Source organism: Muntiacus reevesi, chromosome 3 (genome assembly GCF_963930625.1).
Source record: "Muntiacus reevesi chromosome 3, mMunRee1.1, whole genome shotgun sequence".
In the NCBI taxonomy this organism is placed as follows: Eukaryota; Metazoa; Chordata; class Mammalia; order Artiodactyla; family Cervidae; genus Muntiacus; species Muntiacus reevesi.
This window is the reverse complement of record NC_089251.1, coordinates 72,664,621-72,952,978: the sequence shown is the minus strand read 5'-3', so window position 1 is coordinate 72,952,978 and position 288,358 is coordinate 72,664,621. Positions and strand designations below refer to the sequence as shown.

General features: G+C 39.8%; 2 protein-coding genes, 1 non-coding gene and 1 pseudogene across 4 annotated transcripts; 1 reads left to right on the top strand and 3 right to left on the bottom strand.

Moving 5' to 3' along the window:
* Nucleotides 1–15,384: 15,384 nt before the first annotated feature.
* On the bottom strand, nt 15,385–55,782 carry LOC136164006 (archaemetzincin-2-like; annotated as a pseudogene).
* On the bottom strand, nt 15,655–15,727 carry TRNAE-UUC (transfer RNA glutamic acid (anticodon UUC)). Its single transcript has one exon. It is a non-coding gene; the product is annotated as a tRNA-Glu (tRNA).
* Nucleotides 55,783–78,243: 22,461 nt separating the features above from the next.
* Nucleotides 78,244–98,614, top strand: MSH6 (mutS homolog 6). The gene is made up of 10 exons (XM_065929313.1): nt 78,244–78,569; nt 88,005–88,207; nt 90,507–90,676; nt 92,138–94,682; nt 95,629–95,897; nt 97,068–97,185; nt 97,381–97,470; nt 97,902–98,056; nt 98,140–98,339; nt 98,444–98,614. The coding sequence occupies exons 1-10, from the start codon at nt 78,316–78,318 to the stop codon at nt 98,523–98,525; spliced, it is 4,086 nt and encodes a 1,361-aa protein (XP_065785385.1). The 5' UTR covers nt 78,244–78,315; the 3' UTR covers nt 98,526–98,614.
* A 1,045-nt stretch (nt 98,615–99,659) lies between these two features.
* On the bottom strand, nt 99,660–207,155 carry FBXO11 (F-box protein 11). Of its 2 annotated transcripts, none has more exons than XM_065929315.1 (23): nt 206,831–207,155; nt 125,781–125,908; nt 125,563–125,647; nt 125,003–125,144; nt 121,565–121,694; nt 120,552–120,635; nt 120,329–120,461; nt 119,094–119,200; nt 118,896–119,007; nt 118,701–118,807; nt 118,476–118,613; nt 109,816–110,033; nt 108,008–108,093; nt 107,056–107,150; nt 105,986–106,108; nt 105,816–105,901; nt 105,024–105,100; nt 104,785–104,928; nt 102,016–102,126; nt 101,070–101,177; nt 100,660–100,768; nt 100,007–100,105; nt 99,660–99,916 (listed from the first exon to the last, which is right to left on the bottom strand). In XM_065929315.1, exons 1-23 carry the CDS (start codon nt 207,054–207,056, stop codon nt 99,787–99,789), a joined length of 2,778 nt encoding a protein of 925 aa, XP_065785387.1. In that variant the 5' UTR covers nt 207,057–207,155; the 3' UTR covers nt 99,660–99,786. The 2 variants fall into 2 exon arrangements, with proteins under 2 accessions (XP_065785387.1, XP_065785386.1); XM_065929314.1 differs by having other exon boundaries at nt 125,003–125,147; nt 206,831–207,154.
* Between the last annotated feature and the right edge of the window lie 81,203 nt (nt 207,156–288,358).

Genomic DNA, 288,358 nt, shown 5'->3' with positions numbered 1-288,358 from the left:
TTTTAAGCTTTGGCTTCTTGTGATATTATCAACAGCCCAGTAACATCCTCAGCCCCTGTTCTCACACCGACTCTTGCCCAGGGCCTAGCTTGAGAACCATCATCAAGTCCAAGAGATGCCTCTTGGACCGCAGCTCCTTGAGCAGGTGTTTCAGGCCCTCAGTCGGGGTGTCCTAAGATCCCCCAACCATCTGCAGTGCATTGGGTGAGTCCTGACCTGGGGCATTGCCTTGCTAGAAATCCCAGCCGAGTTCTTCATATGCCCAGTGATGCTGATCATGAGAAATGTAGGTGTATATGCAGTGGAGGGTGAGGGGAGGAACCTGGGTTTCTTGAGGAAGCTAATTTTATGACTAATTAAATCTGAGAAGATGTGGGAAATCCTAGCACTGATTTACAACACTCCTCACAATAGTCTTCACACCTTCAGTCTCCCCAAAGGGTTGTTTTCTTAGGAAGAGGAGCAAAGCAGGCATCTCAAGGTTTCCTCCTTTGGTGAGAGGAACTGGGGGTGCTTGGGTGTCCAGTCTGTCTCTCTGTCTTACTTTGTGACCTTGGGCGCATTACTTAACCTCTCGGAGCCTCATTTCCTTATCTGAAAAACACCACTGTTATGAAAATCAAACAGAAAATTCACAACGAGCATTTCATGTCTCTGACATATAGTAAGCACTCAGGCTAGGGTAGTAGCCATTACTGCATTGTTCATTATATGTGATGTTCTTTGCCTTTTGAATCCCCTGCACCTCCACCTTCTCCTAAGAAGAGGCGGACTTGTGACTCCTGGGTCTGGCCAGGAACTTCTTTAGTGTGGAGACAGCACCTTTCCACTGAAGTGGGGGCTCCTGGATGGCTGGGGGGTGTCCTCTGCTTCCTCTGGGCCACCCATCCCCATTCCTACCACTCCAGGCCCTGTGCCAGTCTCAGCTTGATCATGAAAGATCCTGAAGATGCCACTGTTGGAGAAGAAAGAAAAATTTTCCCTCTACCCATCAGAGTTCTTGGTTGAGATTCTTGAAAGAAAAGACAGATTAACCAGAGAGAAACAAATAGAAGTGTATGAACATGTATACCTCATGCAATGCAGAAGATGACCTACAACGCAGAAGATTGCCTGCAATGCAGAAGGCCTGAGTGTGATTCCTGGGTCGGGAAGATGCCCTAGAGAAGGAAATGGCTGCCTGGGAAATCCCATGGATGGAGAAGCCTGGCAGATACAGTCCATGGTGTCACAAAAAGTCGGACATGACTGAGTGACTAAACCACTACCACCACAAGATAGTTTGTGATGAAGTTTGTCTGTGTGTTGTTGTTAACTGCTAGTTTCCTCTCCTATGATGCTTGATGAAATTCCTTGGGAGGGGATTTGTGACAATTGAGTTCCTTCTGGATGATCTATATTTATGTAGATAAGGGGAGTTCAGAGAAAGCTTCTCCCTGCCTTTTCTGGTTTTCAAGTGCCTATAGTTCACCACAATCATTATAGCAACATCATTGCAGGAGCCTCTTGGGAAGCAAAGAATCAAGAATCTGACCCCTTTCACTTGAAGAATGAATTTCCTTTAACAAGATCTGTGACCTGGGGCACCCTGCGGGATATGAGAAGATGACCCAGGAGATCCCAGGGAACTCCCTGGAAGGGAACCGGGAGGCTGGGCCACAAACGCAGGCACAACCAGCATGGAGGGGATCGGTTCTGGGTCTTACATGACCCTGAGGCTGCAAACCTCTCCCAGAACCCCAACCCCACTGGCTCCGTATGCTAGTGTGGCCACGCTACACACTTCCATTCATCCATTCATTCAGGCAGGTTTACTGCACTTGTTCTGTTGCTGCTAGGCTCTGATCTAGCTGTGGGAAACAGCGATGAAAAATAAATACCTGATCTTGTGGGAGCTTGTTCATTAGGGGTCCCTGGGTGATCCTCTGTCTTAGCAATAAGCTGTTCTTTCCTCTGGTACAGGGAGGTCACCTCACCTGAAGGTCTTATGAGCTGCTTCAGGAGAGAGGGGTGGGGGAAGGTCAGAGTTAACGTCCTACTTCTGCCATTTTCTCAGATTCCTTCAGCTTAACATATTTCATATACCAACTTGCTGTATTTGGGGGTAGCCTGTTCTGAACCTTGCTAGTACTTATGAGAAATTTGAGTACAGAAATCACATAATCTAACTTTTGTTTTATTTAACATTTTAATTACAAAATTTATATTTCAAAGTATTTCAAAAGTAGAGAAAATAATCAAATGAACTCTCATAGATATTAGTACTTGTTACAGCAGCACCCCACTTCTCTGAACCAAAGCTTGGGCTGCCGTTACAATATACCACAGACTGGGCAGCTCAAATGACAGAAATGTGTTTTCTTACAGTTCTGGAGGCTGCAAGTCCCAGATCCAGGCGCCAGCCAGTTCTGTTTCTGGCGTGAACTCTCTTCCTTGCTTACAGACAGGTGCCTTCTTGCTTAGCCTCACATAGCCTTCCTGTAGTATGTGGCTGAGAAGAGAGCTCTTCTTCCTCTTCTTATAAATGGCTGATTCATGTCAATGTATAACAAAACCCACTACAATATTGTAAAGTAATTAGCCTCCAACTAATAAAAATAAATGAAAATAAATAAATAAATAAAACCATCAATTCTATCAGGCTAGGGCCCCAACCTCATTTAATTACCTCCTAAAGACCCTTTCTCCAAGTGTAGTCCTGTTGGGGGTTAGGGCTTCAGAGTATAAATTTTAGGGAGGCTGTAATTCAGTCTATAGCATAGGGAATCTGGAATAAAATTTTCAGGGGCTGTTGGGGGTGACATGGGTGCCAGGAGCCCAGAAAAACCCCTTCCTGGTTCTCCTCCCACAACGCTTCCTTCCCATTCATTAGCTTAGTGTTTGTAGAGTAGATCCCAGGCACTTGGCTTGTTTGCATTGCTCTGCTTGGCTCAGGAACATACACACAGGGACCTAGAAGAGGGAACTTGAGAAATGAGGTGGTTTCATTCTGCAAAATCTGGACTGTGAGGGTCAGGACTCTGGGAGGCCCCATTCCACCAGCCTTAGCCCCGAATGGGTGTATGCACTTATTAGATCTTTAGGTCAACCCCAAAAGTACTAGAGGCATTCATAGTCACATCATTTGCTACCAGAGATGCTGCCTGTGTTGGGAAAGAAGAGCAAGTGCTGTAGTAACAGCTTTTATTTCTTGAACAAAGAAGTAAGTGACTGAATCCAGAAAGTGGGAGGGACTTCCAGCTCAGTGATGAAACACTAGGATTTGGGAGACAAGTTTTTAATTCAAAATGTGTCATGGGATTCAATATCAAAGTAAAACCATAGAACTTGGATCTAGGGCCAGACAAAGAGTTTTTAGACATAACACTAAAAGCATGATCCATAAAGGAAAAATTGATAAATTGGACCTCATTAAAACTTAAAAGTTCTCTGTGAAAAATTTGTTTAGCAGAAAAACCTGTTAAAAAGACAAGTTACAAAGAGAAAATATGTCGCATGTCCAACAAAGGGATAGTATCTAGAATATATTAAAGAACTCTTGAAATTCAGTTATAAAAAAAGAAAACTACACAATCCAACTAGAAAAAGAGCAATGGGACTTCCCTGGGGGTCCAGTGGGTAAGACTCCAAGCTCCCACTGCCAGGGGCACTGGTTCAATCCCTGGTCGGGGAACTAGATCTCACATGCTGCAATGAAGACTCAGAGCAGCCAAAATGAATAAATAAAATTTAAAAGAAAATGAGCAAAAGATATAGAGACATTTCACCAAAGAGAGCAGACAGATGGTAAATGAGTACATGAAAAGAAGTTCAACAGTATTAGCTTTTAGGGAAATGCAAACTAAGACCACAATGAAACAGCACTGCTCACCCCTCTGAATGGCTAGAATGAAAAATAGTGATAACACCAAATGCTAGCAAGAAAGAGGCAAAAGCAAAGAACTGACACAACATCGCTGGTGGGAGTACAAGATGGCACCAGCACTCTGGGAAAACAGTTTGGCCGTTTCTTACAGAATTAAGTATGCAACTACCATTCAAGGCAGTGTTTGTACTTTATTTCAAAGAAATGAAAACTTATATTCATGCTAAAACTTGTACAAACTTTTATAACAGCTTTATTTGTAGTAGCCAAAAGCAACTCAGATAACCTTTAAGATGTGAATGGTTAAACAAACTGGTATATCCATCAGTTCAGTTCAGTTCAGTCGCTCAGTCATGTATGACTCTTTGTGACCCCATGTACCACAGCACTCCAGGCTTCCCTGTCCATCACCAACTCCCGGAGTTCACCCAAACTCATATCCATTGGGTCAGTGATGCCATCCAACCATCTTATCCTCTGTCGTCCCCTTCTCCTGCCCTCAATCTTTCCCAGCATCAGGGTCTTTTCAAATGAGTCAGCTCTTCACGGCAGGTGGCTGAACTACTGGAGTTTCAGCTTCAACATCAGTCCTTCTAATGAACACCCAGGACTCATCTCCATGGACTAATATTCTGTGATAAAAGGAAGAGGCTATTAAGATACCCAACAACTTGGACATATCTCCAGGGAATGATGCTGATTGAAAAACGCCAATCCCCAAAAGCTATATACTATAATACTTCAGATGACATTCAAAATGACAAAATGATATAGACAGAGATTATTGGTTACCAGAAGACAAGGGTGTGGATGGGTTTGGGTGTGGCTATTGAAGGGCAACAAGTAAGATATTTGTAGTGATGGATAGAAATATTCTGCATCTTTAAAAAATGTATTTATTTGACTGCTTTGGTTGCGACACAGGGACTCTTTAGCTGTGGTGAGCAGGCTAGGTTGCTCCGTGGCATGTGGAATCTTAATTCCCTGACCAGGAATTGAACCAGCATCCCCTGCATGACACGGTGGATTTTAAACTGCTGGACCACCAGGGAAGTCCCTATTCTGCTTCTTGACTGTATCAGTGTCCTGGTTGTGATATTGTACCATAACTTGGTGAGATTTTACCACTGGTGGAAACTGGATAAAGTACACATGGATATCCCATGGGATCACTCCATATTATTTATGACTATGCATAAAACTATTTAAAAATAAGTTTTTAAAATTTTGCAAAACATTATTTTAGAAAAAAAAATTTTTTTTAACTACACCACCTGGCATGTAGATCTTAGTTCCCTGACTGGAGATCTAACCAGCCCCCGCCCCTCCCCGCCCCCCCACCCCTCACCCCCGCAGTGGAAATGCAGAGTCTTAACCACTGAACTGCCTGGGAAGCCCCTAAAAAATTATTTTAGGAAAATTACAACCTCTTCTCTGCATAGGGTCAGCAAAGCCACCTAGGAACTGTTCTGAGAAGTTGCTTCATTGACTCCCTTTGTTATGTACATATGAAGCTTCTGGGCCTCTCTGGCACCTTTTTTTTTTTCCCCTGCCACTCTTGATTGGCTCTTCTCATCTTTTCTATGCAGAGAAATGGGAGATAACTTGCATAAGGAGTTCCAAGGCAGTTTTGGTAGGGAAGGTGGTAGTAACCTAACCCCTATTGTCTGTTGTGACTGTAGACCACAGTCACAGACTGAGAACTGCATGGCCTCTGTGAGGTTCACCAGGGCCCAGAGAGGCTGAGGCTGGAAGGCCCTCTGGACCCAGCCACGCCAGTGCAGTGACCCATGCTGGGAACCATGAAGAGGTTCCTTACAGGGATTCTGTAGTGGAGACAGTCTTACCTGGGAGGCCAGGCCTGCTGCCCTGAGGAGGCTGGCAGAAGTGTGGGCCTGAGGCAGTGGGCAGGCTTAGTTCTCTGTTGGTCTGGGCAGGCCTGCCTTCAACAGCAACACCAACTCGCATTTGTAATAACTTGAGATGGAGAAGCCTCTAGAGGAAGATAATGGACTTTCCAGTAATAAGGGCAAGTAAAAGCTGGAAAGACTAATTTGAAAAATCAAAGAGACATAATTGTATTTGCACCTCACACTCATAGAAAAGATCCTGTTTGTTTCAAAAGAGGCTGAAATTGGACCTATGAGGGACAGTCTCCATTTAGCACAGTCTTGAGTTCAACATCTCTTGAAATTGCAAAACAATTTTAAACAGTCTCAACATAGAAGCCTCCCTTTTGTCTTCAGACATTGCCTCTATCTGTTATTCTTTCTCTCTCTCCATCTTGCTCAGAATTCCAAGTGTTGATTCAGAAGCAGTCAAGGCTCCAAACAGTCTTGGAGTGATCAAAATCTATCATGGAACAGAATCTGGCATGCCTGCCACCCCAAACAGTTACCTTAGGTCTGTGAGTTTGGGGCAGTTAGAGAAGCTGTCATAAATACCAGGTAGCTGTTCTAGATGAACAAAGCATATAAGATATGTTTGAACTTTAGGAGACAGAAACCCTCTCTGAATAGTTAGAGCATGGTGGTTTTCTGTGAAGTGAAAACTGTCAATCTCTCAAGCATCATGGGACTAGACTAGAATAAACATACAGCCAGGAACATCCATGGGGCCCAGAATAGGGAAGTTAGGAACCATCAGAGAGGAGGAGTTCCTTTGGCTGGGCTAATAGTAAAATCAGCACAAGAGAGATTAACAGGAGAAAAACATTTACCAATCTACCACCGATACAGGTGGATGACTACACACACACACACACACACACACACACACACACACACACACTTGGATTCCCTGTAATTCCAGCCTCCAGCACTGCCCACTTCCTCTCACACTGCCTAGTTACTATAGGGCTACCCATGGCCCCCAAGATGCCCACCACTCCCCTCCCACCTCCATTCACCCAGCCCCTGGGCTCTCACCCCATTATCTTTACTCACAGGTCACCCTGCTCATTTGGGGTATATCTAGAATTTAGGCTGGGTACTGGTAGTCCTTCTCACCAAACACAACTTGTGTGCTTGAGAAACTGCAACACTTTCCTCTTCACTTAATCTCTCAAAAGGAAGGTAATGCCAAGCCAGCAAGTTATTAGGCATTGCTCAGTTTCCATGGAGATCATCCCTCATTTTGCCCCCTCCCGCTACCGTTCCTCCCCCATCATTTTCAGGAAAGCCCAGTGGGCTCTCTGTCTTGCCCTGCAGGACCCTGGCATCCTCCAGACTCCTTCCCAGACTTGCCCCCCGCACAGCTGGCTCTACCAAACGTTCATGTCCACGCCGGCCCCGTGGCCTCTGGGGCAGAGCAGCCAAGGCTCAGCCTTGAAATCAAAGAGAGTCTGTAAGGGATATTAATGTGTGCAATAACCACCGTTTCTATTTTTATTAGAACACACTCGCTCAAGAGTGAAGAAGCTGTCCCTGTGGATAGCTTTCCCCGACAAGCATACGGTCTCCTTCTTGTTTCTGAGATTAAAATGGCCTTTTATTGGAAAAGGGGTGATTCCAGGAGAGGCTTTCTGCCTCCAGCACCACTGATATCCAAAAGGTCCCCGTTACCCCACATCTGACTCTCTTAGACTTTGAAAGGAGGAGAGAGCTCAAGGGCTGGCCACCTGCTGATGAAGTCCTGAGCCATGAGCCTGTATTCTGGGCACCCAGGGCCACTCAACCTCCCTAGATTTTGCTCAGAGCCTGGTAAACAGTAGGCACTCACTAGAGAATGAGTATTTAGATTTATCTGACTTGTGTCCCATCCATTCCTGCATCATCTTCCCCACTCAGGTCCCTCAGCATCTGCCTTCTAGGTGGTTCCTTCCCAAATAAATGACTACTCTCTTGTGGAGGGTCTATTATTGATACAAGGAAAGTTGTTCATTATCTTGATTATGAGGATGGCCTTGGGGAGGAAAAAATTATGCTCAACCCTCTCAGGGCGCCCAGACAGGGTCTAAAATTTTAGCTGACAGAGGAGAACAGCATACAAATTTATGTAATATATGTTTTAAGTGATATGGAAGCCTTCATAAAGAAATGAAGACCTGAAGAAACAGTTCTAGCTGAGTATTTTTATGCTAGGTTTGTTGAAGAGTAGACAGTCATGGAGGAATATGATCGGTCCCGTATCGTACATGGACTAAATATAATAACTGAGGAAGCTTGGCAGGCCCTAAGTGTCAGGATTCTTCTCAGCAGCCCTTTGTTCTTGGAGATGAGGATGCTTCTTTCCTGTGGCACAGGGAGCACACCCCTCACCTGAGGGTTTAAGATCTGTTTCAGGGCAGAAGGGTGCTTATGCTGTTTTCTCCAACTCTTTCAGCTTAAAATATCTAGTATGCCAAAGTGCCATATTTTAAGATAGTGTGTCCTGTTCTGTTTTTTTGTCCTCTCATTAAACTTTGTTTTGATGGGTCACAAAATTGCATGACAAATTTTTTGTCAAGTTGTTTCTATTAAAAAGTTCCAATATTAAAACTAATAACTTAAAACTGCCCCCCACACACCCTGAAAAACCATCCATAAAACATTCCCCTTTCCTTCTGAAGGTCTGACGAAGCATTGTTAGCATTAACCGGTATTTTACTATTAAACTCAAATAGCTATTGAGGCAAACACTTTTGAGACCTTTCCTCCACCACTGATCAAACCTGGGATTGACAGTTTGGGAGATAAGACCCATTTAGCCTTCTGAGCTTTCTGGGTAGGCTTGATGAGAGCTTCAGATAGGGATACATAAGAAATTTATCAATTTGAACACTTTAAATAGATGTAGATGATTGCATGGCAGTTTTACCTGAGGAAGGCTGTTAATAAAAAGAAAGTTTTGTTGTTGTTTTTCTTTTTAAAGAAGTGTTTTTTAGAGGGAATTTCCTGGCGGTCCAGTGGTTAGGATTCCTCGCTTCCAAGGGAACTAAGATCCCACATGGTGTACAGCATGGTAAAAAAAAAAAAAAAAACGGTGAGGGTGGTTTGCATTCGTTAGTCCCCCTCAAAGGAGCCAAGCACCTTGATTATGCCCATTTAAATATTGTTCCTCAACCTCCATTATAGTTTTCCTACCTTTTGGTATTAAATATTTTCACTTTTATGAATATAGTAAACGGTATACATTTTCTTTTTACATTTTACTTGACATGAAATTTGCCAACTTTACTGAGGAAGTATCATTTTCAAAAAGTTAATGAGTCTCGTGCAAATAAAAAAATGAGCTTGTGTCAAACTTTAACTCTTTATGAGGTAACCAGCAAGATAGTAATGCTAGTTTCTAGAGTGTTGGAGAGGGTAAGGTCTCTGTAGAGGCAAAAAAGAAAGAATATTTACAGAAGTTTGCTAACTTAGATACAAAACTGACATATCCTACATTAGCCCAGCATTACCCTAAAAGGAAAGATAGCAATAATCCCTATTTCCAAGCGTTAGAACATTTTTCCTAACAGAGCTTTGGTCCCCTAAAGGTTATCTATTTCTTTTTCGTTTATTTTAAAATTTTGTTGGTCCATCTCCAAACTTTGGAACTGCTGGCTCTGGATAATCTTTTTTTTTCTTTAACATAAGTGGTAATTCAAGAAAAATTGTTTACAAGAGGCATTTTCCACTCATTCAATATGAAAATAACTATAATACAACCCTTGAAAACAATGTACCTTCTCATAACTTTGATAACCTTCTTCTTGGGATAAAGAGAGAGTAATGAGAAAATTAGTTCTGCTTTTAACAGCTGAGTGTTTTCAAGAAGCAGCTTTCTAATCTTCATCTTGATTTGAGAGCTCCAAACCCAGCTTATCCTTCTCAGGCAGCTCCTACTGGCTTGGACTATTGCTCCGGAATTGTGTGGGAAGGGATTTACTGGCAATATCCTAGAGGAATGGGATCCCAGAGGCTGGGATGGGGTAAGACTTGGGGAGTTAGAGGGAAAAAGGGTCCAGAAAGAAAGGTGGGATTTGCGGTATTGTAATTCTGCAGAAAGAAAGAAAGTGAAGTCGCTCAGTCATGTCTGACTCTTTGTAACCCTATGGACTGTAACCTACCAGGCTTCCCCATCCATGGGATTTTTCCAGGCAAGAGTGCTGGAGTGGGTTGCTATTTCCTTCTCCAGGGGATCTTCCCAACCCAGGGATCAAACTCCAGGTCTCACGAATTGTAGGCAGACACTTTACCCTCTGAGCCACCAGGGAAGCCCTAATTCTGCAGAAGTCCAGTCTAAAAGTTCAAGACTGCTTTACTGAGGTCCTTAAGAGGGCAGAAGAAAATTTTTTTACTGAACCTTAGAAGCATGGAACTTTCAAAGCAGTCAATTAGGCTTATGGAATTTAAAAGTAAAGCGTTTCATGTAAGGCTCTTGTCCTTCTTAGATAACCAAAGCTAGGGAGTAAAAAGTCTTAGCAGCCCGTCCTTTGCCTTCAAGACTTTATGTGTCCAAGTGGGTGGTGCTAATGATGTAGTCTCCTGGATCAATGTTTTATCCCTCCTGGAGGACACATGTGCAGTTATCTGGATCCTTCTGAAGATACGGCTTCTATCCGTAAGAGCGGTTCGTGGTGGAATTTCAGACACTATGTCAGGCCAGTGGTGCTGTTATTACTGAATAGGACAGTGAATAGCCTACCATTATTTCTACACCGTCTAATATGGCAGCCACTCACCACGTACTGAGCTCTTGAAATATGGCTAGTCCAAAATCAGTTGTGCTCTACGTGTAAAATGCACATCAAACTTGAAAGACTTACTGAGGGGGGAAAAAAAGCATGTGAAATACCTCCATAATATTTTTTTATGTTGATGACATAGTGAAATATTTCAGATACATTGAGTTTAAAATGCTATTAAATTCCCATGCTTCCTTTTACTTTTTAAAAAAGTGTCCACCAGAAAAATTTAAAATCTACCTGTGGCTTCTATCACATTTCTGCTGGACAGAGCTGACCTACACTCTGCCTTCCCACCCAATTCCAGAGAGACAGCAGCTCCCAGCCGTCATCCCTCCCACCTCTCTTGACAGGAGTTTGCTTTTAAATTGCAGCTTCTTTCTTCTGGTGCTCATTCATGGGATAGATGGCTCTTGTCCCCAGGTAGTAGTTACTCTATTCATGGTCCCTGGAAGAAATGATGTAGGAGCACCGTACAGGACTGGGGAATCAGGAGACTTAGAGTTTAGTCCCAGTGTTGCTGCTGATGGGCATCAGAGTATGCCACCCCGAAATATGCTGCTTTGGCATAAAGATTGTTTGAACTCATGGCATTTAAGAAGAACCAGATACTAGAAAAGCTCTGCCCTCCCCCTATTTGCCTAAAAGCAGGACGTGAAGTTGTAGAGATGTGCCCCTCCCAACTCTACTCAGAAGAACAGAAGTTAGCCCTGGGGGATAACTCTAGACCTTTACCATCCCAGAGGTGGCACCAGAGGAACTGACAGAATAAACTTTACCAACAAGCCCTTGTCTTCTATTAGTTCCCTCATATATCTACCTTCCTCAAATTTTCTATGCCTAGACACTCAAAAAGTCTTTTTTCTCTGTCACATCTCTATAAATTTATTATTTCTTGGTTATGATGCAACACAAGCCCAGTTCTTTTTTTTTTTTTACAAGCCCAGTTCTAATCACACTTTTAGTTACTCATCATTGTGGTTTCTCTCAAGTGATGTGTTAATAAACTGCTCATTTCCTCTTGTGAATCTATCTTTTGTCAGTCTAATTTGCAAGACCACAAACAATGAACCTAAGATGGGTACAAGAAAAAGAGAATATTTCATCCCTGACATCACTGGCTTCCTGTGGGACCAGGGCAAATCCCTCAACCCCTCAGGGCCCTCCCTTCCACACTTCCTGAATGATACAGCCTGAGTGAGATCAACATGAAGGCCCTTTCCAGCTCTGTTTTCTTGAGGATATAAGAAGAGAAAGGGGCTTTTATTACATTGTTATTGTTCGGTGCATGTGCTTGCTCCGTCATTCAGTGGGGTCCAACTCTCTGTGACCCTATGGACTGTAGCCCACCAGGCTCCTTTGTCCATGGGATTCTCCTGGCAATACTGGAGTGGGCAGGCATTTCCTCCTCCAGGGGATCTTCCCAACCCAGGGATCGAACCCTTGTCTCCTGTGCCTCCTGCATTGGCAGGTGGATTCTTTACTACTGAGTCACCAGGTTTGGTGACCTTGTAGCTTTTGTTTAGAAAAGCAACCACAGCAGGTGCACCAGACCTGACCTTCTCACCCTGGTCCAGAATTGTGACTTCTTCTAACCCTGCTCCATTTCATCTGAGAAAGTAGTTGCTGCCACCTTGTTTTTGTCCATATCATTCCTTTTCTGCCTATCAGTGTTAATGCACCCAGCTTCTATTTAGTGCCTAATATGGGCCAGGCCCTGGGATACAAAGATAAGGACACTTAGGTCTGCTTGAGCACTCATCTATCCATAGGTATGACCACTGACAGACAACTGTAATCCAAGGTGGGCAATTTAGTGAGTGATCTGTGTTTGGGTAATACTGTGGAGAGACAAAAGATGGGCTTGGGACAGGAAGATTTCCTGGAAGAAGGACCACCTATGTTGTGTCTTGTGGAGTAGGTGGGCATCAGTCAGCTAAAGAGATGTGGGAAAAGGAAGGCATTGCGGGGGTGGCAACTGCGTGAGCAAAACACAGGGAAACAAGGCTCATCTTGGTGTGGGACAGGATTATAAATCATTTAGTCATTAGACCTTAAAATTCAGTAATGAGAGAGGAAGCAGGAAAGGCAGGCAGGAGACTCCACCCCAGGGCAGCATTGAGAACTCCTTAGGGTATTAGGTCCCTTTCGTGGTTCATTTTCCAGCCTTCCTCCCTTCCATTTTCCTGGCTTAGTAAAAATTCTCATTCCTGTTTGCAGCCTCTTTTGGACTCCAGCTTCTGTCCTCTTGCCGAATATCACTCCCACGCCTTCATGTCTTCAGGGTGATCCACCTGTAGGTTCCTGCATGCTGAAAGCCTCCACGGTGAGCCAGGAAATGAGTTCTGAGTGTCTGGGAACAGTCCCCTACTTTGAGATTGGGAGCAGGGAGCATCCATTCTGTGTCGGTGGCTTCCTTTGTTCCTTGTTGCTTCCTCTGGACTTGTAGGTTGTTGCAGCAAATCCCAGCTGCTCTGTAGTGAAATGATCAAAATAATTAGAATTTTTACAGGAATTACAAAATTCCTGTAAACATATGTGCCTTTAGAAGATTGGTTATTGTGAAAATGTTTTTTGACTGCCTTTTGTAGCCCATTTTCTTCCCCAGCAGGACCCAGGTATAATTTTAGATAAAAGTAGAAAGGAAATTATGATGTCATAGTCATCATCTAGTTTTAGTAATATACCCACTTCAGAGAATCTTAGTCTCTCTGAAGCACTCCCTGGGTACAAAGAGCAAAGTCATTGAATTCTGGAGTGTTTGGGCAGGATCCTAACAGGATCTGGCAGGTGAGTTTCTCAGGCCTGGCATATGTTCCACTGCTTTGAAAAGTGGAGCTGTGGACAGATCTGCTGCTGTCGAAAGTGTAAGACATATGGGGTACAACTAGCATGATCACTTAGACATTATTAGTCCAGGATCATTCCATTTTCTGTAGCAACTCCCTTCTGCCTCCTCTTACCTGAGAAACTGTTGTGGCCACTGCCTAGGTCTCGGTATGTCCAGAAACCATAAAGCCATCAAAATTCCCAGAAACAGACTGGTGTTTTTCCCCTCTGGTAGTTTCCTGTAGCAGCAAAGGAAAGGACCCAACAGCCATTCTCAATGCCCATTTATGGACCTACAGTTTTCTTGTTATATTATCATTATTATTTCTTTTGCTCAGGAGAAAAGAAAGGGGCCTATTACAGACAATTGGCCCTCTGTATTTGTGGGTTCCACATTCACGGATTCAACCAACTGGAATAAAAAAAATATTCGAGCAAAAATAATTTCAGAAATTTCTAAAAAGCAAAACTCGAATTTGCTGCGTGCCAGCAACTAGTCACATGACACTTGTATTAGCTATTATAAGTAATCAAGAGATGATTTGTATAAAGTATAAGGGAGGACCTGGGTTAAGTCCTGTAGGAGAGGAAAACAACTTTTTCTCTATCTTCCTAGGTTCTGTAGCTAGAGCCCTGGAAATCAAACTGACAAAAGAAAATTTAACAAGAGAAAAACAGAGTTGATTAATACATGCAGTAGGCATATTCATGGGAGAAACTCAATGATGACTAATTCAAAGGGATGGTTAGAAATTTGAGTTTGGGAATTCCCTGGTGATCCAGTGATTAGGGCTCAGCACATTCACAGCTGGGCTCAGGTTAAGATCCTATAAGCCAAGAAGGGCAGCCAAAAAAAAGAAAAAAGAACTTGGAGCTTATATATCATCCTTTTTTTTAAGATTCATTTGTTTATTTTTGTCTGTCCTGGGTCATCGTTGCTGTGCACAGGATTTCTCTAGTTGTGGCAAGAGGGGGCTACTCTTCATTGCCATGCCCGGGCTTCTCATTTCAGTGGCTTCTCTTGTTGATCTTGGGCTCCAGGGCCCTTGGGCTCCATAGTTATGATGCACAGGCTGAGTTGCTCCATGACATGTGGGATCTTCCTGGACCAGAGATCAAACCCGTGTCCCCTGCACTGGCTGGCAGATTCTTAACCACTGGACCACAAGAGAAGCCCCTTATATAGCATCTTAATAAAGAACAATAAATTTGCAGAGAAGGGATTAGACAAAAGAAAAGGAGGTTAGGCTTTTCAGGGTGGCAAACTGTGGGAAGGTAAATATATGGGAGGAAGCTAATAGCAGATGATGGTAAGGTTTACTAAGGTTTGTTTCATAGATTCCTCTTAATGCCATCCCTGTCCTGCTAAGAGTCTAGCGTTGTCTCTGGTGAGTCCAAGAGTTATCTTTCTCTTTCCTGGCATTGAGGAGGGAGACACCTTTACAAATGAAAATTAATATCTTGCTCTCAGCCAGGTGGGGAATGGCAAATGGCTTTTTTTTTTTTTTTTTTTTGGCATTTGCTGTTTTGTAATTGTCTTCAGCACAAAGTGATCCTTATGTGAAAGTGGTGTGTTTTTGATGGCATATTCCAGTCCCCTTCATTGCTAACTCCATCAGCTGAGTGACCTTCATCAGTTTACCCAGCTTCTCAAAGCCTCAGAGAGGCTTACTAAATAGATTCAATAAGAATATGTTCTGTATATTATCATATGTGAAACAGATCTCCAGTCCAGGTTTGATGCATGAGACAAGGTGCTCAGGGCTGGTGCACTGGGATGACCCTGAGGGATGGGATGGGGAGGGAGGTGGGAGGGAGGGTCAGGATGGGGGACACATGCGCACCCATGGCTGATTCATGTGAATGTATGGCAGAAACCACCACAATATTGTAAAGTAATTAGCCTCCAATTAAAATAAATTTTAAAAAAAGAGTATGTTCTTCTTCACAGAGCTGTGATGAGGATTAAATGAAGTATTGCACATAAATCTTTTTTTAAAATATGCAAGTATTTGTTTTAATGACTCCTAATTGAAGGTTCCTATTTTTGGAGAATAGCAAGGCATTTTATTATTCACTTTTTCCATTCCTTTTTTTTTTTTTAACTGACGTATAGTTGATTTACAATGTTGTGTTAGTTAGAGGTGTACAGCAGAGTATTCAGCTATATATATATGTGTATGTGTTTCAGATTCTTTTCCGTTATAGGTTATCACAAGAATACTCTTTCCATTATTTAAACGTTTCTGCTGGTTTTGGCAAATTTGGCTTCTTTTTGTTTCCCCACACTGTGCCACTTGCAGGATCTTAGTTCCTTGACCAGGGATTGAACTTGGGCCCTCTGCAGTGAAAGCACAGAATCCTAACCACTGAACCATCAGGGAATTCCCAGCAAATTCACATTATCCTCATGACTATATTTCAGAGTAATTCCAGGTATGTTGGTGGATTCATCATCAATCCACTGTGTATCTTTCTGTAATATTGAAGAGTAGCACTCTGCAACTTGCATAAATAGGGCAAAAGTTGAGGGGTCTCTGGTCAGCTTCTTCCAAGTGGCTGGAGCCTTGCATTAGGCAGGTTGAAGTCTAAATATGTGTCCAATCTCATGGGTTAAAGTCTTACAGGATTGAAGCAGCAAAGCATCACTCCAGGAGGGTAATAGTTATCAAAAACCAAAAAGCCCCTTGGAAAGTATTTTCTGCAGCTTCTTCACTTTGCCTTCATAGAGATATGAAATCACTGCCATCCCTGGCAAAGCTTGCCCATACCAGCGGTCAAAGAGGCCTGTCCAAAGACAAAATGCTAAGAGTCTCTTGAATAAAGATTGATCACTGCTACTCTCACGACACAGAAGACATCTTCAGGTTCCTTCTCTTTTAAGAACTTCAGGATGTGTCCTGCATGAATTGTGGGTTTTATGTGTTCTCATTGCACTAAAGGAACACTCTGTTACAGAGATAAGAACTAGTTCTAGGAGTTTTACTATCTAGTCATAGCAAAATGCTTCAAAGTAGCCCTTGAGTCATTTAATAATCTCTTCACATATAATTCTGGTGTTTCCCAAGAGATCCATTGCACTGTGTAACCATACTGCATTTCTCAGAAGAAGGTGTCTTTCTGTAAGGATTACTGAAAAAGTGTTCAAAGTCTTGGGGAGCCCCGAGATGGGAGGTGATCCAATCTGATGCAAATGCAAAGTAATGGGCCCAAAAAGACCATTGTCTGTCTGGAAGTCTTCCGTCAAATGCTGTTATGTCTCATACTGTGACACATGCACCGGGTGCTTTGAGTTGAGAGCTGTTTTTAGTGTCGGTTCAGAGCGCTGTGCTGTTTGCCTCTTTGGGGAGGAAGATTCCTATCGAAGTTTTCACCTTTCTAGGACAGTCATGTCTGAGCCTGACTAAGAAAATACTGTCTGGGCTGTCTTCACCCAACAATAGTTTGTTATTCTGAGAGGAAGAATGACGCTGAAGTTAAAAACATGGATTTTGGAGTCACATTGCCTGGCTTTGAATCTCATCTCTGTCACCGTGTGACCTTGGACAGATTACTTAACCTCTCTAGTCCTGTTTCTTCATCTATAAAATAGAAAATATATTTCATAGGGTGCTGATTTTTCAAAATTTTTTGATGTTTATTTTATTTTAATTACTTATTTGGCTGCTGTGGGTCTTGTGGCACACAGGATCTTCCATCTTCATTGCGGCATGAAAAAAATCTTTAGCTGTGGCATGTGGGATCTAGTTCCCCCAACCAGGGATTTAACCCAGGCTCCCTGCATTGGGAGTGCAGAGCCTTTGCCACTGGACCACCAAGAAGAGTTGATTTTTTTAAATGAATGTATGTGCAGCACTTCAAATGAAACCTGGAGTACAGGAAGGTTTATGTGTTAGCCAGTCACATCATCGGGGTCCCAGGGAAGGACCCTTGGCATAAGCCCTCAGCAGTGGCAGGGAGACCATTTCTTTCTGGCTGAGGTCAGTGGATGGGACAAAGTCCCCAGTTATGAGTCAGGATTCCTAAGTGTGTTCCCACCAGACCTGCAGGCTATGACCTTGAGCCGTGATCCTTTCCTCCTTGGTCCTATTTCCCCTTTTGTAAATTGTGGGGGCTGGACATGGGGGGGGCGTCTCAGAGGTGGGGTCCTCATAGTGAATGACTGGGACAGAAGCAGAGACGTGAACTAAAATGACAAAGCAGAAATCCAGGATGACCTTTTAGGGCACCCGAAGGTGGACCAGTGAGCAGGAATGCTGCTGGCCTGGGGGGAACGGTGGCATGCTCAGGTGAGGGACCTAATTTCTGCTTGGGTTGGAAGAGATGAGAAACCCCATCCTATCCCTCCACCTCCCACCCGAACTCCTTGGCAGCATGCAGCAGTGTGGCACTGACAACTCCTTTCCCTGACTCTGACAGTCTAGTTAACTGCAGAAGTGTAAAGTGTTCATGCTGAGAAAAGCCTGGAAGGTTTCAGTAAATGCTTCCCAGGGACGGGAATTCAGGGAGAAAATGAACTGCCTTCTCCTCCTGCAAGTGATGCTGGCAGAAGCAGGACACGATGCCTGAGAGGCCACAATGCCTGAGAGGACCCTGCATGGTTCCTAGGGAGGTTCCCTAAGGGAGAGACTCGGGGAAGAGCCGACTGAGCGCCACACATCGGGGCTGTGGCCCCTGGGAGGAGGGTCTCCTGAGACCTCATTTCCATGCTGACTTGGAGGATGCAGGAGATAAGAGGGATGTCTCGGCTGCCTCTGAAGAGGTTAACCTGCCAGTTGCACCAGGAAGAGGCAAAGATTAAAGGTGAGGGAGAGCCTTATTTGCTGGTGACCCCCTTGGGGAAGGGTCTTTGGCACAGTCTTCCTAGGAGCCACCCTGTGGAGTGAAATCCAGTTCATTACTTTCACACATGCCAAGGACAGGGCCAGGTGCTGGAAATAAAGCCCAAAGTAAAATGCAGTTCCCTAAGGACTTCCTTGCAGTCCAGTGGTTAAGACATACAATAAGAGCAAACGAACAAAAACAGGAGCACTGGAATCAGGATAAAACTTTCTGCTGCAAAGTCCCCCCAGCTTCCTCTACTGGCAAAAATTAGCATTGTAATTGCAACAATAGGGATTAAAGGGTCTGATCCATTATCAAGAGCAGATCATGAAAGGTGGACTTAGCTCTGGGAGGCAATAAATTGATAGCAAGCACAGCAGTCAAGAACTTTAAAACAGCTATTATGAATATATTCAAGAATGGAATGGAAGAGACAAACACAATAAACAAACAAATGGATAATCTTAGCAGAGAAATGGAAACTATAAAAAAGAACCAAGTAGAATTAGACATCAAGATGGGGAGTAGTTAACTGGTTTTTTGACAAAGGATCCAAAGAAATTCAATAGGGAAACAAAACTTTTTCAACACACTGTACTGAAAAAACTGGGTAAAACATGTGGGATTGTTTATGATCCTAAACAGAAAAGGTTAAGAAACAAAGCTTCTAGAAGAAAGCATTGAAGAAAATCTTCATGAGCTTGAGCTAAGCAAATATTTCTTAGACTGGACTCAGAAAGCAGGAACCATAAAGACTGAGAAATTGGACTCCATCAAAATGTCAAACTTCTGTTCATCAAAAGACACCATTAAGAAAATGAACAGGCAAGTCACTGGCTAGGATGTCTAGATCCCACTCTATATTTGTAACTCATATGCTGCAAAGAGTTTGTATACATATTATATAAAAACTCACACATCAATTTCAAAACACCATTAAATGCATACACCAATTAAAAGGCACAATAAAAAATAGTGAAAAGACTTGGACACTTCACAAAGAAAGATATACAAATGGCCAATAAGCACATGAAAATGTATATTGCATCATTAGTCATTAAAGAAATGCAAATCGAAACCAAATGACAGATACCATTTCACAGTCACTAGAATGACTAAAACTTAAAAGACAGTAGTAATTGTTAGCAAAGACGTTAAAGCAATTAAAATTCTCATAACTGCTCATGGGAAGGTAAAATGGTAAAACCACTTTGGTAAACAGCTTGGAAGTTTCTTTTAAGGTTAAACATATACCTACTCTATGATCTAGCATTTCTACTCCTAGAGATTTACCCAAGATAAATGAAACTTTTTATTCAGACCTATGTCCAGTTGCTCATGGCCACCTTATTCCTACTAGCCGAAATCTGGAAACAACCAGCTACCCTCCAACAGGTAAATAGATTTACAACATTGTAGTATATCCATAAAATGGAATACTACTCAACATTAAAGAGGAACAAAATGTTAATTCAAGGAACAATATGGATAAGTCTCAGAAACATTATGCTAAGTAAAAGAAGTTAGAGACAAAAGAGTACAGATAGCATGATTCCATTTCTATGAAATTCCAGAAGAGGTAAAACTAAGCCAAATGATTGAAATCAAATGGGTGATTACCTGGAAGAGCCAGTCATAGTTGACCACAAAGGGGCAGGGAATAACTTTCTAGTTGATGGGAAATTTCTATTAAGGTGGTTATGGCATGGGATTATGCATTTGACAAAACTCAACGAACTATATATCTTATCTTTTATATTTATTTATTTGGCTGCACCAGGTCTTAGTTGCAGCACGTGGAATCTTTGATCTTCCTTGTGACATGCAAGATCTTTAGTTTTGGCATACAGAAACTTTAGTTGCAACTTGTGGGATCTAGTTCCCTGACCAAGGATCAAACCCAGGCCCCTTCATTGGGAGTCTTAGCCACTGGACCAACCAGGGAGATCCCTCAATGAGCTATATACTTAATATGTCCACTTTATTTGTAAATTATACTTGAATAAATTTAGTTTTATAAAGGGATTTATTGAGCATGTACTAGATGCCTGGTTTGTGAACTGTGAAGAAAGAATGAACATAAAATAAGTTTTATAGGAAGAGATGAACAAAGAGGAAGTAGTCAAATATATACAAGAGAAGGAATAACAAACAAGTTATTTAAGAAGATGAGAAAGGAGGGACACTTAGAGCCCAGTTGGCTGTGGTCAGCATGGAGGACATTAAGACAAGAAAAGATGGACAGTGGAAGGAAGAGCTGCTGAGAAATAGGTAGAAGGACTGTCAGACCATGCCATGGTCCCAGCTGAGCCTGATAGTCTTGAATCTGATCGCCCCAAGGATAGGATTTCTCCAGCATTGCTTGGTAAACTAGTGGAGGGGCAGGGAGTGGGTACAAATTGTGGGGTGTTTAAAAGATGTGTCATGGATGGGAAAAATAATAAGAGTGGGAGGCACTGACAACTACTGATACACCAGGAGTTAAGCTGGGAGGGAAGGGAATTGAAGCCAGGAGGGGAGCAGATGGAGAAAGTGGAAGGCTTGTGGGACAAGTGGAACAGGTAAGAGCACTAGAAGCAGAAGGTCTCGATCAGCCTGGGTCTGGAACTGATAATTTCTGGTCTGGTCTACTCCTCTCTCTCCTGGGCTTTTCCAGTGGCCCGGTGGTAAAGAATCTGCCGGCACTGCAGGAGACATGGGTTCAATCCCTGGGTCAGGAAGATCTCCTGAAGGAGGAAATGGCAGTATTTTTGTTTTGCCTGGAAAATCCCATGGACAGTGGAGCCCAGCAGGCTATAATCTGTAGGGTCGAGACATAACTGAGTGTCGTGTCTGTAGGAGAAAGAGGTGTAGTGTGCCTAGTCACTCAGAGGCTCATTTGTCCTTCCCATAGAAGCTGTTTTTTCCCTTCCCTTTCCCCTGTTAAGCTGATATAGAAACTCCTATTTCTAGATGCCAGTGAGCCATTTCATCTGAATGCTCCCACAGGCATATGAATAAAATTTGTGCATTTTCCCTCCAGTGATCTGTCTATTATCAGTTAGCCCCTGATCACTGGACCTAAACTAGTAGAGGAAAAGTTTTCTCTCCTTGCTGAGTATTGTTTTTTTTTTATATTTATTTTTATTTGTTTATTTGGCTGCACCAGATCTTAGTTGTGGCACACAGGATCTTTGATCCTCGCTGCAGGATCTCTTAGTTGCAGCATGTGAACCCTTAGTTGTGACATGGGGGATCTAGCTCCCTGACCAGCGATTGGACCTGGGTCCCCTGCATTGAGAACATGGAGTCTTAGCCACTGGACCACCAGGGAAGTCCTTACTGAAGAAGGAATTCATAGGGCCTGGACTCCATCTCAGGCCTGTCCGTGCTGGTCGTGTGCGGCCACCTCTCCAGTGGACTCTGAACTCTGTGCTTAGCGCCTGTGGGAATGACAATGGAAGGATAAGACCCCCTCTGGGCAGGGGAATCTTGAAGATCACATCCAAGTTACTCATTGCCTAAGAGGAAACATACCGTAATTATACCCCCGTCTCTGGACAGGTCATAAATTTTTCCGTATCTATCGGGATGTCATCACGGGCTTATTGATTATTAACTGTTTGGAATGTAACTTCGGGTTTATTAACTGTTTATTGATTATTAACTGTTTGAACACATAACACATGAATGATGGGGTATTTACCCTTCCTTTGTTTATGTAAGTCTCAAGGAAATTGGGGTTGTGGGTTTGGACACGTACACATGGGATATAAAAGATTTTCACAAATTCTGGTCGGGGTCCTTGGCTAAGAGGAGATTCTGCCTTGGGCCCGCCGGTGTAATAAACTGCACTCCAGTATCTGCATTGTCCTTCTGAGTGAGTTTGTTTCCTGGAGAGCATGGCTATAACATTACTTTGCTGAGTTTTAACTGAGCTTGGTTAACAGGCCCATAGGAGAAAAGAGAGCAAAGTATAAGAGAGGAATGTTATTTCCTGCAGAAACCTTCCTTCAATTTCCCTAAGTGATAGATGACAACCGAACTGTTGCAGGGAAGACAGAAACATCTATTTAAAACAATAATAACCTCAAAGAAGTGCAGGTTATTTGCCACTTCGCTTGTCCTGATATCATGAGGGCATCTGGAGTTGCCCCACAGCCCAGCCACTGGTATCTGTAATCATGCCCCATGTTTTAGCACAAAGAGCTAAATTCTCTTCAGGGCTTTCTGATGGAGAAAAGAGAGCAGTGCCTGTCAGGGAGATTTCTATATAAACCTTTTAAAACTGTCTGAGGGTTAAAGGGATAAACCCCATCACTTCAACATCTTGGCTTTTACAGAACGACTCACTCCCCTGAGATTTCACTTCACTGCAGTGGGAGGGGGCAGGGGAAGGCTTGTTCAGTGTTCAGAAGATTACAAAATCACAGAATTCAGATAGACAAAGGAAAATCAACAGCAGCTGGCCTCCACGGGGCTCTTGAATGAGCCCAGCAAGGGAGGAGTCTGTCCTGCCCGAAAGGCAGCAGGGCCCAAAACCAGGGTCCAGATTCTTGCTCTGCAAAAACCTCTAGATAAACACAGTCACTTGTTTCTCTAAGCCTCGGCTTTGTCTTCTGTACAATGGAAATAACAGCCTCTAAGCTCTCGGTGTTACCAAACCATTGTGATTATTTAATTCGGCTCAATTTATTCTAACAAATATTTACTGAGAACCTACTGTGCGCCCTGCCTGGTACCAGGTAATCCCTGTAGGGAGAACAGAAAAATGAATAAAACATAGTTTTTTACTTCAAAGAGCTTGTAATCTGACAGGACCAAATTAACTACCAGATGGTGTGAAATAATAGAAAATATCTGTTGGTCTCTGTTCCCGGTTCTTGACACTGAGCTCCTGAAACTCTTGTAATTTCCTGGAGGATAGCAGTGAATTGTATTCTAAAGAGGAGTCTCTGGGTGGACTCCCACGTGGCTCCTGGCTGGAAGGACCAAACCAGAATTAGAAACTTGAAATTTTCAGCCCTGCCCTCACTTCCTCTTGAAAAGGGAAAAAGGCTGAAAATGAAGTTATTGATGGATCATTCTGAAGTGATGAAACCTCCATAAAAATCCCAACTCTATGGGATTTGGAGGACTTCCAGGTGGGTGAACATGTGGAGATTTGGGGAAAGAGGGCACGGAAGCTCTACAACTTTTCCCTGTACCTTGCCCTACACATCTTCCATCAGTCTGTTCCTAAGCTATAGTCTTTCATTATACACCAGTAATCTAGTAAGTAAAATGTGTCTCTGAGTTCTGTAAGTCTGCATTAGCAAATTAATGAAAATCAAGGAGAGGGTCATGGGAACCTCTGATTTATAAGCCAGTCAGTTAGAAGTACAGGTAACAACTTGAACTAGTGACTGACATTGAAGTCCAAGGAGGGGTCTTTGGACCCTCCAGGCTATAGCCAGTCAGTCAGAAGCACAGGCGATAATCTGGGAGTGGGGGTGAAGAGTCGAGGGAGCAGTCTTGCGGGATTGAACCTCAGCCTATGGGATCTGATGCCGTCTCCAGGTAGATAATATCAGGACTGAGTTGAATAGTAGGACACACAGCTGGTGTCCCAAGAATTGCTTGTTGGTGTGGGAAGACCCCCCTGCCCCATACACACACATTGAAAATCGGGTCTTGGAATGTAGTTTAGATGGGAAAGTGCTTTAGAAAGGAAACCCTCCTCTACAAAAGTTAAGTGTCAGTATCTTTTCTGGAAGATGGGAGTTTGTGGTGACACTCTTACTAAAGGAGCAGCATAGCTTTAAACCAGGTTTAGCAAACTAAGTCCTGGGAGCAGCACCCTGTCTAAGCCCCACCACCCAAGAATCCATCTTTCTTATAAACCTTTCCAAGAAAAAGAGGCAATTCCACCCTCCAAACCAAGAGACCCCTTGATCCTGCTGATCTAGCCTCTTAAAGCCTCTGGAATCAGCCCCCTGGCACAACTGGAGTCCTGCTCACAAGTTGCTCTTAGGGAGAAGGTGTTAGTAGAACACAGCTGTGCCCGTTCATAAGGTCCATGGTTGATTCGTGCTTTCACAGCAGGACTGAGCAGTTGGTAAGCAACTGAATGGCCCAAAGAGCCAAAAAATATTTTCTATCTGGTCCTTTACAGTGTGGCGATAAACAAGAATTAGCCACTATTACTTGTGGTTGGCAGAGACACGAAGGCAGACAGAGGAGTGGGAAAGCTTTACAAAAGTGCAGGCTTCAAATGTGCCCCAACTGGAGGCTGCCGGCCTGGGGAAGCTGAAGATGAGAGGCTAGATGCCGGCGACCTGGATGACTGGTTAGGGGCCCATTCTGGCTTCCTCTGGTTGCTCCCAAGTTGGAAGCAGGGACAAAAACTAGGAGCACTGGCAGTTATTAATCAAATCCTAGCTACTTGAGACCAGTTGTTACCAGGGTTATTTTTTGGCTTCCTGAGCTGGTGGCTATGACAGATGGTGGTCTGACATCCTGCAAGTCTGACTTATAGATAACAAGCTGGCTTCCTGAGCTGGGTATTGTAGATGATGGATTAGTTTCCTGGACAGAATGCTGTAGATTATGGGAAAGGGTCCTATTTTTATAGAGGATCTGTCTATTTTCCATTTGTATGTTCAGTCTCTCAACAGAAGTTACTATTCCAGTGGTGATTATTTGTAATGTATCAAGATATCAAATCACCATGTCGTATACCTGAAACTAAATTTGTAAGTCAATTATGCTTCAGTAAAAATATATATACATATAGATGTATGTATGTAAAGTTTGCCTATTCCAGGATTCAGGTTAAATGTTTTCAGTGAATGGGTCCTAGATATTTGGGTAAGTTACCTCAGATCTCTGTGCTTCTGTTTCCTCATTCATAAGTTGAAGATTATGACAGTTCTTGCCTTGTAGGGTTTTAGAAAAATTAAGTCCATGTAAAATGCACCCAGCAGAGTGCCTGATACATACTGTGTCTCAGTGAATATTATCCACTGTATTACAATCTTCCCACAAAGTTCCTTCAAGGCAAGATCTGTGGCTGTTGTCTCAGTAGTCCCAGCTTCTATCACAGGGTTTGACACATAGTAGCTATTCAATAAATATGTGATGAGTAAGTGACCAAATCGTAAGAAACCAGAGATGGAGGGAACTTTGGCCACCCATCTCAGATAGAGGATAATTTCTTTATTGCGTGTGTGTGCATGCTCAGTTTCTCAGTCATTACTATATAGTGAAAAAGGCCTAAACTTGGGGACCCCCATTCCCACCTGGATATTCAGGCCATAGCCCTGTCTTAAAGCTAAGGGAAGCCTGTTACCCAACGACTAGACCCAGGGGAGGCCCAGTGACAGGGGGAATCTTTGACTCTCAATGATACTTTGACTTTACTAAATAATTCATGTGTTTTCTTTAAATTGCCTCTTTATCTTTTTGGGAGCATTCCCACTCCTGTAATTGGCACTGTGGAAGTTGGTGTCAATATTTACAATCTGACTCAGTAGTTTTCAAGGCTGCTATAATCCTTCAATTTAATAAGAAACAACAGCCAAGCAAGATATTCCTTCCCCCTGCATCTTTGACCTTGACAGAGCCGGCCGGCCTTGCAAGGAAGTGGGGCCTTGGGTTCCAGCAGCTGCTTCCGGATCCTCTCCCAACCTCCAGTCCCTCTGCCTGGGAGCAGCACCTGGTCTGAGTCCCCCCACCCTAGAATCCATCTTTCTTGTAAACCTTTCCAAGAAAGAGACACAACTTCACACTCCAAAACAAGAGACCACTTGGCCCTGCTGATCTCTACTCTTCAAGCCTCAGGAATCAGCTCCCTCCCCACCAGCCCTTCGTATTTGTCGTGTCTTGGACCGTCCTGACTCCTGCCTTGAGCTCCAGCAGTGCTCTGACTCCAGTCTTCCTCTGCTCCGTCCCAGCCCCTGGTCCAATGAGACGACCTGGTCACTTCTCGGTGTGCAACCCTCCAAAAACTTCCCATCGCCTGTAAGTTAAAGTCCAGCACCATTCGAATGGCATCTGTGGCCCTTCCCTGAGCTCTCCCAGCCTGCTCTGTCCCTCCCGCTTCTGCCCTGCACTTCACCAGAGCTGCCGAGCTGTCCAAGATGGTACTCAGTGGTTGCCTGCAGCTCGCTTAAATTTTGATTAAGATGAAGTCAAATTAAAAATTTAGCTTCTTTGTTGCACTATCCACATTTCAAGTGCTTAATTGCTAAAGGCTACATAATGGACAACATAGAGATAAAACATTTCCATCAACACAGAAAGTTTTACTGAACTCTTCTAGGAAAAAGGTTTGTGTTTCTCTGCACATATCATGGTACTTCACCCTGCCAGATTTTTACTCATGTCTCTGTCCGAATACTCACCCTCCTCTCTTTCCACTGAGTGATTCTTCAAGACTCAGCTCAGGAGTCACTTCCAAGAAGCCTTGTTTGAAGCCCTAGGCTAGGGTGAGTGCTGGGTTTCTGGGTTCTTAATAGCACCTCACATTAGCTAATGAGTCTCTGACCACTTACCATTTGCTGACATATCTGTCTCCTCCAGGAAAATGTGAGTTCCTCCAGGGCAAAACCATGTCTTTGCGGGTCCAGAGTCCCCAGTACCCAGCATGAAGCAGGTGTGCGTTACTGTTGGCTGAACTCACACTAACAGAACATTCAACAGTGCATGACCACTGGACAGGATTTAGCTGTGTGTCAGTGAAGACCCTCAAGTAGACAGAAACCAGTCAAGAGGAAAGGGGACTTGATGGTTCAGTAACTGCGAGGTTTAGGGGCAGTTCTTGCTCCATGCATGATGGGATCCAGAGGCTCAGAGCATGTTAGCAAGGTTCTGGGCCCCTCCCGAGGTCTCGGCTCTACTGATTACTGTCTCTAGGTAATGACCACCAGTAGCCTTGGCTCTAAATAGTCCCAATTCTGTCATCTTCAGTAAGATAGAAAATCTCTCTCCAACATCAGTGTAGTGGTCTCCAGGAAGATGCTGTTTGGCCTTGCTGGGTCTTGTGCCTTCCCTGAATGAATCACTGTGGCCTGGGGTAGTTGCTTGGCTCTGTCACCCTGACTCATGTTTGTCCTGAGGTGAGAGGTGAGATGGGGTACAAAGTCATCATGACTGACAGCTCTCCAGGCTCACATGGAAAAAAAGGAAGGAGTCACCCAAAGGAACCAGAAGAGGGGGTGGACAAATGCTGGGAGACAGGAGGGTCAGCTGGTCTGGCCACTCACCCTGGGAGCCGGACTCCTGCTTGCTTTCTGCTGCCGTTTGTACTTTCCCCATGCAGACAAGAGCCTTGGGGGAATCCAGCCACCCTTAGGTTTCAAGCCACCAATCAGCAGCTGGCAAAGGGTCTTGAGTTTAGGTTTCTCTGCCCTGGAAATTAATAGTTGATGGAGCTGCTAAGGACACTGGCCATATTTTGGGGAAAAAAACATCCCTGGTAGGATTAATCAATTCTGGTCAGTGCCTTACAAGTTTCTGCAAACTTCCTTTTTTTTCCATTTAAAATATTAAGATATAATTTACATACAGTAAAATTCACCCCTTTTAGTGCATAGTATTCTAGGCTTCAACTACAGTTTTCTACCACAATCAAGATATGGAAGAGTTCTATCAGCCACAAAAAGTTCCCTGGGTCCACTTTGTAGTCAACCTTTCCCCTGGCCCAGTCCCTACAACGATTACTCTGTTTTCTGTCTCAATTATTGTTGTTGTTCAGATGCTCTGTCATGTCTGACTCTTTGCAACCCCATGGACTGCAGCATGCCAGGCCTCCCTGTCCTTAACCATCTCCCAGCACTTGCTCAATCTTATGTCCATTGAGTCGATGATGCTCTCCAACCATCTCATCCTCTGTCGTCCCCTTCTCCTCCTGCCTTCAGTCTTTCCCAGCATCAGAATCTTTTCTAATGAGTCAGTTCTTTGCATCAGGTGGCCAAAGTACTAGAGCTTCAGCATCAGTCCTTCCAATGAACACCTGGGACTGATCTCCTTTAGGATGAACTGGTTGGATCTCCTTGCAGTCCAAGGGACTCTCAAGAGTCTTCTCCAACACCACAGTTCAAAAGCATCAATTATTTGATGCTCAGCCTTCTTTATAGTCCAACTCTCACATTCATACATGACTACTGGAAAAACCATAGCTTTTTACCTTTTCCCAAATGTCATATAAATGAAAACATATAGTATGTAGTCTTGAGTCTGTCTTCTTGCACTTAACATAAAGCAACTGATATTCATACATGCCGTTCTGCACACCAATAGTTCATTCTTTTTTATTGTTAAATTTTGTTGTATAAATACACCATATTTTATTTAACTATTCTCTACTTGAGGGCCTTTTGGGTTGTTTCCAGTTTGGGAGAATTATGAATAAACCTGCTATAAACAGATTTTCAGTTGTCTCAGGTAAATACCCATGAGTGGGCTTTCTGGGTTGAATGGTAAGTGTTTAACTGTACAAAACTGCCAAACTGAAAGAAAATAAAAAACAAAAACCTGCCAAACTGTTTTCAGACAGACTGTATTTTTTGCATTCCTGCTAGCAGTGTACAAGCACTGCAGTTGCTTTGCATCCTCACCAGAACTTGAGTTTGCTGGGTTTTTTATTTTAACCGTTCTAATAGATGTGTAATGGATCTCACTGTGGTTTAAGTTTGCATTTCCCTAATGACTAATTAATTTGAGCATTTTTCTATGTGCTTTTTTTTTGCAATCTATATATCATCTTGGGGGAAGTGTCTGTTCAAATATTTTACCCATTTAGTTGACTATTTTTTATTGAGTTTTATGAGTTCTTTATATATTCTGGATTCAGAGCCTTTATCAGACATACATTTTGTAAATATTCTCTCCCAGTCTGTGGCTTATCTTTTCACTTTTTAATGTGTCTTTTGAATGGCAGAAGTTTTTAAGTTTGAAGAAACTCACTATTATTTTTTATTTTCTAGGTCATGCTTTTAGTGTCATATCTAAGAAATCTCAGCCTAACCCAAAGCCATAATGCTTTCTCCTAAAAGTTTCACAATTTTAAGTTTTACATTTATGTCTAAATTCTCTTAGAGTTCTTTTTTTTAAAGGTGTGAAATATGGATTGACATTCTTTTTTTTCATATGGATATTTAATTATTCTAACATCATTTCTTGAAAAGCCTTTCTCTGGTGGGATGTTCTGAGAGAATAGCATTGAAACAAGTATACTATCAAGGGTGAAACAGATCACCAGTCCAGGTTGGATGCATGAGACAAGTGCTCAGGGCTGGTGCACTGGGAAGACCCAGAGGGATGGGATGGAGAGGGAGGCGGGAGAGGGGATCGGGATGGGGAACACATGTAAATCCATGGTTGATTCATGTCAATGCATGGCAAAAACCACTACAATATTGTAAAGTAATTAGCCTCCAACTAATAAAAATAAATGGGAAAAAAAAAAGAAAAGCCTTTCTCCATTGAATTATCCCTTTGTCTTTGCCAAAGATCAACTGACCAAATATATGTGGATCTATTTCTGGGCTCTGTTCTTTTCTACTGATTCACCTTCCTCCCCTACCATGCTGTCTTGACTACTGTAGCTTATGGTAAACACAGAAATCAGGTAGTGTGAGTTCTCCAACAGTGTTCTTCTCTCCTTTAAAGTCATTTTGGTTATTCTAGTTCTTTTGCCTGTTTATGTAAATTTTAGAATTAACCTGCAGACTCCACATTTCTCTGGGGAATCCATAGGCAGACAGGGGCTGCCTGGTCAGGATCCACACCACTGTTGGTGATTTATTATGAGGTGGTTCTAGGACAGAATGATGACTAGTACAAGACTCTGAGACTGGACTGCTCGGACTCAAATCCTAGCTCCAGTTCATCCCACAACTTGGGAAAGATACGTGACATCCCAGTACTCCATTTCCTCTCCTGTAAAATGAAGGAAATGGCCACACCTGTTTTATGGGATTTTTGTAGGACAGCAATAACACGTGGAAAACAGAACAGTACCTGGCACACAGTAAACCCCTGATAAGTGTTGGCTATTATTTATATTATCTTTACTTATGTCAGTCTTTCCCCTTCTCTCCGCACTCCCACTAATATTCCACAACTGCTGAACTACTGATTTTCCTCTCAAGGACATTTCTCAGGATTTTAAGTCCCTTAATAGTCAGTTTATGACATTGCCATGGCCCTCCTAGAAGTTCAATATACAGATATTTGCTATTTCACCTTATCTGTTTCTTCTAATTTTGACCTTTATGGAAAATATGTTCCGTGAGCAGTACAATTTGGCTGGTTAAAGGCCAGGCTGAGGGTTGCCTACTGTGTCCCTGAGACTGAAGGCCAAGCACAGTGATTACCCGCATACCTGCCAGCAAGCAAGGGCTGTGCCTCTCCCCTCAGACTGGTTCCATTCTTCCTCCATCAGCTTGGCATGTGTCAGGGGCAAGCACTTGATCTATCTGGGTCCAGCAGATTCTCCTCAACAGGGGAATCTACTTCCCCCACAGGGCCAGGAGTTGTGGGAGAATGAAGTCTCAGGGTCTCTGATTTATCAGAGATCTCAGAGGTGTTCTTACCTTTCCCAGTGGAAAGGCTGGGGGCTGTATCTACTCTGATGCTGAATACTTTTTTCTAAATATTTTAATAATTTTCGCAGTCATAGTTTGAAAATGGATTGCTTTTTCACTGACTTCTTTAAAGGAAGTTATTGAGTATCATTTAATATTTCCTTGATAATTCAAAGCCATAATCATGTACATCAATGGTTACACTAGGATTGTAGCTGAAATTCAGCCCCTGAACACTGGTACCAAATTGAGTCTCAGAGTTTTGGGTGAAGTAGGCTTCACTAGTGGCTCAGACAGTAAAGAATCTGCTTGCAATGCAGGAGACCTGAGTTCAATCCCTGGGTCAGGAAGATGCCCTGGACAAGGGAATGGCCACCCACTCCAATATTCTTGCCTGGAGAACTCCATGAACAGTGGAGCCTGGTGAGCTACAATCCATGGGGTCCCAAAGAGTTGGACATGACTGATTGACTAACATTTTCACTTTCATAGAAGAATAGCTTTACTATTTTGCCAGACAAAGGGGGGGCCACAGCAGGTTAATGCCCTCAAAGGTGTATGTGTCCTGACATGAAGGGGCTAGTGAGGAGTTTTCTAGTAATGGTTCAAAGAAGAGGGCATGGTCAGTTCATGGACATTCTTCTGATGGGTTGGTGGTGAGGTAATTGAGTGTCAGCAGCATCAAGCTCCTAACTGGTTCTGACTGGTCTGGGGTCTACGTCCTTGTTAACTTCTTCCACCTGGTGGGGCTTTCAGTATCTGCTACTGCTGCTGCTGCTAAGTCACGTCAGTCGTGTTCGACTCTGTGACCCTAAAGATGGCAGCCCACCAGGCTCCTCTGTCCCTGGGATTCTCCAGGCAAGAATACTGGAGTGGGTTGCCATTTTCTTCTCCATCAGTATGTGCAAGGCAGCTCAAAAATATTGTGTATATCCTTGAGGGGGTAATTTCTATTAGTATTTATTTGGCTGCACCAGGTCTTAGTTGGGGCATGCAGATCTTTTCATTGCAACATGCAAGTTGGGGATGGAACCCTGGCTCCTGGATGACCCTGGGCCCCTGGCATTGGGAGTGTGGAGTCTTGGCCACGGGACTACCAGGGAAGACCCTGCCGTGTATATCCTTTGACGTGGGAACCAGGACCTTGCCCTGTTCCTTCGTTGTCTCTGCATCCCCTCCCTTCCCCACTAGCAACTGTTTGAACCTGCCCTTTGGAACTCAGGGAAGATGAAGGAGGCTGAAAGAAAACTATTTCCTACAAAAGAGAAAGTGGGGACACACGAAGGCTTTTGTGTCCAGGAGCCCCACAGGGTCCTGCATGGTTCAGGATGTCATGACTGGGACCTTTTGAGGCACACAGGCTATTTCCATCCTGCCCTAATTCTCTCAGACCTTCCTGTGGATTAAATGCATGGGCTTCCTCCTCTGTCAGCACTTACCTATTTCAGGGCCCATCCCTTTGGTGTCCAAACTTGAGAAATGGACCTGAACACTAGGATGTTCTGTCACGGCAAAAACAGTGAACAAGAGAAAAGCAGCTCCTGGGAGCCAGAGGTTGGCGGGATACCTGGAGCTGGGCTGCGGTGTCCTGCTGTTGAACGTGGCCCCCCCCACTGAGCATCAACCTCCAACAAGACCACTCTTGGAGCTAAGTCATAGTATGACAATGTTGGGGCCCAGAGCAGGCCACCCCAACATGTGCCTCAATGGCATACTGATTACGTTACCTAAAGAAAAAAGTGAAAGTACTCATCACTCTGTTGTGTCCAACACTTTGAGACCCCATGGACTGTACCAAGGCTCTTCTGTCCATGGGATTCTCCAGGCCAGAACACTGGAGTGGGTAGCCATTCCCTTCTCCAGGGGATCTTCCCAACCCAGGGACAGAACCCAGGTCTCCTGCATTGCAGGCGGATTCTTTACTGCTGAGCCGAAAAAGCCAATGCAAGAGGGACACCCTGACCCTCCTCTCTATCTCCCTGAAAGCAGGAAATAAACCTCTCCTGTGACAGGTGCACTCCCGACATCTGGAGGTAGAAGGACACACGTATCACCAGAGATAGAGATTTTGAGATGAAAAGCCTTACATAAATAAAAGTTATTGCTTCTTTAACTCACTACTCCCAGTCCAAACTGTGCTTAGATTTTTCACTAATTAAGCACCTAGGGCCCAACTTTCTTTGTCCTGTCAATTCCTCACTATTTTATCTAAAAAGTATAAAAATTGCCTGCTTTGATCACTTCTTAGGTCCCATTTCTATGAAACTTCCAGTCCATGAATTTAAATGTGTTTCTTTTTCTCCTGTTAATCTGTCTTGCTTCGGTTTATTATTTGTCCAGTCACAAGAACTCAAGATGGGGAGAAGGCGGAAACCTTGCCTTCCCTGACAACATCATGGACTACCCCCTCATCATCATGCCTGAACATAGGCTAAACAGGAACATTGTCCAAACCACAAAAACGACCAAACATCTCTGCTATTTGTCTAATACGAGTGACGGCTACTTTTTTTTTTAACCAATTATAGCTTTTGCCTCGTTTCATTCCCATGTCTTCTAGATAAGAAATATTAAGATTCCCAGTGATAGAATTACATCCACTTTCTGATACTGTTCAGTTCAGAGCAACATCCTGCTTCTTTGAATACTCCTCAGAATCACCTGCCAACGGACTTCCCTTGTGGTCCAGTGGTTAAGACTCCAGGTTTCCACTGCAAAGGGAGTGGGATCAGTCCCTGGTCGGGGAACTTAAGATCCCACGTGCTGCATCATGCGGCCAAAACAAAACAAAACTTAAAATCATCTGCCATGAGCCCCAGTACTTAATAAGTCCTTAAATCAAAGAAGAGGTTCTCAGTGGAATTAAGGAAGGGTAGTAGGGCTGTTGAGAAGTTTTCTGTGTCCTTCAGATCCCAAACCTTTGTAGAAACCTACCTACTATGCTTCAAATGTGAGTGAAGAGTCATTCGTATATCTGTTATACATTTTGGATCAGCTCAAAATCCAATTAGGAATGCGATACCCACCTCTGGCCCATCCACCCCCACCCCACTCCTGACTATCCTGAGAGGGATGTGCTCAGTTCTGTTGCATTAAAGAGAAGAAAATTTTAACTGCTCAAAAAAGTATTGGTAGAACAATGTCTGCCAACAGAGATTGCTTCAATAATGGGGCCCAAAATAGAACAAATAAAGCTGTCAAGACGTCTGTGGGTTTAGTTTCAGTGAGCATCCCCCGCTATTTAGAAGACATAAAAATGATCTTTGCCATGAGCAAGTAGCATTTTATTTCCATAGGGGAAGTATTTCTCATGTAACTCATTTCCTTTCTTTTATGAAACAGGAAGCATATCTCTCACTCTTTTTGGAAGATGCATGTTAAAAATGCATCTGAGTATTAATGTGAGACTATTCAGTCCATCTCAGTTAAAAGTTTGAAATCCAGACTAAAGTTTTAAATGTAAGAAAAGAGAACACGTAGTCCAGAGGATGTACTTCATTTCAGTCTTCTCCTCGCAGGGTTGTTCAAGAAAGATTTTTAGGGTCCTTTTAGAAAAGACCCTGATGCTGTGAAAGATTGAGGGCAGGAGGAAAAGGGGGTGACAGAGAAAGATGGTGGCATGGCATCACTGACTCAATGAACATTAGTTTGAGCAAACTCTGGGAGATGAAGGACAAGGAAGCCTGACACGCTGCAGTCCATGGGTCCCAAGGAGTCAGACATGACTTAGCTACTGAACAACAACAAAAATTTAAGCAGAAGGGAAGTTGGTGTTTCATCTCAAGTTGGAAACTGGAGCAAGTGGCAGGAGGTGCTGCCCCCTCCTCCTTCTCTTCAGTTCAGTTCAGTCGTTCAGTTGCGTCTGACTCTTTGCGACCCCATGGACTGCGGTACGCCAGGCTTCCCTGTCCATCACCAACTCCCGGAATTTACTCAAACTCAGGTCCACTGAGTCGGTGATGCCATCCAACCATCTCATCCTCTGTCGTCCCCTTCTCCTCCTGCCTTCAATCTTTCCTAGCATCAGGGTCTTTTCAAATGAGTCAGTTCTTCGCATCAGGTGGCCATAGTATTGGAATTTCAGCTTCAGCATCAGTCCTTCCAATGAACACTCAGGACTGATCTCCTTTAGGATGGACGGGTTGGATCTCCTTGCAGTCCAAGGGACTCTCAAGAGTCTTCTCCAATACCACAGTTCAAAAGCATCAATTCTTCGGCCTCAGCTTTCTTTATAGTCCAACTCTCACATCCACACATGACCACTGGAAAAACCAAAGTTTGACTAGATGGACCTTTGTTGGCAAAGTAATGTCTCTGCTTTTTAATATGCTGTCTAGGTTGATCATAACTTTTCTTCCAAGGAGCAAGTGTCTTTTAATTTCATGGTTGCAGCCACCATCTGCAGTGATTTTGGAGCCCCCCAGAAATAAAGTCTGTCACCATTTTCATTGTTTCCCTATTTATTCCATGAAGTGGTGGGCCCAGATGCCATGATCTTAGTTTTCTGAATGTTGAGTTTTAAGCCAGCATTTTCACTCTCCTCTTTCACTTTCATCAAGAGGCTCTTTAGTTCTTCTTTTCTTTCTGTCATAAGTGTGGTGTCCTCTGCATCTTTGAGGTTATTGATATTTCTCCCGGCAACCTAGAAATGCTGATCTGGATGAAACACAAGCTGGAATCAAGATTGCCGGGAGAAATATCAATAACCTCAGATAAACTCTGGGAGCTGGTGATGGACAGGGAGGCCTGGCCTGCTGCAGTGTGCATATCGGTTAAATAAGCCAGACGACAATATACAGCCTTGACGTACTCCTTTCCTGATTTGGAACCAGCCCTTCTCTTATGTTTTCAAAAACTCAGTGGATCAGGACGAAGCCCCAGCCTAGAAGGCCAGGGTAATTTTCCATTCTCCTACAGACTGTATTCCTAGCTGTTCTGCCTCTACAGTGCCTTGTATCTGCCTATGAGCAGGAGGAAATAATTATTTTTCCCAACATGGCAGTGTTTTCTCTTTCATTCCTTATTGAGCTGTCATTAAGTCATGGGATTCTCTGGGGAAATCACTTTAATCTCTTTGGGGGTGGCTTACAAGCCCCTGAAGGTGATTCAAGTACATCCAGGCAATATTTCACAACTGAATCAGAGAATGAGCAGTTAGAAAAACTCATTTGCTATTATTTCACTAGAATGTCTCTCTCTCCAGAGGTGCCCCTCCCGCCCACCCATGGCATCATGCCACTGCCTGCTCCCCTCTGGCTGCCTTCTCAGCAGCTGCATCCCCTACATTTGCTCTCCGCTCGCTGACTCCTAGCCCTGGCTACTGTCTCAGCTGACTGTCTAAGGCTCTGAAAGACCTCAGTGGGAGCATGAGACCCCTTTCAGGAGGTTCTGCAGTAAAAGACACAAGAAGAACCTTCAAGCATCAAAGTTACCATGTTGGCATCATAGGGGAGGAAAAATGTCTTACTTTCTGCTTTTCTAGGTTCTCTTCTGGAGCTCTGTAATAAGAGACAGATAGCACGAGAAAGATATACACATTCATTTAATGTAAGTTTTACCCGATACACGGGCCCTGAAGTCCTCATAAGTGAATGAATGATCCAAAGAAGCAGTCAAACCAGAGCACCTTGATGCTAGGTTTCATGAGGCATGGGAAGTCGTGGAAATCTGTGATAGGATATGAGCTAATGTATTAAGCTGGGGGGAACTTAGCAAAGTGTTCAGATTCCTCTCAGTCATTCCCCACCCCCACCCCCATCTTTGGCAATGAGGTTGCTCCTTTCCTCGCAGAGGAGGGCACCTCTTCACATGAGGGTTTTGTGACCTGCTTCAGGGACAAAAGGTTCCCAGGTAGCGTTAGTGGTAAAGAATCTGCCTGCCAAAGCAGGAGATGCAAGGGACATGGGTTCAGTCCCTGGGTTGGGAAGATCCCCTGAGTAAGGAATGGCAATCCACTCCACTATTCTTGCCTGGAACATTCCACAGACAGAAGAGCCTGGCAGGCTATACTCCATGGGGCTGCAAAGAGAGACACAATTGCGCACACATACATCAGGGGAAGGTCAAAGAATCCTTCCCACAATTGCTGTTTCTCAGATTCCTTCAATTTAGTATGCTAAAGTGCCATCTTTTGGAGTAGCTTGTCCTCACCCCTATCAGGGGTATGGCAGTGGGCCTGATGGTCTGCAGCAGGAACACGACTCCCGGCGTTGGGGCAGGCTCGGTCACGCTCCCTCCCTCCGTCTCTGTCTCCAGTCTCTCCCTCTCTTTCTCCCTCTGCTCTCCTTTGTCTGCTTCCAATCCTGATGAGCTCAGCATTAACTTTCTTCATACAAAAGCTGCCAAACGCTCCTTTTAAACTTGCATATTTCCCACCCATCCCCATCTTCCAGAAATTTCGTCTACACAGAAGACATTTACGGAACAGAATTGTTACGACACTAGCCTGTCTACTACAGATTCTGCCCATAGTCAAATGCTTAACTGTCTTCAGCACTTTTCCTACTCTCATCTGTGAAATGGGAATAAAGCATGGAATAGTCCATAGTCCTTTTAGGACTATTAATGGGAGAGGATAATGGGAGCCAGGATATTTCCAGAAGGTGGAGAAAGACCCTTTATAATTTTTTTCCCTTTGAGACCCAAGAGTTTAACTGAATACTCCTGGAAATAATTACTATATACTCTGTTTTCCCAGAGCAATATAATAACATCTCTACTTCATTTACTTGACCCAGTCAAAGCTCACAGATTATCAGAATTGGAAGGGACCTGAAGAACTGTTTAATTCAGAGGTTCTTAACTTATATATCACTGAACTTTTTAAAAAGTACTGAGCCTAGGCCCCACCCTCAGACCAATTACATCAGATCTCTGAAGGCAGGGCAAAGCTTCCCAGGTGACCTCAGCATCCAGCCAGAATTGAGCATCAGGTATTCGATCCAACAGTCTCTGCACAAGGAAAAGACATTGTGAGGGGGTGATATGAATCAAACCAAAGTCTCACAGGGATGGGATCATATGACTTGTAGGTGCTAAACGGAGGCCAAGGTCACACAAGGACAAGGAGAATGGAGAATTACAGGAGAGCCTTGTCATTATCAGCCAGTCAGTCACTCCGTTAAATAAACACTAGGTTATATCTACCTAGAGCAATAGTTTGATGCCTTTAAACTCCATTTTCCAAGGAGATTTTAATATCACAAGGAAGTATCCTCATTATAAGTGGAAAAAATAACCTTATATCTTAACTTCCTATATAGGCTATACGTGCATGATCATAGGCTACATGCATAAGTGAAAGACACCAGAAGTTAACAGGTGCTGAGAACAAGGTGCTTCCTCTTTTTTACAGCTTCCTTCATTTTCTCTGTTTTTCAATTATTTTTAAATGAGCTGGGCCAGAGAGTTGGAACTCACTGGGTGAATGTGTTGCAGAAACCAGTAATCAAGAAACCAAATACCAGACTTGGAGAGCTGGAGAACTCAAGCTTATTAAGCTGGTGGGCCCAGAGGAGTTAACACTTCAAACTCTGAGCCCCGAACAAAGGGGTTACAGAGTTTTTATAGACAAACTATAGTGAGCAACACTAGCTGCTAATAGGCTGGTTTAAATTAAGGGGTTTCGTGCACATGGGATCAGCAGTCAAGATAGGGAGGGGGGTGCCTGATCTTTACACAGACAGGCATGATTAAGCAGGTTTGCAGGGACTGGGCAATTGCACAGAGCAGGACAAGGGTGAGTGAGATAAGCTCCAGTTCCTTGTATTGTAAGTACCCACTTTCTGAGACTACGTGACCATGTGATCCAGATTTTGCAAGAAGCAAGCTGAGTTACAGAGGCAGAAGGAGCAGGAGGTTATGTAAAATTTTAACTTTTCCTCTTCAAATGGTTGGGGATACTTCTTGCCTCTGTAATCTTCAGAATGCCCTGCAGTTTGTATCTTCTCATCCGTGCAGGGATCCTTCTCTGGGGGCATGGGCTCAGAGAGATCTACCAGGGATCTCCCGACAGGCTAGCTGGAAAATCAGAGATACAACTTAAGTCTCCCTGTTTTGTAGTCTGAATCTTGATGGGGCTGCAAGGTCTGAACACATGGGCAGGCCCAAGGGATAGGAAAGAGGCTGTGATAAAGGATGTGCCCGTTCTGAGGGTCCGGGGCTGTTCCCAGAGACCTGGGGCTATCTCCCCATCCAGAAATCACTCTCCCACCCAGGAATGAAGGGACCTGTGGATAGCAGATCCTACAGCCAAGTGATGCAGGAAAGGCACCTGGACATTGGCTCCTTGGAATAATCACCAAAACTAACTTTAAGACTGTTTGCTGTTTTCACCATAGTGGGAACTCCAGGTGTTTTAGGGACTTAAGGATCTGCTTTTTGCAGATCTGCCACCTGGGGGCAACAGAGTGGCTGACCCAGCATAGGAATGAACCTCTCGTTCAGCTGAATGGCTTGAAGAACTCCTGGGTGGCTCTGAGGCCTGGTCTAATTCGTTTAACACTATTGAAGAGTTGAACACTTTGATGTTCATTTAAGTCAGAGATTCTCAACTTTGGCACTTTTGACATTTGGGGCTGAATAATTCTTTGTGCTTGTCTAGTTCATTGTAGAATTGCCGCCTCTACCCACTAACAAGATGCTGGTAGCCTTCCCTGCACCATCTTGAAAACCAAAACTCTCAGTGCATAACCTAAGGCCTCACCGGGGCATTTAAATGTAAACAAGCCTTTCAGGAAGTTCCTGGATTGAACAATGAAGTTATTTGTAACTTATATTTCTTTGGCAAGTTTCCTATGGTGCTGAGTTCTGGTTGATAAAGACAGTGGAAGAGCCAGTGATTTAGTTCCCACTTCAAAGAAACTAAGACCCTGCTTGCCATGGGGTGTGGCCAAAAAAAGACTGGAAGAGCAATACCGTGTTACTGTAGACTCTAAGTGCTGGGTTGGGGACAAGGTGGTGATAGATGGTTTCCATTCTCCCCCTCGACATGCAGCCTTGCCTCTCCTGCCTCTTGCAGTCTCCTGTTTATGGTCAATTTTTAGCTTGAAGATACAATATCTCTGAAGTCAAGGATCAATAACTTCTAAGGAATGAAAAGAAAGCAGGCTAAGGTTTATTGAGCTCTTAACCTGAACACGATAGTATTCATATAACCCCAGGAAGTGTCATTAGCCGTTTTATGGAAAGGAAATCGAGGCTCAGAAAAACGAAGAGAATTGCTCCTATCACTCAATGGAATCTGAATGCATGGGTCTGACTCCATGCTAAGTTACCAGATTTAGCAATACTATCGTATAGAACATATTTATACTCAAAAATTATTCGTTGTTTGTCTGAAATTCAAATTCAATTACACATCCTATATTTTATCTGAATACTCTACTTCAATACTCCTTCTCTGACCCCACGCGACCATTGCAATGGGTGTGCGGTGCTGGCTGATGAACTGAGAATGGGGGACAGACCTGGGAGCCCTGGGATCTTCGAGGAGAGAGGAGGGGGAGAGAGGAGGTGAGGGTGTAAAGCCCGGCCAGCTATCTCTGCTTTGAGAACCTGGTGAGGAGTGACCCCTCGTGGCCATGCAGCATCCTGCATCCGCAGGCTCCAGCTCCTGCACTGAGCACAGGGCTTCAAGGGAGGACTCATCTGTTCTTGGTTCTGACCTCCCTGGAGAGCTGACACCCTCCCAGGGACTATGGGGAAGGAAGCCAGGCCCAGAGCCACCCAGGAGTTTTTCAAGCCATTCAGCAGGACCGGAGGTTCATTCCCACGCTGGGTCAGCACTTCTGTTGCCCCCAGGTGGCTAATCTGCAAAAAGCATATCCTTCAGGTCAGTTTAGTTCAATCACTCAGTTGTGTCCCACTCTTTGCAACCCCATGGGCTGCCGCACGCCAGGCTTCCCTGTCCATCACCAACTCCCGGAGCTTGCTCAAACTCATGTCCATCGAGTCAGCGATGCCATCCAACCATCTCATCCTCTGATATCCCCTTCTCCTGCCTTCAATCTTTCCCAGCTTCCAGAGAGTCAGTTCTTCGCATCAGGTGGCCAAAGTATTGGAGTTTCAGCTTCAGTATCAGTCCTTCCAATGAATATTCAGGACTGATTTTCTCTAGAATTGACTGGTTTGACCTCCTTGCAGTCCAAGGGACTCTCAGGACACCACAGTTCAAAAGTGTCAATTCTTCGGCAGTCAGCTCTCTTTATAGTCCAGCTCTCACATCCATACATGACTACTGGAAAACCCATAGCTTTGACTAGACGGACCTTTGTCGGCAAAGTAATGGCAAAGAATCTATAGTATGAAACAGCAGATCCTTAAGTCCCTAAAACTTCAAGAACCAAACATCTGTTCCCCCATGCGCAGTAGTCAATCTACTGATGCCGGGCTGTGGTGAAGGAAAGTGCAGTGCTTATGGCAACGCCGTCCAACTAGTCTAGGACAGCCTATACTCATAAAACCTGGACTCCAGGACTTCCCTGGTGGGCCAGTGGTTAAGAATCTGTCTGCCAATGTAGAGGACATGGGTTCAATAATTAATTAATTCTTTCTAATCTAAAAAAGAAAGCCTGAACTCTCTGCAGAGTTTCAGGAAAGCATTTTCAAAGGGCCAGGTGAGGGAGGGGGGCTTGCAGGGCGTGTGATCAGCTCTGGCACAATTCTCTGATTGGTTGATGTTGAAGTGACTGGGTGGTATTGCAGGGTGAACATTAGTAATCCTTAGGCTCCAGTAGGCCTGGAGGCTATGTGCTCAAGGTCACCAAATAGTTACCTTCTTCCATTTGATGAGGGTTTCCACATTATAAAACAATATGCGTCAGATACAATTAACTAGGGACTTCTGAGAGGAGCTCCAGGAGATGGTATGGGGGGTGGGGGGAGGGGGGATGTGTCCCAGAAAGGCACCTAGGGTCCTCCTCTGTTACAAGTGAAAGTAAAAGTGTTAGTCACTCAGACACATCTGATTCTTTGCGACCCCATGGACTATAGCCCTCCAGGCTCCTCTGTCCATGGAATTCTCCAGACAAGAATATTGGAGTGGGTTACCATTTCCTGCACTGCAGGTAGATTCTTTTCCATCTGAGCCACCAGGGAGGAGTGCTGAAACCCGGGCCTCCCTCCTCCGTGTTGCACCCAAGGTCCCCTGGCCCCTATGCCACGCCATCGTGTAAAGTCACATCTATCTGAGGGCAGCACTGAAGGGAGGTCATCACTGAAACTAATGTCCAGGGTCCATGTCTACCCTGAAGGCCACGTCTAGCCTGGGGTCCCATGAGTTACCTTTGTGTAAATCGACTCTTTAGTGGAAGTCTTTGGTGCTTTTTAAAGTTGGAATTAAACTGAAGAAAGTAGGGAAAACCACTAGAGAATTCAGGTAAGTTCAATTCGGTTTAGTCGCTCAGTTGTGTCTGACTCTTTACGACCCCATGGACTACAGCACGCTAGGCCTCCCTGTCCATCACCAACTCCCGGAGATTACTCAAACTCATGTCCATTGAGTCGGTGATGCCATCCAACCATCTCATCCTCTGTCGTCCCTTTCTCCTTCTGCCTTCAATCATTCCCAGCATAAGGATCTTTTCCAGTGAATCAGTTCTTCGCATCAGGTGGTCAAAGTATTAGAGTTTCAGCTTCAACATCAGTCCTTCCAATGAATATTCAGGACTGATTTCCTTTAGGATTAAGTGGTCATTCAGGTAAGACCTTAATCAAATCCTTTACGATTATACAGTGGAAGTGATAAATAGATTCAAGGGATTAGATCTGTTAGATAGAGTGCCTGAAGAACTATGGACAGAGGTTCATGACATTGTACAGGAGACAAGGATAAAGACCATGCCCAAGAAAAAGAAATTCAAAAAGGCAAAATGCTTGTCTGAGGAGGCCTTACAAATAGCTGAGAAAAGAAGAAAAGCTAAAGGCAAAGGAGAAAAGGAAAGATATACCCATCTGAATACAGAGTTCCAAAGAACAGCAAGGAGAGATAAGAAAGCCTTCCTCAGTGATCAGTGGAAAGAAACAGAGAAAAACAATAGAATGGGAAAGACTAGAGATCTGTTCAAGAAAATTAGATATACCAAGGGAACATTTCATGTAAAGATGGGCACAATAAAGACAGAAACGGTATGGACCTAACAGAAGCAGACGATATTCAGAAGAAGTGGCAAGAATACACAGAAGAACTATACAAAAAAGATCTTCATGACCAAGATAATCATGATGGTGTGATCACTCACCTACAGCCAGACATCCTGGAATGTGAAGTCAAGTAGGCCTTAGGAAGCATCACTACAAACAAAGCTAGTGGAGGTGATAGAATTCCAGTTGAGCTATTTCAAATCCTAAAAGATGATGCTGTGAAAGTGCTGCACTCAATATGCCAGCAAATTTGGAAAACTCAGCAGTGGCCACAGGACTGGAAAATGTCAGTTTTCATTCCAATCCCAAAGAAAGGCAATGCCAAATAATGCTCAAACTACTGCACAATTGCACTCATCTCACATGCTAGCAAAGTAATGCTCAAAATTCTCCAAGTCAGGCTTCAGCAGTATATGAACCGTGAACTTCCAGATGTTCAACCTGGATTTAGAAAAGCCAGAGGAACCAGAGATCATATTGCCAACATCCGTTGGATCATTGAAAAAGCAAGAGAGTTCCAGAAAAACCTCTACTTCTGCTTTACTGACTATGCCAAAGTCTTTGACTGTGTGGATCACAACAAACTGTGGAAAATTCTTAAAGAGATGGGAATACCAGACCACCTGACCTGCCTCCTGAAAAATCTGTATGCAGGTCAAGAAGCAACAGTTAAAACTGGACATGGACCAACAGACTGGTTCCAAATCAGGAAAGGAGTACATCAAGGCTGTATATTGTCACCGTGCTTATTTAACTTATATGAAGAGTACATCTTGAGAAATGCTGGACTGAATAAAACACAAGCTAGAATCAAGATTGCTGGGAGAAATATCAATAACCTCAGATATGCAGATGACACCACCCTTATGGCAGAAAGCGAAGAAGAACTAAAGAGCCTCTTGATGAAAGTGAAAGAGGAGAGTGAAAAAGCTGGCTTAAAACTCAACATTCAGAAAACTAAGATCATGGCATCTGGTCTCATCACTTCATGACAACGAGATAGGGAAACAATGGAAACAGTGACAGACTATTTTTTTGGGCTCCAAAATCATTACAGATGGTGACTGCAGACATGAAATTAAAAGATGCTTGCTTCTTCGAAGAAAAGTTATGACCAAGCTAGACAGCATAATAAAAAGCAGAGACATTACTTTGCCAACAAAGATCCATCTAGTCAAAGCTATGGTTTGTCTAGTAGTCATGTATGGATGTGAGAGTTGGAGTATAAAGAAAACTGAGCGCCAAAGAATTGATGCTTTTGAACTGTGGTGTTGGAGAAGACTCTTGAGAGTCCCTTGGACTGCAAGGAGATCCAACCAGTCAATCCTAAAGGAAATCAGTCCTGAATATTCATTGAAAGGACTGATGTTGAAGCTGAAACTCCGATATTTTGGCTACCTGATGCAAAGTACTGACTTGTTGGAAAAGACCCTGATGCTGGGAAAGACTGAAGGCAAGAGAAGCGGATGACAGAGGATGAGATGGTTGAATGGCATCACTGACTCAATGGACATGAGTTTTAGTAAACCCCGGGAGTTGGTGATGGACAGGGAAGCCTGGCATGCTGTAGTCCATGGGGTCCCAAAGAGTCGGACATGACTGAGCAACTGAAGTTGAACTTGGTGCTTTGAATAGTCCACATGGCCCCCTGGGGACTCATTCCTTCCCCAGACGTTCACGGTGCCCTAACCTGTACCTTGATATATCAAGTGCTGAAGGTCAAAAACATGATCCATGGGGGCCCTGCTTTCTCAGGCCATTGAGGCAACAGGCCTGAACACAGCCACACAGCTCAGAGAGTGCCACCCATCCCAGGCCCTAAAGGTAACCCTCTCTGGCCGTTTCCTCTGAAACTCCTTGGGGAATTGATGGGGGTGTCTCCCCAGGGCCCCTCCTCCATCTGGACCCAGATGACCTTTCACTGTATGTGTTTGCCTTTCACTGTGCATTTGGCCCCTAATATTATGGAAGGAATCTGATCATTCAAGTCCCACTGCTCACCACTGACAAAATCAATTACATATCCACAAATTGAAACAGGAGGGAAGGGGGCAGGGCACAACTTTGAAAGAATGACATAGCCCGAGGGCACAACATAAATTGATTAGAACCAAATGGGTCCAAGATGGCAGACAAGTCAACTTAATGACTTTTGTCCTCAGTATAAGCTATTGTAACACCATCAGCAAGCTAAATGACACACCTAGAGGTGCCACGACTGTTTCAAGATCAACCATCAAAGACCAAAAGCTGGGCAAAGGCCAAACCCCTGGACATCCCTGCCCCTTCCCCAAAAGAGTTGGAATAATCCTCCCACTCATTAGCCTATGACATTACCCAGCCCATTAAAAGCTAACTACACCACATTTCAAGGCTGCTGCACTTGTGATGGCCCACACTCTATCTGTGGAGTAGGCTCCTCTCTGAATAAATCCACTTCTTACCTATCACTTTGTCTCTCACTGAATTCTTTCTGTGATGTGGCATCAAGAACCTGAGCTTCTTTCAGTGATCTCAGCTGGAAGACCGCGGGTTTTAGCTAGGTTCAAGTCCTGGTCACATAGGTTAGAGTCCCAAGCAGGGTTTTGGCTGGGTTCAAGTCCCAATCTGAAGTAGACAGTTTCAAAAAGGCAAAAGAAAAAAGCTCCTATTGCCGGGAGCCATTATGGGAGATCCCGCCCATGACGGGGTCATGAAGAAAATACGACAGGCAAGGCCTTTCGGGACCCTATCCATGACGAGGTCATGAGGACAAAACCTGACAGGCAAGGCCGTCCAGGATATAAGGGATCCACCAGGTTGGCCTCGACCTCTACCGCACCCTGTATCCTCCCCCCTTTTCTGCTGTTGTTCTTGTTTGCCCTGCTGCGGATTCTTGTGTTGCCTGCTGAGAGTTCTCCTGCTCCTCTTTCACTGAATAAAGACCAACTTAAAACCCTAATTAATAAATCTCCTGGACGCTGGTACCCTTTGAAGGGGCCAGGGATGAAAGAAATGCTTCAATTCAAACCCTTCTGCTGGCATTCTGGCTTGTTTGATAAATGTGTGCTCTCATTGCAAAAAATGCTCATGATTGTTCTAAACATCCTAAGCATAGTATGCTAACAAAAGAAACTATTAAGCATGGGCCCCTTCACGGGGTGAGAAAAGCTCCACAAATAATAGTCACAAATGTGCCTAATAGAAAATACTTTAGAAAGAGATTAGCTGGCGACTTCTTGCAGGTGGTTAACTTTTAGACTAAGAGCCTGTTTTGTGCCATATCTGCTGTTTCTGCAGTCCTTCGCATTTATGTTCTGTAAAAATGTAATCCTATCTAGTTCCCATAGAGATGATGCCTATTAGAAAGAAAATAGATTAATTACAAGAAAAACAGGGTCGGCTACTGAAGTTGCTGAAGTCACACCAGGTGCAAGCCATAAAATGTTAGCAGGCCTGAAGGCCAAATGATAAGAAAGACTCTTGTGAAGGAAAAGTTTGTGGGTGACATCCTGTTTCTGTTGAAGGTCAAGTTGCTGTAATGTTTTGAGATGACCTGTGTGTAAGCAATGTGCACTTCCCCCAAAGATGTTGTCAAGGGTATAAAGGAGCCGTGCAAAAATAAACTCCAGACTCAGCCCCGAGCTCTGTCTCACTGTCTCTCACTCATTTGCCGACACCGTTCACCCTGAGGGTTCCCCTGGACCCTGCTGGGGCTGGACCCCAGCATCCTATAATCAGAATGCTGGCAATCTGGGAAGACAGTGAACTCGGCGTCCCCAAAAAACTACCTCTAAATATTCTGCTTGGCCATGTAAATTCTAAAGGGAAACAGAGAAGCCATCGCAGTTAATGACTGAGATGGGGGTTAGAGTCACCGCCATCCCCCACTGTGGCTTGTTGACCCCTCTCAACATTACCTGGTTCACACAGTTTGTTGGGGAGATCACTAAAGCAGAAGCTAGGGAAGAGATCTGGTCATCCATCAGTTATCCTTCATTTCTACTTCTGTGATTTATGGAAAGAATCAACAAGTTAGGCAAGGAATTGTGTGATTAAGAGATTTGAAAGATGTGCCTGGGTCAGGATGAGTAGAGCTGGGGACACCTGGTTTAAAAGTTAGTTACAGTGTATTATTAGCTTTGCTAAAGTGACAGGAGGAAAAGGGGCTTCCTGCTGAGGCCCTGTTTTCAGTTTCCTGTAAGGAGTTGCTTACCCTGAGGCCTCACTGAGCTTGGAAGAGGACTCAAGGACCCAGGTGAGGTCACAGCCCTAGCAGACACCGTGATTCCAGATGGCGAGATCCCGCCCAAAGGACACAGGTACTCTGGGCCCAGACTCCTCTCAATACATTGGTATTGAGACAATACGCCGATATTGTTTTAAACTGCTCAGGGTATGGTAATTTCTCATGCAGCAACAGAAAACTAATATAGGCCTCTCTCTAGCTCTGGGTACCTCCATTCTGGAAGATTTCCACCAAAACCTGGCTTCCTACATAACCAGAAAGAGCAGTTGAGCTACCTGAACCCACAGAAAGCTCCCTATAGGGGATGTGCTGTAGGGAGGTCCCTTTGAAACTGTGCTTCTCCTTGGATGGGACTTGAACCCATGGGGCGGGATTCAAGCCCATTGTCTTTTTAATTAGGTGGCGTTAGTGGTAGAGAACCCACCTGCCAATGCAGGAGATGTAAGAGATGTGGGTTTGATACCTGGGTGGGTAAGATCCCCTGGAGGAGGACATGGCAACCCACTTTAGTATTCTTGCCTAGAGAATCCCATGGACAGAGGAGCCTGGCGGCTACAGTCCATGGGGTCACAAAGAGTCAGACATGACTGAAGTGACTTAGCAAGCATGCACCTGAGTTCTGAAACCATAGAACTCATCTCAGGACTTAACGATGTTCAGGTTCTTTGTCTCAGTGCAGAAATAATTCAGCGACAGTGTGAGGCAAAGTGACAGGCAAGAAGAGATTTATTGGTATAGGATGCTTGTGAGAGACACATAGGCAGGCAAGGAAGCGCAGCCCGCAAAGCCAGGTGGGCCTTATTTTTATAATCAAAGGAAAAGTGGGGAGGGGAAGAAAACCTCCTTCTTCCTCATTCTTGAATAGATATCAAACTCCCGTCATCAGTTCCTCCTCCACATTGAGCAGGAGAGTTTCCTTGTCCCTGTATGGTCAGACTGGACTGTCATAGTCCAGCTTGTCATGTTCAAAATGGGCAAAGGTGCATAATGCGGTAACATACACCAAAATATGGTAAGTCGTCTCAGGTTTCAGCATGATGTCACGTTTTCCTCTATTTTTGTTTTTAGTGTGCACAGAACAGTATGTTCTAGGAATGATTTTGGCCTCACTGAGCAGGTCTCATTCCACTGTTATTTTATTGTTTGGGGGCAGGTCTCATGCCTCTGCTGCATACTGCATAGTTTTGTTGGAAAACAAACCTGCTTTCTTGAGTCATCATTATCTTGCAGGTGTCACCCATACCTTTTTTTCTACTTATGATCCCCTAATGGATTAACCACTTAGTCATCTACTTTGTCCCTTCTGTCTATCCCTATCATTTTAAGCCCAAAGAAATCTGCCATATTTCCTGCCCTGCTCTAGTGTTTAAAATTCACTAATACTCACCTAGCCAACAAATATTTGAATGCTAGATCAGTTATGTTATCACAGTGATGCTGTATTATTCAAAAGCATTGTTAATTATTAAAAAAACAAAGTAATTATTGTTGCTCATGAGTCTATAGGTTGGTTTTTTGACCTCAGGTGGCTTAAGAGTCTGCAGTCAGCCATGGGTCAGGTGGCTCTGCTGATCTTGACTGGCTCCATGGCACATCTGAGGTTCAGCTAGCTATGAATGGCCTCAGCTAGGGTGGACTCAGATTTTCTTTTCTAATTCTTACATCTCTTCAGCAGTATATCAAGGAATATTCTCATGGCAATGGCAGGACCCAAAGAATCTACCTGCAATGCAGGAGATGTGGGTTTGATTCCTGGATTAGGAAGATTGCCTAGAAGGGAATGGCTACCCGCTCCAGTATTCTTGCCTGGAGAAGTCCATGGACAGAGGAGTCTGGTGGGTTACAGTCCCTGGGATTGCAAAGAGTCAGACATGACAGAGTAACTAACACTTTCACTTGAATAAAATGGCAATTGACTCCAGTATTCTTTCTGGTATAATCCAATGGACACAGGAGCCTGGCAGGCTGTACTGCATGGAGTCATAAGAGTCGGACACAGCTTATCTACTGAAAAACGACCGAACCAATTGTGCAGAAAGGCAAGCGGAACTGTTCATATGCTTTTCAAGCCTCTACTAACAGTCATGTTTGCAAACATCTCATTGGCCTTAGCCACACAGTGAACCCACAGCCAAAGTGGGAGGAGCCTGCAAGACTTCGGGAAGAAAGAGGGCCATTAATGCAATCAACTTGCCACAAAGGCCAAAGATACACAGGCATTGTTCTGGGTGTTCGCTGTACAGTGGTGAATAAGCTTTTAGAGCTTGGAGTACGGTGGGGAAGAAAAGCAATATATAAACAAATAAATAGAACTAGAAAGTGTGATTGGTGTTTTGGATTAGAATAGTCAGTAGGACTTGTTTTAAATTACCAAAGACCTGGAGGATGAGAAGGAGCCAGTGGTAGAAAGGCCAGCCAATGTAGAGGCTCCAAATGGCTGAAGTATAGGAAAGTGTTGGCATAAATTAAATTGGGGGAAAAAAATAAAATAAAAAAATAAAATAAGATTGGGGAAATGGCAGGACCAGCAATATGGAATTTGGGTTGTAGTCCAAAGGTGATGGGAATTCACTGCCAAGTTCTAATGAGAGGAGGTGACATGGTGTGATTTGTGCTTTTAAAAGGTCACTCTGGCTATTACATGGAGAATGAATATTGGGGAGATAAGAGCAAAAGCAGGGAGTCAAGTGAGGAGGAGGTGTAGGGGTTCAGAACGAACCTCCCCTAACATGTGTCACTTTTGCATGAGGATTATTTTGAAATAAAGGCAATTGAGACCCTGCAGTTTCAAGAGAAATGACTGCCCCTCCCTAAACTACCTAGAAGCATTTAAATTCGGGATTTTTTCCAGAAAAAAAAAATTAGTTATTCTCAGAGATAAATTTTATCTAAGTGGCTCCATCTATATGGTAAAACAAGCATCTAATTACCAAACCCTTATTGTTCTTATCATCCATGACCCTCCTGTCCTTGGAAGCCCCACATCCCTATAACATTCCTTAGCTCAGGATGGAATACAGACCTCATTTTACCTTTCTGTCTCTGAACCTTTCATGTATGTGGGGTTGCCATACATACAAAATTAAGTTTGATTTTCTCCGTTAATCAGTCTCATGACAATTTAATTCTTAGACCAACCAGAAGAACCTAGAAGGGTAGAGGAAAGTTTTCTTCTCGACAGAGGATGCTAAGAGTGGTAGAGAGATGGGAGGGGACAGTTTGTGCTATGTGAGATTTTGGATGTGGAGAGGGGGAGGTACCAGGGTGTCTAGCGTAAGCAACTGGGTGAGCAGAGAGGTGTCACTAAGATGGAGAAGAAGCAGAGAACAGGATGGAAGGAGGGATCTAGAGTTCAGCTTTTGGGAATTCCCTGGTGGTCCTGTTGTTGGGACTGTGCACTTTCCCTGCCAAGGGCCCAGGTTCGGTCCTGGTTGTGATTTCGATGCACGCAGCAGTGAGCAGCCGCTCAATAAGCAGCAGTAAGAAGTAGCTGGAAGGGCTTAGTTCCCTTACTGGGAACCCTAACTACTGGACTACAGAGGCAAGTGGCTAGGGCCTAAATCTTCAGTTCTTGCCTGCCGTGTTAGGAAAGAATTCAGCCAGGAGGCAGGAGGTAAAGAAAAAAGGAAAAAGGAAAAGCAAAGTACATGTGGAAAGATGCTCCAGGGGACTCAGAGAGGGAGTCCGTGCCTTTGGGAACTTTAAATACTTTATAAGGGGGCAATTTTCTGAGTCTTTGTCTTCCTTCTGGCCAATCATCTTGTCTCTCTCCTCCTGGCTAATTTGTCTCAGCACCATCACTCTTGGTGTGCACGCATCTCTCAGTCAAGATGGGTCTCGATGCAAGGTGTCTGAGAGAAGCAAGACCCATTATGGCCTGGCATTGTCCTGTCACTTGACCCTCAAGGAAGCTTTCTGCACATGTGTAATGTCTCCCTTGTCCCAAGAAAGTGCGGTGAGCAGTGATCTCTGGATCATTTACTCAAATAAGGTTTTGCCCCTCTTTGTACTTGTCATGACTATTATTTTAAGGCATCCACAAGAGACAAATTTGGCTATTTACCCTGTCTCTGTTGTTAATTTTATTTGGGAGATTAAGCAAGAGGTTGGTTTTAAAAGTCTAACCTGGAAACCTACCTATCTCAAGTCTCAGGAAATGCAAATAGGAGACAAGTTGTAAGCATCCGGCTTGAAGCCCACTTTTTCCTGCCCCACGAAATGTAAACAGGAGGCTAGTTTTAAGTGTATAATCAGGAGCCCATCTATCTCCTGCCTCAGTTGGGGAACCAAGATCTCAAGCCACTTGGTGCAACCAAAAAAAATAAAAAAGAGTTCAGCTTTCAATATGTTAATTATGACCTGCCCATGAGACAACCAGGTAATTGGATATATGGGGCTAGAACTCCAGAAAGAGGTCTTTTGAGGTTGGGTCTTGCAAAGGAGGAAACTGGTTGGGTGGGTACAATGTATGACTTAATAGATGGGTGGGTCATGGAGGCAGGGGTCTTGAAAGAGTCTTGATGAGCCAGCTGTGAGTCTTGATAAATTGTCTGCTTGGTTAATTTGTAATCTTATCTTTCAGGAGCAGATATTTCCTGGAGCAAGCAGCTAGCTTATTTTTGCTTGGTCCTAGTATTGTTCAACAGGGACAGGAAAGTATGTTCATTTCAGTTCTAATCAGAAGGTCCTCAGGCAAGTGCCTTAAAAATAGTAATAATAATAAGAGCAACAACAACTATGATATAGTAATTATGCTGCTAGACAGTGATGAACACTTTATGGATGATTTTTTTTTTTTTTTAATTTACTTGTATGTACCAGGTCTTATTTGCAGCATACGGGATCTTTGATCTTTGTTGCCATCTTCGTTGCCACATGTGGGATCTTTAATTGCGGCAGTTGAACCCTTTGCTGCAGCATGTGTATTTAGTTCCCTGACCAGGGATCCAACCAGGCCGCCTGCATTGGGAACATGGCATCTTAGCCACTGGACCACCAGGGAAGTCCCACTTTATGGGTATTAACTTGTTTAAGTCTCACAACAACCCAGTAAGAGTACTGTTATTTGCCCCATGTTACAGATGTGGCTCTTTTAAACACAGACAGGTTTGTTAACCCCTCTAAGGTGACATGGCTGATAAGTGATAAATCTGGGTCCCAGAATCCAAACTCTTAATCCCCAAATAACTGGTTTGCCACCTAAAAGACAACAAATTTTGATTTGCCCAACTACATTTTCTTTAATTTGCTTTTTTATATCACTGAGAATGTTTCCAAATAAACTGAAAATCAAGAGTTCTATGTCCCTGGGACTTCCTGGTGGTCCAGTTGTTAAGACTGGACTGCTCTTCCACTATTGTTATAACCACGCTTTCAGGGAAACAAACTCACTCAGAAGGACAATGCAGAGAGTGGAGTGCAGTTTATTACACCGGCGGGCCCAAGGCAGAATCTCCTCTTAGCCAAGGGCCCCGACCAGAATTTGTGAAAATCTTTTATACCCCATGTGTACGTGTCCAAACCCACCACCCCAATCCCTTGAGGCTTACAAAGGAAGGGTAAATACAGTCACAATAACCCCATCACTCACGTGTTATGTGTTCAAACAGTTAATCATCAATAAGCCCGCAGTTACATTCCAACCAGTTAATAACCGATAAGCCTGTGCTTACATTCTGATAGATAGTGTCCGGAGGCAGGGGTGATTAGTGTCTGTTTTCTCTTAGGTGATGAGGAACCTGGATACGATCTTCAAGGTTCCCCTGTCCGGAGGGGGTCTTATCCTTCCATTGTCGTTCCCACAGGCACTAAGCAGAGAGTTCAGAGTCCACTGGAGAGGCAGCGGAGCATGATCAGCACAGACAGGCCTGAGATGGAGTCCAGGCCCTATGAATTCCTTCTTCATTCCCCCATCTTGATGCTCTTAACTCATATTATGAGCGTCATTCATAGGGATATATTGCACCCTGGCTCTCCAACTGCCAATTAGGGAGAATGACATCAACCTTTGGGTTACAAAGTTCATAATACATTGTAAAATTCAGGGTCCACAAAGCAGAACTATCAAGGCAACTATAATAGTGGTAAATATAGTTTTCCACCAATCACTCTTCACCCAAGATAGGACCGAAGTCCAGAAAGGAATGTTCTCTTTTGACATTGCTTTTACCTGGTTTTTCATGTCATCTAAAGTAGTCGATACATTGTCAGATAAGTCAGGAATGTATACACAACATTCAACCTTAATTATAGCACAGGTCCCGCCTTGAGCAGCTGTGAGTATGTCCAAAGCCATTTTATTATAAATTACTGCTTTTCTCATTTAGTTTTGCTCTTCATTTAAGGCGTGGATGGCTTCTGTTCTATCTAGGAGGGCCTGTTTGTGAAATCAGTCAAGGCCTCTACTTTAATCATAATATATTTGTTGTCCCTACAGAGGGTACGAAAAAGGCAGCAATATACTCATACCATTGAAACACAGATCTTGTCCACCTAGCATGTAAATAAGGTAGATTTACTGGGGCTTGTTGTAGGTTAGGCTTTTGCTACACTGGCATTTATATCAAATGTAACCCCATGACCCAAGTCTATTGACTGTAGGTCTTACACCAAGAGAGCAAAGAGAGGTTATGATCAACAAGAGAGAGGAAAGTCTCTTTGTCATCCCAGAAAAGAGCAGAGTGGTTTAAAATCTGCTTGGCGGCGCGGGGACACCCACCAAGGAAGTCCATCCTTCACAGACAGAGGCATAGTCCTACATACCCAGAAGTTGTAGGTGTTGTGAAGTTCGTGTAGGAATGTGCCCATGAGGTGTAAACGCTGTCCTGAGTTGAGACAGAAGTTAAATTCAAAATCACGTTGATGAGGCCAAGCAGCAGGAGTTGATTGTGCGGCTTCATCCTGAAGGGGCTCGTCCGGGATCTTTTTTTTTTTTTTTTTTTAAGGATGGCCTTAGTCTCTCGAGGGTCAGTGGGGTCCCTCTGTGCAGTCCACTCAGCATTTTCTGGGTCTGCGTGGTATGTTTTTTTCACCCTCATATGATGGATCAAGGGACAATACCTGCAACTTTAACTGCAGTAGGGGTAGTTAGAATAACATAAGGGCTCTTTCACCAAGGGGCTAGCAAATCATGTTTCCAATCTTTGACCCATACTTGGTCACCAAGTGTAAACTCATGAATCTGTTCCCCAAGGGGGAACGGCACCCTTTCTTGTACAAACTTAGTTACCCGATTTATTACCTTATCCAGTTCCATCTGCTGTGAAATCCTATCCCCCCTTACCTAAGGCAAATTTGTTGACACCTGTTTTATTATGGGAGGAGGCCTCTCATACACAATTTCGTATGGAGAATAGCCTTGGGACTGTGGGGTCATCCTGAGTCTGAGCAGAGTCATCGGAAGCAAGTCCATCCAGGAGCAGTCAGTCTCTATGATCCACTTGGAGAGTCTCTTTAAGTGTCCGGTTGGCTCATTCCCCCATCTCAGAACTCTGGGCCTATATGCAGTGTGCAGTTTCCATTTGATGTTTAAAGTTTTGCTTACTTGTTGTACTAAATCCGCTACAAAAGCCGGGACATTGCCTGATCCAATGCTGGTAGGAAATCCAAATCTGGGAACTATTTCCATAAGCAGGCACCGGGCTACTTCTGATGTTCTTTCAGTCCAGGTAGGAAAAGCTTTTACCCATCTTGGGAACGTACATGTATGCCGGACCAGCTGGGAGATTTCAGCGAGCAACACGACGCGTTCCTTTAGGCTAAGAAATAAAGACACAGGACAGATGGGGTCGAGAGGATCGCTGCAGTCAACGATGCTCCTTTATTTCTCTAAGCTTCATTTATACTTAAACCAAGAAGGAGACATCACAAAGAAAATTCTTCCCCATGTACATCATCTTAAGATAACAATAATTAGAACTCTCACTAGGCGCCAGAGCACAGGAATGGCATCCTGATTTAGATTAGGGGTAATCGTAAAAAGGCTATCTGTCTGCGTCTTGTGTGCATTCAAGGCTTACTAGTGTTGTGTTTATCTTTGGATAGTAAATTCAGAGGGGTGGCGGGACAGAGAGCTATGTCCTTGAAGGAACCCTTGATAATCAAGGCAGCTCCCAGAGTCAGCTCTTTCAAGCCGCTCCCCGCACATGTACATACCATGACCAACAGATAATGGTAGTGTCGGTGAGGTTTCATTTCAGTGAAGTCCACTCCCAGGTGTTCAAGGGGCAGTGTGCCTTTCAGCTGAATACCCGGAGGATTTTGTCTGAATCCCCGAGAGGCAGCATTAACCTGTGAGCAGGCAGCATGGCCTAGGTGGATTGCTTGGTATGTCTGGCTTACCAGAGTGTGTGCCAGCTCCTCCAGTACCAATAATTTGCCACTTGGCAATTCCCACCATCCCTTTTCAGTCTTGATGGCCCCTTCCGCTTTGGCTAACCTGACAGCCATTGTCCTTGTTTTATTAGGCTAGTGCCATCAGTGTATAGGACCAAATTAGGGTCTGGAACCTTGAGCCCTTCTTTAAAACAAACCCCAGATACCTTACCTCCTCTTTGTAGATCTGTACCTTCTTCTTCGACACTGGGTAACCTGCTTCCATCAACAGCTGGAGCAGTGCATTTGTCCCTTTCCAGCATTTTGCCTTGGTCTCAGGCAGCCAGCAGCAGGTCATCCCCATATTGTAGGAGCCGACATCCATACTCTTCCGGATGGAATGAGTCCAGGTCAGAAGCCAAGGCTTCCCCAAAGATGGCTGGGGAGTTTTTAAACCCTTGTGGGGGAGTCCAGATGAGCTGTTGTTTGGTGCTCCCTACTGGATCTTCCCATTCAAAGGCAAAGATGGGCTGTGATGCTGGGGCGAGGCGTATGCAGAAGAAGGCATCCTTGAGATCTAGGCAAGTGTAAACGTTAGTCCTCAGTGGGAGGAGGCTAAGTAAGGTATAGGGGTTTGGAACAGTGGAGTGTAAAGTCACAGTAGCCTGGTTGACTAGCCTGAGATCTTGTACAGGCCTCTAGTCCTGTCCTCCTTCCCTTTTGACTGGCAGGATTGGCGTATTCCAAGCCGACTGGCACTCTACTAGAATGCCTGCTTGTTTCAATCTATTGATGAGGGGCAATATACCGGTTCAGACCTCCATCCATAGTGGGTACTGGCTCTCTCTAACCGGGATGGTGCCTGGTTTGAGTTCCATTATCACTGGGGCATGATGTTTAGCCAGCCTGGGGGGAGAGGGGGTTGTCTTCCACCCAGACCTCAGGGAATAATTGAGTTAGCTCCCTCATGCTCTTCTGGCCCACCCGGTTCTGCCTTCAGAGGCTCATGCAACCTCCAATCATCTTGGGTTGGTATTGAGAGAGAGGGCAAATAAGTCATAGAGTCTGTCCAGAAGGTGGGCCTCTCCTCAGGGGAGAAAGTCACTTGTGCTCCTAGTTTGGAGAGCAAGTCTCTTTCCAACAGGGGTACTGGGCACTCAGGAATGTAGAGGAATTCATTAATCACTTGGTTCCCACCACCACCACCCCCCCATCTGACATTTTCTGGGCTGGCAAAATGATTTAATCATCTCTTCTTCCGATACCCCAGTTACAGCGGTAGTCTTTTTGGACAGAGGTGCCACAGGTTTTGTTACTACCGACAGTTCTGCTCCTGTATCCACCATGAAGTCAATGTTTTGGTCCCCCACTTTTACGGTTACCATGGGCTCTCAGGGACCTGATATCTCTGAGCCCTGACAGCCCTAGTTAATTTCCAAGTCAGCAAGCCCCACAACTGCAGGAGCTTCCTCTTCCTTCCTTGCCTTAGGGCATTCATTCTTCTACTGGCCAAAATCTTGCACCGGGCACAATGGTTTGGCTGTAACGGGCCCAGGGCCTCCCTTGGGACCCGCTGAAGGACTGTCCTGTCCCTGGGGCAGATGAGGTTTTCTGGAGGGCGGGAGATAGACTTTCCCAGAGCAGCAGCTAGCACTGTAAGTCTCTTGTCTGTTCTCTTTTATTCCCTCCAGCTCTCTGGCAGAGCGCGGTCTCTGCTTAATTTCAATGTCTCCCTCCCCCTCTTGTCAGTACTCCCCGGGAGAGGCAGGTATAGCTTGGGCGGTTTGGTTGGAGCCGGATCCTGGAAGTGTTGGCCAGAGACTTCTGTCACCGGGATCAGAGCCTGCCCAAACGACGGCTCTACGAACTCCGGGAAAGCTGGCGGAGGAGCAGCGGCTGTTGCAGAAACTTCACCTGGCCCTGGATCAGGCATTAAGGTGGCCTCCGGTCCTGGTGAAGCACTGGGAGGCAGGCGCGTCATTTTCCAGCATGGGGGAGGGGTCAGGTCATCCCCATCCAAATCCTGTAGAATTTCCTTTTTTATCATCAGTCAATTTTTGTGCCCTTAATATTTTTCCCTTTCCCTTCTGGATACAGAACCTTGTCCAAGTAGGAGGGTCTCAAGCTAACCCTAGCTATGAGTCAATAGATGGATATTGATCCAGGTGTCCTGGCTCTCCTGTGACTACTGTGAAGATTGCTTCCACTATTTTTAAGTTCACGGTGTTTTCTGGTGGCCATCCTGCTCCCATAGGGGGCCATTCGACCTCACAGAGTATGTGGAGGCAGTTAGGCTTCATCTTCACGCCATAGTCTCCTCCTAATCCCTTCTTTAAAATTTTCACTCCAATACAGTTGCCTTAGATTCACTTCCCCCCATTTTGCTTACCTTCTCAGACCTTCTTGTACTTTTCCTTTTCGTTCTGTCTACGAAGTTCTCAGTACCCTATGTACTTCTGATATTTCCACTCAGTGACACTTAAATTGCCGTTCTGCCTCCTTCCTAATTGGGGTGAGAAGAGCCTTACCTGCCAGACCCCAGAGGGAGAAGGGGGATAGGCGTGTCTTCACCTGCCGGTCAGTATAGCTGAACCAGAACATCACATGGTCCAAGACTGTTTCTCCCTTAAAGTCCATTCTGCCTTGTTGGGCTTGATCAGGTGCGAGTGAAAACACAGATGGGTTAAATATCCCATGTCCTAGGCCATCTCTGGAAAAGCCAATTCATACTCACTTCTGTATCCCCCTCCTTCTAGCCTAACAATTCGGAGGCGGTCAAGAATTTCACAGCAGACTGCCCTCCTGGGGGAGGGCAGAATACGAGCATACAAGGACCAGTTTCCTATCGTAAAAATCCCCTGGCAATCGCTTGGTAATAATTTTCCCCGAGACAGCGTGGACACACCTCCTAAATGACCATCACAAATTTCCTTCCTAAACCCTAGCACGCTCGTCAACCTGTGTACCAAGCAATCACCGCCTGCCTATTCCAGGCTCCTGTGGGTCCCCGCTCCTTCTAGTCCCTCCCAGGGGGGTGATCAGGCCCCCTCTTCCACCCTGCTGGGTGGGCTCCTCCTCACCTGAGCGCTCAGTTCCCCTGCTGCAGTCCACTACCTGCTGACGTGAAAGGTCCGGGCGTTGAAAAGCAGAATCCTTCCAGGGGGCGAGGCGCCTTTCCTCCTCTAGGAGATTCAAGCTACAAAGCCTCGGGGTGGCCTCAAATGAGACCTGTCTCCTCAAAGTGAGGAGCTTCCAGGCCAATGCACCAAATGTTATAGCCACGCTTTCAGGGAAACAAACTCACTCAGAAGGACAATGCAGAGAGTGGAGTGCAGTTTATTACACCGGCGGGCCCAAGGCAGAGTCTCCTCTTAGCCAAGGGCCCCGACCAGAATTTGTGAAAATCTTTTATACCCCATGTGTACGTGTCCAAACCCACCACCCCAATCCCTTGAGGCTTACAAAGGAAGGGTAAATACAGTCACAATAACCCCATCATTCACGTGTTATGTGTTCAAACAGTTAATCATCAATAAGCCCGCAGTTACATTCCAACCAGTTAATAACCGATAAGTCTGTGCTTACATTCTGATAGATAGTGTCCGGAGGCAGGGGTGATTAGTGTCTGTTTTCTCTTAGGTGATGAGGAACCTGGATGTGATCTTCAAGGTTCCCCCATCCGGAGGGGGTCTTACCCTTCCATTGTCGTTCCCACAGGCACTAAGCAGAGAGTTCAGAGTCCACTGGAGAGGCGGCGGAGCATGATCAGCACAGACAGGCCTGAGATGGAGTCCAGGCCCTATGAATTCCTTCTTCACTATAGGCACACGGGTTTGATCCTTCATCAGAGAACTAAGATCCCGCTTGCCACATAGCACGACCAAAAAACAGTTCTATGTTCTAGAACTTTGGAGTTCAATTTATCATGCCTTTGAAATTTGCACAAGGCATTCAACAAAGACCTTCTGTCTGAGTGTACAAGTCAAACCTAGACCTATCCACCCTAGGGGCAGAGAAAACCCTCCATCATTGCTTTTATTAGCCCCTGAATATTAGCCCCCAGTTTTGTTTTTTTTTTTTTAACTTTTTTTTTTTTTTAATTCATTTATTTGGCTGCACCAGGTCTTAGTTGCAGCATATGGGATCTAGTTCCCTGACCAGGGATCGAACCTGGGCCCCCTGCATTGGGAGCTCAGAGTCTTAACCACTGGGCCAGCAGGGAAGCCCCTAGCCCCCAGTTTTTATTTCATATTGTGTGGGCTCAGGTAACCTTGCTGGTTCCCTTTAATATGGTTAATTAATATTGCCCTAGGGGCAGATTTATATGCCAGATTTATAACACCAGGCAGGGGAAACATTCCCCAATAAGACATAATGTCTATTCTACAATATAACCAGGCAATATATTGTATATTCTACAATATAACTTATGGCATCTTACATAAGTCCATTTAAATGTACTGTTTTTTTAAAAGTGTACTATTAATTATGTGAAATATTTACTGTATGTTCCATTTTTGACACATAAACTTTAACATAAGAAATGACACTATCTTTTATGTTTTACAATTGTGAAGTAGATACACAAACTTTTGAAATGGTATACTTAAAATTTTGACATGTTCTTATATTTAACATGTGGTGGTTTAGTTGCTAAGTCATGTCCGATTCTTGCGGCCCCGTGGACTGTAGCCTACCAGGATCCTCTGTCCATGGGATTCTCCAGGCAAGACTACTGGAGTGGGTTGCCATTTCCTTCTCCATCAAATATACTAATTTTTAAAAATAAACTTTTACCTCAATTCTATCCACTATCATACCGAGGCTTCCCTGGTGGCTCAGTGGAAAAGAATCAGCTTGCAATGCAGGAGACGCAGGTTGATCCCTGGGTCAGGAGGATCCCCTGAAGGAGGAAATGGCAACCCACTCCAGTATTCTTGCCTGGAGAATTCCATGACTCTATTTGGAGCCAGTTGTTGTTTTTCTTTTTTTTAAACAATATCTAACTTAGAAGGGAAGCAAAATATACCGCCCCAAGATGTGCCTCTTCAGTATATTGATTATTTTAGACTTTTAGATTTTTTATACTTTTAGGAAACTGCAGAGGAAAATCTCCAAAAACTAAGTAGAAGTTATCCTTTTTCAAGAAATATTTACATTTAAAAGAGAAGTCTCCCTCTCTCCATAAGGGTGTCTCCCACTCTCTACCAGGAAGAGGAGGATGACCAAATCTCTAGAAACCATTAACAATGAAGAAGGTATATACTTAATTGTTCATAACAACTTTACCCTTGTTCACTGTGCTTTGCATGATTACCTTCCATCACTGATTTCCCTGCCTGCCACCATCTTCTATCTTCTTTTGTCTTTAGCTGAAGATGTATTTAAGGTGATGGCTTTGGCCATTTCAGAAACTCACTCAGTTTTCCTGGGTTCTCCTATGTTTAAAGGGTGTATGTGTGCGTGTGTGTGCTAAGTCGCTTCAGTCATCATTTCTGACTCTTTGCGAGGAGCAAAGGGTGTATACATGTTATTAAATTTTTGTTTTTCTCCTGTTAATCTAATGTCAATTTAATTACTAGACCAAAAAAAAAAAAAAAAATTTACTAGACCAGCCAAAGAAACTAAAAGAGAAGGGAAGATTTCCCCACCCCCACATAGGGAAAAGGGGGGGCTAGGAAAGTTTCCTATGAGAAGAATGGACAGATTTCTTTTGGAAAGACAAATGGGTTTTTAGGAGAGCAAAAGGCCAAAAAGAAAGTCTGTGACAGTGTTTGTTTACGTAGGTGCCAGTGGTCTTTCTGTCTTCAGAGCCATAAAACTTCCCAGGAGAGGGGATTTATGATACAATTTTTCTTGGTCTTTCTCCTGGGAGCAGACTCACTCCAAAGAGGGAATTTCTGGTAGTTATCATTTCTCAGAAGTTTCTGCTTTTAGTAGATGAGAGATGCTTTGAGATGACTTTTGTCTGCAGCTATTGAATTTCAAATGTCTTCAGTTTAAAATCATCTTCATACAAATTTTCAGGTTTTGGGTGGGTCCTGATAACGCAAGTTTGTGTGCTCAATTTACAGTGAAGTCAAACAAACTGAAATGTCAGAATTTGGATCAGAGAAAGATTTATTGCAGGAGATGAGGTGACTCATGCCCTGAAAATCCTCAAGCTCCCCAGAAGTGAAGTGAAATGAAAGTTGCTAGTCATGTCTGACTCTTAGTGACTCCATGGACCCCATGGACTATAGACCATAGAATTCTCCAGGCCTGAATAGTGAAGTGGGTTGCCTTTCCCTTCTCCAGGAGATCTTCCCAACCCAGGGATCAAACCCAGGTCGTGGGAGGGGGGATCGGGATGGGGAATACATGTAACTCCATGGCTGATTCATGTCAACGTATGACAAAACCCACTGAAATGTTGTGAGGTAATTAGCCTCCAACTAATTTAAAAAAAAATCACAAAAACAAACAACAACAAAAAACAAACCCAGGTCTTCCACACTGCAGGCAGATACTTTACCAGCTGAGCCACTAACGGGTTTTGGCAAAGCACTTTTTTTTTTTTTTTTTTTTGGCAAAGCATTTTTAAATGGCAATTGGTGGGGGAGAGGTGTTGCAGGGTGTGCAATCAGCTTGTACACAATTCTCTGATTGTCTGATAGTGAGGCAGGGTGGTGTCACAGGAGTTAACTTTCACAGTCCTTAGGTTCTGGAAGGCCTGAGGCTCTGTGCTCTGGGTCTTCAAATAGCCCTTCCATTTGGTGTGGGAATTTTCACTTCTGCAAAACAATTCAGGAAATTTGCATCAAATAGTTTTATCTAGGTACTTAAGGGAGGAGCCAAAGCAGAGGATATGGGAAGGCCTGTCCTGGAAAGGCCCCCCAAGGTATTGCTGGGTCTTTCCAGTTCAATCATTCTCCCACTCACCTTGAGATGGCAAATCATAACCTGATATATGTCACGGGATCAAATACATGCCACAGCTTTCAAATCACAGCTCTGTATCTGGGGACCCAGGAGGCCATTCTTTGAAACTGAAGCTACTTGATTGGGGGATGATGTGTTCAGAGGAGGGGCTTGGCCAGGCAGGGACTTCTACTGAGCTGGTGAATGCTTTTTGTATTACTAAACTCAGGTCCAGCTGTTTGCCACCTGAAAATCAATGCCCAGGAGGCAAATGTTGGTAGAAATGGAAAGCAGTGCTTTTAATCAGCTGACATTCTGGGGGGGGAGGTGGATCCTAAAATCAAAAGATTCTGCATCCCAAATCCAAAGATTCTGCTCAGCCCTGAAAGTTTTTAAAAGGAAAGGGGGAAGCAATCTCAGTTAATTATGGAAAATACAAGATCAGACTCATTGCCATCTTCCACTGATGCAGGCTTGTTGACTCCTCAGAGATCTTACTTTAGATGTTATCTTGTTTACGCAGTTTGTTTGTGAGATTACTGAAGGGGAATTTAAGAAATCAGGTCTTTGGTTAATTACTTATTCTTCATTTCTGCTTCTTTGATCTATGGAAAGAACCAGCATATTTAGGCAAGGGATTGTGTGATCAAAGATTTGCAATGTTTGCTCGGCCAGAGATAAGTAGAGGGTGGGAGTGCCTGGTTGAAGGTTAGTTACAGCATAGCTTTGCTTAAGTGACAAAAGAGGCCCCCTGCAGAGAACTCTTTCTTGCAAAGAGTTCTCTGCTGCCAAAAGCTGCTTACAAATCCCCACTTGTCAGAGCATCATTCTGTTTCTGTGGGGCTAGGGGTGAAGACCTATCCTGTTTAAGTTCTTCATGCTGATACAGAGAGAAAGATGTCAGCATGTGACAGTAGTGTCTCTTTGCTGACAATTTTAGTTGCCCGCTTACATATACAGACAGAGCAAGCTATAATTAATTTGATGCCCACAAGATATAGAGTATTGTGAACAATAGTGTTAATTCCATTCTCTTAAAGGTTCTTGGAATTGGTTCATAGGTTCAGTAGTAGCCATAGGTTCAGTACTGCTCAAGATAGAGCAGTTAATGCAGTCTGGTCATCATGCAGTTAACTTTTCCCTCTGTTGGGCAGTTACAGTATCTATAAAATGACTCAGGAACCTGCATCAGACACTGAAAGCTTCTGTGACTCTACTGTCTAATCATTAGCTGCTTGAGCCTGCTCTTGTGATGGGGGTGGGGGGTGGGGGTCGGGTAGAGGGGGACTGGGAGACTTTAGCTTCTCTACAAACAAGAGACAGGGAGCATGGAGGGGCCTTTGTACTTGGGCGAGGGGGCAGGGCTCTGCTTGGTTCCGTTTAGATTGGGAAGGTGAAGGAAAAGTGAGCAAGAGCAGGGGGTAGAAACAGCACATGAAAGGGAAGTGACATATTTATAGGGCACAAATTCTGTATTTGGTAACTGTCTTCATCTCATTCCATTCTCCCAATAACCCTATAAAGTAGATATTTGTTGGCCCCATTTATCAGATTGGGAGATCAGGGCTCCAGGGCAAATAACTTATCCAGGCCTCCGCCATTTGTACATGAGATCACATGGGAGTCCCACGGTAAAGTGTCTGTCCACATTGCGGGAGACCTGGGTTTGATCCCTGGGTCAGGAAGATCCCCTAGAGATGGAAATGGCAACCCACTCCAGTACTCTTGCCTAGAAAATTCAATGGATGGAGGAGCCTGGTGGGCTACAGTCCATCGGGTTGCAAAGAGTCGGACACAACTGAGCAACTTCACTTTCTTTCTTTTCATTGGGATTGAAACCACGTCTGTGTGACTTCAGGGAAGAGGATGATACCAGGACAGTGAAGGCAGAGGGTAGGAATGGCAGTCAGCTGGGAAAGGAGACTGGGGCCAGACTGTGGAGATCAGAAGCTGAGACCACATTCAACCTAAAAGGGTTGCTCTAGTAATTAGAAAAACATCTGGCAATTCTACCCAGGATGGCTCTGGGAACCGGAGAAATGACTGTGCTAGCCCTGACCTCCCCCCCAGGCCCCCTGACAGGAATGCTGGGTGGGGCAGGGGAGTGCCCCAGGCTGTGCAAGGCCTCCTCTTGCAAGGCTCTTGCAAGAGCCTCCCCTCTCTCCAGTTGGTCAAGAGCCCCAGCCTCCCCCAGCCAGTCACTCAGCCTCTGCCACCTGTCAGGGCGTTGGTGGGAATACACTGGCACCTTTTGGTTTTTGTCCCCTTGCTGCGGGAAAGATGCTGCTGTTGTCTCCTCCTACCTGGCCGCCATGAAGTTCCCCTGCTCCTCATTCTCAAGATTGAGAAAGCAAAAATTAGCAATGAGAAAGCATGAGAAGTTAAAAATGTGCCCTGCCATTCATTTGGTTGGCATAATAAAGATAAAGCCAGTTACAGAGCGGAACAGGAAACACTTATTTCTCCCAAGGACAAGCTGCAGCAGCAGAGTGGCAGGAGGACTCCTGCTTTCTTACTCACTTCGAACTCTTGGCTTCTAAAATCAGACACCGTCAGAAACTTTGCTTTTTGAAGTTGTGTCATCAGTAATGAATGAAGAATGGATGCTTTGAAACTGTGGTGTTGGAGAAGACTCTTGAGAGTCCTGTGGACAGCAAGGAGATCAAACCAGTCAATCCTAAAGTAAATCAACCCTGAATATTCATTGGAAGGATTGATGCTGCAGCTGAAGTTCCAATACTTTGGCCATCTGATGCAAAGAACTGACTCATTAGAAAAGACCCTGATGCTGGGAAAGGCTGAGGGCAGGAGAGAAGGGGCGACAGAGGATGAGATGGTTGGATGGCTTCACCGACTCAATGGACATGAGTTTGAGCAAACTCTGGGAGATAGTGGAGGACAGGGAACCCTGCTGCAGTCCATGGGGTGTCAAAGAGTCGGACATGAATTAGTGACTGAACAACAACATCAGGAATGAAACACCGCTCCCCACCCCCTTGCCTGGACCTTCTGAGTCACTTTGATACAGAGAAGTAGCTCCAGTTAACAACCCAGGTGTACTACATTACATAAGGGGTTTTTTGACACACCATGTCACATCTTTGTGTGTGTAATAAAAGGTGGAAACTTTGTAGCTTGCTTTGCTTTGCTTTGTGTGTGCAGTTGCTTAGTCACGTCCGACTCTTTTGTGACCCCATGGACTGTGGCCCTCCAGGCTCCGGGATTTCCCAGGCAAAAATACTGGAGTGGGTTGCCATTTCCTCCTCCAAGGGGATCTTCCTGACCAAGCAATGGAACCAACTATCTCCTGCATCTAATGCTTTGAAGGCGGATGGATTCTTTACCCAACTGAGCCACCCAAACATGGCTTCAGGTAAATTTCTTCTAAACTCCACCCTCCCACCGAGCAAGGGACTGTAGCTTTTCTTTTGTTTCCTTTGTTTGGTCCCTGGTTCCTCCTGTACTTTAGCGTCTCCTTCTGTGCAACTGGCCAAGGAAACCTGGCACTGTCAGACTGATTGGGCTAGGATGAGGACCTCATAAAACCCTCCCTTCTTTTTCCAGACTTGACTTTATCTACCAAGGCCTAAGACAAAGGGAAGGATTGTTCAGTCAGCCTGATCCTGGGATGGGTGGAGCAGGAACACAAAACCCTGCATTCTTCAGAAAACCTTCAGAGCTTTCTTTATGTAACTCTACCCCATTAACTGGTGTGCCAGGTGGGGGTGGTGGGCAGGCACTGGACTGAGGGCTTCACAATGCCGTTCCACTCAATCCTCACCACGGCCCAAGAGTTAGGTCCTGTTATCATCATTCCCAATTTACAGATGAAGAAACTGAGGCACGGAGATGATAAATATTATAACCTGTCCAAGAAAAGCAAAAAGTCAGTAAGCAACTCAGCTGGGATTTGAACACATGAAGTTTGCAAACAGAACCTTCAACCACTAAACAGGGGTTCATCAAAACTAAACCCTGGTGCTTTTACTTTCTGCACCAAGCATCCTAGGCCAAAAGATATACTCAACAGTCCCATATATTTTTATGCTCATACGACTTACTAAGCATTTATAGGGCTTCCCTGGTGGCTCAGTGGTAAAGAATTCGCCTTCCAATGCAGGAGACACAGTTTCCATCCCTGATCCAGGAAGGTCCCACATGCTGTGGAAGAGCTAAGATGGAGCACCATAACCATTAAGCCTATGCTCTAGAGCCTGGGAGCTGAAACTACTGAAGCCCTCACGCTCTAAAGCCCATGCTCTACAACTAGAGAAGCCACCACAGTGAGAAGCCTGAATACCACAACTAGAGAGTAGCCCCCACTCGTTGCAACTGGAGAAAGCCTGCACAGCAATGAAGACCCAGCATAGCCAAAAATAAATTTAAAAAATTATTTTTTAAAAAAGAAAAAAGGATTTACGTTCTAACAATTTAGGAATTGTTTGGGGGAAAATACACATAAATTAAAAGGAAAAATAATATTTTAATGTCATTCTTAAATAACCTATACATAGTATTGAGATGTGTGTGCTGTCTGAGCATTGTACAACTTCTTAAACTTTAAAATCAGATTTGGACACCATCGCACTCATCCTAGGAGCATCCCCAATAGCTCAACAGTAAAGAACCTGATGGCAATGCAGGAGAAGCAGGTTTGATCCCTGGGTCGGGAAGACCCCCTGGAGGAGGAAATGGTAACCCACTCCAGTATTCTTGCCTGGAAAATCCCATGGACAGAGGAACCTGGCAGGTTACACTCCAAGGAGTTGCAAAGAGCAGTGAGCACAAACACTCATTCTACATAGTACTTGCTGTTTATCATAGAAAACACCAAAAACAGTTTCAGAGAAATACGAGTCATGGAGACCTTCTCAGAATACCATGCTTGTGTGTACGTGCCAAGTCGCTACCCTTTTTGTTTATTTGCCCTCCTAAAAACCCATTTGTCTTTCCTAAAGAAACCTATTTGTCCTCACTGTGGAAGTCTTTTTCTTTCCCCACTAAGCACTTCTGCATGTATTCACATTGTTCCCAAAAGTAAACTTTTCCTTTTGCTAATCTCTTTTGTCAGTTTAATTTGCAGATAACCCAAACTAAACCTAATACGGTAGAGGAAATGTTGTTTTTCTTCCCCAATGATATCATTAAAACCAATGTGGCATGATTTCATGTTGAAACTGTGAACTACCTGAAGTTAGTAGTCTTGTACAGTGTTTGACAGGTGCTGCTGACTTTCCCTTGAAATTTAAAAATACCTGTGGTGACTCTGTGGATTTGCTCTTGTTCACTGGTATGCTTTGTTGCCCAGTTTGGGAGCCATGGTACTAGACTAAATCCATGTCAACATGATCTAACATAATCTATGAGGCTTGTCAACTACAAATTTCTGCTTGCCAAGGTCATTTGCCATCCTTCTGTGGGGATTGAATCCTGTTCTGCTGCAGCTGTTGACCTTCAACTCACCCTGAAGGGAGCTCAGGGTGGAGAATGGGGCACTTTGTGCTCCAAGGAAACTAGTGGAACAGGTCTTTCAGTTCAGTTCAGTTACTCAGTCGTGTCTGACTCTTTAAGACCCCATGGACTGCAGCAGGCCAGGCTTCCCTGTCCATCTCCAACTCCTGGAGCTTACTCAGACTCATGTCCATCGAGTTGGTGATGCCATCCAACCATTTCATCCTCTGTCATCCCTTTTTCCTATCATCTTCAATCTTTCCCAGCATCAGGGGCTTTTCAAATGAGTCAGTTCTTTGCATCAGGTGGCCACAGTATTGGAGTTTCAGCTTCAGCATCAGTCCTTCCAAAGAACATTCAGGACTGATTTCCTTTAGGATGGACTGGTTGGATCTCCTTGCCGTCCAAGGGACTCTCAAGAATCTTCTCCAACACCACAGTTCAAAACCATCAATACTTTGGTGCTTAGCTTCCTGTATAGTCCAAATCTCACATCCATACATGACTACTGGAAAAACCATAGCTTTGACTAGACAGACTTTTGTTGGCAAAATAATGTCTCTGCTTTTTAATATGCTGTCTAGCTTGGTCATAGCTTCTCTTCCAAGGAGCAAGTGTCTTTTAATTTCATGGCTGCAGTCACCATCTGCAGTGATTCTGGAGCCCCCAAAAATAAAGTCTGTCACTGTTTCCATTGTTTCCCCATCTCTTTGTCATGAAGTGATAAGACCAGATGCCATGATCTTAGTTTTCTGAATGTTGAGTTTTAAGCCAGCTTTTTCACTCTCTTCTTTTCACTTTCATCAACAGGCTCTTTAGTTCCTCTTCACTTTCTGCCATAAGGGTGGTATTGTCTGTGTATCTGAGGTTATTTCTATTTCTCCTGGCAACCTTGATTCCAGCTTGTGCTTCATCCAGCCTCGCATTTCTCATGATGTACTCTTGCATATAAGTTAAATAAGCAGGGTGACAATATACAACCTTGAGATACTTCTTTCCCAATTTGGAACCAGTTCGTTGTTCCATGTCTGGTTCTAAATGTTGCTTCTTCACCAGCATACAGATTTCTCAGGAGGCAGGTCAGGTGGTCTGGTATTCCCATCTCTTTAGGAATTTTCCACAGTTTGTTGTTATCCACACAGTCAAAGGCTTTGGCGTAGTCAATAAAGCAGAAGAAGATGTTTTTCTGGAACTTGAGTGCTTTTTTGATGATCCAACGGATGTTGGCAATTTGATCTCTAGTTTCTCTGCCTTTGCTAAGTCCAGTTTGAACATGTGGAAGTTCATGGTTCATGTACTGTTGAAGCCTGGCTTGGAGAATTTTGAGAATTAGGAACTGATTTCATGGTCCAATCCTTACATCTCCTCATATCTAGAAAAGCACTAAATCCCTCCCTTCGTGCTGACTTCAGCTCCTAGTAAAGCAGAAAATCTTTTGTAAAATAATTGCTTGATTGCAGTGAACTCCCCATTCACCAAAATCATATACATTGACCTTCCTCTGCTACTTCTTTGGAGGGGTTTCTCAGAGCTATCTGAGGAGCTATCTGAGGGGTTTCTCAGAGCTATCTGAGCTATTTTCATTTCCTGAGCTGCAGTCTTCATTTTGCTGAAATAAAACTTACTTCACAACTCTCATGTTGTGCATCTTTTAGTTGACAGCCCACTGGGAATGGCATATTATAACTGCTTGCTTTTTTCCAGCAGTGTCACGAAGATATTTGCCTTGACCTTTCTAAGTGCTGACTGGTCTAAGAATTAAACTGATGCGAGTAAGATTAACAAGAGATAATCAAAAGTTTGATAACATGTACATATGGGAGAGAGGTAGAAAACTGAGTAATGCACCAAAATGGCAGAAAATTTCACCTTAAATACCATGTTCAGTTAAAAAAAAAAGAGGTTGTTATGGGTAGTGTTTGGGGACGTCAAATGGGAGGAAGGCAATGCAAGTGGAGATGGAAAAGCAAATATTTGGTAAATATTGACTGGGCCCTGCAGAGAGTGGGACTCAGAGTGGACTCTAATCTCTAGGCTCTGCTGAGTTTCCCCCCACTACACCTAAAACCATTTACCTCAGATAAGGACTTGAACCATTTCTGTCCTTTATTGTGCCCATCTTTACATGAAATGTTCCCTTGGCATTTCTAGTTTTCTTGAAGAGATCTCTAGTCTTTCCCATTCTATTGTTTTCCTCTATTTCTTTGCATTGGCCACTGAGGAAGGCTTTCTTATCTCTCCTTGCTCTTCTTTGGAACTCTGCATTCAAATGGGTATATCTTTCCTTTTCTCCTTTGCCTTTCACTTCTCTTCTTTTCTCAGCTATTTGTAAGGCCTCCTCAGACAAGCATTTTGCCTTTTTGCATTTCTTTTTCTTGGGGATGGTCTTGATCACTGCCTCCTGTACATTGTCACAAACCTCCATCCATAGTTGTTCAACCACTCTATCAGATCTAATCCCTTGAATCTATTTGTCACTTCCACTGTAAAATCATAAGGGATTTGATTTAGGTCATACCTGAATGGTGTAGTGGTTTTCCTTACTTTCCTCAAAGGAATGTAGAAATGGTATCAACCTAAAAGAAGCAGAAGATATTAAGAAGCGGTGGCAAGAATACACAGAAAAACTATACAAAAAAGATCTTCATAACCCAGATAACCACAACAGTGTGATGGCTCACCTAGAGCTAGACATCCTGGAATGTGAAGTCAAGTGGCCTTTAAGGAGGCATCACTAGGAGCAAAGCTAGTGGAGGTGATGGAATTCCAGTTGAGCTATTTGAAATCCTAAAAGATGATGCTGTGAAAGTGCTGCGGTCAATATACCAGCAAATATGGAAAACTCAACAGTGATCACAGGCCTGGAAAAGGTCAGTTTTCAATCTAATTCCAAAGAAGGGCAATGTCAAAGAATGTTCAAACTACCACACAATTGCACTCATCTCACATGCTAGCAAAGTAATGCTCAAAATTCTCCAAGTAGGCTTCAACAGTACATGAACTGTGAACTTCCGCATGTTCAAACTGGACTTAGAAAAGGTAGAGGAACCAGAGATCAAATTGTCAACCTCCACTGGATCATCAAAAAAGCAAGAATTCCAGGAAAAACATCTACTTCTGCTTTATTGATTATGCCAAAGCTTTTGACTGTGTGGATTACAACAAACTGTGGAAAATTCCTAAAGAGATGGGAATATCAGACCACCTGACCTGCCTCCTGAGAAATCTGTATGCTGGTGAAGAAGCAACATTTAGAACCAGACATGGAACAATGAACTGGTTCCAATTTGGGAAAGAAGTATCTCAAGGTTTATATTGTCGCCCTGCTTATTTAACTTATATGCAAGAGTACATCATGTGAAATGCGAGGCTGGATGAAGCACAAGCTGGAATCAAGGTTGCCAGGAGAAATAGAAATAACCTCAGATACACAGACAATACCACCCTTATGGCAGAAAGTGAAGAGGAACTAAAAAGCCTCTTGATGAAAGTGAAAAAGCAGAGTGAAAAAGCTGGCTTAAAACTCAACATTCAGAAAACTAAGATCATGGCATCTGATCTCATCACTTCATGAGAAATAGATGGGGAAACAATGGAAACAGTGGCAGACTTTATTTTGGGGGGCTCCAAAAATCACTGCAGATGGTGACTGCAACCATGAACTTAAAAGATGCTTGCTCCTTGGAAGAGAAGCTATGACCAAGCTAGACAGCATATTAAAAAGCAGAGATACTATTTTACCAACAAAGGTTTGTCTAGTCAAAGCTATGGTTTTTCCAGTAGTCATGTATGGATGTGACATTTGGACTATACAGAAAGCTAAGCACCAAAGTATTGATGGTTTTGAACTGTGGTGTTGGAGAAGATTCTTGAGAGTCCCTTGGACTGCAAGGAGATCCAACCAGTCCATTCTAAAGGAAATCAGTCCTGAATATTCATTGGAAGGACTGATGCTGAAGCTGAAACTCCAATACTGTGGCCACCTGATGCAAAGAACTGATTCATTTGAAAAGCCCCTGATGCTGGGAAAGATTGAAGGCAGCAGGAGAAGGGGACAACAGAGGATGAGATGGTTGGATGGTATCACCAACTCGATGGACATGAGTTTGAACAAGCTCAGGGTGTTGGTGAGAGACAGGGAAGCCTGGTGTACTGCAGTCCATGTGGTCGCAAAGAGTCACACATGACTGAATGACTGAACTGAACTGATGACTTGAACCTACATGGCAGGGACTTGAACCTGGCCCAAATCCAGTTTGGGACTCTAAGTCACATGGCTAGGACTCGAACCCAGCCCAAACCTACAGTAATGGACCTCAGGTTCTTGATGTCTCATTGTAGAAAGAATTCAGTGAGAGATAAAGTGATAGGTTAAGAAGTAGATTTATTCAGAGAGAAACACACTACATAGACAGAGTGTGGGCCACCACAGAGGGCGAGTGCTGTGTCCTCCAAACGTGGTGTGGTTAGTTTTTATAGGCTAACTATAGGGCAACTTCATAGGCTAATGAGTGGGAGGATTATTCCAACTATTTGGGGGAAGGGGTGGAGATTTCCTGGAATTTGCCCCCTGCCCACCTTTTGGTCTTTGATGATGCCTTGGAATTGTCTTGTCTGCCATCTTGGACCCATTTGATTCTAATTGGTCTATGTTGTGTCCTCACGCTATGTCATTCTTTCAAAATTGTGTCCTGCCCCCTTCCCTCCTGTTTCACACCTAGCCTATATTCTTTGCTGACCTTTCTCATAATGGCCCTCTTCTAGGAATAGGCCTTTTATCTAAATTCTTTTAGACAGTTAAGGGGGAGGTAACAAGAACAAAAATAATCAACCTAAATTAATCCTCATGTGAAAGAGGTACATTTTAGTGTAAAAAATTTTGCTCCCCTCCAGCCATCTCCATCTCCTCTGGATGTGTCTGTCTGGTTCATGGCTGTATCTGCTGTGCCATCATCAGTCCCCAGTACAAAGGAAGAACTTAGATGAAGGAGGTGGCATATGAGTGGGGAGCACAGGTGCAGAGCACATATGATTAACTCTTTTCTTTTTTTTTTTTTTTAATTATTAACTCTTAAGGGCTATTTCACCGTCCCCTATTCATGAGTCATCTTAGAGGAAATGTGTCCAGAATTTTGGATATAAACACCCCTGATTCCTGCTCTTCTGGCTCTTTCTTCCACTAGACTTTATGTTTTTTATTTCCACAGTCTTTCTTCTGTAGAGAACAATATAGCTCAATTAGATTACTGTTTGTTAAATACAGTCTTTTCTGAATCTAGCAATTCATGTCAGATCAGGTCATTCTTCTACTCAAAACCCACATGGCTTCCCAGCTCACTCAGAGTCAAAGCCACAAGTCTTATAAAGGCAGGGATAATCTTCCCTTGCCTTTCTTCTCTGACCTTATGTCCTATTGCTCCTCCCAGTTTATGCCCCTCCAACCATTTGGGCCACCTTGCTATTCCCAAACTCACTGTGTTTGCTTTTCACTTAGAGGCTGTTGACTTCTGCCTGGAAGGCTGTGCTGTCAGACATGTGGAAATAGTTAAGACCACTGAAATGAGAACAAGCAAAAGGTATTTACTCAGAGCTTGCTTCAGCAAGGAGTCAGCCACCATTATTTGCATTTGGCAGCAACTCAAAGGCATTGCTACAGGGGTTGTTGTTTAGCTCCCCATTGCAGCTACGCTTGACTTCCTGAGTTGCTTGCTGCAGATGGAAGTCAAACCCCAACCTTTGCAGCAACCAGTCCAGAAAACAAAGAACTCTGCAGTAACTGACCCAGAATTCTGAGGACCTGGTTGATGACTGATCAGCTGCTGTATATTTTTTATCCCCACTTCCAATAGTCATGTACGTATGTGAGAGTTGGACTATAAAGAAAGCTGAGCACCAAAGAATTGATAGTTTTGAACTGTGGTGTTGGGGAAGATTCTTGAGAATCCCTTGGACAGCTAGGAGATCAAAGCAGTCAATCCTAAAGGAAATCAGTCCCCACTCAGGACCAATCAGTTCAGTTCAGTTCAGTTGCTCAGTTGTGTCCAAGTATTTGTGACCCCATGGACTGAAGCACGCCAGACCTCCCTGTCCATCACCAACTCCCAAAGTTTACTCAAACTCAAGTCCATTGAGTCGATGATGCCATCCAACCATCTCATCCTCTGTCATCCCCTTCTCCTCCCACCATCAACCATTCCCAGCATCACGGTCTTTTCAAATGAGTCAGTTCTTCGAGTCAGGTGGTCAAAGTTCTGGAGTTTCAGCTCCAGCATCACTCCTTACAATGAATATTCAGGACTGATTTCCTTTAGGATTGACTGGTTTGATCTCGTAGCTGTCCAAGGGACTCTCAAGAATCTTCTCCAACACCACAGTTCAAAACTATCAATTCTTTGTCGCTCAGCTTTCTTTATAGTTCAACTCTCACATCCATACATGACTACTGGAAAAACCATAGCTTTGACTAGACAGACCTTTGTTGGCAAAGTAGTGTCTCTGCTTTTTAATATGCTGTCTAGCTTGGTCATAGCTTTTCTTCCAAGGAGCAAGCATCTTTTAATTTCATGGCTGCAGTCACCATCTGCAGTGATTTTGGAGCCCCCCATTGTTTCCCCATCTCTGTCATGAAGTGATGAGACCAGATGTCATGATCTTAGTTTTCTGAATGTTGAGTTTTAAGCCAACTCTTTTTCACTCTCCAATCAAAGAAAGCTAAACATGCTCCCCAAACCAGTCAAAGAGCATGCTCTACTTCTGGTTAGCCCATCTCCAGCTATTCCACGCCAGCTCCCTCCTATCACAGCACACCTGACACCTTCTCTTTTTCACTATGAAGCCTGCCTACTCCTCTGCCTGACTGTGAATCTCGTCCAGATGCAAGTGGTGGTGGCAAGTTCTGAAGAAGTAGCTTGTTCTGTTTGTTCTCGTTTGGGCATTCTTCATTTATTTCTGCACACAGTGTGCAGTTTCTGTGTGGAGAAGGCTGAGTGACTTCACCTACCAAGGGACTGTGTGTTTGGTGATGTGTGACTTCTTGTTTAACTCTGTGGGAGGCATCTAACTGCCCTCCAAATTTTGACCCATAGTTATTACTGTTCTTATTAGTGATGAGGAAACAAGTTCAGAGAAGTAAAATCACTATTACCTGGCTGGTAGGTGAGGGTCAGAGGCCAGGTCTTGATTTAACCCAAGCACTGGCTCTTAACTTCTGTCCTATAACTAACTGGCTCATTCCTCTGAGTGTACATTTCCTTTTTATAAAACAAGAATAATATTAAGTTGAATCAAATGAAACAGAATTTTTATACTTTGCAGAAGGTTGAATTTGGAATACCCTGATAGTACAGTAGTTAGGATTTAATGACCTCACTGCTGAGGGCCTGGGATTCAATCCTTGGTGGGGTAATTAAGATCCCAGAAACAGTGCATGATGCAGCTAGAAAAGAAAAAAAAGGTTGAATATTAACAATTTTATATAGTACAATCTAATATAAGGTTGTTGTGAGGATGAAATAAAATAGAAAATGATGTTAAATTGCAGGCAATATAACATTTCTATTAATAACCAAGCCAATTGTGATCAGTTGTGTCTGACCCTTTGCAACACTTTGGACTGTAACCTGCCAGACTCAGAGCTCTGTCTACGAGATTTTTCAGACAAGAATACTGGATGGACTGCCATTTCCTCCTCCAGGGGACCTTCCTGACTTAGGGATCGAACCTGTGTTTCCTGCATCTCCTGCATTGCAGGCAGATTCTTTACCCACCGAGTCATTGGGGGAAGCCCCTATTAATAAAACAGGACTCTAGAAACTCTTTCTAGAATTTAAATTCCTACTCTACCCTTTTCTGGCTATTTGGTCTTGGGCCATCTAATCCATCTGCCCCTAAGTGTCTTCAGCCATAAAATGGAGACATGATACAAGTTCACAATCCCTATTACGCTAAAGCCTTTGGCTGTGTGGGTCACAACAAACTGTGGAAAATTCTTGAAGGGATAGGAATACAAGACCACCTTATCTGTCTCCTGAGAAAACTGCATGTAGGACAAGAAGCAACAGTTAGAAACTTACATTGAACAACTGATTGGTTCAAAATTGGGAAAGGAGTATATGTCAAGGCTGTATACTGTCAACCTGCTTATTTAACTTATAATGCAGAGTATACCATGCAAAATGCTGGGCTGGATGACTCACAAGCTGGCAGCAAGATTGACAGGAGAAATATAAATGACCTCAGGTATGCAGATGACACCACTTTAATGGCAGAAAGCAAAGAAGACTTTTTTTTTTTTTTGCAAAGAAGACTTGATGAGAGTGAAAGAGAGTGAAAAAGCTGGCTTAAAACTCAATACTGAAAAAACTAAGATCAGGGCACCCAGTCCCATCACTTTATGGCAGATAGATGGGGAAACAATGGAAACAGTGAGATACTTTATTTTGGGGGGCTCCAAAATCACTGCAGATGGTGACTGCAGCCATGAAATTAAAAGACGCTTACTCCTTGGAAGAAAAGCTATGACCAAGCTAGACAGCATATTAAAAAGCAGAGACATCCCTTTGCTGACAAAAACTATATTTTTCTACAGTAGTCATACACAGATGTGAGAGTTGGACCATAAAGAAGGCTGAGCACTGAAGAATTGATGCTTTTGAACTGTGGCCCTGGAGAAGACAATTGAGAGCCCCTTGGGACAGCAAGGAGATCAAACCAGTCAATACTGAAGGAAATCAAGCTTGAATATTCACTGGAAGGATGGATGCTGAAGCTCCAATACTTTGGCCACCTGATGTGAAGAGCTGACTTATTGGAAAAGACTGATGCTGGGAAAGATTGAAGGGAGGAAGAGAAGGGATGAGGATGAGGTGGTGGTGCTGCATCACCAACTCAATGGACATGAGTTTAAGCAAACGCCTGGAGATAGTGAAGTGTGGCATGTAGCAGTTCATGGGGTTGGAAAGTCATACACCACTTAGGGAGTGAACAACAATCCCAACTTGCAATTCTAAAATCCAAAAAGTTCTGAAAAATATTTTGTGGCAAACTCATTTGGTAGCAAATTTTGACCTGAGCTAAAGTGAGGCTATTTATAGTCTGTATTTATCCCACTGAGTGTGAATATGCATATGTTCTCCTGAAGGAATATGTATATATTAATTTATTTTGGCTGCACCAGGTCTTAGTTGTGGCATATGGGATCTTTCAGGTGCAGCGCGTGAACTCTTAGGTGCAGCAGGTGGGATCTAGTTCCCTAACCAGGGACTGAACCCACTCCCCTGCCTTACAAGTGCAATCTTAGCCCCTGGACCACCAGGGAAGTCCTTCTGCTGAAGGAATATTATATCTGACTTCAGGGTATTGCCTCAAGATTCTCTGAGGGTGTCCTGTATCATCCTCATGGAGGGATTAGTATTATTCCAAAGACTACTTCTGAAACAAAACTGACTTTATTACATGCCTAGGAAGGAGAACTGCAGGGCAGAACAGACTCCTGAACAAAGCAAAGAGCTGATCTTCGGGTGTTTGCACCAAAGCACAGCTGCTGTTGGTTGGGGCTGGTTTCTGGGATTCTGGATTCCATAGTTACTTATTCACAGTCTGGGATTAGGGCCAAAGACCTGTCAGTCTTCCAATTTCTTTAATTTGGAGAATAGGAATTTACTCACACCTTGTGACTTTTCTAAAACATGAAAAATCCTGCATTGTGAGACACACCTGGCCCAAGAGTTCAGATAAGGAACACTGGACCAGAAGTACTTAACTCACAGGTTACAGAGAGGATTTAATTAGTTAATCTATATAAAATGTTTGGATTTGATTGCTGCCCGGCAGAGGAAAGCCATGTAGGTGGTAAGACATCATAAACTCTTACAGGGCTTGCCACTTAGCATTCAATTGTAGAATATCAAGTACCTACTATGTGCAATGCTTTGCGAATAGAAAGTGAACATGAGACTTGATTTGCTGATTTAAGTCTGGAAGTCTGGATCTTTTTTTTTCTTCCGGTTCCTTGGGTATGGAATCTAACCGCAGGATTTTCACGCAGGCGCCAGCAGGCGTTTCTCGACAGGGGTCTCTTTCCGTGACCGTTGGGCTTACCCCCTTGCACTGTCTAGGCGGTGCACGCCCTCGGCACACACCGGCCCCTACGTGATCGCAGCTCCAGTGACTCTAGATTCCCTTTCCAATACGAACGCCTTTCCGAAGTGGGGAGGCCCGCAGCCGCGCAGGTTTTCTGTAGGTTGGGGTTTCCAGTCCTATCCAGCCTCGAGCCTCACCCGCCTAGGCGCGAGCGGATGCCAGCACCACGGGCTACTGCCCCGCGCAGCGGCGGGTGACCCCGCCCCTCCTCACGTCTCTTGGCGCCCGAGGGGGCGGGGCCGGACGCGCGCCGCCAGTGACGCCGCCCGCGCACGCCCAGGCGCCTGCCGATTGGCCGCTGGGGCCAGAGTTCCTCCCGTGGAGCGCACCTCCCCCCCAGATTTCCCGCCAGCAGGCCCCGCGCGGTAGATGCCTTGCCTGTAGTGGCTCGGTCCGACGGAGCGGTTGAGCCTCGGTCTCTGTGGCTATGTCGCGACAGAGCACGCTGTATAGCTTCTTCCCTAAGTCTCCAGCCGTGAATAATGCCAACAAAGCCCCCGTCAGAGCCTCAAGTGGAAGCAGTGCCGCCGCCGCTGCCACCCGGGCCTCCCCTTCCCCAGGCGGGGATGCGGCCTGGAGCGAGGCCGGGCCTGAGCCCCTAGCGGGTACCACGTCGCGGGCCGAGGCCAGGAACCTCAACGGAGGGCTGCGGAAGTCGGCCTCCCCTGCGGTCCCCGCCAGGTAGCGGCGTGGGGGGGGGGGGTGCAGGGAGGTGGCCTCGCGGGGCTAGGGTTGCGCGTCCAGGCCCTGGGCTCGGAGGAGGTGGGTCTGCTTGGAAGAGTGCAGGGAGCTTTGGGGGTGTAGCTTGTAAACAGGGTGCCAGGAAATCGGCCATTCCAGGAGAGGGGGTGGGAGGGGAGGGGAGGACGCGCTTAGTTCGGAGGTGGAGGAGGAGAAGTCCGCCAGGTGCGGGAGGAGGAGTGGAAGGTGCTTGGAGTAGGAAGGAGAAAGGGGAGAAGGGAGTACTGGGGGTGGGGCGGGAAGAAAAAGCTGGCCTGCGCGGCGCGCGGTGCGCCCTCTGGGCGAGGGAGGGGTGGCGCCTGCCCCGGGCGGGGGAGGGGTGGCAGGAAGGACGAATGCCTGCGGCAGGGATGGACGCCGGGAACCAGCAGGTTGTGGGGGCGCGGCGTGCTTCGAGTGGGATATCCGGAGGATGTTCCCCCATCAGAGCCGGGATGGCCCGTTTCGAGCCCGCTAGTTGCTCGAGGAACACCCTCGATGTTTGGATTAGAGCCTCGGACGCGAAGCCTCTGGCAGGGTGTGTGTGTGGGCTGTTGGGGTGGGTGAGTGTTACCTTCTGCGGTAATCTTGGGGCCTCCCTGGTGGCTAAGAAGGTGAAGAATCTGCCGGGAATGCGGGAGACCCCGGTTCGATCCCTGAATCGGGAAGATCCCCTAGAGAAGCGAATGGATACCCACTCCATTATTCTTGCCTGGAGAATTCCATGGAGAGAGGAACCTGGTGGGCTACAGTCCTTGGAGTTGCAAAAAGTCACGACTCTACTGAGCGACTGACACGGGGGGTGGACAGCAAGTTTAGAGCGCGGGGGTGTGTCAGCTGGTAAACCAAGGGGCCTGATTGGTCCGAGTTATCAGGGGCGGGGAGCAGAAAGTGCGGGGACCAAGCTGTGTCAACGTGTAGATAGATTGCATATGCATCAGAACAGATGGAAAGCTTAATTTAATGTTAATTTTGACACCTGGAAGTATTGTGCGAGTTGAAAATAATGTTAGTTTAAGAAATAGTGCATTTTTTTTTTTTTTTTTTTTTTTTTTGCCTCACCAGTGAAACTCTCGGGATCTAAGTTCGGGGACCAGGGATTGAACTTGGGCCATGGCAGTAACAACGCGGAATCCTAACCGATAGACCGAAAGCACTCCCCGAAATAGTGCATCTTTTGTTGGGGATTTCAGGGGAGGATGGGGGACTGTAATTTTTTCCTGAATTGAGAGCCCCCAAAGGCCTTGATCTGGCTCTGGGAGAGAGGTGTGAGCGTGATAAAGGCTAAGCCTGCCCGGCGGTGTCTTCCTCTCCTAGGCAGTTTGGTGGTGTTTCAGGGTTTGGCAGGCCTTTGTTGAAGTAGCGGGCGACATTTTGAAAAGCTCTCATTTATTGTATCCCATGTATTGTATTAGGCATAAAGTGTAATGGCAGCCGTCTGAACGGGTGAAATAGTGGTACAAAAAAAGAGAACACATTCAAGATCAGAGAGCTGAGTAGTTGATTTAGAATGTCCTGCGTTTTAGGCGTCCCACAGATTTTTCAAAGTGCAGCTGTAATTCTCCAAGCGACCCTCTCTGGAAGTTTATGTAGTTGCCTGAAGAGTGGCAGGATTTGCTGCCCCAGAATGTGCCTCTGGCATAGAGGTTATTTTGAGCTGAGTATTTCTGAGAAGGGGAAGACAGGGGAGAACCTCTGAGAACAGTAGAAGTTATTCTTCTGTAAGGGAAATTTACATTTAAAAGGGAAATCTCCATTTGTAAGGATGCCTGCCTCTCTGTGCTAAGAAGAGAAGGGAGATTCTATAGGCACTGGACTGAAATCTCAATAACAAACATATCCTTGTTTTTTGTTCTTCTCTTGGTAACCTCCCTTGTCTCCCTCTCCGCCCCCCTATCTTTGCTTTGTCTATAGCTGAAGACAGTGGTTTAAGGTGGTAACGTGGGCCGTCTCCAGGAGTGTTGCTCAGTTTCCCTTTGTATCTCAGCCAAGAACTCAGATGGGTGGACGGAAAAATATTTTCCCTGGGGGGTGGGATGCATTGGGAGATTGGGATTGATGTGTACACTATTGATACTATACGTAAAATAGATAACTAATGAGAACCTACTATATAACTCAGGGAACTCAAGTGTTCTGTGGTGACCTAATGGAAAGGAAATCTAAAAAAGAGGGGTTATATGTATAAGTATAGCTGATTCACTTACTCTACAGCGCACTAACACAACATTGTACAACAGTTATACTCCAGTGAAAATTAAATATTTTTCCAAAATAATTTTTTTCCTTCCCTACTTGTGTATCCTCTGTAACAGATGCATGGTAAGAGATGTACAAAGCGTTTCTTTCACCTAAACTTGAATTTGATTCTTCCTGCATCCATTCTAAATGGATGGAATTATTTGTTGTATGATTGTGCTTTATATTTTGAATAGCATATGCAGTTGTTTTTTTTTTTTTTTTGGAGGTCTGAATTTTGGAAACTCATAAAAGACTTACAAAAGAATATATTGTTTACACTTGACCACCTACTCTATAGGACTGCTTTCAGGGTATTCAAGAACAATGGGCATTTGATTCTAGGTTTCTAAAGAACTCTCCATTCATTAGATAGATTTGGCCTTCGCCTAACAAATGTTAATGTACCTCCTCTGGCAGGCATAGTATTGGGTGTTGTGGAACCTGGATATAAGAGTGAGCTGGACAAGTGAAAAGGCAGTTTTAGAGCAGGAGCAGAGCCGGTGAGCTCTGTTCACTCGGGGAGGGCGGAGGGGGGAGGATGGGGTATGTATGGGTCAGGGTAGGCTTTCAACTCTAAGGCTGAGACTAGAGGTTAGATAAGTAAAAGTTAGCTCTAGAGGTGAGGGGGTTTTAGGAAGCTGCTGCAGGAAGAGGAAGGTCCTGCAAATTGAGAATGAAGACAGGAGGCCGGAGCCTTAGGTATGAGGAGATCCAGTCTCTGCTGATGAGCTACAAAACATTTGGACTTTGCCTAGGGGTCAGTTGAAAGAAGTTGAGCATCTTTCAATGGTCATTTGTCATTTAGTTCCCTTTTGTGTACCACTGTTAATGTGTTTTGTCTTTTTTCTTTCCTTCCCCTAGGGTCTTTGTCAGGTGTGATGCAAAAGTCTTTTTTTCACCTGGGTTGAGAAAGAGGAAGCAGTTAAGGTGACATCAGTTTGAGTAAATGGCAGCAGGATGTATGTCTGTGCAGTCTGGGCTTGCTTCTCAGTACTTCATTTCTCCTGTAGCCTTTTTTTTTTTTTTTTTTTTTAAATTTTAAGTCTTTACTGCATTTGTTGCAATACTGCTTCTGTTTTATGTTTTGGTTTTTTGGCCAGGAGGCGTGTGGGATCTTAGCTCCCAGACCAGGGATGGAAACCACACCCCCTGCATCAGAAGGTGAAATTTCAACCACTGGACCACTAGGGAAGTCCCCTCTAGCTTATTAAAACAGTTGAAAGATCTGTGAGCAAGGCTTCTGACTACGTAAATCTGGCTTTTTAAAGCAAATCTTAGCTGGTTTATTTTTTGCAATCTCATTTCAGTAATTATCTGTTGATTATGAGAAATGAGGACAGTAAAAAATTTTGTGTGTGCCTTGTATTCATTTATAGGAGTGTGTGTCAGACCGTGACAAGAATTGTTTTTTTCCCCGTAAGAGCCTTTAGTTAAAGGTAACAATCTGCCCTAGTTGTAGGTGCCTTTCCTTCTACTTTTCATACAGTTAAAACTATTTATAGTAATATATTCTAAATAATATCACACCTAATATAATAGTTTTTGTAAGAAAAGAATTCAGGCTTTTAAAAAAGTATCATGGTGGACTTGGTTTCACAGACTTAACTTGATTTAATCGATTTAACTAAAAAGATGTTGAACTTGTCATAATAATTGGGCCAGAAGGAGCCTCTTGGCTGGCGTTTATTATAACTTTTTAACATTATCTCAGAACTTTTCATTCTGCTGACGACTGTCAGTTGTTCCTGCTCCTTGAGCTGCTTTCCGAAGAGCCCTGGTTTTAGTTTTTTTTATAGGCTTTTTTTCTAATAATATTTAGGAAATAGTTTTAGAGGCCAGTTTGGATGATAATTTATATGGTTGCCCTAGACCTCACGCGTAAGTGATAGATGCCATAGTTATCCAAGCCAAAGGAAGGAAAGCCAGGTGAAGGGCAGAGAGGTGCAGGTAGATGGGTAGTTGTGATGGGAGCCCTTGGTAATAACTTCTCTGGTTACTTCTGTTTTCTTATTAGCTATTTGAGGGTAGGGGCCTTCTACTCTAATGGTCTACGTTGAGAAGTAGATACAAGCACTGATAGGTAGTTGGCTTGAGCGTATGTTCACCTTTGTGAAACTTGTGTTTATATACACAAATTTTTTTTACACATAGCCAGTCTAACTTCTATTGCAAATTCTAGCATTGCTTTTTGTATCTACTGATTCTGTTTTTAAAAGTAGACAGAAATGTTGCTTATAAATTTGGGGCACAACTAATAATTGACACTAAGGTAATGGGCTAAAGAGGGAGCAAAAATAATGGCATTTTTTCAAGCAAAAGTGTAAAGATTTGTCATGTATATTTAGCTTTATTAAGTCATTTCTTATTTTTAGTTGTATGAAGTTGTGTTTTAGTTGTATGTTTTACACTTGCTTTTCTGAACTGTCACCTTTCTCTTACCTTTTTAAAGCTGTCTTTAAAAATACCAAGAATATCAGACATTTGAGATATATTATCATTTTAAAAACAATTGTAAAGTGAACTCCCAGGCGGTCAGTGGTCAGGACCCCACTCTCTGCCAGGGGCCCAACGGGGCCCTTTCTCGGGTGACTGAAATCCCACAGAGGTGTGTGGCGCAGCCAGAAAACAAAAACCACTTGTAAAATCATAGTTGAATCATATTTATAAAGTATATCATAGGCTAATTCCCATATTTATTTTGGAATTTCACATTGGGTTCTAAGAGGAACCCATTCTACATTGTAAAGTGACTTTTTGGCCTAGATATTTTCAAATTGGATTCGCACTACATAGGGTTTGATGATCCTTGTTAATGTTTAACACAGTCCTAGTTATTTGAAAAGAGAAAGAATGTATTAAGATTGTGAGGAAATGGGAGCCAAATGTTAAAATACAGTAAAGTCTGAATCTGATTGTTAAATAAAGTTTCAAGTAGAGCCATTTGTATCCATCTCTGATTTTATAAGGTCCTCTGGCTCTTTAAGGATCAACGTATGAAAAATAGCAGATATTCAAATTATAGTGCATTCCACTGTGATCCCATGCTTAAGTTATAGTTACATACTTTAAAATATGGTATTAGTATTGGTAAAAATCTGAATATTTGCATGGATTAAAATTTATGTTCCTTTTATTTTGATATTCTGTGGAGACTGCACAACTACTAGAGATAAAACTTTTAAATTACCTTTAAAGAATTCGTTTGCACATAGAAAGTCAGTAAATGTAAAAGAATTTTTTTCTGAAAAGCCTTTTAACATTGGGAAAACGATCCATTTTCTTTTTAAGCTACATTTTTAGTCTTAGCATTTAGAGTACTTCCACTTTCTTCCACTACACTAGGCTTTGTGTCCTAACCACTGAACTACCAGGGAATCCATTCCGCCCGCGCCCACCCCACCCCCCGCCCCGCCCCACACCCCATTCTTAACAGTAGAGTTACTTTATACGTAAGATTCTGTAAGTAGAAGTTTATGTTTAGGGTGAGGTGATGTTGAAAAACAATTTTGTTTTTAAACAATTCAGTTTATGATGGCATTTTAGCTTTACAGATCTGATGATTGTAATTAGCTTTTTATGTGTTTCTTCCTCTAGTGAGGATGCACATTTATTTGCCTTTCAAATAAAGTTAAAGACATTAAATTTTAAAAATTATTTATTTCTTTACTTATGGCTATGCTGTCCTTGTTGTGAAGGCTTTTCTTTAGTTGTGGCAAGCAGGGGCCCCTCTAGTTGCATGTGTGCAGGCTTCTCATTGCCGTGGCTTCTCCTGTTGCAGAGCAGGGGCTCCAGGGCTCTCGGGCTTCAGGAGTTGCAGCTCCCAGGTTCTAGTGCACAGCTCAGCAGTTGTGGTGCCCAGGCTTATGTGCTCCACCCCATGTGGGATCTTCCCAGATCAGGGCTCGAACCCGTGTCTGCTGCATTGGCAGGCGGATTCTTTACCACTGAGCCACCAGAGAAGCCCTGAAGACATTACATTTTCAAGTTGGCTGCTTGGAAAGGAACCTATGTCAATTTGAAACCTTTGAACACCATTTTACAATTTGTTGTACAGTTTGTACACTTTTATACAAATGACAAGAGTTTTAAGGTAAGAGTCTTAGAGAGAAAGCTCAAATTTCCTTTGGGATAAAAACTAGATTAACTTAGTACTGTTAAAGGTATAGAACTCAAAGTTTTCCACCCCATGTCTTGGGTCTCAGCTGGAAACTTGAGTTACTTTTTTTTTTTTTTTAGCCCTTTTTGCTTTATTTTTATTTATTTTTTAAAATTTTTCAGTGGGTTTTGTCATACATTGATATGAATCAGCCATAGAGTTACACGCATTCCCCATCCCGATCCCCCCTCCCACCTTGAGTTACTCTTAATTGAGAATAGACAGGAACTTTAAGGAGGCAAGTGTGGCCATCTCATATTTTTTGCTCAAGAATTTTGATCTACATATTTAGTTTCTAAGACACCTGAGATACTTGCAAGTACTTTGTTGCTTCACACGAGATAAAATAGAATTGTTAGTTTAGGGGCTGTCCTGCTCCCTTGAACTTCAAATGTATCACCAAGATGTTCATTCTTGTCAAAGTCTCTGATGCACTAACTTTGTTCTAAAGAATGTGTAACTTTTATAGACATGTAATGAAATAGCTACTGTTGAATTAGCCGTACCTTAGTCCTTACCCTCACATGGGCAAGGAAAACAGTCTTCTCTTTTACAAAGCACTAACACTTTGTATGAAAGTGAAAGAGGAGAGTGAAAAAGCTGGCTTAAAACTCAACATTCAGAAAATTAAGATCATGGCATCTGGTCCCATCACTTCATGGCAAATAGATGGGGAAACAATGGAAACAGTGACACACTTTATTTTTGGGGGCTCCAAAATCACTGCAGATGGTGACAGCAGCCATGAGATTAAAAGATGTTTGTTTGCTCCTTGGAAGAAAAACTACGACCAACCTAGACAGCATATTAAAAAGCAGAGACATTACTTTGCCAACAAAGGTCCCTCTAGTCAAAGCTATGGTTTTTCCAATAGTCATGTATGAATGTGAGAGTTGGACTATAAAGAAAGCTGAGTGCCAAAGAATTGATCCTTTTGATCTATGGTGTTGGAGAATATTCTTGAGAGTCCCTTGGACAGCTACGAGATCCAACCAGTCCATCCTAAGGGAAATCAGTCCTGAATATTCATTGTAAGGAGTGATGCTGGAGCTGAAACTCCAGTACTTTGGCCACCTGATGCGAAGAACTGACTCATTTGAAAAGACCCTGATGCTGGGAAAGATTGAAGGCGAGATGAGAAGGTGACGACAGAGGATGAGATGGCTGGGTGGCATCACCGACTCAATGGACATAAGTTTGAGCAAGCTCCGGGAGTTGGTGATGGACAGGGAGGCCTGCAGTGCTGCAGTCCATGGAGTCGCAAAGACTCAGACGTGACTGAGTGACTGAACTGAACACTTTGTAAACCTGACTCCTTTCTGGCCAGCCTGAGCTCACCTAGGGGAGGAACTGCTTCAAACTAGCCAGTGATGAGTTAAGGCTTCTTGATATACACACGAAATTTCATCTCTTAAGGGATGAAGGGCAATCAGGCTGAACTGACGAGTATCTTTACTGGTTCCCGTCAGAAAAATCGACTTTGGCCAACAGTTCGTAGTCTGATGTCTGAAGACCTTACAGCCAGAAATAGGCTTCCTATGAGGAGACATGTTCATTGGCATAACATGTATTTGCTCTGGCCAGTTTTCTAGAAGTTACTGTCATAGAGTTCAGATTCAGTTCTGATAGTGTATTTATATACGACAAAGATTATTTCCCTCTGTTAGCAACAGGAAAGGGTACAGATTTAGGGTACTCTCAGGACCTAACATACAAGGAAAGCTTGTGGTTTCCTGATCCCAGTGTGATAGACTTTGTGGTTAAGTGGTTGCCTGGCTAAGTTAAGGGAATGCCTGCTCTACAGTTCCACACAGAGGTAAGGATCTTTGTCTCCTGTTTAACAAATGGATATGTTAGTAAGGAGGAAACACTTAAGACACCTGAATTGTGCAGACACAGCTCCCTGTCTGAAGATGACCCCTGTGGTGTTTGACAGCAATAATTACAAACTCATGCTGGTCACTATAGTTTGCTAAGTTGAAAGAATGTGCTTTAAAGGCGCTGGATGTAAGCACCAGCTGAAGCCATGCTTCTGTTCTGGTTTCTTTTCTGCCTAGTATAGGGATACCCACATTCACATTTTTTGAAGAAAGAAATACAGTTTTATGATTGAGCCTCATTAAGGTGGCCTCAATTGATTATTCTAAACTGTCTAAAATATTCTCTTTTGTAATATATTTTACATTTGTCATTGTTCAGTGCAAACCTTTAAGCAGGGTTAGAAAATCATGGTATATAGTACTGGAGCAGGGTTTATCCATTGTTGTGGCCTCTCTATCACTGAGGGACTCCTGTATACTTCTTCCCTTCCTCTCTCTTTCTCAGGAAATCTTCAGGGCTAAGTCAGTTTTTGTGAAGGTTAGATCTCCTGTTGATTCTGTAGGCTTATTTATATAACTATTTGTGTACACAACTATTTTGGGCACATTACATACTTACCTCTTAAGTTTTCCCACAAAACTAGATTTTTAGGGATGGGCTAGGGGTATTAGTCTGCTAGCTTTTGGGGTATTTGGAATACACTGGAGCAAAGTTTTAATTAAATAATTTTTAATGTAAGTATAGCAAATTTACCTAGGCAGTAGCTTGGTATTTTATTAATACTTTGGGTCAGATCCTGTTCCTAATGTATACATGTGTTAGTACAGGTGTTACTCATAATTTGGATTACATATACAATGAGTGTGTCTTTTTCCTGCTATTACCAGTCTATCAGAATTCTGCCATAGTTTTTAAACCTTGAATAATTCTGAGATAATTTCTGACTTTAATACCATTACATTTGTGTTGTCTTGTGATATTTGCTTATGATTTTAAAAATGACTTGAAAATCTGATTTTAAAAAATCATTACTTTTAGAATTTCTCTGCCTGAATATTAATGCCAGAAAATTTCAAAGGTGTCTTAAGGTACTTTCCTTAGAACTGCTTTCTTGTAGGTAATTGCCTTTAATGTAACTTAACAAAATATTAACCAAGTTATGTATTTTCTCTTGGCAGCAGTTCTTGTGACTTCTCACCAGGTGATTTGGTTTGGGCCAAGATGGAGGGTTACCCTTGGTGGCCTTGCCTGGTTTACAACCACCCTTTTGATGGAACATTCATCCGTGAGAAAGGAAAGTCTGCCCGAGTTCATGTACAGTTTTTTGATGACAGCCCAACACGGGGCTGGGTTAGCAGAAGGCTATTAAAGCCATATACAGGTAAGAGATTTACCTTGCAGGTTGGGTACGTTTGTAAGATAGAGCCCACACACATGTGAGTCTGAATGTTAGTGTCTCCTACATAGTGCATTTAAGCATTATTTTACTCCAATAAATTGTAAGAGTGGGTGTGGTAAAAGCTTCTAGCATGGGAAAAGGATAAGATGTAGCTGATCTTCGGCCAGTTTTTGGTGTGGAGTTGAATTTTTATTTCTGTCCTTCTGAGTGACTTATAGCAATATCAAACCCTTAAAGGAAAAATGATTTCATGATTGGATCTCATGATGGACGACAATGCCAGATTCAGACATGAAAAAAATAAAGTGTTCCTATCTTAAAAGGTTCCAAAAGAAAGACAGTGTAGCCAAGATATGGAACATATAGATCAGTGACATACTCTAGGACAGGTGGAGATGCATGCGACCTCGGCTTCAAAATGCTCACCTTGTGAGCACATCTGAGTTAAGTTTCGCATCAGAAACCAGACTTCTGGAACCGTGACTCACTTTTCCCAGGCCCAGCCTCATTTATCACAGACATCAGCAGTCCTGTGTGCATGGTTTCACCTAGGCTGGCTGCACCCTGTCAGTCTCCTGCAGTGCATGCACAGTGTGACTGCAGGATGTGGTGCATGCACAGGTTCTTTCCATTGTCTTCACACTCCTGGCTAGGACATTGCTGAACTCAGTATCTTGGAATCAGAACAGCGGTCAGTGTCCCAGAACCCTGGGAATCATGCCCTTTCGGCCGTAGTGCTCCTCATCCTGCAGGGCAGATGGGCCTGTGTAGAAACCTGATGTGCAGGGTGAGAACACAGTGAGAGAGTTTACTTCCGTCGTCTATTAACTGGCTGTATAATCTTGGCCAGAGTAACTTCTGTTTGCATACACGCAAGTTGGACCAGATGATAAATGAGGTCTTTTTCCAGCACAATTTTGAGATGCTAAACCAAGCCTTGGCAAAAGATGGCTTTAAAAAGAGATCAAAAAAGTTTACTTTTATGTTGTAATTATTTTATAAAGTTACGCTGTGCATTTTGCTCTTTGCCCTTTAAATTTCCAAACTGTTGCAAAATGTGTATGTGAATAAATCAGCAAAGAGGTGTGCATGAAAACAGTAGGCCTCTGGTGGCGGGGATGGTCTTAGGGTTGTAGTTTGCGTTAGAGGTTTTGGGGGAATGGTGGTGATTCAGGTGGGGTGAGCACAGCTATAACAGGTACTTTGGGAAAGTTCAGAGCCACTCTTAATGATTTTGACTGTTGCAGTTTGTAGTTTTGGTGTAGCTCTTTAGAGAAATAAGAAATTGCAGCTTTGTTTTAGTCAGCTCATAAAAGTTGCTAATTCCATGGAAATTTAGAATGTCCATCGGTTTTAATATACTGAAAAGAAGTGAGTGGTGCAATGTTTGGATCTGTTAGACAAATTCAGGTTTGTTTTGTAGCTGTAGTTATATTCAGGTAGAGGAAGAGAACAGACATTCCTAGTTAGGCCTCTTGGAAAAGAACTAAAACAATTCTGTACCATTAACCTTGTAAGTCTATATCTAACCTTTTGCTCACTGGATAGACATGTCATTTAATACTATAGCTGTTTGAAATGAAATGAATAAAGGAAGTTTTACTTTAAAACAGAGCAAGACATTTTTGATGCAACTGTTTTGAAGAAACTTTCAAGTCTGTAATGGGTTATTATCCTCCCAAAATTTAGGATTCCTTAGAGTAGGATTTTTAAAAAAATCTGTCTTATCTAACTGTCTTGGGAGCAAACATTGTTAATGTCATTGCTTCATTTAAGTGACAGTGTAGTTTTTGCCTTCCTTAAGCAATGTTTTTTTAAAAAGAGTCTCAAATCTCCTGTACATCTTATGTCTCACCTGTAGAGGTGTGGTTTTAGGGTCCACAGTCTGAAGTCTTTCTGGAAGAGAGAGTGGTCCTGGGTGAACCCACAATTAAGGTAACTTACAGGAGGTAAAATAGGTAATTTCAGTTTTACTGATAGTTTTACCCTGAAAATTCCTTCTGTGAAGGCTTTATTGATCTTATCTATATCAATCAAAAATAATGGGACATTAAAAGTTATACCTGAAGGACTTCCCTGGCAGCCTAGTGATTAAGACTGCACTTCCATTGCAGGGGCACAGGTTCCATCCCTGGTCAGGGAATTAAGATCCCATGTGCCTTTGGCAAAACAAAACACCTTGATGGTTATCATTCTTGCTCCTTAGGGCAACTGTTATACATTGAGCCAAATGTTCAGCCAACTGTTCTTATTTATTAATAAATACATGTGTGTTTTTTAGGTTCACATTCCAAGGAAGCCCAGAAAGGAGGTCATTTTTACAGTGCAAAGCCTGAAATACTCAGAGCAATGCAACGTGCAGATGAAGCCTTGAATAAAGACAAGATTAAGAGGCTTGAGTTGGCAGTATGTGATGAGCCCTCAGAACCAGAGGAGGAAGAAGAGACAGAGGTGGGACTTGCTAACAGGCAGTTGTTACTATTGTTTGGAAAATGTTGAAAAGTAGGGAGGGACATATTAAAGTGGTAATTTCCTATTTTATTTATTTCAGTTCAGTTGCTCAGTCATGTCCAACTCTTTGCAACCCCATGAACTGCAGCACACCAGGCATCCCTGTCCATCACCAACTCCCGGAGCTTGTGTGTGTGTCTATATACACACACACATACAAATATATATAAATATATTTTATTTGGTATTCATACACACATACTTTCTTACACCTCTGGTCATATTCAATTACTTAGAATCCTCAGCAGTCTAGCACCCTTTTTTACTTAAGTTCTCAAGTCTGCTGGAAACACACATGCTTATTGAAGGGAGTACCATTTTGGTAACCAGGACAGAGAGCTAGGGACAGTGAGGACATGGTGATAAAATTGGTTATGGTGTCTGATAGTAACCTTTATGAGGGTGTGGAAATGATCCAGTTTTATGTTCTAATACTTTTTTGTTGTATTTTAGATTGGTAAGAAGAGGTTGAAAGACAATCTTGGTTTCAAATATTAATGGTCACTTTAAGGGAATTAAATCTTAAATGAACAAATAATTGGTATATAAACAGAGTCATCTATAAGCTGCTTGATTTTGTTCTTTCTATATGAGATAGGCATATAAAATGCATATTTTAAGAGAAACTGGCACTTCTGTGGTGATCCCAGTAGATAAAAGGCTGCACTCCCAGTGCTGGGGGCGTGGGTTCGATCCTCATCGGGGAACTAAAAGCCCATATACCACAAGTAAGCCTGCTTATTGCAACAAAGAACGAGCGCAGCCAAAAAAAAAAAGAGAGAGAGAAAGAAATGTTTTTAATCTTAATTTTGAGGTTGAGACCAGGGATCATAACATTAATCAGATGTTTAGATCTGGGTGGTAATGACAGAAATCATTTAACCTCATAACTACTTTACATATGAGGGAGGTCTATGAGAACTGAACGTGCCTTGCTGAAAAAAATAGAGCTGGTTTGTGGAGGAGCAAGGACTAGAACTAAAATGATTACTGTTATTTTTTTTTATAGTAAGGAATTTATAGAATGGTAAACTATAATATGTTCAACTGTAAGAGGAGCTATGACCTTGGAAGAAGGATAGCAAGTTTTTTCTACAGCTATGACTTAACGAGGACATCACCTATGGGTATTTTGTCATGTATGGTCATCCTAAGGACTTCATTAGTATTAAATAGGAAAGAACTCTCATGACAGAATCACTTAATCCTGTATTGTGATACTTATATTAATTTTAGGTGAAACTTAAATTGCTGTCCATTGAGAAAGAAAATAGTTTATTTCTGGAGGTGGGTTCTTGATATATGAAGTTGCAACATATTGAGAGAGATTCCTTAGCAATATGGTGTCATTTTTCCAAATTTTACTTTTATATTTTAAAATATTCTTTCTTTGCCTCTCAGGTAGGTGCCCCTTACACGTCAGATAAGAGTGAAGAGGAAAATGACATTGAGAGTGAAGAGGAAGTGAGGCCAAAGGTGCAAGGATCCAGACGAAGTAGCCGACAAATAAAAAAACGAAGGGTCATATCAGACTCTGAGAGTGACCTGGGTGGCTCTGATGTGGAATTCAAGCCAGACACTAAGGAGGAAGCAAGCAGTGATGAAATGAGCAGTGGTGTGGGGGACAGTGACAGTGAAGGCCTAGACAGCCCTGTCAAAGTTGCACCAAAGCGAAAGAGAATGGTAACTGGGAATGGTTCCCTCAAGAGGAAGAGTTCAAGGAAGGAAATGCCTTCAGCCACCAAACGAGCAACTGGCATTTCATCAGAAACCAAGAATACTTTGAGTGCTTTCTCTGCCCCTCAAAATTCTGAATCCCAAGCCCACATTAGTGGGGGATGTGATGACAGTAATCGCCCCACTGTCTGGTATCATGAAACTTTAGAGTGGCTTAAGGAGGAAAAGAGAAGAGATGTACACAGGAGGCGGCCTGATCACCCTGATTTTGATGCATCTACACTCTATGTGCCCGAGGATTTCCTTAATTCCTGTACTCCTGGGATGAGGAAGTGGTGGCAAATTAAGTCTCAGAACTTTGATCTGGTCATATTTTATAAAGTGGGGAAATTTTATGAGATGTACCACATGGATGCTCTTATTGGAGTCAGTGAGCTAGGGCTGGTATTCATGAAAGGCAACTGGGCCCATTCTGGTTTCCCTGAAATTGCATTTGGCCGATACTCAGATTCCCTGGTCCAGAAGGGCTACAAAGTAGCACGAGTAGAACAGACCGAGACCCCAGAAATGATGGAGGCACGATGCCGAAAAATGGCACACATATCCAAGTACGACAGAGTGGTGCGGAGGGAAATCTGTAGGATCATTACCAAGGGTACACAGACCTACAGTGTGCTGGAAGGTGACCCCTCGGAGAACTACAGCAAGTACCTTCTTAGCCTCAAAGAGAAAGAAGAGGAGTCTTCTGGCCACACTCGCGTGTACGGAGTATGCTTTGTTGATACCTCACTAGGGAGGTTCTTCATAGGTCAGTTTTCAGATGATCGCCACTGTTCCAGGTTTAGGACTTTAGTGGCACACTATCCTCCAGTACAGGTCTTATTTGAGAAGGGAAATCTCTCAATGGAAACGAAGATGATTCTCAAGAGTTCATTATCCTCTTCTCTTCAGGAAGGTCTGATACCGGGCTCCCAGTTTTGGGATGCAGCCAAAACTTTGAGAACTCTCCTTGAAGAAGGGTATTTTACAGACAAGTTAAATGAGGAAGGTGGGGTGATGCTACCCCAGGTGCTTAAAGGTATGACCTCAGAGTCAGATTCTATTGGATTGACACCAGGAGAGAAGAGTGAATTGGCCCTCTCTGCTCTTGGTGGTTGTGTCTTCTACCTCAAAAAATGCCTTATTGATCAGGAGCTTTTATCAATGGCTAATTTTGAAGAATATGTTCCCCTGGATTCTGACATGGTCCATGCTACAAGACCTGGTGCTGTCTTTGCTAAAGCCAATCAACGAATGGTGCTAGATGCTGTGACATTAAACAACTTGGAGATTTTTCTGAATGGAACAAATGGTTCTACTGAAGGGACCTTGTTAGAGAAGATTGATACTTGCCATACTCCCTTTGGCAAACGGCTCTTAAAGCAGTGGCTTTGCGCCCCACTCTGTAACCCTCATGCTATCAATGACCGCCTGGATGCCATAGAAGACCTAATGGTTGTGCCTGACAAAATCTCTGAGGTTGTAGACCTTCTTAAGAAGCTTCCAGACCTTGAGAGACTACTGAGTAAAATTCATAATGTTGGGTCTCCCCTCAAGAGCCAGAACCACCCAGATAGCAGGGCTATAATGTATGAGGAAACCACATACAGCAAAAAAAAGATTATTGATTTTCTTTCTGCTCTGGAAGGATTCAAAGTAGTATGTAAAATTATAGGGCTTATGGAAGAAGTCATTGATGACTTTAAGTCTAAAATCCTCAAGCAGGTCCTTACTCTGCAGACAAAAAATCCTAAAGGGCGCTTTCCTGATTTGACTTCAGAACTGAACCGATGGGATACAGCCTTTGACCATGAAAAGGCTCGAAAGACTGGACTGATTACTCCCAAAGCAGGATTTGATTCTGATTATGACCAAGCTCTTGCTGACATAAGAGAAAATGAACAGAGCCTCCTGGAATACTTGGAGAAACAGCGCAGTCGAATTGGCTGTAGAACCATAGTTTACTGGGGAATTGGTAGGAATCGTTACCAGTTGGAAATTCCAGAGAATTTCATCACCCGTAATTTGCCAGAAGAATATGAGTTGAAATCCACCAAAAAAGGCTGTAAACGATACTGGACCAAAACAATTGAGAAGAAGTTGGCTAATCTGATAAATGCTGAAGAGCGGAGAGATGCATCATTAAAGGACTGCATGAGACGACTGTTCTATAACTTTGATAAAAATTATAAGGACTGGCAAGCTGCTGTGGAGTGCATCTCAGTGTTGGGTAAGGCTTTTGTTCCTAAAGCTTTACTTAGTGATGCCCTGTGTGCCAGTTTTATATTGAAATTACAGCCCCTTGGAAAGTCCCCATTGACTCATAACCCTAAACTCAAGTAACGGGTATATATTTTGATCAAATTTCAGTTGAATTTATAGTATTTGATAAATGTTGCTTTTAAGCTATTTTTGAAAGATGCATAGGACATGTTTCCATTGCACTTTAAAAACATTTGGCTGCTCTAGGTCTTAGTTGTGGCACTTGTGATTGTTGTTGCAGCATGCAGGCTCTAGCTCCCTGACTGACCAAGGATGGAACTTGTGCCCCCGGCATTGGGAGCAAGGAGGTCCCAAGCTACTTATGTTAATTTAAAGCTATCCCTTGACCTCTGTTTGTTTTACACTCTACACACATTTGAAAAGAAAGATTTTAATCTTTCCTTTTTCTCCTAGCCCAAGTTATCACACTTTATTTTCTGACTTTATTTCTAAGAGCCCTGGTTTATGTATTTGTAATTAGGTAACCTCTTTAGTTTCATAAATAATTTCCTTTTCCTTTAAACTTCATGGCCAACTTATTTTGAAGCCTTTGCTTGTTTTAGACTTTTGAAGTTTTTCTTTTCTTTTTTTACAATTTTGAGGGTTTTTTCCTGTGTTTTGACAATTTCTACTTTGAGGGGATAGATTTCTTAATGAAGTGCTGTAAGGAAGACATGTAAAACATTTAGGCTGATGACTCATTTCCAGCTAATGAATCTATTAACAAAGCATTTTATATACTGTGCAGTTAGAACAATGTCACTAGAGTGCCTGCTTACAGAAAAAAACCTGCCATGTCTAAAGTGGAACATGTTACCTCTACTAAAAAAGCATTTTTGAAAGGCTTTATAGAAGTTGGGCCTTTGTTGCTTATCAAAAATGATGAAGCCTCACTTTTGTCCTCTCTTTACCAGATGTTTTATTGTGCCTGACTAACTACAGTCGAGGGGGTGATGGTCCTATGTGTCGTCCAATAATTCTGTTGCCAGAAGAAGATACTCCTCCCTTTCTAGACCTTAAAGGATCACGCCATCCCTGCATTACGAAGACTTTTTTTGGTGATGACTTTATTCCTAATGACATTCTAATAGGCTGTGAGGAAGAGGAGGAGGAAAATGGCAAAGCTTATTGTGTGCTTGTTACTGGACCAAATATGGGAGGCAAGTCTACACTCATGAGACAGGTGAAGTATTATAAATGGTGGTGTTACAAAACTTTGAGTGAATTTATTACACATTTAAGCCAGTGTTTCCTAAAAATCTCATGATAGTCACTGACTTACTGATAAGCAAAGGGAAACTCCTTGAGTCATGAACGGTGTTCATTTCATTGGTCAAATATTTGCCTGATATTAAAGGAAATACTTAAGAAGGTGAAGTTGGTTCAGGCCATGACTTTTATGAGCTCTGCATCCTTTTCCTTTGAAGGTTAGATGTATTCATAATGAATGAAAATTATACAAATGTACATTTCTTCTTAAATTAGGTTCATTTCTAGGAAGCCTTAGAACCACTGCACTTGTTCATACAGGAAAGCAAATATAATTCATGACCTTTAGTTATCTGTTGGGAACTGCTTTTAGGGAAGACAGTAAATATATTTTCCTAACCTTTTGTCAGGGGTTGGCAAATCACTAAGCTAAACATGATTTAGATTTTTAAAAGCTTTAGATAAAAATGTCACAGAGACACTGGGCCCTTGACAAAAAATGTTTGCTGACCCTCTTATTCTACTGTACTGTATTATATACTTTGTACAAATTTACTGACTGGAGAGGAGCAGTAGTGTAGTGATATGGTTTTTAACCTTTTCATTTCAAAATCATCTAGAGAGCACAACAAAAAAAGTACCTGGGAATTGGGGTGTATTCATCCTCTGAAATTGTTTGGTTTGCAGTTGGTTCTAGGCATCAATAGTTTTAATCCTACTGTTCAGCCAGAGTTGAGAAGCACTAGTGTAGTGGGTTAGTGTCTATGTTCTGAGGTTTTAAAGCCAGCAGACCCTCAGCCTCACTTTTCCTACGATTGTGAAGGTTGTTTAAGAGTGACTTCTCAGTTCAGTCGCTCAGTCGTATCCGACTCTTTGTGACCCCATGAATCGCAGCACACCAGGCCTCCCTGTCCATCAACTCCTGGAGCTTACTCAAACTCATATGTCCATCGAGTCAGTGATGCCATCCAGCCATCTCATCCTCTGTCGTCCCCTTCTCCTCCTGCCCCTAATCCCTCCCAGCCTGACTTCTAGTTAATGTTTATTAGCTTGGCTTATTATCTGTCTTCTGGATATACATAGATACCTCTATCTGTTCTGTTAATATCAGTCATAAAATAACTTTTTCCTCCCTCATTCACAGGCTGGCCTATTAGCTATAATGGCCCAGATGGGCTGTTATGTACCAGCTGAAGTGTGTAGACTCACACCAATTGATAGAGTGTTTACTAGACTTGGTGCCTCAGACAGAATAATGTCAGGTGAGTTATTTTTCTACCTAAGGCTCTGTTATTTGACAATTCATTATGCAAGTTTTACCATACTAGAAGTAATCTAGTAAAATTTAATTTTTAGTACCACTGGGTAGTTCATAATAGATTCAAATCATAACAAACCTAAAAGATGTTTCTGCTGTTAAAAGAGGATTCTCATTTTGATCACTTTTTTTTGTTAAGGTGAAAGTACATTTTTTGTTGAATTGAGTGAAACTGCCAGTATACTTACACATGCAACAGCACATTCTCTGGTGCTTGTGGATGAATTAGGTAAGACATTAAAATTTCTAAAACATTAGTACAAAGAATTATTTTTCTGGAAAATGGTCTGAAGGACACATTTCTTAAAGAAAAAGACTATGAATATACCCACCTTTGTCCATAGACCCCACAGTTGGCACTAAGGTGGCAATGTCTAAATCCTGTTAGAATTTAAATTGTAATACAGGGATAATTGGATAATAAGGCTATTTAAAGAGAACTAAAAGGAAGTTTCTGAAGCATAGTGGCACTTGAATAGTATTCCTGAACTCCAAGGGCTGATAAGCAGGCCTGCTTTAGCTAGAGAGGGCCTGTTTACAGAGTGCTTTTGGATGTACTAAGCTGATGCTCAGTACATTTTAAAAAAATTCTGAGGCCTGTCCTCCTTGGAATATAATAGGGCAGACTGTATAATATGTAGTTTATGTATATTTTCATAGGAAGAGGTACTGCAACATTTGACGGGACAGCAATAGCAAATGCAGTTGTTAAAGAACTTGCTGAGAATATAAAGTGTCGTACGTTGTTTTCTACCCACTACCATTCATTAGTTGAAGATTATTCTCAAAATGTTGCAGTGCGCCTAGGACACATGGTATGTATAAATTGTTTATTAAAAAATTGTGTCGGTTTTTGAGTGGGTCCTTCCATTGCCAGCATGTAATTTTTCTTTTTTAGGCATGTATGGTAGAAAATGAGTGTGAAGATCCCAGCCAGGAGACTATTACCTTCCTCTATAAGTTCATTAAGGGGGCCTGTCCTAAAAGCTATGGCTTTAATGCAGCCCGGCTTGCTAATCTTCCAGAGGAGGTTATTCAAAAGGGACATAGAAAAGCAAGAGAATTTGAGAAGATGACTCAGTCACTGCGATTATTTCGGTAACTATAATTGGATATAACTTTACAACGCAGTTTCAAAAGCAATAAAGGGGTGGATGATGCACTGTGAAAAATGCAAACTAACTTTTTTTTTTAATTTTAAGGGAGGTTTGTCTGGCTAGTGAAAGGTCGACTGTGGATGCTGAAGCTGTCCATAAGTTGCTGACTTTGATTGAGGAATTATAGACTACATTGGAAGCTTTGAGTTCACTTTTGACAAAGGTGGTAAATTCAGACAACATTATGATCTAATAAACTTTATTTTTTAAAAATGACCATTTTTCCATTTTCTTTCTAGGAAATTAAACCCTTTTAATTCTTATCTACCTTCTACATAATGGTTATTGAATACTCCACAATATATTAAGTCTAGATGTTATGGTACATGCATACACTTTCAGGCTGTTTATACCCACTGTCACCAATACACATAAATGGGGGGGGGGGGGCTATGAAACTGTATAGGGCTGTATATATACTTGTCTCAGCTTAATGCGGGAAATTGTTTTAATTTCCAGCAATTTGTCTTAACTGTTCAAAAAAAAACTATGAACAGAGTTCAAATACAGGACTGTTTTGAAGAGACTTTCTAAAGTGTACTTTTAAAACATAGTAGTTTTTACCTTTCACAAAACTGAGTTACAAGAATACTTTTGTTTTACAGTGCATCCCTTCCTAGGAAGTCTCATTAAAACACTCACTTTTTCTAGGGGTGATTTTGAATGCTGCACAGGGAAGGGAAGGAAATAATAGTCTTAACTTTTCTTAAAGGATACCAGAAACATTGCTGGATATAATTTAAGATTAGTGTTTTCTCTTTCATAGAAAGAACGTACATACTGGGACATGAGTACAGTTACAGCAAGTCTAGGTGTGCTAACAAAACAGGGCACATTCAAGTACAATAAGATTTTGCTTGAAATTAAAAACAAACTACATGAGATTAAAGCATTAAAATCATATTTCTCAATCTGAATACATGTTAAAAAAAAATCAAAAGAAACGCAGAAGTGCTAGCTCACATTTTTACCATATTACAAAAGCAATTGGTACCCACGTCCATAAAAGCAGCAACAAAGCTGCTTGTCTATTGAAGAGTACTACTGCAAGTTGGACTGCATTCAATGCTAGTTGTAAAAACACCAGCTTTTTTTCAGAAGTTGGTATCTGTACAAAATTGAAGCTTATTTTCTTCACTTCTGTCCCTTCAAAAGTCTTTACACAGTAATGCTAAAACACCCAGCTTTGAGATCCTGAGTCAATATATTGCCACTTTCTTTTTGGTAGCTTGAGCTTCATAGTGTCAACTGACCTTGTGTATTCATTTTTAATACAGTCTCTTCCTGTAGCATGGGCAAATATTTTAAATCTTCCAAAAAAAAAAAAAAAACCAAAACGTTTAAGTTATGATGTTAGAATGGCAGGACTTTTTCTTTAGGGAAGGTATTCAGTTGTGCTGCAATGTATTAGATTCTATAGGTGGAGCAGAGTCATATAGTGTATCTGTATCATGTGTAGGCTCACCAGCTAATGTACAAGGATTAGACAGTGTTCCAGCACCACAGTCACAGAAAAACCTAAAACAAAATATGAAAACGCAAAGATTAGGAAAGTAAGGAGACAAAAATAATTGGGTAATACAGCAAGCAAGTGTGCTACATACATACCTATCATGTCTAATAAATTCTACATCATGTCCCTGATGGCACTTCTTAATGCAGTTCACACATATGGCGTTTCGATCTGTGGTGTTACAAGTGTGACATCTAAAAAACAAAAGCTTATGTTATTTTCCTCGATCATCTTATTCAGAATACTTCAATCTGTTATATATTACCCTATGACCTTTGGCTTTTAAGAGGACCAAAATTTTTGTGGTTCTAGTCTACTGCTGAACAGGGACTTCAGTGGAATATAACAATTTCCTATTTTGTGTCTCCCAAGGAAAACAAGTAGCTACCTTTACTGAATCAATACAGTGGAGAGGGGAATTAAAACCACTCATGGTAGCTAGGATATAAGGAACACTTAATGACAATCTAGGAAAACAATATAAATGTTTTGCATTTTCAGTGCTATCTACACTTACTACAGTACTACATTTTCCCACATTTTATGGTCTCAAACACAGGATCCTCCAAGACCATCACAGAACTTAATGTGGACAGCTAATGATTTTCAGTTACATTCTATTAGCAAGTACCCAGTTTACTTTCTTTTAGCTCATATACTTAAGGGAAAGCTAAAAATGTTGAGTTCTTGTCAGTGTAGAAAAGAAAACCTTAGTACCTCCTTTTTTTAAGATAACTGAGAAATATACCTGTAGAAATCATGCATGGGATAGCTGGTATAACTTGATATTTTATATAAACACTGGCCTCTACTAACAGCCTTTTCTATGGCGTCTTGATTGTTCATTATTTTGTTATCTGCAATGAAAGAAAGAATAATATTCTATAGTATAAAGACAAGATAGAGTTTTTAAGAGCTTTAAAAGAGGCTAATCAATCAATGAAGTAAAAAAAAAAAAAAAAATAGAAATGAGTTTTCCTTGTACAAGGTACTCCCAACTATTCAGAATAAGTTGAAACAAAACTCTTTCAAAATACATCTCTTGAGTTGCTGGTTAACTACTAGTGACAGAAGAATTATTGAATAGCAGTGGCTTCTGATTATCTTCTCATGGCATATTTAGTGCACTTATAGGCAGAACACAAGATTCCAACATACCTTTCATTGTCACATTAACACCAGATGCTAAAAATAAGCCTCCAAATCGGTTGTTAAAAATTTGATTGCCTTCTAGTGTTGCAGTTGCATGATTTGTAATTTCAATACCTGAAGCAAAATTTACAAACAGCAGATGCATCACTTTATATAGTTTCTTAAAATAAACCTGAAATATAGCAAATGTAGTAAACTAGTTCTTTTATATAAAAAGTATATTAAATGTAGTAAACTGTATTAATTCCTAACATCTAAAGAAAAAAATGGAAGCTTATTTGAATCACTTAGTTCCCTATCCTTGCTAAAGGCTGATTCATGTCAATGTATGGCAAAAACCACTACAATATTGTAATTAGCCTCCAACTAATAAAAATAAATGAAAAAAGGAAGGAATAATACTTTATTGATAATGACATTATTTTAAAATCTCTCTCCAACTAAGATGACAGGGCCCAGAAATATGCGTAGGCAGGAGCTAGATGGTTATTTGGAATTAAGAGAAATTGTCTTTACTGGCAAAAAGTTGAATATATGCATAATACTTGAATTTTACTTACCAGTATCTTTAAAAATTTAAACATTGTTTGTGAGGCCAGAGGGCTTGCATTTTATCTTAAATTTATTCCCAATGGTAGCCAGTATTTACTCTATCCAATTAATGATTCTTAATTACTACTGAACTACAAGAACAATATTATAAGTTTGGCTTAGAGTAGAAGAATCCAAAACTTAGATTGTGTGAGCTCAGTCAGTAAGTCATGTCCAACTCTGCAACCCTGTGGACTGAATCCAAAACTTGGATTAGGTGCTCTTATAAGCAATTGTAAACAAGCACTTGGCCGAATTCTGCAGCACACTGCACACCTTTAGTTATTAAGAAGAGATGATATACCAAGAATCAGTTTAATGTACAGCAAACAAGCTACAGGTAACAAAAGAAAATACAAACCTGCAGCAAATCCATCAAATATTCTGTTTTTCCTCAAGACTGGATGACTATTAGTGCTGATTAAAACACCTGCTTGAGCATTCCTGAAAATATCATTTTCTTCAAGGAGACCTATAATGAAAAATTTCCCCAGGTTAAGGCTAATCCACATAGCAAATTTTACTGTCTTTTTGGTGGTATTTAGGTTTTCTTTTAGTTTCTTATTGACTGTAAAATTCATAGGACTAATTTTTCAACTAAAAAGAAAGTTTAGTAATTCACAAATTTTAAAAGTAGAATTTAACCAAAAATTTTAAAATTAGCAGATAACCATTCTAACCCATAAATTGGAAGTCCCATGGTTGCAAGGACCACGTATAGCTTACCACTGCATCCCCAGTGCCCAGGCACAAAGCATAAAGCTGATTCTTACTCAACACTGCTGAATTAATTCCTTTGAAATATTTTTAGGATCTTTGCATTCTCCATGCTTTAGGTTCAAGCCCCAATTCTTTCTGGCCACTATCAGCATTCCTTGATCAGTTTCTTTACTTCAGTCTCTTTTCTGCTGTTTCCCCAGTTTCCTACAACTCTTATCCCTTTATCAGTATAAAAAACTTAACGAATAAAGTTTAATTTAACTTGCTGTTTACAGTCTTTCAAAATATTCCCCCAACCTACCCCTCTACTGTAGTGTAGGTTTCACTACATTACCTAAACTTTGAATATGCTATACATTTTTATCCCTACTGCCTTTGATTTATATTATTTCCTCTTTCTACAGTGTCTTCCCATAGTCTTTCTTCTTAATGTCACTTCCTCTGGGAGGTTTTTGGTTTTCCTCTATCAAATTAATTATTCTCTCTTCTGGGATGATAACAATGATTAAGAGTAGACTGAGGAATCAGACTTCATACCTTCAAACACTGACTTAACCACTTAACCACATCCAAACTGGGCAAATTACTTTTCGTTATCTCAATTTCCTTATCAGTAAAATAGGCATAATAGCACCTACCACAATAGGGTTATTATGAGGATTAGTTAATACATGTAAAAGTACACAGTACTAAATAAATATTAACATTACTCCTATAAAACCTACTTATGTACAGTGAATCATATTTAGTTATGTACTAGTGTTTCTCTGCTCCCTGAAGACATGAAATGCTTTTATTTCTGTACACATCTGACCTATCTGTAATTGTTAAGTATTAACCTGTAAACTCCTTTCCCCCTAGAAAAGACTATTCCAAGTGCATGAGTGCATGCGTGCTAAGTCACTTCAGTTGTGTCCGACTCTGTGATCCCATGAACTGCGGCCCTGTCCATGGGATTCTCCAGGCGAGAATACTGGAGTGGGTTGCCATGCCCTCCTCTAGGGGATCTTCTTGACTCAGGGATCAAACACATGTCTCCTACAACTCTTGCACTGCAGGTGGCTTCTTTATACCACTGAGCCACAGGATAAGCCTGATTATTCCAAGACCCTACTGCTAATCTTGTAGATGTCCACTATAGGCTCCTCAAGTACTATTGCTAAGGTCTAGTCCAAACTACTACATACATACAAAGCCTTTTCATTACACTGCATGTATAAAAACAAAGCCTTTAATGATTTGGGCCCTGCCCCCTTTCCAGCCTCAACTTTCAGAATCTCTTGCCTTACTAAACCACTGTTTCCTTTTAGACTGTTGCTTACAATGTGCCACTCCATTAGACTACAAACTTTCTGGATGTAGTACTGTTTTATATTCACCATTTTATCTTCAGTATCTCTTATCACAGTGTTAGGCACAGATATGTTCAATTATCAAGTATATACTAGAACAAATCAAAGAGTGAAATAACTATACTTTCTACACCAGAATGGCCTTCAAACCCCTAACCCCTCATCTTACCAGTAAATACTCATTTTTTTAAGACTAAGCTCAAGAGTGATTTTACTCCAGAACCTTTTCCAACACCTTACAAATAAAACCAACAATTCTGTACTGTGTTTCCTCATTGTATCTTATAAAGAATCCTATCAGAGGATTATGTCATTTACTGAACTACTAGATTATAAGGCTTCTTGAGAGTCTATGTCATTATTGGAATCATGCTGCTTGGTGGTAATAAATTGTTGATTAAGTCTGATTATGTTAGAGTAATTACTAGCTAACCTTCTATACAAGGTATATATAATGTTGGGTTGTTGATATTTCAGGAATGGTGATAATTTGCATTCGATAGTCTCTATGAACAAAATGAACTGGCAAGAGGCAGGGACTGTGAGCCTCAATGCAAAGTTGATTTGACCTTTATGGATACCAAAGTAAGCACATCTTGGCTTCATTAATTCAATTCTCCAACAAACATGGTTGTGAACCGGTACAAATAAGCAATACTTACTGACTACAGACGTTTTTTATATATTTACAGACCAATTAATTTTTCACAGCTAGTTCTATAACTTGACTTTAAAGTTTATTATAAAAAAAAAGTTTATTAGAATCGTATCACTATTCTGGATAATAAAAGGTCCAGAGAGAGGGTGTAAACAAATTCTGCTACCTTAAAAAAGCCTTACTAACAAGCAGCACACTCAAGGTAGCTGTTAACAGAAGAAAAATTCTGCAAACATGCCTCCTTTAACTCTAAGCACTAACCTCCTAAGCCATCTCAAGATTTAATAAGGAAAGACCATGATTCCCTCACAATGACATTAATTGGCAATGTCATTGATCATTACAGATATGGAATAATGGAAAACTGGGTTTTTAACTAATGCAAAGTTAACAACAATACCTCGACCCCCATTAAATATACAGATGCCACCATCTCTTCCATCATGGATTTTATTTCTTCTTAGTGTAGGATTACTGTCTGTCTTAATCCAGACTCCAGCCATTGCATTGTCAAATATTTCATTGTCTTCTATACAGCCTAGACCTATAAGTGGAAAGATTTAGGTTATGTTATTTAGAAAGTATATTTCTAAAGACAATATCACTGGGGAAAAAAAAAAGGTAAAAGATTAAACATACCAGAATTATAAACTAGAATTCCACCATTCTGTCCTCCCCAGATTTTGTTGCGCCTAATTTTGGGGTTGCTTCCAGTCCTATGGATAGAATAGAAAGTAATGTCATCTCATTGCTTCTACTCCCACATCCCATGTTAACAGTAAGAAAACCCACAATAATCACTGTAAGAATTAACGACATAATTAAACATCACCTTCAAGACACTTTGAGAAGTCTGTCAATGAGGAAACGGGCTTAATTGTGTGTATTTTCCCACAGAACAGACTTAGCTATAGATTATTACCATAGAGTCTCCTGATACGTAAACTAAACTGAGGAGGTTAGATTAAGTAACATTTATTATTACATGCTCCCCTCATATGTAAAATAAAATTTGATCAGGACTACTGCAATTCCAAAAACTGTAAAATACAAGAAAGAAGGATTTAAAACCTATTAATTTTGCAGAATGGGCATAAAACAGAAGCTCCCATTTACTAAGAGCCTACGACACAAAGGTACCTTACAGGTATTACACAGCTCTCCACTCTCCAAGTATGACAGAGTATACCAACAGCTGATAAGGCCTGTCATGCCGGATGACACAACAGTGGAAATGAGCTCTTATGGCATAGTGCCATTCAGCCAAAACTTACAGTCTCACAATTTAAGCCGAGAGTATGACAGAATATGAACACATATACAAAAGGAGAAATAAAGATTGAGCATTTAATAACTATGTAATTTCTTCTATTTACCCTACACACTCACAATTCCCTCCCCAAAGCCAAATGTGAAAACAAAAACATTTACCTTATCTGAACCCCTGAATACATATGATTATAAATATCATTGTCCTCTAGTACTCCATGTCCATTGTCATAAAAATAAACACCAACCTAAAATTAATAAAAATTTATTTCAAATTAAAAAATGTGTTTATAAAACAATAATTTCCCATATTAAGTCAGATATAACCTTACCTGCTTGCCACTATGTATCCTGTTTCTTCTCAGTACTGGAGTGCTGCCAGTTGTCACCCAGACTCCGGCCAGAGTATTACTATAGACTTCATTCTCTTCTATTACGCCTTGTCCTTTCTCATGCTAAATAAAAGTTATTGACTATATGTATCTTGTATAAGCCAAATAATTTGCAGTATAGTCTACCTTTTGAGACAAATTATGACCAAAAAAAAAAAAAAAAGAGCTAACTGGTAACATTCTCTTACCTAGTCTTTACCTGAGTTTAAGCTCAAAGGTTTTATGCTGTCCTTTGTGTATTTTTAGATCTATTATGGTAAGAATAGTAGCACTGGATTTTCTTATTTCATTCTAAGATACAAAACAAACTAAAGTTCTCTCACTTAGGAAATTAATAATCATTTCAACCTATCACTGGTTCAAAACAAGGCTCAAGTTACTAAAATTTTTAGTAGAGGATTTAAGACATGAACATTTCTAAAACTATGAATAAAAATTAGACTCACACCTGGCATCAGCAAGGACCTTTCTGAAATTCTCTACATTTTCTTACTTGAGTAACAGTGTCAGATACTATGATGACAGAAGACACAGGACTAATACACTAATACATAGGTTTTTAAATTTTGTAAGATGTTTAATTATGTTTCAACATCATGTCAAATGTCTGGCTTTTTCAGAAGATAAAAATATTCAAGTCTAGTATTATTAGTACTCAGTGATATGATGATTTTAATTAATACTTCTGGAAAATCTCAGAGACTCATACAGTAATCACACTGGCCAAATTCTAGTTTAACAAATTTAACTCAGACTGCCAACCATTTGTTGTTAGGCGTTCAGCCCATACTGCCATTATAATTAGATATTTCAATAAAAAGGTGTATCTCCTATGCTTAGTCAGTTGACAAAATTATACTGAGCGCTACACACGAAAAATTAAGTCATTCATACACTGGGAGAGAGAAAAAGTTGAATATGGCCTACTTAAAGGCAGACATAAATTTTGTACTCTTCTTTCTACCCCGACTTTGATTCATGAAGTTCTAGAACTATATTTATTAACTTACCACATAAATTCCACCATGCTGGCCATCATGAATTTTGTTATGTCGAACAATTGGACAACTGTTTGTCCTAATCTGAATTCCTGCTAACGCATTGCCTATTTAAAAATAAAAGTTACAATATCAACATATGGAGCCTATTGGAACATAGCAGAGTGCAATTCTGTGAAGTATATCATATTCAGAAAGATACTTATGATCCATGAACATCTCAAGACAAAACTAAGGGAACTAGGAGTGTAAGATGATGCAGAAGGACTGCAGGCAGTCTAAGTATAGTGGTTAAGACCAGAGATGCTGGAGCCAGGCCGTTAAGTTCTGACTCCCAGGAAACTGACTTATCTCCTGGGTGACTCTGAGTAGCTGCTTAAACCTCTCTGTATCTTTGTTTCCTGACCAGTACATGGGGGATATTTAATAGAGCCTACTTCACAGGGTTGATGTAGATATTATATGACTTAACTCAAGTAAGGTACTCAAAAAAGTACCTAGCAATGAGTAAAATTATGTGTGTTATCCAGTAAGTTATTAGCAAAAGAGGACACCCAGGAACATATAGCAGTGTCTAGCACACAGATACCTGATAATTGTTTGCTGAATTAATACCTCAAAAGTTTTAATGAAGAGTAAGTATTTTCCCTTTCTAATTAGTAACAAAGTGTATTAAACTACCACAGAAATTGCTAAACAATGGAGTGAATCTAAGGGAACTCAGAAACTCTGTGAAAATAGGGTCTTAGTTTTATTTTCATTTCTAGTATGTAGAATAGTGCCTAATACATAGTAGATACTCAGTAAATGTTTGTTAAGTAAATAAATGTCACAGAATAATCTTTATTGAGAACTTAAAGAACCTAGATCAGTTCTCCTGTTCAGAAGGTTTCAAAATGGTCCATTTACTAATGACAGGAACACAGGCCAGGCTCTAAAATTTTACAAAACAAAATACATTTACCATAAATGTCATTTCCTTCGATAAGGCCTCGTCCATCACCGAAGATGTAAACTCCACCTTGATTTCCATTAAATATAGAATTCCCCCTATAATCATATGAGGAAAGAACACAAAAAAGAATCTATTCAGAAAGGCTTGCTTGTTTTAATAAAAGCCCAGCCATGTTCATGCGACCTTAGAAAATTATTTAACTTCTATGAGTCTCAGCTTCCTAAATAGAAATGAGGGACTAGATGATTTCTCTTCAATTCTAAGACTTAAAGCTTTGGAAAAGCCATCCAGTATTTGAGATGAATTAGCATTTTTTTTTTTTGAGCTTTCTGAAAGAGCTTTAATAAGGTACCTTGGGAACTCAATTCATTAAGGAAAAAAAATCAGGTTGGTTTAACTATAACAGATGTTTCAGTGCAGCTCCAAAAGTCTTTATAAATACAGTCATTTGGAGAGGTGGTCCTGGTCCTGGATCAGATTATTCCTTGTGTTTCTGAGAACAGTAAGAAGGGGGAGAATTGTGATGTTGGGAATATGCTGCTGCTGCTGCTGCTAAGTCACTTCAGTTGTGTCCGACTCTGTGCGACCCCATGGACTGCAGCCTACCAGGTTCCTCCATCTCTGGGATTTTCCAGGCAAGAGTACTGGAGTGGGTTGCCATTGCCTTCCCCATGAATTAGCATTCTTAAAAATTCCCCTCAAAAGCACTAATTCAGGAAACTCCCAGACAGCCCAGTGGTTAGGACACTGCACTTCCACTTCAGAGGGCCCAGGTCTGATCTCTGGTCAGAGAACTAGGATCCCACAAGATGCGAGGTCAAAGGAAACAAAAACAAAGCTTATTAAAATTTATAAAAATTAAAAAAAAAAAAAAAAAAAGAGCTAATCCATTTAAAAGAACTTTTCTTAGCCCATCTATAAGCATTTGCTGAATAGTAATTAAGATGGAAATCACATAATCAACTTTCATAAAGCCAGTGGAAAACAATTTTACAGAAATAATTCATGGTCATTGATTTCACTATAATAGCCCTGTCTTACAGTCTTAGCCAGTGCCTATAAGACTGGATCTGTGGACTCCCCTGGTGGTCCAGTGGTTAAAAATCCACCTCCCAATGCAGGGGACAATGGAAGATTCCACAAGCAGTGGGGCAACTAAGCCCATGTGCCTCAACTACTAAGCCCATGCTCTAGAGCTTCTGCTCCGAAACAAGAGGAGCCACTGCAATGAGAAGCCCACACACTGCAACTAGAGAGTAGAGTCCACTCTCTGCCACCAGAGAAAGTCCACATACACCAACGTCCAGCACAGCCAAAAATAAATAATAATAAAAAAGACTGGATCTGTTTGTTTTCTTGCTGTGGCCAGAGGGAGTGTCAGGAACGGATAGCTTAAAGTTTCGACGCTTTTGTTATTCTTGCTCTTTTTGTCCAAATATCTTGAGATAATTAATAACCTATCTGATATCAGAAAGAAAAAAAAGGACAAGACAGATCATTCAGATTCCAAGAGAAGATCAGAGCCCTATTTACTCATCTATAATACAGTTTGATGATTTTAAAATGAAAATCACAGCATTTGCAATTTTTCATAAAAAATAGGTTACGTGGATTAGATCACTAACAAAAAATAGAACACCATAAAATAAATGCAATAGCTATGTTCATTCAGATGCACACACTTTTATTAGGTAAATCTATTTTATAGTAATCAGGTGTCTAGGAAAAATAGTTAAAGCTAAGTATCTTAAGTCTTCTTATAACACAAAACATAGAAAGTGAAAATATAATTGTCTTCCATAATTATATATAAATACCTTATTGTTGGGTCACTATTTGAGGTAATCCATACACCTGCAAAGTTGTTTGCATAGATTTTATTCTCTATGAATTGTCCTCTTCCTTTTTCGTGAACATATATTCCCCCAGTCTGCCCATGATGAATTTCACATCGAACCACTGTGGGGTTAGCGTAAGCTTTTACTTCAAAGCCTGCTATCCGGTTTCTGTGTATGTTGCAGCTTTCAAAGTAACCCTGGAAAATACAGAAATTAAGCCTGAAGGTAAGGCTACTTTCCAAAAAGAAATGACATTAAAAAACCTTTTAAATGTATACCTCCAAATTAAGTATTAGAAATGTTCAAGAGTTAAGAATGAAACGAGACAGATATATAAACATTTAAATGTTTTAATTTAAGCATTTCAATTTAATTTGAATTAATTAAATCCTTTAATTAATGTGAGTATATTCAAAGCCAGGAAAGAAAAACAGGGAAAGACTTATTCAATAAACACAAATAAATACTATTACTAAGAATATATATTCTTCAACAAAAGGTTTCTTTAAGTATTAGAGAAAATACACTATCATAACCTTAAAAATGTCCCAAAAAATCAACTATTAAAAAGTTGACCAAAGGACATAATCAGAGACTACAGTAAAAGACAAAATAATGTTCATCTTAGCACAGTAATAGAGAACTGACTCAAAATGTTGTGAAGACCTAGGCTCATGTTATACATGCTATCATGTTTAGTGAAAAGAACAGTATACACGGTACTTTAAGATAATATACATTCAATATGATGTCAATTTTATTTGGGAAAAAAAACAACCTGAAGGATAAAACAAGAATATGAGTGTGTGATTAAATGAGTAGTGGTATTATGCATACTTACTGTATTCTTTATGCTTCTCTACATTTCTTAAGCTTTCTACAATGGATATATTTTACTTATTTTCTAAAGATAATAAACGTTACTGTAATACTGATATCTTAAATTCTAAGACCCAGTCAGACTAAATGTTAGAGGAAAAAATGAGAGAATAAAATGACAGCACTCCTAGAAGCCATTTCATACTCGTCTACCTCCCTTCAAAAATTCCATGTGTCCCCTCTAATTAGATCCCCTTGAGCACTAAGCATTTCCTTATGCTACCTCCATGTACTACCTTGTGCTTAATTTGTTATATCCATGTTTACCTGGTTACAAGTTCCTGAGGAGAAAGGGTGCCTCTTTTACTAACTTCTGGAGCATCTATTTAAGATTTTACACATGGTAAGCACTCAAACATGACTTGATAAACTTTTTGCCAAATCTAGTAGAGGTTAAAACAGGATGTAATTCTGAGTATTCTAATATACTACATTATTCAACTCTTTAAGGAAATGTCTCTCTCAGAAGAACATTTAGAAGTAATTTTCAGGTTTCATTTCCCACAAATAAAGTACAAATCACTTATAACTTACCTGTTAACATACAGGTTATAAACTTACTCTTTTTAAAAAAAAATGGGGGACTGCAGCAAAAACAGCTCTTTAGTATATGAAAAAAATTTTTCTTCTTTGATTTATACCAACTAAAAATGGATCGACACCAGGTGTATACAGACTATTATGGCAAAACTGAGCATCAAAGTAACAAAAATTGTAAAAGAGATTAAACTGAAAGAGATTAATGTCAGATTGGAACAATTCAACATTTTGCTGTTTTCATCATTGAGAAGGACGCTCAACTTGTCTCTCTCTCTCTGTCACGAATTGAATGATATACCCTGAATGGTAAACTTGGGAAAGAATAAACTGAGTATGGTCAATTCAGCTTCACCCTTTTTCTCACAGAAGTGAGCTGCCCTTAGGGGAGTATACCTTCTTTACTATTCCAGGAACATTGACTGTGACTAAGTAGGTAAGTCCATTTTATTCTGGGGTTCAGTTAAACAGACCCATTTAGTTCTCATTCTAAGTTGTATCCTCCAATTTAACCTTTAAGAGAAATGAAGTTGATATTTCAACCTCCTTATGCTACTTCATAGCTTTGATTTCTTAATTTGCTCAGAATGCGGCAGGAAAAGGTATGCTATTTACTGGGCTTCTATGAAGATTCCAGTAACAGGCCACTGTCATGTTTGGGCTGTGCTAGTACAACCTGTAGTACTGCAAGTATACTTTGCTACAATACATCTACTAGACAATTTTCAAATGCACAGTTGCTTTTTTGGTGACACCACACATGTTGCTGGATCTTAGGTCCCTGACCGAAGACTGAACCCAAGCCGTCAGCTGTGAAAGTGCAGAGTTCTATCCACTAGCCCACCAGAGAATTACTTGTTTTTTTTAGGTTTTGATCTTGCACACTTAGGAGTCAACTAGGACCTACAAGTTTACTAAGGCAAACAGCAGTCCCTTTCTTCATTCTCCCTTGTCCAGAGGTCCCCATTTTCAATTCTTGTGACCTACTTTCATATTTTTAAGTGAAAATTTGTACTGCCTTATCTTGAGTTTGAAGTTTTAGTATTGTTTTTAGTATTATGATCTCCTATTATGAAAGATGAGATTTTTGCTCTCCTACAATTATCTTGTTCTCTTTTGCTTACATGTCCAGGTAATTCTATCCTAAACTTGCTACTAGTTGTTTAAATCACTTTTTTTTTTTTTTTTTTTGGGGTGGCTGCAAGGCATAGCTTGTAGGGACTCCCTGCCGGGAGACCAGGGATAGAATCCATGCACTTGTCAGTGAAAGCTTGGAATACAAACCAGTTGACTGCCAGGGAATTTCTAATCACTTCTTTTTTTAAATTTTTGGCTGTGCCTGGGTCTTTGTTGTGGTGTGGGCTTTCTCAGGTTGCGGTGAGCAGGGGCTACTCTCTACTGCAGCATGCGGGCTTTCTTATTGCAGTGCCTTTTCCCATGACAGAGCACAGGCTCTACAGCGTCTGCCCTTCTGTGGTTGCAGCTCGCAGGCTCTGGAATGTGGGCTCAGTAGTTGTGGCGCACGGGCTTAGCTGCCCCAAGGCATGTGGGATCCTCCTGGATTAGGGATGGAACCGGTGTCCCCTACACTGGCAGGTGGATTGCTAACTACTGGACCACCAGGGAGGCCGCCCAATCACTTCTTAATGTATCTGTATTCACATTAGGTTCGTCCTGAATATAAGCAATTTTTAGAACCTGCTCTAATCTGAACTGGTTACCATGATCATAGGCACATGGTTATTTTATCATACTGCAATTTAGAGGTTAAAAATGTCCCCTAGTTCTATCAAAGATGGGAGTTGTAATCTGTATTTTTTGTTTTAAGATAGCTTTCAAGAAAAAAAGCAGCAAAAACTTTTTGAAAAGAAAAATCTTTTTCCTTCATGTTCTCAGAACCTCTCACATTGCTACAACTGTGATTTTATTACAGGCAGAAAGGGCAACACTTGATTGACATAGTTTTATAATATCATAGAAAACCAATCTATTGTTATGAATTAAAGGATTCAGTTAGTGCAATTTTGCTTTAAAATACATTTTAATGAAATGCATCTATTTTGTTAAGAAATGCCTTTAGTGCAAAATGGTGTAATGGACTGTAAGTAGAAAACATAATTCTACTTTGCCTTTTAAGATGCAAACCATGAAAGCTCTAATATAAATACAAAACTCCAAGGGCAAGGACATTTTACCAGACTACTCCTCATCATAAAATGATTTATTTCCCTACCAGAAGATACCAGATTGCTAACAGCTTCTTCTAGTATATTAAAACAAAAGCTTGTTAACTTTTCAGCACAAGCATTCCTAAATCTCTAATATATAAGTCCTTAAAAATGATCATTCTACCAATCTAAAAAAATTAACACTGATATCAAAAGGAGAGATTAAATATTTTTTCATTAAAAATTTTTGAATTGAAATAGTCTTTATTAAAGATGACAGAATGAAAGGCATTCAGGAGTTTCTCTTAAACTCTTGCGATAAAAAAGGAATGAATAAAGAAAGAAAAATATGTTATCTTCATTGAAATAAATGTCTACAATCCCAAAGTATACTCTATCAAACACTTGCCTAATACTGTGATATCTGAATAAGGAAGACTAAGGTGAGAGCTAGCAGATGTTACCATACACCTTTAGCAAGGTATATTTCCCCAACTAACTGTTCTAATAAGCAAGCATAACCAATGATCTTCTACTAAGTAGTGACATCTAGTGTCATGAACAGAACACAGGAGAGGAAGGAAATAATCCTACAGTAATATTTTCAAAGAAATAATTTAGGCACAAGAAGAAAATTTGAAGAAACACACTAATGTACAACTTCTATTATCCAAAACTTGCACTTCTTATCTAAAGAGGACTATCCAAAGTAAAAAGGAGAGGAAAACCATACCTCAACATTGTTTTTGTCTACTGTCAATCTATCATGAGCTAAATTCATAAACTTAGAATACATATCTTGAAAATTTTATAGAAACTTGCTACTGCTATATTTTAATTTTACTTTATGAAAATAACACTCTGCAACAGACTGAATGTTAAAAACAAAAAACCACAAAGAATTGGGTAACTGTAGATGTTGATAGAAAAATTATTATTTTTAGGAGTGAGAATGGCACTGTGGTTATGTAAAAGAAAAAGAAGGAATCCTACCTTTAAAAGAAAGATACATGCTGAAATGTTTACAGATGAGATGATGATATCTGAGATTTGCTTCAAAATAATTTGGAATAAAGAAGAGAATAAGCAATGTATGAAGTACAGATGAAATAAAACTGAAACATAAATTGAAAGTTTGAATGTGGAGGGTGGATACATGGGAAATTCATTACAATATTGTCTCCAGTATTATATATTCAAGAAGGATTCCATAAAACAAAAGCACATTAAAAAAATCAGAGATAAAAACCATACTGGAAACACAATAGAAAAAAGAGATAAAGATATGCAGACACAGTATAAGACACAGATTTGAGGAAATTACACAGAATCCCAGGTGGTGCTGGTGGTAAAGAACCGGCCTGCCAAAGCAGGAGACGTAGAGATGTGGGTTTGATCCCTGGGTCGGGAAGGTCCCCTGGAGGAGGGCACTGCAACCCACTCCAGTATTCTTGCCTGGAGAATCCCACGGACAGAGGAGCCTGGTAGCTACAGTCCATGGGACTGCCAAGAGTCACACATGACTGAAGCAACTTCGCACAGCACAGCACAAAGGAAAAGAAGGAAGCAATATAGAACAACATAAGTAACAGAGAAGATAGCTAAGTTTCTAAAGAAAGGAACATATGAAACAGAAAAGTGGTAAAAAGAAAACTATTAACATACAACAAAAACAACACATGGGTAACTGAAGTAGAAAAGCAAATCTCCATCAGAAAGGAAAAAACAAAAACCCAGAATGATCTCAGACTTCTCAGTCACACTCAATTCTAGAAATATAAAAACAGCTACACAATTCTGAGCAAAAGAAAATAAAAACTATAAACTCAGCAAAGTTAAAAGGTTAACGGGTAGACATTCTCAAGTGGGAAGAATTCAAGCTATAAGCCTTCCTTTTAAAAATAAACAGAATCAAAATGGCTAGATGACAGAATAGCCATATCAAGAATGAATCAAAATAAAATCAGGAATGGAAAAACTATGATAAAAGGACTGAAGGTTAATAAATAACTGTAGGAATATACATGTTGTAAAGCTCTAAAGAAAAATAAGGATACAAATGATGGAGTACAGAAGTTTGAAATATAAAGTATTTTTTATAATTTTTCAGAAGTTTAAACATGCAGTTAATTATGACAAACTCTAGAACCATAACCTTTGAAATTCTAGGGATGTCTTATACAGGGCATGTAATATTTTAAAATATTAATTTAAGATAAAAAAAAAATAGCAGAAATTCTTTCACCATTCAGTCTTGCCAATATAGGAGTTTAAATTCTAAGCTGGTCATAGAGAAGAAAGAGGAAAGACAATTTCAGAGAACAGTACAGAAACTAATTTAAATATTTACTCTGATGTTCTCTGAAGTTCTATGAAAAAACAAAGTCAAATTTTAAAAAGGTTAACCTTAGTGATATCCTACCAGTCATGGAAATCAACACAAAAAAAACACCTTAATAATAAAGAACATTCTACCAAAGGATTTTAAAGGATTGTATCACAATACTAAAATAGATGAGAGAGGCCCAAGATATGCTTTATTACCATCTTTTCCTTATAAGTCTATATAATTTATATATTTCCATTAAGGATTGATGAGATTTCTATCTGTAGGATCGCCCAAGATTTGTTTTTTAAAAATTTATAAACCTGAATCTATAAAATGTAAACTGTACTGGGACTGTGTGAAGAGTATATTATTATGATGAATTTTAATAAGTGACCATCAACATTAGGTATTTTAAAAATGAGGAAATTTACTCAGGTTAAAGTTATTCTGGTACCTCAAATCATCTATGAATGAGACCAGACGCATGCATAAATATGATACTTGAAACTGTATATGTAACTCTGGGGCAAAGTCTAAAGGCAACACAGGCAAAGAAATACTAGCATAGTATAGTTTCATTACAAAAATATGAATTCCATTTAGAATTTCATTTAAGAATTACTGCTAGGGCTTCCCTTATGGTCCATGTGGTTAAGACACTCTCCCAATGCAGGGGGCAGGGATTTGATCTCTGGTTGGGGAACTAAGATTCTGCACGCCGCAGGTAGGGTGAAGTTAGGAAAAAAAAGAAAAAATTAGGGAAAAAAAAATATTACCAACACAGGCCTCTAAGAGGGGGTAGATTCTTAAGACTCTTTTATAAAAACAGCAGAAAGCATTTATTAATAGACAAGCACTTTATATGTATTCTATTATTTAATCATCAAAGGTCTTTCATGATAGGCATTATTATCCTCTTGTATAACTGTAGTCAGTGCTTGCAGAGTGGCTAGCATGTAATGGTAGCTGCACTGACTCAATAATTCTGCACTACAAAAGCCCCAAAGCTCAGCTTATACCAAAAAAAGGATTTTGTTCTCAGACATCTAGAGGTAAACTAGTTGACCAGAGAGTTGGCTAGGTGGCTCTGCTGATTTTTGCTGGGGACCAGCTGGCCATAGGCTGATATAGGCTGGCTTCTGTAATGCGAATCTGCTTCACATATCTTTCATCTTCCAATGGGCTACCTTGGGCATGTTCTCATGGAGAAGACAGAGGTACATACCCATTTCAAGCCTCTGGACTGCATCTTGTTTGCTAACATCCAATTGACCAAAGCAAGTTGCGTGGCTGAGCCCAGGGCAAAGTGAGAGGACACTGCAAAATTATGTAGCAAAGAGTGTGCCCACAGGAAGGGGTGAAGAATTGGGACCATCATTGCCATCAACCACAGAACCCAATCCATGTGTGTTGTATAAATGAGGTAGTGCAAGTTCAAGGCTCTGAGAAGTTAAGAGCTGAAGGTTACACAAAGCTATGCTTTGAAACCAGGCAGGATGAATTCTCTGAAGACTCTTATGTTTTGACAACCTCCATACTTTTGCTGAGACCCCCCCCCCCCGCAATTTCCAAACTCCCCTCTTTCCTACTCCTTGGGGAAAAAAAAGCTACAATTTGCAAAAAAAAATGTCAATTTTAAAATTCTAGCTGGAGAAGGACAAGTGGTCATCTCCACTGTGCTTTCTTATTTACAGGCCCAAACTATGCAGCATGAGTTTTAAGTGAACTGTTTTTCTCAGGTTAGTTACCCCAGGAATATAATGAACTGGGGGGTCTATTAATAAAACTATTTACATCTAATCAGAATTTAATAAAAGGGTACTCCTTCCTAGTCTACTTCAGTTTTAACAGAGTTTAGTTTAGTAGACTTCTTTGGAGGTCCAGTGGTTAAGACTCCATACTTCCACTGAGGGAGTACGGGTCTGATACCTGGTAGGGGAACTAAGATGTCACATGCCACAAGTGGTGGGCAAAAAAAGGGTTCAACATGTGTTAGGGTTTTAGGCACAAACAGCTGAAAATAAACTTCCTTTGTTAACAGACAATTTTTATATGTCCCAATTCAATGTTCCAAAGTTGTTTGATTAATACCACATATTGCAATAAAACTTCATCATACCCTTGTTTTTTTACCACATTACAACCTCCTGTCCCATCTCGGACTTCTTAACAAAAAATGTTGCCAATGCTGTCCTAGGATTTTAAAAAATTACTTCAACAAAAACTAGGTATTAGGAATCCCCTAGCAGTTCAGTGGTTAGGTTAGGACACCATGTTCTCACTGCTGAGGGCCCAGGTTCAGTCCCTGGTTGAAGAACTAAGATCCTATAAGCCATGCAGCATGGCAAAAAACAAACAAAAAGCAACCTGCATTAAACTCACTTATGGTGCTTACTAAAAATGCATATACTGGGTGCCATCCTGAAGAATCCTGATTTATTGTATCTGGGTGATTTTTATTCATGCTTACATTCGAGAACTACTGGATTAGACCTTACTCTCTTCAAAGATCATATCAATTCTCTAAGGACTCCATCTTCTCTACATGTAAGAATGTTAGATTCAAGAATTTACAGAATTGATATTGCATACTCATTTTTAGTCTACTTTTAGACTTATACTCTTCAATTCAGCAATTTGGTGATGATAAAATGCTGACACATATTTGAAATTTAACTGATACGATATTAGTTGTTTTTTTTTTAATTAAGAGTAAGTGTTCTTACCATGCCATGATCAAATGTGAACACACCAACGTCACGTCCATGATGAATATGATTCCGTCTAATAATTGGGTTTCCATGATTTTTAACCCAAATCCCAGCTAAAGCATTATTGGAAATTTCATTATCCTCATATATTCCCTACAACAATTAACCAGAAATAAACATTAGTATAGCTGGGAAAAAAAACACAGAAAAGAAAAAAACCCACAAAATTGAAATTAATACCTGTGCATGATCTGTTATATAAAGTCCAACATTTTCACAGTCACTGATGTTACAGTGCTTGATAGTGGGACATGCTCCTTGACCACTAACACATACTGCAGAACCAACTGTAAGAAAAAACATTTATTTAAAATCCTACTGGGCAAAAAAAAAAAAAAACCCCTACTGGGCAACATGCCTGACGGGAACACTGACCTGTGCATGTGCTTCGGATGATACAGTGATCGATGATCGGGCTACAGTTCACGGTAATCTCGAGGCAGTGGTGCGCATTGTGGTGTTGAGCAGATTTGTCATCAGGGTTAAACTGAAAAGTAGAAATTTTGTTTGAAATAAATAACCACAGTCTTAAATGATTTCCATATATGTACTTAAAAATTTATAATTTCTTACCCTTATTGTCATGTATCCAACATAAGCATCTTCAGAACCTTCCATAAAAACAAAGGTTGAATCTCTAGTGTTTTCAATTATAACTTTGTCTGCTACTTTTCCAGGTGCTATGAAGAAAATATTTTAAAGCATCTTATTTTCATCAGACAGATCAAAAAATTACTTTCTTAGTCAGTAAAAATACTCTGCCATAAAACTAATAATTCAATAGAACCCTTTCTACAGTTTTAAATAGGGTAGTTCTTTTAGAGAGGGAATTTTTAAGGAACATTAGAATTGAGTAGGCAGGACTAATACTCTTTTATCAGACAGATAACTTGTCATACTGAACACGGACATTATTTGAGCATCACCATAACTCAAATCCATGTATAATAATACTCTTAATAGAATCAGCTACAAATAGTATTCAATACCAAATGCAATGGCATATTAAAATGTGGGTTTCTTGTGGAAACCAAATCACTACCAGTAGCACCAGAAAACAACATTCACAGAGAAGAAAGAAGGGGATGATGAGCAGGGAGAGAAAGAAAGAAACTTCTTTATTTAAACTATTTTCAGTACTGGTCTTAATTTGGGAAATAATGAAAATTAGTAGGCAAAATTTTTCTATCTTCTCTCTCACTTCTCTTTGACGTGGAAATAGGGGAGGGAAGAAGAAAGGGCAGTAAATGCAAATGTAATTAACTAGTAACAACTACTCGCTATTTTAAAATGCTCTTGTACTACTGTATCCTTAAAAAATTCAGAGAGCCCATAAATTTTCAAATAACTGGCCAGTGCTCAACAAACATTACCATTTATATTTAGAAATGTGACAATAAAAACAACTTTAAAACAGCATGGAAAGTATTTTAAAAGCACATTTGTTTCATTAAAAACACAGCAATAAAAACATTAGCCTCTGTATTTTCAAATAAAAGATAAAACTAACAAATACTTTTCTCTCCTTAAAAACTAAAGCAGTTGGACAAACTATTGGCATCAAGAATTATACACATTCACTCCCCTCAAAGAGAAACAGATACATTTATAATTTCTGAACTCTAAAGTTTTCATTTCCATCATATAAAATATATATATTTCTAATTTTTTCCTACAATTAAGGTATTATCAAGGTTCATCTGTATTTTAAGTAATCAGCATTTTTTTTTTAAAGTAACCAGCATTTTTAAAAAACCCATCACATAAATAAAGTATTAAAATTCTAATGACAACACATTTCAAAATACCTGCACCAATCATGGTGATTGGAGATTCAATATATATCCATTCATCAGTATATATTCCAGAATGAACAAAGATAAGTCCATCAAAATGAGCTTCTTGTACCCCACCAAGGGCATCTTCAATTGTATCGTAGTACTAAAACAAACAACCCCCCCGCAAAAACATGTCAGTATAGAACTGTAAGATCATCATTCTAAATCTTAGAAAAAGACAAATCAAACATACCAACATGTTTTCTCTTCCTTTGTATCTTGCAGGGTTGCTGTAGAAATGTTCAGCAAATCCTGGCTTTACATGTGCACCTTTATACTAAGACATCAAAAATACAAAAACAAAAAACTGACTACTAGTATAAACACTATAAATTAGTTTAGTACTACATGAATTTTTAAAATTAATTTTCAAAAACAAGTATTAGTTAGTTCAACTAATGTTCTGATGCATACTGCAATGTAAAACCTGGAACAGTTTATAACTCAGTAATACCCAGTAAGTAAGAACATGGTTTTTCAACCTCAGCACTACTGATAGTTTGTAACAGATTCTTTGTTGTAGGGGCTTATTCTGTGCATTGTAGGATGTTTACAGCTTCTCTGGACTCTAACCATCAGAAGCAGTCTCTTCTCCAGTTGTGAAAACCAAAAATATCTCTAGACACTGCCAAATATCCCTTGTGGAACAAAACCACCCCACCCCTAGTTGGGTAGTTAACTATTCATAAAGGACCATATGAAAATAAAGCTAAATGTGACCACTGGACTATCAAGGGAATTCTGTGACACTCTAAATAACTACCCAACAGTAATAATTTAAATATAGTTGAAACAGATCCATAGAAAGTATAACTGCTCTCAGGCTATTGATACTTACTGCTACTGTTTAAATTATTAATAAATATGCCAGTAGTGAAAAGAACTGATGACTCCTTTGCTGGCTGGTAAATGTGTACTGACTTGAGAAACCTAGATTTTTTTTTGGCCATGCTGCGTGGCTTCTGGGACCTTAATTTCCTGACCGGGAATTGAACCCCAGACCTCAGTAGTGAAAGTGTGAAGTCCTAAACACTGGACCACCAGGAAATCCCCATGAAACCTATACTTGAGTTTAAATTTTGAAAAAGGAACTATTATAAAACTGTATTTATAAATATATAAATATAATAAAACATTATATGTTTAAAAACTTTTATTTAAAATATATATAATATAAAATCAGTATTTTCCTTTTATACTTCATACCAACTGCTGGAAACTCTCTTTCCATGGATTTGGGTGTTCATATTCTTCTGGATTAATCTGGTAGAATTTGCCAGGTTCAGGGTGCATCATAGGGCGGGTATACTCGAATACTTCCATGTATAATCGTTTCCTGGAGGGGAAAAGGGGTTTAAGATTTCTTCATAAAATATTCTTTAAACAACTATAAAAAAATTATTTGAGGCCTCAAAAACTTATAAGAATATGAAAGAGCAGAATTTTAAATATAAAAGTAAAATTTTTGGCTAAAATAATGTAACTGTATATAAAAAGTAAAGTAGTCCACCTAAAAGAATGCATCAATTCTTTAAAATCTGATTGCTTAGTCAAAGGGAAATAAAAACCACCCTTACTATAAAAGTCACATACAGTTATAACTTAAAAGGATGATTTTAAATAATGATGTTTCACGTATGTCTGATCTCAAATCATCAAATCTTAGGAGTGGAGTGATAGTTAACTGTTATATAATTTCTTATACAAAATAAACATTTATTTTGCTCTTTTAACATCTCCTTTTTCCTTTCCAACACAAAGATAATTTTCTTTCTTAAATTTAAAGTGTACCTTATTTTTAGCATCATAGAATATATATAGTTGCTATAAAAATACAGAAAAGTATGAAAGCGATAACCTACTTTTAATATATTAACTATTAACAATTTACTATATTTCTTTCCAGTCTTTTTAGCTAGAGTTTCATTTATTACAATTATGATAACATAAAATTTTTGTATCCTGCTTTCATTTTTTATAACATAGCATATTTCCATGCTATTAAAAACTGTAAAGTTCACTGTTAATAACTATATCAAAACCCTCTAAGTAGACATAACACTGTTTACTTTTAGTCCAATCCCTTATTGCTAGACTCTGATTATTTCTAGTTTTCTCCCACTATTAACTATGCTATTATGAAAAATTTATACATAATGTAAGCAAATTTTCAGAAGTGGAATTCCTGTGTCAAAGGGCACACATATTTCATGGTTCAAAAATACAACTGTCCAAACTTTAATCTAGAAGCGATATACAAAGTCTACATTTTTACTGAACTGTTAGCTGTTTTAAATTAGACTTAGTTCTGTTTCTAAAAAGCAATGGAATGAAAAGTATTCTCCATAATCACTCAGTAGCTTTTAACTGACAAATAGCAGAAAATGTACTTCATTGTTTTAAATAAAGGAAGTACTCAGATGGTGGCTCAGATGGTAAAGCCTACAATGCAAACCCGGGAACCCAGTGACCCAGGTTCAATCCCTGGGTTGGGAAGATCTCCTGGAGAAGGAAATGGAAACCCACTCCAAAATTCTTGCTATAAAAACCCATGGACGGAGGAGTCTGATAGGCTACTGTCCATGGAGTCACAAAGGGTCAGACACAACTGAGCAACTTCACTTTTTTCTTCTTGTTTTAAACACACTGCCTAGACTGATAACCAGCATTTGTGATAAACAGGTAACTGGGAAAGGAGCAAAGGAAAGATATATCCATTTGAATGCAGAGTTACAAAAAATAGCAAGGAGAGATAAGAAAGCCTTCCTCAGTGATCAGTGCAAAGAAATACAGGAAAACAACAGAATGGGAAAGACTAGAGATCTGTTCAAGAAAATTAAAAGATACCAAAGGAACATTTCATGCAAACATGGACACAATAAAGGACAGAAATGGTATGGACCTAATGGAAGCAGAAGATATTAAGAAGAGGTGACAAGCATAGACAGAAGAACTATACAAAAAAGATCTTCAGGACCCAGATAACCATGATGGTGTGATCACTTACCTAGAGTCAGACATCCTGGAATGCAAAGTCAAGTGAGTCTTAGGAAGCATCACTACAAACAAGACTAGTGGAGGTGATGGAATTCCAGTTGAGCTATTTCAAATCCTAAAAGATGATGCTATGAAAGTGCTGCACTCAATATGCCAGCAAATCTGGAAAACTCAGCAGTGGCCACAGGACTGGAAAAGGTCAGTTTTCATTCCAATCCCAAAGAAAGGCAATCCCAAAGAATGTTCAAACTATAGCACAACTGCACTCATCTCACATGCTAGCAAAGTAATGCTCAAAATTTTCCAAGCCAGGCTTCAACAGTACAAGAACCGTGAACTTCCAGATGTTCAAGCTGGATTTAGAAAAGGCAGAGGAACAAAGGCAGAGATCAAATTGCCAACATCTGCTGGATCATCAAAAAAGCAAGAGTTCCAGAAAAATATCTACTGCTTTATTGACTATGCCAAAGCCTCTGACTATGTGGATCACAACAAACCGGAAAATTCTTAAAGAGATGGGAATAGCAGACCACCTGACCTGCCTCCTGAGAAATCTGTATGCAGGTCAAGAAGCATCAGTTAGAACTGGACACGGAACAACAGACTGGTTCCAAATCAGGAAAGGAGTACGTCAAGGCAGTATACTGCCACTCTGCTTATTTAACTTATATACAGAGTATATCATGCAAAATGCTGGGCTGGATGAAGCACAAGCTGGCATCAAGATTGATGGGAGAAATATCAATAACCTCAGATATGCAGGTGACACCACTTTAATGGCAGAAAGCAAAGAGGACTCTTGATGATGGTGAAAGAAACGAAAAAACTGGCTTAAAACTCAATACTGAAGAAACTAAGATCATGGCACCCAGTTCCATCGCCTCACGGCAAATAGATGGGGAAACAATGGAAACAGTGACACACTTTATTTTTGGGGGCTCCAAAATCACTGCAGATGGTGACTGCAGCCATGAAATTAAAAGACGCTTGCTCCTTGGAAGAAAAGCTACGACCAACCTAGACAGCATATTAAAAAGCAGAGATATTACTTTACCAACAAAGGTCCATCTAGTCAAAAGCTATGGTTTTTCCAGTAGTCATGTATGGATGTGAGAGTTGGACTATAAAGAAAGCTGAGCACTGAAGAATTGATGCTTTTGAACTGTGGTGTGGAGAAGACTCTTGAGAGTCCCTTGGACTGCAAGGAGATTCAACCAGTCAATACTAAAGGAAATCAGTCCTGAATATTCATTGGAAGGACTGATGCTGAAGCTGAAACTTCAATACTTTGGTTACCTGATGGGAAGAACAGATTCATTGGAAAAGACCCTGATTCTGGGAAAGACTGAAGGTGGGAGAAGGGGGTGACAGAGGATGAGATGGTTGGATGGCATCACCGACTCAATGGACATGAATTTGAGGGCTCCAGGAGTTGGTGATGGACAGGGAAGCCTGGAGTGCTGCAGTCCATGGGGTCGCAGGGTTAGACACGACTGAGCGACTGAGCTGAACTGGAATTTTAAGTATTCTAATTTTCTTCTATTTAACTGTAACCATCAACTCACACTCCAACCTTCCTACCATCCTTTAGCATTTGGGGCAGTAAGTAAAATATCTCAAGATACTAAGAAATAAATTTTCACTTACCATAAAATTGGATCATTAGCAAGTTCACTGAAGCGTTTACATACACAAGCTGCTCTACAAAGATCCTGTTCCAGCAAATACGAGAAGATTTTTAGAACCACTTCATCTGGCAGTTTCTCCTGAAGATACTGTTCAGCAGGTGCTGCTATAAAAAGATTAACAAATGGAACATAATCTATCATGCTAGCAAAGACTTTCTCATTATTTAAAGAGCACAGTTTTCATTTTGTTAAATGAAGAGCTTTTATTTTTTGATGACTATCATTTTATAAGTATTTGCTTTCAGAGATGACACACATTTATTTTCTTTTATCTTAACAGTATTCTTTCTTTTAGCTAGTATGTACCATTTCAGTAACTGGTTACAATAAATATACAAAAAGGATTTTTATACAACAATTACAGCCAAAGATGGAGGTCAGGGTTCTCAGGCTTATTCTGTAATAAATTGCTTTCTCAATCTCAAATGTGTAAATAAACATTTAATTTTAGTTTTTTGTTGCTAAACAAATCGAAAAGAACTATTTTACTCTATTCCTTAACTTTCTCAAAGGAAATACCTGATAGATCTTGTGATTTTCCAGAAACTCTTGCACGTTTTGCACGATGACCAAAAAAGTTTTCTGTAGTTGAAGTTGAAGCACCCTTTAAAAACAAAATGAAAACTAGTTAAGAAAATATTTTTACCCATAATCATTACTTCTAAAAAATGATGACAGTCCCATTTGTTTCCTAACAATTCTTTCATTATACACACAAAAACAGACATTTAACCTACCTCCATACTGCTCTTTGTAGGACACGCTGTTCTTTTTGGCAAAAGAGTTTTCCTACGAAGTTGGTATGGACTATTTTGTGCACCAGGACCGGATTCTTCTGCAACCATATCTGCAGGTACATCATCATCTGTTATAAACAAAAATATTATGAAAATGACACCCATTTTTAAGAAAAAGCCCTATGGATTCAGTAAATTTATAAAAAACTTTGTAATACATTTTTTTTGGGGGGGGGAGATACAGTTTTTATACAAAATTCTAGTCATCTGGATAACCATTTGCGAAGTGTTGGATTTCTGTTTAATTTCTTACTTCAAAATAAATTTCACAATGCTTACCTACAATATAAATAAATAATATCACGAAAAGAAAACAAAACTATTTTTTATAATGTGAAAGTGGGTAAGTTCTTTAAAGGTATGACACAGAACTTGGAAGACATTTTTTAAAAAGGTGAGGAGCATGTTCACTTGCTGAGTGAGTACTGCATGGTTAGAGTACAAGTAGGGTGAGAAGTGTGTCAATGGAGACGGACAGTTCAGTATAGATTATAAATACCAAGTACGATAGTGTAGATTTAGTATAGATACCAAGTGGGATAAAAAGGGCATCCATGCAGAGGGTGGTCTGGCATACAGTGTTAGAGCTCAAGAGGGGTGAGAAGAAGGAGGTTTGTGTGTGGGAAGGGTGCCAGAAAAGGCTATAGACACAGGAGAGGGGAAGGTGGAACTGGAAGCTTGGTAACATTAACGGACTGATCAAATAATTAAGAAGAATGGAAGCCAGGCTTCTGAGAAGAGAGTTAAAATATAAATAGAAAGAGTACATCTTACACTGTTGGACTGGAATTTTCAATGTGAACTCATTGTTTTTAAAAGATAAGATATAGAAATAGGTATCAGAAGACAAATAGATAAGGAAGCTGTGGTACATATACACAATGGAACATTACCCAGCCATTAAAAAGAATTCATTTGAATCAGTTCTAATGAGATGGATGAAACTGGAGCCGATTTATACAGAGTGAAGTAAGCCAGAAAGATAAAGACTAATACAGTATACTAACGCATATATATGGAATTTAAAAAGATGGTAACGAAAAAAAAAAATGGTAACGATAACCCAATATGCAAAACAGAAAAAGAGACAGAAGTACAGAACAGACCTTGGGACTCTGTGGGAGAAGGCGACGGTGGGATGTTCTGAGAGAACAGCATTGAAACAAGTATACTATCAAGGGTGAAAAAGACCACCAGCCCAGGTTGGATGCATGACACAAGTGCTCAGGGCTGGTGCACTGGGAAGACCCAGAGGGATGGGGTGGGGAGGGAGGCGGGAGGGGGGATCGGGATGGGAAACACACGTAAATCCATGGCTGATTCATGTCAATGTATGGCAAAAACCACTACAACACTGTAAAGTAATTAGCCTCCAACTAATAAAAATAAATGAAAAAATAATAATAAAAATAAAAGATAGATATAGAAATAGGTAAGCACGTATACACATATGTATAAATGTTTGGAAATGTGTGGATTACACACGTGTGTAACAAAGTCTGGAAGCAGTGTCACTCCAATAGCAATGAACGCAGCCAGTATTTGGATATTTACTTTCTTACTTCTTTATAAAAGGGAAAAGGGCTCCTTGGAGAAATGGATGATTCTAGGTTGAGGGAAATACAAGGTGAGCCTGAAATATCTTGTGGCAGAAACAAGAAACTGCTGAATAATGAGGACATGTCAAAAGAACACTGAATGGACTTCCCTGGTGGTCCAGTGGTTGAGAATCCACTTTTCAAGGCAAGGGACACAGATTCCCCTGGTCAGAGAACTAAGATCCCACACGCCTTGGGGGGTAACTAAGCCCATGTACTGCAACTAGAGAGGCCTCCATGCCACAAATAGAGAAAGCCCACATGACAGTCAAAAGAAAAAAAAAAAAAAAAAAAAAAACCTGAGATCAGCCCAAATGATCTCACCCACTAGCTAGCAAAACTATGCTCAAGTATCAAAACTCATGATAGTAAAGGGATTATAACCTACTGAATGGACAGCCTGTAAATTCATTCTACTATAAATAAAGGAATAAATGGAAAGTCTGATAAGGAATGAGATGTTTAAAGTATCCTCCCCACACACAAAATACTGATTAAGTAGAAAGGGGAAAATCATAACTCTACAGTAGAAATGCCAATCAAACACCGTCTTAAGTGACTGAAGTAAACATCATTCACAGGACATACTGAAACTGTGTGTCACCTGACAGCATGAAAGAGCACAGAATCACTTCTATGATATTTCTGATAAAGATACGTAACCTAAGTCTACTGGGAACATCAGAATTATGAGGAATCACTAGAAAAAATCTGAATTTGTTCTAATTTGTTTTGAATAATCTTCAAATTATCAAAGCTGAAAGTCAAAGAAAAACCTAAGGAACTGTTCCAGATGGAAGGACATTGAAAAGATATGTATACTCATTGAAACCTGTAGTTCTGAACTAGATCCTTTTGTTTAAAGGTTTGTTTTTAGGACAAGAGGGAAATATTTCAATTAGTAAAACCTGAGTGGAGATCTAAAGACAGTAATGTGTCAGTATTAACTTTCTGATTTTAATAGGTATAGTATGGTTATCGAGGTGAATAGGAAATACACACTAAAGTATTAGGAGGTGACAGGACAAGGCTGGGAACTTATTCTTGAAGGGTTCAGGGTGGAGGGAGGGGAACTTCTTTGTACTGTTTAAACTCTTTCCTAAGTTTAGATTGTTTAAAAATGAACTAATAAATTTGAGTAATATGTTTACATTTAAAAATTCTGCTTAGGAAATGGAAACTATAGAGATAGTCAAAAGAAACAACACAAACAACCCACTCCAGTATGCTTGCCTGAAGAATTCCAGGGACAGGGGAGCCTGATGGGCTACAGTTCATGGGATTGCAAAGAGTTGGACATGACTGAGACACTAACACACACACTTGTTAACACATGTCACAAAAGGGTAATTTTCTTATTACATCTGAGTACTACAAATCAACATGGAAAAGACTAACAATTCAACAGAAAATTGCACCAAGGACACAGACAATTCAGAATTTAGGAAATACAAATGAAATACTAACAGAAACTACAATGAGATTTTTTTAATGTAGCAGATTATCAAAGATCAGAAAGTTTGATTGTATACTAATACTACATAACAAAGGAAAACATAAGACAAAAAAATTCTTAATTGCTTTGAGGAGAGCAATTTGGCAATAGCTATTATTACTTAACAATTCCATTCTGGGAATTGATTTTGCACACATGGGCAAAGTAGTTAAGAACCAAGATACTCATTGCAGTACTTTTTATAATACTGCTGGGTAACAATCAAAATGTTTATCAAGAGTAAAACCCAAAATATACAGAACAATGTTTTAGTATATGTGTGTGTTTTAAGGCAATACATATACACATGATTGGGGCTTCCCAGGTGATGCAGTGTTCAAGAATCTGCCTGCCAATCAAGAGACATGGGTTCAATCTCTGGGTTGGGAGGATCTCCTAGAGAAGGAAATGGCAACTCGCTCCAGTATTCTTGCCTGGAAAATTCTACAGACAGAGGAGCCTGATGGGCTACAGTCCACAGGGTAAGAAAGAGTTGGACACAACTGAGCAACAGAGCATGCACACATACATATGCTTATATATACATACATTTACTAAAATATAAACTCCCTGACGGAAGAAAACCAACTTGAAGATGCTCCCACTGGCCGAAGATGGGACAATTTGAGCATCAATAAGAATAACTGAAATGAACTGAAAGAAATATATTTAAATCTTGTGAATTTACGACACAAAAAAAGGGCAAAACCACAATCTTGTAATTAGCCTCCAAACAAAATAAATAAATAAATAAATGTAAAAAGGGGGGGGGGGAATGGAGGTTGCTTTGAAAGATGCCAGTGAAAAGCAACTCCTCATTTTAAAAACTGGTATACAACAGGAAATAACACTAACTCTTCCTCTTTTATATAAACTGAACCACCAGGTAACCAAGTCTTAGGTGAGGGGAAGCTTCTTTACAGAAACATTCCAGCAATAAATGAAGAAATAATAAAATCAGAAAAATAAAATCTGGAATCTCTGAAGAGTTAATAGAATTAACCATTGAGTATCAATAGTTCTAATATCACAAAAAGAAATATTACCAGACATTTATATATCTCCTGATGAAAGAATACATCACCATCTACAATATTCTGCCAAAACCATCAAATCTCAACTTGAACAAACCTCTCATAAACTCTACAAGATCAAACTATACTAGTTTTTTCAACAAATAAACTCCATGGGGGAAAATAAGCAAAACTAAAGCATACTGTTTAAGAACATATACTACAGTACTAAAATTATAGAAAAGAAGCTAGAAAATGATTATTACAAAAATGCTTTCTATGGGGAAGGAAAGAGGTTATGGTCAGGATGGGGCACATAAAAGGCTTCTGCAGTGCCTGGGTAAAGTTCTACTTCTTGATCTATTGGTATTACATTACCAACCTTAACAACAATTCAATAAACAAACTATGTAGTTGTTTAATGTGAACTTCTCTATCTGGCTGTATTTTACAATCAAGATATTTTTAAAAGGTGGGAAGGTTGTACAATGTATTTAAAAAGAGAGGTTTTTCTTCCCAACTGCAGACCTTGGGCAGATAAATAAGCTTTTAAATAATTAATTTCTTGGCTCCACCCACACAGCATGTGGGATCTTAGTTCCCTGACTAGGGATCTAATCCACAGCCCCTGCAGGGGAAGCTCAAGACCTATAAATGATTCTCCAGGCAAGAATATTGGAGTGGGTTGCCATTTCCTTCTCCAGGGGATCTTCCCGACCCAGGAATCAAACCTGGGTCTCCCGCATTGCAGGCAGATGATTTACCAACTGAGCTATGAGGGAAGCCCCCACTAAGTATGCTAACAGTATCTTATAATTCATAGGGCTGCTGAAAAGTATTTAAATAACATATGCAAAACATTCAGTAATAAGTCTGGCTCACATTAAGTGCTCAATAAATATTTTAGCTATTATTTTATTTAAATATTATTCTATTAAAAACACTTTCAAATAAAATTTGGAAAACCTAATAACATTTCCATGTACTTACACTGTAGTCAGAAAATATAGCCAGTGTAACATGCCTGGTTATTTGTGAAGTCATTCCATTGTAGTTAACATAGTTAATTTCTGTTTCAAGTGTAGTTGAAAGGAACATCTACGTTCTGTTTTTTTTGAGACTAGAGGTTAAACACATCTAAAATACCAGGTCTGTTAACTGTAGTGAAGTCAAGTGGGCCTTAGAAAGCATCACTATGAACAAAGCTAGTGGAGGTGATGGAATTCCAGTTGAGTTATTTCAAATCCTGAAAGATGGTGCTGTGAAAATGCTACACTCAATATGCCAGCAAATTTGGAACACTCAGCAGTGGCCACAGGACTGGAAAAGGTCAGTTTTCATTCCAATCCCAAAGAAAGGCAATCCCAAAGAATGCTCAAACTACCGCACAATTACACTCATCTCACACGCTAGTAAAGTAATGCTCAAAATTCTCCAAGCCAGGCTCCAGCAATACATGAACCGTGAACTTCCAGATGTTCAAGCTGGTTTTAGAAAAGGCAGAGGAACAAAGGCAGAGATCAAATTGCCAACATCTGCTGGGTCATCGAAAAAGCAAGAGAGTTCCAGAAAAACTATTTCTGCTTTATTGACTATGCCAAAGCCTTTGACTGTGTGGATCACAATAAACTGTGGAAAACTCTGAAAGAGATGGGAATACCAGACCACCTGCCCTGCCTCTTGAGAAACTTCTATGCAGGTCAGGAAGCAACAGTTAGAACTGGACATGGACATAGAACCAGTTAGACTGGTTCCAAAAAGGAAAAGGAGTATGTCAAGGCTATATATTGTCACCCTGCTTATTTAACTTATATGCAGAGTACATCATGAGAAACGCTGGACTGGAAGAAGCACAAGCTGGAATCAAGATTGCCGGGAGAAATATCAATAACCTCAGATATGTAGATGACACCACCCTTATGGCAGAAAGTGAAGAGAAACTAAAAAGCCTCTTGATGAAAGTGAAAGGAGAGTGAAAAAGTCAGCTTAAAGTTCAACATTCAGAAAACTAAGATCATGGCATCTGGTCCCATCACTTCATGGGAAATAGATGGGGAAACAGTGTGAGGCTTTATTTTTCTGGGCTCCAAAATCACTGCAGATGTTGACTGCAGCCATGAAATTAAAAGACGCTTACTCCTTGGAAGGAAAGTTATGACCAACCTAAACGGCATATTAAAAAGCAGAGACATTACTTTGCCGACAAAGGTTCGTCTAGTCAAGGCTATGGTTTTTCCAGTGGTCATGTATGGATGTGAGTTGGACTGTGAAGAAAGCTGAGCACCGAAAAATTGATGCTTTTGAACTGTGGTGTTGGAGAAGACTCTTGAGAGTCCCTTGGACTGCAAGGAGATCCAAGCAGTCCATCCTAAAGGAGATCAGTCCTGGGTGTGCATTGGAAGGACTGATGCTGAAGCTGAAACGTCAATACTTTGGCCACCTAATGTGAAGAGCTGACTCACTGGAAAAGACCCTGATGCTGAGAGGGATTGGGGGCAGGAGGAGAAGGGGATGACAGAGGATGAGATGGCTGGATGGCATCACCGACTTGATGGACATGAGTTTGAGCAAACTCCGGGAGTTGGTGACGGACAGAGAGGCCTGGCATGCTGCAATTCATGGGGTCGCAAAAATTGGACATGACTGAGTGACTGAACTGAACTCTACTGAACTGAGTGATCATATATTCTATGTCTTTACTTTTTGGTGGGGAGGAGGTGGTGGTAGCAGTGGTCTGATTTATCTGCCTGCTTCTTAGGGAAATGTGCTAAAATTTCCATCTACAGATAGTTCATTTATAGCATGCAAAATTTTGCTTTATATACTTTGAGATAATATTATTTAGACATAAAGCTTCAAGATTATTATTTCTTCTTGGTGAATTATTCCTTTCCACCATTATACATGGAGAAGGAAATGGCAACCCACTCCAGTATTCTTGCCTGGAAAAATCCATGGACAGAGGAGTCTGGTGGGCTGAAGTCCATGGGATTACATGACTGAGCATGTGTGCATGAGGGTGGAGGGAGATGGGTTGATAGAAATAAACTGGTAAAACTAAAAAAAAAATAAAAATAAAAAATAAACATTATACAACAGCTCTCTTCATCCTTAATAGCACTTTTGCCTTTAAAATCTGTTCTTGCCTGAGAGTTCTTTCCTAGGAGCTTTCTGTTTTATTCTCTATCAGTCTAGCATTTTGCCAATCCTGATTTTCAGCTTTTTACTTTTGCATCATTACATTTAGATTTAGTATTTAACCATTTATTGCCATATATTTTTTTCCCTTTTCAGCCAAGCAAGAATATATTTAATACTCTATATAACCCAACTAAAGTCAAATTCCACAACTATATTTTTAATTTCTGAAGACTGATTTTAATTTTCTTTTTTAAGACTTACTGCTTGTTTTTCATATTGGCTATTACTTCATACTTCACTTCCTTGTTTTAACCCTTTTAATTATTTCATACACATTCATTTCTTGTTTAGACTGTTCCACCATTGAACACTTAAACGCCACCCCCCCCCCCCCGAAAAAAAACCCCAGCAACACTACAATTAGGGAAATTCTTTCCAATTCCAGGATCTTCCCAAGTGGCTCAGTGGTAAACAATCTACCTGCCAATGCAGGAGACAATGGTTTCTATACGTGGGTCAGAAGATCCCTTGGGAGAGGAAACTGCAACCCACTTCAGTATTCTTGCCTGGATATCTCCATGGACAGTGGAGATGGAAGGGCTACAGTTCATGGGAATGCAGAGAGTCAGACACAACTGAACACACACACATAATTCAGGTTCAAGGCTGCACGCCTGTATATCAGAGCTAGTTCTATTTTTAAAAGGCCCAAACTCCATTCTCCATATATGCACTAAAATTTCACCCCAGACTTACGTACGTCTGTGTTCAGCTGCTCAGTCATGTCCGACTCCATGGACTGTAGCCTGCCAGGCCCCTCTGTTCACGGTAAGAACAATGGAGTGGTTTGGCATTTCCTCCTTCAGGGGATCATCCCACCCCAGGAATCAAACCTCTGTCTCTAGCCTGCCAGGCTCCTCTGTCCAGGCAAGAACAATGGGGTGGGCTGCCATTTCCTTCTTCGGGGATCTTCCCATCCCAGGAATCAAACCTGTCTCTTGCAGCTCCTGCACTGGCAGGTGGAGTCACTGGGCCACCTGGGAAGCCCCTTATACCCCGGACCACGAGGCCCCTGCACTACTTTATACAGCAGCGCTAGTTCCCACTTAGGGTTTGATTTGATTTCTCTCATACCTGGCACCTGGGACTCTCCTTCTTTCCTTCCTCAGAGTTTAGCTATGCATTTATAATTTTGTTATTGTTCTGTGTTACATTTCCATTATGTTTGCAGTGTGTATGCACGTGCAGGGGATACCTCCATCATCCTGGTTTATGATGCAGCTAGTAGTCAGTTTCTACAACACTCACAAGGATATGCTCAAACTTTTCATCCTATACTACCGTCTCTCTAAATCCCACTCCTGTTTACAATCTTCTCAGCTCAGTTCAGTCGCTTAGTTGTGTCCGAATCTTTGAGACCCCATGGACTGCAGCATGCCAGGCTTCCCTGTCCATCATCAACTCCCGGAGCTTACTCAAACTCGTGTCCATCAAGTCGATAGATCTTATTATTACAGATACCCACCCAGACACCAGCCTGGAATCATTTTTCCTTCTCACCATTAACACAGCAAATATTAAGGACTGATAAATAAGGAGAACAGGAAAGATATGCCCATTTGAATGCAGAGTTCCAAAAAAATAGCAAGGAGAGATAAGAAAGCCTTCCTCAGTGATCAGTGCAAATACAGGAAAACAACAGAATGGGAAAGACTAGAGATCTGTTCAAGAAAATTAAAGATACCAAACGAACATTTCATGCAAAGATGGACACAATAAAGGACAGAAATGGTATGGACCTAATGGAAGCAGAAGATATTAAGAAGAGGTGACAAGCATACACAGAACTATATATACCAAAAAGATCTTCAGGACCCAGATAACCATGATGGTGTGATCACTTACCTAGAGTCAGACATCCTGGAATGCAAAGTCAAGTGGGTCTTAGGAAGCATCACTACAAACAAGACTAGTGGAGGTGATGGAATTCCAGTTGAGCTATTTCAAATCCTAAAAGATGATGCTGTGAAAGTGCTGCACTCAATATGCCAGCAAATCTGGAAAACTCAGCAGTGGCCACAGGACTGGAAAAGGTCAGTTTTCATTCCAATCCCAAAGAAAGGCAATCTCAAAGAATGTTCAAACTACAGCACAATTGCACTCATCTCACATGCTAGCAAAGTAATGCTCAAAATTTTCCAAGCCAGGCTTCAACAGTATAAGAACCGTGAACTTCCAGATGTTCAAGCTGGATTTAGGAAAGGCAGAGGAACAAAGGCAGAGATCAAATTGCCAACATCTGCTGGGTCATCGGAAAAGCAAGAGAGTTCCAGAAAAACATTTACTTCTGCTTTATTGACAACAACAAAGCCTCTGACTGTGTGGATCACAACAAACTGGAAAATTCTTAAAAGAGATGGGAATAGCAGACCACCTGATCTGCCTCCTGAGAAATCCGTATGCAGGTCAAGAAGCATCAGTTAGAACTGGACGTAGAACAATAGACTGGTTCCAAACAGGAAAAGGAGTACGTCAAGGCTGTATGTTGTCACCCTGCTTATTTAACTTATATGCAGAGTATACATCATGAGAAATGCTGGACTGGATGAAGCACAAGCTGGCATCAAGATTGCTGGGAGAAATATCAATAACCTCAGATATGCAGACCACCACATATGACAGACACTTAATGACACCACACTTATAGCAGAAAGCAAAGAAGAACTAAAGAGTCTCTTGATGAAAGTGAAAGAGTGAAAAAGTTGTTTTAAAACTCAACATTCAGAAAACTAAGATCATGGCATCTGGTCCCATCACTTCACGGCAAATAGATGGGAAAACAGTGGAAACAGTGACAGACTTTATTTTTGGGGGCTCCAAAATCACTGCAGATAGTGACTGCAGCCATGAAATTAAAAGACACTTGCTCCTTGGAAGAAAAACTATGACCAACCTAGACAGCATATTAAAAAGCAGAGACATTACTTTGCCAACAAAGGTCCATCTAGTCAAAACTATGGTTTTTCCAGGAGTCATGTATGAATATGAGAGTTGGACTATAAAGAAAGCTGAGTGCCAAAGAATTGATGCTTTTGAACTTTGGTGTTGGAGCAGACTCTTGAGCATCCCTTGGACTGCAAGGAGATCCAACCAGTCCATCCTAAAGGAAATCAGTCCTAAACATTCATTGGAAGAACTGATGCTGAAGCTGAAACTCCACTACTTTGGCCACCTGATTCAAAGAACTGACTCACTGGAAAAGACCATGATGCTGTGAAAGACTGAAGGCAGGAGGAAAAGGGGACAACGGAGGATGAGATGGTTGGATGGCATCACTGACTCGATGAACATGAGCTTGAGTAAGCTCCAGGAATTGGTGATGGACAGGGAAGCCTGGCGTGCTGCAGTCCATGAGGTCTCAAAGGGTTGGTTGGACATGACTGACCGACTGAACTGAAGTAAGGAATGCAGAAGTAATTAATACGGAAGAGACAGTGCTGGTTAATTCCAGTGCAGTTTGCGGTTCACACCAAATAAACGCATAAAGCTACATGATTTGAATCACATAATGCAATAACCTCAATGTCCTATTCAAAACACTGTCCTGTTCTAAAGCACTCAAAGCTCAGCTCTAAAACAACTGTATTAAACTCTTTTACTTGTGCTGAGATCAAGAATCTATCCTATTTTCTATACTGCTCTCAAAGTAAATTACCAGTTTACTAATATAAATAAGAAACTGAAGGAGAAAACTTAAAAGACACAAACCCCAAAACATACACACATGAAATAATCTTTAGTGATTAGTGTTCTCTCCATCTTTTGAACTCCTACAGTACTGTATATACACCATATACTCTATCGTATCACAGCTGCCTTATTTGTTATTTGCTTTCTTGGTATACTTCTTATTTTCCTAACAAAATTTAAGCTCTGAGGACAAGGCTATTTTTTATATATATATATGTGTATATATATGTGTGTGTATATATAATATAATGTATTATACATTATTACAATTATCATTTAATATAATAAATTACATTGTCATAAATTATATTATAAATGTATTATAATACTGTAAATATATATAATTTTATATTTTCCTCCACATTCAGCTTAGTACCCAATAACTACTCAAGAAATGCTGATTCTCATCCATTGAGAACTCAATTCAATTTATTCAAGAGTTTTTCCAAGAACCCACCAACAGTGGTGTACTAAGATGACCTTACATACTACTCAACAGAAAATAAAAATCCAGATAAGAATTGCTTCTCTTCCTCCTACCTCCAACTCTGTGAACTAATTTACAAGCATATACATCTATTTTTTGTTCCCTCCTGAAATTACAACAGATTTGGCGCATACGAAGCAAACAATAAATTACACAGTGACTAAACTGATCCATGGTAGCTGCCAAACTGTGTCCAATTCAAGAACCAAGAGATCATGAAGGACTAGTTATGATATTGTTCTAACAACAAAATCCAAAATCAAGACCTCAGAATAATATTTTGTTTAATTTTTTTTAACTTTATAGCCTTCACTTTTATATCTAATATTGGAATACCAATATTTAGATGTCAAATTATAATCTAAGACTAATAAAAAATAACTCAATACCAAAAATGTTTAACTTCAACTTTAACTTACAGAAAATGTAATTTTCAGTTAGAAAAAAAAGTTCTTGACCAGAAGATACCCAATAGAAACACATGTTCTTTTTTCATACTAAAGGTTTATATTTTTAACACTTATACAGTATGCCTCAAATTCAGATAAGCCATACTTCAAGTGCTCAATAGCTCCAATGTGGCTAGATATTATCCTAATTGCATAGTATTCACACATACACACACCCTTTCATTAAATTCTTACCAATCCTCTTACACGCATACACATAATATAAAAATTTATCATTTTTAGATTTTTACTAATAATGATATACAAATATACTAGAGTCTTCACTATTAATAGGACCCATAGGGATAAAGGCTTCTGTAGGTTAAGTATGCTTCTTTAACTAAAAAAAATCTTTTGAAATCTTTGCTATTAAATAGGATTGAAAAAAAAAATAATAGCATTGAAAATTTATACTAAGATTCACTTCCACAAAAGAAGAGACTTAAGTCTATACACCTTAAGCAAAATATCTTAATTTTTACATACCTTTTAACTATCTCAAAGATGTACAAAAAATTACACTACTGACTGGATCAAGGTTAAAGTCTATACACCTTAGGTTTAAAGACTAACCTAAAGTTAAAAGGTAGTTTATGTGGAATTTAACTTCCAAGAGTTTTTTTCTTTTTCTCCCCACAAATATTATCTAAGTTCCATGTTACTTACCCATTGCCACAGATCATATATTGGAAACTTGTGCTAGTAACTGTGTGTTTAGAAACAGCTCCCAGTCTCACAGTATAAAGAACCACACTTGACAACTGTTTCTAACACAGTTGGGAACTACCACAGCTTTTTTCCAACTACTAAAAAAAAAAAAATCCACAAAAAAACTAAAATCAAGACAGAAATTTCTCTTAAGTGCATTTTAACTTATATACTTTACTTGAAAAATTTTACTTAACTATTTCAAGGGAGAGAGTCCAGGAACAAAGTTACAAAAATCTGCTTTTTAAAAGTCTGACTTACAATAATCAGGTATTTCTAATTGTATCTTATATATAGTTTCAAACTCTAAAAAATCTAAGTATTAAGAATACTGCTCAATGCTTTCATTAATACATTTAGGTATTATTTATGCACATATATGCATATAATTCTGCTGAATTTTCACAACATGAACTATAAGGATTATCTAAGACTGGTCAAAGAAAATATATTTGACCATATCTTTGATAAACTATAAAGAACTACTGAAAATTTAAACAAGCCTTCATTTCATCAGAAGAAATTTAAACCACTGCATTGTACGCCATCTTACATAAGTTTGTTCAACAAGTATCTGGAAAATAAATGAATGAATGAGCCATGCACTGTGTGAGGTACTGGTAAAACAGGGCAACCAAACAGAATCTTGTACTTGCCCTCCAATGGCTTAGAAGAGACAATAAATAACCAAGCAGGCAGTAATAGTACAGTATGTCACATGCTGCAATAGGAATAAGCAGAACATGGAGAAGGAAATGGCAACCTACTTCAGTATTCTTGCCTAGGAAATCCCATGGACAGTCCGACCCTGGTGGGCTACAGTCTGGGGTCACAAAGAGTCGGACATGACTTAAAGAGTCTGAGCACAAACATACTATGGGAACACACAAGAGCATCTAGTCCAATCTTAGATGATGTTAAGAGCATGTTGTTGGGATATTAGTTGACGGTTTCTTGAAGAAAGTCTAAGGTGAGACAGTAACTACTGGGAGTTGGTTAATCAGATGGAAGTGTGTGTGAAGACTGAAGGTGCTCACCTCCAGCCGTCTCAAGGAATTGCAAGTTGCTCCATATTGCAGTATCACATAGCAGGTGCCAGATTATGAAGGGTGCCACAAACACTTTATTTAGATTTTATCTGGAAGGCCAAGGATAGCTACTAAAAAGGTTTTAAATAGAACAGTGAGATGTTCTGATTTGTGTTTTAAGGAGATTACCTGAATGTACAGGCATTTGAAAACGGATAGCACTGGTGGTAAGTGGCCAATTAGGAAGCTACAACGGAGTAATACAATGGAGAGATGAACACAGCTTGAACTATGGTAATAAATATGAAATAACTGAATACATCTGGGATATAGTCACAAAATAAATTCACAAACCTTGGTGACTGAATGTATATGGGTGGGATGGAGAAGAGGTTGGTGCCGTGAATCATACTGACTTGGGCAATCCAGTAGATGGTGGTGCTATGTACTTATTAGTACATTAGAAACCTTTGTCGGTGAGACAGGGGTTAAGGGGAGGAGAGGAGTTCAGGTTTGGGTTTTGAGGTACTCATAAGGCAATCAATTGGAGACTCTCAACAAAGCTAAAAATATTTATTTCAGGCTCCAGCGAGTGATTTCGGTTGGAGATAAAGAATCAGGGACTTCTGTCACTCTGAAAATACACTACAGTAGGAGTACAGAGTTAAAAGTGTAGATTAGCTGTCATTATTTACATATGGTACAATACTAATTTTCATGGCAGATATGTTATCCAACTCTTAAGCATTAGCCATATAAGTGGATAGTTATCTATGTCAAAATTATCATTCAGTTCAGTTGCTCAGTAGTGTCCAACTCTTTGCAACCCCATGGACTGCATTACACCAGGCTTCCCTGTCCATCACCAACTCCTGGAGTTTACTCAAACTCCTGTCTATTGAGTTTATAATGCCATCCAACCATCTCATCCTCTGTCGTCCCCTTCTCCTCCCACCTTCATCTTTCCCAGCATCAGGGTCTTTTCAAATCAGTCAGTTCTTCGCATCAGGTGGCCAAAGTGTTGGGAGTTTCAGCTTCAGCATCAGTCCTTCCAATGAACACCCAGGACTGATTTCGTTTAGGATGGACTGGTTGGATCTCCTTGCTGTCCAGGGGGCTCTCAAAAGTCTTCTCCAACACCACAGTTCAAAAGCATCAATTCTTTTGTGCTCAGCTTTCTTTATAGTCCAACTCTCACATCCATACATGACTACTGGAAAAACCAAAGTTTTGAGATGGACCTTTGTTGGCAAAGTAATGTCTCTGCTTTTTAATATGCTGTCTAGATTGGTCATAACTTTTCATTACTGTATATACGAAAGAAAGAAAGAAAAAAGAAAAAAACCTGTGGGTCCCAGAACTGACACGAATTCCTAACTCTAGCTTGATAAAAAAATAAAGTTAATTGACAACTACTAATTCAAGGATTAATATCCTTTGGGAATAGCTTAGCTTTATTTTCATTCTTTCCTGTTACAAATCACATTTTGTTCTCCTAAGGCATTTTCTCCCTTTGCTTGCAGGGAAAGTAGTAGTATAGAATAGCCTCACCCATAATTGGAAAATTTGAAATTCCTTCTTCTATTCTCATATTTTACCACCAGTTTTTCATTTTCAGTATTTCCTAAAGTGACAAAATTCACAAAACATATTCTTTTCTATTTTATCAAACAAGAAAAACTATTTTTAACTTTCATAAAATTTAAGTATTTTTAAAGTTCAAGGAAAACTACACAGTTCAAAAGTAGCATTACATCCAAAGTAGGAGCTGATATGACTAGAGTATCAAGTGCATCATTAATTTAAGATCAGAATGACCATGGTTCCAAATCAGTAAGACAAACCTAATTCAAGGCTAACCTAAGATTCATATAAGTCACTAATTAAAAATTGCTGATTTTCATCTACTTGCCAGTCACGATGAATATAACAATCTGCCATTAAGGGAACTGCTATAGTTATGGAAACAAGTAACTGCAGCCCCACAGGAAGAGCAGCACTGAGCGCACACACGAGGTGGCAGAGAAGCAGAAACGGGACACACCATGCACATCCAGCTTCAAGGGAAACATTCACCCCATCCCTGATTTACTTTCACAGGAAATATAGGCAATTTTAGAAGTGCCTTTCATTAGTTTAGTTTTATAGAAAAGGACCAGTGTGAAGACCAGGAAGAGCAAAGTATGAAGATCAAAATGAGAATAAGGCTATTAAATTTTTGTCTGCTATTGTTCAGTCGTGTCCAACTCTTCGCAACTCCATGGACTACAGCACACCAGGCTTCCCTGTCCTTCAAATATCTCTCAGAATTTGCTCAGATTCATGTCCACTGAGTCAGTGATTGCCACCCAACCGTCTCATCCTGTTGCCTCCTTCTCCTTTTGCCTTCAATCTTTCCCAGCATCAAGTCCTTTTTCCAGTGAGTCGGCTCTTTGCAACAGGAGGCCAAAGTATTGGAGTTTCAGCTTCTGCATCAGTCCTTCTAATGATTAGTCAGGATTGATTTCCTTTAGGATTGATTGGTTTGATCTCTTTGCTGTCCAAGGGACTCTCAAGTGTTTTCTCCAGCACCACAATTAGAACGCATCAATTCTTTGGCGCTCAGGTTTCTTTATGGCCCAACTCTCACATCTGTACATGACTACTGGAAAAACCATAGTTTTGACTCGATGGACCTTGTCGGCAAAGGGATGTCTCTGCTTTTTAATATGCTAAGTTTGTCACAGCTTTCCTTCCAAGGGGCAAATGTTTTTAAATTTCATGGCTGCAGTCACTGTCTGCAGTGATTTTAGAGCCCAAGAAAATAAAATCTGTCACTGTTTCCACTCCCACCCCTTGCCATGATGTGATGGGACCAAGATGCCATAATTATAGTTTTTTGAATGCTGAGTTTTAAGCCGGCTTTTTCACTCTCCTCTTTCACCTTCATCAAGAGGCTCTTTAGTTCCTCTTCACTTTCTGCCATTAGAGTGATCCCCTTCATGGATCACAACCTTGTCATGGAGAAGGAGCTTGTATAACTCTATGACGCTATGAGCCATGATGTGCAGGGCCACCCAAGATGTACGGGTCATAGAAAAGAGTTCAGGAAAAACATGGTCCACTGGAGGAGACAATAGCAAACCACTCCAGTATTCTTGCTGCAAGAATCCCATGAACAGTATGAAAAGGAAAAAAAATATAACACCAGAAGATTATATTCTTATAAGCATTAAAAGCTTAATCTTTGCTGTAAATTCACGTTAAGTTGAAAGAAAGAAATGGATGAGAGACAGCATCATCAGTTCTCTTTCAGTTCTATAGTTAGACCACAATCCTGAGACTGCATGATTTTAAGCAAATGTTTTACAGATCAAAGATCAGCTAACAGGAAAGGTATCACTAGTGGGCATCTGAGGCCCAATAGGGTTCCATGAAGTGTTTGAGGTTTGAAAGCCAGTAAGTGGTAGCAAAATAATTTTCAGCTTAGTGGACTCCAAGTACAATGTTCTTTATTTTCACAAAAAGTAATGTGGATTTCTCAAAAAAGCTTGTCATATAATCAATACAGATGATAATGATGATAGTAAATGGAATAATAATAGTACTACTACAAACTGGTGTATCTAACACTGAAAACTTCCATGTACAGACACAATTCCAACTGTTTTATATATGAATTAACTCACTGAATCCTTTTATCAACTCCATGAAGAACATATTCCTATTTTACAAATGAGAAAACTAGGCACACAGTGGTTAAGCATCTTGACCAAGGCCACAAAGTATTAAGTAGCAGAGGCAGAATGTGAACTCACTCAGTCTAGCTCCAGAGCCCAATACTATTAACCACTGTGCTATCTAAATACAGGTTAGTTATGCTAAATACCACTGAATATACTTATCACTAGGAGTATATTACTATATAAGAGTACCATGAAATGGAACATATACTCCTAGAAATGCAAAGAATTTAAAAAAAAAATTAATGGTTTTTCATGCCTAACTTTATTCAAAGAATCAAGTTAACACTTTATAAAACCACAACATATACATCAGACCTCTTTATTTTCATAATCAGTAACTCAGATCTTTCTGTATTATGTCAATAACGTTTTGGTATTTCACATATTTGATGATATAGTACAATATTTAAGGAACAGGCTCTGGAAAGACTGTCTAACTTCTTTGTTAGAATACTGGCTTAGTAGCTGTGCAATCTTGGACAAGTTCCTTAACCTGCCTGATTTTCAGTGCATCTATAAAATGGAGATGATAATGGTGACTACCTCATAAAATTTTTGTGAAGATTAATTCTCAACACAGTCCTTGGAAAAGATAACATTTCAATGTTCGTTATTATCATAATTGAAATGAGATGCTAAAAGCTAGCAAGGTGTGCTCAAAATACATTTCAAATTCTAGCTAAAGGCCTTTATTATCTGATTCAATGTTCAAAAAACCCTCTGAAATGTAGAAATAATTCTTATCACAAAATAATTCTCATGATGAGTGTTTAGAATAGTTCATGACCAGCAGAAAATACAAGGTGAAATCCAGAAACACCAAGGACTGACCACTGACAAAAATGAATACTTAGGAGGGTATAATATTATTCTAATGATCCTGTCATAAATTTAAAGTATGTGTAACATTCATTTTTTTTCTCAATTATAAAAATGTTTACAATTGCCAAGATATAGAAGCAACTTAAGTGTCAATCAACAGATATATGGATAAAGAAGATATGGTAGGGACTTCTCTGGTGGTCTGATGGTTAAGAATCCATCTGCCAATGCAAGGGACATGGTTTGATCCCTGGTCCAGAAAGATTCCACATGCTATGGAGCAACTAAGCCTATAAACTGCAACTACTGAGCCCCATAAACCTAGTGCTCCCGCTCTGCAATGAGAAGGTCGCACACCACAGCTAAGAGTAGCCCCCACTTGCTGCAACAAGAGAAAGTCTGTGCACAGCAACAAAGACACGGTGCATCCATAAATCAATCAATCTTAAAAAAAAAAAAAAAGAATATATGGTACACACACACAGACACAGAGAATAAACTTTTGCCCTGTAACAACATGGATGGACTTGGAGGGTATTATGCTAAGTGAAATGAGTCAGAAAGAAAAATACTATGTGATACCGCATGTTTGGAAGCTAAAAATTAAACTACTGAATATAATAAAAAGAGAAACAGGGATATAGAGAACAAACTAGTAGTTACTAGTGGAGAGGCAAGTAAGGCTAGGGGTTTAAGAGGTACAAATTACTATGTACAAAATAAGCTACAAGGATACACAGTACAACACAGGGAATATAGCCAGTATTTATAATAACTATAAATGGAATTATAACCTTTAAAAATTGTGAAACACTATGTTGTACACCTGAAACTTATATAACATTGTATATCAACTATATCTTAATTTTTAAAAAGTTCACTTAGAAAATGTGAATACAGAAAAACACAAAAGAAAAAAGTTACTAAAATCTCAGAATTTATTATCATTAATATTAGAACATTCTTCACGCTATTTTTCTCTATACAAATTATATAACTGAAACAATGCATGCACTGTTTATATTTTATTTTTGTTATATCATAACCGTATGTCCATGATACATGTCACAAAATTTCTTTCTGAAACATGCTTTCTAGTCCCTAAGGGATAAAAATGTTCCATGATTTATGTAATCAGCCCCTTGCTAAATTTATTTAACCAGTTTCCTTTTCCTCTTGGCCGTATTTGTAAACTGTTTCAGTCATAATAAAAATCTACCTTTTCATGAAAAATATTATTTTTGACATAGTTTTGTCATTTAGAGTCAAATAAGATGACTTATCAAACGAGGAAGTAATGATAGTTATCAGTTAAATAATAAATAATTAGGCTGGATGAAGCACAAGCTGGAATCAAGACTGCCGGGAAAAATATCAATAACCTCAGATACACTGATGACAGCACCCTTATGGCAGAAAGCGAAAAGGAATTGAAGAGTCTCCTTGATCAAAGTGAAAGAGGAGAGCGAAAAAGCAGGCTTAAAACTCAACATTCAGAAAACTAAGATCTTGGCATCTGGTCCCATCACTTCATGGCAAATAGATGGGGAAACAATGGAATCACTGAGAGACTATTTTCTGGGGCTCAAAAATCACCGCAGATGGTGACTGCAACCATGAAATTAAAAGATGCTTGCTCCTTGGAAGAAAAGTTATGACCAACCTAGACAGCATATTAAAAAGCAGAGACATTACTTTGTCAACAAAGTTCCATCTAGTCAAAGCTATGGTTTTTCCAGTAGTCACGTATGGATGAGAGTTGGACTATAAAGAAAGCTGAGCATCAAAGAATTGATGCTTTGAATTGTGATGTTGGTGAAGATTATTTAGAGTCCCTTGGACTGCAAGGAGATCAAACCAGTCCATCCTAAAGGAAATCAGTCCTGAATATTCATTGGAAGGACTGATACTGAAGCTGAAACTCCAATACTTTGGTCATCTGATGCGAAGAACTGACTCATTTGAAAAGACCCTGATGCTGGGAAAGATTGAAAGCAAGAGGAGAAGGGGATGACAGAGGAGGAGATGGTTGGATGGCATCACCAACTCAATGGACATGAGTTTGAGTAAGCTCCGGGAGTTGATGGACAGGGAAGCCTGGCATGCTGCAGTCCATGGGGTCGCAAAGCATTGGACACAACTGAGTGACTGAACTGAACTGATTATGAAGCAGGTATGTAATCAAGAAACATCTCACTGCATCATTATTACCACCCTATAAGGTTGATATTATTATTCTCATTTTAGAAATGTGGAAACTTGAGTTTTAGCGAGTAACTTTCTAGAAGTCAAACAGCCAGTAAGTGCATGGCTGGAATTTGATTCAGCCACCCAGTCTTATCTTCTGTTCCATGCTGCCTTTCTAACAAAAACAAAATCAACAATACAACCAACATTAATCCAACAAGACGGTGCAGCTAATGCTTTATCAATATGCCAAGCTTTGTGATCATTATTTTACATACATTATTCTCTATATTCACATAAAGGAGGCCTATTAATTATTAGTCCAACTTGCTGATTGTTCTCAGAATGACCCTGAGATGTCCCAGTCGACCCTGGAACATATGGGATTAGGGGAACTGATCCTCCTTGCAGTTGAAAACCCACCTAGAACTTACAGTTGGCCCTCCACATTGGCAGTTCCTGATCCATAGATTCAACCAACTACAGATTGTGTAGAACTGCAGCATTTACTATTGAAAGAAAAAAACCCATGGATAAGTGGACACATGCAGTTCAAACCTGTTTAAGGGTCAAAAGCATATTTATATCCTCATGCCTTTATTCACTGTGGTCTTCTTGCTTATAATAACATCTCTTTTCTCTCTACTTACATAAGGTTATAGTTTAGTGTTCTGTCAAGTCTCACATTCTACTATATAAAGCTTTCCCATCATGGATGGATTGCTTTCTGATTGCAACTCATAAAAAGTCAAATCATGTATACAGTACTAGAAAGAAAATTCTACCTAGTTGTATGAGTTCGGACAAGCCAATTTACCTCTTTCTCTATACCTCAATTTTCTGCCTGCAAATGAAAGGGATGGACTAGACCAGCCCGAATCTTGTGGTGGTGTTATTAAAGCACCTTGCTGAGCTCTATCCCTAGTGTTTCTGAATCAGACAAAGGGGAGAGGGAGTGAGAATTTATAAATTGCTAACAAATTCCGAGAGATGCTTCTGCTGCTGGGCAAGGGATGATGACATGGAGCATTATTACTGGGACCAAACAAAACTCCTTGAATTCCAAGGTAAAGAGTTTGGTCTTTTTTTCTGTTAAGAAATCATGGAAAGCTTTCAATTAGTGTTGTAGCATTTATTACACCTTTTGTTAAGAGGTGGCTTAGGCAGCAATATGGCACAATAAAAAGGCTCCTTCAATAATCCCAACAAATCAGAAAGCCCCGGGTTAGAGTGGTGGTAGTTAAAACAGGAAAAAACAAAATAGCCTCAAAACATATGGCTCAGTCACTCTTCTCTACTAATGTTTTTGCCGTTATCCACTGAAAAGTTACATGTATACATACTACGATTACCTATAAAACACAACACAAAATCAGGAATTATTTTCTGATATAGCAAAATGAGTATAATGTTATTGTTAGGAATCTAACGTTACATTATAATAATAAGAATTCAAGTTACAGTATAACATAGTCTAAGTATATATTACTATTTCAATTCCAAACTTTAACAGAAACAGAGGGGAAAATGACAGTATAGGTAGATTCATTTTATCTCTAAACTCCTTAGTATTAATAGTAAGGAAATAAAGATACAAACCCTTACAACAAAGAGAACTGATAAACCCATCAATACACGAGATTTCAATGGGTTTCTTGAAGACAAAAATATAAAGGAATACTGAGTAGTGATGCAAAATAGAGGAAGCTGCCCAGTAAAGCACATTAGAGGCTACAACAGAAGAGGGAGCTGTCAACTTCTTTCAAAATCTCAGACAAGTTTTGAATTCTGAAAATGCAAGTACAAAAGGACAACAGTGATATGTAGATCTGAAAACAATGGCATTCACTGCAGATCAATAAAAGGAAAGTCTCATCAAAATACCAAATAAGGGTGAAGGCAGAGTAAAGAAATTTTCACAGACTTACACATTTTCTCCTAAAATAGAAAATTACTTGAGGACATATTTCAACAAAAATAGTGAGTAAACCCAAAAGGGGTAAGACTTAAGATGCAGTAGTTAATGAAATCATCACAGAAAAGCAACAATGGGAAGATATTCTAAGGTAAAAGGGGTGAAGGAGGCCCAAAGAAACTTGGTATAGATTGAACCAGGGCTCCAAAGAGCTGCAGGTAAGAAATTCCCTGGAAATTAATAGGTTAGATAGTAGGGAGCTTAAAAAAACCTGAAGACATGATAAAGCCAACAGGTGAAATACAAAAAGACTCCATCCGAAGTTAGGAATGATTTCTTTTGAGCAGAGTAGGAATGTATAAGGTAGTAGAAAAAGGAACAGAATCTATCATGTGCCTGGCTAAACGGAGAAGATATTCCTGTAAGTATAATAAGATGAACACTATTGTTATTTTTCAACTTCTAGAATCAACCTACATACAAATCAATAATGCTCTATTAACAATGTGGTAAATGTTATTGACCTTGATAATGAAAACAGAGAGCCATGAACATTCTCATCTTACAAGAGAGAGTCTACAGATATTCTCCATAGTGAGGAAAATAGAATTAAGCTTCAGGCATGAGTGCTCAGTCATGTTTGACACTTTGCGACCCCATGGACTGTAGCCTACCAGGCTCCTCTGTCCATGGGATGTTCCAGGCAAGAATACTAGAGCAAGTTGCCATTTCCTTCTCCAAGCAATCTTCTGGACCCAGAGATGGAACCTGCATCTCTTGCATCTCCTGAACTGGGAGGCACGTTACCACTGTGCCATCTGGGAAGCTCCAAAATTAAGTCTTAAGTATGTTGTTTCAAGTTATACTGGGATGAGGTGGGTAGAGGGAATGCTATAAGTAAACTACCATAGGAGAAATCAACAGGCAATGTTTAATTTGATAAAGATGAAGTAGGATAAGCTTTAGGCAGCCAAAATAAACTTCAATCTATTTATGCACAGAAACTTATCCACTTGACTCAAAGTTCACTGCTCAGGATACCTCCATCTTTATTCAGCACACAATTCACTTAATTGTATTTCCTAGTCTTCATACCTAATTGTGCAGGAAGAATTGTTACCTGAAGATTACAAAATCAGTATACAAGTCATCCTAGTCAACAAATAACATGCCATTTGTTTGGAGAGAAAAGACAAAAAAGGCAATTAATGAGCAAAACAGTGTGTGTATATCTCAATGTACCAGAGTACTACCATATCACATGAGACAATTAGAGAAAATAAATACAAAATAAGATGTTATTTCTCAGGAATTCCCTGGTGGTCCAATAGTTAGGACTCTGATCTTCCACTATAGGGTGCCGGGTTTAATCCCTGGTTGGGGAACTAAGATCCTGCAAGCTGCACAGCACAGCAAAACAGGGTGGGGGAGGGGGGGGATAAGATGTTATCTCTGTAGGCAAATAATTTACCTAAAGGAAAAGCAATAAAAATAGACATAAATGTAGTTCAGAATCAAAGGGGACGATTTAACAGTGTGAACAGAGGTTAGGCTGGAGAATGAGACATGGGCAAGCAATGAAACAGAGAACACGGTATTCAGAAAGGAAAAGGGATACTGAAAACACAAACAAAGCTAAAGTAAATGGTCTAGTGACACTCAGGAGCTTTCACGGGAAGACACGGAACTGAGAGAAGGAAATCTTCAGGATCAGAGGCACTGAATGGAAATGCAAGTGGCAGAGTTAAGAGTACGGAAACGTGTTTAAGACAAGCCTATTTCTTACCACCAAAATTACAAGGTAACTTTGGCAGCTGGAAATATAGTAATTGTAAGGCAGCTCCAGCAGATTAAAAAAAAAAAAAAAACAACCCCTCCTTTATCTTTGTGCTCTATTTGGATAAAAGAAAAAAACAAATTCAAATTACAAGTTTTAATGAAGTATCAATAGATGAAATACCACACTAAAGAACAGCAGAGGGCGCCAAAATATTATTTTTCCACAATTTCCTTCCTTCAGTCAGTCACATAAATGATTAACTGAAAATTAAAAAAAACTCTTCATACTAGAACTGAAGAGTTAAAAAAATAAATTTAAAAATTATCCAAGTTTTCATGTGGTATATTCACAGACTGGTTATTAGTAACAATGTCCTAGAGAAAAACACAAGGCTGGATCAAACGCAAAAACCTGAATCAATTGTAAATACTTGGACCTTTACGAAAAATTTAACTATACTTCTTACAAACGAGTTTCTAGTCCAGAAAAAGTACTGATACCTACAAAACTGAAAGGATTCATAGCAACATTTTCATAATAAACTCTTAATTGTAGTAACAGAACTGATCAGCGATATGGGTAATTTAAAGCTACCCTTCACAGAAATGGAACTCTTTTCTAAGATGTTTAAGACGGAACGCTACCACAATAAAATACACTCACTGATCTCAAGATTACCTGGAGTTCAAAGTATTAAAATGTAAAAGTACAAAATAGGCGGGGGATTGGGGAAACAACTGTGTTGTTTCACTTTATAATGCATGAATTACATTTAAGATTAAACTAGTTTGCACTGATTAGGGTGGGGAGAGAGGGAGGAAAACTGTGGCAGACTTTAATATCTGCTGGATGATTTACACAGAGAAAAATGGTACATTTTCACAAATTCATAAATGGATGAGACTTTACCCTTGCATACAAACAGCTAAAGCTTTACTGTGTCTTTCTTATCTGCAGCTACTTTGTCAGGATATCTGAAGATTTTACAAATCCTTCAAACACCAAAAATTTTTTTTAAATGTTAATCATTTTGATTGAAATTATTTCTACATTACCTTATTTTGCTTTAAAAAGAGTATTTTAAAATAATGTAACCTTTTCTTGGTTTTTATAAGATAACCATTAGGATCATGAAGTAAGTCTACTGCTTTGTAATACAAGACGCTGGTCACTCGCTTGTCAGTACAAAGCAATTTTTTTCTTCTAGTTTTATTGGGTTATAATTGATATACAGCACTGTATACATATAAGGTGTAGAGCATAATGATTTGACTTATATACGTCATGAAATGGCTACCCTAATAAGTTTAGTAAACATCCAACATCTCATAGATGCAAATAAAAGAAAAAAAATTTTTTTGCTTGTGATCAGAATGCTCAGGATTTACTCTTAACTTTCATAAGTAATGTACAGAAGTGTTAACAAATAAATCATGTTATACATTAAATTTCTAGTACTTATTTATCCTAAAAGTGGAGGTTTATACCTTTTGACCACCTTCATCCTATCCCCCTATTCTTAAATCTTGTTTGTGATAATCACAAATCTGGTATCTTTTTCTGTGAATGTTTTTTAATGTATAATTGATCTATAAAACTATGTTACTGAGCGCATGAGTACACACACACAATATGTTAGTTCCTGGTGTACAACTAATGATTCAGTATTTCTATGTATTACCAAATGACCACCACAAACCTATTTTTTTATTATCCTAAACTGCTGGGTTTCTTCTGTTATTCCTGTAGTTTATCAATTTTTTTCTTTTCTTGCTGTAAGGTTGTTAGATATCACTTCTTTTGGCTGTTCCTGAGACTAGAGACTCCTCTTTTCTCTGATAAAACAAAGAAATAGCTTGCTAAACGTGTTTGTTTTCAACGTAAGGGGGTATGCTGGCCGCTCAGCCGTGTGCTTGTGAGAGACTCTTCTGCGACCCCGAGGACTGTGGCCCTCCAGGCTCCTCTGTCTGTGGGATTCTCCAGGCAAGAACACTGGAGGGGGTTGTCATTTCCTTCTCCAGGGGATCTTCCCAACCCAGAGATCGAACCTGTGTCTCCTTTGTCTTCCGCACTGCAGGCACATTCTTTACCTGTTTACCCCAAAAGTGAGGGTAAACAGTCACTATTATAGGAACTGAGAAGACTTTCCCAAGAATAAAGGGCATGGGCTTTATAACCATGTCATGCTGCTCCTAAGTCATTATTGCTTCTGTTCCTTAGTGTTGTTTAAGATAAATGAGATTGCTGGAACCTTTTTTCCAAATAGCTAAAACACTTTTTTAAATCACTGCGTTCTGATTGGTTAACTCCTTTGCCAGATAGCACAGAACCAAAATATCTGACAACAGCCACTGTATTAAAAACTGGTTCTATTTCACATGATTGATAGATTTAAATGACAAATATGAATATGGTTTTCAATCCTTACCCTTAACAATTATTTTACCCTGGAGTCTTAACCAAGGCTAACCAGAACATTAGCCTCTTCAGCAGAAAGTAAGTTAAATCAAACTGTCCTTTGTTCCACTAGAAAATGGAGAAAAAGAATTAGTATCTTTTTTTCCTTCCCTATTATTTTTTGAACTGCGAAGTATAGCAATGTTCGGACTTAGTCGTGCACTGAATCATCTGCAGACCTTGTAAAAACACATATCCACACTTTACTTCTTATGAAGTGGACACTGTAATTAACTTCATAATATCCTTTCTACCACATATGAATATGGTTATTTATAGTAATTTCATACTCCTCAAGGGTGAGGAGGCCTGAGCTAATATAAGAAGAGAAGCAGCAGCTTCCTTTTTCGACTTCTGGGTAAAAGAGGTCCATTTCTCTTTTCTCCTAATAGATACTAACAAGGATAAATGTTACACTATTATCATAGGCAGCCATTCTATGTCCTTGAGGGGAACTAGACATGACAAGACAAAACATCTTGTCATGTAATGTAAGTTTTCTTATTGTTTAAGCCAGTTTGAGTCAGATTTAAGTTTTTCACATTTAAAAGCATCTTGAATTTTGAAGATATTCACTGTTCATGATGAACAACCAGGGTTGAAAGCCATTGGACTTGAAAAGTAATAATTTGAAATTCAAAAGGAATTTAACAAACCAGACTGATCTTTAGAACTGGGAAGAAAAGGGAAAAATGAGAATCAAAACCCAATCTATGGAGCAATCTCCTCATTATAAAAATGCATGTACAAATTTCAAAAAAATGCACATAAGTATAATTCTTTCTTTGGATCATCCTTTAACAGTGATTATCATAGCACCAAGCATACTGATGTTATTTAATAACTATAACAAATATAAAAGAATTAGTTTGAGACTTACACTAGCTTTCTGTTATTCCCTTTGCCTTCAAAGGTGTTTCAATATAGAAAATAAAATCAAGATACTGTTGCTAAATTAGCTCAATAAGAAACTGTCTCAACTTTAAAATGCTGTAAATCTGCTGATACCACAGGAAAGCTAATGAGTTAATTATTAAATACTTTTATTCACACATTTGTGTCAAGAATAATCACTACATAGCTGATTTCACAATGTTCTGCTGTTAAGACTAATACAGAACCAAATTAAATGAAAATATAATTTCCACAAATGTTCTTAGATAGCTCATTTACAAGGCTTTGAAATAATACAGCTACAGAAAACTTAAGTGAAACCTATAATCAAATCATATGGGCACTCGTTTAATAAACTGTTCAAAACTAAGGATCTATAAACAGCTACTAATTTATGAAGTACCTAAGTAAAAGCTAAAATTTTATTTCAAAAGTTTTACACAATTTTCTGTATACCTATTATTTGGAGGTTGTGGTACAAAATATTCAAAGGTATTGGCCGACTTTGAAGACATACAGCATCTTCTACTAGAGCATACAGATAAACCTAAAGCTGGACTTATGATGTCACTAGGTGTTTTGAACAAATGAGAACCAATTTACATAAGCATATTTGTTGGAATTTTTCATTTAAGAATTAAAAGTTGATAATTTGGTCATGCTTACAAAGGCATGTGACTGTGTTGATCTTCAGTTTATAAGACCACTACCACAACTAAGATGGCTAAACAGAATCCATCTTAAACATTCCTAGTCATTAAATTTTTAAAAAAATTCTTAAGTACTGATACTATTTCATGAGAAAGGACATAAAGACAGTGAGAGAAACTACCTTTGAAAAACTCATAATTAAAGACAGTGACTGCATAAATATCTAAATAAGTACACCAGAATTAATAAATCATTTATGTTATATATAAGCAATAGGGTCTCTGTCAAGATGAGTAAAAGTTCTTTTAAGAGGTTAGGTGAAACACTCATGTAGTGAACTAGTGAACTAGGGGAATGACATGCATATCAATTAGGTATTTTGACCCACTAGCAGTGGAAGTAAAAGAAGCAAAGCCTTAAAATTTAATTCTACTTTTTAGATTCACAATTCAATCTACATATATTATTAATCACATTCTATTTGCTACATGAGACAGAACGTGTTTTTCTCATTTATTTTGTCAGTAACATTTTAAAGTAAAATATTAAGCTAACACTTTCAGACTTTCCTATGTACAAACAAAACACCTGGGTATTCTTTATTTAGAGTAATATTTTTCTAACCTGTAAATGGACACAAAAATCAATACAGTTTTCCATTATATAAAATAAGTGTCTGTTAAATACCTAAGAAAAAACAATTTGAAACAACTGATTACAACTGTGACAGAAATGTCTAACTAACACTTCAAATCTATTCACCTTGTCTATGACAGACCCTAGATTTTTAGCTGAAGAGATGACCATCTAGAATACAGCCTATATTTCTTACTGTCAAGCTGACCATCTGACTAAGTTCTGGCCGTTGAGATATAAACAGAAGTGGCTTGCATGACTTCTGGGATAGATTCTAAAGGAAAGAAAAGAGGGTCCTTTTTTACCTTTTCTGCTTCCTACTAGGTAGAATGTTGGAACATAAGCAGATATTTTGACCCATAAAGTCACATATTTATGGATAGTGGAGTAATAAAATAGGAGTCCAGGTCCCTAATATGTTATGGTGGAGCCTTCACACCAACCTTAGAGGCTTACCTCTAAACTGTCACCACATCAGAAAAGAATAAACTTCTATCTTTTAAAACAACTGTTACTTTGGGCTTCCTGTCAATTCAGACAGTAATTATTTTAATTAATAATAACACAAAGTAAAAACATTCTATACATTTGAACAAGAATCTTAAATATATTTAAGACACGTGTTCAAATTCCAGGCTCTGCAACAACATGATTTTGGGCATATTACTTCACCTCACCAAGCCTGTCTCCACACCTGTAAAGTGGCAGAAAAATACCTACTTTTTACAATCACTGTGAGGATTAAATGTAACAAAGAAGGGGACAATGAGGAAGTAAGAGGAAAACAATGTTGGCAAAGAGCGCTAAGAAAAATATAAGCTGGGAAAAGGTAATCAAAATGGTATTTTAAAACTTAAAAATAATGTACAAAGTTAATCAAACACATTCTTTATCTCATCTTTTATAACATACAACATCTACAAAAGAAGGGTGTTGTCTGACATGGTATCTAAAACCATATCACAAAATTATGTTGTCACAAATATCTGTAAGCTATCTAGCAAGGTTGTTTAAAACCTTTCAGCTCCACGCTACTCTTGAGAAAACACACACACACACACCATACTGGTGGTACGCAGGATTCTCTATGATAAATCTTGATCATCTTCTGATTATTTTTATATACTTAAAACTGTGCTGACTCTGCAAAATGTTCCATGCTCCCTGACATATCTTTCATGTGTACTCTGAGCTACAATTTCTAAGAATTATGTCCTCTGATGACACAACTTACAAATAAAAATTACCCAAAAGACTAAAAACAATCTTCTAACAGTTTGCAGCTTACAGATTTTAACACAGCTGCCTTTAATTAATTGCTGACTGTTAATTACATCATTCTTTCTTCAGTTTATTGGTACAGTGTAGTATCAGTCAGACAGGCTTGTTCAAAAGCTGCGGTAATGAACTCCAAAAAATCTTTAGCTTAAAACAACAAAGATTTATTTCTAACTCATTTTACCTGTCTATCTGGTTGCTGAAGACCTCTGCTCTACATAACTGTTCTCCTCTGGAACTCAGACTTATCGAAAAGTCATTCCCTGAAACAATACTAGTAGCAGCAGTACAAGGAAAAGAGCTCTGGAAGACCTCATACTGGCAATTAAATGATTTGACTTGGAAGTGACACGCTCATTTCCATTCACAATTCTTTGGCCAGAACTGTACACAGGGCCCAATGACAGAGGGGTCAGAAAGTGCCAGATGGTGCAGAGCCAAAAATATTTAATAAGCAGTATAAATGACTACCCCAAGTACCCGTCTGATGACACAGAAAAACGTTAAAGACTTTCTAGTGATACGAACTTGAAAAATTATTAATTTTAATAGTCATATAATCAACTCAACAAAGTTAGAACCTTATCAAACATCACTGAATTCACCAACATTCTTCCTGTAGAAACTACCAGACTCCAGGGGAATCAACGTCAAATGCTCTGAGTAGGTCAATAAAGAAAGAATACATTAATACCTATTTATACCTCTGTACCTGCATATTCTCCTAAAGATGGTACAGTTCTGGGAAAGAGAGATGCCAATGTTTACCCAAATTCAAGGCTTTTAGAAAAGCCATTTAATTTATCCCAGTGGTATTAGTTTCTTATGCCACAATTAGAAGAAACAAAAATTTTTAAAGACTCTTCATATGAGTCAGTAAATTATTTACCAAGGGTCATATATTTAAATGCCTATAAAGGCTGCAAGTAAAGAAGCAAGTGAAGTGAAACATTAAAATGGTGGACGATAAAGAGAACTGGAGAGTTTATGGCTCATGCAATTCTTACCCAATGTTAAAACCTTGGCCAATGGCTGCCATATTGGAATTCAAGTCAGTGATATCAGATGATGAAGGAACCTGAGAATCAAGATTATTTGGAATCTCACATTTAAAATATTGGAAACCAACTGAATTTATTTTTTAGGAATACTGTATAGAATAAGGCATTCTATTCACCAAATCAGTTTGCTGGCTGCAAATCTGAAATGTTTGGGTGAGATGAAAGTGAAAGATTTCTACGCACACATCTTTTTGGAAGCTGTCCAATTCTTGACCCTAGCTGTCTAAAGCACCTTAAAAACAAACAAAACTCCCTGATTTTATGGGAGCAAGGAATCTTGAGGTAAACTAGCAGGCTGACAGAACAGACCTAAAATACACTGTGCTGTGCTTAGTCGCTCACTCATGTCCAACTCTTTGTGACCCCATGGACTGTAGCCTGCCAGGCTCCTCTGTCCACAGAATTCTCCAGGCAAGAATACTGGAGTGGACTGCTATGCCCTCCTCTAGGAGATCTTCCCAACCCAGGGATTGAACCCAGGTCTCCTGCATTGCAGGCAGATTTTTTAGCATCTGAGCCACTAGGGAAGCCCTAAAATATATTATATCTTATGCCTAAAAGTCTGCTTTTTAAGTTATTCAAAATATATAAACATAAAAATTACCTTAGGAAGCATTTTCAGCAGAAGCTCCTAGTTAAGCAGTATTTTAATGAAGTCAAAGCAGAAGTTTAGTTCTTTTGTAGGGATTAAACAAAGGGAACCGAAAGACATATCCAAGAAGACCTCCCAAAATCCTATTATATAGGTCAGATTTTTTTGAAGTAACTGTTGTCCTTCAAATACAGTACTATACTATGGAACTCTAATAAGCCTTAGGGTTGTTTTGGGAGTATATACAAATTTTTAACAAAGTTACAGTTATTCACCCATTAATGACTTACAGGGATGCATGTGTGAGACTGCTTATCTGGGATTAAAATAGGTCTTTCTGTGAAATTAATTTAAATAACTTTTGCTTCATTTATCACTATGCTGAAATTAAACTTAAATCCCAAATGCATATTTATCATGACTTTAAAACTACGCTAAAAAACACCATGCTACAATATTTGATTAATAAGTTAGGAAAACAGCTTATCCTTTAATCCTTCCCATGAGAAATCAAAGTTAAGTTGTTCTATGTAAAACAGAAATTATATATACGGGCAGTCTTTGAATGTCAAGTTTTCCATATATTTATTATCATTTCCTAGACAGTAGGAAATTCTAAATTTCAAACTCTGAAGCTTCAATTGATAAAGACAGAGTCAAAAAAAAAAAAGAGTCATTACAAGACAGACTTTGACGGACAAAATATCATGGCAGCTATCACCATATCTTCTGTACAGGAGTATTTATTTAATTGTCTGACTATTTTTTACAGTAGATGTCTTCAAACTGTGCTTAGGAAAATGTAGACACCAAAAAGATTAAAGCAGAACAGAGATGAAGAGATTGAGGGCTTGTATTTAATGTGTAAATGAATATTGGCAAAAATTATCACTCTCTACCCCCTTTATCTGGCATTATGTTTCTTCATAGCATTTATCATATCTAACATCATTTGTCTTAACACTAGACTCTAAGTTTCACAAAAACAAGACTTGGTTTGTACATTACTACACAATTAATAATGCCTAATTTCTGGTAGATGCTCAATATCTGCTCAATGAATAAATTTTTTTTCTCCTTTGTTAGAAATGACAGGTTACATTAACAGATTTTTTTTATAAATAAACCAACTTTGCATTTCTGGGATTAGCCTCACTTGACTGTGATGTACTCTTGTTAATGTAAAGTGAGTTTAACTTGCTGATGTCTTAAGATTTTTGCATCCCTGTTCATAAGATTAAGTTATATTTTTCCTTATACTGTCGTAAGTTGCTTTCAGTATTAAAGACTTTTACATTATTTAATTATTACATATAGTAGACAGATGTTCTAGAAATTGTTGAAAGATTATTTTTGTAAAATGGACAACTCCTCTCTAAAACTATAAAATTTGGGAGTTTGGTGTACTTTTTGGTAGGGGAGTTGGTACACGAGAATTTGTTTCTGTTTTCTATTTAGCATTATTGATGATTAATTTATCAGTATTATTTCTAAGGAAATTTTGTCAATTGCATTTTTCTAAAAAAAAAAAAAGCATCTAAGATTCAAATTTACTGACAAAATATTCATGAAATTAAATTTCTTCCAGTGTTACTGAGATATAATTGACATACAGCACTGTAAAGGTTTAAGGTGTACAGTATAATGAATGATAAGACTTATACACCATGAAATGATCATCCTAATAAGTTTACTGAACATCCATCATCTCATGTAGGTACAAACTACAAGAGAAAAACATTTTTTCCTTGTGTAGAGAACTTTTAGAATTTACTCTCTTAACAATTTTCATATATAACATATAGCAGTGTTCATCAAATTAATCATGTTGTACACTACATCCCTAATACTTAACTTGCCTCATAACTGGAAGTTTGTATCTTCTGATCACCTTCATCCAACTCCCCATTCCTCCAAACCCTGCCTCTCATAACCGTACATCTGACCTCTTCTTCAGTTTGTTTGCTTGTTTTAAGGGTAACTGACTGACAACACTACATTTCTGGTGCACAGCATAGTGACTTGCTATTTCGGTACATAATGAAATGATTATGATGATAAACCTAGTTACTATCTGTCACCACACAAAGATATTAACTTATAACTGACTGTTGTTCAGTCGCCCAGTCGTGTCCAACTCTTTGCAACCCCAAGGACTGCAACATGCCAGGCCTCGCTGTCCCTCACCATCTCCTGAAGTTTGTCCAAGTTCACGTCCACTGCATTGGTGATGCCATCTAGTCATCTCATCCTCTGACACCCTCAGTCCTTCCCAGCATCAGGGACTTTTCCAATGAGTGGCTGTTCGCATCAGGTGACCAAAATACTGGCGCTTCAGCTTTACCATCAGTCCTTCCAATGAGTATTCAGGGAAGATTGACTAGTTTGTTCTCTTTGCTGTCCAAGGGACTCTCAGGAGTCTTCTCCAGCACCAGAGTTCAAAGGCATCAATTTTTTGGAGCTCTGCCTTGTTTAAGGTCCAGCTCTCACAACCATTCGTGACCACTGGGAAGACCACAGCCTTGACTATACGGACCTGTGTCAGCAGAGTAACGTCACTGCTTTTCAACACACTGTCTAGGTTTGTCATAGCTTTCCTGCCAAGAAGCAATCGCCTTCTGATTTCATGGCAACAGTCACTATCCGCAGTGATTTTAGAGCCCAAGAAGAAGAAATCTGCCACTACTTCCACCTTTTCCCCTTCTATTTGCCATGAAGTAATGGGGCCGGATACCATGATCTTCGTTTCTTTAATATTTAGTTAATATTACTGACCAAGAACCCTTAACATTTTTGTATTTGCTGTATCATATTCCTTTTTGTCTTAAATATTGCTCATTTGTACCTCTTCCCCCTTAATCCCTCTTGTTAGAAATTTGCCTATTGGTCCATATATTGATTTCATTATTTGTATTTTCATTAATTTCTACTCTATATTCAGTCTTTTAAAAATTAGCATAGTTGGACTTCCCTAGTGATACAGTGGGTAAGAATCTGCCTGCCAGTGCAGGGGACACAGATGTGATCTCTGGTCCAGGAAGATGCCACATACCACGGAGCAACTAAGTCCACGTGCCATAAATACTGAACCTGTGCATTGCAACCACTGAAGCCCAAGTACCTATAGCCTGTGCTCCATAACAAGAGAAGCTGCTGCAATGAGAAACCTGTGCACTGCAATCAACAACAGCCCCCACTCAATACAACTAGAGAAAGCCCGTGTGCAGCAACAAAAACCCAGCACAATCAAAAATAAATATAATAAGTAATTTTTTAAAAAATAAGCTATTTTTAGTCCAACAAATGTCCATTCACATAAGGTGCAACATTAATTTCTGATGTGTGGTGTTCTGTGTCAAAGAGTTTTAAATATTTTGTAATTTCATATGGGATATTTTCTTGTCTCTTAAGCCTTGGATACTTAGTTTTCAAACGTAATTTTTAAAAACTTGTTGTTATTATTCCGAAGATGTTTAAAAATAATTTTAACCTCATTACTAATTTCTCAACGAAACTGAGGTCCAAGAATATGCCCAATAACACTAATTTCATGAAATCTGATAAAATTTCCACTACGATAAATTTTACTTTTGTAATTTGAAATTTGCATGTTTAAAAACAATTTATACGCTCTACTTGTGTGTCTATGTTTATATATGTACACAATGTTCTTTTAAAATCAAACTTGTCATTGTATTGTTTAATCTTCTATATCCTTACTAAGTTTGTAAGAGATTGCTATAAATGTAGACCGGTCCATTTTCCGGTTTTACATTTTTCTTCATAAATTTCAAGTGTATTATTTATTCCACTCCATATTTGAGAGCATGCCTAAGTAATGGGTTGTTAGAAGCTAATTTTTCCTCATAAATGTGAAGACATGATGCTCTGTGTCTTTCAGGTTTGTTTTCAAGAAGCTCGGTGATATTCTGACTCAAGATCATTGGTATGTGACTCTATCCTCTCCTCTCTAACAGCTTTTAGGTTTTTCTCTTTATTTCTGGATGTGCTGTAATTTCACTGTGATATACCACAAAGTGGGTCTTTTATCACTCACTGTCACAAATGCATGGTGAGCCCCAGCATCTTCAAATCCATGTCCTTTATTTTTGAGAAATATTCTCAAATTATGTTTGAATTACTTCCTCTCAAGTTTCTTTTTCTGAAACTCCTAGTTTTTGAGAGTTGCACCTCACAGACTGTTAATTCTCTTTTCTTACCCATTCTGTTGATCTTTCATTCTAGTTTCTGGGAGACTTCTTTGACTTTAACAATTTTATTTATGTATATTTTAAGTTTCATTTGAATTTATTTTACCCTCATTTTCCATTTTCCAATGAAAATGGAAAATGCCTCTCCTTATACAAAGGCAACTATTCTAAAATGTTTAATATCACTCTTTATTGCTAAACAAGGATCAGTTTGTATGCACAGTGTGATGAGTGGTCATTCTTTTCCTTGTTTTAATTTAAAAACTCTGAAAAAAATGTGTTATATATTAAAAAAACACCACTCCTAGTTGAAGCATAGCTGATTTGCAGTGTTGAGTTAGTTTCTGGGGTACAGCAGTTATTCAGTTATGTATCTGTTGTAGTTCAGTTGATAAGTTGTGCCCAACTCTGTGCCCCCATGGACTGCAGCACACGAGGCTTCTCTGTCCTTCACCATCTCCTGGAATTCGACCCAATTCATGTCCATTGAGTCAGTGATGCTATCTAACCATTTCATCCTCTTTTCCTTTTGCCTTCAATCTTTTCCAGCATCAGGGTCTTTTCCAATGAGTTGGCCAAACTCATAAGGTGGTCAAAGTATTGAAGCTTCAGCATCAGTCCTTCTAATGAATATTTAGGGTTTATTTCCTTTAGGATTGAGTGATTTGATCTCCCTGCAGCCCTAGGAACCCTCAAGAGTCTTCTCTTGCACCACAATTTAAAAGCATCAATCCTTTGGTGTGGTTCAACTCTCACATCTGTACATGACTATTGGAAAAACCATAGCTTTGACTACATGGACCTTTGTTTGCAAAGTGATATCTCCACTTTTTAATACACTGTGTAGGTCTGTCATAGCTTTTCTTCCAAAGGAGCAAGAGTCTTAATTTTGTGGTTTCAGTCACTATCCGCTGTGATTTTGGAACCCAAGAAAATAAAATCTGTCCCTGTTTCCACCTTTTCCCTATTTGCCACAAAGTGATGGGACTGGATGCCATGATCTTAGTTTTTTGAATGCTGAGTTTTAAACCAGTTTTTCACTCTCCTCTTGGCCCTTCATCAAGAGGCTCTTTAGTTTCTCTTTGCTTTCTGCCATTAGACGGGTATCATCTGTATATCCAAGGGTCTTGATATTTCTCCCAAAAATCTTGATTCCAGCTTGTAATTCATCCAGTACGGCATTTTGCATGATGTACTCTGCACAGAAGTTAAACAAAAAGGGTGACAATATACAGCCTTGTTGTACTCCTTTCCCAATTTGGAACCAGTTTGTTGTTCCATGTAAGGTTCCAGCTGTTGCTTCTTGACTTGCATACAGGTTTCTCATGAGACAGGTAAGGTGGTCTCATATTTCCATCTCTTTAAGAAAGTTCCACAGTTTGTTGTGATCCACACAAAGATTTTAGCAAAGTCATGAAGCAGAAGTAAATGTTTTTCTGGAATTTCCTTGCTTTCTCTATGATCCAACAAACGTTGACAATAAGATCTCTGGGTCCTCTGGCTTTTCTAAATCCAGGCTGTAACCTTGGAAGGTTTTGGTTCACGTACTGCTGAAGCTTATATTCTTTTTCATTATGGTTTATTACCGGATACTGAAAATAGTTCCCTGTGTTATACAGTAGGACCTTATTTATCTACTTTATATATTTTAGACTGTATCTGCTAATTTCAAATTTTTACTCCCCCATTTCCCTTCCCATTGGGGAAACCATAAATTTGTTTTCTATGTCTGTGAGTCTGTTTTATAAATAAGTTCATTTATGTCACAGACTCCACATATAAGTGATAACATGTAGTATGTCTTTCTCTGACTTAGTATAATCTCTAGAACCATCCACGTTGCTGCAAATAACATTATTTTATTTTTTAATGGCTGAGTAGTGTTCCACTATGTATATGCCCTATCTTCTTTCCCCATTCATCTGTTGATGAATGTTTAGGTTATTTCCAAGTCTTGATGGACTTTAAACAGTACTGCTATGAACACTGGGGGTTACATGTATCTTTTTGAATTAGAGTGTTCTCTAGAAATAGACCCAGAGTAGGACTGTAGGATCATATAGCAACTCTATTTTTAGTTTTTTAAGGAACCTCCATGCTGTTTTCCAAAGTGGCTGCACCAATTTACATTCCCACCAACTGTGTAGGGGGATTCCCTTTTCTCCATACTCTGTCCAGTTTTTGCTATTTGTAGACTTTTAAAATGATGGTCATTTTGACTGGTGTGAGATAGTATCTTATTGTTGTTTTGATCTGCATCATTTCTCTAATAAATACCAATGTTGAGCATCTTTTCATGTGCCTTTTGGCCATCTATACATCTCCTTTAGAGAAATGCCTGTTTAGGTCTTCTGTCCATTTTTTGATTGGGTTTCTCTTTTTTGTTATTGAGTTGTGTGGGCTGTTTGTATATTTTGGAAATTAAGCCTTCACTGGTCGCATCATTTGAAAACATTTTTTCTCTCTGTAGGTTTTCTTTTTTTTTATTGATGGTTTCCTCTGCTGTGTTCTAAGTTTGATTAGTTTTCATTTGTTTAGTTTTGCTTTTATTTCTATTGCCTTGTGAGACTGACCTAAGAAAATATTGGTACAACTTAGGTCAAAGAATGTTTTGACTATGATCTCTTCTAGGAGTTTTGTAGCGTCATGTCTTATATTTAAATCTTTAATCCATTTTGAGTTTATTTCTGTGTATGATTATGATGCAAGAGTGTTTTAACTTCACTGATTTATATGTAGCTGTTCAGCTTTCCCAACACCACTTGCTAAAAGTGATGAGGGATACTGACCACTTTTCGCTTTCACAAGATATCACACTGGGGACATTAGACTCGAGAAGGACATGGCAACCCACTCCAGTGTTCTTGCCTGGAGAATCCCAGGGACGGCAGAACCTGGTGGGCTGCTGTCTATGGGGTTGCACAGAGTCAGACACGACTGAAGTGACTTAGCAGCAGCAGCAGTGAGTCAGAAGTAGCAACTACTCTATAGACTCATTGGTAAGACATTTACGTACCAGGAAGTGGAAACTAAATCCAAGCAAAATTCAGGGAAGGGGCTTTCCTGGTGGCTCAATGGTAAAGAATCCACCTGCCAATGCAGGAGACACAGGTTTGATCCCTGGTCCAGGAAAATCCCACATGCCAAGGAACAACTAACTAATTGAGTCTGTGCTCTAGAGCCTGGGAACCACAACTACTAAGCCCAAATGCCTTAGAGTCTGTGCTCTACAAGAGTAGCCACTGCAATGAGAAGCCCTGGTACTGCAACCAAAGAATAGCCTCCACTTGCTGCAATTAGAGAAAAGCCTGCACAGCCTAGATAAAATTAATTAAAAAAAAAAAATTCAGGGAATTTTAACTATAGGTTTAGTGATGTGGGCCATCTTGAGATATGTCTGAAGTGAAAGTAAGTTGTTGCATCTGGTCCATCTCACAATTTAAAAAACCAAAAACCAAAACAGCCCAATGCCTAGTGATACAATAAACTTTGGGTTGTGGAGGTAATACTTTACTCATTCAGGTGTTACTCTGGCTCATTTACTGAGTGACCCCAAACCTGCTAATTCTGTGTGGCACCCAGAAAAGAGATGGCTCAGCAATAGAACCAAGCTGCTGTCCAAGCTGCTCTGACATGAGTCATATGAACCAGCAAATCCAATGGTGCTTGAAATGCCAGTGCAGACAGGGATGCTGTTTGGAACTTTTGGCTGGCCCCTAAGGGAGAACTGAAGCACAGGCCCTTAGGCATATGGAATAAAGCCCACCATCCCCTGTACCTAACCATTCTGCTTGAAGAAACAGTTGTTGGCTTGCTACTGGGCCTTAGTAGAGGTTAACCATGGGCCATCAGGTTACCATGTGAGCCACTGCTCACCATGAACTGGGCATTATCTGACCCACCAAGCCATAAAGCTGGGCATGCATGGCAGCACTCCATAATCAAATGGAAGTTGTACATAGGAGATGGTTCCAAGCAGGTTGTGAAGGCACAGTAAGTAAGAATCCACTATATGGTACAATTTCTTCCATAACCAGAACTCACAGATCCAGGAATCAAGGGGTAGAAATGGAAGCAGCATCACTCACTATTACCCCTAGTGACCTACTAGGAAAATTTTTGCTTCCTGTCCTCATGACCTTATGCTCTTACTGGCCTAGAGGTCTCAGTTCCAAAGGAAGGAATGCTTCCACAGGGAGACATGACAATAACTCCACTGAAGTGAATTTGCTCAATTGTGTGCGACTCTTTGCGATCCCACGGACTTGCAGCCTACCAGGCTCCTCCATCCATGGAATTTTCCAGGCAACAGTACTTGAGTGGGTTGCCATTTCCTTCTCCAGAGAATCTTCCCGACCTGGGGATCAAACTCAGGCCTCCCGCATTGCAGGCAGATGCTTTACCCTCTGACCCACCAGGGAAGCCTGAACTGAAAGTTAAAACTGCCACCTGGACATTCTGGACTCTTCACATTTCTGAACCAACAAACCAAGAAGGGAGTTACTGGGCTGCTGGGATGACTGGATCAAGGGAAAACTGGACCGCTTCTCCACGATGGAGGTAAAGAAGAGTCTATATGGAATACAACAGATCCCCAGGGGCATCTCTTAGTACTACTGCGCCCTGTCATTAAAATCAATAGAGATCTACTACAACACAATTCAGGCAGGACTACAAATAGCCTAGACCCTTCAGGAATGAAGGCTTAGGGTCATCACACAAGGTATAGAATGATGACCAGCTGAGTTTTGCTGAAGGGCAAATAAAAAGCTAAAGGGGGAGTGCACAAAAGTAGTTAAAAGTACCAGCTATGACCATATGACCAGTTACAGAAATGAGGACCATAACTATGAGTACTTCTTATTTTGATATGAACATGCTTGTGTGTGTATAAAGTAAACATCCTTGTTTTTCTTCCCTCTCTTTATCTCTTCATCATTCAACATAAAATATACTGACTTTTAAAATTATATTATATAAAGTATATATACAAATAACATCACAGTATATAAGTTACAGAACATCAAGGAGAAGAGTAAATATCTAGGGTTTGCATCCTCCTCTGGGGGAAGGATTAGTGTGTTTTTGGTTGTACACAGGATAGTTGTATCATATTAAGTGGTAGTCTGACTTTGTTATTGTCTTTATTTGGAAACTCAGTATGGTTTAAGGAAATGTCTGTGTCAGTTTGACAAGAGGAGGACTTGTAATGGTTAATTCTAAGTGTCGTCTTGGACAAGATTAATATTGAATCAGCTAACTTTGTTTAAGCAGACTGCTCTCCATAATGTTGGTGGGACTCATCCAATCAATTTCAAGATTTGCTCAGAACAAAAAGAACAGCCTCACCAAACAAAAGAGAATACTCCAGCATACTGTCTTCAGACTTCATCTACACCATCTGCTCTCCTGAGTCTGGCTGCTGGTCTTCAGACTGGAACTGTACCATCAGCTCTCTTTGATCTCCACCCTGCCAGACATTGCAGATTTTGACTTCTAGACTCCATAATCATCTAAGCCAATTCCCTAAAAGCTCGGAATCTGTGTGTGTGTGTGTGTGTGTGTGTGCGCGTGCGTGCGCCTCAACCTAACTGATTTTGTTTCTCTGCAGAACCCTGATGAATACAGATTTTTCATTTATATAAATGTTATTGTTACTAGTTCCTGATGGCTCAGACGGTAAAGCATCTGCCCACAACATGGGAGACTCAGGTTCGATCCCTGGGTCAGGAAGATTCTCTGGAGAAGGAAATGGCAACCCACTCCAGGACTCCTGCCTGGAAAATCTCATGGACGGGGAGGAGCATGGTAGGCTACAGTCCATGGGGTTGCAAAGAGTCGGACACGACTGAGTGACTTCACTTTCTTTTCTTTATTGTTACTACCTCCTCATTCTGTTTCTTACATTTTCCACTACATATTATGTGCATGTGTACACCTAACCAATTGCTTCTAGTTGCTGTGTAAAAGTCTTCGCACGAGGTGGCCAAAGTACTGGAGGTTCAGCTTCAGCATCAGTCCTCCAAAGAACACCCAGGACTGATCTCCTTTAGGATGGACTGCTTGGATCTTCTTGCAGTCCAAAGGACTCTCAAGAGTCTTCTCCAACACCAAAGCTCAAAAGCATCAATTTTTCGGCACTCAGCTTTCTTCACAGTCCAACTCTCACATCCATACATGACCACTGGAAAAACCATAGCCTTGACCAGACAGACCTTTGTTGGTAAAGTAATGTCTCTGCTTTTTAATATGTTATCCAGGTTGGTCATAACTTTCCTTGCAAGGAGTAAGTGTCTTTTAATTTCATGGCTGCAGTCAGCATCTGCAGTGATTTTGGAGCCCAAAAAAATAAAGCCTGACACTGTTTCCACTGTCTCCCCATCTATCTCCCATGAGGAGATGGGACCAGATGCCATGATCTTAGTTTTCTGAATGTTAAGCTTTAAGTCAACTTTTTCATTCTCCTCTTTCACTTTCATCAAGAGGGTTTTTAGTTCCTCTTCACTTTCTGCCATAAGGGTGGTGTTATCTGCATATCTGAGGTTATTGATAACTCTCCTTGCAATCTTGATTCCAGCTTGTGCTTCTTCCAGCCCATTAAACTTAAAATTTTTTGCATAGCAAAAGAAACCATAAACAAAATTAAAAGACAACCCACAGACTGGGAGAAAATATTTGCAAAAGTCCCACAAGGGATCAATCTCTGAATTATACAAAGAGCTCATCCAGCCCTATACCAAAAGAACAAACCACTCAATTAAAAAATGGACAGAAGATCTACAGACATTCCTCCAAAGAAGACATATAGACGGCCAAAGCACACATAAAAAGATGTTCAATGTCACTAATTATCAGAGAAATACAAATCAAAACTACAATGAGGTATCACCTCACAGTGGTCAGAATGGCAATCATCAAAAAGTCTACAAGTAATAAATGCTGGAAGGGGTGAACACTCCTAAACTGTTGGTGGGAATGTAAACTGGTACAACCACTATGGAGAACAGTATGGAGGTTCCTTAAAAAACTAAAAATAGAACTGTCACATGATCCAGTACTTTGCTGTATACCTGAAACTAACACAACACTGTAAATCAACCATATTCCCATAAAATTAAAAAAAAAGAGAAAGAGAAATTCATGTGACAACAGAGGCAATAGTTGGAGCGATACAGCTGCAAGACAAGGAGTGCCATGGATAAACAGCCACCACCATAATTTAGCAATGAATAAGGAAAGATTCTACCCTCTGAGTTTCAGAGGGATCACACCTTGATTTGGGACTTCTAATCTCCAGAACTGTGAGAGAATACATTTGTTGTTTCAAGTCACCTAGTTTGTAGTACTTGATTGTAGCAGTCCTAGGAAACTAAAATAATGTCCATTCACAAATTTCACCTATCTACATTCAGATGGTATACAGAATAGCTAGACTGCCTCCAACTTCCTGATACTGCAAATAATACTGCAATGAACATTCAAATACATATCCCTTATGAAACTTACAAATACCTTCAGGTATATGCCTAAAAATGAAATTACTGATCATAAGGCATCTGTATTCCTAACCTAAAGACAACTAGACTAAGCTCCAGAATGGCTGCAGAGTCTACATTCCTATTAACACACTTGGCATTATCCAGTGTAAATTGTACTAAGTTCACAAATTTCTCCCTTCAAGAGCGAAGCCTTATTTCTCTAACCCTAAGTATTGGCTGGACTTAGTGACTTGCCTCTAATGAACAGGAAAGTGACAGTATGCAACTTGGAAGAAGAGATCATAAAAGGCATAGTGGCTTCCCGTCTGCTCCCTTTTGGATGACCTGCTCTGGGGGAAGCCAGATGCCATATATCTTAGTCAGCTCAGGCTGCTATAACAAAACACTATAAATTGAGTGGCTTATCAACAAAAGAACTTTATTTCTTACAGTTGTACAGGCTGGAAGGCCAAGATCATAATGCCAGCATAGTTGCATTCTGGTGAGGACATTCTGGGTTGCAGATAGCTGACTTCTTTTTATTTTCATATGGGGGAAGAAAACAGTAAGTCAATTCTCTGGTCTCTTCTTATAAGGGTGCTAATCCCAGTCACGAGGGCTTCACTCTTGTGAGCTAATCATTTCCTAAAGGCCCCACTGCTAAGTACCATCACATCAAGGATTAGATTTCAACCTATAAAGTTTTTTTTTGGCGGGGGGAGCCGGGGGGACACATCTAGTCCATAGCACCATGTCATTAGCAGCAATCAGTCTTACAGATCCACTCAAGCAGCCCTGTGAATAGGCCCATGCAGAGGAAAATGAAGACCTTCTGCCAACAGCCAGCAAGAAACTGAGTCTTTCTGCCAACAGCTGTGTGAATCGACCATCCTGGAAGCAGGTATTTCAGTCCCAGTCAAACCTTCAAATGACAGCTCAACTGCAACCTCATGAGAGATGCTGAGCTACAACCTACAATGCTACTGGAGTCTTGATCCTTAGCATCTGTGAGATAATGTTTGTTGTCTGAAGCTGATAAACTTTTGGGGTAACCTGTTACGAGGAAAATTCATTGAGTTTTCTAGTTTTGTCCAAATTATAGATATAAAGTGGTATCTCATTTGTTTTAATTTACACTTTCTGACAAGTAATGACTGAGCATCTCTTATAGTCTTATTAGCTTTGAGGTTCCTCCTATAAATTTTGCCTCTTTAGAAACTGTATGCATTTTTATATTAGGATGGCTGTTTTTTCCCTTCTGATTTTTAGGAGTCCCCTTCATTTCCTAGATGTTAGATCCTTTGTTAGTTTTACATTTTACAAACATCTCCCATCCTATCATGATGTCCTTTCAATGCACAGAACTCTTTAATCCTGATGGAAACAAATTTATTCCTTTTTACTCATGCAATATGCTTTTAAAGTTTTGTACACAGGGACATCCCTTGTGATCCAGTGGTTAACAGTCCGCCTTGCATTACAGTGTACATAGGGGTTGATCCCTGGTCAGGGAACCAAGATCCCACATACCACAGAGCAACTAAACCTGCATGCAGCAACTAGAGAGTCTGTGCACTGCAACTAGAGTCTGTGCACCGCAACAGATAACCTGATGCAGCCAAATAAATAGCAATTTTTTAAAAGCTTTGTATACAAAAGTCCTTCCCCATTCCTATGTTACAAACAAAATCTGTCAACATTTCCTTCTACTAGAGTTAAATCCTTTACTTTTCATATCTGTTCATATTTTAAATTTTGAGCTCACTTTGGCTCTATGATACTCTTTATTTATTAATGTAACCTCTATTTCAGGTTCCACAAATAGAATAGCTTCTTTCAGCCTCCTGAACGTATAACTGTCTTTCAACTTTTCTTTCTCCCTACACCATTGCTGCTTCTTCCAAATAACTTGTTTCCATCTTTCTGCTTTGGCTTTCATCTTTCACATTACAGGTTTTCCTCAACTGTAAATCTCCAAAAACTTTGCTTTAATTCATAATACAGTAAATAGCTATAACTCACATTCTAAAAAGTTCTTAGGGAGTCCTCAAATATTTGAGAACCACTGCTGCAGAGTAATATAGTAGGAACAGACATTTCAGTGTCAGTGCTGTTCAAGTCTAGAGATTTAGACAAGTTTGTTTTCCAAGAGTACCCTTCTAATCTCTTCCTTAAAGGGCACATACCTCTACAAATCAAGGACTCAAAGAGTGATTAAGCAATGAGATCTTCCAACTTTTCAAATGCACTTTCCATTTAATCACCATTTTAGGTTTGAAGGCCCAACCTTCACCTGTATCTGGTATATGTTCTCCCATTAACAGCTTTTCACCTTGATGATAAAGAGGCAAATATCTCTTTACAGGCACTGTGCTACTAACTCCTGAGTTGGGGTGTGGGAGGGGTATGTGTGGCGCAGAATGGCCTGATTTGGCTTGTTCCTTGTAGCTTCCATTCCTGCAGACTTACTTTCAACTACTGTTGGGATGCCAAGTTGGTTACATATCCATTCATTTATTTTTCAGTTTCTAAAACATAATTTATAGAAGAATTAATGGCATCACCGACTCGATACATGGGTTTGGGTGAACTCTGGGAGTTGGCGATGGACAGGGAGGCCTGGCGTGCTGCGGTTCATGGGGTTGCAAAGAGTCGGACACGAATGAGTGACTTAACTGACAGGATAATGAAAAGCAACTCCAGGAACTTCCCTGGTAGTTCAGTGGTTGAGAATCCACCTGCCAATGCAAGGGACATTATTGAACCGGGGGGTTCAATCCCTGGTCCACAAGATTCCACATGCTGCGAGGCTTTGCCCATGTACCACAACTACTGAACCAGCGTCTAGAGCCCACAAGTCACAATTACTGAGCCCACGTGCCCTAGAGCCTATGCTCCACAAGAGAAGCCACTGCAATGAGAAGCCTGTGCACAGCAGCTATAGTAGTCCCTGCTCTCTGCAATTAGAAAAAGCCTGCACGCAGCAATGCAGATCCAGCGCAGTCAAAAATATAAATAAACGTTAAAAAAAAAAAGCAACTCCACTCAAAATTTTAGTAAGAATTTAAACGTCACCAAATAATTTGTTTTACACAAAAACATAAGAGATGAAAGAACACTATCACAGGATGCTTTTTAGCAAATGATGATAGCCCACGTTTGTGTTGCAAAATATTCCTGTTGAATGACTACTTGGTAGAAACTACCCTATTTCTTTTTGTCCTTAGAAATATACCATGCATTTATCAAAAATATACTCTATGTCGGGCCTGGTGGGCTTGTGGATAGGATTACAGGCTTTCATCCTCATGGTCTGGGTCCAATCCTTGATCAGGGAACTGAGATCCTACAAGCTGTGTGGCATGTTTCAAAAAACAGAAAGAAAAATAAATATACTGTGTGTTCATCTATCCCTGAGTTTGAAATAATTTAAAATATATTTTCATACAGGATATGGTCATCTGAAATCTCATAATCTGAGTTAATGTATATGATCAATTTCACTATCATATTAATAAAAGTCTAGAGAAGTGATATCTAGTAAAACTTTCTGCAACGATGAAAACGTTCGACATGAGGTTAACAGTTACACTCTCTCTACATAACCACTTCATGCTTAATGTGACTGGGGAAACTGAATTTTCAATTCTATTAATTAATTTTAGTATAAATCACATGGGACAAGTGGCTACCATACCGGACAACTCAGTCTACAATGTTACTTTTCTCTCTGCATTTATCTTTTGTTGTTGTTGCTATTGTTGAGGCCATGCCTCATTGCTTGTGGGATCTTAGCTCACTGACCAGGCATTAAACCCAGGCCCTCAGCAGTGACAGCATGGTGTTCTAACCACTGGACGACCAGGGAATTCTGCACATTTATCTTTTGATCTGTATGTCTCCCATCCTACTTTATACCTTTTTGAAGAAGGATATAATTCTTGAGTAGTGTAATCAAGAAAAAAACTTGAGAATCGACTATTTTACTACTGCATCTTCTATTCAGAAGACTCCACCATCCTTGCTTTCTTATTGTAAAGGGCTTCCTGGTGGCTCAGATGGTAACTTCCTCCAATGCAGGAGACCCAGGTTCAATCCCTGGGTCAGGAAGATCCCCTGGAGAAGGAAATGGCAACCCACAAGTAAAATTTCTCTGTATTTTGGAAGATCTTGAATAAAGAATAAAAGTCACAAAATAGCAACCCTAGTAAGTAGTTAGGACTGTTCAAAAATAAAATAAAATAAAATAAAAAACTAAAATTAGTCCACCTAACCCTGATGGTATACTACAAGTTAAGATTTCTTCACTCTTTTTAGTTCTGCTGGACTGGAAGCCATAGGTTTTGCTTCTTTTTCCCACAGGTACTCTTAAAAGTTAAAAAAGAAATAAAAGGAGCAACAGCAAAAGTACTGAGTGCTTATATGTACTAAGTAGTGTTCTAACGTGAAGTGAAAGTTGCTCAGTCGTGTCTGACTCTTTGCGACCCATGGACTAAACAGTCCATGGACTTCTCCAGGATGGAGTGGGTAGGCCATTCCCTTCTCCAGGAGATCTTCCCAACCCAGGGACTGAACCCAGGTCTCCCACATTGCAGGCAGATTCTTTACCAGCTGAGCTATCAGGAAAGAAAGCCCAGTGTACTAAAAGTTTTATATGTATTTCACTTAACTCCACAACATTATGAGGAAATACTGGGTTGCCCAAAAAGTTTGTCTGGACATCAGAAAAACCCAAGCAAGCTTTTTTGGTCAACTCAATATTACTTACTGTCATCTTTATAGATAAGAAAATTTAGGCAGAGGAAGGTGAAGTAACCTTAATACCACACAGCCAGTGAGATCCCATAGTCAGAGGAAACTGGTGTGCTCCAGTCCATGGGGTCACAAAGAGTTGGACACGACTGAGTGACTAAGCACACTCACAGTGAAAGATAAGCTATAATTTCATCCAAGTTGTCTGCAGAGCCACAAAAACAGCTATTCATTTTTTAAGATACCCTAAAGTTTTCAGTAACTCTGTACTTACTTCCTGTAAACAAGATTAAGTATAGTAGCATTCTAGGCTCGATGTAATCCTCTTTCTTCCAACTTTCTTTTTATTTTCTAGTATTGATATTTTGGTTTTACCTTAAAAAAATATTTTAAAAAATGAACAATCAATAGTCAACCTGATTAACACAGTTCACAGATTCTTGGCTCACAATGTATTCCTTTATCCAATGCCTCCCTCTAGTTTACTATTCTTTTGGCCCAAGTACATCACTTTGGTTTTTGCATCAAGTTTTTTTTTTAATTTATTTATTTTTTAGTTAAAGGATACTGCATCAAGTTTTTAAAGTGATAAACTCAGTTTCTGTGTAAATCCTCATGTTGGGTCTCATTCTTGATATTTTAAATAGGTATAGAAGTCAAGATTTAACAGTTACATTCCCTGTACATTTTGAGGAAAAAGTACCCCATTTTCTTCTGGAAATTACTGTTCTGATAAATATAGTGTTAGTATGACTGATATTTTGGTGCAGGTACTCTGGCTTTTTTCTTCATCCTTTTTATAAAAACTATTTTTTAATTTTTTGTTCTGCAATTTCACTATTGAGCATTTAGAAGCCAACTTTTTAGAGTATTTATCCTGCTAAGTAATTATTAATTAATATACAAGTTCAGTGTGAAAACTTAGATTTTACTTCAATTCTAAAAACTAATCATCTCATTAATTATTATTTTTCTACTATTTTATGTTATCTCTCCTAAAACTTCTTTTGGACAGATGTTTAGATCTTTTGACCAATCCTCTAATTTTTTCCCTTCATTTTTGCTAACTTTTGGGTGAATTCTTCAATATTATGCTTCAAAATCACTAATTCTTTTATTGTGTTCAATATAATACATCTCACCTACTAAGCTAAATCATGTCTAGAGCGTTCAGTTTTTACACCTGTTTGCTAATCTGTCGTTGTCGTTGTTTACTGGTTAAGTCCTGTCTGGCTACTTGTGTCTGTGTTTGCTTGGTGGGAAAAAAGGAGGTCACAGTACAGTGTTTACAGTCTATTTCCTTTTGTGTTGGAGTAGAGGAATAATTGATATTCTTATGCAAGTAAATCCTTAGTCTGTGAAGAACAATCTTCAGATAACTAAATATATTTAAGATTCTCAGAGAGATAAAGGGATGAGTAACATCCTGTAGCCTGCCAGGTTCCTCTGTCCATGGAATTTTCCAGGCAAGAATACTGGAGTAGGTTGTCATTTCCTTCTCCAGGGGATCTTCTCAACCAAGGGATTGAACTTGTGTCTCCTGCACAGGCAGGAGGATTCTTTACCACTGAGACACCAGGGAAGGCCAAATTGGCATGTACTTAATTTTGGTTTTCTTTTATGGATATGACTTATTCCTTATCTCCCTGAGACTCTTAAATATATTTAGATATCTGAAGATAGTCTGTGAAGAACAATTTACTTGACTGAGAATATAAACTATTCCCCTACTTCAGACAAAAGGAAATAGACCATAAACACTGTACTGTGATCTCCTTTTCTCCCACCAAGCAAAGAAATCTTGAAGATACTTCTCCATCAATACACAGAGTGTTTTCTTTCCCCCCTTTTTTTAGTAAAGGTGTTGACCTTTTTTTAGGGTTAGTTTTTCTTGTGTGTTTTTGAATTTTTGTTTGCAGGTTCATCACAAGTTACAGTTGCACGTGTGTATATGGTAGAGGAATGCAGGGGTGCTGGTGGGTATGTTTACATGTGCTTATCTCACCTTAACAGCTTTTGATTTGCTGGTACCTCTCACTCAAGTCTCCCACCCCAATGAAGCTTGTTAATTGCTGCAGATGGGGTCTTGCTGAAGATCCAGTCACTACATCATGGGCAGGTTGGCTCAGATCTTATCTAGGAGGCTTTCACTGCTTCCTTCCACTCCTATGGATGTATAATTTATATAAGCCTATAAGCTCCTTCTTGACTCAGCCCCCTAGTTTCTTGAACAGTAAACAAACAAGTAGTGTACCTCCTTTATCTAACATGCACATCAATACAGCTTTGGTCTCCATCCTGAAAGAAAAGAACTTTCAGAGAATCTTCCTGCTTCTAAACCAGATTTAGGTAGACTCATGTATTTAGTTTCTACTTAACACACTGTTCTTTATTCTTTTAAGTCCAAAGCTGTTTCTATTTTATCAAGAGTAAATGTACTTTTATTCTGGGAGACAGTGCCCAACTGAATTCCAGAGGATATCTCAATTTTATCCTCAATAGTCATGTATGACAAAGCATCATGAGGATGTTATCGAACGTTTAGGTTTTTGCCTAATAGGTGTTTTGATTTTAATTTCTCTTACTTTGAATGACGTTATTATTAGCAGCTTCTCAGATGCTCACAAGCTATTTGCATTTAATATTCTGTGAATTATCTATTCACATCTTTGCCTCCAATTTTTTTTTTATTAGATTACAGGGCTTTTTAAACTGAGTTTGCAGGATTTATACAGAAGAACACCCTTTGTGATATGAACTGCAGATAAGTTTTGCTAATTATTCATCTGTATTCTGACTGCTGTATTATGATGGTTTCTGGCATTCTGAGTGCTTTTTAAAAAAAAAAACTGTGGTAAACAAAACACATAAAACATCATCTAAGTCACTTTTAAGTGCATAGTGTAATAGTGTTAACTCTATGCACAATGTTGTGCAATGGCTCTCTAGAGCTTTTTCATCATGCAAAAAGGAAACTCTATACCTAATGATATCAAGAAAATGAGAGATACCAAGGGAACTTTTCATGCAAAGATGGGCACAATAAAGGACACAAATGGTATGGTCCTAACAGAAGCAGAAGATATTAAGAAGAGGTGGCAAGAATGCACAGAACTATACAAAAAAGATCTTCATGACCCAGATAATCACGATGGTATCACTCACCTAGAGCCAGAAATCCTGGAATGCAAAGTCAAGTGGACCTTAGGAAGCATCACTGTGAATAAAACTAGTGGAGGTGATGGAATTCCAGTTGAGCTATTTCAAATCCTAAAAGATGATGCTGTGAAAGTCCTGCACTCAGTATGCCAGAAAATCTGGAAAACTCAGCAGTGGCCACAGGACTGGAAAATGTCAGTTTTCATTCCAATCTCAAAGAAAGGCAATGCCAAAGAATGCTCAAACTACTGCACAATTGCACTCATCTCACATGCTAGCAAATAATGCTCAAAATTCTCCAAGCCAGGCTTCAACAGTACATGAACCATGAACTTCCAGATGTTCAAGTTGGTTTTAGAAAACGCAGAGGAGCCAGAGATCAAATTGCCAATATCTGCTAGGTTATTGGAAAAGCAAGAGAGTTCCAGAAAAACATTTACTTCTGCTTTAATGACTACACCAAAGTCTTTGACTGTGTGGATCACAATAAACTGGAAAATTCTTAAAGAGATGGGAATACCAGACCACCTGACCTGCCTCTTGAAAAATCTGTATGCAGGTCAAGAAGCAACAGTTATAACCAGACATGGAAAAATAGACTGGTTCCAAATCAGGAAAGGTTGCATACTGTCACCCTGCTTATTTAACTTCTATGCAGAGTACATCATGCAAAATGCCAGACTGGATGAAGTACAAGCTGGAATCAAGATTGCCGGAAGAAATATAAAAAACCTCAGATGTGCAGATGACACCACACTTATGGCAAAAAGTGAAGAACTAAAGAGCCTCTTGATGAAAGTGAAAGAGGAGAGTGAAAAAGTTGGTTTAAAGCTCAAAATTCAGAAAACTAAGATCATGGCATCTGGTCCCATCACTTCATGGCAAATAGATGGGGAAACAATGGAAACAGTGACAAACTTTTTTAGGTTCCAAAATCACTGCAGATGGTGACTGCAGCCATGAAATTAAAAGACGTTTGCTCCTTGGATGAAAAGTTATGACCAACCTAGACAGCATATTCAAAAGCAGAGACATTACTTTGCCAACAAAAGTCTGTCTAGTCAAAGCTATGGTTTTTCCAATAGTCATGTATGGATGTGAGAGCTGGACTATACAGGAAGCTAAGCACCAGAGTATTGATGATTTTGAACTGTGTTGTTGCAGAAGACCCTTGAGAGTCCCTTGGACAGCAAGGAGATCCAACCGGTCTATCCTAAATGAAATCAGTCCTGAATGTTCATTGGAAGGACTGATGCTGAAGCTGAAACTCCAATATTTTGGCCACCTGATGCAAAGAACTGACTCATTTGAAAAGACCCTGATGCTGGGAAAGACGGAAGGCAGGAGGAGAAGGGGACGACAGAAGATGAGATGGTTAGATGGCAAAACCAATTAAAAGGACATGAGTTTAAATAAATTCCGCGAGTTGGTGATGGACAGGGAGGCCTGGAGTGCTGCAGTCCATGGGGTCGCAAAGAGTTGGACACGACTGAGCGACTGAACTGAACTGATTCCCTGAAAAAAAACTTCCCTTTCCCTTCTACACTTAGTTCCTGGCAACCACCATTCTACTTTCTTTTTCTAAGAGTTTGACTAGTTTAAGATACCTCATTTAAGTAGAATTATGCAGTATTTGTGACTGGTGTGTTCCACCCAGCATAATGTCCTCAAGGCTTATCCAAGCTGTACCATGTGACAGGATTTTTTTTAAGGATGAATATAATTTCATTGTATATACACATATCACATTTTTATCCATTCAGAGACTGCTTTTCTAATGCAGTAAATATTACCCATTATTTTATGAATTCTGGATTTAATTTAAATGGTCTTCCGCACATCAAAATTGTCAAAATTTCTTTAATGCTTTCTTCTATTACTTTCATGGTTTATTTTTCATTGATCCATTTGGTATATGTGTGAAATTTACAGACTGAAGTTCTTTCATACAGCTAACCAGCTGTCCCTAGTTTATTGTTTATTTTTTAAATTAAGAAAAAATTGTTTATTTTTTTCCCCCACAGATTTGAGATGCCACTTTTATTATATTCTCACACATATTTGAAAGTATTTCTGGACTTGCTATTCTGCTTCACTGACCCACGTATGTTTGTTGACTGGTACCATGCCCATTTTGTGCATTTTACCTTTATATCTTAATTTCTGGAAAGACAAGTTCTCCCTCAGTTTTCTTTAGTTTTTTAGCTCTCCTGGCTACTCATGCATATTTTTCCCTATTAACTTTAGAATCAACACATCTCATTTTAAAAACTAGTTGACAAACTACCTCAGTGGGAACTATGACGATGTTATCCTATCAAGAAAAGATATTTTATTTAAGGCTTGTTTTGTGTCTTTCAATTACGTATTTATGACTACTGACATGTTTCCACTTGTCCTTATATTTTCTATAATTTCGGCTTAACCTAGGCTGCTATTTTAGTTGATATACAGATAATCACGTCTATTAAACTTTCACTTCACTGTTTAAGAAATTGTATTCTGTACCTATTTCTTTTTACTATGAACTCCACCTTGTATGTTACGGTTATGATATCCCTAAATTTCTTTCACTTTGCCATCTTTTAAAAAGTTAAGCTTTCACAATCATTTTCTTGCAGACAAACCACAGAATTCGTTTCCCTCAGAATCTAATTGGAAACCTTTTCCTTCAAAGGTGGGATAAAGTCTACCTGTATTTTTTATATAAAAGATGTCTGGTCTTAGTACTGCTATGTTTTGTTACATGTGTGGTTGTATATGAATATTCTTTCAACAGATGATGCTTTCTTTCAGATAGTAAAGTTTTTTGTTCTAGTGATTAACTCTCGTATTATTGACTTAGAATTCCACTAGATTATTTTTTAAGATACCTGTTAATTCCTTAATATGAGCAGTGTTAAAATGAACATGTTTCCTCTTCCTCTCCTTACTTAATTCCATCAACAGCATTACCTTTAAAGTATTAAACATGTTTATATTTCTGTTACTTGATTTGTGATCTTGAATACAGTTTTCGACTACCAGTAATTACAATGAGGTAATCTATAAACTTTCTTCTCTCAAATTTTATTAGTTTTCATCATTTCTACATCATCAAGGTATATAACATTATATTCCATTATCATAATCTCTACATTTGTTTTAGTCTTTAGGATTATAAAATCTCTCTCTCTCTCTCTATATATATATGTATATATATTCAATGGTTACCACAAATTCTTTTCTCAGAAAGCTCTTGGCAGGCGGAAGTTTATACTTTAACAGTTTCCTCAAGAAGGGTTCATATATACAGCATTCCCTGAGTTCTGTTTATACCTTTCATACTTGAAGAACAGCATAACTGGATATGAAATCTTTGGCTCTGGCTTTACTTCCTTACTTTGTAAATATTGCTTTAACATCTTCTGGTATTGAATGTTTTTTTTTTGTTTTTTTTGGTATTGAATGTTATACAGAAATCTGAGGCCAGTCCAACTATCAACCCCTTGGAAAGAATTTTGTAGGAAGAAAGATGAGGGTGGTTGGCTGCCCAAAGGAATCTTTATGACCATTCCTGTCAGTTTACCCTGGCACAAGTACAGTTTTCAAGACAAAAATTTCAGTTCAGTTAGGTGTTAATTGTACTTAAAACAATTTGTTCTGAAGCACTGTTTTGGTTTCCTTACCGAAGAGTAAAAGTCAAAAGACTTTCTCCTTCTTTGATGCTAGAGAGAAGAGCTGATTTGGGTGCATACTGCTCCATGTAAATGTAGCTCTACCTTTTCTTCTGTTCTGAATCAAGCTAGGTATTTCTGGCACCAACCCTGTTACTACAAACAAGAGATTTAGCCTTTGAACTTCAAGGTGAACCCTTAAACTTTAATAAATGTTTTTAAGTTCACAACTTCTCCTTCTCAAGATGCTTTTGACAGCCTTTAAATATAATTTGCAGTCTACATGTTGTGTCTTTCAGTTCACTGAAAATGGAAGTTCAGGTATTTTCCTTATTTTTAAATTTTATGACTTCTACAGGGGAAAGATGTAGAATTATGTAGCTATTATCACGCACTCCAGTACTCCTGCCTGGAGAATTCCATGGACAGAGGAGCCGGGCAGGCTACAGTTCATGACATTGCAAAGAGTCGGACACAACTGTGCGACTTACACAACTGTCTTTGGAAAGGTGGGGAATCTCAATGTTGGAACTCATGGGCCCACCCTGATGATTTCTCCTTACAGTGTAACTTACAATAGAGAAAAACTAGATGTGTGTGGAAACTGTTTTTCACAACAAACTGTGGAAAATTCTTAAAAATATGGAAATACCAGACCACCTGACCTGCCTCTTGAGAAATCTGTCTGCAGGTCAAGAAGCATCAGTTAGAACTGGACATGGAACAACAGACTGGTTCCAAACTGGGAAAGGCTGTATACTGTTACCCTGCTTATTTAACTTCTATGTAGAGTGTGTCATGCAAAACGCCAGGCTGGATGAAACACAAGCTGGAATCAAGATTACTGGGAGAAATATCAATAACCTCAGATATGCAGATGACACCACCCTTACTGCAGAAAGCGAAGAAGAACTAAAGAGCCTCTTGATGAAAGTGAAAGAGGAGAGTGAAAAAGCTGAATTAAAACTCAACATTCAAAATACTAAGATCCCATCACTTCATGGCAAACAGGGTAACAATGGAAAAAGTGACAGACTTATTTTCTTGAGTTCCAAAAATCACTGCAGATGGTGACTGCAGCCATGAAATTAAAAGACGCTTGCTCCTTGGAAGAAAAGCTATGACAAACCTAGACAGTGTATTTAAAAAGCAGAGATATTACTTTGGTGACAAAGGTCCATATAGTAAAAGCTATGGTTTTTCCAGTAGTTGTGTACGGATGTAAGAGCTGGACCATAAAGAAGGCTGAGCATCAAAGAACTGATGCTTTTGAACTGGGGTGCTGAAGAAGACTCTTAAGAGTCCCTTGGATAGCAAGTAGATCAAACCAGTCAATCTTAAAGGAAATAAACCCTGAATATTCATTGGAAGGACTGGTGCTGAAGCTGCAATACTTTGGCCACCTGATGCCAAAAGAATTGACTCATTAGAAAAGACCCTGATGCTAGGAAAGACTGAAGGCAGGAGGAGACAGGAACAAAAGAGGACAAGATGGTTGGATGGCATCACCAACTCAATGGACAGGAGTTTGACCAAACTCCAGGAGATGGTGAAGGACAGGGAAGCCTGGCATGCTGCTGTCCATGGGGTCACAAAGAGTCAGATGCTAATGACTGACTGAACAAAAAGTAACCTAACAATAAAGGAATGATAAAATAAATTCAAGGATACATAAAACATACCACGCAGGACTTCCCTGTTGGTCCAGTGGTTAAGAATCCACCTTCCAATGCAGGGGACTCAGGATTGATCCCTGGTCCAGGAGGATTCCACATGCTGTGGGGCAACTAAGTCCATGTGCCACAACTACTGAGTCTAGAAACCACGAGCCGAAAAATCTGAAGCCTGAGTACGCTAGAACCTGTGCTCTGCAACAAGAGTTCAGTCAGCTCAGTCACTCAGTCATGTTTGACTCTTTGCAACCCCATAAACCACAGCACGCCAGGCCTCCCTGTTCATCACCAACTGCCGGAGTGCACCCAAACCCATGTTCATTGAGTCGGTGATGCCATCCAACCATCTCATTCTCTGTCGTCCACTTCTCCTCCTGCCTTCAATCTTTCCCAACATCAGGGTCTTTTCCAATGAGTCAGCTCTTCGCATCGGGTAACCAAAGTATTGGAGTTTCAGCTTCAGAATCAGTCCCTCCAATGAATGCCCAGGACTGATCTCCTTTAGGACGGACTGGCTGGATCTCCTTGCAGTCCAAGGGACTCTCAAGAGTCTTCTCCAACACCACAGCTCAAAAACATCAATTCTTTGGCCTCAGCTTTCTTTATAGTTCAACTCTCACATCCATACTTGACTACTGGAAAAACCAGAGCCTTGATTAGACAGACCTTTGTTGACAAAGTAATGTCTCTGCTTTTTAATATGTTGTCTAGGTTGGTCATAACTTTCCTTCCAAGGAGTAAGTGTCTTTTAACTTCATGGCTGCAATCACCATCTACAGTGATTGTGGAGCCCAGAAAAATAAAGTCAGCCACTGTTTCCACTGTTTCCTCACCTATCTGCTATGAAGTGAAGGGACCAGATGCCATGATCTTAGTTTTCTGAATGTTGAGCTTTAAGTCAACTTTTTCACTCTACTCTTTCACTTTCATCAAGAGGCTCTTTAGTTCTTCTTCATTTTTTGCCATAAGGGTGGTGTCATCTGCATATCTGAGGTTATTGATCTCTCTCCCAGCAATCTTGATTCCAGCTTGTGCTTCATCCAGCTCAGCATTTCTCATGATGTACTCTTCATATAAGTTAAATAAGCAGGGTGACAATACACAGCCTTCACATACTCCTTTTCCTATTTGGAACCAGTCTGTTGTTCCATGTCCAGTGCTAACTGTTGCTTCCTGACCTGCATACAGGTTTCTTAAGAGGCAGGTCAGGTGGTCTGGTATTCCCATCTCTTTCACAATTTCCCAGTTTATTGTGATCCAAACAGTCAAAGGTTTTGGCATAGTCAATAAAGCAGAAATAGATGTTTCTCTGGAACTCTCTTACTTTTCCAATGATCCAGCAAATGTTGGATCAAGGCAAACTGGCAGTGGTCAAACAGGAGATGGCAAGAGTGAAAGTCAACATTCTAGGAATCAGGGAACTAAGGTGGATTAGAATGGGTGAATTTAACTCAGATGACCATTGTATCTGCTACTGTGGGCAGGAATCCCTTAGAAAAAATGCAGTAGCCATCACAGTCAACAAAAGAACCTAAAATGCAGTATTTGGATGCAACCTCAAAAATGACAGAATGATCTCTGTTTGTTTTCAAGGCAAATCATTCAATATTACAGTAATCCAAGTTTATGCTCCAACCAGTAACACTGAAGAAGCTGAAGTTGAACGGCTCCATGAAGACCTACAAGACCTTTTAGAACTAACACCCCCAAAAGATTCCCTTTTCATTATAGGGGACTGGAATGCAAAAGTAGGAAGTCAAGAAACACCTGGAGTAATAGGCAAATTTGGCCTTGGAATACAGAATGTAGCAGGGCAAATAATAAGAGTTTTGCCAAGAGAATGCACTGGTCATAGCAAACACCGTCTTTCAACAACACAAGAGAAGACTCTACACATGGACATCACCAGATGGTCAACACCGAAATCAGATTGATTATATTCTTTGCAGCCAAAGGTGGAGAAGCTCTATACAGTCAGCAAAAACAAGACTGGGAGCTGACTATGGCTCAGATCATGAAGTCCTTATTGCCAAACTCAGACTTAAATTGAAGAAAGTGGGGAAAACCACTAGACCATTCAGGTATGACCTAAATCAAGAGTAGCAACCTCAATGAGACGTCTACACACTGCAACTAGAGAATAGACCCTGCTCTTCACAACTAGTGAAAGCCCTTGCATAGCAACAAGGACCCAGTACGGCCAAATATAAATTAAAAAGTTTTAAAAATGCAGCCACTGATAACCATTTTCAAAGAATATATACATACATGCCTATATATATTTATATTAGGAAAATAATGTTAAATAAGGGAGAACACAAAATTGTATACAGAATAATTCCAATGAAAATATTACATGATACTACATATATTTCTACATCTTATTACATTTATAGCAAGTAAAAAGAAATGTGTAAGTTTTCTCTATTTTTTTTTTTTTTTCATTTAACATCTACTTATTTACTTGACTGTGCTGCGTCTCAGTTGCAGGATGTGGGCTCTTTAGTTGTGGCATGTGAACTCTTTGTTGTGGCATGTAGGACCTAGTTCCCTGGCCAGGGATCAAACCTGGGCCCCCTGCATTGGGAGCAAAGATTCTTAGCCACTGGATCCCCAGGGAAGTTTCCTCTAGGGTGATTGTTGCTAATTTTCAATTTCTCTTTATGCTTTTCTGAATTTTCAAAGTTTTGTTGGGAAACGCATAATTGATTATTCATTACTCTTCGCTTTCTAAAAGAAGGTAACTGCAATGCAATTAGTAATCATTTTTATGTAACAAATATTTCCTAGAAATGTGTTTTTGAAAAGTTATACATGGGAGGTAATGATTACTGATATAGTATAATATAGTAATTCAACCTTTATTCAGGCTGTTTAATCAGAAAGACATGGATTCTAACCCTAAGGTTGCCATTTATTCAGTCCTGGGAGTTAAATTTGCTGAACTTCTGTTTTCTCAAATGTAAAACAGGTATGTTGTCCATATGATGGAAATTGTTGTAAGAATAAAACCAGCACTTATTGTCTCCTTGAAATAAAGTGATCAATAAATGATATCTATTAACATTACAACTGTGAAAAGTGTGAAAATGTTAATAGCTTATTAGATATGTCCGATTCTGTGCGACCCCATGGACTGTAGCCAGTCAGACTCCTCTGTCCATGGGGATTCTCCAGACAGGAAAACTGGAATGGGGTGTCATACCCTTCTCCAGGGGACCTTCCTGACCCAGGAAATCAAACCCAGGTTTCCTGCATTGTAAGAATATTCTTTACTGTCTGAGCTACCAGGGAAGCCCTATTATAATGAGAACTGTATGCAGTTTCTATTGTGTATTACAAATCTGTTCACTGATATTAGGCATTTATTTGTAAGGAAAATACATTCTGGTGAATTTTCAGAAACTTTGCCGAACAGTATTAGCAAAAGATTCAGAGTGTAGAACATGATAAAATAAGCTTACTACATAAAATATTATCAAATCTTTACTCATAATCCTTCACACATTAAGCATAAATGCACCTACCAACAATTGTAAATGACACTGGGATGTGAGAAGCTATCAAGAAGGCATGGGGGTAAAAAGGAAGTGATCAAATACTTAAGCAACAACTGAGTTCAGAATTTTATAGCTCTGTGTGTGTGTGTGTGTCTGTGTGTGAGATTAGCAATGCATGTCAGTCTGTCAAGAGAAGAATCATATGGAAGAAAAATAGGCAGCCAATAGGCAGAAAGACTGGGATAAAAGTTTTAGATTAATTCACAGGTGGTAGAGGAAAGTCTTAGAGAGACAAGAGTGACTAACTCTAACCTCCTTATTGGAAAAGAAAAACCAACATAAAGTAAACTGAGAGATGAACAGAGTATGTAAACAGAGTAAAAATCTCTGCCCTGGTAACTCTTCTATGCTGTTTGTCTAGCCAATTTCCTCTTACTAAGAATGTTATTTTTTCCCTTTTCTCTGTGACATACTCAATCCTCAAGATCTTGTTAAAGTACCCACTTTCTCTGAGAAGTCTTTACAAACCATTTTAGCCCTCAGGTTAGTTTCCTTAATGGTGCAATTATTTTTTTTTTAAACAAATTTGGTAATAGGAACTTTACAAAGTGTTGTGGGTCTATTGTATCTCAAAAAACAAACTTGCAAAAGAGTAAGATCAGATTTGTGGTTATCAGAGGTGGGACATTGGGAAGGAGGAACTAGATGAAAGCAGTCAAAAGATACAAATTTGCAATTATAAAACAGATACTAGGGATGTTATGTAAACATGATAAGTATAATACTGCTTTATGTTATATATCAAAGTTAACAGTAAATCCCAAGAGATCTCATTACAAGGAAAAAAACCTTTTCTATATCTTTAATTTTGTATCTGTATGAGATGATATTCACGAAACTTCTGATAATCATTTCATGGTATATTAAGTCAAATCATTATGCTGTACATGTTAAACTTGTATAGTGCTTCATGCCAACTGTATCTCAATGAAACTGGAAGAAAAAAATGCAAATATCCCTTTGACTCAATAACTCACTTATATGAACTGAAATTGTGACATAAACATATAAAGACATTTGCACAAAGATGTTCATTGCAATTCTATCATAGCAAAAAAAAAAGTACCTAAATATTAGTCAACAGAGATACATTTAATATAAATTGTGGTATAGTCACATAATGGACTGTTAAACTAAAAAAGACTGAGACAACTTTTTATATTGTTATTAAAAAAACAAACAACAAGATATATTTAAGCAAAAAGAAAAACTTATAAATTATTAGTGTGGTTTCTTTTTAAGGAAAAAAGTATGCGTATTTATATACACATGTGGTAAATTTAAAAGTAAACACAAACATACAAATACAATGGTTATCTCTGGGGAACAGAAGTACAAAGGAAAAGAAGTGACTTTTTAATTTTAAAGTTTCATATAATTCTATATTAATTCATTTAGGAATCATTTGAAAATTTCTAGAGTGCCAGACACTCATGATTTATACCACTCACTTAGCCCTTACCATTAAATGTCTTTGAGGTATTTCATATTTGTTTATCCCACTGAGCCATAAACATGAAGGCAAGCTTCCTTTCCCACAGCAACAACTATAAGCATACATGTTTACAGATGCATGTACATGTATAAGTATTTTTTACAAGGAATGAACAGGCCCTTATCACAAATGCATGACAGTGGTTGTTTCTGAGAAGTGTGAGAGTAAGGAGGGGAATGGGATGGAAGGTATTTTTAAAAAAGAGGATTCAGTTCAATAAGCTATATTTTATCTCAAAAAAATTTTAAATAAAGACTCATATAGGGACATCCTAGGTGGTCCAGTGGATAAGTATTCGCCTATCATGAACTTGATCCCTGGTCTGGGAAGATTCCAGATGCATGTGCCACAACTACTGAGCCACAACTCTAGAGCTGGAGGGCTGCAACTTATGAAACCTGAGTGCCCAAGAGCCTGTAATCCACAAGAGAAGCCACCTCAATTAGAAGCCTGGGCACTGCCACCAGAGTAGCCCTAGCTCGCTGTAACCAGAGAAAGTCTGAGTACAGCAATGAAAAACCTAGTGCAGCCAAAAATGAATGAATAAAATTTTTCAAAAGACTCATATGTTGTTTGTATGGTAAATAGGTTTAAATTTTTTTCTTCGTCTTTCATTTGCGTTAACTTTGTTTTTAGCACCTCTCTTGTATAGAACTTTCAATTTATTTTGTATAGTCAGTTTCCTGATGTTCCCTTAATGACTTTTGGATTTTTTGGCCTTGCTTACATGAAAAGTACTTCTATGGTTAAACAAAAACACTGAGCTCTTACTAGGAGGACATTATGCTACGTGAAATAAGCTTGTTACAAAGGACAAATAATATGAAGTATCTAAAATAGTCAAACTCACAGAAGTAGAGAGTAGAAAGGCCAGGGGAAAGAGGAAATGAAAAGGTGCTACTCAATGGGTATAAAGTTTCAGTTATGAAAGATAAATTAAGTTCTCATGATCTGATATAAAATGTCTTGCTTATAGTTAACAATACCGTATCATATACTTAAAATTTTGTTTAAAAAGTAGATCTCACGTTAAATATTTTTACTACAAAAAATTTTTTTCTAATTAAAAAATGTTTGCACTCTTTAATCATATGGAATGTATTTCTTGTTACTGTACAAAGTAGGAAATTAAATGTTTTTCCAAAGGAATAATCAATAGTCTCAATATCATTTAGTGAACAGTAAATCGCTTCCTTATTGACCTGAAATACCATCAGTATTATAAATGGATACTTGAATTCACAGTGTAAAAAAACTCAACCTCTTCAAAAGCATTAACCAGTTTTTATGCATCTGAACTCAATTACACTGGAAATCATCACATGAACCTGTCATCAACATGGTTTACCTTACACTGCATAGTATAATTGCTTTTTACCCCCAACCAGTCACAGCCAAAACAGGGGAAAAAAAAAATTAAGTCCATCAGTAAGAAGTAAACCATAATTTTGTTTGCATGTTTTTTTTAACTAAGACAAGTATTCTAAAAAAAAATAAATTTGTTTAAATTATGGAATTACAGAAAAGTTTATCAGATCAATAGATTCAACAAATCACTAAACTGAAAAATGAACAGAATGAAAATAAAATTCCAGAACAAGAACAGATACCACATTACCACTGATTCAGTTCAGTTCAGTTGCTCAGTTGTGTCCGACTCCTTGCGACCCCATGAATCGCAGCATGCCAGGCCTCCCTGTCCATCACAATTCCCAGAGTTTACTCAAACTCATGTCCATCGAGTCAGTGATGCCATCCAAGCATCTCATCCTCTGTCATCCCCTTCTCCTCCTGCCCCCAACCCCGCCCAGCATCAGGGTCTTTTCCAATGAGTCAACTCTTCCCATGAGGTGGCCAAAGTATTGGAGTTTCAGCTTCAGCATCAGTCCTTCCAATGAACACCCAGGACTGATCTTTAGGATGAACTGGTTGGTTCTTCTTGCAGTCCAAGGGACTCTCAAAAGTCTTTTCCAACACCACATTTCAAAAGCATCAATTTTTCGGCGCTCAGCTTTCTTCACAGTCCAACTCTCACATCCATACATGACCACTGGAAAAACCAGAGCCTTGACTAGACAGACCTTTGTTGGCAAAGTAACGTCTCTGCTTTTTAATATGTTGTCTAGGTTGGTCATAACTTTCCTTCCAAGGAGTAAGCGTCTTTTAATTTCATGGCTGCAATCACCATCTGCAGCGATTTTGGAGCCCCCAAAAATAAAGTCTGACACTGTTTTTTCATCTATTTCCCATGAAGTGATGGGACCGATTTCCTCACTCACCACTGATTGGGAGTGAGGAAATCTGTGTTTTAATTCCAACCTGAAGAAGTGAATAAACCTCAAGAATTGGGCTCTGTGGTTCAATTTTCAACATTCTACAATTTCTAATTTGCCACCTCTAAGATTTAATTAAAACACTTAATACTAACAGCTGCCATCAAAGAAGTTCCTAATCTTTAGTGAGATGTTATTTACACCAGTATAGGTCGTTAATCTAACTTAAATTCATTTTCTCTGACTATCTTCTGAGAACACACAAAAATAACTGAGCAACATTTTAAGACTTTCAGTCATGTGAAAGTAAATTTTTTTTTTTAAATTGAAGTATAGTTGATTTACAAGGTTGTGGTAGTTTCCGGTATACAACAAAGTAATTCAGTTTATATATATACACATAAATATATATATATATATATAAATATATATATAAATATATATGGGGGTGTGCATGTATCTTCTTTTTTATACTCTTTTCCATTATGGTCTATTACAGGATATTGAATATAGTTCCCTGCACTATACAGGGACCTGTATAGTACTACTGTACTATACTGTACTATACAGTAGGACCTTGTTTATCTATTTTATACAGATACACAGTAGTTTGTATATGCTAATCTAAAACTTCTAATTTATCTTTCCCCACTGTCTTTCCCCTTTGGTAACCATAGATTTGTTTTCTATATGTGAGAGTCTGTTTTGTTAGCAAGTTCATGTGTCATATTTTAGATTCCACATATAAGTGATAACATATGATATTTGTCTTTCTCTTACTTTACCTCGTATGATAATCTCCAGATCTATTCATGTTGCTGCAAAATGACATTATTTCATTCTGCTTTTTTTTAAATGTCTGAGTAGTTCCATTATGTATACAGGCCACATCTTCTTTACCCATTCATCTGCTGGTGGTCATTCAGGTTGCTTCCAAGCCTTGGCTATTGCAAATAGTGCAGCTATGAACAGTAGGGCACAGGTGTCTTTCAAATTCATTTTCTCTGGATACATGCCCACAAGTGGGATTAGTGGATCATACAGCAACTCTATTTTTAGTTTTTTAAGGAACCTCCATACTGTTTTCCATACTGGCTGCACTAATTTACATTCCTACCAAATGTGTAGGAGGGTTCCCTTTTCTCCACACCCTTTCCAACTTTCGTTACACATACTTTTTTTTTTTCCCCACAAGTGTTCATTGCTTCTTTATTTATAATAGCCCAAACTAGAAACAACCCAAATGTCCATGATGAATGAATTAAAAAACAACATATTAATACAATTATACTGCTCAAAAATACAAAAGAATAGATTACTGAGACATATAGTTATATTGTTGAATCTCAAAAACATTATGCTAAGGGAGAAAAGATTGGGGAAGATTATATACTGTTTGGTTCCATTTATAGGAAATTGTAGAAAAGGCAAAACTTATCTGTATTTGATGGAAAACAAAGGGGTTACTAAGGGCCAGGCACTGACTATAAAGGATGAGGAGGAGACTTTAGGGGGTGATAAAAATGTTGTATGTTTTTATTGCAGTGGTTTTTATGTATATATTTGTAAAAACTCATCAAACTCTGTACTTATAATGGGCGCCTTTTATTGTATGTAGACTATAAATAAAATGTTGATGTTTAAAATATATATGTAATTTGAATACATACTACATGATCATACATATATAAATATATATACTAGCTTTCTTTGAAAGTTAGCACTTAAAACTCAGCGAATTCTGAAAATAACATACTTCAGGCAGCATTAAGATTTTTGAGATACATAGGTATAGCTGTAGAAATAGATGTTGAAGAACAATGTGCTTAGTTTTCAGAGTAACTTGTGCTTATATTGATTTTCTCAAATATTCTTTGCAGGTAATTGACTATGATAAAGTAATTCAACCACGTTTTGATAAAGCCCTTGAAATGTTAACCAGAAACACTATAGCTGAGGCCACTGAAGCAGCCATTAAAGTTGTCAAAGAACGGCTTCTCTTAGAACTACAAGCTAAAAAAGGTGAACTATTTTTTTAATGTGTTTTTTTTTTTTTCATTTATTTTTATTAGTTGGAGGCTACTTACTTCACAACATTTCAGTGGGTTTTGTCATACATTGACATGAATCAGCCATGGAGTTACACGTATTTCCCATCCCGATCCCCCCTCCCACCTCCCTCTCCACCCGATTCCTCTGGGTCTTCCCAGTGCACCAGGCCCAAGCACTTGTCTCATGCATCCAACCTGGGCTGGTGATCTGTTTCACTAGATAATATACATGCTGTTCTTTTGAAACATCCCACCCTCGCCTTCTCCCACAGAGTCCACAAGTCTGTTCTGTACATCTGTGTCTCTTTTTCTGCTTTGCATATAGGATTATCATTACCATCTTTCTAAATTTCATATATGTGTGTTAGTATGCTGTAATGTTCTTTATCTTTCTGGCTTACTTCACTCTGTATAATGGGCTCCAGTTTCATCCATCTCATTAGAACTGATTCAAATGAATTCTTTTTAACGGCTGAGTAATATTCCGTGGTATATATGTACCACAGCTTCCTTATCCATTTGTCTGCTGATGGACATCTAGGTTGCTTCCATGTCCTGGCTATTATAAACAGTGATGCGATGAACACTGGGGTGCACGTGTCTCTTTCAGATCTGGTTTCCTCGGTGTGTATGCCCAGAAGTGGTATTGCTGGGTCATATGGCAGTTCTATTTCCAGTTTTTTTAAGAAATCTCCACACTATTTTCCATTCCCACCAGCAGTGTAAGAGGGTTCCCTTTTCTCCACACCCTCTCCAGCATTTATTGCTTGTAGACTTTTGGATAGCAGCCATCCTGACTGGCGTGTAATGGTACCTCATTGTGGTTTTGATTTGCATTTCTCTGATAATGAGTGATGTTGAGCATCTTTTCAACACATAGACTTTTTTAATGATGACCATTTTGACTGGTGTGAGATGATATCTCATTGTTGTTTTGATTTGCATTTCTCTAACAAATAGCAACATTGAGCATCATTTCATGTGTCTGTTGGCCACCTGTGTATCTCCTTTAGAGAAATAGTCTGTTTAGGTCTTCTGCTCATTTTTTGATTTGGGTTGCTGTTGTTATTGAGTTGTGTGAGTTGCTGGTATATTTTGCAAATTAAGCCATTGTTGGTTGCATTGTTTGCAAGCATTTTCTCCCGGTCTGTAGGTTGCCTTTTAGTTTTGTTTATGGTTTCTTTCACTGTGTAAAAGCTTCTCAGTTTGATTAGGTCCCATTTGTTTACTTTTGCTTTTACTTCTATTACCCTGGGAGACTGGCCTAAGAAAACACTGGTATAATTTATGTCAGAAAATGTTTTTTGCCCATGTCTTCTGTTTTATTGTATCATGCCTCATATTTAAGTCTTTAACCCGTTTTGAGTTTATTTTTTTGTATGATGCAAGAGTGTTTTAACTTCACTAATTTTCATGCAGCTGTCAGTTTTCCCAATACCACTTACTAAAGAGACTTTTCCCTCCATTATATATTCTTGCCTCCTTTGTTGAAGGCTGACTGACTGGTAGGTATGTGGGTTTATTTCTGGACTCTCAATTTTGTTCCACTGATACATATATTTGTTTTTGTGCCAATACCATTCTGTTTTGATTCCTGTAGTTTTGCAGTACTGTCTGATGGCTGGGAGAATTATGCCTTCAGCTCTGTTCTTTTTCTTCAGGACTGTTTTAGTAATTCTGGTTCAGTTTACAGTTCCATATAAATTTTAGGATTATTTGTTCTAGGTTCTGTGAAAAAGGCCAAGGATAATTTGATAGGGATCACATTAAATCTGCAGATTACTTTGAGTAGTATGGCCATTTTAACAATATTGATTCTTCCAATACAAAAGCATGGGATATCTTCATTTCTTCGAATCATCCTCCGTTTCCTTTGTCAATGTTACATAGTTCACAGGATCTAAGTCTTTCACCTTTCTTGATCAGGTTTACTCTTAACTTTTTTAAGTGCAATTTTTAAAAGAAAGTTTTTTACCTTCCCTGAAAGTAATTCTTAATTTACCATTCAGCTTGTTCCCCTTTAAGATAACATTTAGGTTTTTCTAATATATGTTTTTTTCCAACCATTCCAAAACTACTATGATACTATTCCATGTGTTTACAAGTGCACACATACTTTTAGGATGATTCATTCAACTATATACCAAATCACTTTCTGCTTAATTCTTCTGGCTCATCCCTTCTTAGTTACTACTCATTTTTTGGTTATTTCCACAAAGAATGAAGCCCATTCGTTTGTTCCTTTTTTCTTAGACTATTCAAAATAATCTGACTTCTATTTTCAGTTTTTCAAGTACTCAACCTTATCACCTTTTAAGATCTCATCCATGAAGTTAATATGCTTAGCCACTTAAATCAGTGATTATGTGAACAAATTTGAGTCCAGGAAAGGGAAAGGAAATAGAAAGACCCATTTAGTAAGTATCTATTTGCAAATGTCTTAGCACTATTTTTAAAAGTTGTAGATTCCAAACAATACAACTTTTAAAAAGTTCTCCCAACTGCCACAACATTAATATGACTCCTTCATAAAAGAATAAAATGTCTTATTTAAATCTGGCTCTGTTGTTCTTGTTCTCTCTTCACCTACCAAAAGTCACTAGTATAGAAAGATATATTTATCTATAATCAGTTCTTCATAAAACCATGCTGATTATCATCTAGAATCTACATCTAATGACCGATTTGCCTTAAACTGTATTAGTGTGTGTTCATGCTCAGCTGTGTCCAATTCTTTGCAGTCCTATGTCCTCTGTCCATGGGATTCTCCCAGCAAGAATACCGGAGTGGGTTGCCATTTCCTCCTTCACTAGATGTTTCTGATCCAGGGATTGAACCCAAGTTTCCTGCATCTCCTTGTTATTGGCAATCGGGTTCTTTACCACTGAGCCACCTGGGAAGCCATAAACCATATTGTTAGTCCCTGAAGATCAGTCCTGGGTGTTCACTGGAAGGACTGGTGTTGAAGCTGAAACTCCAATACTTTGGCCACCTGATGCAGAGAGCTGACTCATTTGAAAAGACCCTGATGCTGGGAAAGACTGAGGGCAGGAGGAGAAGGGGACGACAGAGGATGAGATAGTTGGATGGCATCACTGACACAATGGACATGGGTTTGGGTGCACTCCAGGAGTTGGTGATGGACAGGGAGGCCTGGCGTGCTGCGGTTCATGGGGTTGCAAAGAGTCGGACATGACTGAGCGACTGAACTGAACTATAAAAACAAAACAAAAAAGTCAAACAATCACCTCATTCAATGAAAGTTCTAGTGTATTTTGTGGAAAATGCTTGTTTTCTCCCAGTTTAAGTTTGTGAAGTGTCTATAAGATAATCAGAAGACTAGTCAGGTGAGCATTGAGATGAGTTAATTCCAAATCTAATTACTAAATTTAAACTTCAAAGGTCTGTATTTTTTGAAAGATATTGCCAGGTTTTTATTTATTCCCAAACTCATTGGATCCTACAATCCAAAACTTCTTCAAATATAATATCTTAGAAAGGAAAGGATGTGGTTTATTTAAAAACTGGCAATGATGAAACGATTTCCCCTAGCAATTTTTGCTTGAACTTAACTAACCGATAGCCATTAATTTCTTCAGCACTAATACCAGTTTTATGAAAAGAAAAATATTCTCCCATATAAAATTATCAAATAGTCATGAACCCTTACCACCAGGATACAGAACAAGCATCCATCTGTTGTAGCAATAATAAATCTTTTATTCACCTAATTATTCAGTTCGTTTGCACACTAAATTTCCATCTTTCATCATTCAGTCAGGCATGCAATTAAAATTTTATTTTTATGTATTTACTACCATAATCTACTGTCAAAGACATCGTGGAAAGACAGAATCACTGGCTCAAACTTCCAAATATCAAATTTTGCTTTAATTTCTGAATTCTGACTTTCTGATCATCAGTTATTCTCATTTCCCATATATGACACAGTTATATAACTATCTTAAGTTATAACGAATACAAAACCCCCAAATGTCCATGAATAAGCATTTAAAACACACTTATGGCATTAAAAAATGTAGTTTTACGCTTTTATTCACATTTAAAATGACCCACGTGGGGACTATGTCATCAAACCAAGTAGAATGACTTTACATCACAATTAGAACTATTAAATTCTTAAACACACACACACACTCCTCCCCCTTCCAGATTCTATAGCCTTTGAAAAACAAAAAACTACAGGAAGAATTAAAAAAATCATCTCACCTCCATCATCCTAAGGACATTACTGTTAACATTTTACCAAGCAATTTTAGACACTTCACAATATCAAGAGTACACATTCCCAGTTTCACTGTGTTTATGTGTATGTTATCAAAGTATGTCTATGATTGCTATGTGACATTTTTCTAGCCCTCTAAAACCAGACTTAACTTTATAGACTCAGATTAAATTCACTACCTCCAGATCCCCCAGCTCAGTTTTTCAGCATTAAAGACTTCAGCTAATAGGTTCTCAAACCAAATAACTCAGAAATAGAGAACAGGTTCCCTGTGAGAGACTGCAATAGAGATACTGAGAAAGAATCAGAAAAATCCATTAAGGCATCCTGAGACTTACAACTACTAGGTATGTGGGATTACAGATGCTATGAAAAACCTGAAAGTGTTGTTTATTTCTGCAATTGAGCTTAAATTCTAGCAACACGATCTAACTTTAACCGATTCTCAGTTTCTGGATGTAAGGGTAAAACAATGAATGTAATGAAGAAGGACAAATACCATGAAAACAAGACAAATGACTCCAACTCTGGGTAGTTTCCTTCACTTGGTACATGTTTCTTTCTCAGTTACATACATCAAAGCACCACAACTTGGCTTAATATTTAGGCTGCAGTAACTTTCTAAGTGTGGCACAAAGGTAATTCAATGAATAATTAAATGGTAAAACATACAGTAAAGACTAGGGAGTCATAACAAAACTTTATCTTAATAGCATTGAACTGAAAAACCCACTAAGAGACTTTGGTCTTGCAAACTGTCTAATGTTAAAGTTACAAATGAAACGCCAGATACACACACACACTCATTCTTAAAAATATATACCAGAAGACAATATCAACACACTTATATACAAGACATCATGATCTGAAATGCTATTTATATTTAGGCTCTAGAACACTACCACCACCCAAACTTACATCTTGCTGATTTATATTGGTAACGCAAATGATACAGAAAGGGTTTCAGAGCATTTCAGAAGTCAGAACTTATTTAAAATCTCGTAATTTAAAAAAAACTACTGCAAAAAGAAGAAACCACTGCAGAAAAAAGAATAAGCAAGGCACTTTGAAAAGCTCCTATCCCTCTCAAATTTAACCAGTAACAATTACTGAATGTGGCTATGCATGAAAAAAATAAGAAGATAAAACAGAAAGGAAGGTGACAATCTTCACACTGCTTGTTGCAGACAAGAAAGAACTGTTAGCACTAACGCTGGACTGTTAAGTGCTGAAAGAGCAGACATGAAATAATGAAATCTTACTCCTCTGGTAACTAAGGCTACTGGATCATCAGTTTCAAGCAAGTAGTTCCTTAAAAACAGAGCCCATCTGTCATTCTCAGGGGATACTTGTATCATAAAGTGTACAAGCTTATAAATCACTAGCACTTCAGCACAAGCTTTCACTTGATGAAGAACTTATCAATGATGCTGGCAGAGGCACTTTTACACCTTCTTCCTATGTGAAAGGAATGAAGAGATCTGGTCAAGGACTAAAAATACAATTCTGAAAGCAAAATATGCCACCATTTTTCTGTGAAAGTTTTATAATTTAAAAATAAGTTAAATGTAAGATAACAAAGGATAACCAAAATATGCAGAAAAACAAGAAATGAAATAACTGACCAAACAATGTCAAAATATTTCCACAGGAGTTAAAAGGGTAAGTTTAAAAAAGCAGTGAGAAACAGTGTTCCGATCTGAAATGGAGAATCAAAAATATTCATGGCAGTAGTAAAGAGAAACAACAGTTTTTGGAATGAAGACTCAGAATCGCATATTAAGCTCCACATTAGTTTTAAAAATTCTTAAATATAAAAAACAAGATTTCCCCTCTCCTCAAAATAACCTAACCTATGGTCTTTGGCCGAAGAATTGATGCTTTTGAACTACAGTGCTGGAGAAGACTCTGGCGAGTCCCTTGGACAGCAAGGAGATCAAACCAGTCAATCCTAAAGGAATATTCACTAGAAGGAATGACGCTGAAGAGCCAATACTCTGGCCACCTGATGGAAGACCCGACTCTTTGGAAAAGACCCTACTGCTGGGAAAGAGTGAGGGAAGGAGCAGAGAGCAACAGAGGATGAGATGGTTGGATGGCATTACCAGCTCAATGGACACGAGTCTGCTCAAACTTCAAGAGATCGTTCAGGGGTCTCAAAGAGCCATACATGACTTAGTGACGGAACAACAATGATCTTTGGGGAAAACTTCAGCATATCAAGTTGATGGGTAAGCTTCCTAACATTGGATTGTTAAAGTGTGTGTGTTAATTGCTCAGCCATGTCCAACTCTTTGTGACTCCATGGACTGTAGCCCACCAGGCTCCTCTGTCCATGGGATTCTCCAGGCAAGAATGCTGGAGTGGGTTGCCATTTCTTTCTCTATGTTAAAGGATACACAAGCAAAAATATCTAAAGATTTAAGAAAAACACTAGTATCTGAAATAAATTGTTGTAACGATATAAAGGGTCATATCCATATTTGTCTTAAAGCTGTTTTATCTTCCATTTCTTATAAAGAAAATAGAAATTTTGCCCATCTAGGATGTTGGTAATATTTCTTGATCTAGGTATTACTGATTACACAGACATGTTCACTTTGCAAAAAGGCAACAAGCTGTATCAGTGATTTGTGTGTACTTGTATACTTTCACCAAAACTTTTAAGTTAAAAAAAAAGCTCATAAAAATTATTTCTACAACTTAAATTGTAGAATTTCTGGTTGTATTTCTACAACTTAAATGTAATACTTAAACTGTATGTCTACAATTTAAATGTAGTTAATTTATATATGTAGTACATACACATATAGACTATAAAAAGTTATACATCCATATCCATATGCAAGTTGCTCAGCCATGTCTAACTCTTTGTTGACCCCATGGACTATAGCCCACCAGGCTCCTCTGTTCATGTACAGACAGTTTTTAATCCAAACGACCATTGCTAATGTAAATGATTTATACATATTGTCATTTGTACCCACTCAAATTCTTTCTCTTTTCTCCAATCAACTGAAAATTACTCTTTTTGGGGAAAAAAGTAAGGTAAGAGATTCTTGGAAAAAAAAAACCTTCCAGTCTCCCTCTCCTCTGGTGTGCTCATTTTGCCTGTGAGAGTGCACTCCTTCCTAGAAAGTCTTTCTCAATTGCTTATTTCTCCTATCAATTTTACCGGACTTAAAATATCAAAATTTGACCAAATAATCAGTTTCTTCAAATTGCAAATACATCTCAAAGGATTACAAAGATATCAGTCACTCACACACAACCGTGTCTACTTTTTTTGGGCTTCCCAAGTGGTGCAGTGGTAAAGAATCCACCCGCCAATGCAAGAGACGCAGGTTTGATCCTGGGGTTGGGAGACCCCCTAAAAGAGGAAATGGCAACCCACTCCAGTATTCTTGCTTGGAAAATTCCATGGACAGAGGAAACTGGTGGGCTACAGTTCCTGGAGTCACAAACAGCCAGACACGACTAAGGACATGTACACACACTTTTTAAGAACTGAGGTACAGTGAATGCACAACTATTTTGTAAGTTTCAGGTGTGTTAAGTTTCAGTGTATGACACAGCGCTTCAAAGTTTTGAGTCTACTTCTAACAAATACCTGTAAAAAAGTTCTTCTGTATAAAGAAGAAAAATGAGCAATTCCACAAATTCTTTTATCATACAGTTTGCCAAAAATACTAAATTCCAAAATATACTGTCTTCACCCATTCTCATTTCTTTTAAACAAGTCTTTTTTGATCTTCTCTGCCATGATACAAACTTGAATGACTCCCACTTGCTACTGTTAAATTCTACTCACTTCTTATTTTCTTTTTCAAAAATGCAGATCAATTACTAGAAACATATGCTGCCACCAGGGAAGCCCATACACACACACAAACACACACACACACACACACACAGCCCCCCCAATCTTCAAACTACAACAGGTGACTATGTCTTTCCTTTTCCCCACTTGTTTACTCCTAAGTGTTAAGTGCCTCATAAGGCCATGTGTTCTTACACATACGTACACATGTATACACACACACACACACACAATTATATAGTATGGATGCAAGATACAAAATTAATACTTGGCTGCAAAAAGAGTTCTCTTATCTAAACCCAAGTAGAGTCAACAAAGGCTAAACTGATTCAAGTCAGCCAGCAACACATCGTACTAAAGAAACCAACACCAAAGGCTGAATTCACATAGTTCCTCACAAACTTTCAGCAGTCAAAGATTGATACAACCCAACTCAACCATCTGAGGGTTGAGTGTACACTACAAAAAAGCTAGGTTATCGCCATTACCAGAAAAATAATTTTAAAGCAGTTTCTTACCTCATTTCTACCAATCAAATTATCTCTTAACTTTGAGAAAAGTTGCCTTTCCTCACAGAAAAGATGAATGGTACCCCATCTCTAATGAGATGTGAAAATATACATCAAAAAATTTTTTGGGGGGCCACACAGTGCATGCAGCATGCAGAACTTCCCAGATCGGGGATTGAACCTATGCCTCCTACATTGCAAGTACAGAGTCTTAATCACTGGGCCACCAGGGAAATTCCATTAATATTTTCAAGTTTAGCCGCCAGTTGACAGTGTTTAATAATGTTTTCTCCTCTGTTGAACACAGTCATACCATTTTCCATTTGCTAGAAAAGCATAACATTTGACAACTGGATTTTTAGAACCTGAGAGAATAAGCAACTAACTTACATGATATGATTTAAGTTTGCTTTTAACTATACTATCTTACTTGCGCGTCCTTTAAAATAAAAAAATACACAACATATTCATTTTCAAAGTAAATATTTTCAATATTTGCCTTCAATTAAAATAAATTATGTAAAGGAAGTTAGTTGGTTTCATTTCTCTATTTTCTAAGGATTAAGTCCAAGCACATATATTAACCAAACTTAAACAAAAACCTCAAGCTATGCATGTAAGGACATCAAGTTATGCATGTAAGGACCCCAAATTATGGTGAGAAAAGAGTAAACAGTACTTAGTCTACAAATCTGTCAAAATTCCTACTGAAGTCTAATTAAACTCACATTTTTTTCCTTCCTGAAATGGTCCAGTCTATAACTATGAGCTAAAAAATGACTTAACGCCCTTTATTCAAAACTTATGAGTAATTCAAGGGAAATCTAACCTTCTTTGTACAATGAGTGCTTAGTGATCTCATCAACAAACTGGAAAAACATGTGGACCAATCACTGCAATCTCATCTGGAAACATGAGGTAAAATTATGACCAGAAAGCTACTTAGAAATGGGAAACCGAATGATTTAACTATCATTGGCATCGTACTACTATATCAGCCTTCGATAAGACAGGTGGAATAGGACAGGAGACTGATGTGCCCAAGGTTTAGGAGATTCCTTTCTCTGGAGGTGATGAAGATACTCAGTCAAATGTATTTCAGTATCTCCGTTTGATGGATAACACTAGGATATATAAATCATTTTTTAAATTCTCTGCTACTTACTAAGTACAATCACTGCTGTATAACAGTCATCGTATAGAATTGCTAAGAGGTATGGTATATAAGAAAAGTATCTGGCACAGACTCTAGTACGTAACAGTCATGTTTATTACTCCAGATACCCATTTCTTCTGTTATTCTTTTTTCAAAGAATATTTCAATTCATTAGATATAAGATTACTGATTTACAATTGCAAATCAGTTTCTCTGAGGTTATACCACATCACCTGGACTGCATTTTGGGATGTGTCACAAACTCTTTGGTGACTCACACATATTTTTTTTCTTAGGTTTAGTTCTATAAATGGCTGCTTCTGTTCCATACTATTATTTTTAGTATTTAAAAGAGCTGCTATTTATTGAGCATCTACCATATGCTAGGTACTTCACTATCTCTTATCTTTAAATTACCGTCAGACAAGTGTTACCATCCCTATTTTAAAGATAACAGAGTAAGGCTCAGAGCGGTTACACTTCTTGCCCCATGTCACACACACAGAGCTCATTAGTGGTGTGGCTAAGTTTAGAACCTGCCTCTAGCTAGCTCTAACTCTGAGCTCTTCCCAACATACTATCTCCAATTGTCTCATCCCTTATATTTTACGCCTTTATAAATTTGCTTTCAGAGGGCAACAACTACAATTTGGGAGTACCCTGCTTACAACCTCACATAATAACCAGTTTTCTGGAAGACAAGAATGCACCTTCAGTGACTGATAAAACTTAAGAAATGGAAGGTCTAAAACATAGTAACCCTTCAGAGACCAATGGGACAAGATAGACACAAAGTAAGAGTAACTAGCTAGGAATAAAAGAGAGAACAATTAAGACAGTAAGAGATCTCAAGGTGAAATAACTTATTATAAATTATTTCCAAAATTAAAACAGAGGAAAAGACAGAAAATACTCACTAGCTTTGAATTCTGCCGAATTTAAGTTCAGGGATCCTCACTAACAGGTCAGGATCTACTGGTCATCCTTGCCTTACCTGATAGGTCTCCAAGCTGGTTAGTCTTTCCTTCGGTTTGCCAGAATTCCCAGTTGAAAAAAAAAAAAAAGAGGCAAGCAGTATAGGGACAGGCCTTAGGCCTTACCAGCAGAACTCTAACATCAATATTGTCACTATTGCATTTCTATTCCTCAAATAATTTTTAAGTGTTGAGAAAACAGCCCCCCCACCCCACCCGCAACACACAGTTAAGTGGCATTCCTCTTATGGGATGTAAATATTTTGAAGGGTTAGCCACAAGATGGAAGAGCAGTGACTCATGGTACTTAATTCCTAAAAGAGGAAAAATCAGATTCCTTGTCCAGAATTCTTCTATCTAGAAAGATTGCAGAAATTCCTTACTCTGTAAGTAAGTAGTAGGGAGAACCTAAAGGTAAAATATAATGGGCTAGGACAACTCCACAGAAAAGTGTAACTAGGACACATGACTAGAACACTAAAGAGCTTCCTGACTCTCCATAGAATATGCAGCCACTAAGCAATATTTTATGTAATACTATACACGCACTGAATTATTTTAAAAGCTCACTTAAAAAAAAAAAGCAATAACTATAAATCCAGGATCACAGGTGAGATTTTAATCTCACAAATAGGAGATTACAGTGATTGATTACATTTTTACTCTGATTATTTCAGACTAGAAATAGCAAAATCCATCAATATACTGTTATAATTCATTAAATTCTTGAACTATATATGATAATCCAGTTAAAATTTCAACATTTCAACTTTATGAATTTGCCAACAACTAGGAAATTACACTTATTTCCGAAAACTTTCATATCAAGATTTTCAGAAGTCAAAGTTAATCTTTTATTAAAACATAATAAATAAGAAACTAATAAAAGACATAATAATCAATAGGTTGATTCCAGGTAGGAAAATCTGGGAGCTGAAGGCAGTTGTAGGAAAGAGACTTCTTAATTTTAAATCATGTGCATTTAATACCTAATCAAAGTAATCAATTTCAACTAAAACCTAAAAATGCTCAGAATACATATCACTTCTGCAGATGTGTAAGCGTTCCTCAGACATATTTCTAAAACAAGACTGCCAAATAGATTTCATGATAAATTCAGCAGAACAAGTTGCAAAAACTCATTCAGGATTTTAAAAGAAAACAAATATATAAAATCCAACCCCACATACTTTCAGTTTCACTGAAGCTGGAATATAGTACCAAAGGATTCCTATGTGGAAGACAAATTATTTTCTACTAGCTAAAAGTGGTATGTGAAATCCTAAACCCAAGATTTAAAATAAAAGCCTAAAAATGCTAATGATTTGTATTCCATCTTTAAACAGCAGACCATTTCAGATAACATGCAAGACGACAGCATTCCATGGAAGACCCAGGCTGATTATTTCCCATTTGGGGTGTAAGCAAATCTCCTGCCTTTAAAAAGTCCTCGTAAGATTTCACTCCATACTGATTGTTTGTTTCTCTTTCAAACACTGGCCATTACAACACTCAAATATATACGCATTTTTAAAGGAGGTATCAAGGAAGTTTTTAAGACTAATTAACCTGTGGGCAAAGTCGCAACTAAAAACCAGTTCCGATAGAATTTTTGCTTGAAAAAAATACTTTCGTATAACTTACTGCCACTCAGAAGGCTAAAGTCCACCCTTTACATGAAATAAGTGATTTTATATACAGATTGAGTTAACTTGTCTAAAAACAGTGAGTCTCACTTCAGTTCCCAACTCTGAAAACTCTCTGATCCACTATTATGTAACTCTATCCAAGATTCTAATGCAAGAGTTACAGATTCATTAAGAGTTAGTAAAAACTAAAACGGGCGCATGCATAAGCTTAGCTGTAGTTCCTTAATTACCTTGTCAAAATTATGAAACCCGGTATTTTCAAACCAACAACCAAACCTTTCCTATTCAAACCAGAAATAGTGACACTTTGCATACTTGTAAAACTGTTAAAAGAGTATTCTTCTAGGCTAGCTTCTGATCATTATGCAAACTGTACATTTAAAATTAATAAAAAATGCGAATTTTCAAAGAATTACTATTTTTTACATAACACTAGCAAACTTTTTCTAATTTTGGTCTTTTAATTCATCTTAAGGCCATTTGCCCTCCAAAAAGACCCATAGCATTTTCCCTGAAGGCTAATCAGCAGTTCTTTTCCTCTCTGTGCCAACATAGAACAGTTTCTACTAACAGCAGCAAAGCAACAACAATTATACAGTGAATTTGATTTACCATTTGGTTGGGTACATACTGAAATTCTGATTCACGAACATCTTAGTTTATGGATATCAATGAAAAGAAAAATGACACTCTGGCATGTGACTGCCAACCACCAAGTCACTTTACTTCAAAAGGAAATAGACTTTAGTAGCTAATAATTTTAAACAAGAAAAGTGATCAAATATAAGTACCTCAACTAAGTTGAAAATACACACAAATGAAAAGATTCAGATTTAACATTTGAAAATACACAATCAGACTAAGTTTGGCTGAAACAGTCTGATGCACTGTTAATGTAATTAACAAATCAGTACATCTTGAAAAAGCTTACTTCTAGCAATAGAATACTTATCTTAGGATTTCAACCCAATGTCGTTGCTTTAAAAAAAAAAAAAGTCAACTCTATTACATATAGTGTCAATTCTGAGACTTGACTATTATTTGAATGAAACACAGGAGAACCCTGATATGCAAATACAAAAGGAAATGATGAAACTGTATTTTTAATTAAAAAAAAAAACCCTGTAAAAATATCAAAGAAACATTAAAACACATTTACCAGTAATGCAGCACAAGACCTCTAACTGGCTTGAACACATCCTTTCAAGCAACGTATAGTAAACTGTTTTCACAAGGACTATCTGTAACAGTAACCAGTGAAAACCGTTTAAACTATTTTTCAATTATCATCTCCCTCTTTCATTTGTTCGGTATTTTGATCATGTACAACAAAGAAACAATTTTTAAGGAAAGAATGTATGATTTTCAAAAGGCATTTAATCTTAATTCCCTCAGCCAAAGGAGGTGTGACAACCAACGCACGTAAAATTAACCTTAATCCGCCAACGAAAACACGCAAAATGTCTCCTAACAATTCCCCTCCTCCTTAAACAACAACCGTACACATAAATACGGTATTGACCTCCACCCCCACTGAGAGCAGCTAATTAACAAACAGAATAGTTACATTTGAAGATCAAGGTGCAACACCCCATCTCCAAAACCTCCCCAAATAACATCATCAAAGTAGAACTGAACATTATTTTTGCTAAATCAAGAATCCAACCCCCGGGAGCTTCAGCCCTTAGACAATGGTGGTTACCAGACAGAGCTACACAGTTGGGTCCAAATGACACATTTCACTAGGCCCTGGACACAACACACACAGGCACAAACACACGCACTCTCTCCCACAAGGGGTCAGTTCTAAGGAAGGGGCGTTCAAATCCCACTGGGAGACGGAGGGGCAGCATGGTGGCGTGGGGGTATCCTAGCGGAGGACAAGCGAGATGGGAGTCGATAGAGCGGAAGGGTAACTGCACCGCACGCGAGGGAGGGGGCTGGAAATGGCCGATGGATTCTATATTTATTTATTTAAAGGTCTTAATTTAACGGGTCCTTCCCAGGGGTTCTGTAACTAAAGCCAAACTGCGCAGCAAACATTATGAGGTTGGGAGAAGAGTCGCCGCTCCCCCTACCCCGTGACTTGGGGGGGGGGGGGAGGGCGGGGGAAACAAGTTCCCCGGCCAACACCACCGACCACTCCAACTCCCCCACTCCCCTCCTCCACAGGAAGGGGGAGGCTAACAGAGAAAAGGGGGAAAAACAAGTTCCCCAGCCAGCCCTAACCACCCGATCACTCCCAGTTGTCGCCCCCATCTTCCATTAGAAACAGGAGACCAAATCGTGGAAGGCAGCCGAAAAAGGAGAGATTCCACCCTTCGCCTTACCCCCACCCACCAACAGACTCCAGCGGGGTCCGTAAGGGAGCTCAAAAACCAGAGGGATGGGTCGAGGGGAGAGGGTGCCGAGCCCCCGAAACCAAACAAAGCGCGGCCTGAGCTAAGAGCCCAGGCGAGTCGGGAAGCCGCGGCTTTTCCTGCCGGCCGGGGCCCGGGCTGAGCTGACACTGCGGCACCGGGGGACCCGCCTCCGCTCGGCCTCCCTTCTCCCACCCCCCAGGCGCACAAGCCGCCCCTGCCCGCCCCGGCCTCCCTCCCCGCGGGTCCCGCCGGCCGGGCGCCCGAGCCGGCGGGCGGCGGGGAAGGAGCGCGGCCTTACCCCGCTCGCCGGCGTTGTTCCGCTCCTGGGGCAGCGGCGGAGGCGGCGGTGGCGGCGGCGGAGGCTGTTGCTGCTGCTGCGGCGGCGGCGGAGGCTGCTGCTGCGGCGGCTGCTGCTGGGGCGGCTGCGGTGGCGGCTGCTGCGGGGGCTGCTGCTGCTGTTGCTGCACCGGGCGCGGCCGCGACACTCGCCTGGGTCTCCGGTTGGCGGCTCGGACGGAGTTCATTTGCCGGGCTGAGGTGGCGGCGTTGGCGGAGGGACACACACACACACACGCACACGGATCGCGAGCTACGGGGCGGGAGAAGGGGGTGGGGAAGGGGGAGGAAGGAGAGGGGGCGAGGGGAAGGGGAGATGGTAAGGGCGGAGGGGCGAGCGGGACCCCGAGTCAAGAGAAAGGCCCGCGGAGACAGACAGAGACCGAGCGAGGCCAGGCGGGCGGGCCTGACGCACGGGGAAGGCCGAGGCCGCCGGGCGGGGCGGCCGCGAGGGACGGAGACAGAAAGACCGGCAGAGCAAGAGAAAGAAAGAAAGGGCGTCCGCCCGCCTGGGGATCCTGAGGCGAAGCGCGGCGTCGGCGGCTGAGGAGACAGACCCTGGTCCCGCCGACTCCCGAGCGGCGTCTCCGGCGGCGGGGGGGAGTGGGCGGGAGGGTGAGGAAGGGAGAAGGAGGAGAAGAGAGGGAGAGAAGGGAGGGAGGGAGCAGGGGGCGCCCGGCTCTTTTTTTTTCCTCTTCCTCCCCCCCACACCCCCTGAAAGAGATTTCTGAGAGGAATTTTTTCTCTCTTTCTTCGGCCTCTTCTCTCTCCTCCCCCCCTTCTCTCCTCGGCGAAGGGGAAATGAGTGTGAAGGGAGGAGATATGGGGAAAAAGAGGCGTCGTCGTTCCTCCTCCTTAAAGGAGCCTTTCCTCCTCCTCCTCCTCAGCCCCGTCGCCGCTGCTTCTGCTGCTGCTCCGTGGCAGGAGGAGCCATTGACACCGCCGGAGCCACCACTCGCCCAGTCGGTCCCTCCCCGCCGCGGGGCTGGCCAGGGGCGCGGGGGAGGGCCGTGGAGCGGCGGGGGAAGGGGCAAATGGGCGGGGAAGAAGAGGGGCGGGGATTCCGGCCAAGGAGCCAATGGGAGGCGCTCATACAACCTTCGGGCCAATGGGGCCTCTGCTCTTATCGCCAAGTCCCTTCCTTCAACGCCCTGTTTCCTCTCGGGTTTCCTCCCTCCCCCGCTAAGGAGGTGGGGGAAGGAGGAGATGGGGAGTGTGGTGGGGCGGGTGATAATGGGGAGGTATCAGGGCATATAATAGAGCGGGGGGTGGATGAAGAGAGCGCTAGTGCGTAGCGACGATTCTAGGAGAGGAGGTGCTCGGAGGAAAGGGCGGGGGCTGCTGATGTAATGGGGAGAAGTGATTAATCCTTCGGTTCGCCGTTTCAACCTCTCCCCGCCGCCCCCCCCCCCCCCCATCCGATTTTTTAAGCGGAAAAGAAAAGTAGAGCGAGGTAGCCAGTCTTTGATAACTGGGGTTTTTTTTGTGGTAGGTAGGTTCAAACTCTGAGCTGTAGGGAGCGCTAGAGATTCTGTACCCTTTAGTTCAGCTAAGGGTATTTGCTAAACCTTGAAGATCCACTTTACCGAGCTTTGAGCTCGGGAACCGAAGTTAGAAGTCGGTTCCTACTTGTAGTCTAAAAGGAGTATCTTAAAAAGATTGTGATCAATAGGGAATAGACCTTTGGTCAGTTTACTTATTGAAGACGCGGTCTCTATAATGTTTGGGGAAATAATAGGTGAGAAAAGAGGAGAAGTAAATGTGTTGAGGTTGTGATTGTTTATGTGATAAACGTTTTAATTTTTTTTTTTTTTTTTTAGATCTCACAAACTCAGAGGGAAAGAAAAGCCCCAAGGGGAATTATCTTTTGTGTCTGTATCTGGTCCCCTCAAGATAATCTCTCCCCAGGGAAAACGTGTTTTTATTCCCTCGCTGCTGTTGTGATGATTGAAAAAGTATCCTTTCTCGGTTCTTTCCGCTCTCTTTTGTTTATCACCTTATGGAAATGGTAAAACTGGCAGTTTACCTGATTCTCTGATTTTCGATCTTCAGGTGATTTCTTTCTCATTTCAGTTTGACTAGGTGCTGTCTTAGGTTTGAGATGGATGGCTAAGTGGTTACAAAGTACAATAAGAGAAGTAGGGGTAAGAGCGGGGAAGTGTATGTTTTGGGAGGGGAGAGAGGAACAGTAAGAGCCACTGTTGTGTAGGGTGTTTGAGTCTGACTTGATGTATGCCTCTGGGCAAAATACGTTTCTAACTTTCAGGGTTCCCTCACTTTAAATAAGAATTTACATTGGATTACATAATACTGTTTTTAATTTTAAAACATTCTCTCATTTTGGGATGAGCTCTCTTTGGTCCTGACAATGGAGAAACTTAGATCTAAGTTTGCTTCTCGAGAAAAAAATTGAAGAGGGAGGCTTACAATGAAGAACTGCAAATGTTTGTTTATGGTGGTTGTTAGCAACGTACAAATGGGTAAAATTTTAGATTTGGTTCAAGTAAATGTAGCAGGAAAAAAGGAAAATGACATGCTATTGTACATATTATAAGTGGATCCATAACTCTGATTTTTTCTGAAAATTTACTTTTTTTCCAGCATGCATTTATTGCTTCCTTCTGTGTATGCATTGCTATGTAAGGTGCTATGGGAGATAGCAAAATATAAAATGAATTGCAAAATATGGGGCATAGTTTGTATTTTGGTGTGGTAGTTGATTTAGTTAATTCAGATGTACAGAGAAAACATAGTTTATTCTCTGTAGCTTATCCTTTTTGAGTCCCCACGTTATTCCTTTTCTTTTATAGTTAAGTGTTGAATCTTACAGATTTCCCATTTCCCTGTCATTCGAAGATATACATGGGAGTTGAGGGATTCTGTGTAAAATGTACATAGATGGAATGTCACATCTTCGATATCCTAGATTTCCAAGTTGTAATAAACTTGGAATGATAGTTCTCTGGCATGTGGCAGTAAGATGCCTTATTTTAACAAAACCAGTATATTATGATAATTTTCTGATAGGTGGAAGTAAAATGCCTTGATAGTGCCTTTTTCTAATTCACACAGTAACTGGTGGGCTGGTAGAAGCCTGTGGGATGGGAAGGTCAGCAGGGCATCAAGGAAAAACCCTGAGCCACGCATGCCAGTCCTTGTGTTGTCCTTTACTGTGGAGTGTCTGGTATAATCCGAAAGCAGAACTGCTAGCCTCAGAGATAAAACTGCTCCTTCTGTCCTTTCGAGAAGTTGTGCTACTTCCACACTGAACCATTTGCCTTATACACTGCAACCTCTGTCCTGACCCCAGGCCTCCACAGGTCCATTGATTCTCATGATGCCATTCCATCTTCTCACTGAAACATGTGGGAACTTCTGGTTTCCCAGAATATCCCATGTAGGCCTTGATGAGCCAGGAACTTTGCTTCAGGCTCATCTACTGAGCCACCTCCTCCCTTCACTGAAGTTGCATTTTTCTCCCTATGTCATGTGGAACATGCCATTAAGCTGAAAGCAGAGATCCTAAAGGACTCAGCCTTTCACAGGCATGCCGAGAGAAGCAAACCATTATCCCCATTTTTCTTGGATTTCCCCATATCTCTGTGAATATTTCAAATATACTGCCCACTCTAGTTGTCACACTGAGAAGGGACAGGAAGTAAGCACACTGAGTCTGATTACGTCTTTCTGTCCCCCTTTCTTCTTTCCATGATCTCTTAGGGCTATAAGAGATGGATTTTTCTAATGTAACATTGTAAAATATGTATTTTAATAAAATAGCTTTTAAAAAGAGATAGTTTTTATTCTTTTTGTGTGACAAGAGCTTTCCTTATGTACCACATCCTCTTCATTTTTTGTGATGACATCTACTGTGCTCCCTTTTTTGGAGCCATAATGGTGGATGGAACGCAGGAGAGAAGCTAGTTTAACAATAATGGAATATCTACTGGGAGATATTAAAAAATATTATCCTATCATATCACTGGTTCCTACATATTTTTAGTTTACCTTACAAAAGCATTAAACGTTAGAGACTTCTTTGTGAAAAAGTGTTCAAAACCATCTTAAGTTAAAACTTGGGAGTTGTTAGAATAGGCCTTGGAGATCATTTAATTCTCATTTTTGTATTTGCTATATAAGGAAACTAAAATTCAAAGGAATGAGATGACAGAAGCAAATCCCATAACTACTTAGTGGCAAAGTTAATGCCTGACAGTCCAGTGCCCTTTCTGTTCACAGATATTATAGACTCTGAATTCTTCCAGTGAAACCCAAAATATTCCAGATGGTTTTAGCCATCACCAGGTCCACCTGTGTTAGCAGATAATCCTGTCAGCTGCCACAGGAGTTATGTGTGAGAGAAAACAGCGGAAAAACATAAAGGAGATTTTTATTTGGGGGGTGGGGGGTGGGTAGCAGTCTTCCAAATGATTTCAGTATACACTTAGCATAATTTCAGAGGACTGAATTCCCTCAGGGTTTGCTCTCTCTTCAAGAATATTTGTGTTTGTTTTTCTCAACTAATTACTGGTGCTTAACAGGTTAGTGTACTTAAAATTATTTGTTTATAAAACTTATCACAATAGGAGTGTGGAAAAAATAAGCCCTTTAATCATTTTAATACCTGGCAGGTGATATTTACTGTGATTTTTAAATGATAATTTTTACCATTTCAAAGATTCAGCTTCCCCTTTCCCTGTCATCATCCCATCATCTAGTCCTAAGCCGTCAGTACTCAAGTCAGTTACATAAGACACCTGAAAGCTGCTCACTCCGTTTATGTCATTTAGGAAATTAGTTTGATCTGAATATGGTTTTCCTGAAGGAATAACCAGCTCTGTTTAAAATATCCTTGTTAGAGTATGAATGACTTATCTCACTAAGCTGCAAAAATTCATTCTTTAGTACATGCTCAGATAATATTTTATCAATTAGTAAGTGAAAATTAACTTGGAACTAAGAATTTAAATTCAATGTATATGTGGGAAAACCTGGTAAGCATGCAATCAAATGATCCTCATAACAGGTTATCTGTAAAAAAAAATTATAGAATCTAACTTTAATACCTTTCCCTGTGGAATAATAGAGACTAGCCCCATCAAAAGAAATTATGTTCAAGATTTAGGGTGGACTGTGATAGACCATTGTAAGTCTTTTTTTTATTTTTATTTTTATTTTTTTGCTTTTTAAAAGGAGAACCCAATCTTGAAGTATTGAGAAAAGACTAGGCCAAACAATAAAAGGGTGTTATATTATGGAAGGACTGGTAGGTGACTGAACTGTGGGCAGATGTGAATGAAAGAAGGTGACAGAGCTCTGCTACCTACTGGCTCTCTGACCTTGGCCAAGTTACTTAACCTCTCTCTGCTTCAGTTTCTACATCAGTAATATGGGGGTGATAATAGTCCTCATTTCATGGGATTGTTGTGACGATTATAAAATGCTGAGAAGAGTGTTCAGTATGCAGTAGGAGCTCAATAAACTATTAGCCATTATTGTCACTGCTGTTGATACTGATGTTATTTCATGCACTCCTTGATGAGTTTCAGGATTACACAGACTTTATATGTGGGGAAGCAGGTATGGCTCTTGTTATAAGGAAATATGACTAGAAAATGGTATTAGGAAAATATTTTAGAAGAACAGGGAAGACAATGCCAAAAGGAAAGAGGCAGAGCAACAATCAGTAGAGATTAGGCATGGGTTGAAACTGACGGAAGAAGACCTATGCAGTTTGTTTCCACTCAAGCAATATTTGGACTGAGGACCTTGTGGCAGATGCAGAATATTCTTTCTCTATGGGAACCTCTGAAGAGGCAGTTTATGGAATACATCAGGAAACAAATGCATGGACCTAGAAAGAGGAAGGAAGGGAGGAGGGAAGGGAAGAAAAAAAGACTGCAGCTAGAGTTTTATCTGTGTTATTGAAAAATTGAACTCATTTAAGTAGTATGTTGGGCTTCCCTTGTGGCTCAGCTGGTTAAGAATCCACCTGCAATGTGGGAGACCTGGGTTCGATCCCTGGGTTGGGAAGATTCCCCTGGAGAAGGGAAAGGCTAACCACTCCAGTATGCTGACCTAGACAATTCCATAGACTATAGTCCATGGGGTTGCAAAGAGTCAGACACAACTGAGCGACTTTCACTTTCACTTAGTATGTTAAAATTTAAAAATTCACTTAGGCCTCCCTGAAAGGAGTAGGAATTATGGAAAGAAATGGAACATAGGTGGAAATAGAAATAGCTGTAAGTAATACATGAAGTGGTACAAGTTACTCAAGGACTAGAGAATTTGAAACATAAACGAAGAGGGGTTTTAGTGGAGCATGTGTCAGAGGATGTATGAGAGCCTCTATGATCCTGAGATTATGGCCTCTACAAGCATCCACAGAAGCTTCAGATTCAGGAATTTGTTGAGAGTGATCCAGCTAAGATACATTTCAGGAAAGAAGATCTTGAAAGCAAGGTTAATAGACGTAAGGAGTTCTAGAGCAAGGCACAGTGGTAGCAGCTGTGTCATAAAGTTTAAAATTATTTGGGATCCTACTGGAGATGGACAAATACCCAGAGAAGCTGTTATAAGGCTATAAGCATGGATTATAGGGTTGTCTATTATTAAATGTGTCGTGCTGAGTTCACCATGGAAAGGGAAGCTATGTCACTCCTCTGAGACCAGGCTCAATTTAACAGTGGGCTTCCAGGCCAGAAATACCAGACCCCAAGGGAAATGGAAATAGAAGTGTTCAAAACATGGGAAGGATCTCAAGAGACATAAGGAAGATTTGGGTGTGATCTAATAGACATTGAAGATGCTGCCACTGTAAACCTCCTCATGGATCTGTACCCAGTTGGGCCCTATGCCCACTCTTGAGTTAATCTCTGGCAAGCATGAGATTACTCTTAAGCCTATCAGAATTTCCCCTGAAGCTCCAGAGGTGGTCAACTGGATAGAAGAGATGTGGGTACCTTTTTGGAAGCAGGAGAAAGACATTATGTAGAAAGTCAACTCTGACCTTATTAAAAGCAATTACGTCCTATGTCACAGTTAACCTCCTGATGGGAAATGCATCCCAGCTGAATTTAAATTCACATATAGTAGTTGGAAGGAGAAGGCAATGGCACCCCACTCCAGTACTCTTGCCTGGAAAACCCCATAGACGGAGGAGCCTGGTAGGAGGCAGTCCATGGGGTCGCTAGGAGTCGGACACAACTGAGCGACTTCACTTTCACTTTTCACTTTCATGTGCTGGAGAAGGAAATGGCAACCCACTCCAGTGTTCTTGCCTGGACTTCCCTTGCCTCCCAGGGACGGGGGAGCCTGGTGGGCTGCCGTCTGTGGGGTCACACAGAGTTGGACACGACTGATGTGACTTAGCAGCAGCAGCATAGTAGTTGGAAAACTGACGTGTTCTAATAGGCATCTTGGCATGGCAAAAACCAAAATGATGTTCTCCATTTGTTGTTGTTCCCTTTTATATTATTCCCCTTCTCCTAGATAATACTCAGTCTGCTGCAATCTCTGACAGGCAACAGCAACAAGGATCTATATACTGGGTTCTAGGAATATCATTTTGTTTGCAAGATGTTGTTACTGCCAGAGTCACACTTGCTTTTACATTTATGCGATACAGCAGTTTCAGGTGGATTACTTCAGTTTTGATGTTACTGAAGGTGCTACACCCATGTAATGGAAGAAGGCTCAGCATGCAGTGGCTGCTGAAGGAACCCAAATCCCAAGGCATCTGAGGGAGAATCATCTGACAGAGACTGAAAAGATCTGGAAACCAGCGAGAGGAGTAGTCAAACTTCGTGGACTTCTGAATTTAACTTACCATAGGAAGAGGAATTCATTTTGGACTTGAACTTCTGTAGTAATTTAATAATGGGGAGGGCTTCACCTTATTCCATTTTCAACCATTCTTTGTTTTATTTGGACTTGTAAGAGTAATCTTCTCTGTTGACTAGTTTGGGGCAATATTATTAGTCATAGTTTCAGATAAGAAATAAACTAGGGAGTGAATATTTAGTCTAGGGTGCAGGACAGTCTTGAAGTTAAATTGATTAATGACCTGTTTTAATTCATTTTAGGAGGACTAATTTAACTGTGCATTTCATTGGCCCCAGGAAGTTACAGTGAGGAGAAGTAATAACTAAGGGAACTGCTGGCCTCTCCTAGTTGGACAATCCTGACTGAACAGAGATTTGATTATTAAGGCCTGTTGTTAAATAGAGAATAGTGGGGTATGCGGGATGTTGGTCAGTGTCTCCCCTTGCATTTCTGCCAGAGCTCATGAAGGAGCAATCTTCCATCTAAGCTTCTGTCTTCAATCTACCCTCCTATTAGATGTTCTATATGGAAGAAGTGACTAGTCTGGTCAGAAACTGGGGATACTTCCTAGAGGAAAGGAAGCTGACATTGAAAGACACTTCATTCTTTATAGCTCCTAATGCCTGCTTTTTCATTTCCTACCACAGGAGCTGCAGGCTGTTTTACACATATTCTCTCCAGTGTGTTAGTCACTCAGTCGTGTCCGACTCTTTGTGACTCCATGGACTGCAGCCTGCCAGGCTCCTCTGTCCATGGAATTCTCCAGGTAAGAATACTGGAGCGGGTTGCCATTCCCTTTTCCAGGGGATCTTCCTGACCCAGGGATCAAACCCAGGACTCCTGCATGGTAGGCAGATTCTGAGCTACTAGGGAAGCCACTCCAGTATTCTTGCCTAGAGAATCCCAGGGACAGGGGAGCCTGGTGGGCTGCCATCGTCGGGGTCGCACAGAGTCGGACACGACTGAAGCGAGTTAGCAGCAGCAGCCGCAGGGAAGTCATGTAGTCAGCAAATCAGGAGGGAGGGTGGGCGTGGAGGACTGAAGGTAGACTTTTCTCCTGAGGAGCCTGATCCTCCTCCTCTCCCTACTTGATTCCCAAGTTCACGGGTCTGACAGTCCAATGTCATCCTGGCACCTGGTCAAATATGTGGACTTCATTCAGCTCGGCTATTAATGCCTAAGAACTTGAGTCTTTTTCTTACCCTCACTCTTACTCTTCTCTCTTCTGGCACACTTGAGGAAGTCACAGAACTTAGATTTGGGGTTGGAAAAGCAAGAGGCCTCACTTAGATCTCTTGGCCTCCACTCAGCCTTGACTCAAGCTTTAAGTTGGACACTTCCTGCTTGCTAATGAAATCGTTCTGGGTTCTCATCGGGACATAGTATAGGTGTGCATACTCCCTCAGGTAAGCCAGCCAGAAGAAGAAGTGGGGGGAGGGTTTGAGTTTGGAATTCTACCCCAAATTTCTTATACAATTTTTGGGGACAGATGATTATTTTCTACACTTTAAAGTCATGGAGGGACTTTCCTGGTCTAGGGGCTAAGACTCTGTACTCAATGCAGAGGGCTCAGGTTCAATCCCTGGTCAAGGAACTCGATCCCAAATGTCACAACTATTAGTTCACATACTGCAACTGAAGATCCTGCATGCTTCAACTTACTTGCTGCAGCCAAATAAATAAATATTAAATAAATAAATAAAGCCATAGATATGTCTTACAGGAGGTTGTGGTTGTCTGGTTCAGAAATTCCCAAAAGAAAAGTGAAGAAAGAATAAGAATTTCAGAAAATTTAGAACTGTTTTTGTGACATAAAAAATATATATATATGACTTGTAACTATATTTCGAGCAAGATTTTTGTGACTGTAATTTAACTCTATGCTGCTGTTCAAGTTATAAGTGGTACAAAAAATGTAAAATGAAAGATCATTCCAAATAAGTGGAAATATTGTTATATTCAATGCATGTAATAAATTCTTTATTTTAACCATAAAGAGCTATACATTTTATATTAATAGAAAATGAATTTTTCTCTGCTCTCAGCTATTTAAAGAATATTGGCTTGAAGGCGTGCCAGATTACTCCTCTTCCCAGGGCTCCCATGTGACTTGAGGCAGTCCTTTCTCAGTCTTTCGCTCTATCATGTGTCTGATGGTGCTTAGCTTGTGCCACCTACTGCTCAACTCTCATGCTCAAATTCCATGGCTCTTTCTGAAAAGGTTAGCAATTGTAAGGAAGGGTGGGGGTGGAGAGGTGGACAAGGGTAAAAACTGAAAAGATAAGGAAACCCAGCACACACCTATGAGAACAACCAAAATGCAGAACACTGTCAGCACCAAATGCTGGGGAGGATGTGGAGCAACAGGAGCTCTTATTCATTGCTGGTGGGAATGCAAATGGGTACAGCTTCCTTGAAAGATTGTATGGCAGTTGATCTTCTGTGGTGGCTCCAGATGGTAAAGAATCTGCCTGCTATGCAGGGGACCCAGGTTTGATCCCTGGGTCAGAAAGATACCCTGGAGAAGGGAATGGCAACCTACTCCAGTATTCCTGCCTGGAGAATTTCATGGACAGAGGAGCCTGATGGACTATAGTCCATGGGGTCACGAAAGAGTCAACATAACTAAGTGACTAACACTTTCACTTTCACTTTGGCAATTTCTTACAAAACTAACTATATTCTTACTATATAAGAGTGTGATCCAGCAATCACACTCTTCGGCATCTACCCAAGGGAACTGAAAACTTACCTCCACACAAAAACCTTCACACAGATGTTTATAGCGGCTTTACTCATAATTGACAAAACTTGGAAGCAATCAAGATATCCTTAAGTAGATGAGTGCATAAATAAACTATGGTATATCCAGGTAATGTGTGTGTGTGTGTGTGTGTGTGTGTGTGTGTTCTCAGTTGTGCCTGACTCTTTGTGACCCTATGGACCCCATGATCAGGCTCTTCTGTCCATGGAATTTTTCAGACAAGAATACTGGAATGGGTTGCCATTTCCTTCTCCAGGGGATCTTCCTGACCCAGGGATTGAACCCATATCTCCTGTGTCTCTTGGATTGGTAGGTGAATTCTTTACCACTGTGCCACCTGGGAAGCCCAGTGGAATATTAGCATTAAAAAGAAATGAGCTATCAAGCTGTGAAAAGACATAGAGGAACCTTCAGTTCAGTTCAGTTCAGTCACTCAGTTGTGTCCGACTCTTTGTGACCCCGTGGACTGCAGCATGCCAGGCTTCCCTGTCCATTATTAACTCCTGGAGTTAACTCACACTCATGTCCATTGAGTCAGTGATGCCATCCAACCATCTCACCCTCTGTCATCCCCTTCTCCTCCCACCTTCAATCTTTCCCAGCATTTCTGTCAGATGAGTCAGTTCTTCACATCAGATGGCCAAAGTATTGGAGTTTCAGCTTCAGTATCAGTCCTTCCAATGAATATTCAGGACTGCTTTCATTTAAGATGAACTGGTTGGATCTCCTTGCAGCCCAAGGGACTCTCAAGAGTTCTCCAACACCACAGTTCAAAAGCATCAATTCTTCAGTGCTCAGCTTTCTTTATAGTTCAACTCTCACATCCATACGTGACTACTGGAAAAACCATAGCCTTGACTAGGTGGACCTTTGTTGGCACCTTAAATGTATATTACTAAATGAAAGAAGCCAATATGAAAAGGCTACACACTTGTGTGATTCCAACATTATGGCATTTCTGGAAAAGTTACAACTATGGAGATGGTAAGAAGATTAGTGGTTGCCAGGGGTTAGGGAGGAGGAGGGGATGAATAGGCAGAGCACAGATGATTTTTAGGGCAGTGAAACTACTCAGTATGTATATGGATGTTATTATACATTTGTCCGAACAGATAGGATATACAACGCCAAGAGTGAACCCTAATGTAAACTATGGACTTTGGGTGATAATGATATGTCAATGTAGGCTCATCACTTGTAAAAAATGTACCACTCTAATGGGGGGAGTGGGGGTGGAGATACATGTGTGAAGATGGGGTAATGAGAAATATCTATACTTCCTGCTCAATTTTACTATGAATCCAAATTGCTCTAAAGAAATAAAAGTCCACTAGAAAAAAAAATACAAAGCAAACTGTTCCTAAAGGAGAAAAAAAATCAGTTTTCTATTTTATTTTACAAAAAAACTATATTGCCAAAAAATTTATCCTTTTGTAGGATGGACATTCATTCTCCAAATGCTGCTCTAGAGGGAGAAGAGTGATAAGCCTCATGCACGTGTCAACTATGTCAAGTGACATTGGCTGTAGGGGGTTCCTGCCACTATTGTTTCAAATTAAGTGTGCAGTGCATCATTAAGATCAGCATTCAGATTTGTTTACAATACAATTGTTGAGAAAATGTTAGTGTTTTTGTTTACTCACAGCTGGAGAAGGGGGCTTTGGTGTGAAGGTCAAGTTCAGTTCAGTTCAGTTGCTAAGTTGTGTCCGACTCTTTGCAACCCCATAGACAGCAGCATGCCAGGCTTCCCTGTCCATTACCAACTACCAGAGTTTGCTCATACTCTGGTCCATTGAGTCGGTGTTGCCATCCCACCATCCCATCCTCTGTCGTCCCCTTCTGCTCCTGCCCTCAATCTTTCCCAGTCTTTTCAAATGAGTCAAGTTTGGGGGTATGCAAACATTATGGAGTCTTACCCAGTCCATTCTCATAACTTCCCCTCCCCTGTTTCAAGACAGCCTTGGAACTAGAAATTAACACAGAAACTGAAAATTAGGGAACTGATTTTTTGGTACAAGTAAAACCCTCCAAGCTAATACTTACCTAGGATCACAAATGAAAGGAATCAGACTTTTGAAAACAAACAGACCAACAGATAAAACACCTTCTAGATTTCTAATAGTCCTAGTTAAAAACCCTTGGTTAAAAAGTAAACAATTAAGAGATACTGATCAAAGATAGATAGCTTTTATAGCAAAGAAGCTTGTAATTTGGGGGTGGGGGTTGGGAACTACTTGCAATCTATCTTGTTCTCACAAGAAGGTAATAGAGCTCTTCTGTCATTTCAGACCTCATTTAAAGGGCCAGGCCTCACCATGGGCTATGTCTCCTTTGTGATACAGATCAATTTTATTATGTGACTTATTTTAATGAATGCTTAACATAAAATTGGGGGTATTTTTGTTTTAAAGCATAGCTTGATGGCTCAGAGGTATAGAATCTGCCTGCAATGCAAGAGATGCAAGAGACGTGAGTTCGATCCCTGGATGGGAAAGATCCCCTGGAGGAGGAAATGGCAACCCACTGCAGTGTTCTTGCCTGAAAAATCCCATAGACAGAGGAACCTGGCAGGCTACAGTTCAGAAGGTCACAAAGAGTTGGACATTGACTGAGTGAATGAGCATGTCTTACTAGTCTTCAGGTCAAAATCCTTTTGGGAAGTGGGCAGGACAAGGATTGCGTACCTAAAAACCAGGGTCTAGTAAGCAAATAGACCGGATATTCTTTATCTGATAAGCCCCCTTTCAAACCCTACTTTTTTTTTTTCAAACCCTACTTCTTGAACCTAAATGTTTTCCCCTATTCCCCATGACTCCAGCCTCTAGTATCCTACCTTTGATGACTTGAATTCTGATCACATTTTGTTCCTTATCTTGTTTTTTGTTTGCTAGATCTGCTCCTCTCTGTATTGTGGACCCTGTGCTGGTAATTTGACCAAGGTTTCGTGTTTCCTTGCTTGATTATTTATTTTGGCACTGTAATAAAGTAGAAAAAAAAATATGAGCTTTGCAATTGGCAGACTTGGGTTTAAATCCTGACTGTACCACTGACTCGTGGTCTGCTTTGGGTGACACACCTCTCTGAGGATATTAATGCCCACCTCAAACTATGGTTAGAAGTAGATAATGGAGATGGTTGCACAACTCTGTGTCACTAAATTGTACAGTTAACAATTATTAAAGTGGAACATTTTATGTTATGTATATTTTACCACAATTAAAAAAATATGGTTGTGAGAATTAGTCTTTATGGAGCCCCTCATTATAATTCCTGGCACATAGTAGACCCTCAACAAATAGTAGCTATACAGCATAGAATATCATATGTTGCAAGTAACAAAAAACTCAAACTGCTTTAAACGATAAAGGAATGTACTGATTCATGAAATTGGAAGTCGAGAGGTAAGGCTGGCTTTGGGGTTTGTCATTAAGGACTGTTTCTCTAGGTCTTCAGTCACTGCTGCTGCTGCTAAGTCGCTTCAGTCGTGTCCAACCCCATAGATAGCCCATAGCCCACCTGGCTCCCCCGTCCCTGGGATTCTCCAGGCAAGAACACTGGAGTGGGTTGCCATTTCCTTCTCCAATGCATGAAAGTGAAAAGTGAAAGTGAAGTCGCTCAGTCGTGTCCAACTCTTAGCGACCCCATGGACCGCAGCCCACCAGGCTCCTCCGTCCATGGGATTTTCCAGGCGAGAGTACTGGAGTGGGGTGCCATTGCCTTCTCCGTCAGTCACTACAGGTTCAGCCATATCACTAAGGGTTCAGATTTTTTCTATCCATCTTTCTCTGTCTTCTGCAACAACTGCTGTATCCTAAAGCCAACAACTCTCATGATCACAATGTGGCTGCCAACAGTCCTGTAAAGTACATGTTCCCTCATCCACATCTGGAGAGAGTGATTTCCATCAGTCCAGCAAGTATCGTGATATTCAGTTGTTTAAATCTGAAAGCTACGCATGGGAAGATGGAATGTGATGGTTGGCCTGAACTAACCAGGGAGTGGATCCGCTTCTCTGCAGGCACATAGGCTCCATGAGGAGGGGTGGAGTCCTCAGATGAAGATAAGGTACTGTGGAGGAAAAAGGACCGGGCTGAGACACTGAGCAGGCAACCAACAAAAATCCACGCTTGTAGCTATTATCATTATTATTGACTTCTTGGCCCTTAGCCCCTGGCGCTTGTCCATTTCTTTAAAAATCATTACAAAAGCAAAAACTAAGAGAGCTCTTATTTGGGGTAAGTGTATTCTTTCTAGCAAAGGAAAATCAATATATATAAAACTAAGTTTAATTTAACTGGGTGTTAGGCATCTGGAACACTTGCCACACAAGCAGCAAAATGCACAGAATGAAAGAGTTTAACAGGAATGAATGTCAGGGATGGAAAGCAAGAGGAAGCTAAAAAAGGTGGTCACCTGCCAAAGTGCCAAACCCAGAAGAGTGAGGTTAGTTATTGGAGCCAGATTACAAGCCATGACTTGGGTAAGGACAAAGGAACCCATTAACAAGGGGAGGGGCATTATCCAAAGCAAAGTTGGCAGAAGAGAAATCTGACTGACACTTGATTTTGACTGCTGTGCCTACACCTTTGCAGCTTCTACCTTATGATCTATGAGATTCTTCTTTCTCTTTTTGATCCAACCCCCAAATAATGACTCACCAGTTTCTGCCAGTTGTATTTCTGTGTCTTCTGCCAGAAGGTTCTTCCATATTCCTTTGCTGTACTTCATCTGGCTAATCCCTGCTCTTTGGTTGAGACTTTATTTATTCATTTTAACTAATTAGTTAGTTTCTTTTTGGCTGTGCCGAGTCTTTGGTGCTGTGTGCTGGCTTTCTCTAGTTGTGGCCAGTGGGGGCTACTCTAGTTGTGGAATTTGGGCTTCTCCGGTTGCAGAGCACGGGCCCTAGAGCTTGGGCTCGGTGGTTGTGGTGCCTTAGTTGCTCCCAGTCCTGTGGAATCTTCCCAGATGAGGGATCAAGCTCTCGTGTCCCCTGCATTGGTAGGTGGATTCTTAACCACTGGACCATCAGGGGAGTCCTGGTTGAGACTTTAAATTCCAGTACACCACTGATGTTCTATCCCCTACCCTCAAGACATACACCACAGGCTGATTTAAATAATCTTGTTTGGTATATACCTATAATCAATACCAGTGACCTAATGACTTATTTCCTTGTTCTAGTCTCAATTCCTGACTGATTTCCCCTCATCACGTGAAAGCTTCTCAACAGCAGGAATGTTACCTTAGCTACCTTTGGTTCCAAGACACCCAGCACGGTGCCTGACTCATAATAGCTCAGTGAATGAAGGAGGCAATTCCTTTGTTTACCATCTGACATCCTCTTACCCAGGGCTTAAGAAATAGAACAATACATACAGACCGAAATGTTCTCTACTGAGACAGGAACTAGGAATTAGGAAGATAGAGATATTAAAGATTTTTGTAGCATCCTGTCCCTCTTAGATTTTGGAACCACTGAAGATAGAATCAAAACTGCCAAGAAGGTCCAGAATCCCTCTTTTCCTGTCTCCCTCTTCAAACACTATTCCTATTCCCAAACTGTTAAAGAATACTTATTTCTCCTATTTAGTCACATAGTGTTCATGATTTTTAGTCATTTTTTCCAGTTACAGAATCAGGATGAGATTAGTACATGAAAGTGACCATTATGATAGTTCAGACTTACAAACGCTAGTTTTTGACATTTACAGAGTGAAGCAAGTCACCTGAACTAAATACCAGGTGCGCAGTAAATGTACTGTAATACTTCATTCCTGGTTACGAAGAACTCATACGACCTTTATATAGGGAATTTGTTTTCTGTTTAATTTATTTTTCCATTCTGAAACAGATTCATCTGTTATAGGCAAGAAACCAATTATTGGGTAAACACAATAACACCTAATGATTATACCCTCTGGTATTTAGTCTCAAAACATTTTGCATTAAGGAGATCAGTCCTGGGTGTTCACTGGAAGGACTGATGCTGAAGCTGAAACTCCAGTACTTTGACCACCTCATGCAAAGAGTTGACTTACTGGAAAAGACCCCCATGCTGGGAGGGCTTGGGGGCAGGAGGAGAAGGGGACGACAGAGGATGAGATGGCTGGATGGATCACCAACTCGATGGGCATGAGTTTGAGTAAACTCTGGGAGCTGGTGATGGACAGGGAGGCCTGGCGTGCTGCGATTCACCGGGTTGCAAAGAGTCGGACACGACTGAGCGACTGAACTGAACTGAATACATAGAATTAAAAAATATTTTAACATTCCACTATTTACATTTAGATTTATAAACATAATATTAAATATAATTTTAAATGTTTCAGAACATAGACTACTCAGTCCTATTTCTCAAGAAGGCTAACTGAAAGGCCCTGCATTGCCTGGTGGTTAGGTTTTGATAATAAACTAAGGTAAGGAAGTACAGAAGTGAGGGCATAACTTAATCACTTTTTGTAGTTTCCTGGTTATTTAGGATTGTTTGGAAGCAAAACCAGCCACAGGCAAATTTCCTGATATACTGTGTCTTTAAGGCCAATGCCTGCGTTACCCATGATGCCTACTCTCAAGCCTCTTTCTCTCCACTCTGGGTGTCCTTCCTGTTAGGTCCTTTTATGACCAGAGCTGAGGGCCACCATGCTGCTTCTACATAATGACCCACATGTACCTCTTTCTCTGGCTCCTGTCGTTCCTCACAGCTTCCCATAAGAATTATAATAACTTTCTTAATTCTAAAGTGTACTTTAAGAAAACCCTAGTTAAGTGTTTCCTCAGTTCCAAGACATACTCCTTGCCCCCCGACCCCCATCTCAATGTTTCTGAAATTTGAGTTAACTTTACAGTCTTTCTTTTGTTTTTATTTTTTTTTCCTCCTAAAAAAGTGCTTACTACATCTTTGGTCAATCCTAAATAAAAAATGTCTTAGAATTGGAGAGATGTCATATGAACATACCTTACTGGAAAGAAGCTCTTTCGTGAGTCAGAAAATGTTGCTCCATGTGGATATTTGAGCTATCATACAGTTAATTCCGAGGTGGCACTGCCTACCAATACAGGAGACAGAAGAGACGTGGATTCCATCACTGAGCATATACACATGCACAGTTAATTCAAACAGAGGGCTCTGGTGTAGGAAAATGTGAACAGGTTAGACAAAACAAATTGTTAGTTGGTTTTGTGGACTAATAACTGTTGACCAGATAATTATCCCCTCACCTAAAGAAGTTTCAGGATTGGATATAAAGGAAATACGAAACTGAATTCCTTCATGATATAAAAGATAGGGGATCTTTGTTGATATTTGACAGAAAATAACAAAGTTCTGTAAAGCAATTATCCTTCAATTAAAAAATAAATTAAAAAAAAAGATAGGGGATCTTAAGCTTTCTTTCTACACAAGTTGTCCTAAAGCCTAATATTTGTATTAGACAAAAAAAATTAAGGTTATTAGCAGAACTTTCTACAGAATAACTTTGATATGGATGATCAGTTATCTCAAACCATCCCTAAGGTCTTCCCCCAAAAGACTGTAACTTGATCTTACCTATTCTTGCTAACGAGATGATGACTGCTTTGGTCACTGGTCTGTGGAGAGGGGCAGAGTGTCAATATAATCAGGAACACTGTGGTTTCTGCTTTGGGTAAAATGTTTTGAGATATACGAGTTCTGTTTGTGATGTTTAGCATAATTACACAATTGTTTTTCTAAAATAAACAGGGAAAGACAATTATAAGTTGAATAAAGCAGTATTCCAGTGTCTCCATCCAAACTGTCTCAGTTGTTAAAATTAAGAATAAAAGGGAAATTTTGAGAATATGCTGGTCCCTAGCATTTCTAGTACCCAGGACAAGAGTACAAGTAGAGGGCTCCAAACAAGAGGTCTAAATCATTAAAAATTATAAATCAAGCTAAAAATAAATAAATTAAATACATGTGTTCTAGTCACCTTCCTTGACAAAAAAAATTTTTTTAGTGTATGAAGCAATTTTTTAATATGATTGAAAGTCAGATAAATATGATTGTCAGCTAAAAAATGATTGCACTTAATATTATATATTTGCATTTTATGGATGGATTGGTGATGTTTGGATGAGGAATAAGATAAACAGGTAATTATAAATTACCATATACTTATTCTATGCATTTTATTTTTTCCAGGAAAGTCATTAATTATAATGTTATATGAAATTTGTGTTCTGTTGACACTAACAGCAAAATAGGTAATTTTTCTTGTATCAATGTATTTAGTTTTTTTCTGTTTAGCTTTTTACCATGGAAAAAGACAAATGTAAATATAAAGAATCCCATGTACCTATCATTCAGCTTCAGCAAGTGTTAACTCTTGGTCAATCTTGGTTTATCTAAACTCCTCAACTCTATCCAATTATGTTGAAGCAAATCCTAGACATATCATTTCATTCATGAATGTATCAATATGAATCCTTAGAAAAGAGGACATCTTAAAAATTAACCTTAATAATATTTTCATGTGAAGAATAGTCATTTAATATTAGATGTTTTTAAAATTTGTCTCAATAGAATTGGAGAAATTTTATTCTGCTGAGGCAATAGCAGCTGAAATTGTCAATAAAAATTCTAAATCAATATTTATATTTGGAAATAAACCATGAATTTTACACATTGTGTTCAAACATATTAATGGGGTTGCAATGATAATCATTATCACAGAAGATGCTAGAAATTTTTTATTTTATCCTATAAGTTGTATCACATGATTTTTTTACCAGTCTTTAAGCAGTATCTTTGTCCATAAAGTGTTAAATTCTTCTTTCAAATTTTTTAATGTTGGGATATCATAAAAAAAGAAAAATATGTGGTTCAGTTTGTTCATGTCTATCTTCATAGGAGGCTATACTTCATTTAGCATGTTTTGAAAGTAGAATATGTGTATATATGCCCATACATACACACATATTAATATAAACACATATTTATATACTAATACATGTGATTATTATATAGATATATACTTGAATGTGAATGTCTTTATAATCATGTAAGTGTTTTTATTTCCTTGTTCCCATTTTCTTTTGTCTTATTGGAATGTCACTTTTGTTGTGTATGTCACATTTAAAATCTATTTAGGAAAATAATTTTCTCTAAAAAATTTTAAAGTATTTTAAATTATTTAAAAAGTGAAGTAGGCAAACTTAGATCTGTTTGTATCTTTTGTAAATGTTTGCTAACATCATTAACAGCAAGCACAGCCCGTACCAAATAACTGTGGTTAGCACAAAATAAAAAAATTTTTTCTCCACAGACCATAATTCCTTATTTATCTGAGAATCTTCTATTGTCTCACTTAATTCTCCTAGTATACTCACTCCCCTGTCTAAATTAACTGCTCTGACAGTATTTAAATGGCATCTCCATTTTTAACCCAGAGTAGCTGGGAGGTCAGATTCGATGTGTTTAATCAAGATGATCCACTTTGGGTCAGATCCAGAAAATATTGTATATAATCTCTGAATCACTCCAAGGAATGTTGTTGCTGCTGTCAGAGATGAGGCCATATTTTCTAGGAACATGTTAATGGATATTTAATAAATTTGTATGCAGGGCCCTCTGAAGTACAGGGCTCAGGGCAAGGGCTTCTCTTGCTTTAGTCTAATGTTGACATTGCAGACTAATAATAAGTGTATGTATTAATAATACCTTATAATATGCATGTGTTACATTTTTTGAAGTGCTTTTACATTTATGATTTCTTTTGATCTGCACAATAACCTGTGGACTAGATTGAGCAATTAGAGATAAGAAACAGAGGTCTAGAGAGGTTAAGTGATTTATCTAAAATTACACATCTAATTGGGCTTTCCTGGTGGCTCAGCAGTAAAAAAAAAATCTATCTGCAATACAAGAGAAGCAGGTTTGATCCCTGGATTGGGAAGATCCCCTGGAGAAGGAAATGGCAACCCACTCCAGTATTCTTGCCTGGGAAATCTCATGGACAGAGGATCCTGGAGGGCCACAGTCCATGGGGTCACAAAAGAGTCAGACACGACTTAGTGCCTAAACAGCAGCAACACATCTAATTAGTAGTAGCACCTAGGTCTCCCTACACAGGTCTTCCTGTTGTACTGTGTTTTACCATGCTCCTCCATGTTTCTAAAACAAAGAGAACAGAGAACGGGCAGTTAGACAGGTTACATCACATTTTTCATTCCCTAAAACCCTTTGAATTTTAGAAGAGAAAACAAATATGGGATGATGAATGAAAAAAAACTGTATGCTCTTTCATGTCTGATAAGTTCCATGTGGGATCAATATATATTTATTGACTAGTGCTTCAGAAACTAGAGATTTATCTCCTTCCAGGCAAAGGTTCACTTGAGTAATACAGACTAAGACTTTGGAACGGTGAGGATCATATTCCTTAACTTACTCAGTTAAGCTACTAAGGACAGCTCTGATAACGTAAATTTTGGGAGCATTTTCTAAGAGCCAGGGATTTCTGGAATCCTACTTCTTAATGCAATATGCAGTGCCCAGAAGTTCAACATGTTAGTATAAAAATGAATGTAAACCTGTTAATATGAAAGCCAGAGTTCTGCTGATTTTCCTGTACAATTTGCTCAGGACTGCCTTGGTGCTTCTGCCCTCTCTTCATATAGACCCAAGGCTTCAAGTGCTTACTGAAATTCTTTTTTTCTCTCTCCACTTTTTAGCACTTCTGAATTTAGGATGCATCTTACAGTCAATAGAGCTTCCTGTTGGCTCATATGGTAAAGCGTCTGCCTACAATGCAGGAGACCTGGGTTCAATACCTGGGTCGGGAAGATCTGGAGAAGGAAAGGGCAACCCAATCCAGTATTCTTGCTTGGAAAATCCCATGGACGGAGGAGCCTGGTAGACTACAGTCCATGGGGTCGCAAAGAGTTGAACGTGACTGAGCGACTTCACTTTCACTTTTCACTTTACAGTCAATGTCTTTGATGAGATAGAACATAGCGAACTATCATGAAGGTTACCTCTGGTGAGTTCTTATTGCTTGCATTCTCTACAACAAGAATGCATAATTTTTTTATAATGAAAACAAATTTAAAAATTTAGACCCCAGATCCTATGTGATTTATACACCCTATCTCTGTTACTTAAAGAATACCAAGGATATAATAACAGTAATGAACCTTTCTAAAGTTTTATATTCCTAATGGATTTTGTAAATCCTTACATATGAGCTTGATACTTCTGAGATACTCCTCACAGCAGTTAACTGTGAATTATCCATGATGGAAACACTCCTTGGAGCACCCTGGTACTCATCATATTGTATTGTAGTTGTCTGTTTCTTGGTCATTTGTTTTTCCCACTTGCACAAGAGCCCCATGAGGGCAGGGATTGTATCCTTTCATTTTTGTGTCTCCAGTACCTAACACAGAGCCAAGTCTGACAAACTCATGAAATAAATGATTGAATGAAAGACCTGTAAGTATTCAATATTTTTTTGAGTTTTATTTCCATCTACACAGTTAACCTGGAGAGGGTAATTATTCTCTTCTAGGATATGGCTTGTTCATTTTTCCTTTGTAGCTGGTGAATGGCAAGGCACAAGCAATGTTATTTTTTTAAAGTGTCTCTATATTCTCCCCTCAAGTATATACAGCTTTAGCATTCTGTTGTCAAATTTGTTAATCTACTTAGTTCTTGTGTAAGCAGGTAAAGAAAATTACTTTTCAACTTGCTAAAAAAATATCTTACTGAGACAGGTTGTGAGTAGGAGAAGTTTAAAATATTTTTTCTTATTTCTTAAATCAGAAGAAAAAATTTACCTATCAAAATTTTTCTTCTGGTCTCTAAATTATGGTATTATGTTTATATAGAAGAATTCTATTTGGGAGCATATTATGAGTTCCTAAAGCTCATTACTGAAGGATTGAGCATATTTTACAAGTAAAATTTGGTACATGAATAAAAATAAAAATATTTGACAACTCAGAGAATGGGAGAAAACACCTGCAAATCATATCCTTGACAAGGGATTTATATCTGGAATACAAAAGAATACATACAACTCAAAATCAATAAAAACCCCAAACAACCCAGTTGAAAAATGGGCAAAGGACTTGAATAGACGTTTTTCCAAAGAAGGTATACAGATGGCCAATAGGCACATGAAAAGATACTCAATGTCACTAAACACAGGAAAATACAAATTAAAACCACAATGAGATACCACTTCACAATCATTAGAATGGTTCTTACATACGTAAAATATCAAGTGTTGGTAAAGATGTAAGAGAAATTAGAACTTTTTTGCACTGTTGGTAGGAATGTAAAATGGTACAGTCTCTATGGAAAAAAGTATGAAAATTGCTCAAAAAATTAACAGTGGAGTTACCATTTGAGCCAAGAATTTTACTACTTGGTGTGTATCCAGAAGAATTGAAGGGGGGAACTTGAACAGATATCTGTACACCAGTGTTCATAACAGAATTATTTACAATAGACAAAAGGGGGAGACAACCCAAATGTCTACTAACAGATGAGTGGATAAACAAAATGTGGTTTACATATACGATGAAATATTATTTAGTCTTAAAAGGGAAGGAGATTCTGATACATGCTACGACATGGATGAACCTTGAAAATGTCATGCTAAGTGAAATAAGTCAGACACAAAAGGACAAATTTTGTGTGATTCACTTGTATGACTATTTAGACTAGCCAAATCAATAGAAACAGAAGATAGACTGGTGGTTGCCAGAAGTTGAGAAGGGGGAGGAATGGGGAGTTATTTTTTAAATGGACAGAGTTTAAATTTGGGAAATATGAAAAAAATTCTGGAGAAGAATCATGCTGATGGTTGCACAACACTATGAATGTTCCTAATGTCAAACACCTAAATTGGTTGAAATAGTAAATTATTAAATACTTTTATATGTATTATATATTTACATATATAACCACAGACATAAAAGCTTGATATTTACTTAGCATTTTGAAAAAGCACTTTCACTTGCAGTATTTTATTTGTCCTCACAACAATCCTGAGAGATAGGCAGGGCAGTTATTATTCTCATTTTACAGTTAAGGAACAAAACCTTAGTTGGTTTAAGTAAATAGCTAAGGGACACAAAACTAATAGGTGTCAGGGTCAGAATTAGGACTCGGAACTCCAGTGCCTTACTCTTTCTTCTATACTAAACTGCCTTTCACAGAACCGTTCTTGAACCCTAACAATTGACACTGACATTGAAATCACTGGCAAAGGCCCAACTTTCACTTGGAATGAACATGTAAAGCCTGATTCCAAAGAACAGCACTGAAAGGGCTTTCTAGAGAATGTAGGCAAAACAACAGGCGCAGAAATCATTAACAACATGTACATTTTCCCCATCACAACAATAATATTGTGAAGGGGAAGACAGAATTATGAGAACTGAAGCAAGAGTCAGGAAATGCTCAATAGCCACACGTTAATTTATTATCATAGCTCTCGTTCCTTTCTAAACAATTCTTAAAGGCAATGCCTTGTTACACTGGGATTTTTATTTAGTCAAATATTCCTTAAAGTTCATTTGTAAACTGTAAGATGATTCTTTTTTTTTTAAGTTTAATTAAAAAAATTTTTTTAAACTTTTTATTTGGTTTGGAGTATAGCCGATGGTGGCTCAGATGATAAAGAATCCTCCTGCAATGCAGTAGACCTGGGTTTGATCCCTGGGTTGGGAAGATCCCCTGGAGGAGGGCATGACAACCTACTCTAGTATTCTTGCCTAGAATCCCATGGACAGAGGAGCCTGGTGGGCTAAAGTCCATGGGGTCTCAAAGAGTCGGACGTGACTGAGCGACTCAGCACAGCGCAGCACATAGCCAATTAACAATGTTGTGATAATTTCAGGTGGACGGCAAAGAAACTCAGCCATACATATACATGTATCCATTTTCCTCCAAACTCCGCTCCCATCCAAGCTGCCATATAACACTGAGCAGAGTTCCCTACAAAATACAGTAGGTCCTTGTAGGTTATCCATTTTAAATATTGCAGTAAATATTGTCAGTTGATTCTTGAGAGTGTTTTTATTGTGGTTAAATGGAGTTTATAGTTGCCACATAATAGTATAATTTTATCTGTATCTGATAGCCTTTTTGAAAAATGGTTTTGATTAAAAATAAAGACATGAAGAATAACAGACTTTTATCGTACAACTGTGTTTGCATTGTTAATTCAGCCCTGTTCAATCTTTCCAGTAAATTAATTACAGCTAAGAATCAGAAGAGACCATAAAACAAAAACTGCAGAGGAGTCACAGCCAGCTGTTCTTAATAATGGAATGCTGATTTTTATTTTTAAGTATTCAACAAACAGTGCTAAAGCATATCCTCAAAAATCTTAATCATATATTGTTGATGGACTATGAAGTTTTATTTTGTGTACTGAAGAAGAAAAACATCTCATAGTTGTATTAATATATTCTAGGGTTTTCGGGTTATTCTTATGGCAGGCTGAGAGCTGAAATTTTGTGGTGGCAGAAAAATTTAGAAATGTAAAATATAATAATGATTATATAGAGAAAAAAATTCAAAATTCTGTGATTTTCTTGGAATACAGGGATGATTCTTCACTACCATGTGACTATACTACTCCTTTTCAATAGTTTCTGTATTGTCTACCATGAGCATGTCTTATATCTATGGTGCAATAAAATAAAACTTATTTTTAAAAAAATGAAAAATAGAGATCTTACAGGCCAGGTCATTGGGCAATTGTTTTTTTTTATTAAAATTAACTGAAAGGAACCAAAAGGTAAGCAATTTGTTCCCTAGCTTTCAAAAATATAAATATACTATTAGAAGAGAAGAGTAAGGCCCAGTACAGCTAAGGGCCTCTTAACCCAACTGACCAGGAACAGAATAAGTAAACCCAACCTGTCCTGCAAGTAGGGAGGTGGTTTAATGGAAGAGGACTAGTATTAGTAGTTCACCTTACTACATAGCCTGTATTCTGCTTGGTGATTCTGATATATTGATTAAGTGAAAGTGAAAGTCACTCAGTCATATCCAACTATTTGGTACCCCATGGACTATGCAGTTCATGGAATTCTCTAGGTATACAGTCCATGGAATTCTCCAGGCCAGAATACTGAGTGGGTAGCTGTTCCTTTCTCCAGGGGATCTTCCCAACCCAGAGATCGAACCCAGGTCTCCCTCACTGCAGGCAGATTCTTTACCAGCTGAGTCACAACGAAAGCCTAAGATATATTGATACATCATGTTTATCTCTGGTTTGATAAGCTTGCATATAATTAAAGAAGCTCCTATATCCCAGAAATATGGTTCATTCACTGAAGTGTCTTTTGCATTAATGATTTAAGATCTTAATTCATGGACTGCAAATGAATCATGCCTGCAGCCACAATGAATTTCCACGCACATTTTGTAAAATTAAAGTACCATTACATCTTATCATCCATGTGTGTATTTTTACAGTACCTATCACCAAAGATGTCTTGCTTGGTACCTTTGGGACCCCTCAAGTTCATCTCCAAAATCATTTCAGTTAAGGCCTAATTTAGCCTCTTACTTCTCTTGGTTTAGTTATTGCTAAATCCTATGATTGTAGGTCTTAGTTTTGACTATAAATCTCACTTCCTTAAAGCTGTCTGCTATTTCCCTTTATGTGACACATCAGATCAATAATATCTACCATTTATTGAGTACATACCCTGTACCAGTCACTTTATATCTAATATTTCTCATCCATGACGTGAATTCTGACTACTTCTGCAATTTCATTTTCAACTGTTCCCTGATTGTACCCTATATTGTAGCTCAGAAGTTGGCAAACTATAGCCAGAGGACTAAATCTGGCTTGCTGCCTCTTTCTGTACAGCCTATGAGCTAAGAATGATTTTTACATATTTAAATGGATGAAAAGAATGAAAAGATGAGTAATAATTTGTGACTCGTTAAATTTAACTTCCAGCATCCATAAATAAATTTTCAGTTGAACCCAACCACTCTCATTCATTTAGGTGTTGTCTATGACTACTTTTGTGCTATGATGACAGAGCTGATTAGTTGTGACATAGATGGTATGACCCACAAAATACTTATCTAAATATACATCTAAATATTTAACTAGCTCTTTACAGAAAAGTTTGTCAATTCCTGTCTAACTTAGCTAAACTAATTTCTGTCCTCACCTTCTTGTCCTCACATGTTTTCCCCTGTCAGAAACACTTTTCTTTTCTTTCTTTATTCCCTTTTATATCCTTATTCTCTCTAGGTGATTTTATCCAAACTCATGGTGTTAAGTTTGATCTATGTGCCGACAGTGCCCAGATTTATGTCTCTATACTCAAACTCTGTTCTGAACACTGGTCCCAAATATAAAACTCTTTCATACCTCTAGATAGCATTAATGTCTCAAACAAAACATGTTCAAAGTTGAATTCTAGATTTATCCTCCTAAACCAAGTCCTTCCACTCTGCTCCATATCAGTTGATGGCAACTCCATCTTTGTAGTTGGTCAGGCCAAAAACTTTGGTGCTTTTCTGGTTTCTTTGTCCCACGTTTCACATCGAACCTATCAGCAAATCATGTTGCCTCTTCCTTCAAAATATATTCAGAAAATGACTATTTCTCACCTTCTCCTTTGCCACTATGCTGGTCCAAACTACCATCTTTTATCTCGACTACTGCAATGACCTCCAATTGGTCTTGTCTTGCTCTTGCCCCGGGATCATTTTCATGCAGTCATCTTCTCAGTTTCTTGCTCCGAACTTTCAATGACTTCCTTTCCAAAGTCTGCCCTCTTTCTCATCAGTTGATTCTCAAAACTCAGTTCCCACTCCTCTTTCCCACACTCATTCTACTCTAGACACACTGGCCTTGCTTTTCCTCAAAATATCCATGGACTTGTCTACTTCAGGGACTTGTCTACTTCAGGCCTTTGTGTTTCCTGTTCCCTCTGCCTTATCATCCCATGGTATCCCTAGGGCTTGTTCTCACACTTTCTTGAGAGTTGCCTTCTCAGAGAGACCTTCCACAGCATTCTCATCTACAATTTCAAGTTTGCAATTGTGGTTTAATTTTTCTTCCTTAGCACTTTTTGCTCGTTAGATAAAGAAGCCTTATATTTACTTGTCTTCATTATCGTCTACACAAGAATGTAAGTTCATGAGGGCAGAGATTTTGATCTGTTTTGATCAGTACTGTATTCCCCGTACCTAGAACAATGCCTGATACACAGTGAGTGCAGTGAGTATTTGCGGTATGACTGCATGAAAGAAAATAACCAGCTCAAGGGCGCCTTCGGTGAAGTCTTACCTGAAGCACCTATCTTGTGTGCTCTGGGTCCTCCTTCCTCTTGGCCAGTGAATATTTATGATTTACTTTCTACAGTAGAACAATTTTTCCCCTACTAAACTGAGCTTGATTCTTTTTCTATCCCAGGACCTAGCACAGCTCCTGGTACATAACAAGTACTCATTTAATGTGTCCTAAGTGAATGAATAATTGTTCAACATTTAAAAATATTTCTTACTTTACAAGAAGATACTTCCCAGAGATCTGTTTCAATAGTGAAAGGTACTTAAATTGGAATTGGATTTTTAAAGAAAGCAACAAAGAATTATTCAGGATCATGCTTGCTTTAGATTTTGAAACCCCTGGAGGCAAAGCTGGGGTTTTATTGAGGATCCAGAACCATATTCCACATACCAGAGAGCATGACACCGGATTCCTCCTGCTTAGGAATCAAGTTGCAGTGCTTCGCCTGGTGAAGTCCTGGTTACACAGCTTACCTAGGCCATTGGTTAAGACTATTGGTGTGTGGAGAAAATCCTTACTCTTACTTGTTTTCAGTCAAGATCTGTAAGACCTGAGAACTGATGAAGTGGAAAGAATTAATGATCTTTAATCACGGTTAGAATAAAAAACGCCCTTATTGTTTTCCTGTCTCTAAATAACTTTTTTCCATCTGTGTCCAGGAAAGCATCACAAGTCAGCTAAGTAAAAATCTTTCAGTTGTTCTTTAAAAATAGGTATTTCCTGGGAGATCATTGACTCCAGTCTGGCAGGAGCCAGAGAACAACCATGGGGGTTAGGTGGGGGTGGGGGAGGAGTGGAAAGGCCACCATAGCAATGGATTTGGAGGAAGGCTATGGGAGGAGAGAAGCCAGCAAACAAAGCCTTATCTCAAGCACTTTGGTATTCTAGTCCCAGGCCACTGGTAAAGTCAGATTTGGATTAAACATTGTATTTGAGCATTTTGCATTCTCTTCCTAGCAATTAAGTGTACATTTCTTTATTTTAGTCTCACACATGCATGGTAAGGTAGTGAGGGCATATTATCTCACATTTGGGATTTAAGGGGCTTCCCTGGTGGCTCAGATGGTAAAGCGTCTGCGTGCAAAGTAGGAGACCTAGGTTCAATCCCTGGGTTGGCAAGATCCCCTGGAGAAGGAAATGGCAACCCACTCCAGTACTCTTGCCTGGAAAATCCCAAGGACGGAGGAACCTGGTGGGCTACAGTCCATGGGGTCGCAAAAATTGGACAGGACTGAGCGACTTCACTTAGGATTTAAAGGCAGAGAAAGCGAGGGCAAGAGGTCAAGTAACTTGCCTAAAGTCAGTGACTGATCAGACAGGAACTCAGATAGTCATTCAGTGCTCTTCCCACTGGCCCTTTCTTCTAAACTATCTGCTAGCTTTTAGTTTTTTTAATTTCATGTGTGTAGGGGGAGAACTAGAAGTGTTTTAGGTGGCTGTGACATGGAGGACATGGAGTGTTTGCTTTGTGCTAGGTACTGAGGTAGATACAAAGAAATAGAAAACAACATTCTGTCCTCAAGATATTTATAGCTATCTGGGGGAAAGAAAATGTAATAAACAGCAAAACCCCTAGTATTGTAAAGCGAAAAACATCAGGTTATAAAAGCATGTATGCTAAACATATTCATAGGCCTTTATTCATTTTCAATCATTCCATTTTACTAAACATATTTATAAGATCTGGAGTGGGAACACTGCCCTACACAGAGGCATGTGGCTTCTTTACGTTTCTTAACAAATCTAATTTCATACACGCCCACCTGTCCAATTAAAGTTATCTCAGCCTCCTCCAGATTAAATAGTCTCTTGTGGTTTAACAGTCTATTTTGATGTAAAATGTTCTCTATCAGGTAAATATTTATTAATTCAAAGTTCAATTTCCTAACAAGGCTGGTTCTCGCCTACCCTCTGCCTGGCAACAATGGCATCTATGCATGGAGTTTCTCACCCATCCTCACGGCATCTGGTGGGGTCTGGTTTCCAATGCAGGGTAGCTGGTCTGATCGTTGCACACCAGCTGCTCCTCAACTAATGTTCTACTAGTCTTTGGATTCCCCCTTGGGGAGGTCCCTTCTACCTCACAGTGGAGCCAGGATCAGTTTGAGTGTGCTGTTCAGCCTCTTCTAGCTGGTAACTGTTGTTCTGCTGTTGCTCACCCCCTAACCCATCTCCCTGAACTGCAGTCTCCTCCTGGGTTTTTCAGCAGGGAAGGCAAAGGCTCCTTCGCCTTTCACTTACTTGTCAATCTGTCCAACATGATTTCTCCTCCAGGGATTCAGTCCAGGAAGCGGCAGTCAGAATACACCAGTCTGACTGTCTACTTCCTCTTCCCCTAGTTTCTTCTTTTTCCCATAGTCCTCTGAGCCAAAGTTCCCCTCCTTCCCCTACTCTCACAAGTGCACTCCCCTCATTCTGAGATTTCTCTAGTCCTGGCTTTTAGTAAAACTCTCTGATTTAGTTGATTGGCTCTGTCTCTTGTGTTAATGAGGAATAAAATCATTAAAAAAAATATTTTTCTCTGTTCTCAAAGTTGAGTTTTCAAAACTCTTAATGTCTGACCAAAAATCTTATTTTAGAAGTAAAAAAGCTGAACATTGACTTTTTTTTCCAATTTTTGCATTCCTGCTGTAAGAATCCTTGACATACAAGGAAGTGCAAAAGAGAAAAACACATTGGTATACGTTTCAAATATTTCTCTTGTTACACGTACACGGAAAAGTTATCTCAAAAAATATACACCAGAATGGTTGGTGGCTTTTCAAGTTATCTTATTCTTTGCACTCTCTTGTATTTTCAGAATTTTAAACAGTGCATATACATTGTTTTATAAACAGAAAAACCAATAAAAAAGATTTCCATTAGGATGGAGAAGAGGTTAAACAGCATAGAACTGCATATATAATAAACATCTCAAGGCTATGCTCCAAAATTGATTGTCAGATAAGAGATATAGTCATAATTGTAATGAATCTTTACATCTTTTTCTTTTTTCTTCTTTTTAAAATTGAGATATAATTCATATACCATAAAATCCACTCTTTTAAAGTATGCAACTCTGTGGTTTTAGTATATCACAGTTGTACAACCACCACAGCTATCTAATTCCAAAAACATTTTTATTGTGTCCTGCTCCGACCCACCCCCCACCCCCACCCCTGCCAGAAGGAACCCCCATACCCATTAGTGGTCACTCCCCATTCCCCTTCACTCAGCTCCTAGCAACGACTAATCTACTTTGTGTTTCTGTGGATTTGCCTTTTCTCAACATTTCATGTAAACAGAATGATACAAAATGTGGCCTTTTGTGTTTGGTTTCTTTCATGTTTTCAAGGTTCACCCATAATGAGTCATATTTTTCTTGGTCTCCTTTTCTGAAAATTTTTTCCCTCCGTACTACAATGATACTTGTCTCTCAACTCTTGCCATACAGTCCATACAATGCAAGACAGTCAGGCTACCTTTTGTTCCAAAGTTGCTGCTCCATGGATAGATTCAGTGGAATAGAAAATTAATCACAGTTAACCACCAAAAAATTATGTTTGACTTTGAAAATCAAACCAGTTGCTCAATTGTGCCCAATTCTTTGTAAACCCATGGACTATAGACCACAGTCTACAGTGGCTCCTCTCTTCATGGAATTCTCCAGGCCAGAATACTGGGGTGGGCAGCTGTTCCCTTCTCTAGGGGATCTTCCTGACCCAGGATTGAACCCAGTTCTCCTCATTGCAGGTGTGGGAATGCATTTTGTTATGCCCGATGTCCGAATCCCCGAGCAGGAAGAGAGAAGGCTTCCAAGACAATGCAACTCGCAAAAAAGGGAAGTTTATTGCTGACTCGAGTCAGGGCTTACTGCCGCAACCAACGCAGTGGTGCAGGGTCAGAAAGCCCTGAGCAGAGGCGGTTACCCAAATTTATAAGGTATGCATAAGCCGTTAGTAGCTGGCTTAAGTGGATTGGTTACATGTTTGCAAAGCAATTTTATTGGTACAAACTTTCGTGGGCTTTTGTTCAAACTTGGGCGTTCGCAGGCTTTTCAGCTTTCCCCTGATAGGTTCCCTTTTTTTTGTTAGGAGCATGTTGATTGGCTGGCTCCAGGTGGCCTGATAATCATGTTACCCTGGAAAACCAGGCCTACTCCTAATCTAGGCTGCCTGTCATGGTGCAGCCTCACAATTTGAGTCTGGGAGTGGAGATGTGGGGGTGGTGGTGTACTGCAGTGAGAGGGGAAAGCAGGGATAGGATTAGGCTGAATGACTTATCATCCTTTGAATCTAAGGTTGCTATTATTAAAAGCTTACAGAAAAAGTAACCCAAGTATATGTTAACAATTGTAAGCAGATTGAACTCTATGATTTATTGTGAATAATAAACGTCTTCGGGTGGACATCAGCAAGATTGGATAAAGAAAATGTGTGTATTCCGTTGAACTTTTTCATTTCATCATATTTTTTAGTACTCCTGGGTATGGGTCAGGTCTTCAAGTAGGAATGAAGGCCAAGACTGAGATCCCAATCCTTAAGTTTCCTATAATTTGACAGGATAGAAACACAAGAGACGGTCTAAGCCAGTAGACTTTGCGGGGGCCTGGGGGAGTGGTCACATATTTAGTCCTTTGAGTCTCTGATGAGAGTTGTAGATCTTTTCCTGAAGACAGTTACTTACAGTTTCTAAGGGTGTGAATCCCATGAACCATCCAAGGTATCCAGTGTGTTGGTCAGCTCAGGCTACTATCATAAAATACTGGGTTAGACTGGGTGGCTTAAACAACAAGCATTTATTTCTCATAGTTTTGGAGGCTGGAAAGGTCAAGGTCAAGGTGCGGCAGATTAGGTGTCTGATAAAGGGCCTCTTCCTCTTTTGCAGATGACCACCATGTTTCTGTGCTCACATACTGGGAGGAGAAAGCTCTCTTGTGTCTCTTCTTAGAAGAGCACTAATCCAATCATGAAGATTCCACTTTCATGACCTAATCTAATTCTAATTACTGCATCTCACACAGATTCCACCTCCAAGTACCATCACACTATGGATTAGAGCTGCAACATGAATTTTTGCAGAAAGTGAAGAACTAAAGAGCCTCTTGATGAAAGTGACAGTGGAGAGTGAAAAAGTTGGCTTAAAACTCAACATTCAGAAAACTAAGATCATGGCATCCCATCCCATCACTTCATGGCAAACAGATGGGGAAACAATGGAAACAGTGAAAGATTTTATTTTGGGGGGCTCCAAAATCACTGCAGATGGTGACTTCAGCCATGAAATTAAAAGACGCTTGCTCCTTGGAAGAAAAGCTAATATCAACCTAGATGGCATATTAAAAAGCAGACATTACTTTGCCAACAAAACTCCGTCTAGTCAAACTTCTGCTTTTTCCATTAGTCATGTATGGATGTGAGAGTGGAAGAATTGACGCTTTTGAACCGTGGTATTGGAGAAGACTCTTGAGAGTCCCTTGGACTGCAAGGAGATCCAACCAGTCCACCCTAAAGGAAATCAGTCCCAAATATCCTTTAGAAGGACTGATATTGAAGCTGAAACTCCAATACTTTGACCATCTGATGAGAAGAACCAACTCATTGGAAAAGACCCTAATGTTGTGAAAGATTGAAGGTGGGAGGAGAAGGGGCTGACAGAGGATGAGATGGTTGGATGACATCACCAACTCGATGGATATGAGTTTGAGAAAGCTCCAGGAGTTGGTGATGGATAGGGAAGCCTGACATGCTGAAGTCCATGGGGTCGCAACTGACACGACTGAGCGACTGAACAGACTGATATGAATTTTGGGGCTTCCCTGGTAGCTCAGTTGGTAAAGAATCCACTTGCAATGAAGGAGACCCTGATTTGATTCCTGGGTCAGGAAGATCCGCTGGAGAAGGGATAGGCTACCCACTCCAGTATTCTTGGGCTTCCCTTGTGGCTCAGCTGGTAAACAATCCGCCTGTAATGGGGGAGTCTGGGCCTTGATCCTTGGGTTGGGAAGATCCCCTGGAGAAGGGAAAGTCTACCCACTCCAGTATTCTGGCCTGGAAAATTCCATGGACTGTCTATAGTCCATGGAGTTGCAAAGAGTCTGACACCACTGAGCGACTTTCACTTTCACTTTGGCCTTCCTAGGTGGCGCTAATGGTAAAGAACCTGCCTGTCAATTCAGGAGACATAAAAGACGCGGGTTTGACCCCTGGGTCAGGAAGATACCCTGGAAAAAGAAATGGCAACACACTCCAGTATTCTTACTTGGAGAATCCTATGGACAGAGGAGCCTGGCAGGCTACAGTCCATGGGATCGCAGAGTCGGATGTGACTGAAGTGACTGAGCACGCACACATGCACGCCTACGAATTTTGGAGGGACACAAACATTTGTCCACACCACAGAGATAGTCCCCAGATTAAGAATATCTGCTCTAGGAAACTTCCCCTTTTTATTACCCACTAAGGTTTGAGCCCCAGGTTCCAATCTTATCTCCTGTTCTGATGAACTAGGTGGGACAGAAGAGCTATTGAAGACCTCTCGGCCTTATAGAGAGAGAAGTCTATATATATCCTTCAAAATCCTACTCCAGAACAGGAAGCAACCCTAGGTGCCTGTTTAAGATACAGCATCCAGGTGGGGTAAAGAGCAAGAAGTGAGTGAATAACATGGAAGATAAGAATTTTGACATCAACTCCTTATATAGTCCCCACATTATGTTCTACATTGTGTCTTTAATTTCATCCTTGCTCCACATCAGAGCTTGTGTCCCTTGGTAATGGAAGTAAGGTGGGAAAAGCATTAGCTGCTTATGCTCCTCTCATGCTCCTTAGCATGAGAAAGACTCTTGGTAAGAAGTGGATGCCTCCAACCAGATTCATGAATAAATTGAGGGCAGATTCAGGGTCAACAAGCAGGAAGTGACCCTGGAGGACAGGAGGAAACATCTGGAAGACATGGACTTGAACTTGAGCAGCAGGTCTTTCTCAATGGACAGCTCAAGTCTTTGAATTCTTTTTGTTTCAGAGTCTGGCATAGCTCAAATTGGTTAACCTTTAAGACATTATTTAAGTTAAGCATTTGTTTGGTGTTGTTGAGGGAAGGGATGAGGGCACATTCTCAAATTAAAAAAAGAAAGAGGAAATGCCCTGTTTTCTTAGTGACTACTTTGGTTTGTCCTCTTTATATATAGTCTTCTATTGCCTTACTTTGGCTTGGCTAGCTATGAGGAGTAGCTGGGTGAGTTTATTATCACCCAGTGAGTTTATTATCAGTTGAGTTGGTTTATCAGCTGGGTGAGTTTATTATCAGTTTATTGGGTGATTGATTACCAATCCTTGGTAATCAAGTTGAAGGATTTCTTTTTCATTCTAGCCCAGAGAAGAATATGCTGGTCCACATCATCTGCAGGAGACTCAGGCAGGGACCAAATCACTAACTGACCCTGTCCTGACTATGGGTGAAGCATGAACAAGACATATCTGTGTTGAAAACTTCTAATGGTCTTTGATATCAAAAGGTGCTATTTTTTCAACTACCAAATATTATTTTTAATATAAATAAACATGATACGATAGTGCCTATCATTATAAAATATCTCTTTAATTCATCCCAAGAGGGGTTGTCAAGGAAAATGGTGATCTACATTTTGCTAAGTCTGATGACTTTTCTTCAGTCCTCATGTTACTTATCAGTAGTGCCTGGCACTGTTTATCATTACCATTTTCTTGAAATATTTTTTGTACTCAATTTTGGGAACATTCCACTTGTCTCATTTTCTCCTATGTCATAGGTTATTCCTTTTCTATTTTGTTTTTGGTTTCTCCTCATTTCCTCAGGTCAAAACACTTGGTATACTTGTTAAAAGTATGGTACCCAGTCCCTACACCAAGAAATTCTCTTTCTATTGGCCCAAGTTGGAGTCTAGGTATTTTTTTTAAAGATGGTTAAGACGATGAATTTAATATTACATGCATCTTACCACAATTAAAACAAATTTTAAAAAAAGCTTCTTAGGTGATTCTTACTAGCAGCCAGGACAGAAACCTCAGATTTATCTATTGACAATACTCAAATTTATATCGCTAGCCTGTAACTCTCTCATGAATTCTAGAATTGTCTTTCCCACTGACAGCTTGACTTCTCTCCTTGGATGTCAAATAGACTTCTCAGACTTGACTGGACCGAAAGCAAATTTGTGGTTTTCCAGTCCTATACCTGCTCATCCCACAGTCCTCCCCGCTATCCTTGGAGTCATTATTGACCCTTTTTCTCCTCTCACATTCCCCACACAAATGTCAGCAAATCTTGTTGGCTATGTTTTCAAAATATATTCAGAATCTGACAATCTTCCACCACCTTTGCTGCTACTAATCTGACCCAAACCACCATCATCTCCCACCTGGATTACTGCAGTAGCCACCTAACTGGTCGCTTTGCCCCCATCCTTGTCCTTAAGCAGTCTTTGTAAAACTTAACACAGACAGTGTTTTTCCTTTGTATCATATCCTCTGACTGACTTCATATCTCATCCAGAAGAAAACTCACAGTCTTTAAAATATCTCAGCACGCCTACACAATCTGCCCCTCAGCCTTTATCTGTCTCATCTCGTCCGACGGTCTACCTTCTCTCCATGCTGCTGTTACCCTGGCCACTCTATCCTGTCCAGCATGCTCCCATCTCAGGGCCTTCGCTCTTCCTGCAGCCTCGGAGGCTTCAAGTGGTTGGCTTTTCCAAGGTCACACAACTAGTAAGTGGCCAAACTGAGATTCCAACCCACCTCTGGTTCTAAAGTCAGTGCTTTTACTATGGTATCATGTGGGCTTGCAAACAGTATTCATTCCATCATCCAGTAAATGCTGCTCTAGGTGCTGAGGATAGAGTAGCAAACAAGACAAAGTGCTTAACTTTGTGGAGTTCACATTCTAACTGGGGGAGATAAAAAATAAATACATTCAACACACAGTATGCAGTGAAAGTCAAAGTTGCTCAGTCATGTCAAACTCTCTGTGACCCCATGGACTATACAGTCCATGGAATTCTCCTGGCCAGAATACTGGAGTGGGTAGCCTTTCCCTTCTCCAGGGGATATTCCCAGTCCAGGGACCAACCCAGGTTTCCCACATTGAAGGCAGATTCTTCACTATCTGAGCCACAAGGTAAGCCCAAGAACACTGGAGTGGGTAGCCTATCCCTTCTCCAGCGGATCTTCCTGACCCAGGAATTGAAGTGGGATCTCCTGCATTGCAGGCGGATTCTTTACCAACTGAGCTATCAGGGAAGCTATCTGTGTAAGAGTGTATTAAGTACATAGCATGTGAGATGATGTTAAATGCTGAGGACAAAAGTAAAGCAAGGTGAGAGAGATAGGAAATGCAGGGCAAGTGTTGCTATTGTGTTAACCTGTTGGTAGTCAGGACGGCCTCACAATAAAGCAACTTTTGAGCAGAAACCTGAGTGGAGAAGGAAGTGTGGGAATAAGCCATGGGGAGAGAAAAAGGGAGACTCAGGTTAGAGAGATGCCAAAGCAATTCACATTTCCTTTTAATTTACTTTCAAAGTTCTGTTAACATACTAAAATATTTCTAAACAACCTTGCTTACCTGTGTTTTGAGTATTTTTGGATTGGTATGAGTGGATTGCTCTTGCCCAGACATGTTTGTGACTAAGAAACTGAAACAAGATTGCAACTTTCAGTTTCACAAAGTCCCTCTGGCCTATAGAAACACACACCAAATGTGAATTCTAGAGTGAGATCACATGTAAAGAAAATCCTACCTTTACTATGCATACTGTTTGTGTATTTATATATATATATATATATATATATATTTATTTATTTATATAAGTGTTAGTTGCTTAGTTGTGTCTGATTCTTTGCGATCCCATTGACTGTAGCCCGTCAGATTCCTCTGTCCATGGAATTCTCCAGGCAAGAATACTGGAGTGGGTGGCCATTCCCTTCTCCAGAGGATTGTTCAAACCCAGGGATCAAACCCGGGCCTCCTGTTTGTATAACCTAGGACAATTTGCTACCCTATTTTAAACCCCAGTTCCCAAATCTGTAATGTGAGGGTGATTGTAGCAAGTGAGTTTTCAGCCAGTATACACCAGTGTGCTGTCTGTTTTGATTGGTTGGCCATATCACTTGTTAATTATTTTCAATATCATCCTTAGATAAAATTATTTACCTCATGGGAGTCACTATGATAAGGAAATAAGGTAAACACTTATTATATTTATTATTATTGTATTTATCATGATTATTAGGATATAATTCACTAATAAACATCTCTATCCTAGTTTATAATGTTCTTATAAACTTGGTTATCTAGGGAAAGTGAAAGTGAAGGTGTCAGTTGCTCAGTTGTATCCAGCTCTTTGTGACTCCTCGGATTATAGCCTGCCAGGGTCCTCTGTCCACGGAATTCTCCAGGCAAGAATACCAGAGTTGGTTGCCATTCCCTTCTCTATTTTCTAGGAAAGATCTGACTAAAAATTAGTTGTTTCTTATAGAAGATTGTTTCATGGAAGTTGAGCATGAGTCAGATGTATGAAAACTTGTCTCACATGGGTAGAAGTGGTATTGAAACCGTTTACCAGAGATTGGAACTTAAACCCATGTTCAGTTCAGTTCAGCTCAGTCGCTCACAAGTGTCCGACTCTTTGCGACCCCATGGACTGCAGCACACCAGGCCTCTCTGTCCATCACCAACTCCCGGAGTTTACTCACACTCATGTCCATTGAGTCGGTGATGTCATCCAACCATCTTATCCTCTGTTGTCCCCTTCTCCTCCCGCCTTCAGTCTTTCCCAGCATCAGGGTCTTTGCATCAGGTGTCCAAAGTATTGGAGTTTCAGCTTCAGCATCACTCCTTCCAATGAATGTTCAGAACTGATTTCCTTTAGGATGGACTGGTTGGATCTCCTTGCAGTCCGAGGGACTCTCAAGAGTCTTCTCCAATACCACAGTTCAAAAGCATCAATTCTTCAGAACTCAGCTTTCTTTACAGTCCAACATTCACATCCATACATGATTACTAAAAAACCATAACCTTGACTAGACAGACCTTTGTTGGCAAAGTAATGTCTCTGCTTTTTGATATGCTGTCTAAGTTGGTATTAGCTTTTCTTCCAAGGAGCAAGTGTCTTTTAATTTCACGGCTGCAGTCACCTTCTGCAGTGATTTTGGAGCCTCCAAAAATAAAGTCTGTCACTGTTTCCACTGTTTCCCCATCTATTTGCCATGAAGTGATGGAACCAGATGCCATGATCTTAGTTTTCTGAATGTTGAGTTTTAAGCCAGCTTTTTCACTCTCCTCTGTCACTTTTATCAAGAGGCTCTTTAGTTCTTCTTAGCTTTCTTCCATAAGTGTGGTGTCATCTTCATATCTGAGGTTATTGATATTTCTCCCAGAAATCTTGATTCTAGCTTGTGCTTCATCCAGCCCAGAGTTTTTCATGATCTCTGCATATATGTTAAATAAGCAGGGTGACAGTATACAGCCTTAACATACTTCTTTTTCTATTTGGAAAGAGTCTGTTTCTAACTGTTTCTAATTCGTTTCTAACTGTTGCTTTCTGACCTGCATACAGGTTTCTCAAGAGGCAGGTCAGATGGTCTGGTATTCCCATCTCCTTAGAATTTTCCACAGTTTGTGGTGATCCACATAGTCAAAGGCTTTGGCATGTCAATAAAGTAGAAGTAGATGTTTTTCTGGAACTCTTTTGCTTTTTTGATGATCCAGTGGATGTTGGCAATTTGATCTCTGGTTCTTTTCCCTTTTCTTCATCCAGCTTGAACATCTGGAAGTTCATGGTTCACATATTGTTGAAGCCTAGCTTGGAGGATTTTGAGCATTACTTTGCTAGCGTGTGAGATGAGTGCAATTGTGTGGTGGTTTGAACATTCTTTGGCATTGCCTTTCTTTGGGATTGGAAGGAAAACTGACCTTTTCCAGTCCTGTGGCCACTGCTGAGTTTTCCAAATTTGCTGGCATATTGAGTGCAGCACTTTCACAGCATCATCTTTTAGGATTTGAAATAGCTCAACTGGAATTCCATCACCTCCACTAGCTTTGTTCATAGTGATGCTTCCTAAGGTTCACTTGACTTCACATTCCAGGATGTCTGGCTCTAGGTGAGTGTGATCACATCATCATGATTATCTGGGTCATGAAGATCTTTTTTGCATAGTTCTTCTGTGTATTCTTGCCACCTCTTCTTAATATCTTCTTCTGTTCAGTCCATACCATTTCTGTCATTTATTTTGCCCATCTTTGCATGAAATGTTCCCTTGGTATCTCTAATTTTCTTGAAGAGATTTCTAGTCTTTCCCATTCTATTGTTTTTCTCTATTTCTTTGCACTTATCACTGAGGAAGGCTTTCTTATCTCTCCTTGCTATTCTTCGGAACTCTGCATTCAAATGGGTATATCTTTCCTTTTCTCCTTTGTTTTTTCACTTCTTTTCTTTTCACAGCTATTTGTAAGGCCTCCTCAGACAGCCATTTTGTTCTTTAGCATTTCTTTTTCTTGGGCATGGTCTTGATCCCTGCCTCCTGTACAATGTCATGAACCTCCATTCATAGTTCATCAGGCACTCTGTCTATCAGATCTAGTCCCTTAAATCTATTTCTCACTTCCACTGTATAATCACAAGGGATATGATTTAGGTCATACCTGAATGGTCTAGTTTTTTCCCCTACTTTCTTCAAATTCAGTCTGAATTTGATAATAAGGAGTTCATGACCTGAGCCACAGTCAGCTCCTGGTCTTGTTTTTGCTGACTGTATAGAGCTTCTCCACCTTTGGCTGCAAAGAATATAATCAATCTGATTTCGCTGTTGACCTTCTGGTGATGTCCGTGTGTAGAGTCTTCTCTTGAGTTGTTGGAAGAGGGTGTTTGCAATAACCAGTGCGTCTTCTTGGCAAAACTCTATTAGCCTTTGCCCTGTTTCATTCTGTACTCCAAGGCCAAATTTGCCTGTTACTCCAGGTGTTTCTTGACTTCCTACTTTTGCATTCTGGTTCCCTATAATGAAAAGGACATTTTTGGGGGGTGTTTGTTCTAGAAGGTCCTGTAGGTCTTCAAAGAACCATTCAACTTCAGCTTCTTAAGCATTACTATTCGGGGCACAGACTTGGATTACCATGATATTGATTGGTTTACCTTGGAAATGAACAGAGATCATTCTATCGGTTTTGAGATTGCATCCAAGTACTGCATTTTGGACTCTTTTGTTGACTATGATGGTTACTGCATTTTTTCTAAGGGATTCTTGCCCACAGGAGTAGATATAATGGTGATCTGAATTAAATTCACCCATTCAAGTCCATTTTAGTTCACTGATTCCTAAGATGCTAACGTTCACTCCTGCCATCTCTCCTGTTTGACCACTTCCAATTTGCCTTGATTCATGGACCTAACATTCCAGGTTCCTATGCAATATTGCACTGGTCCTTGTTTCCATTACCAGTCACATCCACAACTGGGTGTGTTTTTGCATTGGTTCCATCTCTTCATTCTTTCTGGAGTTATTTCTCCACTGATCTCCAGTAGCATATTGGGCACCTACTGACCTGGGGAGTTCATCTTTCAGTGTCCTATCTTTTTGCTTTTTCATGCTGTTCATGAGGGTCTCAAGGCAAACATACTGAAGTGGTTTGCCATTCTTTCCTCTAGTGGACCACATTTCATCTGAACTCTCCACCATGAGCCATCTGTCTTGGGTGGTTCTATATGGCATGGCTCATAGTTTCATTGAGTTAGATGAGGCTGTGGTCCATGTGACTAGATTGGTTAGTTTTCTGTGATTGTGGTTTGAACCTATGTGATTGTGAACCCGTGTACTGGGACTCAGACCCAGCCAAAACCCAGTTTGGGACTCAAACCTGTGTGACTGGGTCTCGAAACTAGCCGAAACCTTGCTTGGGAATCAAGCCCACGTGACTGGGACTCAAACCCAGCCAAAATCCTGTTTGGGACTTGAACCCACATGGCTGGGACTCAAACCCAGCCAAAACCTACAGTACCTGGTTTCAGGATCTAATGAAGCCCAGGTTCTTGATGTCTCATCACAGAAAGAATTCAGTGAGAAACAAAGTGATAGGTAAGAAGTGGATTTATTCAGATTCAGAGAGAAGCACACTCCACAGACAGAGTGTAGGCCATTGCAGAGGGCTAATGTTGTGCCAAAATTTGGCATGGTTAGTTTTTATAGGATGGGTAACTTCATATGCTAATCAGTGGGAGAATTATTCCAACTATTTTTGGGAAGGGGCAGAGCTATCCAGGATCTGCACCACTGCCCACTCCTTGGTTTTTTAACAGTACCTTGGAACTGTCATTCGTCATGTATGGATATGAGAGTTGGACTATAAAGAAAGCTGAGCGCCAAAGAATTGATGCTTTTGAACTGTGGTGTTGGAGAAGACTCTTGAGAGTCCCTTGGACTGCAAGGAGATCCAACCAGTCCATCCTAAAGGAACTCAGTCCTGAATATTCATTGGAAGGACTGATGCTGAAGCTGAAACTTCAATACTTTGGCCACCTGATGTGAAGAACTCAGTCATTTGAAAAGACCCTGATGATGGGAATGATTGAGGGCAGGAGGAGAAGGGGATGGCAGAGAATGAGATGGTTGGATGGAATCACTGACTCAATGGACATGAGTGTGAGTAAACTCCAGGAGCTGGTGATGGACAGGGAAGCCTGAAGTGCTGTAGTCCATGGGGTTGCAAAGAGTCAGACATGACTGAGCAACTGTAGAACTGAACTGAACTGAACTGAACTGGAACTGTCATGGCACCTCTGGGTGTGTCATTTCACTTACTGACTGAGGATCAAGTTCTGTCTTGTCTGCCATCTTGGTCCCATTTGATTCTAATTGGTTTATGTTGTATCCTTGGGCTATGTCATTCTTTCAAAAGTTGTGCTCTGCCCCTTTCCCTCCTGTTACAATATGACTTCTGTCTTTGCCTAGATCCTAAGACTAGGATCCAAACACTTGAAGAGCTCAGCAGCTGAGCAGCTGGATAAGGGTGAGGTCTTCACATAGTCTCTGAAAGCCTTTGACTCCCTCGGCAGAGCCAGGGCAAGATGACTTCGCAGTCTTGAGGGACCCTGAGTGTGTGTTTTTTGCCTGCTCTATTCCTTCTCTCTGTTCCTGCCATCTCCCTCCTGGCTCCGCTCAGTGGAGACAGGCTCCCAACAGAGCATGTAACATCTTTCTGTCAAAGCTAGCCCTTGAGAGAAGGCCTGATAAAGTCATTTGTGCTGAGGTAACAATTAGTATCAACCTTTAAGAGTAATTGCCTTTTACCCCAGGAAAATCTCATTAAAAGGTGAAATTCCAGTATGAATTTTGAGGTTTTGGGTTGTAGATGGGGAACTCACTGAAGGGCTCCCTCTGAATCGTTAAAACAACAGTCTGAAAAGGTTGCAGTTTATTGCAGTTCATCTAAAATATGAGATTGTAAATGTATATAGGAACATAATTTAACATCATTTTAAGAAGAAGGAAAAAAGCTGTCACCATCGAAACTGGTTTATTCTAGCTTTTTCGAAAGCTAGAGATTTAAAGTCAAACAGCAGAGCCAAAGAAGATAATCATCTTTTAGTCTTTCAGAAGATTTTAATCCCTTTTGGCTTTCCTCCAAGGATAGCTGAACAGGACATTAAGTGGCTGAAAAGCCCACATTTTCAATGTTTCATAACTGCAATCAGTCCTATGCATTAATTTTGAGGAAGCACTAAATTAGAAAAACTCTCATAGTAAGGCAAGCAGCTCTATGGATTTTTCATTTTCTTTTCTTTTCTTTTATTTTTGGTGGGAGGAGCTAAGAGATTTTGTTTTAGTTAATATTTTTGTTTTTAAAACAATGAAAGAGAAAATATTTCACTGGCTCACAGCAAACATTCTGATAAAATTCTCTTTGGCCACAACTAAGCACAACACATGTAGAGCCAAGAGGGGTTTTATGGCTTCCCCTTATTTCCCCTGCAGAGAAAAAATGAGCCAGGATCAAAATAAAGTTGGAATGAAAACCATATTTCCACCTCATTGGTTGGGCTTCTACTCTGCCTCTTAATAATACCTACAATGGTTTGGTTTTATAAAAAAGGAAAAAGAAAAACTACCTTCTTTCTCCCTGAGCTTCTAGAAGAGACAGTATACATGGGGAATTCTGTGAGCTGAGCTGTTGAGGCTGCTTTGATCAGGCACATTTACAAATTTCACTGATGTGGTCAGTAGCTCCCAGGCAGCCTCCTGTGAGCCATAAGGTTGAGATAGTACTTCTGAAGGCAGGAACAGTGCCCTGTCCAGCAGGCTCTTGATTATGAGTGCTGATCACTTTTGAAGCAAGGTAATCCTGGCTGTCTGTCAGCTCCAACTCCAGCCCTGGAAACCCAGACCCACCAACTCCTTGTAACACTATCATGGCAATCCACTCTGCTGACTGGGTCAATAACCTTCCCAGAGAAATCAGATGAAACTGGGGCAATATATATATATATTTTTTTAACCAAGGGTAACTGACCCATGCTCATGGGATTCAGGGAAGTAAGCCAGTGGTTTCTCAGAACTCTCAGTTTTTAATTTTAAGCAGGATTGACTGCCCTCTTGCCCTCCCTGAACTTCATTTTCCTACTCTAGACAAGAGAGGACAACTGATTACTTTATAGAAGAAGGCATTTGTTTTCATGTAGGCACACATGTTCCACATTTTGAATAAAAATGTTACATTTAAATTTCATGGAGATTGGGGGAAAGCTTTGTAAGTGTAAAAATAGTGTTGAGAAAATAAAAAAATATCAATAGACTTCAGCTTGTAAGAATTTGATACTACTCTATGGTAAGAGATTATAAACAAAATCAAAAGTCAAATGACAAATTGGAAGATATTCATATTACATATAACAGGCAAGGATTAATATGCTTTACAAGAAAGAAATTTTTACATAGCAATAAGAAAAAATTCCCTAGTATCCCATTATATAAGTGGGCAAACAAAGCAATCTTGCAAAGCAGTTGAAAAACTGAAACTATCAGATATTCTAGTAATTAAGACTCTGTTCTATTGGCTCAAGAATACACAAACCAATCAACCATTGGAACAGAATAGAGAAACAGAACCACATAAGCATGGTCACCTGATCTACAACAAAGGCAACAAATAATGTAAGGCAGAGGGTAAAAGATGGTCTTTCAGTTAAATAGTGCTGGGTGAATTGATTATTTGTATGGAATAAAATGGATCTGAACCTCTGCCTCACATGATACACATGAAACAGCTCCAAATGAATTCCAGATCTAAACATGAAAGGGGAAAACAAAAAAAAAAAACATGCAGAGGAAAACATAGAGGAACATCTTTGTGATCTTGGAACGGATAAAGATTATTTAAACAGTCACAAAAAGTATTAATCATTAAAGAAAACAATTGATAAACTGATTGTATTAAAATTAAAACTTCCATTCACACAAAGATACCATTGAGAGTAAAAAAGGGAACCCAAAGAGTGGGAAAAGATATTTACATGCATTTATCCAACTTACTAGGTGGGAAAAAAGAGCAAAAATTTGAACAGATACTTCATGAAAGAGTATACTAAATGGCTAAGAAACATATGAAAAGGCACTCAGTCATCAGGAAAAATCAAATTTAAACCACAATGAGATAGTGTTGCATACCTACCAGAATGAAAGTGAAAGTGAAACTCACTCAGTTGTCCGACTCTTTGCGATCCCATAAACTATACAGTCCATGGAATTCTCCCAGCCAGAATATTGGAGAGGGTAGCCTTTCCCTTCTCCAGGGGATCTTCCCAACTTGGAGATCGAACCCAGCTCTCCTGCATTGCAGGTGGATTCTTTACTAGCTGAGCACAAGGGAAGCCCAAGAATACTGGAGTGGGTAGCCTATTCCTTCTGCAGTGGATCTTCCTGACCCAGGAATCAAATCGGGGTCTCCTGCATTGCAGGTGGATTCTTTACCAACTGAGCTATCAGGGAAGCCCTACCAGAATGGCTACAATGAAAAAGACTAACAATACTAAGTATTGATAAGGATGTGAAACAACTGTAACTCTCACACCTTGCTGATGGGATATAAAATGGTTTTGATCACTTTGAAAACAATTTTGACATTATCTATTAAATATATGTGTACTCAACAATTCTACACCAAATTCTTTCTCCAAAAAACATGACATAGCAGCAGTATTCATAATACCGAATGGGAAAATGCCTAAATGCTCATCAGTGGATAAATAAATTGTGGTACATTTACACAATAGAATTCTAACAGCAATAAGAAAACAATCTGCAACCTTATGCAACAACATGAATGAATCTCACAAACATGTATTATAGAAAAGAAACTAGACACAAAGAGCACACACCTTGTTATTTATTTATAGAAAGTACAAAAACAGGTGAAAATAATCTTTTTGTTGTTGTGGTATTGAGAGTATAAATCACCCACTTCGAAAGATGTTTTGGCAAAATGGAAGAATAGAGCAAGAGTCAAAAATTTTCATGCACTTTGACTTCTTGAACTCTATTCTAAGGAGAGAATTGTAGATGCCCATATCAATTTACGGGCTTCCCTGGTGGTTCAGATGGTAAAGAATCTGCCTGCAATGTGGGAGACCTGGGTTTGATCCCTGGGTTGGGAAGATCCCCTGGAAGGCATGGCAACCCACTGGTACTCTTGCCTGGAGAATCCCACAGACAGAGGAGTCTGGCCAGCTACAGTCCATGGGGTCACAAAGAGTCAGACACAACTGAACAATTAAGCACATGTGTCAATTTACGTTAAAAGATATTCATGCTAGAGTTCTTGTACTAATAAAAAATTGGAAACTGATAAATATCTCTAATAGAGAAGTAATTAAATAACTTTGGTATATATGCTTTGATGAACTATTATGCAGAGACTAAAGATCATATTTTTAAACCATATTTAATAATATTCAATACTCATGATTTAATGTAAGGTGGGAAGGAGTACATCAATGCTGTATATTGCCACCCTGCTTATTTAACTTATATGTAGAGTGTATCATGGGAAATGCCAGGCTGGATGAAGCACAAGCTGAAATCAAGACTGCCCAGAGAAATATCAACAACCTCAGATATGCAGATGACACCACCCTAATGGCAGAAAACAAAGAGGAACTAAAGAGCCTCTTGATGAAGGTGAAAGATGGAGTGAAAAAGCTGGCTTAAAACTCAATATTCAAAAAACTAAGATCATGGCATCCGGCCTCATCACTTTATGGCAAATAGATGGGGGAAAAATGGAAACAGTGACAAATTTTATTTTCTTGGGCTCCACAATCACTGCAGATGGTGACTGCAGCCATGAAAATTAAAAGACACTTGCTCTTTGGAAGAAAAGCTATGACAAATGTAGACAGCATTTTAAAAAGCAGAGACATTACTTTGCTGACAAAGGTCCGTATAGTCAAAGCTATGGTTTTCCTGTAGTCATGTATGGATGTGAGAGTTGGACCGTCAAGAAGGCTGAGTGCCTTAGAATTGATGCCTTTGAACTGTGGTGTTGGAGAAGACTCTTGAGGTCCCTTTGACTGTAAAGAGATCAAACCAGTCAATCTTAAAGGAAATCAACCCTGAATATTCATTGGAAGGACTGATGCTGAAGGTAAAGCTCCAATACCTTGGCCACATGATGCAAAGAGCTGACTCATTGAAAAAGACCCTATGCTGAGAAAGATTGAGGGCAGGAGGCGAAGGGGATGACAGAGAAAGAGATGGTTGGATGGCATCACTAACTCAATGGAAAAGAGTTTGAGCAAATTCCAATACATAGTGAAGGACAGGAAAGTCTGACATGCTGCAGTCAATGGGGTTGCAGAGTCGGACATGACTGGCTGATAATGGCCAAAAAAGTGTAGAATAAAATACCATACAATACAGTCCCAATATTATTGCATATTGTATACGTGTGTGCTCAATTGTGTCTGACTCTTTGTGACCTCATCGACTGTAGCCCTCCAGGCTCCTCTGTCCAGGGAATTTTTCAGGTAAGACTACTGGAGTGGGTTGTCATTTCCTATTCCAGGGGATCTTCTGGACCCAGGGATTGAAACTACGTCTCCTGTGTCTCCTGCATTAGCAGGCAAATTCTTTATCACTAGTGCCACCTGTATACTCACGTACATATATACATACATACATATGCAAAAGAAGGGGAAAAAAAACATACCACAAGGTCAACAGAAGTCATTGCTATAAAGTGGAATTACAGGGCATTTATATTTTCTTCTTTTAAAAAATTTCCCATGTTAGTACTTATAACTATGGTTCTGCCATAGCCTTGAAACTTCTGCTAAATAGGACTCAATATCCCTTTTGTTCCCTGGGATTCCATTAAGACCAAGTGTTGATTTTTACTCAAGATTTTATAAGAGGAGAGTTTTACACTGTGCAGTTCATAGACCTTTATATATTCCCTTTAAGTGTGCCTTGTGATGGCTAATTTTATATGTCAACTTAACTGGGTCATGGAATGTCCAGATACCCAGTTAACATTATTTCTATGTATGTCTGTGAGGGTGTTTCCAGAAGAAATGAGCATTTGAATCCATAGCAGATTCCCTCCCCCAATTACACAGTCTGTTGAGGGTCTGAATAGAACCAAAAAAGGGTGAAGGAGGTGAGGCTTTGCCCTCTATGCCTGACCACTTGGGCTTCCCAGGTGGTGCTAGTGGTAAAGAACATGGCTATCAGTGCAGGAGATGTAAGCGACTTAGCAGCAGCAGTAGCCTGACCACTTGACTACTGGAGTTAGATAGCTGTAGTCTCCTGCCCCAGGATTGAAACTTACTCCACTGGCTCTCTGGTTCCGGTCTTGGAACCGTGGGGGTGTGTGTTCTCAGTTGCTTCAGTCGTGTCTGACTCTTTGCAACCCCATGGACCATAGCCCACCAGGCTCCTCTGTCCATGGGATCCTCCAGGCAAGAATAATACTGGAGTCGGCTGCCATGCCCTTCTCCAGGATCTTCCTGACCCAGGGATTGAACCTGGCTCTCTTGCACTGCAGGCGGATTCTTTACCAACTGAGCCACCAGGGAAACCCCCTTAGAACTAGACTAAAAGATATACCATCTGTTCTCCCTGTTTTCAGGCCTTTTGACTTGGATTGAAACTGCATCACCAGCTTTCCGGGATCTCCAAGCTTACAGATGGCAAATAGGACTTCGCAGCCTCCATGATTGTGTGAGGCAATTCCTCCTAAGTCTCTTTGTATATCTCCTATTGGTTCCGATTTTCTGGAGAACCATGGCTAATCTGTACCTCATCTCTTCCTTCTCTCAAGCCAGACAAGTTTTCCTTTTTGTTGTCCTTCCTTGGGTAGCACCCAGACAAGCTGGTACCTAAACAGGTTGGTTTCTGGCTTCCTCAATTCCAAGTCTTCCCCATCTCAGGCCTCCAAATCTCTCTACCTTTCTGGTGTAGAAAAAAATGCTTCTCCAAATATGCATACATCCACCACCCATTCACCAAAACCTCTAATAAAAATTCTTGTTAAATTTCAAATTTTCTACAGTAGGTTCATATTACTTTCAGAGTAAAAAAATTCTGAATTCTCATAGCAACTCAACAAAGGGAAATTTTTCTCTGGGCAGCAGCAGTGTTAATAGAAATATGTAATATGCAAGACCAAGTTTGGTTAATTAAAATTAACCTTTCATCCAGAAATTCTTTAGCCTAAAAACATCCACACATCAGGTACATATTTATCTAATCATTTGAATTATATGTGTAGCAATTCCCCTTGGAGAGGGCAGAGAGTGAAGAATTATTTGTATTAGCATTAGCTTTATATAACATTGATCGATAACTAGATGAAACAGTTAATTCTGGACTCAGAAAATAGTGGCATGAACAAACATAACAATTAGGTGACTTGAAACTCATTTCTGCTTAGTTTTTTATGAGCAGCATAATTTTCTACCTAAATTTAGTCATTCTGAACTAAAGCAGGATGGAGTTGTACCTCATTCATTCATCCATCCACTCAGGAAACTTGTATATCCTTCTTATGTGCCATGTACTATTCTAGGAGCTATGTAGAAATAAAAATGGTGCATGAGGTCTTTCTTTTGTGAAGCGTATGGGGAAAAGAGAGTATAACACGGGGTGTGAATGTATATAATATCGTCATACATATTTCTGTATTTTCTAAATCTTGCTGTCATGGGACTTACCATCCACTGTAGCAGTAGGTTTCAGAGCTTCAGGAGATGGATGGATATCTGCTTTTAAAAAAATCATTGCTCAGTTATTTTTTCTCCAGCAAAAAAAAAAAAAAAAAAAAAAAGGAAGAAAAAGTATGGTGAAAGCCTGGTGTTTTGAAAAAAGACCTTCTAAATTACTTTATATATCAATGGCTAACCTGAAGAACTCAGACCAGGCTATTTTTTATGCAGTGAAAATTATACTTCTATCCGGGGCAGGAGTGGGGAGTGGGGGAGGGGGTTGCGTGGCATAAACGAGAGGGCTAGGAGCTGGGGAGCTTCAGCACACTAGGAAAGAATGTGGGATAGAATAAAGAGAGATCCAGGGGTGGGGAATATTAGGACCAAGAACACCTAGTTGTGGTGATGGAGTTCCAGTTACGGTCTCCAGCATATCAACCACAATAGTCAGCCAGGACTTGCTTTCCCTCTGTTGTCTCCAGTTAGGGAAACTATCTGATTCAGTCACTTTACAACCAAGGCCAGTGAGAAGTCAGAGGACATGATATGGGTCAAAATAATGCCTTCACTGCCATGTGGTCATGTAAGTGATATTCCTCCTCTATCAGCCAGTTCACCATCTCAGAATGGAACAGAGTCAGAGAGGAAAAAATATGAAATATTGGACATTTTATCCCTTAGAGACTAAACATTTACCGAAAGAACTCTGGCTAGGATAGATTTGGCCTCGAGGAACTTCCCTCTTCTGGATCTGATCCTGGAAAATTGACCTTAGTTGTGTCCATTGTGCTCCAAACGTCCTCTCTATCACCTTTCCCAGGATATGCCCTTTACTCTCAAATTTCCTTTTTCCATCTGACCTCCATCCTTAAGCAAAATTCTCATTTTATTTTTGCCCTGATGTCAATCAACAGTCAAAAGGAAAAGTAGCCAACAAGTTAATCCAAAGTTTTATGAATTTTACTAACAAAAAAAAGCTCACACACACCTGAAAGCTGGATACTAGTCAAAACTTAATTGGAGCAAAACTAAAAATCATGTAGAAAGAAGAAGTAACATAAATTAAAATTTTTTAAAATATCCTATGATGGAAGTGTTCTAAATCTGGATTGTGGTGTTGGTTGCACAACTATATCAATTAACTAAAACTCATCTAATTTTGTGTTCTCTAATATTATAGCCACTAGGCACATATGGCAATTTAAATTTAAATTTATTAAAGTTGTATTATTCAGAGGAATAGAATTGAGTGTCCAGAAATAAACCTATAAGTCTGTGGTTAATTAAATGGTGCCAAGACCATTCAACAAGGAAAGATTTTTGTCAACAAATTGTTCTCAGATGACTAGATGGACACATGCAAAAGAGTGAAGTTGGACCCCTACTTTATATCATATACAAATATTAACTCAAACCAAAAACCTAAGTGTAAGTGCTAAAATTATAAAGCACTTAGAAAAAAACTTATGAGTAAATCTTCATAATCTTTGATTTAGCAATAGAGTTTGAGATATGACGTCAAAAGCACAAGTAACAAGGGAATTTCCTGTCAGTCCAGTGGTTAGGACTCTGCACGTTCACTGCCAAGGGTCTGGGTTTGATCCCTGGTTGGGGAAATAAGATCCCACAAGCCACATGGCACAGCCAAAAAATAGATAAATCTGGCATAAAAGTTAAAAGTGTTTGTGAATCAAAGGACACCATCAAAAGTTAGAAAAAAAAAAACCGACAAAATGGGAGAAAATATTTGCCAATCATATATTTGATAAGGAATATCCAGAACTTGTAAAGAATTCTTGCAATTCAATAACAAAAAGACAAACAACCTAATTCCAAAATGGGCAAAGAACCAAATAGATAGTTCTTCAAAGATGGCATACAAATGGCCAATAAGCATATGAGAGATGCTCAACATCATTAGTCATCAGAGAAATGCAAATCAGGACCACAATAAGATGCTACTTCATACTCCTAGGATGGCTATAATTTAAAGAAAAGAAAAAAAGTGTTGATGAGGATGTAGGGAAACTGGAAACTTTGCAGTATACATTGCTCATGGGAATGTAAAATAGTAGAGTTGCAGTGAAAAACATGTTGGCAGTTTCTTAAAAAGTTAAACATAAAATTAATGCCAAGACAGCATATTAGAAATCAGAGACATCACTTTGCCAACAAAGGCCCATATAGTCAAAGCTATAGGTTTTCCATTAGTCATGTACGGATGTGAGTTGGACCATCAAGAAGGCTCAGTGCTGAAGAACAGGTGATTTCAAATTGCGGTGCTGTAGAAGACTCTTGAGAGTCCGTTGGAACGCATGGAGATCAAACTAGTCAATCCTAAAGGAAGTCAACCCTGAACATTCATTGGAAGGAGTGACGCGTCAATACTTTGGCCACTTGATGTGACGAGCCAACTCACTGTAAAAGATCCTGATTCTGGGAAAAATTGAGGGCAAGAGGAGAAGGGGTGACAGAGAATGAGATGGTTGGATGGCATCACTGACTCAATGGACATGAATTTGAGCAAACTCAGAGAGATAGTGAAGGACAGGGAAGCCTGGTGTGCTGCAGTTCATGGGTCACAAAGAGTGAGACACAACTTAGGGACTGAACAACAACAGCAACAGAATTACTGTGTCTGAGCAATTCCACTTCTAGATGTATACTCAAAAGAACTGAAAATAGATATTCAAGCAAAAGTTGGTATGAATTTTCACACCAACACTATTTATCTTTAATACCTTTAACCAAAAGGTAAGAACAACCCAAATGTCCATCAACTGATGAATAGATAAACAACCTGTGGTACATCTATAAAAGAGCTTCCCTGTTGGCTCAGGCGATAAAGAATCTGCAATGCAAGAGACCTGAGTTCAAGCCTTGGGTCAGGAAGATCCCCTGGAGAAGGGAATGGCAACCCACTCTAGTATTCTTGCCTGGGGAATTCCATGGACAGAGGATCCTGATGGGCTACCATCTATGGAGTTGCAAAAAAGAATGGAATACTTGCACAAGCTACTACATGGATGAACCGTGAAAACATTATGCTAAGTTAAAGAAAACAGATAACAAAGATTTACATATTACAGCATTTCATTTATATGAAATATCCAGAATAGGTAAAGCCAAAGAAACAGAAAGCAGATTACAGACTGCCAAGGGTTGGGGGAAGGGGATATGGGAAGTTACTGCTTGACGGGTGTGGAGTTTCCTTTTTGGGTGATGAAATGTTTTGAAACTTGATAGAGACGGTTGTGTAACACTGTGAAGATAATAAATGGCAGTGAATTATACACTTTAAAATGGTAAAATGGCAAAATTTACATAACATAAATTTTACCTCAATAAAAATATTAGAAAATTTAAAAATATATTTTCTATTTTCTAGATTACATTAGCCATAGTTGGGGTAGTTAGTGCTACTGATTGGATTTTGCATATTATAGGATATTTCTACCATGTACAAATTCTATTGGAAGTACTGATACAAATGTACACTTATAATGGGTAAGTTTATTGTATGTAAATTGTCCTTTGGTAAAGACACAGGACAGTTTAAAAAAGAGATATTCCAAAGGCAAATATACTTTTTTAACCATTTAAAAAATTTGAAGTATAATTAATTTGCAATGTTAGTTTCAGGTTAATTAGTTTCAGGTGTACACCAAAGTGATTCAATTATATATGTGATTGAATATATATATATTCTTTTTCAGATTCCTTTCCATTAAATCTTATTATAAGACATTGAATGTAGTTTCCTGTGTTCTACAGTAGATCCTTGTTGCTTATCTATATTATATATACTAGTGTATATATGTTAATTCTAAAGTCCTAATTTATATATTACATAATATAGTATATATATACACACACATATATATGTATGCATATACTCAGGCTTCCCTAGTGGCTCAGCGGTGAAGAATCTGCCTGCAATGCAGGAGACATGGGTTTGATTCTTGGGTCAGGAAGATCCCCTGAGGAAGGCATGGCAACCCACTCCAGTCCTCTTGCCTAGAGAATCCCATGGACAGAAGAGCCTGGCGAGCTGCAGTCCACAGTGTCACACAGAGTCGGACAAGATTGAAGTGACTAAGCAGCAGCAGCGTATACATGTGACATCTGACATATACATGTGACATACACATATGACATCTTCTTTATCCATTCATCTGTTGACGGATACTTAGGTTGCTTCCGTGTCTTGGCTATTGTAAATAGTGCTGCTATGAATGTTGGGGTGCATATATCTTTTCAAGTTAGAGTGTTCTCCAGATATAGGGCTAGTAGCGAGATTGTAGATGCTGTGCTTAGCCAAGCTCAATCACGTCTGACTCTTTGCAACCCCATGGAATGTTGCCCGCAAGGCTCCTCTGTCCATGCGGATGCCCCAGGCAAGAATACTGGAGTGCATTGCCATGCCCTCCTCCAGGGGATTGTAGGATCATATGATAACTCTATTTTTAGTTTTTTAAGGAACCTCCACACTCTTCCCGATAGTGGCTGCACCAATTTAAATTCCCACCAAATATGTAGATGAATTCCTTTTCTCCACACCCTCTCCAGCATTTATTATTTATAGACTTTATAATAATGGCCATTCTGACAGGTGTGAGTAATATCTCATTGTAGTTTTGATTCACATTTCTCTAATAATTAGATATGTTAAGTATCTTTTCATGTGCCTGCTGGCCATTGGTATGTCTACTTTGGAGATCCAACGGAAAATATTGATCTTTTCACAGAACCAGCTTTTGGTTTCACTGATTTTGTCTATTGTTTTCCTGTCTTCAATTTCATTGACTTCTGCCCTAATGTAGTCTGTTTGCTTTAGGTTTATATTATTTTTCTTTCTCTGTCCTAAATTGGAGGCTTAGACTATTATCTTTAAATCTTTCTCCATTTCTAAAATATGAATTCAATGCTATAAATTTCTCTCTTACTATTGCTCTCAGAGAAAGTAAGTGAAAGTAAAGTTGCTCAGTCGTGTCTGACTCCTAGTGACCCCATGGACTGTAGCCTACCAGGCTCCTCAGTCCATGGAATTTTCCAGGCAAGAGTACTGGAGTGGGTTGCCATTTGCTTCTCCAGGGGATCTTCCCAACCCAGGGGTCGAACCCGGGTCTCCTGCATTCCAGGCAGACACTTTACCATCTGAGCCATCAGGGAAGCCCTGCTCTCAGGAAAGGAAATGGCAATCCACTCCAGTGTTCTTGCCTGGAGAATTCCATGGACAGAGAAGCCTGGTGAGTTACCGTTTGTGGGGTTACAAAGAGTTGGACACAACTGAGCGACTAACACAAATGCAGACACCATTGCTTTCACTGCATCCAACAGATTTTGTTAAGTTTTATTTTCATTTAGTTCAAAATATTTAAGGATTTTTTAGAGATATTCTTTGACGTGTTATTTAAAAGTATGTGGTTTCATTTCCAAATATTTTGAGATTTCCATTTATTTTTGTTATTGATTTTTGGCTTAATTCCACTGAGGTGTGAGAGAATACTTTGTGGGATTTATATTCTTCTAAATTTGTTAATGTGTGTTTTATGACACTGAATGTGGGCTATCTTGGTGAATATCCCATGTAAGCTTCAGAAGAATGTGTTTTCTGCTGTTTTTGGATAAAGAATTCTACAACTGTCAGTTAACTCCAGTTCATTAATAATACTGTTCAGTTCAACTGTATCCTTATTGATTTTCTGTCTATTGGATTTGTCAGTTGCTAATAGATAGTGTTCATATCTTTAACTATAATCATGGCTTCCTCTACTTCTTGCACTCTATCAGGTTTTGCTTCACCTATCTTGATGCTCTGTTGTTAAGCAGATACACATTCAGGATTGTTGTTTCCTTGGAGACTTGACTCCTTTATCATTAATAATTCTCCTTGCTATTATTGATATTTATAAAAGAATATTATTGTTAATATTGGTGATAACACCATGTTAATTTTCCTGTTTCTGAAGTCAGCTTTGTCTGAAATTAATATAACTACTCCAGTATTCTTTAGGTTAGTGTTACCATGGTATTTATGTCTCTGAAAGTGAAAGTGTAAGTCAGTCAGTCATGTCTGACTCTTTGCGACCCCATGGATTATTCAGTCCATGGAATCCTCCAGGTGAGAATACTGGAGTGGGTAGCTGTTCCCTTCTCCAGGGGATCTTCCCAACCCAGGGATCAAACCCAGATCTCCTGCATTGCAGGAGGATTCTTTACCAGCTGAGCCACAAGGGAAGCCCATATATGTCTCTACCTCTTTATTTTCAATCTGTATGCGTCTTTACATTTAAAGTAGGCTTCTTAAAAGCAACATGGTTTTTGTACACTCTCTCAATCTCTATCTTTTAATTGATGTGTTTAGACTTTTCACATTTGAAATGATTATTGGTATAATTGATTCATGTCTATCATATTTGCAACTGTTTTCTAGTCATTGCATTGTTCCTTGCTTCTTGTCTTCCCCTCTTTTTCTGCCTTCTCTGTTTTTTTTTTTTTCCCTAGTTAAACAATAATTTTATTGCTTGAGTACATAGACAAATTTGTGCAACCAGGGCAGAGGCTATGGATGACTAGTATTTCCAAACTGGTTGGGGGTGGGGTGAGGGAAGCACTGTTTTGGTCTTACAATATTGAGTGAACCTGTGAATGCAGTCCTCAATCAGAATGAAAAGGAATTTAACATCTTTATCCTTTCTAGTCTCTGAAGATACTCTCGAACAGCAACAAGTTTCTAAATTCAATGCTAGAGATCCTCAGGAAGATCAGGAGGAAGTCCTTTGAACTTAAGAATTCTCAAGATTTCATTGCCTGTCACAGGACAATGCCATGTGAGCATCTCAGGATCACTCTGAGGCAGGCCTTTCTTGGCCAGTTTGTAGATCTGCTTCTTCATGTCATCAGATGTCGACTTCAGCCAAGTGGAATGACTGCAGTGGAGGGCAGAGCGAACCGGGACAGCCCGTTGCAGGGGCCTGCGTGAGACCCGCAAGGGTGGCAGTCAGGCAATCAAAACAGAACAAGGGTGGGAGCCCAGGAAGCCAGCCTGCACGCAGGAAGTAAGCGACCTCGCACAGCCCTGCTTCCTCCCGTCCTGCCTTCTCCGTTTCTAACTGAGCATTTTATATTATTTCATTTTCTCTTGGCCCACTGATTATACTTCTTTACAACTAAAGTAAGTCTATTTATACTGCTTCATAGGTAGGACCGGTACCTTATGACAGAGAATTCCCAATTTCCCCTCTTGTCCCTTATAGCATTGCTGTCATTCATTTCACTTATTCATAACCTATAATCAACCAATACATTATTGCTATTGTTATTTTTGAACAAGCAGTTGTCTATTAGATCAATTAAGAATAACAAAAATATAAAGTTTTATTTTACTTTCGTTAGTTTCTTCTCTCTAATATTCTTCTTTCTTCAGATGTCGATCTGAGTTTCTAATCTGCATTTTCTACAGGTCTAGATATATGATCTATACGTTCTTCTCTTGGAAGAGTCTCTTTTACCATTTCTCACAAGTGCTGGATGACTGGTGACAAGTTTCTTTGCTTTTATTTGCCTGAAAAAGTCTTTATTTCTCCTTCACTTTTGAAAGCTAATTTAACTGGATATAGCTATCTAGTTTGGTAGCTTTTTTTGTTCAACACTAAATATTTCACTCTAATCTCTTTTTGCCTGCATGGTTTCTAAAGAGAAGTCTGATGTAATTCATCTTTGTTCCCTATAATTAAGGTGTTTTTTTCCCCTCTGGCTTCTTTCAGAAATTTTTCTTCTAAAGGCAAGTATCAGATAGATTTGTCGAAACAAAAATAATAAAATTTTGGGAATTCCCTGGTGTTCCAGTGGTTAGGACTTGGTGCTTTCACTGCCAGGATGCAGTTTCGATCACTGGTCAGGGAACTAAGATCCCAAAAGTTGCGCAACAGTGCCAAAAATGATAATAATAATAATAATAATAATAAAATTTTATATGCTCAAGAAAGACAAAGCAAAGTGAATGCCACAATGATAAACAAAAGGACAGGCCTTTTCACAAAGATGGCACTGAAGACAAAGAAGGAAGCCCCTGACTCTCCCAAAGTTGAAACCAAAGCAAGGCTCTGAGGCCAAGAAAGCAGTGTTGAAACAGTCCACAGCCAGAAACAAAAAAAAGAAGATCCAGATGTCACCCACTGTGGTTCAGGAGGCAGCCCAAATATCCTGTGAAGAATGCCCCTAGGAGAAAGAAGCTTGACCACTATGCCATCATCAAGTTCCCACTCACCACAGAATCAACCATGAAGAAAACAGAGGATAGCAACACACTGGTGTTCACTGTGGACGTCAATGCCAACAAACACCAAACTAAACAGGCTGTGAAGACGCTCTATGACATTGACATGGCTAAGGACAACACCCTGATCAGATCTGATGGAGAGGAGAGTGCATAGGTTCAACTGACTCCTGACTGTGTTTCTTCGAACGTTGCCAACAAAACTGGGATCATCTAAACTGAGTCCAGCTGACTAATTCTAAGTGTAAAAGTTTTCACTATGTTAAAAAAAAAAACTCACAAAGGACACGGGTGTGGCAGAATGGGAGGCCAAGGGGCAGGGAAGGTCCAGGGAGCTTCCAGGACACTGGGCACTGCTAGGCTGGGGCTGGTGGGACCGTGAAGTGCTATGGTCTATTCTGATAACCACGACACTTGATGATGTGACCTTATATTTTTCAGAGCAAGAGTGGAAGATCTTGGAGAAGTGGCAGAAGGAAATGTATCAGCAAGTAATGAAACTCCATTATGAGATCTGTGATTCTCCGGGTTGGTTTTTTCCAAGCCAGATTTTTCCATCACCTGGATGGAAAAAGAGAGAATGTTGTTAATCAGAGACCAGGGGGAAAATTAGGAAAAAAAAAAAGGGGAGAGAGAGAGAGAGGACAAATGGAAGGAACACTTGCAATGGTGTACAGTTAATAGTCTTAATAGATAAAGACCTCTTATTAGTAAATAAGGGCTTCCCTGGTGGCTCAGATGGTAAAGAATCTGCTTGCAATGTGGAAGACCCGTGTTCTATCCCTGGGTCAGGAAAATCCCCTGGAGAAGGAATTGGCAACCCATTCCAGCATTCTTTCCTGGAGAATCCCATGGACAGAGGAGCCTGGAGGGCTAGAGTCAATGGTGTCGTAAAGAGTCAGACATGACTGAGATTAATAAATAAGATAAAGCTAAATGTTGTGAAAGAAAAGTAGACAAAGAACATAAAAAGGAAACTCACAAAAAGAAGAAATTAAAGTAGCAAATAAATATAAGTAACAAAAAAAAATTTTGGTAGCTGAAAATGAAATTAATTCAAGAAGGAGACATATTTTTAACCTTCAGATTAGCAAAGATTTGAAAATGTTTGTTGCATACAGAAAAAGGATACTGTCATAATCAGTTGATGACATGTATATTGTTACATTTCTGGAGGGTAATTTAGCAAATTTTACTAAATTCCTCCCAAGCATCTACTTCTTTTGATTCAGCAATTTTACTTCTATGAATTTATCCTCAGGAAATAATTGAACAAATATACAAAGATGTATGTATAAAGCTGTTTGTCATCATCATGTTTGTAATAGTAAAAAGTTAACAACAGCCTGACTTTTCAAAAAGTGTTCTTTAAAGTTGAAGTCAAAGAATGAGAACTCAGAGCCAAGAGGGAAAAAATAGTTTGAAATAGGCAAACAATCCTTATAAAAAAGACTCATCTTCCTAAGTGACAGTGCTCTCTACAGATGGAGAGTGGAAAGTGCAGAGTATATTGTGACATCCTGTACATCCTGACACCCTCACTTCTGTGAAGACCCAGAAATTTACACTCCTGACAAAATGGTGTCTGGCTCCTTGGTTTCACAAACACACACTACCCTCTCCCTTTCTTTAAATGGCATTACCCATTGTTCCCTTTGATAACTGGAAAGTAGATCCTTTATTCAGAAACAGCTAGTTGAGACAATAGGAGAATGTCTCCAAGTGCATCAGTCTGGCAGAATGTTGCTTCTCTGGGGATGGGAGTTGGGGAAGGGAAATCAGAGAGTAGAGTATAAGGTTGGTGCAAAAGTAATTGTGGTTTTACGTTGTTGAACTTTGCTATTTGATATTGGAATACATTCTTAAATGTGGCTATGTTATACATCATTTTAATGTGCTTTTCTCATTTTATGTTTTTTGCTAATGACATTACTTTCTGTTTATTTTATATGTATTTTAGAATAGGGAAATGTTAGACAAAAAGCAAATTTGAGTGATTTTCTTATTCAAGTTCAAAATGGGACATAAAACAGTGGAGACAAATTGCAACATCAGCAACGCACTTGGCCCAGGAACTGCTAATGAACATATAGTACAGTGGTGGTTCAAGAAGTTCTACAAAGCAGACGAGAGCCTTGAAGATGAAGAGCACAGTGGCTGGGCATCAAAGTTGACAATGACCAATTGAGAGGATCATCAAAAGTGATCCTCTTAACCACAAAAGAAGTTGCTAAAGAACTCAATGTCAACCATTCTATGTTCACTTGGCATTTGAAAGGTGAAAAAGCTCAATAAGTGGGTGCCTTATGAGCTGCCTACAAATTAAAAGATTGTCATTTTGAAGTGTCATCTTCTCTTAGTCTATGCAACAACAACAAAGCATTTCTTGATCAGATTGTGACATGCGACTAAAAGTGGATTTTATTTGACAGCTCAGTTGTTGGACTGATAAGAAGCTCCAAAGCACTTCCCAAAGCCAAACTTGCACCAAAAAGTGGTCTTGTTCACTGTCTGGTGGGCTGCTGCCAGTCTGGTCCATTAGAATTTTCTGAATCCTGGCAAAATCTTTACACCTGAGAAAGTAAGCTCAGCAAATTGATGAGATGCACCAAAAACTGCAATGACTGCAGCCTGCATTGGTCAACAGAATGGGCCCAGTTCTTCGCCACGACAATGTCTGACCACACATCACACAACCAACGCTTCAAAAGTTGAACAAATTGGACTATGAAGTTTTGCCTCATCTGCCATATCCACCTGACTTCTCAACAACTAACTACCACTTCTTCAAGTATCTCTACAACTTTTTTTCAGGGAAAATGCTTTCACAACCATCAGGAAGCAGAAAATACTTTTTAAAGCGTTCGTTGAATCCCAAAACATGGATTTTTATGCTACAGAATAAACAAACATTTCTCATTGGCAAAAATGTGTTGATTGTAATGGTTCCTATTTTTATTAATAAAGATGTGCTTGAGCCTAGATATAATGATTTAAAATTCACAGTCTAAAACTGCAATTACTTTTCATCAACCTCTAGGTACTCAATAAATCCTTGGATGCAGCCAAGGCAGCCCTGTTCCATTCTGGCCCCCTTTAGTGGAAATGACTACCTACAAAAACAGGGGATAGAAATTCAGGGCAAAGCCTATCTACTTGGAATTTCCCCATATCACTTCTCATTTTGTACTGACTCCACTACTCATGGTTGTCACATTCCCAAATCCTCTGACCTTCATTCATCTGTAGACTTTGGCTTCTGCATGCTTTGGCTTCATCAGTTGTCCATGGCTATGAAGACCCTTTTCAGGTAAGCCACTCCAGCCTGGCTGGACTATTTGACCTCCTGTGTCACTCCTGTGTTTCTCCCCAGTGTTTGTGGGCCCATATCCCCCATCTCAACCTCTCCTCCACTTCAAGAGAGAGGGATCAGAAACAAAGGGATACATTTACTAGATCAAAGAATGTTAGAAGAGATGATGTTCATCATTTAGCAAAATCAACCTTATTTAAAGTGAAATGACTTGCTCACAGCTAATTCCAATGTTATGGTACCTGGGTGGCAAGGTGGTCCTTTTAATTTTAATTTATTAAAACACTTTTAAAGCAATTCCTAAGGTTCCATGGATGTGAGAGTTGGACCATGAAGAAGGCTGAATGCTGAAGAATTGATGGTTTTGAGCCGTGGTGTTGGAGAACACTCTTGAGAGTCCCTTGGACTGCAAAGAGATCAAACCAGTCAATCCTAAATTAAATCAATCCTTTGATTTGCATTGGAAGGACTGATGCTGAGGTTGAGGCTCCAATACTTTGACCACCTGATGTGAAGAGTTGACTCATTAGAAAAACCCTGAAGCTGAGAAAGATTGAAGGCAGGAGGAGAAGGGGATGACAGAGGATGAGGTAGTTGGATGGCATCACTGACTCAATGGATATGAGTTTGAGCAAGCTCCGGGAGATGGTGCTGGATAGGGAAGCCTAGCATGCTGCAGTCCATGGGGTCACAAAGAGTTGGACATGACTGAACGACTGAACAAACAAAAGATTCCATAGGAAAGATGACATTCTATTTGATCTATAATCATACCCATGTATGTTTCACCCTAAGTGGAAATGGACCAAAGATCTAGTTTAGGTCTTTAGTCCTCTTATAAGGAGGATTGAAATGTCTCATTTTTTTTCAAAGCAGTTACATGCTTTTTTTACTCTCTTTTTGGGAAGAATGAAGAAAGTGTAGTGGGGTCCCAGCCTGGAAGCTGATGTCCAGGGTGGCCAGGAACAGAGAGAGGCAGAATGAAAGCACAGAAACTATGAGAGAATGAGCAGAAGCTCCAAAACCTTTGTGAAAGGGAAGCAGAACCCTTTCAGGTCAAGGGCCAAGTAAATATAGGAACAGACTGTGGTTGTTGGGGCTAGGGCTTGTGGAGGAGAGGACTGCGGCGGATGTAAAAGGGGAATTGAGACGAGAGAAGCTAAGGTGTAGTCAGATGAATGGGTGAATGTGGGTGGAGTACGAAATCCTTCATGGATGCAGACTGGAAGTGTGGGAGGAGCTGACCTAATTAAAACCTATAAAAAGGGAGATGTAGAAAATCACCTAGTGGTGAACCTTCCACCTGCAGTCAGAGAACACAGCAAGACCTGATGACAGAGTTGAATGTCTCACAGAGCCTAATATTGTAGACAGTTATCTAGAGTCTTTGGACAGTGAAAATATTCTCCAGAATTCTTCTTCCTGATACTGTCCTAGCCACAATGCTCTAGCGTGGTGTAGGCATAAGTTGCCCCATCATTCTAAAGCATTGAAAATCTCACCGTTCTGACTCAACTGTGGAAAGTCTGCCCCATTATTTTTCCTGAAACCAGCTTTCCTAAATGTCTGTACCACTAGTGTTACTGGGATCCATTTTGATGTTCTATTTTTCATTCACTCATTCAGTTAATATCAATATTATTGACCACTTACTACATCAGGTACACTCTGCAAGGTTCCAAAATACATAGCAGTCAGTAAAACAGGCTGATATTTGCCTCATGGGATGTACAGTCCAGCACTCACTAAACCATATGGATTTCCCCTTCATGTGTTTCTGCGAGCTCAGTCGTATCTGATTCTTTGCGACCCCATGGATTGTAGCCCGCCAGGCTCCTCTGTCTGTGGACTTTGCCAGGCAAGAACACTGGAGTGGGTTGCCACTTCCTTCTCCAGAGCATCTTCCCTACATTGGGGCTGAACCCATGTCTCTTGTGTTTCCTGCATTCGCAGGAGGATGTTTTTACCTCTGTGCAACCTGGAAAGCCCCGGATTATGGTCATATTGATTTTTTCCCTATCATATTCCAGTTCAGTGCTCCAGTATTCTGTATCAGAACTTTTCCAGAAACCTCCTATCTGTCTCCGTGTTTGCATTATTTCTTGCAAATGAGTGAATGAAAAAGAGAACATCAAAATGGATCCCAGTAACACTAGTGGTACAGACATTTAGGAAAGCTGGTTTCAGGAAAAATAATGGGGCAGACTTTCTACAGTTGAGTCAGAACAGTGAGATATTGAATGCTTTAAAATGCTTTAGAATGAGGGGGCAACTTGTGCCTATACCACGCTAGAGCAATGTGGCTAGGACAGTACCAGTGGTCTTCTCCAACACCATAGTCCAAAAGCATCAATTTTTCGGTGCTCAGCTTTCTTCACAGTCCAACTCTCACATCCATACATGACCACTGGGGCTCCAAAATAACTGCAGAAGGTTACTGCAGCCATGAAATTAAAAGGCACTTACTCCTTGGACGAAAAGTTATGACGAACCTAGATAGCATATTAAAAAGCAGAGACATTACTTTGCCAATAAAGGTCCATCTAGTCAAGGCTATGATATTTCCAGTAGTCATGTATGGGTATGAGAGTTGGACTATAAAGAAAGCTGAGCACTGAAGAATTGATGTTTTTCAACTGTAGTGTTGGAGAAGACTCTTGAGAGTCCCTTGGACTGCAAGGAGATCCAACCAGTCTGTCCTAAAGGAAATCAGTTCCGAATATTCATTGGAAGGACTGATGCTAAAGCTGAAACTCCAATTTTTTGGCCATCTGATACAAAGAACTGACTCATTTGAAAAGACCCTAATGCTGGGAAAGATTGAAGGTGGGAGGAGAAGGAGACGACAGAGGATGAGGTGGTTGTATGGCATCATCGACTCAATGGACATGTCCAGGAGTTGGTGATGGGCAGGGAAGCCCAGCATGCTGCCATCCATGGGGTCGCAAAGGGTCAGACACGACTGAGTGACTGAACTGAACTCAACTGAATCTATCCTATATTTCCATCCACTCTTAAATATGATAGACCATCAGAGATACATGAGGTTTATAAATATAGATTCTTGGACCTTAGCCCAAATGTATTAAGTAAGAAATATGGGAGGTACCCAGAATCTCTATATTCTTTCAAGCTAACTCTATGATTTTTGATGCATAGCCAGGTTTGGGAACCATCAACATATATCACCTCTGTGCAAACACAATTTCACTTGCTCAAAATTCATCAGGAAATCTTCATTGTCTACTGAAGAAACTAAAATATTAGCCTGGCTTTCAACATTTCAACCTATTTATTACAACTTTCTTTTCTTAAAATTCTAGATGACCTTTAATTATTTGAGCTTGAGAAAATCACTGAAATAAGCAAGTACAAAATCACGGGCCCAGGCTTTATTAGTTATCCTGTGCTACAGAAACACTTCTGCAACTAGTTTTTCAAAAGTTTGAATTAATAATGTGTTTACTTCCCTTTCCCAATGCCATTTTGATGATGAGTTTTGTCCACCGCCTTTTGTCCCTTTTCTCTCCAGTTTCCCCTTCCTTTTGTTTGTGGTTCTCTTCCTGATCTTTTTCTCATTTAAATAGTCATGCTTACACTTGTTAAAGCAAACCATTTCTTTCTTATGTTGTTAATCACAAAGTATTTACACGTATTTACAATGAACAAATGCATGTTCATTGTAAAAAATTTTAATTACAAGGAAGAAAAATATAATAGCTTCTACTCTGAACCACTCCTCAGAGGTAACCTCTATTAACAGTTCGGTGATGCAAAGCTCTCAAACGTTTCTTACATTTTCATTTTCTTTCTTTTTATTTTCTTTTTGATTGTGATGGGTCTTTGTTGCTGCATGTGGGCCTTCTCTAGTTGTGGGGAGTGGGAGTTATTCTGCAGTTGCCGTGTGTGGGCTTCTCATTTCAGTGGTTTCTCTCATTGTGGAACATGGGCTCTAGGTACGTGGGCTCAGTTGCTGTGACCTGTGGGCTTAACTTCCCTGTGGCATGTGGTCCTCCTAGACCAGGGATCCAACCTGGGAGCCCTGCATTGTCAAGTGTTAACCGCTGGACCACTGGGGAAGGTCTCCCATTCTCTATAGAGATTCTGTACCAGCTTTCTGCTTTGGTCCTACCCTCCCAGCCTCATCTGTCTCTGTGTTGGCTCAGATCAGGATTTCTCCCTGGTTTCAGCATCCATCCATGTCTTTCCACCCACCTGAGGGCATCAGAACAACTGCTTCTCTCCTTTGACCTTCTCATTACAAGAAAGAGGTTGACGAGTCACATACGACTGTTTCCCCGAGTTCCTCTCAAAAAGTATTTTCATTTTAACAGAAATGAAAGTTTTCGTTTTGCTATCATTTATTTTGGGGTCTCCTATTGTTTTGGAGACCACGCCTTTCTGCAGTGCACTTTACTAAGAGACAAAGAAGGATCTGACTACTGAGTGATTTTCCATCACTCTTCTTCCCAAATATTTTCTCTGACAGAGGCCAAGTTTTGAAATCCCTCCATAAAAGGTTTGGTTTTTTTTAATAACAGCCTTATTGAGATACAATTCCCATAGCATATATTCAAAGTGTACAGTTCTGTGTTTTTTGGTATATTTACAAACTTGTGCAGTTATGGCTACAATAAATTTTAGAACACCTTTGTTATCCCAAAAAAGAAACTCCATACCCATTAGCAGCCATATTTCATTTTCTCTCAACCCTTCCAGTCCTCGGAAACCACTTTCTCTATTTATAGATTTGCCTATTTTGGATATTTCACATAAATGTGAAAACATATGATATGCAGTTTTTTTGGAGACCGGCTTCTTTTAGTTACCATAATGTTTTCCAGCTTCATCCATGCTGTAGCATGTATTAGTACTTCACTTTGTTGTTGTTGTTGAATAATATTCTATTGTATGTTAATCACTTTGTATTTATCTACTGATGAACTTTTGAGTTGTTTCCACTTTTTGCCTACTATGAATAATGCTGCTATGACCATTCATGTACAAGTTTTTATATAGATATATGTTTTCATTCCTCTTTGGTATGTACTTAGGAGTGGAATTGCTGGGTCAGATGGTAGCAGTATGTTTTAACATTTTGAGGAACTGCAGCACAGACCCACTGGTAGTGTAAAAGGGTTCCAATTTCTCCATATCCTTACCAAAACTTGTTATTTTCCAATTTTTAAATGATCATCCCAGTGGGTATAAAGTGATATCTCCCTGTGATTTTGATTTGCATTTCCCTAATGACTTATGATGTTAAACATCCTCTTATGTGCTATTGGCCATTTTTATATATTCTTTGGAGAAATGTCTACTTAGATCCTTTTAGGTTATTTGATTTTTATCACTGAGTTGCAAGAGTTCTTTTTGTTTGTTTTTTGGTAAGAGTATATATCTAGAGACAACTTACTTATCAGATATCTAATTTGCGAAAATTTTTTTCCATTTTGTCAGTTGTCTTTTTACTCCCTGGATGATGTCCTTTATTAAGACACACAAGTTTTAAATTTTGATGATATCCCATCGATCTGTTTTTTCTCTTATTTATTTTGTTTTTGGTGTCATATGAAAGAAATCAGTGACTAACCCAAGGTAATGAAGATTGCCACCTACTTTAGAGGTCACAGAAATAAACCCCATACACTTATGGTCAGTTAATCTTTGATGAAAGAGGCAAGAATAGACAATGCAGAAAAGACAGTTTTCTCAGTAAGTGGTGCTGGGAAAGCTGGACAGCCTCATGGAAATTAATGAAGGTAGAACATCCCCTCGCCATATACAAAAGTAAACTCAAAATGGTTTACTGACCTAAATATAAAACATGACATCATAAAATTGCTAGAAGAAAGCATAGGCGAAACATTCTCTAACAGAAACCACAACAACGTTATGTTAGATCAGTCTCCTAAAACCAAAGAAATAAAAGCAAAAGAAATGGGACCTAATCAAACTTAGAAGTTTTTGCATAGCAAAAGAAGTCATCAACAAACAAAAAGACAACTGACAGAATGGGAGAAAATATTTGCAAACAGTGGGAAAGACAAGGGGTTAATTTCCAAAATATACAAACAGCTCATACAACTCAGTATCAAAAAAACCAAACAACCCAATAAAAAAAAATGAGGACCTAAACAGACATTTCTCCAGAGAAGACATACAGATGGCCAACAGGCACATGAAAAGATGTTCAACATCACTAATTGTTAGAGAAATACAAATTAAAACCACAATGAGGTATAACCTCACACTATCATCAAAAAGTCTGCAAATAATAAATGCTGGAAAGGGTGTGGAGAAAAAGGAACACTTTCACATTGTTGGTGGAAATGTAAATTGGTGCAGCCACCATGGAAGGTTATGGAGGCATCTATAAAAGCTAAAAATAGAATCACCACACAATCCAGCAATGCCACTCCTAGACATATACCTGGAAAAGAAAAAAACTCTAATTTGAAAAGATATATGTACCCCAATATTCATAGCAGCACTAGTTACAATAGCCGAGACACAGAAGCAACCTAAGTGTCCATCAACCGATGAATGGATAAAGAAGACGTAGCATATATACATATATATATATAAATCACACAATATAATATTACTCAGGCATAAAAAAGAGTGAATAAAATATTGCCATTTTGAGCAACAGGAATGAACCCTACAGAGTATCATACTAAATGAAGTAAGTCAAACAGAAAAAGACAAATATTATATCACTTATACGTGGAATCTAAGAAATGGTACCAATGAAGTTATCTACAAAACAGAAATGGACTTGCAGATAGAAAACAAACTTGCCGAAGGGGAAAGGGAGGTGGGGAGGGATAATTAGGAATATGGGGTTAACAGAAGCACACTACTATATATAAAATAAGTAAGCAATAAAGATTTACTGTATAATACAAGGGGAAATATTCAATATCTTATATAACCTATGACAGATAATAATCTGAAAAATATATATAACTGAGTCAATTTGCTGTATATTCAAACTAGCACAACATTATAAATTAACTATACTTCAACTAAAAAAAGATTTATATCTATTTTTTCTTCTAAGAGTTTTATGCTCTTAGTTCTCACACGTAGGTCCTTGGTTCACTTTGACTCAGGTTTTGCATATGATGTGAGCTGGGATTCCAACTTCATTCTTTTGAATGTGACTATTCAGTTGTCTCAACATCATTTGTTGAAGAGGCTATTTTTCTCCATTGAATTGTCCTGGTATCCTTTTAAACAATTTGAAAAGACAGAATACCATAAAATTCAATATTTTCAGAATTGGAACGGATCTTAGGAATCTCTACTGATTATGCTTCTTAGCTGTAGACTGTAGAATGCATTTAGCTATTTTAATTGGGAAGGTATTTATTAAATCATTGTGGGAAGGGAAAAAAGAGGCAGAGGCTTAAGGTCAGAGGTTCTTAAACTTGGCTGCACATTTAATCACCTGGGAGCTAATGCCCATATTTTACCCTGTACCATATATCAGACTGTCTGGAGTAGAATCCAGGTGTTAATTAAAAAAAAAAATCTCCTCAAGTGACTCTAATGCATAATCAAGACTGAGAATCAGTACTCTAGACTGACCTCCTAGAAATAATATTTAGAACCACACCGCTGAATTTGCCTGATGAGGGAGCTGCTGCCATCACAGATCTTAGGACGACATGGCTTCTTCCATAATCTGCAAGCTGCAGCACCTCTGACAATCCCAAGAGGACTCTTGTGGTAGCAAAAATGTCCTTCCAGTGCCCGGCCTTAGGCAGCTCTTTCTGAATCAAACTCACACAGGTGCATTTGAATGATAGAACCTGTCACATGCCCACAAATAGCAGCAACGGAATATAGGAAAATGGTTTATTTAGACTTTTTAGTGGGAAAATGGAATTCACAATATATAGAACTATTCAAATATGATGAGAATGTTAAAAAAAGAAAAAAGTTTTGGAGTAGCCAAGAAAGACAAATGTCTTCTGCAGTGTTGACTGATTAGTTACAAATCTGGACATGAGTCAAAGGCTCCTGGGGAAACTTTCCAATAATAAAGATTCCCAGACCATCGGCCTGGAGAAGCTGATTCAGTAGGTTTGTGTGGATTCTGGATTCTGCTGGGTCTGGGACTTTTGAGAGCCAACTTTGAATGTTTGTCCTCCAATCAGAAGCCTTAATTAAGGATTATCTCTATCCCATTAGAGATAGTCTTAATCTGCACGTGTCTCCAGAGAAGCAACAGAGTGATGTAGACTCACACTAAAGTGTCAAAGACTAAATAGTGTCTTTGACTAGGATCTTAATCACAGGAATGGTGTGAGGAAAGAGGTCTAGACTGGTAAGTATTAGGAATATGGTATTTGTTGATTCTCTAGGATGACCATGGGAAGAATGGTATAATTTAAAAAGTCATTTTCAATATTTGAAGGCAAATAAAAACACTCCCTTATTATTTTCATAATGAAAACAACTACAAGTAAAACTAGGTAAAATCTCCCAGGCTGGTGGGGGTATGTAGAAGATAGTGATTTCTAAGTCGGGAGGTATGTGTGTGATTTTTATATATAAAAATATATATATTTATATATATAATATATATAAATAAGGCATGTGTTCAAAAAAGTTGGGTAACAGTACCCTAAACCATCTGGTCCTTCCTTTTTTGGGGAAGAGAGGGTGTGAGTGAATTCAAAGCGAAGTGGGAGGGGAGCCCTCTGATGGCCATGTATTCCAACATCTGCTCTTTGCACCCAGCAAAAGTGCTTCTTCTAAAAGATTATAATTTTAAGTACTCCCTAGAGTCTTCAGTGTACAACTTTTAAAAGTGACTAGAGCCACCGGCTGTAGCCTACGTGACCATCGCATCTTATTTCATGTGCTGTATGTTCACCATGTCCTGGGTCAGGGCCACTTCAAATCACTCCTTCCCGGAAAGCACATTGTTTTTTATCAACAGCTTGATTTACAACCAGCAAAAATCCATAGCCCTCTGTGACCCTTCTAAAAGGGTTGCCTTTCATACTGTATCCTCTTCAGAGGGAATAAAACACCCTCATTTCTTCTATCAGTGCATTGGCTAGAAATACTACCTGGACCAGTGGTTTATTTGAGAGAGGCTTGTGCAGAGGGAAAGAGGCCTGGAAGATAGAGAGCTGATTGCAGAATGCAGCCGAGACGAATATGTAACAGCCTATATTCTCTGCAGTGAAAACGGGAATAGGAATTTGTACGAATTCATAAAGGCAGTTTAGGCTGGCAGACAGCATACTCTAAACCTTACTGATTCTCATAACCTTTCTCCACATGTTTTTATAACCTCATGATTGTTATGTCATGAAGGTGGGGATATGGAAGGAAAGATTGGCCAGAAGAAAAAATCAATTACATATTTAATTTTCTAGAAAAAAAAACCCCTAGCAATTTGACAGGCCCTTGCCAACACCTATTAAAACTAACCTTTAAAGAAAGAAAAATGGACAGTTACCTATGGTGTGTTTTCTCTGTTTGGCTAACGTAAGTCAGGGGGCTAGGAGGAAATCATAATGGGAAGGAATTCAAATCAAATCAAATCTGCTCTTATCAGTCATGGTTGCTTTAGTAAAGCTCACATTATACCAAAAAGTCAGTTGTTCATTTGCAGAATGGGGGTGCAGGACGGCTTTATTTTATGAAGTCTTAACAGGAGCTGTGATGAATTAACTTTTAGTTGCTTGTGATTAAATAGGGAATCTGGATGAATATTCCTGGAGCAGGGAACATGGCGTTAGAGTGGAATGTAGTTCATATACCAGGAGGACAAAGAAAAGAAGACGCCGTGTTGCCTGCAGACTCTGCCTGTTGCTCCAAGAACTAGGGGATTCAGATTCTTGGGATAGATTCCCTTTCCCTCAGAAGTGGAGGAAAGAAGGTACCTCCTCTGGCTAAACTTACAACAGCATTATAGCACCTCTCAGGTATAGAAAAGCAAACACAGCACTATAGAAGACCCTGTGAAATGTCAGGAAGGACTGATTGGCAAAGACTAAAGTGAATGCTAACACTCACATTGGGAAGGATATAGTGACACAGACATTTTCATATAGTGCTAGTGGGAATATTGCCACAGTCTTTCCAGAGGGCATTTAAACACTTTTATAAAAACTTTAGACGTGCATTTCCTTTGACCCAGAAATTCCATTCTAGGATTTTCTTTAACAATGAAACAAGGATGTGGGCACAAGGATGTTCCTCCCAATAATTTTATAATAGGAACAACCTAAGTAGAGAATTGTTATGTAAATCATAATGAATCCATACAAAAGCATACTATGTAACCACTATAAATGATGCCTGAAAAGACATCTAGAAAAATGTAAATAGGTTTCTCTGGGTGGTAAAATTTCAAGGTTTTTTTTTAAATAAAGGGAAAGGAAACAAATTCAGGAAGAACTTCTTGCCCGTCAATAACTGCAAAATACAGCTATTTCCTTCTTTAGTAGTAGGAACCTACCTATGAGGCACCCATGATTACGGATAAAGGTATTTGCTGCACTTTTCCTGTTTGGAGGAGAAGCCTTGTCTAATTAACTTTCAACTCGTGAAGTTTAGAAGACAATAGTTTTGATGAGGGGAAAGTTTCTAGAGATTCTGTGTTTATTCATAAAATAGATATTCATTGAATGAATGAAGTGAATGTTTTATAGAGATAAAAGGGACAAGAGAAACCATTCAAATTCTCATTCTGCAAATAAGGTGTTTGAAGTCAACAACTAGAGACTTACACAGCTAACGACAGACACACAGACTTCCACAGCTAGCGGCAGTTGGTAGTGTACAAGTGCACTCAACACTGCCAAGATCCATGTGACTTCACAAGATGAAGAGAGATCTGTGATTTCTCAGCTCCCCTCCACCTCCGGGTCACTAAGTTCTGTAAGGGCTACTTGGATGTGATGACAACTACTGGCAAGATGCTGTTTAAGGCGGAGATTTAACTTGGAGCTATTGATAGCCACAGTACTTTATACATGGATGATGCCAATAAATTTTGGTCACTGGTAATCAGGATGAAGATGCTGCTGCTTCTGCCCTTGGAAGGGACGCACTGAGCTTCCTTTACACCATGTCCAGGCCCCTGTGACTGTAGGCCTTGAAAGCTGGAGTGAGGCTGTGGTATGCAACTTAGGAGGCAGTTTTCTCTTTCCTCCTAAAGGACCTAGCCCCTGCAAAGTTGTGAGGTATATGGGTTAGTATACCTCCATTAGTATTCTTTTTTTTTTTTTGTATGTGTTTTATTTGTCTTTTTTTGAAGGATAATTGCTTTACAGAATTTCGTTTTCTGTCAAACCTCAACACGAATTAGCCATAGGTATACATATATTCCCTCCCTTTTGAACCTCACTCCTATCTCCCTCCCCATCCTACCCCTCTAGACTGATACAGAGCCCCTGTTTGAGTTTCCTGAGACATATATCAAATTCCTATTGGCTATCTATTTTACATATGGCATCCATTAGTATTCTTTTTCCGTTTTTCTCTTCTCTACTTGTTACTTTTACTACATCTTTCTCTTTCCATGTTTGCCAAACACCTTCCAAGCACCAATCCTAAGTCCATTTTGAAAGACCAAAGGAAAGGAAAGTGAAGTTGTTCAGTCGTGTCCGACTCTTTGCAACCCCATGGACTGTAGCCTGCTAGGCTTCTCCATCCATGGGATTTTTCAGGCAAGAATACTGGAGTGGGTTCCTTCTCCAGGGGATCTTCCCGACCCAGGGATCGAACCCAGGTCTCCTGCACTGCAGGCTGACTCTTTACTGTCTGAGCCGCCAGGGATTCCCTTTGAAAGACCATAAATGGTATTAAATAAATCTATGGTTTCTATACCAAATTAAAAAGTGTTTCCTTATAGAAGATTTCGAATATACATGAAAATAGCAATAGCACCTATGTCCCCATTACTTGGTCTCATCAATTGTCAGAATTTTGCCAGTCTTATTTCAACTATCCCCTTTCTTAACATTTTTTGGGGGGAGTATTTTAAAGCACACCCCAGACATCATATTTCACCTTTAGAATGAATCTGCCTGAGAAGGAATTTCTAAAGACACAATCGATGTACTGTTAATTCACAAACAAATTAATAATAATTCTTTAATGTCATCTAACACTCAAGTCATGTTTAAGTTTCACCAATTTCCTCAAAAATATATTTTTATAATTAATTTGCTTGACTTTGGACCAAAACAAGATCTATACATGCAGCTGACTGGTATATTTCCCAAGTGTTTAAAAATGATCTGTCTTTACTGAGGTAAAATATAACATAAAATTAATCATTTTAGCTTTTTAAATATTTATTTTTTTATTTACTTATTTGGCTGCATTGGGTCTTAGTTGTGGCGTGTGGGATCTTAAGTTGCGGCATGTGAACTCTTAGGTGCAGCATATGGGATCTAGTTCCCAGACCAGAGATCAAACCCAGGCCCCCTGCATTGGGAACACAGAGCCTTAGCCCACTGGATCATGGGGAACATGCCCCAGATTAATCATTTTAAAGTGAACAAATCACAGTCACAATCCTGTGCAGTCATGATCCTGTGCAACCACGTCTATCTAGTTCTAAAACATTTCATTATCCCGAGAACCCCCTTAAACAGTGGCTCTCCTTTCCTGCCTCCCACCAGCATGTGGCAACCACCAATCTGCTTTCTACTGCTATGGATCTACCAGTCTTGAATATTCTGTAAAATGGAATCATACAACATATGACCCTTTGTGTGTGGCTTTATTCTCCATGAGATTCATCCATGTTGTGGTGTGTATCAGTACTTTGTTCCTTTTTATGGCCAAATAATATTTCAATGTGTGTATATACCACAATTTTTTTATCCATTCATTTGTTGTTGGGCCTTAGGGCTTTTTCATCTTTAGCTATTTTGAACAATGCTGCTGTAAACATGTTTGTGCATGTATTTGTTTGAGTATCAGTTTTCAATTCTTTGAGCATATACCCAGAAGAATTTCTGGGTCATAGCAAATTTATGGTTAACTTTTTGAAGAACTGCCAAACTGGTTCCACAGGAACTGTACCATTTTACTTTTCTACCAGCAATGTATGAGAGTACAAATTTCTCCACATCTTGCCAACCCTTGCTATTTTATAGCTTTAAAACAAAAAACAAAAAACTGTAGCCTTCCTTGTGGGTGTGAAGTGGTATCTCATTGTGGGTTTGATTTTCATTTCCCTAGTAACTAATGACTTGTGCTTCTAGGCCACTTGTATATCTTATTTGGAGAAATGTCTTTTCAAGTCCTTTGTCCATTTTTAAATTGTCTTTTAGTTATTGTTGTAAATCTTTAAAGATCTAGTATAATAGTTTCCCTTTCCAGATTATTTATTTGTTGGACAAATCAGGTCATTTGTCCTATAGAATTTCCCTCATTCTGTATTTGGCTAACTATTTTTTACACATGGTGAAATTTAAGTTGTTTCTCTATCTCCTTATTTCCCATTAACAGATACTTTATAACTTGAGGCTTGATTAAATACACTTTTGTTGTAGTTTTTGTGTAGAGGTACTTCATAGCGGTCCTATATTCTTCCTATAGCATTATGTGGAGGGGCACATAACATCTAGTTGTTCAGTTTTTAATTATCCAAACTGTATGTTGAGGAACTCTAAGGTTCTTCGGTGTTACCTTTGGGGACTTGCACATGTTTAATTTAAACTTCATTAAAAATATAAAATTGACTATTGTTTTTCTGGATTTCATCAGATTGAAGAGGAAGTCAAGTAGGTAAGCCTCAGACCTCTATCCAGCTTCAACCAGAGTCACTGTAATTTTATATATTGGAGTTCTAGGTAAGATTTAATTAGAAAAACTATTGCATTAATTTTTAGAGATATGGAATAAAATGAACAGGATAGTAAAATGAACCTTTCTAAACTGTTAGCTTATTGTGTGACCCTTTCCAGAGTTATTTATGTCATAAATGGGGACTTTGGAAGCCAGAAAGGCCTTGAGACTCAATGGGAAAAAAGTTCTTCAATGCAAGCACTGCATGTATCTGTTAGGAGACAGAGTAGTCTTCCTGGTGACCCTTGAACTATACATCATAGGGATTGCTGTAGTATCCCCAAATCTAAGGGTGCCTCCCATTTGTAAATGTCTTTGCCTCTTTAAATGAAAGTGGATTCGAATAACAGAAACTCACATTTTAGTCAAGCCTACTGCTTTATGAGAAGACCAAGGTCAAAATGGAAGTTGTGTGAGGTGGGAAAAGGTGAGACTCTTGCAGTTGCCTCGGATGTGGTACATAGATGCCCTTTGGGTGAGTTTTGCAGAAACGATCTCTAATTCTGGTCACAAGAAAAGATCCTCTATCTTTCTGATACAGAATATACATACTCTCTGTGATACCTTAAATCAGTACCTGATCATCTCCAGATGCTTTTCCTAGTATTCCATTAAAACTGAGCTCCTGTCTATAACTGAATGTTGAACACATCAAGGTGATGGATAGCACATCAGCCCCTTATCCCCGGGATTTTGGAGGCAAAGTCTTCAGTCTTCTTGTGGCTAAAAGGAGATTTATGAAACTTTGCCTCAATTCTGGTTTAATCTTCAAGTGTCTTGCTTTTTTAATCATCAGAGAATTGTAAAGTCTGCCCTTCATGGAACTAGGAATAGCAGAAGGAACACATAGCTGGATCCCATTGCAGGCAGATGGGCAGAGCACTAAGCTCCCATATTTCCTGTGAGATGAAAAGACTCCTGTTCTGATTATCCTGTTTCTCTACTCTGTAGTATTGTTTCAGGAAGATCTTGCCAGTGGAACAAATGCTTTAGCCAGAGTCTACTTATGTTACCATTACTATCATCCTTATCATCACCATCATGCTTATATTCCAAAATGATGCTAGAAAAGAGGGACAATTATTGCTTCACTTGACCTTCTGAAGCTGATTTTACTTTATTATTATTATTTTTTACCATTTTATTTTTGACTGTGTTGAATCTTTGCTGTTGCTTGAGGGCTTTCTCTAGCTGTGGTGAGCAGGGCCTACCCTTCAGTAGCGGTGCACGGGTTTCTCATTGCATTGGCTTCTCTCGTGGTGGAGCATGGGCTCTATGTCTCTCATGCGCAGGCTTCAGTAGTTTCAACATGTGGGCTCAGCAGTTATGGCTCCCAGGCTCTAAAACACAGGCTCAATTGTTGAAGCTCATGGGCTCAGTTGCTCCCTGACATGTGGTATCTCCCTGGATCAGGGATTGAACCCATGTCTCCTGCATTGGCAGACGGATTCTTTACCACTGAGCACCCAGGGAAGCCCTGAAGCTGATTTTAAGAGGGTCACAGAAACAAGGGAAGAGAAGCAGCCAAACCAAGGCTCAGATCAGCGGCTGGAGTTTGTTGTTGTTGCTGTTCAATTGCTAAGTCATGTTGGATTCCCACAAACTCCAAATTTACTATAGAAACTCAATCGCCTTTCTGGTTGCCCAGAATTCTTATGAATTGTCCATGAAGATTTGGGTTAAATTGCATCAACTCTGGGCTTCCCTTGTGGCTCAGCTGGTAAAGAATTTGCCTGCAATGCAGGAGATCTGGGTTTGATCCCTGGGTTGGGAGGATCCCCTGGAGAAGGGAAAGGCTACCCAGTTCAGTATTCTGGTCTGGAGAATTCCATGGATTGTATAGTCCAAGGGGTCACAAAGAGTCGGACATGACTAAGCAATTTTCACTCACTCATCAACTTTTATCCAGACTTTTCAGATATGAATGTCAAGGTTTATCATCTTCCAAGCCCTTTCTGAAGGTTAAAGAAGAGAGTGAAAAAGATGACTTAAAACTCAACATTCAAAAAATGAAGATCATGGCATTTAGTCCCATCACTTCATGGCAATTTAGATGGGGAAAACAAATGAAACAGTGGCAGATTTTATTTTCTTGGGCTCCAAAATCACTGCAGATGGTGACTGCAATCATGAAATTAAAAGATGCTGCTTGTTGGAAGAAAAGTTATGACAAAACTAGACAGCATATTAAAAAGCAGAGACATCACTTTGCTGATAAAGGTCTGTATAGACAAAGCTGTGGTTTTCCCAGTAATCGTGTATGGATATGAGAGTTGGACCATAAAGAAGGCTGAGCACTGAAGAAGTGATGCTTTTGAACTGTGGTGTTGGAGAAAACTCTTGAGAGTCCCTTGGATGGCAAGGAGATCAAGCCAGTCAATACTAAAGTAAATCAACACTGAATATTCATTGGAAGGACTGATGCCAAAGCTGAAGTTCCACTACTCTGGCCACCTGATGTGAAGAGCTGACTCATTGGAAAAGACCCTCATGCTGGGAAAGATTGAGGGCAGGAGGAGAAAGGGGCGACAAAGGATGAGATGGTTGGATGGCATCACTGAATCAATGGACATGAGTTTTAGCATACTCCAACAGGTAGTGAAGGACAGGGAAACCTGGTGTGCTGAAGTTCATGGGGTCGCAGAGAATCCAACATGACTTAGCAATTGAACAGCAACAACAACAAAGCTCTTTCCCCAAGTCTGTCCCCAACTAATAGCTTTCACAGTGATGATTGCAAGCCAAGGATAGAAATAGTGTTGGAAGGAAGGTTGAACCCAATCACACCCAGAAAATAAGGCTGCATAACATGCCTTCTAGAGAACTTCCTCCCTGTTCACCAGGCTGCATCCCTTTTGGTATAGAAACCATATTTTGTACGTATAGGTTTAGATATAAAATGTTCATTACAGTCAAGAACTGGAGAGAAACTAAATGCTCAACAGTGGGAAGACAGGGAAGTATAACTGCATTTTGAAACATTAAAAAAGTTGCTGCATAAAATTGATTGATGTGGGAAGATGTTCATGATAAATCAGTTGAAAAATAAGGCAGGGGAATTTTACATATTTATAATTTTTCTTTTTAGTTTTGGATATTTTTAGTTTTGAAGGAACTATGTGTTCTTTATTTGGGAGGACCAGGGAGGTTCTATTCTAAGCCTTTTTGTACATTTGCATGGATTGGCTTATTGGATTAGCTCTCTGCGGAAGCCACAGACATCTTGGACCAATGGAAATGAGGCAGAGAGTGAAAATGTTTCAACTTGGGAAGAGGAAAGAAAGGACAAGTCTAGATAACACTGAAATGTCCTCAGTACTGCCTGGGAAAGTGTGGTAGGTGACAGATGGACCAGTGAATGGAGTAAATTAAGGCTTGATTTGATGTATCAAATTCCAAACTTCGAGATATTCATAGTTTGATTTTAGTACCATCAACAAAAGGGTGAGTGGAATAATGTCAGGACCCAGCCCTGACCTAAGGTGGGATAGGAGTGATCTTGCAATATATCTGGTTTTGTTGTAGTTATTTAATCTTCTTTCTTTACCTGCTTGGTTCTGGGTGAGGAGTCTTGATAGTGTGTATCCCAGGAGTAAAGTTGTACCCATCAGTCAGATGGAAAAACAATGGGCTCATATATAGAGAGGGTGATAATAGGGACACCAAACATATGGATCTTCTTTTCAAGTGGCAGCTCACTGCCCTAATTTCACTGCCCCGGCTAGAAACAGGTTAGGATCTGGAGGCTAACATCAAAGATAGGGTGCTTTGTTTCTACAGGTAAAAAGCAACTTGTGGTGTTACTGCAAATATGTCTGAAAGGTGTTGGCAACTTCAAAGGAATTCATTAGGAGATTTCCCATTAAAGTTCCTGGAAGTTTACTCAATCCATAAAGGTGTTTTTATAAATGTAAGACCAGGAGGAATTTTAACAAAGATCTCCTATTAGGTAACTGGACCAGGAGAAATGTATTAAAGGTCTGGAATGGAAAGCAGTTTCTTGTGATTCATCTCTTGGGGTCAAAGTTCCTAACTCTTTTCACCTGTTTCTTCTTCATTAAAGTGGTACTTATAATACTCAAGATTACAGGGACATTGAGAGGATTAAATAACACTATTTGTGAACGATATTGTTGTTCACTGTTACTGAACAATATTATTGTTCTAATATTATTGGAATTAAATAATGCTAATTCCTTTATAGGTAAAACAAAATGCTCAGAATTAACATCTGAATCAAAGTCTGCGATATCTGCTGTGGAAGGATTCTAGGTTCTTCCCAAGTGAATCATGCCTAAAAGACAAGCCATGGAAGAGGAAGGTAAGCTCAACATACTCTTGAGGTTCAGAAAGAACATAATGGTGGGATGTTGAAGGGAGGGTCAGAATTTGAATAAGAATTGAAAGAAATAGTCTCTCATCCCCCTAGTGTTTAAATGATCTCACTTGGTCTTAAGTAGTGAAACCTACAGAATCTGGTAAAACTTTAGTATTCTGAAAGGTTACCCAAAAAGATAAGAAAAAAGGAACAGCTATTGTTGGACAGATGAAATGATGTATTAATACATATACTCACTATTGAATCTTGAACAAGATCTACCATGATTACTATCTAGCTTCCAGTCCAGAGGCCAGTCCGGCCAAATATTTTGTTCATGCTTTTTAAAACTCAGTGGTAAGTACATAAAAATGTCCACAACACAGATGAGGTTGTTAAATTCTTTCTTAAGAAGAAGACAAAAAGGAGAAGTGATTTACTGGAATATGTTGCATGTTGCTGGGTTTGTTTTTTATTTTTATTTTTGCTCTTCTAATCCCCAAGCCCACAGCAGCCTGTCTAGTTGAATCTTGATTTGTTTTGTCTCATATGAATGTGAACATCCACCCTCCCAGAAGAAATGGTAAATAGCTGTACACATCTATACCACGAAGTGGTCATAAATAACGATCATTTATAGGGCTAGTGGGAGGGGAACTTTTTGGCTTAGAGAACTGCTTGCAGCTACACTGTTCTATGAAGTTTTCTGTAACTAAAGGAACCAAAATATTGTTTTTTGTTGTCATTGTTTAAAATTATTATTTTAAAATAACATGTACATACATACAGTAAAAAAAAAATAATATGTTATAGAGTGGTATTAAATGAAAAAGCTCTATGTCTGCCACAGTGGTAACCACTTAAAAATGATTGGTTTTAGGCTATACAAATCATGCTTGAACATGTTCTTGTAAAAATTTTAAACCTCACAGATAAAGTTAGAGTCCTCCTTGACCTTCACCCCAATTACATTCCCCTCCTCAGGAGTCACCACCTTTGTTAACAGTGGTGGGTTTCCTCTCAGATCTTTATAATCTTTAAATGTATGCTTATTTTGATTTTTATTGTGCACAGATGGTATACTTTGACATCCTTCCATGTCAGTGCATATATACCCATTTCACTTCTTTAAACTGTTGTATAATATCACGCTGCCATTATTTATTTACATACAGTGAACACTTAGATATTTCCAATTTTTCATTATTACAGCACAGAACTGCAATGAGTTTCATTGTCTCTAGTTCCTAGTACACATGTAGAAGTGTTTTCCTAGAATAGATGGGAAGTATCCATTTTTAACCATTTCTATTTTGAATTTTTCTGTTGTTCAGCATGATCATTCAAAATCATATCCTAATCAATTTATTTCCTGCTTTACCGAGTTTAGATCTTATCAATTGACTCCTTACTTTGAAAGAAGGATGAGGAATTTAGCTCACTTGTATGACTTTTCATCTCTTTTGTATTTCCAAGTTTTGTTCGTTATATTTTTACCATTGATTCTTCTATTACTTTTGTGACTTTACATGACACACTTCAATGTCTAATTCTTTTTTAAACAACTTTAGACAATATCTTTTGATTCTCTGTTGTGAATATATTAACACCTCTGCTTCATCCTCCTCTCCTCCCAACTTC

Bases quoted from the DNA above. Each gene is read 5' to 3' on its own strand.
- FBXO11 (XM_065929314.1), bottom strand. From the start codon at position 207,056: ATGAACTCCGTCCGAGCCGCCAACCGGAGACCCAGGCGAGTGTCGCGG. The intron at 120,636-121,564 runs GTATGAAGTATA...TTGATGTCTTAG, and splicing joins AAGAGAGTTTCCAGCAGTTG to TATAAAGGTGCACATGTAAA. The intron at 99,917-100,006 runs GTATGTATGTAG...ATTTTGTTTTAG, and splicing joins GAATTTATTAGACATGATAG to GTTTTTCTGTGACTGTGGTG.
- MSH6 (XM_065929313.1), top strand. From the start codon at position 78,316: ATGTCGCGACAGAGCACGCTGTATAGCTTCTTCCCTAAGTCTCCAGCC. The intron at 78,570-88,004 runs GTAGCGGCGTGG...TTCTCTTGGCAG, and splicing joins TCCCCTGCGGTCCCCGCCAG to CAGTTCTTGTGACTTCTCAC. The intron at 97,471-97,901 runs GTAAGACATTAA...ATATTTTCATAG, and splicing joins GGTGCTTGTGGATGAATTAG to GAAGAGGTACTGCAACATTT.